Genomic DNA, 288,358 nt, shown 5'->3' on the forward strand with positions numbered 1-288,358 from the left:
CACGCCGTAGGGGACGTGGCTAGAAATGTGAGATGGATGTGTGTACAAATGTTTGAATACAAATTCCTTTTCGAGCTGGGAGACCTGCCATGACTCTGAACCCGTACAACAGGTGCATATCGATCAGGAGTAAAAAGGATATCATTGTTGTCAGCAGCGAATACCATCAGTGAATGGAACACGTCTGTTTCCAAAATAGACATACAACACGCACCGTCGACATTCCCATTGTTATGTAGATTTTTTAGTGAAGTTCAGATACAGAGATAAATGGGGATAATGATTCAAACGAATTCAAGATCGATACATTCTGCGAGCAGCGGTGGCCGTCCGAACATCGTGCACTGAAGAAATCCATGTAGACGTTGCACTTGCTGTGTCTTCAAGGACCACTGGAAATGGCGTTCTGATTCATGACTCAATGCAGGCGCAGTGCTGAGTTAATTCACTTTTTAGCCACTAGAGTATCCGGAAGTAGAGTCTTTGACCACAGCATATGAACGAAAGGCCTTTCTGCGGCTCTCAGCACAATGAGCTCTGCTTTCCTCCAGCTGAGATGGCCTTTCCGTGTCTGAGTATTGTTGCTCCTGGTCTGGCAAATGTTGACGTCGCTGCTCAATTATCAACAGTCGTGTCTTGTAGCAGTGACAACAGCATCTGCAGCCACCTGAAGATTTCAAACAGTTGTATTGATGAAGTATTGTGGGATTTGCACAATCTGACCCAGTGGAAAACCAGGAAGTGTATTTGCAAAAGATACATTCAGGAAGCCTGAAGAGTCACATGGGGAACTTATTTGAGAAGGTGGAGATTCGACAGTGGTTGAGTGAGTGTTCCAAGCCATTTAGTAGCAATTCACACTCTGAGTCGGTGCTGTAGCAGCTCACGGTGGCCGGCCGCAGTGGCCGAGCGGTTCTAGGCGCTTCAGTCCGGAACCACGCGGCTGCTACGGTCGCAGGTTCGAATCCGGCATCGGGCATGGATGTGTGTGATGTCCTTAGGTTAGTTAGGTTAAAGTAGTTCTAAGTCTGGGGGACTGACGACCTAAGATGTTAAGTCCCATAGTCCTTAGAGCCACTTGAACCACTTGAGTTAACGGAGCAGAGTCCATGGGCAGTAGTCATGCTGCAGTAAGGTAGCTGTCTCAAATCGCCGGTGAATTGCTGCTACCTGTAATGTCATCTGCAGCTGGAGAATACAGTTCAGATTCTAACAGTCTAGATGAGTTAGACTGATTGCTGAAACTTGTGTGTTGAGAAGAAAACTCTGTGATTCTGAAACTGACTAGTACTGATGAGAATTAAACAGATTTCACGACAAAAAAATAGTAGGTAGTGACTGCTAAATAATGTTTATCAAAAGCAGTATTCTTTAAGTCACTGTTTACAAGCAATAGTTGTGGAGGAGAAATAGGAGCCCATATCCGTAATATAAGTTTATCACGGAAATTATAGGACCAGTGTCCACGTATGCACTATTATGAAAGACACGAAGGAATTATTGGCCACGAGCCTGATGCAAATAAAATAGAATAAAAACTGACATGTGCTATATGCTGGAGGACCTCCTCACTACGGATCAATTGGAATGAAAGTAAATCTAATCAAACCTAATCTGTTAGCAGTACGACTGGGATCACGTGTGTCTCTGGCTAGGCTACCACTGACAGAACGTATGTACCAAGTACAGCTGCTGAGGTGTCGCGAAACACTCGTCTGGAGAGTGTAATAACACTCTGGTGTCTTCAACGATGAGAGTAGGTTGTGTCTGTATGTGAATTATGCACGTATGTGTACGGCATGGATCTGGTGAACGGCCTATTCACTTGTGCATTCGCTCACGTCACATAGGTCCCACCACAGGATTCACGGTGTGCTGGAGGATCAATTACAGTCTGCGGTCACATTTGATACGTGATATCAGTCCTGCTACAAGGAGATTGTTCCAATGGACCTTGATAACATGGAAGTGCAATACGTACCAGAATTTCTTCCCTGGACGATGTTCGGTCGGCCACAACTGCTCGCGGAATGAGTTATCTTATTTTCATTTGATTCCTTACCCCCATTTATCTTTGTAGGTTATATGAATGTCATTAAAAATATCTGTAAGTACTCAGTACCCGCTACGCTGCACAGGTTGTTATCCCCGTGCTAATGCCATTTCTTCGACAGCAAGGTGATGTGCTTCTTCAGCATGACAGTGCACGTCCACATACGGCTACTACGATGCAGTGCGCTCCGTGTGGGGTGCAACGACTGTTCTGACCAGCGAGATCACTAGATACCTTCCCAAGCGAACACGTGTGGGACGTGGTGAAGTGGGAACTTACTCGTTCTCCAGAGCCTGTAAGAAATTTTGCCAAATTACAACAAAAGCCGCAAGATGCTTGGAACAGTCTATCGCAGGAAGCTATACGGCATCTTTATCATCGTTTGCATGCGAAAATACACGCCTGCGTTGCTTCCAGAGAGGGGTACTCAGTATGTTGATGCGTCTGTTAGGGTACACTTTACTGTGACACGTGTGTTTCATTTGATCTGAATTTGTTATCATATACTCTTACCACGATGATCTACTTGTCACCTCACTTGTGAGTGAGGGCTGTGTATATTCCTTTCTAAGCGTGTCTCTACGATTCTTTCCTGCCACGAACCCTTAACTTTAATTTTCAGTAAAGACTTATCTGTTAATACGTGACCCACAATTCTATTTTTTTTGGCATTGTATGTTCTTTATTAAACGTTTTTCTAGCTAAATCACTGCAGGACGACTTTATCCCTTACACGTTCAATACATCTGATCTTAAACGTTCTCTGACACTCCCTGTTTCTACGGTTTCTAATCATTTCATTTCTGTTTTCACCATTGTCCCACTGTCAATCTTTCGCAGTCATACAGATATATGTTCCACAGCTGTTCATGGATTTTTTGTGATCTCATGGTATGTGGTTTTAAATATTAATAGCTGCTTCTCGACAGAGAGACATTTTGACACGTGTAAATGCTGCTAGAATACTTTTCTTGCACCTTTCTTCTTTATCTTTCTCGCTTCCGAGATATCAATATTCCCCCATTCCTACAAGAATCTCTCGCGCAAATTCGACGTAAGTCATCCAGTATGCTCACTGCGCTAGCACTGCTTTAGTTTTGGTTTTGCTTTTGCCCATATTATGACCGCCATCATTTATGAACCTCCGGATTAATACGGTGACCGCTGCTTCTTCATTATCGGACCATACCATACTAGTTTCTTTTTTTGTTCATTGTATACATTATATATCAGTGGTGGCAATAAACAACTCTGACTTACACCTTTCCTAATTTTGACAGTTTAGACCAGCCTATTAGCGATGATTACATGCCTGATGCCCATAACCAGAATGGATTGCCCTAAAGTCTCTGTGATTCATGCTACGCCGTCTAACATTTCGTTTCTTTCCACAATAACAAAAGTATTCTCCAAACTACGAATTCAATGTATCTTTTCTTCTGCCTTTTACATTTGTGCTCTGTTAGGCACAGTGCTGAAATGTGTCTCGAATGTCCCTGTTTCTCCTAAACTAAACTCTTCATTTCCTAATCTACTTTCAGTTTTCCTTTTATACTTCCATCAAGTGCTCCCAACAGGAGCAACAGAAGACTGGCATTTAATATCCCGTTGACATCGAGGGCATACGAGATGGGGCATATGCTCGGTTTTGTCGAAGAGTGAAGACAGGAATATGCGCCTTCATTTTCAAAGAAACCACCTCGAAGTCTGCCTGACGCGTTTTAGGGAAACCACGGAAAACCTAAATCTGGTTGTCCGCACGATTTGAGCCGCTGGCCTTCTGCTTGCGACTCGAGTATGTTAACCACCTCGCTAGGCTAAAAAAAAGTACTCTTGTGAGTAATTTTGGTTCCTGGCCATGCGAAATTGCTTGTGTGGCAATTTTCACATTCATTCTGACGAACGAGTACAATACTCGCTCAGGTACAGCTATGTCGGTGCTCACTGTTCAGTTACATTGTCCTGTACTATTTAGAAATGTTGTGCAAATTGTACATGGAATACGTAATACTATGTTGCTCGTTTCTAAGGACCTAGAAAGGCGACAGGAGGGGAGAATAATGTTGGAAATGTACCAATCGTATTCCCATACACCGTAGTTCACGTTCATCTGACATCTTCGGCACTGTTGAGGCTGACGAGAAAAGGCGAGTTTCTCGTATTTCTCGATGTCCGCACTTCCCCATCATTATTTCCTGCCCTCCGTTTTATTTTTATTTTCATTGCGCTTTTCGATAGCTCCTCCCGTGACTTTGCTTTTTTCTGCCAGGCGACATTCATTAGAGCGGAGAACTGCGCTGGGCGCCGCTGCTAACGAGAATTACCGCTTCACAACTTTGTCAGGCGAGGACAACGACAGAGTTAACAACAGCGAAAGCACTTCTCTAACAGACCAGAAAAAGTGACTTCGGAAATATTTGCGAAGTTTCTATTTTTAAAGCTTAGGTATATAATTTTTCTCCGTGTACAACAGCTACTCTGTAACGTCTCTAATATACTGTAGCGTTATTAATTATAACAGCAGGCTTCCTGCAGCGAGTGTTTTTTTATCAGTTTTTGAGGACGCTGCCGGAACATAGTTTAGCTGGTCTCCCAACATGTCGGTTTCAAAATATCCTGACCACTGCGAGAGTGAGTTTTGACTGCTTTGTAACTGCCAATTTATTTCTTGAGTGCCCAGAGCACGTGCGCGAAATATATAGTGTGAAATAAAAGGCGCACGAGTCTCAAATGACCTAGTTGACTTCTTTCGCTATACAAACAATCAAACAACTCGTATTAATGAGTTTTATTGCACTAAGCAAAGATACAATACTTAACTTTGGCAATTACACAGATGTGTAGCAAGAAAAGGGCGACATACAAAATAATGAACCTTCTTCAGTACAGAAAATCCCAAGTCTGTGCTGTGTAGAGAGTGCAGGCGAAGTGACTAGTACTGACGCTGCAATCGAAGTCGCTAATCTTGAAGCTGCTATTGAGCTGGGCCCCACTAGCGAGACGCGGCGCTTATGTCTCTTCACCTAGGGGCCCCTGTTGTCACGTTGTCGCCCTGGAGAAGGGTCGGTCAACGCGCTCTTCGCTGGTTTCTTCTGACAGCCATCTCTTCTCTATCGTTCCCGACTGGCGTGCCAGCGCTTTACTTTAAGCCGTAACATTCCCCTCCCCCCCCCCCCCCCTCCCAAAGCGGCGGACCTTCATCGTATATGGAACACGACAGCGGCAGGGGAGGCTGGATCATGGACGCTCTGATGGACCGAAGGGGTAGCTGCAGGGGACGTCAGACTTCCAGTCGTACCCCACCATCCGGCTTCGCCCTAGTGGAAACGTCCCCGGAAAACGCCCAGAAAGGTACACGCCCACCTCCTGAAGCCGGCCGCTGCAGCATGGGCGGGTTCATCAGTAGGACGAGAAGAGGTGGAGGAGGCGAAGGCTCCGTCTCCATAGGGTGGTACCGCGGTGAAGTAATGACACCCTCTGGCGGCTGCTGTGGCTGTACTGTCCTCGGGATCCGTGAAACTCGGGGGAAGAGATACAGAAGATCACCGTGCACGAGGAGAATTTGACCTGAAGGTTTGGGGAGCAAACCAGTGGACTTGCCCATTGAGTAGCTTTTATGGGCGCAATAGCTCCGCTATATTGTAAGTCCTTAAGTTCAGCAGGAAATTTGTCCCATAATGCAATGGGGACAGTTGGGGCCCGGAAAAATTTCGGCTGAGCATTCTCTTTCATCGCAATACGTGCAACAAAATTGTTAACCTTGCCTAAACCTTCGGGAAAGAGAGCAGGGAATTCTTTCAGCAAGCTAGCTAGCTACACTGTCTTTGGCATTGACTCCAGTCGCTGACAACAAATTTTCCTGATTTAGAAAGCCAAACAAATCAAATGAATCGAGGTCAAATATGTTCTCACAATCGCGTGATTGTAGCACAGTGGAAGTCACAGTTCGCGTATTCGAGCGATACATGACAGGCAAAGCACATTTTCCGAGAATGGGAATGTCTTGTCCATTATAAGCCTTCAGGTGTGCGCTGGTTTTAGACAGGCGTGGGGAGCCTAACAGTTCATATGTGTTACGATCCAGCGATATAACAGAGGTCCCAAGGCCAACTGAAATTTTACATGTTGGCCACTAAGATGCAAATGAACAAAAAGTTTTTTGGACCGATGTAGCACTGAAGAAACTATTTGCTTGCTATATTTGCTAATGCCTACAGCAGGCTTTGAATGCATTGATTTCATGGGCCTTGTGACTAGATTTTTGGGAGTGGGCGGAATTCTGCAAGCTGAGATCCGCAGTAACGTCCTCGTAGTGCACAGCTGTCATAGTGCCTTTGGTTGCTACCAAAGGTCGCATAAAAGCCCAGGTGAATGTCGCCCCACAGCATAATACTGTCGCCACAGGGCTGCATCCGTGTCACGGTGCATGTCTCGAGCAGCCGTTCGCCTGGATGACGGCGTATTCGGACACGACTATCGACCTACGAGGTGCATTCAAGTTCTAAGGCCTCCGATTTTTTTAAATTAACTACTCACCCGAAATCAATGAAACTGGCGTTACTTCTCGACGTAATCGCCCTGCAGACGTACACATTTTTCACAACGCTGACGCCATGATTCCATGGCAGCGGCGAAGGCTTCTTTAGGAGTCTGTTTTGACCACTGGAAAATCGCTGAGGCAATAGCAGCACGGCTGGTGAATGTGCGGTCACGGAGAGTGTCTTTCATTGTTGGAAAAAGCCAAAAGTCACTAGGAGCCAGGTCAGGTGAGTAGGGAGCATGAGGAAATTACTTCAAAGTTGTTATCACGAAGAAACTGTTGCGTAACGTTAGCTCGATGTGCGGGTGCGCTGTCTTGGTGAAACAGCACACGTGCAGCCCTTCCCGGACGTTTTTGTTGCAGTGCAGGAAGGAATTTGTTCTTCAAAACATTTTCGTAGGATGCACCTGTTACCGTAGTGCCCTTTGGAATGCAATGGGTAAGGATTACGCCCTCGCTGTCCCAGAACATGGACACCATCATTTCTTCAGCACTGGCGGTTACCCGAAATTTTTTTGGTGGCGGTGAATCTGTGTGCTTCCATTGAGCTGACTGGCGCTTTGTTTCTGGATTGAAAAATGGCATCGACGTCTCATCCATTGTCACAACCGACGAAAAGAAAGTCCCATTCATGCTGTCATTGCGCGTCAACATTGCTTGGCAACATGCTACACGGGCAACCATGTGGTTGTCCGTCAGCATTCGTGGCACCCACCTGGATGACACTTTTCGCATTTTCAGGTCGTCATGCAGGATTGTGTGCACAGAACCAACAGAAATGCCAACTCTGGAGGCGATCTGTTCAACAGTCATTCGGCGATCCCCCAAAACAATTCTCTCCACTTTCTCGATCGTGTCGTCAGACCGGCTTGTGCGAGCCCGAGGCTGTTTCGGTTTGTTGTCACACGATGTTCTGCCTTCATTAAACTGTCGCATCCACGAACGCACTTTCGACACATCCATAACTCCATCACCACATGTCTCCTTCAACTGTCGATGAATTTCAATTGGTTTCACACCATGCAAATTCAGAAAACGAATGATTGCACGCTGTTCAAGTAAGGAAAACGTCGCCATTTTAAGTATTTAAAACAGTTCTCATTCTCGCCGCTGGCGGTAAAATTCCATCTGCCGTACGGTGCTGCCATCTCTGGGACGTATTGACAATGAAGGCGGCCTTATTTTAAAACAATGCGCATGTTTCTATCTCTTTCCAGTCTGGAGAAAAAAAACCGGAGGCCTTAGATCTTGAATGCACCTCGTAATGCAGAAAAAACCGTGATTTTCCCTACAGGGCGATTTGATTCCATTTATAACGGTCAATCTCGATGATCCCGTGCCCAGTGCAATCGTAACTGACGATATCGTTTGATCAACATGGGAACACGTCTGCTGTGGAAGCCCCATGTTCAGCAATGTACGCTGAGAAGTGACTGAACCAGCATCGTACTCTATAAGATCTATCACAGACCGCTGCCTATACTGTTTTGCAGACGTGACAATCCTGTGGCGTCCACCTCCTGTGAGGTGGCGAGGACGTCCACCACTCTGTCTTCTACTCGTGGTTTCACCGTCCCCGAACACTTTCCATTCACGCGCAGCGGCACGTGAACAGCCGACTAGCTTCGCCGCTTCCAAAATGCCCGTTCCCAGGTGCCGGATCATAATAATATGCCCTTCTCAAAGTTTCTTCTGTCTTCAGACTTTTCCAGATTACTGTTCGTATCGTTACTATAATGACTCCACATTCGTCTCTGTTCTGTTTATAAACTTTCCTCATCGCGTCACGCACATGCAACACCAAATGGCGGCATTCTATCTGAGTGAACATTCTTGCGGACCACTGGCATCCCTTCCTGACTGATGTCCTCCCCAACATCGATGCCATTTTCCAGCAGGATAACTGTCAGTGCCGCAAGGCCTAAATCATGATAGTGGACTGATGTTCCACCCTCCAAATTCGCCTGGTCTGAACTCGATAGAACACATCTGGGACGCTATCTGGCGTCAGTTCCGCTCTGGCACGCCACCTGCTCCACCAGTAATTTAAGGTAATTATGCGATCTCTGCGTAGAAATTTCGCGCAGTACGCCTTCAGAAACCCAAGAAGGACTTGTCGAATCCCTGCCACGCTAAATCGCTGTAGTGTTTCGTTCCGAAGATGGACCAACATGCTACTAAGCAGATGGTCATAATGTCTTGGCTCATTAGTACAGTTTCATCTTCCGATGTTTCATTGAAAAAACTCATGTATTTTAAAGGCGACCAGCGAATGGTATATTTATTCCTCCTTCCGAATGGTCCTTAGGCACCTGTGTAATTTCATCTTCGACGCAGTTTTTGTGAAACCTCATCTTTTACTGGTGGCTGTGTTATAGCGTGAAGTCAAGCGCCGGCACGCCAGTCGGGAACGATAGAGGACAGATGGCTGCGAGAAGAAGTCAGCGAATAGCACGCTGACTGACCCCTCTCCAAGACGACAACGCGACAGTAGCTAGGTGAAGAGGACGTAAGAGCTGCGTCTGACTGGTGTGGCCCAACTCAATAGCAACTTCAACATTAGCGACGTCGATAGCAGCGTCAGCGTTAATCACTTCGCTTTTACTCTCTATGTAGCACTGACTTGGGGCTGTCTGTACTGAAGAAGACTGATTAGTTTGTACGTCGCCCTTTACTTGCAACGCATCTGTCTAATTGCCAAATTTAATTATTGTATCTTTTTTATTGTAATAAAACTCATTAATAGGAGTTGTTTGGTTGTTTGTCTAGCGAACAGAGTAGGCAAGCTTCCCAGAACAACAAGATTGGAAGATTGGCCACGAGGTGAACGAATACCTTAGCGACAACCCAGAACCTGGCTGCCATAGTTTTTTTCCTCGAAGGATTTTGTGTTTTGCTGGCACCTTAATCTTACCTTGTCTTTTCTCTGCAGCGGTATGTTTACATCTTTTAACACTGTCTCTTACAGTGTTTTTTTTCTGTTCAGTGTTTTCAGGTGGGCGTTGCAGAAATTTTCTTTGCTTGTGTGCTTATTGTTATTGCTTGCATTGTCTGTTTGTTGCATTTGCCTATTTCAAAATGAGCAACCCACCTCTTCCACTCCCTGCTCAGGCGTCTCAGCTGCAAGCGATAGATGCAACGCAGCTAACACAGATGTTGCAGTTTCAGATGCAGCAGATTGCAACTCTTCTCAGTACGGTACAGGAGTGACTCGCAAACTAAACCGCGAACGTTACGCAACATGAAACAACAGTAGCTCCCAGTCCCATACTGTCTTTTCGCCAGTTTAAGAAAGAAGAGGAGGAATAGCTAGACTGGTTGCAACAGTATGACGCCCACATCATTGCTCACAACGTACCAGGTACTGTCAAACTACATTACTTTTTTTCAACGGTAGGAAGTGCAGTCTTTCGCCTCATTCAGAAATTGTTCCTTAACGCCACTGCGAGTGAATTTTCCTATTATCAGGTTGCTGATTCGCTAACTAACTATTATGACCAACAAGCGAATGTGGTAGCAGCTAGGTACCAATTCTTTCGTTGCAAGAAAACGTCTGAACAAACATATGGCGAGTGGTTAAGAGATTTGCAGGGTATGACAGGGAAATGCAAATTCAAATGTGCTCGTGGTGCTTTATATTCAGATGCTATGTTGAGTGATGTGATCGTGTAAAATGTAACTGATGCCAGACTTAGAAAACAAATTTTGATAGAGTCAGATCCAGCATTTCATCACGTACTGCAAATTATAGATCAACATGACTCAGGTGCAGTAGCGGCCGATAAATCTGAGCAGCCACCAATTTACTGGGAAATCTGCCCAGACGGCGATGACATCTTCCTGCTAGATAACTGTTCGTGTCCCAAGGCAAGAATCGTGCTATGGTGGCTTGAGGAGCATGATAGTGAACTCACGTTTACGTCTTGGTCAGCACGTTTGCCTGCTTTGAACACGATGGAACACATCTGGGCGCTATCGGGCTTCAATTCCGTCCCCACGAACAGCAGCCCTTACTATACTGGAAATTCGTCATCTATGCGTAGACATCTAATGACAGATACGTACCTCCGGAAACGACTAAGGACTTCGTCGAATCCAGGCCACGCATTATCTCTGCTGTATTGCGTTTTAGAGGTGGACCAGATGCTGTAAAACGGGTGGTCATAGTGTTCTGGTTTATTATTGTTCCCTAAACTTCCCTCAACCATAGGGAGCAACCGTTCTATTTGCCCAATTGCCACAAACTCGTGGTTATAAACTACAATGAAATGAATACCCCTAGCTGCATAGAGGCGTTGATATAAGTCAACGGGGAGAGTTGAAAATGTGTGCCCCGACCGGGACACGAACCCGGGATTTCCTGCTTACGTGACAGACTCTCTATCCATCTACGCCACCGAGGACACAGAGGACAGTGTGACTGAAGGGACTTATCTCTGGCACGCGTCCCGTGAGACCCACATTCTCAACTTATTCTCCGGGACTATATTCATAGTGCATCTGCCCATCATATTCATTACTCGCGGCTTTTTGCCGATTCCCATAAGAGTTCGGGCACTGTTCGTGAATCCGCTCAGACGAAGATGGTCAAATGGCCGGTGAGCCTTAACTATATGTATATATGAAGATGGTCTCTGTTTTTCCGGACATGTCGGAAAGAACAGAGACCATCTTCATATATATATCGTGGTTGTAATACTATTGGAGTTCGTCCGCAGATCATGTTATTGTAACATGTCGATTTAAAGCTATAAAGAATAGATAATTCTAAAACATGGGATTTATATTTAACAGATACTTGTACCTTTCAACACTGATACGTCACAAGAAGGGTTTGAATAATTTTAAGGAAAAACACATGGAAAGTGGGCCCACATATTTCATCGTTTGTGATTTCATGGAATACACTTGCTTGCTCAACAACAATTAGTATGATTAGAAATTTAAAAAATTGTCAAGAGAATAACAACGCTCATAATAATTTAAAGAACTCTCAGAGGATCACTCATTGACAACAAACTTTAACAATTTATACCATTAGAAACAGGGCTTGAAACCAGCAATTTACGGTCCCCAAATCCGAGTAAGAAGTCACAGCAACTAGGTATGACCGCAAGCTGGTTCAATAAACTGAGTTTTACCAGTAAAACGAATTACAGGTGACTGCCAGTGAAGGTACTAACAATTCCCCAGCATGGATAACATCTTAAACAGATAGACAACGCCCTCTCCCCTCCCAAAATACAGAAGGAATAACAAGTCAAGCGACTGATCGTGGGTGTTGTAAATCCTTTAACAATCTATATATCTTAATAAAATCTCTTAAGCAATAAAATACACAGTCTCCGAAAAGACAAGAGAAACTGGGAAGGCATACAATTTGACATGTGACTCTCGGCTGATACACATCAGCAGAAACATTTGCAATGACTCTTAAATAAATCTTCAAACCCCAATACACAAGGAAAGCTGGAAAGACATACCATTTAAAATGTGACTACCAGCTGGCACAGGCCAGCAGGAATATTGACCATGACTCTTAAATAAATATACAGAGTGAAAAGTATTTAAACCGACAAACTCTGGGAGACTGTAGGGGACATCAAAACAAATATTTTCCCCTAATGTCATCTTTTCCTATGAGGAGTATTTAAAGCAGTAGGGGAAGATTTCTCTGGCGGTAAATTAATTAAACCAACAAACACTTCTCCATTTTTTTATGACCAAGAGACAACACATTAACACAACCCAATTTCAATTACAGTAGATTTTCAAAAATGGCTCCATTGACACGTAAACAAAGGTTACACCGTCGGATCATGTTCTGTCTGCCACGGGCAAAAACCCCAGGAGTATCTTGAATTGTTCCTGCTGCTGCTACTATCCGGGCAAGCAGATCCTCTTCTGATGCAACAGGAGTTGCGTAAACAAAGTTGCGCATCTCTCTCCACACAAGCAGTCCATGGTACAGTACGACCTCTGTCAATCCACGTTTCTGGGAACCGCCGCCGGTCGGAGTGGCCGTGCGGTTCTAGGCGCTACAATCTGGAGCCGAGCGACCGCTACGGTCGCAGGTTCGAACCCTGCCTCGGGCATGGATGTGTGTGATGTCCTTAGGTTAGTTAGGTTTAATTAGTTCTAAGTTCTAGGCGACTGATGACCTCAGAAGTTAAGTCGCATAGTGCTCAGAGCCATTTGAACCATTTGGGAACCGTCGGACCAGCAATCGACGCACGAGACTGAAATGTGCCGGCGCCCCGTCATGTTGGAACCACATGCGTTGTCTTGTAGGGAGCGGGACGTCTTCCAGCAATTCAGGCAATGCTGCCATTTAATGGCCCAGGTAGCAGATACGGCCCAATTAAACAGTCCCTACAACACCGACCCACACTTTAACGAAGAACCGCACTTGATAAGCGCTAGTAAGTGTGGCGTGTGGGTTATCCTCACTCCAAACATGCGAATTGCGCGTGTTGAAGACTCCATCACGCCCGAATGTTGCTTCATCGGAAAACAACACACAGGATGGAAATGTAAGATGCATTTCACACTGTTGCGGGTACCACTGCGAAAACTGTGCTCTGGGCGGATAATCAACTGGTTCCAGGTTGTGGACACGATGTAAGTGAAATGGACGTAACAATTGCTCTCGAAGGACTGTTCTTACATTCGTCTGATTCGTCCCCATGTTATGTGCAATTGCACGAGTGCTGATTGAAGGATCCCGTCCACATGCTGCAAGGCAGCTTCCTCAAATTGCAATGTTCTTACCGTGCGACAGCGTCGCTGTCCAGGTAATCTGCTAAATGACCCGGTCTCACGCAGACGTTGGTACACAGCAGGAAAGGTCGTTTGATGCGGGATACGGCGATTAGGATATTGTTGTTGATAAACCCGCTGTGCAGCTCGTCCGTTGTGGTGCGCTACGTAGTACGCACCAACCATCTCAGTGTACTCATTCCAGGTGTATCGCTCCATTAGCAAACAGAGACAATGCACTGCTACACTGGTGGACAGCAGCTGCCTACAACTGAAGATCGTAATACGGTCTCAAACGACTGAAGAGCGTAATTCGCCCTCCACCGGTTTAAATAATCCTCATAGGAAAAAATGACATTAGGGAAAAATATTTGTTTTGATGTCCCCTACAACCTCCCAGACTCTGTCGGTTTAAATACTTTTCACCCTGTAGAATGCCCCAAGATACAAGAAAAGCTGGCAAATACAGCAGGTGGCTACCGCAGCCAACAGGCAACAAGCAGGCGAGCTTTCCAGTGAGTGGAGTTAGCTACTGACAGTGGATAAAAAAGGAAAAACTCAACAGTTCATACTGATAATTAAAGGGATTTAAAACTTAACACGCTCCAGAACCACTAATAAGGGTACAAGGTTTAAACGATTAGTTAAAGATCAGGTACAGCGACAAGAAACTTCTGGCTTGCAGAACACGCATCGAAGCTTATGTGCTTGCTGAACTCACAATATTGTATAGATCAATAGTTTCGGAATTAATTGGCGACATTCCGCCGTGGTACGTATGAAACGACCGAGTTTATTTAACCTGAGCCAACACGAGGTGGCTGGTAGAGGCGCCAGATTGCGGGCCAACGTAGACGTCGTGCGACGATGGAAGTGTTGCTGCAACAGAAAGAAAACACGTCTCTGCTCTGGGCGCAAGAATCAGAAGTGCGGCGTCCGCTGCCAAAACTTCCCTGCCAACATGTGTCAGAAGGGACAGTAATCTGCCCAAATAAGGTTACAGGCGAGAATGCCTAGGATGTAGGAAGTATAAACTTATTGAGAAAGTGACTACACATTCAAGTTACGAGCTTAACGCTCTTTTAAGTTACTTGAAAATTAACAATGTGAAATATCAGCCCCTGCTAATCCAATGACTAGAGTATACTCATCTACAAAGAGTGCCTTGCCTTCGATGCAGACTACGTTACAATTTCATCAATTCGGTTTACAAGAAAGAATGCTCGTACATATGCATGGAATATAGACTGGGAGAAAAAATTATCATCAGTTACAATGTCAGATGAGTATCCACACAACCACTCAGAGGTGCGTTAATTCCACATTAACAGAGACGTGGCCTTACGATAACACATACCAACAAGAAAAACAACGCTTAACTCCATTCAGGTGTGATGGAGCCGTGGCTTCCAGGATTCCAAGCAGAAGTGTTATTGCCGTCGATCGGTACAGGTTATCTTCCAGATGCCGTAAAATTTATGCTTGCAGTGTTGGCCGGGGACGTGCTGCTATTCCCGCAACTCGCCGCTGTCAATCCTTAATCCAACCGGCAAAGCTTGTTTTCGACCAACTTAACCATTCGCGGATCCTCAAGGCCCGTACCGGACAAAAGGAGTCCTCCAAAACCAACAAATTGCCAGCCACATGCTCTAAAGCTAACTGTCGGTACCAGGGCGCTCCAAAAGCCAACAACACACGCCCCGACCAAAGACCCTAGCTGCCGACATTTGTTCAGGGCAGATATCGACAGTCCCAGTAGTTAGTGGCTCTAGCAGAGTGCCACGCCCAACAAAATTAAAGCTGCCACTGCTCAACATGTTTAACTAATTGTGGAAAAGACTTCATGTAATATTATTAAGCTGCTGTTACATTTATTCAGTGATGTGTGACAGGTTTCGGTCAATAACCTTTATTCAGTAACTGTTGTGCAGTCGTCATGGATGCAGTACATTTTAAAACTGTAGTACAAATACAAGCAACATTTACGGTTTTTTTGGCAGCAAGAGGAGGAGGAGGAGGATATTAGTGTTTAACGTCCCGTCGACAACGAGGTCATTAGAGACGGAGCGCAAGCTCGGGTGAGGGAAGGATGGGGAAGGAAATCGGCCGTGCCCTTTCAAAGGAACCATCCCGGCATTTGCCTGAAGCGATTTAGGGATATCACGGAAAACCTAAATCAGGATGGCCGGAGACGGGATTGAACCGTCGTCCTCCCGAATGCGAGTCCAGTGTGCTAACCACTGCGCCACCTCGCGCGGTGGCAACAAGAGTTACATTCATAAAGTAAAAATATAATATTTATAAATGATATTTAGTGGCGCACAAGTAGATGTACCGAGTGCCAATTGTAGTCCACCATTCATGGAAAACCCAGGATAAACCAGTAAGAATACGTTGGTTGGTTGTTTGGGGAAGGAGACCAGACAGCGTGGTCATCGGTCTCATCGGATTAGGGAAGGATGGGGAAGGAAGTCGGCCGTGCCCTTTCAGAGGAACCATCCCGGCATTTGCCTGGAGCGATTTAGGGAAATCACGGAAAACCTAAATCAGGATGGCCGGACGCGGGATTGAACCGTCGTCCTCCCGAATGCGAGTCCAGTGTCTAACCACTGCGCCCCCTCGCTCAGTCAGTAAGAATACCTTCCGTTTTTACTACTATTTAAAAACGTCGTTATAATCTGAAATTTTTCTGTATACACAATGTTTGTAAGCCAGGTGCTGACCAAACTGATATCACATTACAGAACATTACTAAACAGCAGCTTATCGTGTTAATTTATGTCATTTCTACAATTTGTCAAAGCTATGAAAAAATCAACATAAAGTGTTTAGATAAACTGCATAATGGCTAGGAAGAATTCAAAATAAAAAGTTCAGATGTGTATGAAATCTTATGGGACTTAACTGCTAAGGTCATCAGTCACTAAGCTTACACACTACTTAACCTAATTTATCCTAAGGACAAACACACACACCTATGCCCGAAGGAGGACTCGCCGGGACCAGACGTACGGTCCATGACTGCCGCGGCTTAGACCGCTCGGCTAATCCCACGCGGCTAGGAAGAATTCTTAGACAGCAAAGAAGGTAGTGTTATACCTAGTACCAAGAATAATTTCCTTCCTTTTCGGTAGGAAATTATGTATTTAACATGTGTAGTGCAACTGGTTCAGCATTGGATACCCAACCACTAAATGAATGAGAACTAGACCGAAATCTGCACCCTGTGACCAAAAGTTGGTTTGGTTCACAAATCAGGTAGATCCCATATCACCGTAAGTGATTTTGTGCGATTCTGAATCTCCGCCTCAGACACCAGTATATACATACACTCCTGGAAGTGGAAAAAAGAACACATTGACACCGGTGTGTCAGACCCACCATACTTGCTCCGGACACTGCGAGAGGGCTGTACAAGCAATGATCACACGCACGGCACAGCGGACACACCAGGAACCGCGGTGTTGGCCGTCGAATGGCGCTAGCTGCGCAGCATTTGTGCACCGCCGCCGTCAGTGTCAGCCAGTTTGCCGTGGCATACGGAGCTCCATCGCAGTCTGTAACACTGGTAGCATGCCGCGACAGCGTGGACGTGAACTGTATGTGCAGTTGACGGACTTTGAGCGAGGGCGTATAGTGGGCATGCGGGAGGCCGGGTGGACGTACCGCCGAATTGCTCAACACGTGGGGCGTGAGGTCTCCACAGTACATCGATGTTGTCGCCAGTGGTCGGCGGAAGGTGCACGTGCCCGTCGACCTGGGACCGGACCGAAGCGACGCACGGATGCACGCCAAGACCGTAGGATCCTACGCAGTGCCGTAGGGGACCGCACCGCCACTTCCCAGCAAATTAGGGACACTGTTGCTCCTGGGGTATCGGCGAGGACCATTCGCAACCGTCTCCATGAAGCTGGGCTACGGTCCCGCACACCGTTAGGCCGTCTTCCGCTCACGCCCCAACATCGTGCAGCCTGCCTCCAGTGGTGTCGCGACAGGCGTGAATGGAGGGACGAATGGAGACGTGTCGTCTTCAGCGACGAGAGTCGCTTCTGCCTTGGTGCCAATGATGGTCGTATGCGTGTTTGGCGCCGTGCAGGTGAGCGCCACAATCAGGACTGCATACGACCGAGGCACACAGGGCCAACACCCGGCATCATGGTGTGGGGAGCGATCTCCTACACTGGCCGTACACCACTGGTGATCGTCGAGGGGACACTGAATAGTGCACGGTACACCCAAACCGTCATCGAACCCATCGTTCTACCATTCCTAGACCGGCAAGGGAACTTGCTGTTCCAACAGGACAATGCACGTCCGCATGTATCCCGTGCCACCCAACGTGCTCTAGAAGGTGTAAGTCAACTACCCTGGCCAGCAAGATCTCCGGATCTGTCCCCCATTGAGCATGTTTGGGACTGGATGAAGCGTCGTCTCACGCGGTCTGCACGTCCAGCACGAACGCTGGTCCAACTGAGGCGCCAGGTGGAAATGGCATGGCAAGCCGTTCCACAGGACTACATCCAGCATCTCTACGATCGTCTCCATGGGAGAATAGCAGCCTGCATTGCTGCGAAAGGTGGATATACACTGTACTAGTGCCGACATTGTGCATGCTCTGTTGCCTGTGTCTATGTGCCTGTGGTTCTGTCAGTGTAATCATGTGATGTATCTGACCCCAGGAATGTGTCAATAAAGTTTCCCCTTCCTGGGACAATGAATTCACGGTGTTCTTATTTCAATTTCCAGGAGTGTAGTTAAAACAAGAAGTTACAGGCAATAGGAGTTACTCAAGGATGTTGCAGCATAACAGCTGCTGTCGAGAGACCAACTAATTGCAGCGTCACCAGGTGAGGGTAACTGTACGACCTTCAATTTCAGTATGGCTCAATGAATCAAAAGAGGTAAGGTACCCTGTCGGTTTTTAAGCGCTAATCGAAACATAAATCAACCATAAAGCCGTATCATCAGCATAATTAACGAACATGAGAATAAATAAGTAAATAATAAAAGCGTAATGCAAATTACAGGGCAACAATACGAAAATAATCTCGTTGGATAATAATGTTGTCTACAGCAAATGTTTTAAACTTTTAACCACACATCTATTCAAACACAGAAATATATCCGAATGGTGGGCCTACACCAGCTGATAATTGAAGATAGCAGTGAATTAAGATAGCGAAGTAAAACATTGATACGTAGTGCAAGCAGAACATTCACAGACAGCAGCAAGTGCGCAGTAAGTGCTTAGAGGCGCGCAATAAAATCACGAAAACATGCATCCAAGTCTTGACGTTCGATAGCGTAAAATCTCGGTAAAATTTACAGTGAAATCTTAAGTTGAGTAGAACTATTATTGCGAGTAAAACCGTTCAAGTTCATTCTACTTACGAAATTATACAATGCAGCAAAAATCACTATAGTTCACAGTTGCCTACAAATACGTAAACAGCAATAGAATTGGCGTGGTTATAAAATGTCCAGTCACTGAAACACGGCTTGAGATCCTAAGTTCAACGAAATTCAGGGTTCCGAAAAATATCCTAAGTTCTCAACTTGGCACAACGCAATATTCTAAAGTCCGAGATAACACTGAAGCCCAAGCGGTGCTCAGGCCACAAGTGCGACATCTAATCGAATTGCGAGTTTACGGTGTGTTGCCTCAGTTGTGTGACTGTCTTCGTGTTTCCCTGTCATAATGGCCACAGATCGCAGTAATTGACGGTAGGGCATTGAGTAAAACAGAAACTCGAGGGTCACCCCAAAAGAAATGCACACTATTTTTTTAAAATCCATCTTTTATTCTACATGTTTGAAAATTTTACAGTGTGTAGATACATCCTTTGGGAACAATATTTTCATTTCTCCACATAATTTTCATCCCTCTCAACTGCCTTACGCCATCTTGGAACCAGCGCCTGTATTCTGGACCAACCTGTTAGAGCCACTGTTTGGTAGCGTGCACAAGGGAGTCATCATCTTCAAACCTTGTTACACGAAGAGAGTCAGTTATCCAAAGAGATGATAGTCACATGGACCAGGTCAGGACTGTAAGGCGGGTGTTTCAGTGTTGTCCATCCGAGTTTTGTGATCGCTTCCATGGTTTTTTGACTGACATGTGGCCGTGCATTGTCGTGCAACAGCGAAACATCCTGCTTTTGCCGATGTGGTCGAACACGACTCAGTCGAGCTTGAAGTTTCTTCAGTGCCGTCACATATGCATCAGAGTTTATGGTGGTTCCACTTGGCATGATGTCCACAAGCAAGAGTCCTCCGGAATCGAAAAACACCATCGCCATAACTTTTCCAGCAGAAGGTGTGGTTTTGAATTTGAATTTTTTTTTTTGGGTGAATTTGCATGATTCCACTCCATTGATTGCCTCGTCTCTGGTGATAAATGATGGAGCCATGTTTCATAAAAAAAAAAGGTTCAAGTGGCTCTGAGCACTATGGGACTTAACATCTATGGTCATCAGTCCCCTAGAACTTAGAACTACTTAAACCTAACTAACCTAAGGACATCACACAACACCCAGTCATCACGAGGCAGAGAAAATCCCTGACCCCGCCGGGAATCAAATCCGGGAACCCGGGCGCGGGACATGTTTCATCACCCGTCACATTTCTTCCAAGAAATTCATCTCCACCATTCTCGTACTGTTCCAAAAGTTCGCTGCATACCGTTTTTCATGTTTCTTTGTGAGCGACTGTCAACATCCTGGGAACCCACCTGGCACAAACCTTTTTTAACGCCAACACTTTCAGTATTCTGCAAACACTTCCTTCCCCTATCCAAACGTAGCGTGACAATTCGTTCACTGTGATGCGTCTGTCAGCAGTCACCAATTCTTTAAGTCTCTGCACATTGTCAGAAGTGTGTGCAGTACGAGGCCTGCCGCTGCGAGGACAGTCCTCAATATTTTCGTGCCCGCTTTCATCACGTAACCTGCTTGCCCACCGACTAACTGTACTGCGATCGACAGCAGCACCTCCATACACCTTCAACCTCTTGTGGATGTTTCCCACTCTCTCGTTTTCACAGCACAGGAAATCTATGACAGCACGTTGCTTCTGACTAACATCAAGTGTTCATGTGTAGCAGCCATCTCGAAGACATGCTGTGACGGCGCCACTCACGGGAACAGGTTGAACTAAGTTTGAAAACAAGCGGGAAGGATGTATCTACACGCTGTAAAACTTTCACACATGCAGAATGAAAACCGTATTTTTACAAAAATAGTGTGCATTTCTTTTGGAATGACCCTCGAAAAATATGTCGTTCCCGAAGGAGGTGTTAATAAGCCCTCTGCTGTTCCTGGCCTACATAAACGACTTACAAGACAATCTCAGCAGCCATATTAGACTGTTTGCAGATGACGCTATCATTTATTGTTTTGCCGGCCGTTGTGGCCGAGCGGTTCTAGGCGCTTCAGTCTGGTTCGAATCCTGCCTCGGGCATGGATGTGTGTGATGTCCTTAGGTTAGTTAGGTTTAAGTAGTTCTAGGTTCTAGGGGACTGATGACCTCAGATGTTGAGTCCCATAGTGCTCAGAGCCATTTGAACCATTTACTGTTTTGTAAAGTCGTGAGATGATGAAAACCAGCTGCAAAATGATTTAGACAAGGTATCTGTAAGATGCGAGAAGTGGAAATTGACTCTAAAGAATGAAAAGTGAGAAGCCATCCACTTGAGTACTAAAAGAGATCCACTGGATTTCGGTTACACCATAAAATGCACAGATTTAAAGGCTGTTAATTCGACTAAATACTTAGGAACTACAATTAAGACAATCTTAAATTATAACGATCACATAGCTAATGTTGTGGGGGAAAGTAAACCAAAGACTGCAGTTTCCTGGCAGAATACTTAGAAAATACAACAGACCTAGTAAAGAGACTGCCTACACTACACTTGTCCGCCCACCTCTGGAGTATTGCTGCGTCGACCGAAAAAGTACAAGGAAGTGTGTCTCGTTTTGTATTATCGTGAAACATTGAAGAGAGTATCACGTATATGACACACGAACTGGGACGGCAATCATTAAAACAAAGGTGTTTCACGTTGCTGAGGGTCTTCTCATGAAATTCCAATCACCAACTTTATTCTCAGACTGTGAAAATATTTTGCCACCTTCGTAGGGTGAAATGATCATCATTATAAAATAAGAGAAATCAGAGCTCGCACAGAGAGCTTTAGATATTCGTTTTTCCCGCGGTCTGTTCGAGAGTGGAACGGTAGAGAGATAGTTAGAAGGTGGTTCGATGAGCTGACTGCCAGGCACTTGATTGTGAAGAGGAGAGTAATCATGTAGATGTAGACGTAAACAGTACTTACAAAGCCGGCCGCGGTGGTCTAGCGGTTCTAGGCGCTCAGTCCGGAACCGCGCGACTGCTACGGTCGCAGGTTCGAATCCTGCCTCGGGCATGGATGTGTGTGATGTCCTTAGGTTAGTTAGGTTTAAGTAGTTCTAAGTTCTAGGGGACTGATGACCACAGATGTTAAGTCCCATAGTGCTCAGAGCCATTTGAACCATTTTTGAGTACTTACAAGAGCTCGTAAGAAATCGACCACTGGCAGAAAAAAAGAGTCCAGAGCCCATTCTGCTTGCTTATTTAAAACCTTGACCACGTGACCACTACACTACTCAGTACGTGACTTGTAATCAGACCACCATGGGCGAAAATTGGAAGAAATATAAACTTTATTCGTTTCGTAATATACATTCAATACTGGTTGTTAATTGGCGTCTTGATACTACAGTATTAACCCTAACTCCAGCAATATTACATTTATTCGCCACATCTGGCACTACAGTCAAACTAGTCAAAGCAATGACTATACGTATTCACGCTATAGCCCTATTCTTGACAAAATGACACTTTACTTACGTGGTGGTAATAATTAAACTTCCGCTATTTGAGAGGACCGGAATGGCAATCGAGCGATCGTAGGACAACGGAACTTTGTGAAAACATTTGTAAGGATGTGCGGAAGAGAAGTAACGAATAAACTATAATAATTAAACTTCCGCTATTTGAGAGGACCGGAATGGCAATCGAGCGATCGTAGGACAACGGAACTTTGTGAAAACATTTGTAAGGATGTGCGGAAGAGAAGTAACGAATAAACTATTGAAACGAACACTTTTTAATTTCCACATGGGAGGGTAACATCTGTCGTTGCGTACCATATTTACGTTCCAGCTTACAAACGTTGCTCTGTGTGATCACCATGTACATCCACGACAGCATTGACCAGCACTAGAGATTGCTCTGCTGCTGCCCGAAACATCAGTGGACGATGGAACGTTCAGCTACAGTGGCAGCTTGTGCCCTGCTTGAGATCGCTATCAACATTCTCAGCCATGGCAGCAGTTCTTTAACAATTTGTGGCGCAGTTGACCGTCGGATCCGCCAGTAACAATTCCCAAATCGCCAATTAATTCGAACTTACAAATCGTGTTATTCAGTGCCGATGCGGCAAGAGGACCTCTCCGCATTCCTTTAATGCGTCGATACTTGCGAAAAGCAGCAACACTATTGCTGTTGTTTCGATAAGACAGCTTTACGAGCAGGACAAGAATTATATGACCCCTCAGTATTTGACTGAGCGGTTTGTGGCGTACCAGTGTATGAAATTGATCTTAGCGTGGACTAAAGTATATTGCCGAAAGGGTGTTCCACCACAGTATCAACTACGCGAGCGACTGTACATCCCCGCTAGCGTCCGCGTACTATGGACGGAGAAAAAGTTGCAGGACTCGGAGATGAATATTTCATCAGTTATGGAAATTATCTCATGAAGAGAATGGAATAATGGCCCTTATTTCTGATGAAATCTTGCCATCCGGCTTGTTTGTTTTGCGAATTATCATTTTTATGAATTAAATAGAGCGTCTACGTGACGAATGATTTAACTACGGTACTTCTGTAGCTCCACTGAAAGGGACCTATTCCGCCTAGTGCTTACTGCACACTCATCGCAATTTAGTCTGCTGCCCTAGCATGTAACGTTTGAAAAACTTCGCTGTCTATCGTGAACACTGATTCTCTTACATACATAAAGATGCACTGTTTACCGGTTGAGAGGCTGATGTGAGAAAGACAACTTTCTAGAAAATTTTCATTTTATCAACTTATTCGCTGTCTTGCAACTGGGAACAGGTAATTCGTGCATAGGTGGCATAGTAAGCCAAGAGAGTATCTCACATGTTTTTCTTGGAGCTGTGAGTGAACCACAATTTACGACGCTGCTTTTAAGCAGGGTTACAAATTCTACGCAGCCCTCCTCGATGACAAATGACTTCCCCCGTAAAAAAATATTCCTTCTTATCCGCAGGGTGCAGCTACGCAAGATGTATGATACGCGTTCAGCGCTCTAAAACAGGAAAGGAAATATGGAGCAGTTCTTCCGACTGCTAGACGCAAAGAAATGTTAGACCTCTGCACTGCACCCCGTGATACTGAAACATTACGATGAACACGTCTGAAATGCTGTTCCATATATAAAAATGAAAAAAAAGAAATATTAGCTAGGGACACGTTGTTTGGAGTAACGGCGTCCTTACTCATCAATTATTTTCTTCGTAAACGATGATCTGTCAACGTTACGCAGTGAGTTGCAAGTGAGTGACTCAACTTTACAGATGTTGTAGGTATGAGGTTTTAGTTACGGATCGCCAACAATGAATTTTCCGGCCCATTGGTTCCTTTGCTTCATCAGGAAATGGCCACTGGAAAGGTTCCCATCGACCTCAAATACGTAAATGATTAATTTAAAGCTTGCGATGACACAGTGTTTGGAGCGCTGTACCATCGATTTGTTCCCGCCCATGACACGTGGCATGTAAGTAGTTGTAGGTTTATTATAATGTTTAGATACGGTAAAATGAATTTTATATTTTGTTATTACAGCTGTACAACTGGAAGAAATGTTGTGTTTATTCCTGTTTCATGATACGAGCGGGGGTGTGGCAGTGGCGGAAGGAAAGGTCTTCCTGTCGTCACATAGTCAGACTTACCGGCCATCAGAAATGTAAAAACGACGGTCGGGTTCCAAAGAAGATCTCCAGAAGTGACTCGCCCAACCTTGCCGTAATAATGAAAAAAAAGAAGAATGCTACAAACTGAAAAAGATTTTGTATGGAGTTGATACTGTAAAGATCGAGAGAGTTCATGTTCAGCTTTAATTACGAATTGTGCAAACTTACTCAGCCACGTTGTTAATGTTTGATACGCGGCTATTTATAACTGTGTGATCTCACTGTAATATTTTGTTGTTGTGGTCTTCAGTCCTGAGACTGGTTTGATGCAGCTCTCCATGCTACTCTATCCTGTGCAAGCTTCTTCATCTCCCAGTACCTACTGCAACCTACATCCTTCTGAATCTGCTTAGTGTATTGATCTCTTGGCCTCCCTCTACGATTTTTACCCTCCACGCTGCCCTCCAATGCTAAATTTGTGATCCCTTGATGCCTCAAAACATGTCCTACCAACCGATCCCTTCTTCTAGTCAAGTTGTGCCACAAACTTGTCTTCTCCCCAATCCTATTCAATACCTCCTCATTAGTTATGTGATCTACCCACCTTATCTTCAGCATTCTTCTGTAGCACCACATTTCGAAAGCTTCTATTCTCTTCTTGTCCAAACTATTTATCGTCCATGTTTCACTTCCATACATGGCTACACTCCATACAAATACTTTCAGAAACGATTTCCTGACACTTAAATCTATACTCGATGTTAACAAATTTCTCTTCTTCAGAAACGATTTCCTTGCCATTGCCAGTCTACATTTTATATCCTCTCTACTTCGACCATCATCAGTTATTTTACTCCCTAAATAGCAAAACTCCTTTACTACTTTAAGTGTCTCATTTCCTAATCTAATCCCCTCAGCATCACCCGATTTAATTTGATTACATTCCATTATCCTCGTTTTGCTTTTGTTGATGTTCATCTTATATCCTCCTTTCAAGACACTGTCCATTCCGTTCAACTGCTCTTCCAAGTCCTTTGCTGTCTCTGACAGAATTACAATATCATCGGCGAACCTCAAAGTTTTTACTTCTTCTCCATGAATTTTAATACCTACTCCGAATTTTTCTTTTGTTTCCTTTACTGCTTGCTCAATATACAGATTGAATAACATCGGGTAGAGGCTACAACCCTGTCTCACTCCTTTCCCAACCACTGCTTCCCTTTCAAGCCCCTCGACTCTTATAACTGCCATCTGGTTTCCGTACAAATTGTAAATAGCCTTTCGCTCCTTGTATTTTACCACTGCCACCTTCAGAATTTGAAAGAGAGTATTCCAGTTAACGTTGTCAAAAGCTTTCTCTAAGTCTACAAATGCTAGAAACGTAGGTTTGCCTTTTCTTAATCTTTCTTCTAAGATAAGTCGTAAGGTTGGTATTGCCTCACGTGTTCCAACATTTCTACGGAATCCAAACTGATCTCCCCCGAGGTCCGCTTCTACCAGTTTTTCCATTCGTCTGTAAAGAATTCGCGTTAGTATTTTGCAGCTGTGACTTATTAAACTGATTGTTCGGTAATTTTCACATCTGTCAACACCTGCTTTCTTTGGGATTAGAATTATTATATTCCTCTTGAAGTCTGTGGGTATTTCGCCTGTCTCATACATCTTGCTCACCAGATGGTAGAGTTTTGTCATGACTGGCTCTCCCAAGGCCATCAGTAGTTCTAATGGAATGTTGTCTACTCCCGGGGGCCTTGTTTCGACTCAGCTCTTTCAGTGCTCTGTCAAACTCTTCACGCAGTATCTTATCTCCCATTTCATCTTCATCTACATCCTCTTCCATTTCCATAATATTGTCCTCAAGTACATCGCCCTTGTACAAACCCTCTATATACTCCTTCCACCTTTCTGCCTTCCCTTCTTTCCTTAGAACTGGGTTGCCATCTGAGCTCTTGATATTTATACAAGTGGTTCTCTTCTCTCCAAAGGTCTCTTTAATTTTCCTGTAGGCAGTATCTATCTTACCCCTAGTGAGACAAGCCTCTACATCCTTACATTTGTCCTCTAGCCATCCCTGCTTAGCCATTTTGCACTTCCTATCGATCTCATTTTTGAGACGTTTGTATTCCTTTTTGCCTGTTTCGTTTACTGCATTTTTATATTTTCTCCTTTCATCAATTAAATTCAATATTTCTTCTGTTACCCAAGGATTTCTACTAGCCCTCGTCTTTTTACCTACTTGATCCTCTGCTGCCTTCACTACTTCATCCCTCAGAGCTACCCATTCTTCTTCTACTGTATTTCTTTCCCCCATTCCTGTCAATTGTTCAGTTATGCTCTCCATGAAACTCTGTACAACCTCTGGTTCTTTCAGTTTATCCAGGTCCCATCTCCTTAAATTCCAACCTTTTTGCAGTTTCTTCAGTTTCAATCTGCAGTTCATAACCAATAGATTGTGGTCAGAATCCACATCTGCCCCTGGAAATGTCTTACAATTTAAAACCTAGTTCCTAAATCTCTGTCTTACCATTATATAATCTATCTGATACCTTTTAGTATCTCCAGGATTCTTCCAGGCATACAACCTTCTTTTATGATTCTTGAACCAAGTGTTAGCTATGATTAAGTTATGCTCCGTGCAAAATTCTACAAGGCGGCTTCCTCTTTCACTTCTTCCCCCCCAATCCATATTCACCTACTATGTTTCCTTCTCTCCCTTTTCCTACTGACGAATTCCAGTCACCCATGACTATTAAATTTTCGTCTCCCTTCACTACCTGAATAATTTCTTTTATCTTGTCATACATTTCATCAATTTCTTCATCATCTGCAGAGCTAGTTAGCATATAAACTTGTACTACTGTAGTAGGCATGGGCTTTGTGTCTATCTTGGCCACAATAATGCGTTCACTATGCTGTTTGTAGTAGCTAACCCGCACTCCTATTTTTTTTTTCATTATTAAACCTACTCCTGCATTACCCCTATTTGATTTTGTATTTATAACCCTGTAATCACCTGACCAAAAGTCTTGTTCCTCCTGCCACCAAACTTCACTAATTCCCACTATATATATCTTTAACCTATCCACTTCCCTTTTTAAATTTTCTAACCTACCTGCCCGATTAAGTGATCTGACATTCCACGCTCCGATCCGTAGAATGCCAGTTTTCTTTCTCCTGATAACGACATCCTCTTGAGTAGTCCCCGCCCGGAGATCCGAATGGGGGACTATTTTACCTCCGGAATATTTTACCCAAGAGGACGCCATCATCATTTAATCATACAGTAAAGCTGCATGTCCTCGGGAAATATTACGGCTGTAGTTTCCACTTGCTTTCAGCCGTTCGCAGTACCAGCACAGCAAGGCCGTTTTGGTTAATGTTACAAGGCCAGATCAGTCAATCATCCAAACTGTTGCCCCTGCAACTACTGAAAAGGCTGCTGCCCCCTCTTCAGGAACCACATGTTTGTCTGGCCTCTCAACAGATACCCCTCCGTTGTGGTTGCACCTACGGTACGGCCATCTGTATCGCTGAGGCACGCAAGCCTCCCCACCAACGGCAAGGTCCATGGTTCATGGGGGAAGACACTGTAATAAAGTGGATAAAAAGTGAAGTTATTAATTTTGAAGTGTTCAGTTGAAAAGTTTATATGAAGATAATTGTTACGAATTGTATCTGAGTGGAATATATTGTGAATTAAGTCAAATTGATTTTTTAAAGTTGAAGTGATCTTAATGAAACGGGAGATCAAATTATACGGGATAATACTATCTTTGGAATATTGAATGCATGGACATGATAGTTTATGGATTATATTTCACGGCGTTTAGGATGCCGAGATTTTCTTTAGCAGACATACAAAAAATAAATCTAAATTCATAACATTGTAGAAATGAAGGTTTGTCAAAATAAATCAACAGACAAAGATCATCTTTGTGCTTGAAGCGCAGCTGCGGCAAACCACTACACTAAAGTCGCTGGATATTGTAAGGTGCGCTAAATGTAATTTAAAGCGGAAAGTAATACTAATTGTGGAACAGTGTTAATTGGAACTAGTTGAAAAACCAGTCATTCTTTAAAAATAAAGCTTCGTGAGTCTGTTTTTTTTTAGTGAAAAATCATAAACTGTTCCAAAATTAAATTTTATTAGGACCAAAGATCAACTGTTGTGGAAACTTGACAGAAAGTGAAATTTTTGTTCAAATGGCTCTGAGCGCTATGGGACTTAACGTCGGATGTCATCAGTCCTCTAGACTTAGAGCTACTTAAACCTAACTAACCTAAGGACATCACACACATCCATGCCCGAGGCACGATTTGAACCAGCGACCGTAGCGGTCGCGCGGTTCCAGACTGAAGCGCCTAGAACCGCTCGGCCACACCAGCCGGCAATATTTTTGGATTGCTATGTCGTCAAAATAATAAATAAGACCGTAAAAAGAAAATTTTTATAATCATGAATGCTACTAAAGCTACTGTTATCAATGCGCTTAGCCAGCGATGATCGACCGTTAAAATTGAACCTGCACATTCATTACATCTTCAGAACAATACTAGTGTACCGCAGCTACAGTATGTGCTTTGCTTTACTGCAGTAGCATATCCTAACTGATAGGTAGTACCTTTTCGTCACCAAGCAAGAAAAGTTGCCGTGCCACTACAAACTGCGTTTCTGTGCCAGTCGAATTTTTGTCAGCATTTTACGGGGTACTCAGTGATCTGGACATATTGAAGAAAGCAATCACCGACGCTTGAATTTGGTGTCATCTCGGTTCCTAATTGATAGCGATAAGGAAAATTCTGAAGAGTTTCACTTAAGTGATTAGTCTGCCTTTCAAACCAAAACCACTATGAACAGGAACCAAACACTGTACGAGCCTTTATTATTCGTGAGCTTCCGGCAGAGCGATCCTACATAATATTTAAATTATTTCAGGAATCAGAGGTAATCTATTTAAAGTAACCATTGTGTAACTGAATCTACCCCTCATACAAGTATTTAAAATTTGAAAGCAGAATCCTTCTGATTTTACGAGGTTACATGAGAAGAAGATTCCGTTTGAGTGCATTGCTGCAGCGTATATGCGACGTACCGCGACTCCGACGGCGTTATACACTGAAGCGCCAAAGAAATTGGCATAGGCACGCGTATTCAACTACAGATATATGTAAACAGGCAGAATACTGTGCTGCAGTCGGCAACGCCTGTATAAGACAACAGTTAATAGGTGCAGTTGTTAGATCAGTTATTGGTGCTACAATGGAAGGTGATCAGGATTTAAGTGAGTTTCAACGTGGTGTTGTAGGCGGCGCACGAGCGATGGGACACAATATATCCGAGGTAGTGCTGATGTGGAAATTTCTCCGTACGTCAGTTTCACGAGCGTACCGTGAATATCAGGAATCCGGTAAAACATCAAATTTCCGACATCGCTGCGGCCGGAAAGAGATACTGCAAGAACGGGACCAACGGCGACTGACGAAAATCGTTCAGCGTGACAGAAGTGTAACCTTTCTGCAAATTGGTGCAGGTTTAAATGCTAGGCCATCAACAATTGTCAGCGTGCGACCCTTTCAACGAAACATCATCGATATGGGCTTTCGGAGCCGAACGCCCACTCCTGTACTCTTGATGAGTGCACGACGCAAAGCTTTACGCCTTCCCTGGGCGCGTCAGCACTGGTATTGGACTGTTGATGACTGGAAACACGTTGCCTTGTCGGACGAGTCTCGATTCAAATTGTATCGACCAGATGGATGTGTGCGGGTATGGAGACAGCCACATGACTCCATGGAGCCTGCATATCAGCAGGGGACTGTTCAAGCTGGTGGATGATCTGTAAAGATGTGGGGCGTGTGCAGTTGGAGTTATATGGGACCCCTATGGTACGACTGTGACAGGTGACACGTACGTAAGCATCTATCCGATCACCTACATCCATTCATGTCCATTGTGCATTCAGACGGACTTAGGCAATTTCAGCAGGACAATGTGACACCCTCACACACGTCCAGAATTGCTACAGCTTGGTTCCAGGAACACTGTTCTGAGTTTAAACATTTCCGTTGGTCACCAAACTCCCCAGACCTGAACATTATTGAGCATATCAGGGATGCCTTGCAACGTGCTGTTCAGAACAGATCTCCGCCCCCTCGTACTCTTACAGATTTTTGGACAGCCCTACAGGATTCGTGGTGTCAATTCCCTCCAGCACTACTTCGGACATTAGTCGAGTCCATGCCACGTCGTGATGCGGCAGTTTGGCGTGCTCGCGGAGAACCTACCCGGTATTAGGCAGGTTTCTTTGGCTGTTCAGTGTATAAGCACAGACATGTATGTGGTGGATTAGTGTGGCATTCGTCTTTCCGAAGTGAGTGTGGTAAATGGGGAAAACGGCAGCTATGGCGATGTTATTACTAAATGTGTTTGAACAGGACCAACATGCTGCTTTTATTTTTTTGGCTGCTGAAGGACAGGACGGTAGACATCCATCAGGAGATATTACGGCATGCAGTTAAGGAGGAACGTCCAGGAAACCTGCGACAAGGGATGCTGTTACTTCATGATAACGCACGTCTCTGTATCGCAATTGCCGTAACGTAGAAGGAACGCCAACTCAAGAGGGAAACACTCAAGCACCCTCCCTACAGTCACTATCTCCCGCCTGCGACTATCACGCCTTTTGTCCTTTAAAACAGGTGCTGAAGGCTTGATGATTCCTGTCGCACGAGGACGTGCTTCAGGCAGGACACGCTGGGTATCAGTCGCCTCGTGCGCCGTTGGGACGATTGTCTCAATGCTCAGGACGATTTTGTCTGATTGGCCGATTCTGGATTGTACGGCCTTCGAACCCAAACTTTTTGATCGTACCTTGCACATTTTAGAACTAGAGAAGATGCAGATAGTCAGAGATTGCACATATCGTCCCCTTTTATTTTCTATGTGTGTCATGCGAACACAGAAACCTAGTCTGATTTTGTTCACAGTGGGTTCATTGGTAGGATACTGGGAAAGTACAGTCACCGTACAAACAAGACTGTTAACAAAATGATGCTCAAGTGTTTAGGACCTATACGAAATAGGACTAATAGGAGACATTTAATATATACAAAGGTTGGATAAAAATATGGTAACTCTGCGAGAAATCCATGTTTGAATATAAATGCAGTTGCAAGGCGAGCCTACAGGTTGTGCTGTTGTATCTGGCTACGAACGGCACCTGTGAAATGTTCTCATCACGCTGCAAGTGTCAGCCTTTGTCAGAAGTAGTTGTGAACGCATTACGTCGGAGCTAAGTGAATTCGAACGTGGGAAAATTGTTGGTGCTTGGATGGTAGGTGATTCCGTAATCAAGGCAGCTGAAGTGTTAGGTGTCTGAAGAGGCTGCGTATAAAAAATTTAAACCGTATACAGGGTAAAGGTAAAAACATTGTCACCTAAATCGTGACAAGGCCGAAAGTTTCTGTTGAGTAACCGTGAGAGAGCTTCGTTAACGAGGATTGTGTCGAAACATAAGACGACAGCTGCGTAAGTCACTGCAGAACTCAATATCGCACTCGCGAACCCTGTGACCAGCAAAACAACACGAAGGGAGCTCCATAAGCATGGAACTGCGAGCAAGATTTCCAAAACCAAACATCAGTGATGCAAATGCCCGTAACGCAAAAACGTGGTTCTGAATTCATCAAATCTAGGCTGTGGAGCAACGGAAGAATGTCGTTTGGTCGGGTGAGTCTTGTTTCCACTTTTTCCATTGTATGGCCGAGTTTACGTCCCAAGAGTGAAACACGACGGGGTTCAGCCGTGATTTGGGCAGCCGTATCGTGGCATTCAATGACACCCATCGGTACTCTGCAAAGTCGCGTTACTGCCAAAATTATATGACCATTTTGCTGATCGAGTCCATCCCATGGTACAATGTTTGTTCCCAAACAGTGATTTATATCCGAAGACATCACGATTCCCGTTTAGGTAGCTCGTATCGTCCAGAACTGATTTAGTGATGACGAGGACGAATTGTCGCATCTCGAACGGCCACCAGACACTACATCTCAATATTATTGACTTTCTGCGGTCTGCTTTGGAGAGAAGAGACTTGTCCGCTATTCACCGCCATCATTGTTACGTAAACTCGTCGCTGTTTTGAGGGAAGTTGTTTAAAATGTCAACGATTCTCCTACACCGTATAAGGTGCTATAACGTGTTGCATTTTTGGTGTTTACATATTACTGTCCACTCCTCCACTCTCTGTACAAAGAAAGGTAGCACGTATAGCCGCAGATTCGTTTCATCCACGGAGAGCATCGAGAAAATGCTGAAGAGTCTGGACTGATGTACGCCTGAAGATTGATCACAACCATCGCACCTAAGCCCGCTTAAAAAGTATCAGGAGGAGAAATATAGGCCTGTACTACTGTACTCTACGCGTCGCTCCCTTATTGACCACTACGATAAGATTAGAGTAATTACAGCGCGCACAGAAGCACATTATACAGGCTCTCCATACGCGAATGGAACTGTAAGAAATCCCAAAACGTGGTCCAGTGTGATGCATAATGTCCTCTTTGATACTTTCTACAGTTGTTTTTCAAGTTGTAGACGTATATAAATATTATGAAATCTTTTTACGTGGCTCCAATTTTTAGTCACACTGACAGTTGATATGTTCCTTACACCAAAACAAGGTAAAAGTGTCCAGTAAATATGGGCTCTAAAGTGTGTCCTTTAGGAGTTACGAGCACTTATTCATCTTCGCAACTGTGTAACACTTCTCTTCTAGCCGGCCAGGGTGGCCGAGCGGTTCTAGGCGCTACAGTCTGGAGCCGCACGACCGCTACGGTCGCAGATTCGAATCCTGCCTCGGGCATGGATGTGTGTGATTGCTTTAGGTTAGTTAGGTTTAAGTGGTTCTAGGGGACTGCTGACCTCAGAAGTTAAGTCCCATAGTGCTCAGAGCCATTTGAACCATTTTTTTGAACTTCTCTTCTACTTAACAATTGCACGTAACTCTTAAGGTACGCATTTTAGAGCCCAAGTTCTGGACTTTTTTCCTTGTTTTGGTCCATACTAGCTCCTCCAGAAAGATGGAAAGCAAGGTGTTGCAGTAGAAGAGATGTAGTTCACAGACTCGAGGATGAGCGAGCGCTTATATCTCTTAAGGTATGCATTTTAGAGCCCATGTTTACTGGACTTTTTTTTATTTTGGTGATAGGAACCAGTCTCCAAATTTCTAAAACGCCATTCTGAAACACTTTGTATGTAGCTCGTGGAATCAGTAACTTATTTAAAGATACTTATGCTGTATCCAGTTCCAAGGTTGATGTCGGTGAAACACACGATGATGTCCGATCCAAGAAAAGCCAGCTAGAATTCTAAAAAATGAGTAAAGTTGGAATGGACGAGTAAGGAGATTGGATTAAAATTTCCTCAGTAGTATTTAGATGGCAAGACGGAAATAGTAGGCAGCGTGTAGTTTATAGTAAATTGCAGATCATCGTTATTAATGGAAGTCGAAGTATTTTTCAAAGTTCAGAGTTCTGCGTAGCGATTGTTTAGGAGAGTAGTGATCAATATTTATTTGTCGGATGGATATTTTTAGTTCGATAGCCACCTGATGGTTTTATAGAGAAATAGGCTATGTAAAAGCACTATGTTTCACCTCAGATGTCAGAACACAAAGATAATAACGTATTGTGGAAGTTCTTATTGCAGTCATTGAAGTAATAGCCAAGGAAGTCACCGCTCCATAGTTACAAATTCAAGGCATTCATACTCTTGGAAGCGGTTAAAAAAAGCTAAAGGCAATGAATTCTGTAGGACATGATGAAATGTTGAACTAGCTAAATAAGCAGAGGGCACAAAAAATAATACTCCACTGTCAGATCATGTTAATTGCTCATTCCAAGAATGAATATTTCCTGATGAACATGTTCTTGGTATGAGCAGTTGACAATATCTGACATTAGTGCATTTCCTTTTGCTGCTACCTACAGCTCGTGATTACGGTTAATACGTCTCTATCCAAGGGTCCCTGGTTCAGTTCCTGACCGGTTGAGGGATTTTCGCTTCTTGGGGACTGATTGTTGGCGTCCGTACGAATCGTTTCATCTCATCGTCATCGGCGCTCAAGTAGCCGAGTTGGCGTCAAGTAGAAAGACTTGCACGAGGCGATTGAACATACCATATGATTAATTCTTCCTGATACGTTAATTCCAGTAGTACGTCTGTACAAAAGAAGGGAAGAATCGTGATCCTAACATGTACAGTCCAATATCTTTAATATCAGGCTTCTCAAACGTGTTAGAAATTCGCATGTTAAACAGACTAGCTGTTTGCTCTAAAATCATATTATTATAACATTACCAGCCGAAAGGGAATTCAGTGGAAACAGTAACTGAGTGTGTAGTCTTTTGCAGGGCTTTGACTAACGGATGCCAGTGCCTCGAGATTTATTTGACTTATTCAATGCGAATGAGATAGTTATCATGCAGTCCTATTAAATAAGCTTGAGAACAATGGTTTTTCGTGGACATGCAGCACACTAGATAAATCATGTCCCAATAACAGGAGGCAATACGTAGATCTATAATGAGAACTATTCTTTTCCATTTATTTGCAAAAATGTACAAATACATGAACACGAAAATATGTTACTGTGTGCAGATGGCATGACTGTGCTGAAGGTGGCCAGCAATTTCGAGGTTCCGGAGGAACACACTTTCGTATCTTCAACACTTTAGATTTTTGTTATTTGCCAAGCTCACGGTGTAGAAAATAGTGATATGTAGTTTCAACCGCTTGAATGGTCATCTTCAGATCAGGATACAGACAAGGTCTGCATCAAGAGAATATATAAGCCACTTAGACATTTCAGTGTTAACATCCTTTAGGACATGTCAGCTTAGTGTCTTACCTATTCTTTTAATTTAGGCACTGCACGTTTTTATCGTGATCTGAAGATGGCCGTTTAAGCGATTGAAACAAGTAACCACTGTTTCCGACATTGCGATCTTCGCAAGTAAAGGTTTTAATAAAGTATTTAAAGCATTCAAGTTTACAGATCGCTCTCGCCATGCCAACAACGTCATGTAGTTACAACTTCCGTACGAGTCAATAATATAGCACAGTGGCTCATGGAAAATGAGATAATAATTAATCTGAAAACAAAACTATGTACGTGGTTTTCAGCAGTGAACAGTTTGATGTATTTTTGAACGGGGAGATAGTAAAAAAAAAGTAAACTCCGTTTTTAGTTATAATGACAGGCAGTGTGCTAAAATGGAAACAGCAGATGAACACTGTTCTCAATAAGTTAAGCTCAGTGATACTCGTAATGAAAAAAAGGCTCCGAATGCATACTGTCTGTCATGGGCATTTTGAGCCACATACGCAATACAGCATAACACTAAGGGGGAACTCTACCAACACAGAAGTCAATAGTATATTCACACTACGTATAAAACTATTCGAATTGTATTGAAAAAGAATCATAAAGAGTCTTAGAGAAATTATTTTAAGGATCTTAATATTTTTCATTCTCATTACAATATATATACAAAACCATTGTGATTGCATTAAGCGATTCCACAAAAATGGAGATCAATGAGCCTGTTCATCCGTATATAACAAGGAGTAGAAAACAATTGCGAAGCCTTTCACGTACAGTATAGATTTTTTTAAAAAGGACCTCAGTCCTCGAGGATCAAATTAATACATGCATTTACAAGAGAATTACGAAGCCTCAAAACTAAAAAAATAAAGTTCCCTGCAGTTCTAAAAACAAATTTTGGTAGAAATATAAGTCTATACTGTAAATACTATATGAGAAGACAGTGAGCAAAACTCCTTTATTTACCCTGAGAACAATAAATTTAATGTACCTTGTTAAGAGAAAGTGAAGTGGTATTAGACTGAAGTATTGTATTATTAAGTTGGTGCGTAAGCCCGCAGCATTATCGTTTCGCATGTTGGTATTCCGCTTGCTATAAGCATATTCGTAGATTGTCGTTTTTTATTTGTAGTTCAATGTTGCTATTTGATTGAATATATTGTCATTTTGTCGTTTGGAGATAGTGAATGGAGCTGTGGATGCTATAAAATGGAATGCTAAGTAAAAAAATGGGAACATTTACGACGTATTCTTCTGTTTGAGTTGGACAGAGGGGTGACAGCAGCGGAGGTAGCCAGAAACATTTGCGCCGTGTATGGGAATAAAATGAAGCGCACCAGAAAGCGACACTGGATTCCAACAGTACAGCCTATGGAGATGTTCAATGTAATTTAAAACGGCGAGTGTCATTGCCATTGTAGCCCTCACTCGGCGCCTTTGTACGCCTACTTATCCGACGACTGCGATACAGTCGCGTGTGGCGGGAAGCATAACTGCGAGGTCGTTCGCAAACTTACAAGAGCTATTCGGAGACTAAGGTCCGATCGGTCGCGAAATGGAAACCACTACGGAAATAAAAAAATTTTATCTGCAGCATTTAACTACGCATTCCAGCTATTTCTCTACGTAGTGGCCCCTCTCACTTAGATGTTTGTCGTAGCGTTGTACCAACTTTCCAGTAACCTAGTCACAGAAGGCAGCCGCCTATGCTTTCCGCCAATTCTCAACTCTGCTCTGCAGCTCGTTGTCTGTGCCAAAACGTTGTATTCATAGCCAGCGGTTCATGTGAGCAGGGATGAAACTCAGGGAGAGCCAATTACCGGTTTTATTGTGGGTGATCGAACACTTCTCCTCGAAAACACTGCAGGAATATCTTCATTGCCTCTGCTGAGCGCGGCCGAGAATGGTCTTGAAGAAGGAAACACACATTATGCGGACGAAATCCGTCGTGAGGCCCTCATACATGGGGGGAGACAGTATTGTTCTACTCACTGTGCGCGCAGAGCAACATGACATGATCGACGGGTATGCTAGAAACACTGCGAAAGACATCTGTGCAAAGCTACACCGTATTTTTACCGTGGATTTCATTTTGAGACCGATCTGTGGTTGGAAAAAAATAGCTCTCGTACTGGCTATGTTGATTTTATTGGTAAGAAACCAAATCTGGTTTGCATCAGTTACGTGTAACTCTACTCGCCCTTTACACAAATATAACAAGTGTCACTGTTAGATGAGAACAGGCTGATGTGGAGTTTACAGGCTTTCGGAACGCTTTAGATCCAGTACTACATTGATGCCTTCAAGAGAGGACGTATTTCTATGGGATGTATAAATTGTTTTTACAGTGTCACCCCTTCATTAACCCATCCAAAGAAAAATATTGACATTGAACTGCCTCCAACACTATCCAGTAATAGAGCTAACTGTATATAATTGGTCGCCAGTCTCACCATACAAAATTCACCCATTGAGACAAGAGCAATTTTCTGAATATGAAAATCAGACCCCTGTGACTGTGTCCGTTCATAGGATCGGCGTACTGCAGGTATATCAACACCGGAATAGTGGCAAAAATAAATTAAATTAGACGAACACCTCTCCCGGTCACTAACATCTACCGTACACAAGGGCTGCGGCGTACATCACAAATAAAGCGACAACACAAAAATCTATAAAAACTTGAAGAGGAAAAGTTTGTTGAGAAGAGCACCTCTAAATAAATTAAAAGTGAAGCTACCCCATTCACCCCCGGTAATTTTCATCTCCTTACCCTCACTCATTCTGAAGCGTCATGTTCAACAAAGTCTGAATAACACCCTTAAAAACTCTGGGTTTCTACTGGAAACCAGTCACAGAAACACATGGTTGTGACACATAAAACCGGTACGCCTCACGCCCTAGATTAAAGTTACAATGAGGTAAATAAAAAGGAACGGATAATAGCAGCGTTAAAACATGTAGTTACCTCTTTATAAGCGATGCTAGAAGTGGTGGCCATGGGTATCTAGGCGTCGCTGACTGCGTGTGATGTGTTACCATGACCATGATTCCCGTCTAACATCGTCTGCTGTGTGAGGATTGTCAGCGTCCACTTTGCTTTTGAACGTGCCACATAAATAAAAATCACACGAAGTTATGTCATACGTCCTTGGGGGCCAGAGGTATCTATTGACAAGTCTGTGTTCAGGGAACACATTGGTGATGTGGGTCACACTTTGGCTGGACGTGTGAACTGTTGCTCCAACTTGTTGGAATACGGCATACAGCTTCGCTGCATCTGTTAATTGTGCATAGGGTCAATGATCTCTAGATATCTGGCACTGTTTAAGACGTAATTGGAAAAATTTGAGTCCAATAATGCGCATGTTGAGCAACGTACACCAAACACCTATTTCCTCCGAGTGGAGTGGTTCTTAAGGCAGTATAAATGGTTTGTCCTACGATCAGTACCTACAGTTCGAGAAATTACATAACCTGACAAATGAAAACAGGCTTCATCTCACATGAAGTAATATAAAGGGCCAAGTAATCGTTAGCAACCGATGTTAACAGCTAGTTGCAATAATGAACCCTTTTTTCCTGATCCTCAAATTTCTTTATCACACTTAAACGATAGCCACGATAGCCTTTTAATTTCACATGATCTACGAAATACACTAACCTGCTGCGATAACCTCCTTACCGACTTTCCGAGCCTTCTCATATTGTCCATGAGAATCCTGTCTATAGTTTCAGGGATCCTCACTATCGGTCGCCTGTTCTTCTATATAGTCTGAACGGATCCTATGGCCCTTCATTTCTTGTACAGATCTTGAATAGTGTGTGTCGTGGGGAGCTTCGCTTGAAACATGTCATTACATTGATGGAGCCTGTCTTTATGTAACACGCCAAAATATCAATTCTCTATTCTAATGCGAACTACCCCATTTGTATAACAACTCAAACATACGAATTTCTCATGATAACTGACGCACAAACCCACAACTGCACTCAACTTTCCGATGGAATGCAGTGTAGCTTTCTATCGAGACAATGTCGCCACATCACAAGCAGTTAGAGATGATTACCCGGTACGTGAGGAGTAGCGGTTTTATATGTGAGACCCTGTAGTACACTTCGTGTCTTCCAGTCTTCCTCCACGCAGAATGATTTCGTCCCTCCCGTAAATAAACTACAGTGAGTTCCCGTCCGCAGTTGACCTTTCCCTGCGACCACTGCGTATCTCTGCATCCACTGCTCCAGGTAGAACCCCAAACGTCTTTCTTCGCGCTGGTTACTCAATACCGTCTCTCCACACTGGCTATAAACACTTGCGACTGCCCACACAGACTAACTCCGACCCCCATGCTTCCTAAATGCTCACATATCCTTTTTTTCTTCTTACTCTTTTGATTGGTTGCCACAGAGTAATGCACAAAAGCGAGCTCCCATTGATCACTTGGCTCCCTTCTACGCCGCTGCCGTTTTACGTCCTCGCCGGTGGATTTCCGGTATAGCCGTCATCAATTAAGAACTCCCATCCATCTGACGTTCACAAATAGCCTTGGAGTTCCCGAAGCTGCTGTGGCTTCATAATTACTCCATGTCTAGCATAGGATTTGTAGGAGACTTTAGGATGGATGGATTTACTTTACTGTCCCCGGCGTTCGCAAGATCCTTGTATCTGAGCGCCTGTTTTCCTACTTCATCAAGGCGCTGCACAATGTACATCTCTTTCACAGTGGGCCATTAGCCAGGCAGATTTGTCACTGCTGCCGAGGTGCAGTCGCCGTTCGTAGATTTCCTCCATTGACATTTAGGCAAAGAATGATAGGTACTGAGTTGATATATCGTTATTCAGGTTTCCACAGATGAACCATCACAAGGTTTGCAACTCGACCCAAAATTTCCTAACAGGTTGGGGCGACAGTGAAATAAAATCTCATGTGCCCCAGGGGAGTGTGATAAGACTGTTACTGCATTTAAAATTAATCTTATAACATTTCACAGGGAGGCGCAAAAGCGGTAATTCTCTCCACGCTCTGTCCCTGAATGAAACGGGAAGAAATTCGAATATACGCTAGAATAAAAAGTATCATGTACTATCTACTTCTCAGTGAATGGCGAAGTGTAGCTGTAGACCAAGATAGTAGTAACACACAGGATATCTACGAAGCATCCACTATCAGAATTTTACAATCTGTTTACCAAAGCCGCATCGATTCTTTCAGAACATTGTTTCTGTCCTGTGTGCTAAACGAGTACGTGCAGCATTTGCAAATTAAGACATTAACCTCGGCAATCCAAACAGTACTGCAATTGGGAAATTCGAGGTGAAGTGGCCAGGGCGGGGAAAGTGGCCACTGCATATTTGTTGTCCAAAACAGAGTTCCTGCTTGCCGAGAGGTGGTGAGACTAGTTCTGATGTACCCCATCATTGTTGTCAGTGAGTTTACAGATTTTCAGGTGTCTGTGTAGGGTAAGAGATTATATTATTCTTGTTACGCACTTAAACAATATCGATGTTGAAACAACATGTAGTTCCTTTTTGTTTCTTACGATGTGAACGAGGCATCTGATTGGGAAAAGTGGTCACTGTACTTTTCGAGAAAATTGGCCAAGGTAGTCACTTTCCCCACCAGATCATTGTAAGTCTGTTTATCCCAATAAGAGTCAGTTCTTCCCATACATCAAATATACGAGGGGCGTTCAATAAGTAATGCAACACATGTTTTTCTTGGCCAGTTAAGAGCTTGCAGAACCTTTACGGAGACCTGGCAGTGAATAAAAGCACGGCGAGTCGTTGGGCAAGGCGTCTGTCATCGTCGCCAACAAGGTCGCGCAAACCTGTGCGATCTCCCCTGTGCGGGCCGGCCGTTCACAGCTGCGATTCCTGCATTTATTGTGGGACATCGTGGAATATTCCCGCTTCAGCACCTATAGTTTCATAAGTTCCGATAGGTGGCAGTGCTATACGTTGAAAGGTGGCTACACTGAGCCACTGCGCCAGAGATTGCGCCAAAGAGTATTATTAAGCCGCCTCCACAGTGCTTGTCGAGAGCTCGTAGTAGTCAGTGCCTGTTAAGAACTCGTAGAAGTCAGTGCCTGGAGAGAGCTCGTAGTAGTCAGTGCCTGTCGAGGTCTCGTGGTAGTCTGTGCTGAGATGTTGTAGCAGAGAGTGTTTGTTGAGATGTGCTATTAGGCAGTGCTTGCTGAGATGTGATATTGGAGAGTTCTGGTTGAGATATAATGTAAGGATTAGAATGATTTTCATCAATATAAATGAGGTAATTAACTCCGTTTGTTTTTAATTTCAGTATCCTAAATAATGCGTCATTACAGGTTCAGTCAACAAAGCATCTGGCGTGTGTTCTTGTATTAGAGTGTAATTCTGCTTTCCTTACGCAATTATCGTATTTCTAATTTTCTTTTATCACGTCAGTAAAATTGGTATTTGAAATTTCTTGTCTTGTTGAAGAAGAACCGTGCCAGATGTGTGCGTTGAGTCACACTCCCACACACAGAACAATTACATTTGTGCTTTGGTTTTGTAGGTTTTATGGTGGCTGGGGACTTAATTAATTAACTGTGTTTATGAAAATTTTCATTTCATTCTTTGTTGTTGTTCTTTGCAGTCAGATAGCGTAATAATTCTAGTCAGGGCCAACCGTTTACGAAACAGCGTAATCGGACTTACAGCTACTAAATACAAAAAATATTTTCAATCTTATATTTAATTGAGCCCCCATGCAACGTAGCCTTCAAAACGGCGTCTGTGACGCTGATGAGTTTCTTTTGGCGGAACACCTGAGTATCGCGGATACTAAAAGGCGCTTGCAGAACGTTTGCGGAGACCTGGCAGTGAATAAAAGCACGGCGAGTCGTTGGGCAAGGCGTCTGTCATCGTCGCCAACAAGGTCGCGCAAACCTGTGCGATCTTCCCTGTGCGGGCTGGCCGTTCACAGCTGCGATTTTTTCAGCGAAAAAACAAGTGAAAACTTTCGAAAGTTCTTAATAAAACGCATTCTAGTGTTGCAGATGATATTTTATAACCATACTGATGAAAGTTACAAATTTATGACGCCCTGTTTACACCATACTACATTCTAACATAATAAGTAATAAAAAGAACCACTGAACATCCTGCAGCAGTGGAAAAAACACCTTTGAATAAATGCCACGTATTACGATTCACATCACACTAATTATTCAAGAGTGTGTCAACAACCAACGCTAGATTGCAAAGCAGTCAGGGATAGAACAGGGGTAGGCAATCAGTAAAATAAAACGGAAGGTACATGATGGCGAAATGGAGTCCTTCTAACAGAACGATTCATGTATGATGTCACAGTTTTTAAGAGCGGTTTGTCTGTCTGTCAGCGGATCGCTTACGTGGTGACCTTGAAAGCTTAATTCTGCAACGTTTGGATGTATACTTCACTGTTCTCTTTAACATTGCCATTATGGGGACTGCAGTTGCCAGACTGGATGAGGCCTTTCCAGCAGTGTGATAGTGGAGTAAAAAGTGACTGAATCGTCAAACTACATCTCGAAGGCCTGTGAGAGTGGGCTGCATCTCTTGAGGGCTGTACTATTAGTTTGTCTGCGAAGCTGCGCTGAAAATTAATACAGCGGTGGTAGCCAAGCCATAAGTTAGTTCCTGTGAACACATCTTTTCGAAAGGTATGTTGACAACCACCAGCAAGCAGTTTAGTTCAGGGACAGCTGCAATGTACAAATACACTGTTACTGTCTAGTGAATGCAGTTTGTCGGAGTAGCGGTTCCATTTGTGTTTTGCACGATTCAGAATTATATTAAACGGACAATTTTCTTACCTCTTGTGTCATATCAACGTATGTAAGGAGGAAGAAATACGAATTCACTATCTGAACAAGGTAATATTACAAAAAAGTAAGTCGAAAAAAGCGCAAATGTAACGTTAGCTTCTGGGGAGCATTTAAAAAAATTAGTTTCGTAAATCAGTCAGCGTAAGGAATACGTTCTAAAAGAGGAAGAAAGCTGAAAAAAAACTGCAGCACAAAGCCAAAATGATACCCCTATAAAACTGGTAAGTTTGGAAAGTTGTGTGTACAGACGCTTGCGCGCACAACCCCTGTTTCTTTTATGTTTTAAATTTTTTTGTTTTCTTCCTGTGATAAACTGTATTTTTATATAATATTTGCAATAATACAAGACGACTGTATCGTCTTTTGTGTTGTCATTTACTTTATGCAGAAACATGACATATTGCACATTGCTGAATGTAATAGAGCTAAGGGCGTTAACTTGGGAAGGGTAGAACACTAAGTACATAAAATAAAATGAAAACGAATTTTTGGCATTATTAAACCAAGAATAATAAGAATGCTGGTACAAGGGAAATGGGAATAGATAAGAGGTTGCACCACATATAGAGAATCTGGAAAAAAAATTATATGACGTGCTAGCTACCTGTCATATCTTGTCTGAAGACTCAAATTTTTCATATCAGTTGAATTCTGTTTGTAAGAATATTTAAAAACAGCGTGTTGATAGAAGGCATCTAAATCCGAAAAGTAACAACTGAATGTTCTTGATGACATATTTAAGACACAATAACTATGTGGCAATAAATTTACAGAACATTTACAAACAGAATATTTAGACCCAATGAATCAGAACAGGAGTGAAGCAAAGCCCAAGTCTGTAAGGAGAGCGTATGTGTCTTAGCAACAAAACGCGTGTCACGAAATTGCTACCCCCATAGGATTAATTCCTGACGACCAGACCACTAGTTTTCTTATCATCGCAACATTATGCCAGTCCCTAATTGAAGTTACAAGGAATTGGATCCAATAGGCACTACACGTAAAGTTAAAGAATATCGACACGTAGTTTTTGAAACGATATTGACCCTGTAGACGGTAGTACCGTATTGCAACAGGGTAGAAGATTCGATACTAGAAGGAGGCATAAACCTGCAGAAATTATTCCGTCGTATTATGCCAAGAATATAAGAACTGCACCTTACTGGTGAAGAAACGATTGTGTAGTTAATTTTCTTCAAATCACTGGTTGCATTCTGGGAGATTTCACGATTGCAACCGGGTGACGACAAATTATTGCCACGGTATTTCATTTGACAAGGAAGCACCCACCTTCAGATGTTATTACAACTAGAGATTGCTTCTGCATGTTGCAAAGTTTGTACCAAACGCAATTACCTGGGTGTTGCTTGAAAGACCATCCTCATTCGAATTTAGCGTCTTCTGTTGAATATTGGTCCATCTGAGGCACGCAGATGCATGCGTAACGGTGTACATCCAAGATTGAAATCTTTCATAAGCATAATAAAGGAACCACAGCCCAGCCACGAAATCACCCACATACTGTAACACCACGCCGTTCGTACTTTCCTGTTGGCACTAACATAACGGTACATAACGTTCTCCAGGCATTCACTGTATTCCAGAATTCGAAATGGTTCAAATGGCTCTAAGCACTATGGGACTTTACGTCTGAGGTTATCAGTCCTCTAGACATAGAATTACACTACTGGCCATTAAAATTCCTGCACCAAGAAGAAATGCAGATGATAAACGGGTATTCATTGGACAAATATATTATACTAGAACTGACATGTGATTACATTTTCACACAATTTGGGTGCATAGATCCTGAGAAATCAGTACCAAGAACAACCAACTCTGGCCGTAATAACGGCCTTGATACGCCTGGGCATTGAGTCAGAGTTTGGATGGCGTGTACAGGTACAGCTGCCCATGCAGCTTCAACACGATACCACAGCTCATCAAGAGTAGTGACTGGCGTGTTGTGACGAGCCAGTTGCTCGGCCACCATTTACCAGACGTTTTCAATTGGTGAGACATCTGGAGAACGTGCTGGCCAGGACACCAGTCGAACATTTTCTGTATCCATAAAGGCTCGTACAGGACCTGCAACATGCGGTCGTGCATTATCCTGCTGAAATGCAGGGATCGAATGAAGGGTAGAGCCACGGATCGTAACACATCCGAAATGTAACGTCCACTGTTCAGAGTGCCGTCAATGCGAACAAGAGGTGACCGAGACGTGTAACCAATGGCACCCCATACCATCACGCCGGGTGATACGCCAGTATGGCGATGGCGAATACACTCTTCCAATGTGTGATCACCGCGATGTCGCCAAACACGGATGCGACCATCATGATGCTGTAAACAGAACCTGGACTTATCCGAAAAAATGACGTTTTGCCAATCGTGCACCCAGGTTCGTCGTTGAGTACACCATCGCAGGCGCTCCTGTCTTTGACGCAGCGTCAAGGGTCTCCGAGCTGATAGTCCACGCTGCTGCAAACGTCGTCGAGCTGTTCGTGCAGATGGTTGTTGTCTTTCAAACGTCCCCATCTGTTGACTCAGTGATCGATGCGTGGCTGCACGATCCATTACAGCCATGCGGATAAGATGCCTGTCATCTCGGCTGCTAGTGATACGAGGCCGTTGGGATCCAGCACGGCGTTCCGTATTACCCTCCTGAACCCACCGATTCCATATTCTGCTAACAGTCATTGGATCTCGACCAGCCGGCCGGGGTGGCCGAGCGGTTCTAGGCGCTACAGTCTGGAACCGCGCAACCGCTACGATCGCAGGTTCGAATCCTGCCTTGGGCATGGATGTGTGTGATGTCCTTAGGTTAGATAGGTTTAAATAGTTCTAAGTTCTAGGGGACTGATGACCTCAGAAGTTAAGTCCCATAATGCTCAGAGCCATTTGAACCATTTTTGATCCCGACCAACGCGAGCAGCAATGTCGCGATACGATAAACCGCAATCGCGATAGGTTACAATCCGACCTTTATCAAAGTCGGAAATGTGATGGTACACGAAGCATCACAACAACGTTTCACCAGGCAACGCCGGTTAACTGCTGATTGTGTATGAGAATTCGGTTGGAAACTTTCCTCATGTCAGCACGTTGTAGGTGTCACCACCGGCGCCAGCCTTGTGTGAATGCTCTGAAAAGCTAATCATTTGCATATCACAGCATCTTCTTCCTGTCGGTTAAATTTCGTGTCTGTAGCACGTCATCTTCGTGGTGTAGCAATTTTATTTCGAAACAAAACTATCTGCCAATATGAGTAATTTACAAGTAGATATCTTCGGTGTTGCGAAGCAACGTAAGTCACTTAATAAAAGCAAGTCTGAAAGTCCACATTGTATACGATTAAGTTTTTCGAGAGTATGCTTATACAATAGAACCATACTTAGCGATAATATACAACCGCTCGATCAACGAAAGATCCGTACCTGTAACTAAAGATTGCCAAGTTACAGAGATCACATCAATACACACGAAAAGTAAGAAAAGCATTCCGTTGAGGTGACTCACTGGCGTATATTTCCAATGTGGTTTAGGAACATTTACTGTATCGAACGTTGTGCTTTACCCATCTATCTGTTAATACGTAGCACAGATTCAGAAATGGTCATAGATGTGGAGCACAACTGGATCATTATTAACACGAAGTAATGAGTGCTATCGACAGCGAGCCTCAGATTCCATATTTCGAGAAGATTTTTGACACCTTTCCTGACAGACTTCTTCCAATCAAATTACGTGCTTTTGGTGTACCGTCTCACATGTACGATGGGATTCGTGGTTTCATTTAGAAAGGTCATACTACATAGTAATCGAAGAAAAATCATCTAATAAAGTTAAAGTCGTATCTGTTGTTCCTCAAAGAAGTGTTATAGACCTTCTGCTGTTCCTAATCTATATGAAGAATTTAGGAGACCTGGGCAGTCCACTTACATTATTTGTAGATAATACTGTTGCTTGCCATCTAGTAGTCACCAGAAGATGAAGACCAATTGAAACGCCCTGCTAAACCCACAGGACAGGACAGCTAGCTGGAATTGTGGAAAGGGGCTAAAATGAGCGGCTGTCACTTACACTCGAACACATATAGCTTTATTTATCTGACCAAACATTACAGTACAAATCCTTGAACTTAGTTATCGGCTGAATACGCCACACTATCTTATGTCTTAAGGGCACAGCCACTTTAGTTTAAAAAATAACGGCTGAAAGCCATTAACTCAAAATTCAGACGCCAAAAAGAATATTTAGAAAGCAGAAGGCCTCACGTCAAGTAAGTTCTATAATTTGGCCGAAGGCCCAAAAATCTAACACTTGAAAAGCAACGACCTTAATTTAAAGACGGCTGAAGGCCGATGATTTAAGACTCAAGATAAAATTAAATAAAAAAACACAAGGCAGAAGACCTTATCTTCAATTAGGCTGAAGGCCCCAAACAGTCTGATGCTCGAAAGACAAAGATCCTTAATTTAAAAACGGCTGAAGGCCCCATTACTTAACACTCAAGGTAAAATAAATTTAAACAAAGGCTTATCTTAAATTAGGCTGAAGGCCCCAAGCAATCTAACACTTGACAAGCAAGGAACTTTAATTTTAAAGCGACTGAAGGCCCATAACTTAAAACACGACAAAAAACAATTCAACTTTGATTCAAATCCATCGTCTGTGAGCCATAAAAGTACACACAACAGAAAATAAGAAAAGGCAGTGCAGCTAACGGCACTCAGAACTTTTGGGGGTCGGCCAGCACTTGAAATACTAATGTTCACTTAGGTGAGACAAGCAGTCGGCCCAGCCATTCTCGATCCGACGACTACCCAACCAACAGACAGTCAACGGACCTACCGATAAGGAAACTTGCGCTCCACTCGACGAGCACACAACCGGGAGTTCAATGCAAATGTAAAAGGCATGGACGCCCACAACCAAGCATGCATTCAGCTGTCAAACTACACACCGTTACTGAAGAATACGGGCTTGGGACAAGGAATGAGAGAGGAGAAAGACTAATTGAGTTCTGTAATAAATTTCAGTTAGTAATAGCGAATTCTCTGTTCACGAATCACAAGAGTAGGAGGTATACTTGGAAAAGGTCGGATGATAAGGGAAGATTTCAGTTAGATTACATCATGGTCAGACAGAGATTCCGAAATCAGATTCTGGATTGTAAGGCGTACCCAGGAGCCGATATAGATTCAGATCACAATGTAGCAGTGTCGAAGAGTAGGATGAAGTTTAAGAGATTAATCAGGAAGAATACATACGCAAAAAAGTGGGACACGAAAGTACTAAGGAATGACGAGATACGGTTCAAGTTCTCTAAGGCTATAGATTTGAAGAGGAAGGACATCTCTAAAGAGGGCAAAAACAGAAGCTGGAAAGAAAAACATAGGTACAAAGAAGATAACTATAAAGAAACCATGGGTAACAGCAGAAATACTACAGCTGATCGATGAAAGAAGGGATTACAAAAACGTTCAGGGAAATTCAGGAAAACAAAAAGCAAATAGCTGCGAAATGAAATAAATAGGAAGTGCAGGGAAGCTAAGACGAAATGGCTGCATGAAAAATGTGAAGAAATCGAGAAAGAAATGATAGTCGGAAGGACTGCCTCAGCAAATTTTTGAAAGTCAAAACAATCTTAGGTGAAATTAAAAGCAAGGTCGGTAACATTAAGAGTGCAACCGGAATTCCATTGTTAAATGCAGAGGAGAGAGTGGACAGGTGGAAAGAGTAAATTGTAGGCCTCTATGAGGGGAAAGATTTGAATGATGTGATAGAAGAAGAAACAGGAGTAGATTTGGATGGTTGGTTGGAGAAGGGATCAAACTACGCGGTCATCAGTTCCTCCGACCTTAGATTAACTAAAACCGATAAAATCCCACATTAAAAGAGGAAACTACAATATCCATAAAATGATAAACTATTGACAGGGATGGAAGGAAAAGGACGGAAGAAAAGGTGAGGGAAAGAAAGTAAGTAATGACAAGGGCGTGAAGGAAGAAGCACAGGAGACAAGAGAGATGCTCAAGACATAACAGATCTCATAAGGAAAGGAGTGGGAAGGCAGAGAGCGAACCACCAAGCCCAGTTGAAGCCAATCCAGTCGAGGCGAAGGGGGGAGCAAGAGGGCCTGCCATCCCCTCCACTCACCGATAAAGTGGAAGGTCCCTCCCTTAAATAATGCGATAAAAACCCCATCACGAATAAAACGTAAAACGAGATCCGCCGTGGAGGCATTGTCAGCCAGCATCAAGGGTAGCGAGTCTGGAAAGCTAAAAGTCCGTCGCAGGGTGGCTAAGTTGGGGCAGTCCAATAAGATGTGAGCCACAGTCAACATCGATCCACAACGACAGGGAGAGGGGTCCTCACGACGGAGGAGATAACCGTAAGTCAAAGGAGTCGATTTAGAAGAGATAGGGTATCCGGTTTTAGAATCAGAATTTAAAAGAGCTTTGGAGGACTTAAGATCAAATAAGGCAGTTGGGGTCGGTAACATTCCATCAGAATTTCTAAAAGCATTAGGGGAAGTGGCAACAAAACGGCTATTCACGTTGGTATGTAGAATGTACGAGTCTGGCAATATACCGTCTGATTTTCGGAAAAATGTCATCCACACAGTTCCGAAGAGTGCAAGAGCTGAAAAGTGCTAGAACTATCACACTATCAGCTTAACAGCTCATGCATCCAAGCTGCTGACAAGAATAATATACAGAAAATTGAGGATGTGTTAGATGACGATCAGTTCGGTTGTAGGAAAGGTTAAGGCACCAGAGAGGCAATTCTGACGTTGCGGTTGATAATGGAAGCAAGACTAAATAAAAATCAAGACACGTCCATAGAATTTGTCGACCTCGAAAAAGTATTCGGCAATGCAAAATGGTGCAAGATGTTAGAAATTCTGAGAAAAGTAGGGGTACGCTATAGGGAGAGGAAATAATGAGAGTGGCCGACCAACAACGAAATGCTCGGATAATGTAAATTTAAGTGTCGTGTGTCTAGGACCTCCCGTCGGGTAGACGGTTCGCGTAAGCAAGTCTTTCGATTTGACGCCACTTCGGCGACTGCTTGTCGATGGGGATGAAATGATCATGATTAGGACAACACAACACCCAGTCTCTGAGCAGAGAAAAATCTCTGACCCAGCCGGGAATCGAACCAGGGCCCTTAGGACTGACATTCTGTCGCCCTGACCACTTTTTTTTTATTTTTGACCACTCAGCTACCGAGCGCGGATAACCAGTCGCTAATCTCTGTCAGAAGAATAAAAATTCATGGCGCCCTGCGAGGGGTCTTTCTGCTGTTGAGTACTGCGAAAGGGACGTGGAGTCAAAGCACATTGACAAAATAGAGCTAAGAGGACACTGAATTTTCCAGACAAAGGAATGCTTGCTATAAAAGCCGTTTTTAGTGTCTGCTTGAGGTCTGGTGGTGTTAAGAAGGGGGCGGCCTCAAAACATACGAGGGTGTGCTGGAAAGTACTGCCCCCAAATTTCTTATGTGAAGATTCTTGAAGCTTTCTAAATAAAACGAACTTTATTATCAGTCTGAAATTTTATTCTTCGCGTTTACATATCTATTTCTCAACACAGTCACCCTGACGACGAACACATTTGTCGCAACGAGCGGCCAGTTTGCTGACACCGTGACTGTAGAATGTTTGGCTTTGTTGAGAGAGCCACAACGTGACGACTACTTGCACCGTTTCATCACTGTCAAAGCAAAGTCCTCGAAGGCGTTCTTTAACTTGTGGAAACAAACGAAAATCAGATGGAGCCAAGTTGGCACTGTGCAGAGTATGATCAGTGACAGTGAACCCAAGGCGCCTGGTTGCTCGATATGTCGCTCGTGCGTGATCTGGCATTGTCACGCTGCACCAGAGGGTGCTCCATGGGAGGACGAACTCTTCTGCGGTTATAAAATTACAGTACGCTGTTTCTCACGCAGCGACATAGTTACGTTACACACCGCTATTCGGAGCCCTCTAACGACAGAGGGTTGCAAGCGGGAAAGTCGAAAACGTAATATGTATGACGTGCAATACCTTAACAGATATTAACAGAATAAAAATTCGGAATCGTAACTTTTCACCGCGCCCTCGTACGTTGCCAGATTGGGATTAAGAAGCATTTCCAGACGCAGGATCGTAGGTAGCAAATGGACACGTCCTCAAGGCGTGGGACGTCAGTTGCTTACTGACAACATGCAATTTTCCAGGTAAAGAAATCTCGGGTACTATATCAGATGCCAAAAGTCGACCACTACAAGTTCCTATTAACGAAAACATTTTGCTAATGCACTGCTCTGTGACGATATGCTTGTGACTCACCAGTGTGAAATGCAAAATGGCGCAACGGTTTTCTCGGACTTGCTTCCAAGGTAGCTCCTAACTCGCGTTGTTCGGCTAAACCCGATATCCCAGCTGCCAGAGTCCGAAGTACGTCCCAGAGCATATGCGACCGTCCGAGGCTGACTTCCCAGCATTGGCTCGTGTGTAATGCGGTACACAACATTTCTGTCGTACGCCAGAATCCCTGTAGTAATATTTTACAAATAATATTTTGTGGAAACGAGTAACGAATACCCTACTAATTGCCCTGAACGTGCCTTAGGCATGAATTCATCTGCTGCTATAGGCATGATTCTTCTTTGTCTTCACAATCACGGTGAAGTAGCTCAGGCGTGATGATAAATTCAAAACGGCTAGGGATGAGATAGCGCAACTCTACTTCGATAAGAGTGCACTACACAATCATTTCATTTAAATATGTAATTTTCTTGGAAACGCACAAAAAATAAAAACAAAACAAAACACGCACCTCGAAGGAATTATCAGAAGTAAATCGGTAAATGTAATGTACGAAGCGATTACAGTTTCAGCAAAAAACTGGATGATTTATTCGAGGCAAAGAGTTTCACAAATTGAACAAGTCAATAATACGTTTTTCCACCTCTGGCCCTTATGCGCACAGTTAGTGGGCTTGTCAATGTTTGCTGGAGCTAAATGTTGTTCTTAAGGATATCGTGCCAAAATCTATTCAATTGGCGCGTTATATCGACTAAATCCCGAGCTGATTTGATAGCCGTGACCAGAACGCTTCAAACTTCCTCCATCTGGGAGAGATCCAGCGACACTCTTGTAATGGAAGATTTCACTGATTTCCACAGCCGCTCGATGTTTACGAACTCCTGGTTGAATCCACCTGCTTTCAGAGTCTTGTAGGACTGAATGCCGACATTTTGCTACTTGGCAATATAAAGTGCTTTATCAAACCGACTAGAGTTACGTTGTCTCCGGAGAACACTCTTACCACAAAGCACTTCCAGGACTAGTTCTATACCACCGAATACCCAAATATGTTCGATTTCATTCTTTAAAGGTCGTCCACCGTGTTTTTTTCTTCTTGCTGTGTGCGGCTCGTCCACTTCAGCAACTTTATTTGCTCCACCGATTGGTACACTGTCGTTTGTCACTGTTACATAACACACTTCTCTGCAAAACCCGAAATCGACGCACACAGGGTTGGTAGATGAGTCAGTTTCCAATGCTGTTGCTTGCAGGGCGTGGTCCCTAACCCACCAAGATACAAGAATTACCCTGATCTGGATCGATAATCTGGAATAGTCAAACCATTTATTATTCCTGACAGTCGTTCGTTTAGCGCAGTTCCCACAATGAATTTGTGAAGCTCTTTCACTATCAGGGTAAGGGCCTTGCTGCAGTGGCTACACCGGTTCCCGTGAGATCACCGAAGTTAAGCGCTGTCGGGCGTGGCCGGCACTTGGATGGGTGACCATCCAGTCGCCATGCGCTGTTGCCATTTTTCGGGGTGCACTCAGCCTCGTGATGCTAATTGAGGAGCTACTCGACCGAATGGTAGCAGCTCCGGTCAAGGAAAACCGTCATAACGACCGGGAGAGCGGTGTGCTGATCACATGCCCCTCCTATCTGCATCCTCAACTGAGGATGACACGGCGGTCAGATGGTCCCGATGGGCCACTTGTGGCTTGAAGACGGAGTGAATTTTACTGTCAGAACTCTTCTTACGAACTTTTGTAGACTTCGCTCCACCGCAGTCTACACAGTGCCTCCTTTCGTCATCCGGTATTAGTCTCGCATGTGATTCCTCAGCATTGACGGATCCCGTCGCTAATACAAACATCGAAGAAAAAATAAAAAAGAGAAAGGAATACTATTGTGACTACAATTTACATCATCCTGTTTACGATCGCACAGTCTTTTTAAAGGCGTGTGCACTGAGGCAGTAAAGAAACGACGAACAGAGAATAATGACAATATGAAATAAAACTATCAAGGCCTGCTTGGTGTATGCGAGAGCGTATTTTCTCTTTGTGGCAGAAATGCCCTAATTTGGAAAGACCTCTAGTTGAAATTGTGACGCAAGAGGCAGCGTGATATCTGGAGCAGAATGCGAGGAACGATATTTATAAACGGCAGAGGAAAGGAAGCTGAATGAAGTCGGCGCAAGGAAAGGAGGCATGGGGGTGGGGAATGGGTGCGGGAGGGGGTGGGAGGGGGCGCGCCGCCGAGAAATCTGCATGCGCGTGGGCGGCCTCATTGTCGGGGCGCCATTTCCTGCCTACAGCAGCCAGCAGGAAGCAGGAAGCAGGTGGTAAATGGGAAGGCGCGACGCAGCCCAGGGCTCCGGAGGCGCCACGGCGATAACCCAGCATTCAAAGGCGCTACACATATGAGCACTGGGCAATCCTGCAGAGACGTCTCTTGCTTCCTCCTGGTGTCGATTCTTTGCACACAAAATTGCGGATTTCCGGAATGACCTAAACGACTTTTTGAGTACGCCGTGTCGTGGTGGCAGAGCGTCGCAGAATGACGAGAGATCTTATGTAAGGTCTTCCGGATGCACTCGGTCGAAACTTAATTTTTTGTCCGTTCTGACAGTGACTTAGTATATGAACCAGGCCAGTTTCTTTACGAATTTAAACTTGACTCCGTAACAGTAGGAGGAAATACTGATTACGGGGCACATCTTAAACTGTACTCATCGGCATCTGAGTGGTGTGAAGTGTAAGGCTTGGCGAATGACAATTGTTTGCAACGTATGCGAGCTTGGGAAATCGAAATACAAGTGTCTGGAGTGTCTGATTTCTTATTGTTCTCTTGACTGCAGGAAGACTCACAAATCTTTAACAACATGTAAACCTGTAACATAGAGACATACAGGTACAGCGCCTCCTTAATTTGTTAAGTTCAACAAAAGAAAATTCTGAATCCACATCGGTAGATGATGTTGCTTTGGAGAAGTTACAAGCATTACCGGAGTCAGATGAACTTAAAGTTGTTTTAAAATACCACGAATTGAGAGAGATGTTACAGCAACTGATAAATTTAAACATCCTTCACAAGCAATTCTGGCAGCAATGATCGAACGGATGTTTGTCGAATTCGCTGACATTTGCCTGAAAATTGTTGAGCCTCCAGCAGAAAGAAAAATCTATTTGTATACTCGGAATGTCTTTTCTCCACGTATCATTTGTATGTACTGCATTAAGTTCTTTCTTTGAGATTGTATTTATGTGAAAATATTCTTGCACATATGAAAAATATTTATGTAAGATTGTTGTGATTATTCTGCCTTGAACATCATTTTGTAAACTTTTTTCGCATTAAAAATGCTTCGTCTTAGGAATAGAAGAAATGTATTGAATATGGCTTGATATTTATGTTACCGTTGCTTAAATTTCCAGTGAATAAAACATATCCTCTCGCCGATAGTACCAGCAATACAAAAAGAAGGAGAAAAGAATGGCTCAAATGGCCCTGAGCACTATGGGACTTAACAGCTATGGTCATCAGTCCCCTAGAACTTAGAACTACTTAAGCCTAACTAACCTAAGGACACCACACAACACCCAGTCATCACGATGCAGAGAAAATCCCTGATCCCGCCTGGAATCGAACCCGGGAACCCGGGCGCGGGAAACGAGAACGCTACTGCACGACCACGAGCTGCGGACGAAGAAGAAAAGAACTTGTTCCACAAAATTTCTGGCGAAGTGCCGGATGTTTGCATGGAATCCAGTTGTCGAAAAACTTCGTGTCCTCCGTAGCCGGCGTAGGTCTGTGATGGAACCGCAGGAAGACAATCCAATTGATATCGATGCGGCGAGTTTTCACCACGGAGGGCGCGCGACGCAGCAGAATAGAACGCGCTCCAGTAGTGCACGCGCAACGACAAGTGAATCCACCACGCATGTGCCGGAGGGGCCTTAAATACCAGAGCTCAGGGAGTTTTCGCCAGTATCACCTGAAGATGGCCAGAAGACTCTGCGCCGAAATATTGTGGCAGGAAGTTGCAAACATCCGGCAGTTCGCCCGAAATTTTGTGGAACAATATGTACGTCGGGAAAATTTTAAATCTCACAGAAAAGAACTTACTATGTTTTTTCTGATGCAAATAAACCAGTCTCTAGTCACTGGGAATACAATACACGTGAACACTGTCCAACTCCTAATAAATGTTGTTATTCATATATGTTTGTGAAAAATGTATAAACGAAGCCATGAGATAGTTCAAAAATGGTTCAAATGACTCTGAGCACTATGGGACTCAACTGCTGTGGTCATAAGTCGCCTAGAACTTAGAACTACTTAAACCTAACTAACCTAAGGACATCACACACATCCATGCCCGAGGCAGGATTCGAACCTGCGACCGTAGCAGTCGTGCGGTTCCAGACTGTAGCGCCTTTAACCGCTCGGCCACTCCGGCCGGCTCATGAGATAGTTCCATTTCTGTAACTAAAACATGGAAAATTAGAAAAAGATTCATTTTCTGTCATTGTGCCTAGCAGACTAGTTTCAATGGTTCTTAACTGTTTTCAGTTACAATACTTTAGATCAATTACGGCAGACTTCATTGCTATCAATGAAATATCTGTAATGACAGTGCTGTTTAATATTAGACATTCATAAATGGCAAAAGTACCAATACAATTTGTGGTGTCACCGCCAGACACCACACTTGCTAGGTGGTAGCTTTTAAATCGGCCGCGGTCCATTAGTATACGTCGGACCCGCGTGTCGCCACTGTCAGTGATAGCAGGCCGAGCGCCACCACACGGCAGGTCTAGAGAGACGTACTAGCACTCGCCCCAGTTGTACAGACGACTTTGCCAGAAGGGGATCACTGACAAATACGCTCTCATTTGCCGAGACGATAGTTAGCATAGCCTTCAGCTAAGTCAGTTGCTACGACCTAGCAAGGCGCCATCACCAAGTTATATTGAGATGATAATACTGTATCAACAAGACCAATGTTCACCAATTGTGGATTAAAGTTAAGTATTCTAGCAGCTACGTACTTTTCTTTATAGCATTCATTACGTATCCTGTTTCAGACCTCACGCCAGCCTGCGTGAGTTTAAGTGCGTGCCTTTCGGCTTCCTCTCATTGTGTCTAGGCTGTCTTGTCTAGACACCACAATTGTTTCAAAACGGATTATTTTCATGATCTGGAACTGTTCACGTATAAAATAACAGCTGATTTCAATCGCATATCACTTTTTGCTTTAATCTATATCGTAAAGCAAATAAATGAACCACTACATTAAAATCTATTTGTACGTCTTATTCAGTGTTTCTATTAGATAAATGAGCGAAGTATTTTTTCAGGATTACTCGAATTTCCAGCACACTTTCAGCTGGAAGATGTCTGCATTTGTAGGGTGGAGGGTTTATTTTATTATTGAATTAGATTTCGTTCGTCGTCTTTTGCAAGAGCCTGAAACCTCTATTTGTGGTCAGCCAGAAAGCGTTGGAGAACATACTGACCATAATTTCCAGTCTGAGAGTCCACATTCTTCTTGTACTCACTGAAAGAAATGTTTCTACTAGCTATTTACTCAGCGGAATCTGGGACTATGATTATAAACAAAAGTTTTGAGTGCTGATTCACGTATCCAGTAGAAGTTCACACAAACACAGTAATATTCTTGATAATAATAATAATAATAATAATAATAATATCCCTATTGTACGCAGCACTGTGAGTAGTTCAGAGGACCTCTACAAAAAGTTCCAATTAAATAGTCTTTCGCCCTGACCTCTAATCATCGAAGTTAATTGCTCGCCACAAAAGGGGGGAATAATCCTACCACTTGCTACGCTGTTTTGTCAGCATTAAGGACGGCACACGAACAATCACGTCCGTGAAATCTAAGCGATCAAGGATGGTGTACAGTCCTCACTTTCTATTTGTACCGAAAACCTGCGTTTAGAAGCAGCCTAGTGGTGACGTCATATGAGGCAGAGTGTAAGCCGGCGTCTGACTGACTCGGACAGAGCGATAGCTTGGTGCGAATTGTGTGCCGTCACTGCCTCTCAGGACGTATTTGTATATGGGCGCAGCGGACGGCCAACCGAAACATCTGCCGTCATATGCTGTTTGCCCAGGTAGCAGCATCTAATGGCTGCTTTCTCGGACATATATAATTTTATAACGTTGTTGTGTATATGTTTACAATTGTAAGTAGGCTGTTTATGTTTTCTTATTGGCAACGTTACGTAGCGCTCTGTATGAAAATCACTGGCTGTGATGTGCGCAGTCTGTGGCTAGTTTGCATTGTCTGCCATTGTAGTGTTGGGCAGCTGGATGTGAACAGCGCGTAGCGTTGCGCAGTTGGAGGTGAGCCACCAGCAGTGGTGGATGTGGGGAGAGAAATGGCGGAGTTTTGAAATTTGTAAGACTGGATGTCATGAACTGCTATGTATATTATGATTTTTCAACACTATTAAGGTAAATACATTGTTTGTTCCCTATCAAAATCTTTCATTTGCTAACTATGCCTGTCAGTAGTTAGTGCCTTCCGTAGTTTGAATCTTTTATTTAGCTGGCAGTAGTGGCGCTTGCTGTATTGCAGTAGTTCGAGTAACGAAGATTTTTGTGTGGTAAGTGATTTGTGAAAGGCATAGGTTAATGTTAGTCAGGGCCACTCTTTTGTAGGGATTATTGAAAGTCAGATTGCGTTGCGCTAAAAATATCGTGTGTTAGTTTAAGGACAGTCATGTATAAATGTTCAAAGGGGACGTTTCACAATCTTCGTAACTTTTATATGAATGGATTTAAGTTGGATTTAATTACAGAAAAAGTTTTAGCTCGACTGCATTTAAATTATGTCAAAAAGAAAAAATGGCTCTGAGCACTATGGGACTTAAATTCTGAGGTCATCAGTCCCCTAGAACTTAGAACTACTTAAACCTAACTAACCTAAGGACATCACACACATCCATGCCCGAGGTAGGATTCGAACCTGCGACCGTAGCGGTCGCGCGGTTCCAGCATGTAGCACCTAGAACCGCTCGGCCACTCCGGTCGGCTAAACTTTGTCAGCTCAGATTTTTAGAACAGAGCAATCAGTAGAACGTGACCTCTGAACTACTTCTTTAAGAGCCCTTGTACTATTGTTCTTAACATCAAAGTCTTGAAACTTGTAATATCTTTATTACTCAATAGATCTAATCAGGTACTGTAACCAGAACTATCATTAATATAAATTGTACTTAATTTTGTAACAAATAAGAACGTTTTCGTCCCAAATTTAGTTTTTGGTAAATTACTCGAAAACTATTCGAAGTAGCTTAGTGAGGTCACGTAGTTAATGGTTTTCTATCAAACTGAAGCTTCATACCAATTTTAATATTTCTGAATCTAATATTTAGCCCTTTCAATGTTTCGTAAAGACACCGATTTTGAGCAAAATATTGTTCTGATCAAACTGAAACTTGTAGTAGTTAATTGCGACATACACATGCAAATTATGAACAAGTTTTGGTTTTCTAACTTCGTTATTTAGCGCCGCTTGTTTTTTACTTGAAACAATGTATTTAGTGAAACATATTCATCAAATGACCTCAGGTTTAACGGTTTTAACATTAATATACTGAATCACATGTTGACAAAGTTTAGAAAAGCTATTTTAATTTTTAATTTCAGTCTTAGATTACGGCGCAGTACCCTGTATGCTACGTCGTGCCGCTTGGCGCTAGTAGCCGTGAACTGGGGTAAGTCCCGGCACACTCTCTCGCCTCCGTCTCTCTTGTTACGCCAAACATCCCTCTCAAAATTAGAAAAAAGAGGTCAGTGAAGATGTCTGTCATTCGGAGGACCCGGGTTCGATTCCTGGTACTGCCAAATATTTTTCCTTGGTGGGAGACTGGTACGAGGTGCACTACCCTTGTGACGTCAACTGAGGAGCTACTTGACCGATTAGTAGCTGCTCCACGGTCTGGAAAGTCTGCTGACCACATGCCCCTGCTTACAACGCCCGCATGACATCGCTAGGCAAAGCATGACAGTTCGGCAGGTAGACATCGAAAAGCCACGTGAGACAGAGTATCCGATAACGGAAGTGAAAGCGTTTTTTTTTTTTGGTCATCAGTCTACTGAGTGGTTTGATGCGGCCCGCCACAAATTCCTTTCCTGTGCTAACCTCTTCATCTCAGAGTAGCACTTGCAACCTACCTCCTCAATTATTTGCTTGACGTATTCAAAAAATGGTTCAAATGGCTCTGAGCACTATGGGACTTAACATCTATGGTCATCAGTCCCCTAGAACTTAGAACTACTTAAACCTAACTAACCTAAGGACAGCACACAACACCCAGCCATCACGAGGCAGAGAAAATCCCTGACCCCGCCGGGAATCGAACCCGGGAACCCGGGCGTGGGAAGCGAGAACGCTACCGCACGACCACGAGATGCGGGCATTGACGTATTCCAATCTCTGTCTTCCTCTACAGTTTTTGCCCTCTACAGCTCCCTCTAGTACCATGGAAGTCATTCCCTCATGTCTTAGCACATGTCCTATCATCCTGTCCATTCTCCTTATCAGTGTTTTCCACATATTCCTTTCCTCTCCGATTCTGCGTAGAGCCTCCTCATTCCTTATCTTATCAGTCCACCTAATTTTCAACATTCGTCTATAGCACCACATCTCAAATGCTTCGATTCTCTTCTGTTCCGGTTTTCCCACAGTCCATGTTTCACTACCATACAATGCTGTACTCCAGACGTACATCCTCAGAAATTTCTTCCTCAAATTAAGGCCGGTATTTGATATTAGTAGCCTTCTCTTGGCCAGAAATGCCTTTTTTCCCATAGCGAGTCTGCTTTTGATGTCCTCCTTGCTCCGTCCGTCATTGGTTATTTTACTGCCTAGGTAGCAGAATTCCTTAACTTCACTGACTTCGTGACCATCAATCCTGATAAGTTTCTCGCTGTTCTCATTTCTACTACTTCTCATTACCTTCGTCTTTCTCACATTTACTCTCAAACCATACTGTGTACTCATTAGACTGTTCATTCTGTTCAGCAGATCATTTAATTCTTCTCCACTTTCACTCAGGATAGCAATGTCACCAGCGAATCGTATCATTGATATCCTTTCACCTTGTATTTTAATTCCACTCCTGAACCTTTCTTTTATTACCATCATTGCTTCCTCGATGTACAGATTGAAGAGTAGGGGCGAAAGGCTACAGCCTTGTCTTACACCCTTCTTAATACGAGCACTTCGTTCTTGATCGTCCACTCTTATTATTCCCTCTTGGTTGTTGTACATATTGTATATGACCGCTGGCCCCGGTGGCCATGCGGTTCTAGGCGCTGTAGTCCGGAACCGCGCGACTGCTACGGTCGCAGGTTCGAATCCTGCCTCGGGCGTGGATAGGTGTGACGTCCTTAGGTTAGTTAGGTTTAAGTAGTTCCAAGTTCTATGGGACTGATGACCTCAGACGTTAAGTCCCATAGTGCTCAGAGCCATTTGAACCATTTGTATACGACCCATCTCTCCCTATAGCTTACCCCTACTTTTTTCAGAATCTCGAAAAGCTTGCACCATTTTATATTGTCGAACGCTTTTTCCAGGTCTACAAATCCTATGAAAGTGTCTTGATTTTTCTTTAGCCTTGCTTCCATTATTAGCCGTAACATCAGAATTGCCTCTCTCGTCCCTTTACTTTTCCTAAAGCCAAACTGATCGTCACCTAGCGCATTCTCAATTTTCTTTTCCATTCTTCTGTATATTATTCTTGTAAGCAGCTTCGATGCATGAGCTGTTAAGCTGATTGTGCGATAATTCCCGCACTTGTCAGCTCTTGCCGTCTTCGGAATTGTGTGGATGATGCTTTTCCGAAAGTCAGATGGTATATCGCCAGACTTATATATTCTGCACACCAACGTCGATAGTCGTTTTGTTGCCACTTCCCCCCAATGATTTTAGAAATTCTGATGGAATGCTTTCTATCCCTTCTGCCTTATTTGACCGTAAGTCCTCCAAAGCTCTTTTAAATTCCGATTCTAATACTGGATCCCCTATCCCTTCTAAATCGACTCCTGTTTCTTCTTCTATCACATCAGACAAATCTTCACCCTCACAGAGGCTTTCAATGTATTCTTTCCACCTCTCTGCTCTCTCCTCTGCATTTAACAGTGGAATTCCCGTTGCACTCTTAATGTTACCACCGTTGCTTTTAATGTCACCAAAGGTTGTTTTGACTTTCCTGTATGCTGAGTCTGCCCTTCCGACAATCATATCTTTTTCGATGTCTTCACATTTTTCCTGCAGCCATTTCGTCTTAGCTTCCCTGCACTTCCTATTTATTTCATTCCTCAGCGACTTGTATTTCTGTATTCCTGATTTTCCCGGACCATGTTTGTACTTCCTCCTTTCATCAATCAACTGAAGTATTTCTTCTGTTACCCATGGTTTCTTCGCAGCTACCTTCTTTGTACCTATGTTTTCCTTCCCAACTTCTGTGATGGCCCTTTTGAGAGATGTCCATTCCTCTTCAACTGTACTGCCTACTGCGCTATTCCTGATTGCTGTATCTATAGCGTTAGAGAAGTTCAAACGTATCTCGTCATTCCTTAGTACTTCCGTATCCCACTTCTTTGCGTATTGATTCTTCCTGACTAATGTCTTGAACTTCAGCCTACTCTTCATCACTACTATATTGTGATCTGAGTCTATATCTGCTCCTGGGTACGCCTTACAATCCAGTATCTGATTTCGGAATCTCTGTCTGACGCAATCTAACAGCTGCGTATGTGGACTGAAATATCTTCCTCCTTACAAGGGGATCCTTAACGACTGGCTGTCTTTGATTTTCTTCATACTTAGTGGATTAGATGCTCACAAGTGAACCTTCCCATCGCACCCCCCTCAGATTTAGTTATAAGTTGGCACAGTGGATAGGCCTTGAAAAACTTAACACAGATCAATCGAGAAAACAGGAAGAAGTCGTGTGGTACTATGAAAAAAATAAGCAAAATATACAAACTGAGTAGTCCATGCGCAAGATAGGCATCATCAAGTATAGCGTGAGCTCAGGAGCGCCGTGGTCCCGTGGTTAGCGTGAGCAGCTGTGGAACTAGAAGTCTTTGGTTCAAGTCTTCCCTCATGTGAAAAGTTTAATTGTTTGTTTTCAGCCAATTATTATCTGACTTGTTTTCCTGTCGAGGAATCGGTTGACCTATGACCTTGTGATCAAATGTTTTCGGTTCCCATTGGAGAGGCACGTCCTTTCGCTTACTAATCGCACGGTTTTGCGGTGCGGTCGCAAAACACAGACACTAAACTTATTACAGTGAACAGAGACGCAACGAACGAACGGACAGATCATAACATTGCAAAAATAAAAAAGTAAACTTTTCACTCTAGGTAAGACCTGAACCAAGGACCTGTAGCTCCGCAGTTGCTCATGCTAACCATGGGACCACGGCGCTTCTGAGCTCACCCTATCCTTGATGTTGCCAATCTTGCGCATGGACTACTCAGTTTGTATATTTTGCTTATTTTTTCATAGTTCCACACACCTTCTTCCTGTTTTCTCGATTGATCTGTGTTCAGTTTTTAAAGGCCTATCCACTGTGCCAACTTATAACTAAATCTGAGGGAGGTGCGATGGGAAGGTTCCCTTGTCAGTGTCAGGACATCAGTTTCCTACATCAGTAAGACACAGGTTTCAGAAAAACTCAGGAAATTGTCTTTGAAAAGATTTCCCAGTTGTGATAAGTACAAAACAATTCTGTAAGGGGCAGTCAAATGAGAACGAGGCAAATGGAAAAAAGAAAGTAAATTGTTTATTATTTCAACAGCAATCACCGCAACTCTTAATACATGTATCCCATTGTGAAACATGACGGTCAGTGCCTTCATGGAAAAATGTTTGTGGTTGCCTACGAAGCCATGATTGTACCTAGGCGTGCACGTCTTCGTCCAAGACAAATCGACAGCCACGAATGTCTTTAACCAGGGCATCAGAAATATGGAAATCGCACGGGGAGAGAACAGGACTGTATGGAGGATATGTAGAGGCTCCCCAGCGAAACTTCTACAACCTTGTAAACATATGGCCCCGCTGACATTCGTGGCCGTAGATTTGTCTTAGATGAAGAACTGCAAGTCTGGGTACAGTCACAGTTATGTAGACAACCGCAGACATGTTTTAATGAAGACATTGACAGTCACGTCTCGTTGTGGGATAAATCCCTTGATGACTGTATATTCATATTCCGAAAGTTTTGTATGTCTTTGTCTCTGTTCTAAAAGTGAACTTTATGCTTCTTTATAAATTTAATGAACCCTGACACTGTGTCATTCTGTTTCGTTGTAGCAGTTCTTTCTTAATGAACCACAATTGCGTTCAAGGGCCTACGCTGCGTATTTAAAGTACAAATTTAGCGATTTTTGTACATTGTCATCTTTTCCCATTTTAAATTATTTGTTTCCAGTTCCGTTATCTATACTTTTAATTCCTAATTTTGTAACAAGTGTGGATTCTGGATTGAAAGTATGCTTCATGTCTCTTTTCCTATATTTCTGCTAGGTTCTGCTTCACTTTACAGTAGTGGGGAGCTTGCAAATATTTCAAGTTGTTGAGGGCTCTTTGTTTACATCGTACTGACCTCAATGTTAATACTTGTAGAAATTTTCGTCTTCTAACTTAACTCGACGTTTCTGTGGCAGCAGACTCTGTTGTGTCCATGTGTTAATGTTCTGATACTTCAGTGGGTGAACCCGCAAATGTTTCCTCTGGATGAACCGTCGATCACGATTCAAGACCAGCCTCCGGAGCAGTACCTCTCACGTCATCCTGAACGATGCTGATCGCGGAAATTACTGGCTTACTTGTTGTAAGCCGTCAGACCACGACTGGAACTTCATTTTGGTGGTCCCGTGGTTTACAGTTTATTGCCTCGACATTGCTAGTGCAAGTTGTGCTATCATCTTCAGTAATATTACTAGTCTAGCCTTGACTGTTCCCCATTTCTTAATCGTCATGACTTTGCTAGTACGCCCATAGGTGCTTCGCATACCATTACTTTATTCAAGCTTATTGTTTATAGTCTCGGCACCATTAACAACAATTGTGTTACTTCCACCTGATGTAGCACCGTTGCTATCGATTCTCTACATATTGTTGTTACGAGGTCAGAAGGTAAGGATTTACGTAATAAGAAAATGTGGTTTTGCCTTGTTTTACTGCTTATACATGTTTCGTAAAAGTTTCTCCTTCTTCAGTGGGTTTTATTTATTATCTTATTATTACATACTTATGTTTATAAGTCTGTCTGATAAATAAAGATTTACGTATAATCAGAGCTTAAGTCCGTTTTCGCCTGGGACTGGTTTGATGCAGCCCGCCACGAATTCCTCTCTTGTGCCAACCTCTTCATCTCAGAATTCATACTACATGCTCAGTTGTTTGTTGGGAGTATTCCACTCCCTGTCTTCCGCTACAGTTTTTACCCTCTACAGTTCCCTCTAGTACTACGGAAGTTATCCCGTGATGTGCCAACACTTGTCTTGTCATCCTGTCCCTTCTGCTTGACCACAAATCCTCACCGATTGTGTAGGGAGCCTCCTCATTCCCAATTACTCCACCTAAGTTTCAGCATCCTTTCATAACGACAATCTCAAACGCTTCGACTGTCTTCCTTTCTGGTATTATCGTAGCCCATGACTCACATCCATATAATTCTGTGAAATGTCGTTTCTTAGAAATTTCTTTCTCAAATTAAGGAGGATGCCTGATATTAGCAGACATTTTTGAACAGGAATGCTCTCTTTATCTGTGAGAGGGTGCTTTGTATGCCCTTCTTACCGACTGTCATTTTGCTCCCAAGGCAAACAGAATTCCTTAAATTCGTGCTCACCACTTTTGGTGTTTATTTTATTGCTAATCACATTTTTGATTCTCATTACTTTTGTCGGTTCACTCTCTGTACTCTTATTTTGTACTCATTAGATTGTGCATTTCACTCAGCAAACCCTGCAATTATTCTTCAATTTCACTGAAGATAACAGTGTCATCAGTGAATCTTATCATTTATAGACATCCTTTCACCCTGAATTTTAATCCCACTCTTGGACCTTTGCTTTATTTCGGTCGTGGTTTGTTAGATGTGCAGACTGAAAAGTAGTGGAGAAAAACTATATTGATGCCTTACATCCTTTTTAATCCAACTACTTCGTACTTGATCTTGCATTCTTATGTTTCTCTCTTGGTTCTTGAGCTTGATTTTAATTAACCATCTTTTGCTATGTTCCTTTTCCGTTTTCTTATTTCTTTTCCAATTTTTATTATAATTTCGAACATCTTGCACCATTTTACATTGCCGAAGGCTTTATCTAGGATCATAAATTCTGTTAATATATATATATATATATATATATATATATATATATATATGTATATATGTATAGTTTCCATTTATCAAGCACAGCGACATAACTGCCCATTTGGCGGCTTTATCTTTCTTAAAAGCCAAACTGACGATTATCTAAAGGATCCTCAATTTTCTTTCCCATTTCCTAAATTTTCCTTTCCACTCTTTTGTATGTGGTGAGAAGCAAATCGAAACGGGACCTCTTGTGGAAAATTTTAGATTTTGATCTGTTCTAATTTTTACGTTCAGCGTTAAATTTCGAACAGTTTGTAAACGCCAAATAGATTTCCGTCTCGAAATTTGAGTGAGTTATGACATATTGAATATTGATCATGGAAAATGAGTGATTTGAAATAATTCATTTAAAAGTTTCATTTCATTACCGTTGTTTAATTTGTCATATTTGTGAGACACGTTCTACATGTGTGTATGTCCTTTGTCTAATGGCATAGCCTTTTTCAAATTAACATTACACATTAAGTGGTTAACCCCTTCAGACCAATAGCACACCATAGTGTACAAAAATTTAAAACGAAATAAATTGGATTCAAATTGAGAAAAATTAGCGTACCCTGCACAGCCTTTTCTTTTGGCAAAACATTGGTAATTTTACTGTGATATCGTAACTTTTAGAGCCAAATTTCGATTTTGAAGCCATTAATGGGCCACAAAACACCTAAAAGCTTTAATTCACCAAACACCCAAAACCTTATTGCTGACATCCCACATACGTTGTAGTGGCTACAGGATTTGATTTTCTGTCTCTAAAATACTTGTATTAAGTGGTTCAAGGTAGTTTACAGACAGTGTTTTCGCCTCTTTTTCTCCGGTTTTGGAATATCTGGCTGGTAATGTTATTCCTCAGGATCTTCATTGTCACTGACTTGAGGTTCTGTTTCAGTCTGTGGTTCTGCTTCAGTACACAGAATGGCTTTTTATTCCTCTTTGCAAAAGGTTCTGGTGTTTTTAAAAATGTAATCTTTTCTTTGTCTTCTCATCTCTGTTGAAATTACTGCACCAGGAAACCTAACGGGTCGATTATTTTTGGAAACTTCCATCAACGTCCATTTTGCAATGTACAGTACCTTCACTGCTAATGATAAACTCAAGGTGGATAAATTTGGTTATGCCAGGTACTTTAAGGAGTTTAGTCAATCCCATGTATTCACAACACTTTACCTTTTTCATTCCTAGCAGCAACGGAATAGTTAACGTGTATTGTAGGTGTAGGTTTTTGGTCCTACAGTAAAGTCAGCCGTGAGGTGGCATTTTGGGGATGCCAACTGCAAACTGGTAACACCTCTAGGCCTTTATGATACTCATGTACACAGGGACCACATGTCTTGTTTGACATTATTGTATTCACAAAATGTTCTTCTTTTATGTAGAGTTACTCTGGGCTTCATAATATGTCAGTAAAATATAGGAGAGAGCACACTGTCAAGAATTGCATACGCAGCTAAAGCATTTTGAAAAGAGGCCTCTTGGCTAGCGATTGTTATTTCCCCATAACGACAAGAGTTCGTTTTTAGAAGACTGATAGCAATTGTCTTTAGTGATGTTATTGACTCCTGGTGGTTTCAATCAACTGTCAAATTGATAAGAGTGTGTGCAGAATGTAGTAAATTACTACAATATAAAAAACCGAAAATAGATGCTTTAAACATTACCGAACGCTTCGGCTTGTACTGGAAATTTTACTTCTCCGACGAGAGGTCTCTTTACGCTTTCCGTCTCACATATTATTCTTGTCAGAAATTTCGCTGCATGACCTTTTAAATCAATTGTGTGATAGGTGTCGCACTTATCAGCCATCTTAGGGACTGCTTGGATGAAATTTTTCCGAAAGTCTCATCTCCAGCATTATAGATTCTACACACGAATAGTTTGTTGGTTGCCACTTCCTCCACTAATCTTAGAAATTCCGAAGGAGTGTTATCCATGCCTTCTGCCTTATTTGATCTCGAGTCTTCCAACTTTCTGTCAAACTCTGATTAATACTGGATTACGTACATCTTCCATACGGAAACCCATTTCTTTTTCTAACTCGTTATCAGGCAATTCCTGCACCTTGTAGAGACTCCTGTCCAGTCTCTGCTCTGTATTTAACAGTGGAATTACGCTTGCACTCTTAATGTGTTGACGTCTTTGCTTTTGATTTCCCCGAAGGTTATTCTGACTTTTATAACTTGTGAATTAGTTCTTCAGATGACCATTCCTTCTTCAATTACTTCACATATGTGACTGTATCCTTTTCGCCTTATCTCCCCTGCACTTCCTTTTTATTTCAGTCCCAAGTCACGTATATCCAACTTCAGTCACTGTAATCTATAGAGATGTTTATTCCTCTTCAACCGATACGACTACTGTGGTATTGATTATTGCTGTGTCTACAGCGTTATACATCTGCATCTACATGGATAGGGAAATCACATTTAAGTGACTGGCAGAGGGTTCATCGAACCACCTTCACAATTCTCTATTATTCCAATATCGTATAGCGCGCGGAAAGTACGAACACCTATAGCTTTCTGCACGCGCTCTGAGTTCCCATATTTTATCGTGGTGATCGTTTCTCCCTATTTAGTCCGCAGCTCGTGGTCGTGCGGTAGCGTTCTCGCTTCCCGTGCCCGGGTTCCCGGGTTCGATTCCCAGTGGGGTCAGGGATTTTTATCTGCCTCGTGATGACTGGGTGTTGTGTGTTGTCCTTAGGTTAGTTAGGTTTCAGTAGTTCTAAGTTATAGGGGACTGATGACCATATATGTTAAGTCCCATAGCGCTCAGAGCCATTTGAACCATTTCTCCCTGTTTAGGTCTGTGTCAATAAAATATTTTCGCATTCGGAGGAGAAAGTTGCAGATTGGAATTTCATGAGTAGATTCCGTCGCAACGAAAAACGCCTTTCTTTTAATGATGTCCAGCCGAAATCCTGTCGGTATCATTTCTGTGAGACTCTCTCCCATACGTCGCAATAATACAAAACGTGCTGCCCTTGTTTGAACTTTTTCGATGTACTCCGTCAGTCCTATCTGGTAAGGATCCCACACCGCGCAGCAGTAGTCTAAAAGAAGACGAACAAGCGTAGTGTTGGCAGTCTCCTTAGTAGATCTGTTACATTTTCCAAGTGTCTGCTGCTGGGTACACCTTATAATCGATTATATGATTCTGTAATCTCTGTCTACTACGATGTAATCCAGCTGTAATTTTCTCGTATCTCCAGTCCGTTTCCAAGTAACACTCCACCTCTTGTGATTACTGAACAGTGTATCCACTGTTACTATATGAAATGTATTGCAGAACATAATCAATCTTTCTCATCTCTCATTTCTAATACCGAGCTCATATTCTCGTATACCTTTCTTTTATTCCTCCCCCTCCTACAGCGTTCGAATCTCCCGTGATCATTAGATTTTCCATCTCCCTTTACGTTCTATATTAGCCGTTCAGTGTCCTCACATATTTCCTCTATATATTCATCTTCTGCTTGTGACGTCGGCATTTATACCTCCACTATTATTGTTGTCGTTGGTTTGCTGTCGATTGTGTTGAGGATAGTTCTATCACTGAACAGCTCACACTAAATCGCTCTCCTTCTTTCCTTCCTATTTATAGCGAATCCTACTCACGTTACACCATTTTCTGCTGCTGTCGATATGACGCTGTACTCATCACACCAGAAATCCCTATCTTCTCTTGATTTCACTTCGCTAACCCCCACTTTCAGGCTTTACAGCTTCTCTACCATACTCGTACTTTTGATATTCCGCGCTCCAATTCATAGAATGTTACACTTTATTTGTCTTTTTGTCATGGTCACCTCCCCTTTTGCAGTCCCAGACATACGAATGAGCCACTAATCCAAAATCCTTTGATCATCATGACAGTTTTCAATTACAGGCAAAAATGTCCTTGGTACACACTATGGGTCACTCCCAAAGACTAGAGACTGCCCTGAAGCTCTGCACGCTCCCCCATCCTCTTCGACAGGGCCGTTGGCAGAACTTGGATGATACCTTTTACCGAGGCCACAAACTTAAAGTGTGAATAATACACCTCTTTCCAGGTAACGCAGCAGTATATTAGACTTTACCACATAACAATACATTATAAACTAATACATATTAATAACAGTTGCATAGAGTACATGAAATGGAATGGACACCGACGTTGCACTTCTCATAAATTAGTATTCACAACTTAAAGACGAATGTTAATAGAGGAACGCTGCCAATTCATTTTAAATGACCGCCAAGATTTACCCAGAAGCCGAAATTGTAGTTAGTTGGAGGACAGTAATATAGCATTCCCTGCAACGAATAAAAATGTGATCCGATGAGAGTGAAGAGCTATACATTACATCCATAATGATTCATCCAAATACAGAACGTCATCTGGGATTAATTTACAAATATGCAGGGCTATTACAAATGATTGAAGCGATTTCATAAATTCACTATAGCTCCATTCATTGACGTATGGTCACGACACACTACAGATACGTAGAAAAACTCATAAAGTTTTGTTCGGCTGAAGCCGCACTTCAGGTTTCTGCCGCCAGAGCGCTCGAGATCGCAGTGAGACAAAATGGCGACATGAGCCGAGAAAGCGTATGTCGTGCTTGAAATGCACTCACATCAGTCAGTCATAACAGTGCAACGACACTTCAGGACGAAGTTCAACAAAGATCCACCAACTTCTAACTCCATTCGGCGATGGTATGCGCAGTTTAAAGTTTCTGGATGCCTCTGTAAGGGGAAATCAACGGGTCGGCCTGCAGTGAGCGAAGAAACGGTTGAACGCGTGCGGGCAAGTTTCACGCGTAGCCCGCGGAAGTCGACGAATAAAGCAAGCAGGGAGCTAAACGTACCACAGCCGACGGTTTGGAAAATCTTACGGAAAAGGCTAAAGCAGAAGCCTTACCGTTTACAATTACTACAAGCCCTGACACCCGATGACAAAGTCAAACGCTTTGAATTTTCGGCGCGGTTGCAACGGCTCATGGAAGAGGATGCATTCAGTGCGAAACTTGTTTTCAGTGATGAAGCAACATTTTTTCTTAATGGTGAAGTGAACAGACACAATGTGCGAATCTGGGCGGTAGAGAATCCTCACGCATTCGTGCAGCAAATTCGCAATTCACCAAAAGTTAACGTGTTTTGTGCAGTCTCACGGTTTAAAGTTTACAGCCCCTTTTTCTTCTGCGAAAAAAACGTTACAGGGCACGTGTATCTGGACATGCTGGAAAATTGGCTCATGCCACAACTGGAGACCGACAGCGCCGACTTCATCTTTCAACAGGATGGTGCTCCACCGCACTTCCATCATGATGTTCGGCACTTCTTAAACAGGAGATTGGAAAACCGAAGGATCGGTCGTGGTGCAGATCATGATCAGCAATTCATGTCATGGCCTCCATGCTCTAGCCGGCCGGTGTGGGCGTGCGGTTCTAGGCGCTTCAGTCTGGAACCGCGTGACCGCTACAGTCGCAGGTTCGAATCCTGCCTCGGGCATGGATGTGTGTGATGTCAATAGGTTAGTTAGGTTTAAGTAGTTCTAAGTTCTAGGGGACTGATGACCACTGATGTTAAGTCCCATAGTGCTCAGAGCCATTTGAACCTCCACGCTCTCCCGACTTAACCCCATGCGATTTCTTTCTGTGGGGTTATGTGAAAGATTCAGTGTTTAAACCTCCTCTACCAAGAAACGTGGCAGTACTGCGAGCTCGCATCAACGATGCTTGCGAACTCATTGATGGGGACATGCTGCGCCGAGTGTGGGAGGAACTTGATTATCGGCTTGATGTCTGCCGAATCATTAAAGGGGCACATGTCGAACATTTGTGAATGCCTAAAAAAACTTTTTGAGTTCTTGTATGTGTGTGCAAAGCATTGTGAAAATATCTCAAATAATAAAGCTATTGTGGAGCTGTGAAATCGCTTCAATCATTTGTAATAACCCTGTACTTTGTAAGAATACATAATGGCTTATTCACAGCAACATTCGCTACGGTTTAGGCAGAATACCATTTCACAGTTTCTGGAAATATCAGAGTTTTATAGGCTACAATATCTGGTGGAGCCGGCCGCGGTGGTCTAGAGGTTCTGGCGCTGCAGTCCGGAACCGCGGGACTGCTACGGTCGCGGGTTCGAATCCTGCCTCGGGCATGGGTGTGTGTGATGTTCTTAGGTTAGTTAGGTTTAAGTAGTTCTAAGTTCTAGGGGACTTACGACCTAAGATGTTGAGTCCCATAGTGCTCAGAGCCATATCTGGTGGAGGAATGTTTTCCACGACGTTCCAGCCTCGCCATTGTCCTTGAAAGCACATACGACTACAACGGTCAGACAGTTATGACCGCCACGTCGATTTCAGTCAAAGCAGAATCGAAGACCAAGACACACTGCGGGTGCATGAGAGGATTGGAAACGTACCGCGACACGATTTTAGCTCAGCTTCTTGTTAAGAAGGACCGAGCTTCTGAGTGATGATGAAAGTCACAAATATTCGTGTGTGTGGCAAATTCAGTGTCTATGGCCTTTCAAGCATGCCATCTGTTGCCGAAAAATCAAATTTATCACGGAAAAGAAACACCACAAACTACGAGAAACGGGGTAAAGACACTAAGAAATAAATAAATAAAAAAACCACGACAAAGGTAAAATTCAGTAACATAAAATTCTGCGTAACACCTTCGTTTCAAATTTTTCGTAAGAATGTCAGAGGTAGTGAGATTATATTACTTATTTACGAGAAATTGGAACAAGTAAAAAGAGTTCACTGATTATAATTTATCTTTTACTTATCCGGTTACGTTAGATAACCACCTCTCGTTTTTACATTTTACAAATGTCTCTCACTGTAAATTTTGTCTTTTGTTTTCGTTCTCAATTAGAGATGATGCACATATTGTCGTCTTTTTGGAATACTTTATTCATCTCCTCGTAATTTATTTTGTGTTAACGGCAATATAAAGTTACGAGAGATTAGACGATTCGTAGTACTGGAAAACTTACTAACATAGTAGTAACTGTCACTATCAAGAACGGCGCTCTGGTTTAGTTTCTAGCTACTTAAAAAGCACCCTGTTAAGCCACGCGCTCACTGAGGCAAGTGAACACGCGAAAAGGCAACATAACGCTGTTTACAGGCCACAGAAACGTGTCTTTTAAGCCCCGTGTCTGAATGTCTACTTCTGCAGAGGATAAGTTGTAAAATGACCACCTGCGCACTGCGCACGCTTTTGAATGCAGATACGAGCACTGTCGTGTGTGTGTGTGTGTGTGTGTGTGTGTGTGTGTGTGTGTGTGGTCTGAGCTGTAGAGAGGCATTACTGAGGATGTAGCCGCTTCGGACCCGCAGTTCCCGGAGCTGGGAGGTACGTGTGGGAGGTGTGCTTACACTTCCGTCCTCCACGTATTTCGCGGAAAGCTTGTATGGACCAGCTCGAGCTGTGTGCAAGACCGTGCATACAATTTAGAGCCTTGTTTTACTACTGCGCCAGAGAGGGGAAAATGCCGAAGCGACACGGTGCTTGCGTTTATGGGCGGTCAGGTGCCTCTCTGCTGACCCTTTGTCGCGTAGTCTGTAGCAGCTTCTGATACTTCCGTAGCGTCGTACCAGATGGTCGGAGGAACCAGATAACATGTTTTTCGATTGAATGGCTGATATACTTCTCGGGAAAGAAACTGCGCTTACCGAATTAAAAACCGGACACCCCTGTCAAACTGGTAACACTAGTGTGCATGGTATCAGATGACTGAAAACTAATATGTGATACTACTTCACCATTTTACGCTGATTCCTAAACTTTTGCTATCAGGTACAGATTTGCCGCAATTTGACTTTAAAGATATGTTGCTGTGCCGGTAGGTTATGCATATTTTTGGAGGGAAATTTCTCGATACGGCCCTATATACCTTTAGGTTGTTACGCCAGTTGATGTCAATTGTTATTGTGAGACCCTGAAAGTGTCGCTTATCTCACAGGCTTGGTCAACCTAAATATTTTCTGTTACATTTTTGGGAATTAAGCTGTGGCTAGGCAGACTTCACATAAAAAACTTATCATGCTTATTTTAAAATTAAACTTGGTGACCAGGACAACGGATGGGCACCAGAGACAGATCGCCGTTATTGTGTGGAAAGGTTGAGATTGTGGACAGAGGGAAAGAAAACATGCATGCCATTTGTGATTCCATTGGTGTGGAGGGAGCCTAAAAGTCACCTTCTGCTTAATTAATGTTCAGGGATGCAGTTCGAAAAACAAGATAGAAATTGTGTATCAAAGCATGGATCAGCCATTAGGCCAGTTTGCACATGGGGTAGATTTGATTGCGCCTCTTCCTCCAGCTGTTGAAGAGAACGTGGCAGAAGATGATGATGATGAAAATGAAGTTTATGCAATTACCGAAGACGATAGTGATGTCCACCAGCTTGAATGCGATGTTTCTCCATAACTGTTCTCTCAGAGTGATCTTAATGTTTTCGTACGAGATTTGAAGTTGCCTAAGGAATCTGTAGAACTACTTGGCTCCCGGTTAAGAAGTAAGAATTTTCTGGAACCAGGAACGCTTTACTCATAGTACAGTCATAGTTCATTTTTCTCAGAGAACGAGTTAATGCACTTCTGTGGCATTGAACATGATCCTACACACTGGAGGCTTTTCTAATTCGTCAATGAGTAGTCGGAAAGGCGTGTTACTGCGTAATGGAAACGTGTATGGCTCCATTCTTGTCGCCCATTCAGTTCAAATGAAAGCGATGTATGAGAACATGAAGATACTCTTAAAATGTATCCAGTATGAGGAACACCCTTAGCTTATCTGCGGTGACTTCAAAGTTATCGGAACATTACTAGAACAACAAGCTGGATTCACAAAAATGCTTTGCTTTCCAAGCGAATGGGACAGTGGGACAAAGCAAAGACATTGGAGTGTGAGAGTTTGGCCAGAGCGGAGAAATTTTGAGTCTGTAACTAGAAAGTATCCTGCACGAACCGCTTGCAGAACAAAACGCAGTCTTGCTTCCAGCTCTACAAATAAAATTGGACTTCATGAATTAATCTGTACGCTCTACAATAGGTGGACCCTGCATCAAGTATCTTTCGAAGAAATTCCCTTTCATCACCTGAACGAACTACCGAGCGAGGTGGCGCAGTGGTTAGATACTGGACTCGCATTCGGGAGGACGACGGTTCAATCCCGTGTCCGGCCATCCTGATTTAGGTTTTCCGTGATTTCCCTAAATCACTCCAGGCAAATGCCGGGATGGTTATTCTGAAAGGGCACGGCCGACGTCATTCCCCTCCTTCCCCAATCCGATGAGACCGATGACCACGCTGTCTGGTCTCCTTCCCCAAAACAACCAACCAACCCGAACGAACTGAAAGCTGGACATTTTTTTTAGTCCTCAAATACAGAAATTCATGAAGGATGAAGATTCTGAGAAGACAATCAAGAAAACAGAAAAAGATCCATGAGCGCCTTCCGATCAGTTACTCAGAACTTTCTTTGGAATAATAAAGATCCTAATTTCAAGACCATTGTTGAAAAAAGAGCAAAATTTCCCGAAGATGGGTTGCAACACGAGTGTGAACGTCCTCTTTCTACACTCACTTATCGATTGCTTTCCGAAAAATTGAGAATTTATATTGAGGAGCAGCGTGAACGTTTTCACCAAGATATTAATGAGATTCAGTGGACAGAAACCCTGATGGCCGACTACGGTTGGACGTTGAATAGGAACAGTCATCTGCAAGGAAGTCAAAGAAGAGAGAGGTTAAAAATTTCTAGTACGCTGTTGACTTCTTGTTTTTATACAAGGTAGTCACGAAACAAATTAGGGGAGTTCTGAGGAGTTTTTTGTAAATGTATTTTCTTTTTTAAATGTGTTTTGACTGAAAGATGCTCTTGTGCGAAATGGTGTTGGAATATACATGTGGGCTCGGAAGTAAAACTCGTCAAAATATTACTTCTTATTTTGTGTAAAAACCTGACGTGACAGACAAAAACTGCAGTTATTTCTAGCATCAGAATAAAAAATTGGTTCAAGAACACCTACTTCCAACAAATCATCTGACAAAAAGTTTTAAAATGCAAACTAGGGTAAGCAATCGCCAGAAGTCTGTTATTTCTTATCATCCCAGATGATTAGCATGCTTTAACGCTTTAGCTTGATAAGAAACACTTTAACTAAGATATCAAATCTGATGTTTAATAAGAGTTTTATCTTATAAAATGTGACGGATTGAGCCTGGCAATTAATGAAGATTTAATTGTATGTATGTCATAAGATTACTACTTACCTATGCAGCGCTAAAGGTCCAGTGTATCAGAGTTTGATGTGAAGTATCGAATGTATTTGCTAGAAATTTAATCAGGCTGTTTACTTCTTACCCTCGATTACACAAAAATTTTGTATTGCACTTTTGTTCGATTATCTCCAACTCTTATGTTCAATAAACCTGCAGTATTAATTTTTAATAGGTCAAATAGCTTGGGATTTTTAGAGTCAAGATATCGATGACTGCACGTCATTGTGAAAAGAACCGAAAAGAGAAATCACAGAAAACCGAAACAGCAACGTATGGTAAAGTGTCTGTACGAGGGGAGGCTCCAAGCACAAAAGGACGAATCTTGGCGCACGCCACACGAGTGCTAAGTCTCCATTGTAGCTCTGAATTAATAAGTTTTCTCGGCGGATGTAACATAACATTTTTCGGTCATGCTTCCGAAACATCAGCACTCCTTGCAATACTTCCGCTGTGAGATGGTCACTCGTTACCCAAGAATCAAAAATTGAGAATTATGCTTCTCTTCTATGCTCACTCTGCTATTCGTTCCAATGTTTCCAGGAAGTGATGTACTATCATAGAATTATGGAGTGGTATCACATAGTGCTGCCAAAGCACTGAAATCCTGCAGGTATAAGACTCCTTACAAGGTGAGAAAGATCACTGGCGAGTATATTTTCAATAGCAAAGATAGGACCCAATTACAAACCAACAATGGTGTTTATAAAACTTCTTGTCCTGAATGTGATAAATTTTATAATAGTCAATCAACCGGAGACATTGCCACTAGATTTTACAAGAACGTGGCTGGATGTTGCCACAGATACTGGATACAATTCCATGTCCTCCCATTAGCAAACAACACACAAACGCCAAAAATCTAATCTTCGCAAGTCCTAGAAATCAATAATCACGTAGTAGATAGTCCACGTTTGATATTCAATGACTAAACAAAACTCAGTACTGCCCCTCTCCTAAATTTCACTTTAGCACATTTCGTCAAATCTTGTGACAGTGTCTGTCCTTTTCTATCTCTTCCTTTTTTCCTGTATTTATTTGTTGTATTGCGATTGTCTGTTAGTTCGTAACTTAGTTCGTTGTATTGTACCTACAACTACTCCTAAGTGAGGTAATTCTTCATAGCACCGATGCATACTTTAGCGTATGTTTCTCCCGTTACGACTGTCGGTTCTATTTGTTACATTCTTTCTATACCACCTTCTACATGTAATGCTTATTCATGTACTAATTTCATTTCAGTGTAATTGCTAACTTTATTTAAATTGTTATGCAGGATATTCGGTTAATTTAATAATGCACTTCTGCTGAGTAAGTATTTCACAGTGTTCTCAACTCTTCAGTTTCATCTTCTCCCGCACGACACCTTCGCACAAATATACAATTTATTTGTACATTTCACTTTAATGTTTTTCCAGTTTGTTCGCTTACAATTGTTTACTGTCCAACGTTTACAGTTACCTTTTCTTTATACTATCGAGTATGAGATTTTATTTTATTTGCACTTCACTGTTTATGTGTAATATCTTTTGCAATGTTGCGCACCAGTATTTTGTATCGTCTTTGATGGTGATAGTCGGTATGATTATGCCGTTGCAAACCAAAAACAGTTTAATTAAATAAATTAATTCTGTAGAGCATCCAAGATTTAGCGCTTTTCATCTACAGTTATGAAGTTATTCTACCAACGTGCGATGGATAAATCAGTTACCGTCAAGAATAATATTGTGCTCGGTAAGGTTATTTTCCTACACGTGCAGGGCGTGACGTTTTTTGTCCCTGCTACCTGCCTATCTTTGCTAGCTCTTCATTTCTCGCATCAAAAAGCCATGGCTTCCGCCTCAGATCAGTACATTTACAAGGAGCTCAATTAAAGGTGTCACATGATTCCTTTCTTATATCCGGTGCCTGAGTAACAGTTCCAAAACTAATTTAGTTTCTCGTAAGTCCTCGTAGTCTAGAGTATCTCATGAGACTTTTCTGAGACAACCACGTTTTTGGGAAGCGGATGCGTCGTGTGATATTTTGTCTGTTAACAGATTGGCAGTCTCTGTTTCTGTTGACTGTCATATGTAAGAGTTTTTGGATTTTTATCCGCAACTCGTTTCTGTGTCTTTCCATAGATAAACACAGTTCTCTTTTTTCGTACCGTTGTGTTCTAATTGTGATTTTGCATCAACATTTGTCAAATGTCGGGAGGATCATTCTCCAATCCACATCGATGATAATGTTTGCGATGAAATTCCTTCAGATGAATTATGTTTGCTTCCATTCGCCGAAGTGTGCTCATCTAATTGTTAAATATAAATCGTCTTTCGTGGCATCACAGTGATGTCCATTGTGCAAAACATCTTATGCAACAGGATAATATCGTTGGGAAACTAGAGCTTCGAGGTGCACAAATGGTATAACATAAATGTGAGTAAAGAAATTTATCTTCAATTAATAAGTGTATTATGGCTGAGTTCCACGGAAGAATGGACCCAAAACGACTTCGTTCAAATTGCTCTAAATAACCATTACTTTCAGAGAAATCTAACTATATGCTAAAGTAGTAACTAAATTCTGTCAACCTATAAACCTGTAGAACATCACAACGGCATAAACAGACGTCATTGTTTATATATCTGATTCGATTTTCTTATTTATTCTTTGGTATATCAGAAAACCCGTAGCCAGTTTTCAGATACCTAAACTTCCGTAGGACGCGTTGCGGAAGTAGTCACGGGTTACCGTGTCTTAGGGTGTCGTGGATGCAGTGTTTCTATTTTGTAAAGGCCTCACGTTTGATTCCGTAATTCTGGAGGTTGTGGCTGCTACGCAGATTGAGAGCTTCCCGCTTTGTGTCTTCCCAGTGGTCTTGAAAACAATAGCAGTCCGTGCAGAGAATTGTTTCCTCGCCTCAGAGTTTCTGGTCCCACTTTCTTTGTGTCTATCTCTTTCATCACTCAAGTATCGAAGAAAGTGCCGATTCGTCCTCTGTTAGCTTACTTCGGTCTTGCTGTCCTGCATCGGTAGAGATATTACGTTTTATTTGAAAACTGTTCCGTTTTTTTTTTTTTTTCTTGTTAGAGTCTCAATGCAAGCATTTTGTCGAGTATAAAAATGAAATAGCAGCCACAGATCCGATGTTATTTACTAACGAGGGTCCCGATATTTAATGATATATCAACGAACGTCAGATCGTTTTGCTTTTTGAAACAATAAATAATTCATTACAAATGTGTCCCTTTAACGTCTAATACACTGTTATTTCCAGACATTTGAAAGTTTCATCTGAGTAGCTCATGTACTATTTGCAATAGTGTAACTTGATTTTTGTGTATTTTCATATGCCTGCATCGTATACAGTGCGCCAAGGACACTTGATTTTTCCCGATCCGTGTTTCAGTTTAGTGACCAATTTTAGAAATTAATGAAGCATTGCGCCCTAGAGATCGCCATAAGCGGTTTTCGGCATATTCTACTGTTTCTGTCCTGAGACGTGAGGTTCTGTTTTGTGCAACATTTGTAAATATTTTGAGAGCTAAACATTTAAGTGCTGTATAATGTACGAGGTATGTCCACAAAGTAAGTTCTGTTTGGTTATATAAAACAAACGTGTATAGATACAAAAAAATATTTATTGTACAAAAGTCTACAACTGTTAAACTACTTTTCCACATAGCTTCCGAAATTTTGTAGGCATTTGTCATAACGTGGCACAAGTTTATGTATGCCTTCTTCATAGATGGCTGCCACCTGTGAATTCAACTATGTGGTAACATGTTCTTTCAGCTCGTCATCATCATCGTTGAAGTGTTGACCACCAAGGACAGCTTTTAGGTGTAAGAAGAGATGAAAGTCGCTAGGAGCGAGGTACGGGCTGTACGGAGGACGATCAAATGCGTCGCAGTGAAATTCCCGTAAGAGTTGTTTGGTCACATTCGCCGTGTGAGATCGAGTATTATCGTGGAAAAAAACACCTTTTGACAGTCATCCTCGGCGCTTTTTCTGTGTTGCATGGCGCAATTTTTTAATGGTCTCGCAATAACCATGTTCATTGATTGTTTGGCCTTGTGGTAAGAAATCAATCAGCAAAATGCCTTTTCTATCCCAAAAAACGGTGCACATGACTTTCCGAGGTGTCAAGACTTGCTTAAGCTTAACCTTCGTTGGGGAGGAAGTGTGCTTCCATTCCATTGACTGCCATTTTGTTTCAAGTGTGTCGTACGATACCCAAGTCTCATCCCCCATGACTATCCGAGAAAGAAAACCATCGCCTTCTTGATTGTAACGTGTCAAAACTGAAGTGCACTGGCCATCCGTTTTTGTGTTTTCAGTAAGAATTTTGGGTACCCATCATGAGCAAAGTTTTTGAAATTTCAGTTTGTCAGTAATAACTTCATGAATTAGTGATCGTGAGATGTGCGGAACTTCCATAGCAAGGGCACTAAGTGTAAACTTACGTTTGTGCTTAATCTCCTCTTCAGTTGTGTGAACCAGTTCATCAGTAACCACAAACGGGCGTCCACTTCGTTCTTCATCGTGCACTTGATCACTTCCTTCATTGAACAGTCTGACCCATCTTCTAACCATTGAATCACTCATAGCATTTTGTCTATAAACCTCTCAGATTTGCTGATGAATTCCCTTTGGTTTAATTTTCTTTGCATTTAGAAAAGGATTCTCAGATCTGATTTCACACGCGGCAGCATTTTCAATTACGGCTGACATTATAAATAAGCACTACAAAGAACACGTCGGCAGCAGCGATCTGAAAATGGCGTACATGTCTTCTCCTTGAGTGAGAATAACTGCCGCGCTTGCTCGGAACTGCGATCGTAGCGCTGCCGCGGGTAGAAACAGAAACGGAACTTCCTTTGTGGACGACCCTGGTATTAAGTTGGCGCATAAGTTCCTAGCGGTTTTCTTTTGTATGTTGGTATTCCGATGCCTCTGTGTTAAGTTATCAAGTGTCATTTTTTATTTTTAGTTCACTGTTTCTATTTGAGTTTACATATTGTCATCTTGTCATTTGGAGAGAGCGAGTGGAGCTGTGGACGCTAGAAAATGGAGAGCCAAGTGAAGAAATTCTACATATTCTACAGTTTGCGTTCGACAGAGGAGTGACGGCAGCGGGCCAGAAACATTTGCACTGCGTATAGGGATAACAATATTGGACAGAAGAGCACGGCAAGAAAATGGTTTTCACATTTTGAGGAGGAAAGTCCTTCGAGGCTCGACGAAGATCGTTTAAACGCATTAATTCACAATGATTCATGTCAGTGTACTCGAGGGTAGGCATATGTGATGAACTGTGAGCATTCGTCCATCGTATGACATTTACATGCAATGGGGAAGGTTCAAAAATCGGATGTATGGATACCGCATGCTCTAAGCCAAAATAACAAAAATCGGCTATATGTGCATCTCTGCTTGCACGTTATCAATTGACTAGTGAAGAACACTGACCATCCCTTTCTGTATCGTTACTAGCGAAGAGAAGCGGAATCTTTATGATAACATTAGGGAGACAAACGAATGGCTGAGGCCGAATGAAGAAGCAAATCCTTGTATAAAGACTTGTCCACAGCCGCTATGATACTGTTATGCATCTGGTGAAACAGTGCTGGTGTGACGTACTACGAATTGCTTCTCCGAAGAATAAACATCACTGCTGGCATTTATTGTCAACAACTGAGACGTCTTCAGACGCAATCCAAGAACAATGGCCAGGAAGACTGCGTGAAGTGACGCTACTCCACGACAAGGCCCGCCCACATTCTGCTAGACTGACTAAAAACACTATAGAGGAATTGTGTTGCAAAGTCGTTCCGCATCCACCTTATTCAACTGACCTTGCGGCCTCAGATCTTCACCTTTTTTGCTCTGTATCGAATAACCTTCAAGGACCTTCCTTTCCAGATGAAATTGCGCTCGGAACATGGGTCAACGAGTTCTTCGTCTTAAAACCACGTGATTTCTACAGCCACGGAATCTAAAAGTTAACCCAGCTTTGGCAGACTGTTGTAAATAGTGAAGGAGAACATATTATTGATGAAAAAATGGTTCAAATGGCTCTGAGCACTATGGGACTTAAATGCTGTGGTCATCAGTCCCCTAGAACTTAGAACTACTTAAACCTAACTAACCTAAGGACATCACACACATCCATACCCGAGGCAGGATTCGAACCTGCGACCGTAGTGGTCGCGCGGTTCCAGACTGTAGTGCCTAGAACCGCTCGGCCACCCCGGCCGTCCATTATTGATGACTAAAGTCTGTTACGTGTACCTGTTGTGACTTACGGACAAACGCTACGAACTTATGTACCAGTCCAATATTAAAACTATTTCAAAATTACTGTTAATTATTCAGTTACAGAATTGGGTGATGAGTAAAAGTCCACATACCTTTGGAACTAGTTATATAAGGTGTAGACTGTTAAGACATACTTCGTTGATCGTGCACCATCTACCACCTTGAAACGTGAGGAGGTCTTCTGCTATGAAACATTTGATATTTGCAGATGAACTGAGCTTCATTAATGTCTTAACTAGTTTAACTGTCTTGAAAGTCGAAATTTGGGGTATTTTAAATAGTTGCTGTTTGGGCAGGTATTTAACTCGTCGGTGATTTTTGGTAACACTTCTTAATTCGATACCATTGAGGTGATTATTGGTGTGTAGTAGAATAATAATGTAACAAACTACTAAGCACACTGCTGACAAGACTTTTCAATTACAAGACTTTTTAATTTCAATAAGATATTTGTTGTTAGGTTGAATATTATTTCAAATTTCGAGAAATCTTCTTTCCCGGAGTAATTTTTGTAATTTCAGCACACAAAGAGTGAATACTACCATTTAAAAATCGAATAAGAGAATGTATTAAAATCTCTTTACAGGACTAACTAGAGGCGAAAACCACAAAATTTTTTCCAAGGTACAGTGCTCTCCCCTACCTAAAATAGTATAAATGTTAACTTCATTGTTTTTACGCTGCCAATCATGAAACTCTGTAGTGAAGTTGGCCAAGTTTTATATGATAGAACTCCGAACTACAAACTACGCCAGTTGGTTAGGGCAGACTGATGTTCTGACTGGAGGAATCCGTTCTGATGTCACTTTGTGGCAGTTGTGATCCGCTTCAGTGCGTAGCACAAAGTTCATGAACAGCGGGAATTCAATATTAACTGGATTCATTGTGATCCATGACCGGATGCTGATGAGATGGAGGAAATTAATGGAGGCTGTCTGATAATCGTGTCTCAGACAACATTCTGCATTTTGTCAAGCAGTGTACCCTGAATGAAGCTGAGGATCGGAACAGAAACAAGGTGCTCTTAGAGTAACGGTGGTAGTCTCACTTCCAATGGGTTTCTGACAGGAGATTCTAATACACACGATGCCTGTAAGTTATTAGACAGGGAAAATAAACTTACTGATAATGGAATTTGGCCTTGTCCCTCGAGTGAAACCTATCATCTTGACTGCCAAAGAAGTATGAGATCGTTTGGAGTCGTTATTGAAATTGTTCTGCCGTTCTGGCCACAGGCTGGCGATTCGGGCCGTACCGACCGCCGTGTCATTCGCAACCAACGGCATCTTCGAGATGCGAAATGTCGTGTTAGCAGACGTGGTTCCGCTAATACTCGGTCAAATAACTCCTCAATTGGCATCACGAGGCTGAGTGCACCCCATTCCAGTCCTCTCACCATGGAGAGGTCCCTGGTAGTACCAGGGTGCCAGGAATCGTATGCGCGGTGGGTGTCAGCCGGCATGACCACTCGGCTGCGGAATGTCATCATAGATCAATCTTTCATTCTGCAGCGGAGCGTGTGAAACTTGAAATTTCCTGCCAGATTACAGTCGAGTGCAGTCGAGTGCAGCAGACTTTGTAGTCAGACAGCCACAGTCTGGATCAATCATTTGGAAGATAAGACCGCTTCAGCCGTCCTTCATTTATAAGCACGGACGGTTTCCGATGGTGCAGCTAAAATGCTGAGAAAACTGGCGTGCTTATAAATGAAGGACTTACAGCTGCAGTCGTTCTATCTTCAAAGCTTCCTTACTGACTGAACTACCCTCCCCCTCTCCCGAACGATTCACAATCTTCCTTTACAGTTACAGTTCTCTCAGCACCATTTTTCTTCTTTGCATATCACACAGAAACACTCCTGCAACCTTGCTACTCTTCCCTTCCCGATATAAAGGACGTCTCAGATAACAGTATAATCACGATGTGTGTTCCGTTTCCAAAATTAGTGTTTCAGTCCGCAGCAATGAGAACGTTATTTGCGAAAGGGATTAATAAAAGTTCGATGTCATGTCTGGCACACAGTTTTAATCTTTCAGGAAGGTAAAAGAGATCATAATTTTCAGCTGACCAGAAAAAAGTGGACGTCAACGATATCGCTCGATGCGAAGGTAGTGTGAAAAGTTCTCAACCTGGCAGTGACAAGTCTGTGTTTCTTCCATTTTACACTGTTTTTTAAATGTAGTTCACTTTTAGATTTTTATACGCGGCTGACGAAAAGAGGGAAACACCCAGAAGATATGATCGGATGTCAGAGTAACTTTGTACACGTACATGCAGCTGGCGAGTATGCAAATAATTGAAACTGCAATATTCGGCGACAAGTAGAACGGCCGCCATAGTATATTCGAGTTGTTCTTGTTTGGCGTTGTTACCAGGCCTGCTAGTGTATACGTTGCAGTCAAAACCGGTCTGCGTGAAATCGCATTTTCTCTAGTTAAAACTAATTTGTATTCATTGCCTTTGTTACAACCAGAATTTCCTAGCTATAACGAAAATTTACTGCTGTACATGCTTGAATTTAAAATAAAACTAGTTTTAACTCTGAACATAAAATAAAACTAGTTTTAGTTACAGAAACTTGTTTAGAGGAGCCATTTCAGACAAACGTCGTTAAATGTTATTTGGGATTATTAAAACATTTGCATTATTTAGTACAGTATAATCGTACTCTGAAGGAAAGTTTTTAAGGAACATCACAGTCGTGTCGACAGTACTGAAATGAAAATAATCGTTTATTAAAAGTCTATCAAATAATGTGGTAAGTTTAACGAAAGTAGGTTAAGGCTTAATAAAAGTCAAAAATAACATAAAAAATTTTAAAAATGGAAGAAGTAAGTTTATTTTATTTGTTGTTGCAAGGCAAAGTAACTAAGTTACACAGGCGGCCTTTTTCCTTACAAAAGGAACTCTTTGATATACAGGCCTTCTTTCACACACAGTGAAAGAACTTTTGACCTGCTCCTAAAACTGCTGTCTTGGCAGAAGATAAATTTGTCTCTGATAAGAATTTTGCTTTGGATACGTCGAATTCAAACCTGAAAAAGCACTTTTAGAAAGATTACGTATTTAATAGCAACTTCTACGCCCTATGCAACAAAAATATTAAACCTTAAAACATTAATTTATTGCTTGAGTAGTTACCAACGTTTAACAATGGCACATTTTCAGTACTTTGAACAAAGGAGTAAGTGAAAGGCTTCACGACGACATTCTTCCCTAATTACTGGAAATCAAAAATTCAGCTGATCGAGTACCTCATATTTCGTTCCAGTCATGGGCATGCCCTTCTCATCCTCTTGAAAAATCACTGTAATAACATTGTGGACATCTGCTTTTGCTGTCTCGAAATCAGGAATTTGTATAGTTATTCATACATTATTACTCATTTCTACAGGAGCATGTGTTAAATCGAATGCCAATGTCATACTCTTGGCCTGTTTTGTCAAGTTTTTACGAAGTGTTAGTCGAGCCGCTGTTATTTGAGATTATCTTCGCATTAACTGCAGCTTCTGAATCTTCGTCACTAGCTGGAATTATCTGAAGCACAGCACTCGTTCTAGCTACAGCTTCTTGACTGACTGCTGTTGTAAAAGGAAACTGTCCACTTCAGTTTCTTTTGTCATCACGTTGAAGTGGTTTTACTTTTTCCCTGTTGATTCATCTGTAATACCATCTTTTTTTCCATCGCGTTTGTTGATTTATACTAGAGAGCCAAAGAAAGTGGCACACTTGTCTAATATCATGTAGGGCACCAGCGAGCACGTAGAAGTGCCCCAACACAACGTGGCATGGACTTGACTAATTTCTAAAGTAGTGCTGGAGGGAATTGACATCATGAATCCCCCCAGGACTGTCCATAAATCCATAAGAGTACGAAGGGGTGGAGATCTCTTCTGAACAGCTCGTTGCAAGGCAAAGCAGGTATGCTCAATAATGTTCATGTCTGGGGAGTCTGGTGGCCAGCGGAAGTGTCTGAACTCAGACGAGTGTTTCTGGAGCCACTGAGTAGTAATTCTGGACGTGTGAGGTGTCGCACTGTCCTGCCGGAATTTCCCAAGTCCGTCGGAATGCACAATGAACAAGAATGGATGCAAGTGATCAGACAGGATGCTTACGTACGTATCAACTATCAGAATCGTACCTAGACGTATCAGGGGCCCATATCATTCGAACTGCACACGCGCCACATCATTATAGAACCTCCACCAGCTTGAACAGTCCGCTGCTGGCATTCAGGGCCCATGGATTCATGAGGTTGTTTCCATACCCGTGCACGTCCATCCACTCGATTCAATTTGAAACTAGACTCATCCTACCAGTCAACATGTTTCCAATCATCAACAGTCCAATGTCAGTGTTGACGGGCCCAGGTAAGGCATAAAACTGGTCGTATGTAAAGTACACAAGCGGCAAGACGCAGTCAATACCTTCGCTGCGCAGTGCCGATGGTACTGTTACCGACGAGTTATTGAACGCAGTTTTCCGAAATTCCTTCACCAGGGAAGACGAATGGAATATTCCAGAATTTGAAACACGAACAGCTACTAGCATGAGTTTCTTAGAAGTAGATACCTTAGGGGTTGCGAAGCAACTCAAATCGCTTGATACGGGCAAGTCTTCAGGTCCAGATTGTATATCGATTACGTTCCTTTCAGATTACGCTGATACAATATCTCACTACTTAGCAATCATATACAACCGCTCTCTCACCGATAGATCTGTACCTACAGATTGGAAAATTGCGCAGGTCGCACCAGTGTTTAAGAAGGGTAGTAGGAGTAATCCATCGAACTACAGACCTATATCATTGACGTCGGGTTGCAGTAGGGTTTTGGAGCATGTATTCAAACATTATGAATCACCTCAAAGGGAACGATCTATTGATACGTAATCAGCATGGTTCAGAAAACATCGTTCTTGTGCAACGCAGCTAGCTCTTTATTCGCAAGAAGTAATGGCCGCTATCGACAGGGGATCTCGTTGATTCCGTATTTCTAGATTTACGGAAGGCTTTTGACACCGTTCCTCACAAGTACCTTCTAATCAAGCCGCGGGCCTATGGGGCATCGTCTCAGTTGTGCGACTGGATTCGTGATTTCCTGTCAGGAAGGTCGCAGTTCGTAGTAATAGACGGCAAATCAGCGAATGAAACTGAAGTAATATCAGGTGTTCCCCAGGGAAGTGTCCTGGGACCTCTGCAGTTCCTGATCTATATAAATGACCTGGGTGACAATCTGAGCAGTTCTCTTAGGTTGTTCCCAGATGATGCTGTAATTTACCGTCTAGTAAGGTCATCCGAAGACCAGTATCAGTTGCAAAGCGATTTAGAAAAGATTGCTGTATGATGTGGCAGGTGGCAGTTGACGCTAAATAACGAAAAGTGTGAGGTGATCCACATGAGTTCCAAAAGAAATCCGTTGGAATTCGATTACTCAAAAATGGTTCAAATGGCTCTGAGCACTATGGGACTCAACTGCTGAGATCATTAGTCCCCTAGAACTTAGAACTAGTTAAACCTAACTAACCTAAGGACATCACAAACATCCATGCCCGAGGCAGGATTCGAACCTGCGACCGTAGCGGTCTTGCGGTTCCAGACTGCAGCGCCTTTAACCGCACGGCCACTTCGGCCGGCATTCGATTACTCGATAAATAGTACAATTCTCAAGGCTGTCAATTCAACTAAGTAGCTGGGTGTTAAAATTACGAACAACATCAGTTTCAAAGACCACATAGATAATATTGTGGGGAAGGTGAGCCAAAGGTTGCGTTTCATTGGCAGGACACTTAGAAGTTGCCGCAAGTCCACTAAAGAGACAGCTTACACTACACTCGTTCGTCCTCTGTTAAAATAGTGCTGCGGGGTGTGGGATCCTTACCAGGTGGGATTGACGGAGGACATCGAAAGGGTGCAAAAAAGGGCAGCTCGTTTTGTATTGCCACGTAATAGGGGAGAGAGTGTGGCAGATATGATACGCGAGTTGGGATGGAAGTCATTAAAGCAAAGACGTTTTTCGTCGCGGCGACATCTATTTACGAAATTTCAGTCACCAACTTTCTCTTCCGAATGCGAAAATATTTTGTTGAGCCCAACCTACATAGGTAGGAATGATCATGAAAATAAAATAAGAGAAATCAGAGCTCTAAAAGAAAGGTGTAGGTGTTCGTTTTTCCCGCGCTCTGTTCGGGAGAGGAATGGTAGAGAGATAGTATGATTGTGGTTCAATGAACCTCTGCCAAGTACTTAAATGTGAATTGCAGTGTAATCATGTAGATGTAGATGTGGATGTAGATGTGTCATGCGGTCATCATGGATATGCGAGTAGGCCTTCGGCTTCGAAAACCCATGTCGATTATGTTTCATTGAATGATTCGCACGATGACACTTGTTAATGGCCCAGCATTGAAACCTGCAGCAACTTGCGGAAGGGTTGCACTTCTCTCACACTGAACGATTCTCTTCAGTCGTCGTTGGTGCCGTTCTTATAGGATCTTTTCCGTCCGCACCGATGTCGGAGATTTGATGTTTTACCTGATTCCTGATATTCACGGTACACTCGTGAAATGGTCGAACGGGAAAATCCCCACTTCATCGCTACCTCGAAGATGCTGTCCCCCATCGCTCGTGCGCTGACTATAACACCACGCTCAAACTCACTTCGATCTTGATAACCTGTCATTGTAGCAATAGTAACCGATCTAACTGCGCCAAGCACTTGTTGTCTTATATAGGCGTTGTCGACCTCACCGCTGTGTTCTGCCTGTATACATATCTCTGTAATTGAATACAGATGCGTATAACATTTTTTTCCTTATTTTTGGCGCTTCGGTGTAGATCTGCCCTGAAAGATGCGTACTGTTCGATCTACACTTGCTTAGCGGAAGACTGAGTAGTTACGTGTAAACTCGCTCCACCTGAGTCAGTCGACACCTCTCGACAAATCAGAATCATTCTATTGCGTAACGTGTAAACCAAATGAACCTTGACCTGTATCGAGACTGTTTTAAGTGAGTCATTTTGTCGAAACGCGATTTGTCTAGTTAAAACCAATATTAACTGATATTCATTTTTGACCAGCAGTAAATTCTAGTTATAACAAGGGTATTCATTATGATCTTGTTTTAACTAGTAAGAACGTGGTCTAACTAAAAAATGAGTTTTCACTTAAATGTATATGCGGCAGAGACATCATGAGATATTGAGAGATCACTGTGACGCACTCGGAGAAGCATCGTCAGTAAGTGACAGAATCTGAAATGGGCCTCATTGTGTGTTTCCACTTGTCTGGCTGGTCGAATCGTGCGGTATCCATATTAGCGGGCCATTCTAATGTGACACTGGCCTGATGCTGGACTGCATGGGAATGTGAGGGCGGTCACACTCGACGAAAAGATTCTTGCCGACCACGTCTAACTTTCACAAAAGATGATCGTTGTATTGTGCAGCAAGTACATTGAAACTTCTTCATACCTCCGTCTGCCATCCAGAACAAGTACTCCCAGCAACATTCTGGGGCATCGGGCATCTCTGGTCGAGACCACCAGCAACCGGACGAGGGAGTAACCGCCCCACACGTACACTGCCCTTGACACCACAGCACAACCTGCTATGTTTATAATGACTGCTGACGAGCGGCGTTACATTGCGTTCAACGGTGAATTTGTGGTTCCATACTACCCCAGATGGTCATCGTCAGCGAGTATGGCGGAAGCTGGCGGGTGGTCCCATTCTTCCAAACTTTCGGAGAAGGACAGTGGTGTTACTCCTGGCGGCATCGTGTGGGTAGCCATTGGGTATGATCTCAGGTCACTGTGCGTACTGACTGAGGGAACTCCGATGGCACAGCGGTACATCACGGATATCGTGCATGCTGATGGGTTTCCTTTCATGTGACTGTATCGTGGTACCATTTTTCGACGGGAGAATGCTCGTCCACGCATGGCAACGGTCTCTATGAACTGTCTGTGTGATGTTGAGATACCCCCGTGACCAGTAATAGCCCCACACATGTCCTCAGTAGAACATGTACGGGAGCCGCGCGGGGTTAGCCGAGCGTTCTAAGGCGCTGCGGTCATGGACTGTGCGGCTGGTCTGGGCAGAGGTTCGAGTCCTGCCTCGGGCATGGGTGTGTTTGTTTGTCCTTAGGATAATTTAAGTTAAGTGGTATGTAAGCTTAGGGACTGATAACCTTAGCAGTTAAGTCCCATAAGATTTCACACACATTTGAACATTTGAACGGGAGCAGCTCGCACGTCAAACCCATCCCAGTGCCAATATCCAGGAAGTAAAGGAACAGTTGCAACACTTGCTGGACAGCTTGCCTCAGTAGAGAATACGACGGTTTTATGAAACCATTCCCAACTGAGTCAGAGTATGCATACAGGCTAGAGACGATGCATCTTCATACTAATTAGTGGGCTCATACTGGCAAGTTCTTTGTAAGTTTTACTCGATTTTGTAAGCACAGAAATAACGTCACATGCCCTCTTAACTCGTGACATTTTACTTCATTTACTCCTCCGCTACCATGCATTTAACTTTTTTTCAGCCACTGTATAAAGTTCGGTTTTTCTCTAAGGAGAAGATTCCATCATTGAAATGCCATTCAGAACACTTAACCTTTATATCTGTGTCAAAAGGCTTTTCAGCCATAAATTTCCGAAAATATCAGTGAATTTACTTTTTCGTTAGTATGTTCGATGCTTCAACAAAAAGTGCTCAAATTTCTCGCTTAATGCACAGTCAAAGCACCTTTGTAGACACGGCGCAATGTCCTAATGGAAATGATTTTTTTTTCTCTTGCAGTGAAGGACTCTTACGTATTTTCGTCATCCTGTTTGTCTAATAAATATGCTTAGTATTTGGTAGGCTTGCGAACTTTTGAGTAAGGAGAATTCAAAAATGGTTCAAATGGCTCTGAGCACTATTGGACTTAACATCTGAGGTCAACAGTCCGCTGTAACTTAGAATTACTTAAACCTAACACACATCCATGCCCAAGCGGTATTCGAACCTGCGACCGTAGCGGTCGCGAAGTTCCAGACTGAAGCGCCTAGAACCGCTCGGCCAAAGAGGCCGGCAAGGAGAATTCCTTATGCATAGCAGAAAACACATGCCATATCCTCTCTGTCAGGTGAATTCCATTTCACCTCTTCTGATACAGAGTAGCCAACCTGCACACAGTACAAGGTGTTCCAAAAACAATGACTTGATTTCAAAACCCTACATTTATTAACAAAACCTACCATAAACACAGGATTAATTGCAAAAAACTCACAGAATCTTCCAGTTTTAGCGTGTTGTTACAATGCTCGATGTGCCCACCAGCAGCCGCAGGAATTAATCGAGACGATAGCTAAATTCGTCTCAAACTTTACATAATTTATCTGCTTTTACAAAAGCTATGGTGGCTATAGTTCTGTTATCCACTTCGAAGTGCCGTTCGCGGTGGTCGTGCGGTTCTAGGCGCTTCAGTCCGGAACCGCGTGACTGCTACGGTCACAGGTTCGAATCCTGCCTCGGGCATCGATGTGTGTGATGTGCTTAGGTTAGTCAGGTTTAAGTAGTTCTAAGTTCTAGGGGACTGATGACCTAAGATGTAAAGTCCCATAGTGCTCAGAGCCCAGCCACTTCGAAGTCACGAGGTAAAAAGCAGGTGAACACACTTTCTTTCACGAATTACCACAAGAAAAAATTGTCTTGGGTCATCTCTGGCGATATTGGAGGCCAAGAGGACGGGGGAGTGTCTGGTGCTCGCGTGCTCGAACTCTAAGAGCTTGTACTAATTGTAGTCTGTTTGGTTTATAAACCAAACGACACCTTAACACTTGCCCGATAGTCGTATGAGTCATTTCCAGTTCTCTGCTTTCGCGGCGAGTAGACTTTCGTGGACTCCACTTAATCGTTTGCCGAATCCTTTCCACCATGTCATCAGAAGTGCGATGTCGACGTGGTCTTTTACCCTTGCACAAGCAGCATGTCTCTTCACATTGGCGATACCAACGATGGATGTTTTTGGTTGCAGGCGGATCAATGCCCAAACGCGGATGAAAAACACGCTGGACCGAAATCACTGACACACTATTTACAAACTGCAGCACACAAAACCCCTCCTGTTGAGCGGACGTCATCTTACTTTTGATAGACTGCAAACTGAGAAGACGCATTGACTAGGATCTAACGGAGATTTTATGAAACTCTAGACCACTATCATTCAAGCAACACACATTTCCTTGCCGGCACGTCCCATGTTTCGTAATTACTACCGTCCAAAATCAGTTCATTCTTTTTGAAACATCTATATTTACCCAACGGTTTCGTTTCTGGCGTGAATCTGTGATCCCACGTCTCAACTATATCAACGCACGACTGGATTTTTGTAGAGACAGTCCAACAATTGCTGAGAAATTCATTCCAGGACTTATTTTTATCAACTATTCAGCAAATACGACACACACAACCAGTAGAGCTCAGTCTAATTTTCCATATAAAATATTCCGTACATTTTTTCCCAGTATGCCCATGTCTTCTGCTGTTCCTTACATCTCTAATCACTGAATTTCCAGCATCATGCCGTGCGCTTTCTCCAAAAAATACACCTGCAACAGCAATGTTGGGGCGTCCGTCACCTCATGGGGATTACCAAGACAAATGACTACATAGACATCAGGCACCCATTTGGATATGGTAATAAACCACATAAAAGAAACTTATGAAGATATTGGAGTTCATCCATTCAAAAAAAAAAAAAAAAAAAAAAAAAAAAAAAAAAAAAAAAAAAAAAGTCTTACACTATACGATAACTGAGTTGTATGAACAAAACTGGTATCGAGTTGACATTTGGTTTATGTTTGTAAGGTGGTTACTTTATTAGTAATTGAAACCACTAATATAGTTAAGCCCTGACTTAGTGAAACTATCCCTTGTTATAAATAACTTCATTACCCAGTAACAATCAGTGTAGCGCTATCTTATTTCGATAAGGCAAACGGAATTTGAAAGAGCAGCTCAAACTTGCATTAAATCACGCATCTAATGTATGGCAAACATAGTGAGTATAGCTAAATATCAATGAATGTGAAAATCGCTCAAAAGATTCTGTGGTGTCACCGCCAGACACCACACTTGCTAGGTGGTAGCCTTTAAATCGGCCGCAGTCCTTTAGTATACGTCGGACCCGCGTGTCGCCACTGTCAGTGATTGCAGATCGAGCGCCGCCACACGGCAGGTCCAAAGACACTTCCTAGCACTCGTCCCAGTTGTACAGCCGACTTTGAAAGCGATGGTTCACTGACAAATTACGCTCCCATTTGCCGAGACGATAGTTAGCATAGCCCTCAGCTACGTCATTTGCTACGACCTAGCAAGGCGCCATTACCAGTCACTATTGATGCTGTAAAACATGTACCGTCAAGAGCGATGTTCACCAATTATGGATCAAAGTTAAGTATTCCAGAAGCTATGTACGTTTTTTGCTAGTCTCAATTCCTTGTCCTGTTCCAGACCTCACGCCAGTCTGCGTGAGCTTAAACGCGTGCCTTTCGGCTTCCTTATAGTGGGTTGGCTGTCTTGCCAATCCACAACAGATTCTATCGAGAAATAGTAGTGAAATAGTTATTAACTAACAGTGACCCCTGCTGAATGAGGATGGGGACCCCTTTCTGTCATCACAACACTGAAAATGGCTAGCCGCTGGTAATATTTCTCCAAGTTATTTGAATAGAATATGAATGAACTGTTATTTAGGTATGAAAACATCGATACAATACTGTCTACAAGCTAGTTTCATGAAGCATGAACAACATACAGGGTCAAAATTGCATATGTTAAGAGCTATAAGCTCACCTTCGCTACTGTGAATCACAGCTGTTCTGCTGAACAAATGCTCATAGCTCTAAGTTATGCACTTCAGAGCCCATGTTAACTATACATTTTTGCATGTTTTGGTCCATACTAGTTCCTCCAGAAATAAGGAAAGCAAAGAGCTTGCAGTAGGAGGGATTTGCTTCACAATATCGAAGCTGAATAAGTGTTGATAGCTCTTGAGGTATGCATTTAGGAACAACGTTTACTAGACTTTTCTGCTTTGAATAATCGTTCCTCTTATATCCCTGAATATTGACCATTTCTCTTGCGACATTCTGTATACTGTATAGAATCCACAGCAGATGAAAAAGTTACGTGCATAGAACGGAAAATGTATTATTGGTAACAGGGGAAGACTATCTGAAAACTGAATGACTTCGTCATCTTTATCTACTGCCACAGTTAGACAGACAAAGGTGATACTTGGTAGCATGTGAATAAGGAATGGTGGCACGTAAAATACTCAGAGTTTAATAAATGACTTAGGAAAAAGGATATGAGAAACAGCAAATGAAATTAAACTGTGTATTGATTTCATGTCAAGCAAACGGAGGACAGAAGCAACTTGGAATTAGAGATTCACGTGCAACAAAGTTCAGAAGTTCCAGCAATCACAAAGACACAAATGTGTTTGCACGATTTCGAGAAAAGCGTAAAATGGTCTAAATTAAAGAGGAGAATGAGAAAATTGAACGCATAATGCTTCGGACTGAGTGACCGGAACACGAACCTCTGCCCAGCTTCAAGCTCGTTGAAAGCGCAAAGAGTTGCAAAATTCCGTAATACCACGCGCCTGAATATCAGCTCACCATCGCCACTCGTAGCAAGTTTAATGCACAAAATCAATGAAAATAAGCCGCAGGACACGAACACTTCACGAATGAATATATGGCAAAAACCTTGTCTGCGGGAACCGCTTCGCATACATGAAATGTTCACGCCAATAACTGCAAACATAGCGCGCCGCATCTGATCTTCGACCTCGTGAACAAGGGCACTGGAACAAACGCGTTTCAAATTAGTCCACAAGCACGCACTTTAACCGCCAACGCACAACACTGCATACATCCATACTAATTACAGAGTATATTTGCAAAGTGTTAGCAAAGAGCAATTCGCGAGTTACTGGAAACGAATTATTTAAAAACTGAAACTGCCGCTTAACGTGAAACATTCACATTAATGTTAACATACAATTCGGCATCAGCGCCATCACCGGGAGGGTCCTCGAGTCAGCAGAACATCTATGAAAGGGGCGTGGACTGAAAAATAAGATGACAACGATCGGTCTTCGTTCCATTTTCCCATTAATGAATTAATGTTTCGTTAAAAAACAGTGGCAAAGAATTCGAAATATTTAAAATCTGCCAAAAATACTGTCATTTATATTGTGATCAAATTTCTAACAATTTCGACATGCATTCACCCCTGCATAGACATCTCTACTGGTAGTGCAGATTTTAATTTTGTTGTAAGTGGATAATGTACAATATGCAAAAAGGCGTTGACGCTCTACTAATTTCAGAATATATGAATTCAGAGCTCTGAGTTAAAATAAAAAGAAGCGGTATCCTCAGGAAGATCAAACTGCTATGTGATGAAATTGTTTGAGAGATGGTGATGAAAGTATCGTCCGTTTACATTAATGCAGAACTGGCATCTGCATGCTAGTGATTATCTAACACGCTCAAAACAGTCATGGGTTCACGAATAACGGTTACAGCTTCTGGCAAGCGAACAATCAGCTTTTACACTCCTGGAAATGGAAAAAAGAACACATTGACACCGGTGTGTCAGACCCACCATACTTGCTCCGGACACTGCGAGAGGGCTGTACAAGCAATAATCACACACACGGCACAGCGGACACACCAGGAACCGCGGTGTTGGCCGTCGAATGGCGCTAGCTGCGCAGCATTTGTGCACCGCCGCCGTCAGTGTCAGCCAGTTTGCCGTGGCACACGGAGCTCCATCGCAGTCTTTAACACTGGTAGCATGCCGCGACAGCGTGGACGTGAACCGTATGTGCAGTTGACGGACTTTGAGCGAGGGCGTATAGTGGGCATGCGGGAGGCCGGGTGGACGTACCGCCGAATTGCTCAACACGTGGGGTGTGAGGTCTCCACGGTACATCGATGTTGTCGCCAGTGGTCGCGCGGAAGGTGCACGTGCCCGTCGACCTGGGACCGGACCGCAGCGACGCACGGATGCACGCCAAGACCGTAGGATCCTACGCAGTGCCGTAGGGGACTGCACCGCCACTTCCCAGCAAATTAGGGACACTGTTGCTCCTGGGGTATCGGCGAGGACCATTCGCAACCGTCTCCATGAAGCTGGGCTACGGTCCCGCACACCGTTAGGCCGTCTTCCGCTCACGCCCCAACATCGTGCAGCCCGCCTCCAGTGGTGTCGCGACAGGCGTGAATGGAGGGACGAATGGAGACGTGTCGTCTTCAGCGATGAGAGTCGCTTCTGCCTTGGTGCCAATGATGGTCGTATGCGTGTTTGGCGCCGTGCAGGTGAGCGCCACAATCAGGACTGCATACGACCGAGGCACACAGGGCCAACACCCGGCATCATGGTGTGGGGAGCGATCTCCTACACTGGCCGTACACCACTGGTGATCGTCGAGGGGACACTGAATAGTGCACGGTACATCCAAACCGTCATCGAACCCATCGTTCTACCATTCCTAGACCGGCAAGGGAACTTGCTGTTCCAACAGGACAATGCACGTCCGCATGTATCCCGTGCCACCCAACGTGCTCTAGAAGGTGTAAGTCAACTACCCTGGCCAGCAAGATCTCCGGATCTGTCCCCCATTGAGCATGTTTGGGACTGGATGAAGCGTCGTCTCACGCGGTCTGCACGTCCAGCACGAACGCTGGTCCAGCTGAGGCGCCAGGTGGAAATGGCATGGCAAGCCGTTCCACAGGACTACATCCAGCATCTGTACGATCGTCTACATGGGAGAATAGCAGCCTGCATTGCTGCGAAAGGTGGATATACACTGTACTAGTGCCGACATTGTGCATGCTCTGTTGCCTGTGTCTATGTGCCTGTGGTTCTGTCAGTGTGATCATGTGATGTATCTGACCCCAGGAATGTGTCAATAAAGTTTCCCCTTCCTGGGACAATGAATTCACGGTGTTCGTATTTCAATTTCCAGGAGTGTAGTTTCTTATATCAATAAACTAAATAAGTGCACGTGGCGGAACGGACTCCGTTCTTTTTCCGATGATACACCTAGCAAGTAATCTGTGATTTACCGCCATCAGTATCTATGTCCGCCCACGAACTATGAGCCCACTGCTTGCTCTGCTTCCTGTCACTTAAGTCAGTATGGTGAACCAGAAATCCAACGACCCAATTCCTCCAGCCATTTTCATTTCGTTGGGGAATGGGTGCAGACACCCGTTTCGTCCTGCGAGCTGATACGCTAATCTGCGCAGTTCCTTCATAGTCATACCAAAATGTCGCTTTGGCAAGTACTAACTCTTGCTCCGTGTTGAAAACACACGGATATTTTCCGCAGGTTTTGTCAGTTGTTGAAAGGGATTGTCCTTCTTCATTTTTAGGTATCGTTTTAAAATAGTAAAAGGCACGACAAATGGCTTTAGAGCTTTTCCTCGGGTTATCGTTATATTATAATTACCGATTTCATGTTTTTCGTGGACCAGTTTTGTCTCTCCATTTTCTGTAACAGTGACGTACCACCTGCAAACGTGAAAGGCAAACCATGCGGTAGAAGTCGTCAAATGCAGAATAAAAGGCAGCCAGGGAGGAACGGATTATACCAGTAGACCACTCCGCCCCAAACGCATTTCTGTTGAGAAAATAGCCGCGCGGGATTAACCGAGCGGTCTCGGGCGCTGCAGTCATGGACTGTGCGGCTGGTCCCGGCGGAGGTTGGGATCCTCCCTCGGGCCTGGGTGTGTGTGTTTTCTCCTTAGGATAATTTAGGTAAAGTAGTGTGTAAGCTTAGGGTCTGATGACTTTAGCAGTTAAGTCCCATAAGATTTCATATCCATTTGAACATTTTATTGAGAAAGTATCCAGTAACCACAGTGCACAATTTCTTTCCAACTACATTGGGTAGAAAGACAGCTAATAATATGCTTACGCATGGAGTCTAAACGTTGATTGTGAAGAAGTAAAATATAATAGCTTAGTTGGAAATTCTCCAGAAATTTATAATAGGAACTGCTAATTCGCTCACTTTTATAGGCAGAGTGCGCAACTAGTGCGTGACAACAGTTTCAACCGTACTGAACCATAACAGCCATTCGTTTGTTAAACACTTGTTAGTCAGAGCGCATCCTAGCGACTCTAGGCGAAATTAGACATGCGGGCCGGCCGAAGTGGCCGTGCGGTTAAAGGCGCTGCAGTCTGGAACCGCAAGACCGCTACGGTCGCAGGTTCGAATCCTGCCTCGGGCATGGATGTTTGTGATGTCCTTAGGTTAGTTAGGTTTAACTAGTTCTAAGTTCTAGGGGACTAATGACCTCAGCAGTTGAGTCCCATAGTGCTCAGAGCCATTTGAACCATTTTTAGACATGCGGGACCATTCTGCCTCAGTGGTCCATTCCGCTCCGGTCTCATCTACTGGCCCTTCCTTCCCAATCCAACAATTGGGATAATCATCCTCCAAATGTTCTCTGACATCGATGGCAAAGTGTCGTGGGGCCTCGTCATGCTGGAAACATAATCACTACCTCACTATTATCGGGACATTCTCCAACATTTCCGGTAGTACCTCAGGAAGAAAGATACGAGAATTTCCTCCACTGAGCGTGTTATGCGAAAGACACGGCCCAGTCAGATGTTCGTTTTGGTTCGTTATGGTAAATCTCTGTTGATGACAGAGCACATAACTAGCGTCAGGATTTTCCAACTCTGATAAACGGCTTCTGTGCCAGATGAATATTTCTTCCCTTAGGAAGGTAGCCTTGTCAGTAAACAAAACACACATTTCGAAGTCAGAGATGTTAATAATTTGCTGTAGACGATCCGGACAGCGGGTGGATACCAACCTAACCGCGAGGGGTGACGGCCTGGGATGCCATTTCTTTTCACAGCAGAAACCCTTTGGTTGTCATTTGCGGCGGTCTTGCAGCTCAGTGGTACGTCGACGATATATTACATCCCGTTTTGTTTCCCTGCATAGCAAGCCATCCTGAGCTAACATTTCAGCAAGACAATGCCCGCTCGCACGGCGGGAGTTTCTACTGCTTGTCTCCGTGCTTACCAAACCGTAAGTTGGCCAATAAGGTCGCCGGAACTTTCTTTATTTGTCTTGGCGAGTAATGTCGCGGGAACTTTCTCCATTTGGGAAGGTTTGGAGCATTATGGGCGAGCCCTACCAGCCAGCTCGGAAATTTGACGATCTAAAGCGCCAGTTGGGCAGAATTTGCATGCTATCCCTCAGGAGGTCATCCAGCAACCCTATCAATTAACGCTAGGCCGAATAACTGCCAAAGGTGGACGAACGCGTTATTGACTTTCTCAGTCTGTGCATGCCTTTTTCTTAAATACATCATCTATTTTTTTCTGGAATTCTAATAATTTGTTTTTTGTACATGTACATCACAGTTACAGATTTCCGTCGCATTCGGATCATGCCTTCGTGGTGCGTTTCTTTGTCTCAGAATGTATTTAGTTCCGTGGCAATGGATCGTGTGCTGGTGCTGTGACTGTCTTCAGTTTGTTGTACTACAGATTCCTCAAACTGGACAGTTCGCACACTGCGAGGTCTATCAGTTTCCCATCGGTCTGGTCTGAGGAATGCTGTGTCACGAAGACGGCCATTGAATTCTTGCTGCTCCACTGTTTCGTTGCGCTTCGCTAAAATGCGATGCGTGTCAGCTAACTCGGTTAGAAAATGATCAGCTATGAAGAACCTGTAAGTATCAGTAGAAACATTCATGTAAACACAACACAACATAGCCGATAGCAATGTAAGTGCTTATCCAGAGAGGTGGAAATTGCAATCAGTAATGAAAACTTGAAAACTTAGAGTTACTAATAGTAACGAGTAATTGCGGTGCAAATCAGCTACCAGTGTCAATATGTTGTGTACGAAGTATTCACAACTGTGGACGTTGACCTAAGAATAGTTCAGAGTCCAACCCTTCACGAACCTCTAGCGGATAAACGGTGCCCTTGTGACATTTGTGTCACATAACAAAAGCGTTTCTTTTTTATCTGCTCTAATAAGTCTACAAATTTATATCCGAAGTTTCTTTACAGCTTGCACGTGGATTAGTGTTAACATGACAGTCTAAAGCGACATTGCGAAAATTCGTTTGTTAACATTAATTACAGCACTTCTAAACGACATTACGTTTTGACGTAACGTTTCGAGTCGAGTCAGCCATCTAAGTGAATCACCTAAATGAATCTCGCCATTACCTTTAGTATGCAAACTCTTGGCAAGCTCAGTATAGGTTTTCCCCACTCCTTTGTTGACGTAGTTATCTGTTGATATTTAAAAAGGTGCACAATGTGCGTGCGTAATCTCTGAACGTTAACTCGTTTTCTGTATATGAATTTCAGGTGAATGTATTCATCAACGAAACTAAGTTCTTCGATTATACAAGTTTCTAAACGTCAGTAGTAGCTTTATAATTTTGGACTTATACACATGCGTTCTAAGGACAAAAATAAGCAGTTTCAATTATTGTAAAAGGAAAGCCAGTTCACTCATATATTAGAACGACTCTGCATAGTATTCGTTCTTTTCTTAGTTTGTATGAAAATTCCAAATTTACGCGATTAAGAGGGGATAAATATTTGTTATGCGTAAGATTGTATCATCTGAAATAAACTGGTGTTCGGTGTACCGACGTATAACACCGACCTATAACACTCGCTCGAAAAAGAGCGAGAAATTGATCACATGCTGTTGACAGGTTATTTCTCTTCATGGCCCCAATTTTAAACGACGAAATGCAGGTGTAGAAAAAGCAATATTTTACGTTTGAATATTAATCGGTTGTCATTTGTAACGCTGCAGGATAGCGGCTGAAAGCGGAAATGTAACACCAGCCCTGTGCACAGGCTGCGAACCTATGTGCTTTTGGATACATATTTTACGCATTCTGCAATGTTTGTTGCTTGAAGAAATAAGTAAAAGGGATGACGCACGCGGTCTCTCTTTGAAAGCACGCAAACGAATATGCCGATTTGGTATTATAACAGTTGTTGTCCATTGTATTTTCGCTTTAAGTGGAAATATTTAATAATTCTGTGACACGACAGTCTGCAGTTTCAGATCTGACCCTTGGCACCTTGCCAGAGTTTCGTGTGAGAAATGGTACTATTTAATATTTCGTAAGCGGCTATATCCATCTGCCACGTATGTGTTTGTTTTCACTGTCAATGAAGATGAAAAAGCTATGTACTGATGTGATACAGTTTCCAGTTATCTGACTTATTTTTATCCCTATTCAAATTGTGTCTGCAAAACCAGCAAATGAACTTCAGAAACGTGATTTCTACTATGCTTTCTCTAGAACTACCGCCGATAGTATGCCAACATTACAAAGCGTGATTACTTTTATTTAGAAGAAAACAACAGTATTAAATTACTTTCTATCTCTTCCTTGAGACGCACTGTAATATTCATATACTGTTTGAGCGGACGATTTGGATGGGATTCGGTTAATGAAAAGGACATACAATTCAAGGTTTATTTCCCCATAACAATTAATTGTAATAAATTACACTGTGGCTTACAAATTACAGTGACACAAACAAATCAAGCTGGTTACAATATGAGGTAATAAAAATGTTATATGCCACAGGTGAACAGAGAAACTTATTTGTGTCGTCTGACTCACTGCCAAAGAAACTGTTTACAATTTGATACATTAACAAATAATCATTGTGCATTAAACTACATACTTTCACCTAATACAGTTAAATTTTATAATGTGAAGCACAAATGTATAATTTACAATTAAATTTTCAGTCGAAGTTACTCCTTCCTATACCTTCTTTAAAAGAGTGATAAAATTTCCAAAAGGTATCTCAATTAAAAATGCCCTAAAACCCTTAACACAACAACACGTACATGACTAGCTCAAATAATAAATATATGTACGGCAAGGCCCAACATTTCCTTCCTCACAGAAAGTTTGCGGATTTCAACAGCGCAGACCACATTCGAACTCTAGTCAACATGGGCCGCTTGTCGGTCAAAACTTGTTACGACTGCGGCAGCGGGCAAACTTACATAGGTGATAAAAGAACACAGGCCACCTAGAAATCTTACCAAAATCAGTTTACACGAAGAAGGAAGAGGGAGGGGGGGGGGGGGGGGGGGGGGGGAACAGAATAAATACCATACACAAGTGCACTTGCCAAACCTACTACTAAAAATAGAGTATAAAAGGATCTCAATTAATGACAAAATCCGGGATAGGCCCGACAATATTGCATCTGAGCGCTAGTAGCCAAAATAAGGTTGACAGATACCAAGGTCTGACATCATCTTAGGGCTAACTGGCACAACAAATAAATAAGAGTAAAAGAACAAGCAAATGGCAATTCCCAAGAATTTAAATAGGATTAAGTACACACGAGGCTAAAATCAATTGCTAGCACCTTGGACATCGTCTTAGGCTTAATTGACAATACAAATAAATAAAGGTAAAAAAACAGGCAAATGACAATGCCCAGCAATTTAAATTAAAACAAGTGAGCACAAGGCTAAAAGCAATAGCTAGCAGCTTAACAAACACACATAAAAATATCAGACTGCTGCCACATCACAAAACAGAACAGGCGCGCGCGTGCGCAGTCCCCAGCGAGCCAGAAAACCAATAACACACACTCCAGCAACCGAGCCAGCCTGACCACAGTAGTTTCAACTTAGAATCAGGGCGCGTGAGCACACCGGGTCCACGCAAAACACACACTGCCAAATAATTCCCACCAACAGATACGGCTGCCCCCCGGGCGGGAAAACGGGGGCGACGACCGGGTACACACCAGCAGAAAACTCGACACCTAGACTACGGCCAAAACGGAATCACGCAGAAAATATAGACAACAGCTGAAGTAAGGTGAAACGAACCCCACCACGCAGACCGGACAGAGCAAACACACAGAAAGCCTGCCCTGCAGTCCTTACAACTCCTGGGTGCGGAAACCCAAGCGATATCGTGGCACCCTTTTCAGAGGCGGAGAACCTCGAGCGATTGCGTGCGGGGATGCATCAGTTGTCCACTACAGCACGTCGCCAACACGCCACACCACCCAACGGACAAATCAACGAGGCCCGCCAACAACGAGGCCACATCTCCGTGCCGGGGCAGAAGGAAAAATACCACCAGCTCGGTGCGAATCCAACTGCCGAGAAGAGCGCGCGCGCCACTGCCCCCCCCCCCCCCCCCCCCCCCCGGAAAACGCTCCAGAGGGCAGCAGCCGCCTCAGCGCCTGCGCAGGCCGAACCAGACGGAAACGGAAATACAAGTCGCTATCGGTAGTGCCGGGTACGCAACGCGCCAGAGAAATGGCACACTGGTCCTCTTACATAACTTGAAGTGAGAGTCCCCCCCCCCCCCCCCCCCCCAATAAAAGTAAAGTTGGCCTATAGCGAGACATGAAATAACTTACTTTGATTCTCTAAGTCACATCCTTATTCACTACTCTACAATGAATACACTCGACTTCTATCTTTTGTGTCGGTTATCACAGTATCTCTTGAACGCCTAACAACTTTGATAGGCAGTAACTGACCTTTATAAGGGCGACGTGTTTATGATCTTCAGTGCGCTGTTGCCTTGAGATGGCATACTGCAAGTTATAAAACAAAACAGCTAAATACGCCAAAATCAATGTGGCATTTGCTGCATCAAATTACACGTCATTCTGACATCACTTTCGTATGATGTAATAGTCTCTGCTCTAAACGTAAGTAGCATAATCTTCCAGTTAACATATACTTTCCTTTTAATGTCTTGTTACTTATATTGCTGCATAACATTGCAAGTCACATACTGCCATCTTTCGGCCAGTGGCTGCTCTCTGTCAACCCAGCTTAGTTTTGCAATCGCAGTATTTGCCAGCACGAGCGCCACCAGTATTTCGTTTTCTAGTATCGCTAGTCTGGCGTGATTCACGTATTTTAACGTAACATGGAGAATACTCGCATATCTAAATCTAGTCTTGTCGGTGAGGCAGGAACGTCGTAGCTTGCTAGCACGGAAAAAGGATAAAGTCAAATAATTTCGTGAGCGAACAGTACTGGTTCCTCACATGTCCCTCATATGCAGGGTGGCAGCACCGTTCAAATGGTTCAAATGGCTCTGAGCACTATGGGACTTAACATCTATGGTCATCAGTCCCCTAGAACTTAGAACTACTTAAACCTAACTATCCTAAGGACAGCACACAACACCCAGCCATCACGAGGCAGAGAAAATCCCTGACCCCGCCGGGAATCGAACCCGGGAACCCGGGCGTGGGAAGCGAGAACGCTACCGCACGAGCACGAGATGCTGGCCGCAGCACCGTCTAGAGTACGTTGCAGCGTACTCATTCACACACATGGCGACTCATAACATTCGTGAGTACTATTTTGGGAATATGAGATACGAGGATTGGTGCCAGTCTCACGTAACGAGAAGACTGTAAACGCCGTCAGCTGGTACAGTGCGACATACAGTGAAACCGTTAGGGTTAAGATTGCGCAGGCGGTAGAGAATTCTAAACTGAATACTCTCAGATGGGGAAATAACTTTGGAAAATCAATGTTGAATTTTTTAGTCACATAAATAACTTTAAATTCACAGCAACAACTTAACCCAACAGCGACTGTTCAAAGTAAGAACTGTCGGTCTCTATACATACTTTACCACGACCCATAAAATATTTCCTCTCTTACTAAAGTCTCTCTGTTGTTTAGCATCTTAAGAATCAGTTCCTATACAGTCCCTCCTGAGAGATCGTACCCGAACAGCTTCATGTGACTTAAAAAACAGAATGCAAAAAACAATGCTGGCTAATTCAAGTAATGTTGGAAAGAGAGAGAAATTTATTGACTGGAGAGAAATCGCGGAGGGAGTACCGCATGGTTCAAATTTTGCGTCCAGTCCTATTTGTTATACACTACTGGCCATTGCTACAATTGCTACACCAAGAAGGAATACAGATGATAAACGGGTATTCATTGGACAAATATATTATACTAGAACTAACATGTGATTACATTTTCACGCAGTTTGGGTGCATAGATCATGAGAAAACAATACCCAAAACAACCACCTCTGGTCGTAATATCGGCCTTGGTACGCCTGGGCATTGAATCAAACAGAGCTTGGATGGCGTCTACAGGTACAGCTGCCCATGCAGCTTCAACACGATACCACAGTTCATCAAGAGTAGTGACTGTCGTATTGTGACGAGCCAGTTGCTCGGCCACCATTGACCATACGTTTCAATTGATCTGGAGAATGTGCTGGCCAGGGCAGCAGTCGAACGTTTTCTGTATCCAGAAAGGCCCGTACAGGACCTGCAACATGCGGTCGTTACGGATGAACCTAGGTTCTGTTTACAGCATCATGAGCGTCGCATTCGTGTTTGGTGACATCGCGGTGAACGCGTTATCCTGCTGAAATGTAGGGTTTCGCAGGGATCGAATGAAGCATAGAGCCACGGGTCGTAACACATCTGAAATGTAACGTCCACTGTTTCAAGTGCCGTCAATGCGAACAAGAGGTAACCGAGACGTGTAACCAATGGCACTCCATACCATCACGCCGGGTGAAACGCCAGTACGGCGATGACGAATACACACTTCCAATGTGCGTTCACCGCGATGTCGCCAAACACCGATGCGACCATCATGCTACTGTTAACAGAACCTGGATTCATCCGAAAAAATGTTCTACCATTCGTGCACCCAGGTTCGTCGTTGAGTACAACATCGCAAGCGCTCCTGCCTGTGATGCAGCGTCAAGTGTAACCGCAGCCATGGTCTCCGTCCATGCTGCTGCAAACGTCGTCGAACTGTTCGTGCAGATGGTTGTTGTCTTGCAAACGTCCCCATCTGTTGACTCAGGGATCGAGACGTGGCTGCACGATCCGTTACAACCATGCGGATAAGATGACTGTCATCTCGACTGCTAGTGATACGAGGCCGTTGGATTCCAGCACGGTGTTCCGTATTACCCTCCTGAACCCACCGATTCCATATTTTGCTAACAGTCATTGGATCTCGACCAACGCGAGCAGCAATGTCGCGATACGATAAACCGCAATCACGATAGGCTACAATCCGACCGTTATCAAAGTCGGAAACGTGATGATACGCATTTCTCCTTCTTACACGAGGCATCACAACAACGTTTCACCAGGCAACGCCGGTCAACTGCTGTTTGTGTATGAGAAATCGGTTGGAAACTTTCCTCATGTCAGCACGTTGTAGGTATCGGCACCGGCGCCAACCTTGTGTGAATGCTCTGAAAAGGTAATCATTTGCATATCACAGCATCTCCTTCCCGTCGGTTAAATTTCGCGTCTGTAGCATGTCATCTTCGTGGTGTAGCAATTTTAATGGCCAGTAGTGTATCAATGCACGGAGAACGGTGGCTACACTGAGTCACAGCGCCAGAGATTGCGCCAAAGATTATTATTCCACCTCCTCCACTGGGCGCCGTAGTAGTTCAGAGGATGTCTAGAGCAGTCGTTGTTATGTTGGGCGAGAGAGTAGACGATATATGTGAGTAACCTTCAACTCAACAATCATCAAGCAGAATTGATGTCTTTTTCAGAGAAAGCATCAGAAAAAAATTATTATTAAGTGGTGGTCTGAAAGTGGGCTCTCTCTAAATTTTGAGGAAATGCATAGTAACAATGGATGTGGCAGATGAACAGGAGTCAGTAAACAGTACAGAATAGTTCATATCTTTGGGCGTACATATTGATGAAAACTTGAACTGGAAGAATATGATTTAACTGCTCAATTAATTAAGTTCAGGTACTTTTGTTCTTCGTACACTTGCTAGTTATGGAAACAAACGGATCAACCTCCTAACGTATTTCAACTCATTAATGTCTTGCGAAATAGTCTACTGTGGTAGCTGTTTACTTAGAAAGAAAGTACAGATTGCACAAAAGCGAGTAGTAAGACCAATCTGTGTGTTCACTCGCTGTCATCTTCTAGACATCTCTTCAATCAGTTGGGCATTTTAACTGTACCATCACAATTCATATATTCACTAATTACACTCCTGGAAATGGAAAAAAGAACACATTGACACCGGTGTGTCAGACCCACCATACTTGCTCCGGACACTGCGAGAGGGCTGTACAAGCAATGATCACACGCACGGCACAGCGGACACACCAGGAACCGCGGTGTTGGCCGTCGAATGGCGCTAGCTGCGCAGCATTTGTGCACCGCCGCCGTCAGTGTCAGCCAGTTTGCCGTGGCATACGGAGCTCCATCGCAGTCTTTAACACTGGTAGCATGCCGCGACAGCGTGGACGTGAACCGTATGTGCAGTTGACGGACTTTGAGCGAGGGCGTATAGTGGGCATGCGGGAGGCCGGGTGGACGTACCGCCGAATTGCTCAACACGTGGGGCGTGAGGTCTCCACAGTACATCGATGTTGTCGCCAGTGGTCGGCGGAAGGTGCACGTGCCCGTCGACCTGGGACCGGACCGCAGCGACGCACGGATGCACGCCAAGACCGTAGGATCCTACCCAGTGCCGTAGGGGACCGCACCGCCACTTCCCAGCAAATTAGGGACACTGTTGCTCCTGGGGTATCGGCGAGGACCATTCGCAACCGTCTCCATGAAGCTGGGTGGGCTACGGTCCCGCACACCGTTAGGCCGTCTTCCGCTCACGCCCCAACATCGTGCAGCCCGCCTCCAGTGGTGTCGCGACAGGCGTGAATGGAGGGACGAATGGAGACGTGTCGTCTTCTGCCTTGGTGCCAATGATGGTCGTATGCGTGTTTGGCGCCGTGCAGGTGAGCGCCACAATCAGGACTGCATACGACCGAGGCACACAGGGCCAACACCCGGCATCATGGTGTGGGGAGCGATCTCCTACACTGGCCGTACACCACTGGTGATCGTCGAGGGGACACTGAATAGTGCACGGTACATCCAAACCGTCATCGAACCCATCGTTCTACCATTCGTAGACCGGCAAGGGAACTTGCTGTTCCAACACGACAATGCACGTCCGCATGTATCCCGTGCCACCCAACGTTCTCTAGAAGGTGTAAGTCAACTATCCTGGCCAGCAAGATCTCCGGATCTGTCCCCCATTGAGCATGTTTGGGACTGGATGAAGCGTCGTCTCACGCGGTCTGCACGTCCAGCACGAACGCTGGTCCAACTGAGGCGCCAGGTGGAAATGGCATGGCAAGCCGTTCCACAGGACTACATCCAGCATCTCTACGATCGTCTCCATGGGAGAATAGCAGCCTGCCTTGCTGCGAAAGGTGGATATACACTGTACTAGTGCCGACATTGTGCATGCTCTGCTGCCTGTGTCTATGTGCCTGTGGTTCTGTCAGTGTGATCATGTGATGTATCTGACCCCAGGAATGTGTCAATAAAGTTTCCCCTTCCTGGGACAATGAATTCACGGTGTTCTTATTTCAATTTCCAGGAGTGTATATTCATCACAAATAATTCGTCACTATTTGAGAAGAACTGTGATGTACATGCCTACAGCACTAGAGGAAAATATAATCTTTACTCTCCTTTATTAAAAGTGTCAATAACGCAGAAATTAGTCCAGTATGCAACAGTAAAAATTTTCGGTAATTTGTGTTACAATATAAAATGTTTACTTGACAGGAAAGTAAATTTTAAATCTAACCGTAAATTATTTCTTCTGGACAGCTCCTCCTATTCCATCGACGAATATTTATTTAATAACTGGTAGCCTGTAAACAAAAATTAATTTTTCGGAAAAATTGCATGAGGAGGACTAATATTTCATTAACGTTAAAACTGCGGGTGTATGCACATTCTGTAAATTGTCTCGATTCGCATAACTTCGATGAGAAAATATTCAGATCATCTATGGAACTAGCTATTTAAGCAGCCCTATACGAAAAAATCCATAAGGGTTAGATCCGGTGACTTCATTTTCGAATCCAACAGTGAAGGTATCTGATGTTCTAAAATGTTTGTGGATACTGATGTCGAAGTGGGATGGTGCACAATCTTGTTCAGATCACATTTTCTTGTGAAAAATAACAGATTCAGCCACCAGCAACTTTGTCAGCACAACTCGAATGAGAATCACATGTAGTGCGTCATCCTAATAGGTTACTAGAAAATAAAATCCTGTTAGCTGACCTTCACGAAGCCACCTGCCTACTCTCTGAAGTTTTCATAAGCACCATTGGTTGATTTTCTAAAAGTGCTCATCTTGGGTTCCTCTATCTAGAGTATAATTTTGATGCTAAAGGTGTCAACACTCAGTATGACGAATGCACGCTCACAAATAGAGAGTAATTCGGGTGATGTTCGAAGATACAAAAAACGGTTACCGATAACCAGAAGATAGTAAGGGAATCACAGTAGACTAATTCCTGCTGCTGTCGCGCTGCTGTGGTCTTTAGTCCGAAAACTGATTTGATGCAACTTTACATGGTATTTTGTTCTGCGCAAGACTCTTCATCTTTGAATAGCTACTGCAACCTACGCTCATTTCATCTCACTTGCTGTAGTCAGTCCGAGATGTCCCTCTACAATCTTTGAACTCCCTCCCCCCTCCCTCTCAAGACACCTCTCTCTATTGCAAAGATGACGACTGTTTCATGACCATTCAGCTTCCCCTTCTTTTAGTTAAATTGGGCCATACATTTCTGTTCTCACCGATTTCACTGGTATCCAATCTTCCCGTCTAATCTTCAACATTCTTGTGTGGCACCACATTTTCAAAACTTCTAATCGTCTTTTGTCTTAACGTCTCATTCCACGCGTTTTATTTTTGCTGATATACCTGTCAAAAGTTCTCTTCAATGCACCATCCTTTCCTTCCAACTGATCTTCCAAGTCTGTTGCCGTCTTTGACACTCACAATGTCATCAACAAACAGCAAAGTTTTTTTTTCCTCCCCTTGAGCTTTAATTCCCTTTCCAGATGTCTCCTTGGTTTCTTTTACTGTTCATTCAGTTTACCGACTGAGTAACATCGGTGATAGGCTACAACGATACTTCACAACCTAATCATCCTATATTCCCTTTCACGTCCTTCGCCCCATATATCTGCAACCTGGTTTTGTGTAAGTTGTAAGTAAGTTTTCGCTCTCTGTATTTTATTCTTCCTGGCCTCAGAATTTGATAGAGTACTTTCCAGTCAGCATTTTCAAAATCTTTCTCTAAATCTACAGATGATATAAACGTAGTTTGGACCTTCTTTGATCTACCTCCTACAAGACGTTGTAGTGTCTTAATTGCTTCGCATGTTCTTAAATTTTTCCGGAAATCTAACTGATCTACCCTGAGGCCGGTTTCCTCCAGTCTTTCCATTATTCGAGTGCCTATGCTTTAAAGTGGGCACCATAAAATCGTGGTGCTCATCGGGACATCTTATATCTTTTTCGCATTAAGAATTTTTCAAGGTAAAGAAATCGAGACTGTTGTATAATATTCTAGAGCTTTTATGAACAGTCTTGAATGCTGATGAATGTTTTAGAATGTTTAGAATGTTGTGAACCGATAAAAAATACAACACGTAAATGGCACATCCTGTATCTCATTGATTCGCAAAACTTCAAAATCGTCTTAACGGATGAGTTGTGCAACGTTGTAAGGACAGAGGAGCAGTTCGTATATATAGTGTTACCGTTCGTAAAAAGAAAGAAGAAACGTGAAGAAACGATTCTTCACATCGCCAATCGAATTATTTGTTAGTATTTTTCGTTGCTGTTGTGTAACTACCTCTTCTCCCACGATAGTGAAACATACATTTTATGAATGTTACACTCTAAAAGCATTCCTGCATAATCTTTTGTAACGGTTAGTCGGCTGTTATCTGTGAAACATCGTGTCCTATTGAATCGTCCATTTGCCCGGACGCTGTAAGCTACATATCTTAACGTTTGTGTCGATGGTCGCGTAAGCACTGTTAGCATTGCATTTGTTCGATGCGCAAGCGGTGGCGATCGGAGCGTAAAGATGGTTTTCCACGTGCACGCCAAAGTCGTGTGCGGAAGCACCCAAATTCCTGGGCGGAACTCGAGTGACGCCACTTTTAGCTCAAAAACGGTTCAAATGGCTCTGAGCACTATGTGACTCAACATCTGAGGTCATCAGTCTCCTAGACTTCGAACTACTTAGACCTAACTAATCTAAAGAGATCACACACATACATACATGCCCGAGGCGGGATTCGAACCTCCGACCGTAGCAGCAGCGCGGTTCCGGACTGAAGCGCCTAGTCCCGCTCAGCCACAGCGGCCGGCCGACTTTTAGCCAAGCCACAAAAGTTAAAGTCACTTTACATTTGTGACGCCACTTTCCTTCCCCCACCACCTATTGGCTAATGATTACTGTCTTTAGATTGCCATCTTGTGGCTGAATTTCGAAGCGCCATCACAATGTTTTCGAGTTAGTAGTTTTACTGTATATGTGTTTCGCAGTACCTGAAAATGTCTATAAAGTGCTTGTTATCAACAACTGTACAGTTGTTTACGAAAACAGGAAAACGAGTGCTACAATGACATGTTCAGGACTGGCTTAAAATTGTGGATGGTGTGTAGGAAAACGCCCATGGTTGTGGTTTACGTACTGTGCAAACTAAAACAAGAAGCATTCGCAATGTCCACAACAACAAACTAATAAGATCACATTGTAGTAGTGCGTCCGCGGGTCTAACTGCCACCGAAAGAGATTAATTTCTGAAAATTATCTGGCATTTATTTACATGTAAATGAAAAAGTATAGCCTGCTTAAAAAGATTATTACTTTCTTTTAACTGCATGTAGAGTAAAATTCCTGTATTGCCTTTAAAATACAAATGAGACAGTTGTGAAAGTTACTTAAACATTATTGCTGTTATAGTATTTAAGCCAATATAAAAAATTATCATTTTATGCTGTGATAATAACAACAAAATTATGAGTATGATTTCATTATGTATTGTGAGTACCAAGCAACACTGATAACGTGATGTGTGTGTTATTCTTAACTGCATGTGTCATGCACCACGGCATGTTTTAAGCGGAACGTAATATCAACTTTCTGATTTCAACGTTGCTGGTAGCCAAGAAGTTTTGACATTGCAGTGATGAGCATATAATGGTTAATTTATGTGAAGCAAGTGTATGGTATTCACATTGCACTTATTAACACATAACAGTAAATTTATGTGGTGCAAGTATGTGCGCCTGTCGGGGTGGCCGAGCGGTTCTAGGCGCTACAGTCTGGAACCGCGCGACCGCTATGGTCGCACGTTCGAATCCTGCCTCGGGCATGGATGTGTGTGATGTCCTTAGGTTAGTTAGGTTTAAGTAGTTCTAAGTTCTAGGGCACTGATGACGTCAGAAGTTGAGTCCCATAGTGCTCAGAGCCATTTTTGAAAGTATGTGTAACTTCAAAGTCCTCAGTAACTGCGCAGTCGATTTGAGAAAGGAAATGACAAGGTTTCTGGTGGCAATATAATGTCGCGATCGGTGTAGCTTCTAATAAAGGAAATCACAAATTACGTTACTGTGCCTTTTGGTGCAGATTCAGTGTAGAATAACTTCAATATTTTTTACTTGAGCCTTTATAGCATCGTAAGTAGCATCAACACATCACCCAAGAAGTCTAAAATTTTGCTTTTGAGAACGTGGTATAAGCATCGGAAAGATGACATGTAGCTGCCAAAACGTCAAATACAGAAGTTTCACGTCTAGCTTCTCTCGAGCCAGGACTGTACCTCTAATGTATCAGATGTTTTAATGAAGCTCGAGTCACAGGTCTATAAGTACTAGAAATTGTCTGTTGTTATTCGAAAGCAATTCGATATTTGTTTACGTATGCCACGTCCTTAACAATCTTGTTTGACACCACTATATTATTTCTGCATAAAATCCACTTCCAAAACCAATATTTAAGCTTTTTCTTCTTCTTATTGGGCTCTTGGCTCACTTCTGATGCCATAACCTGAGCGACAGCCATACAATAGAAACATACTGTGATAAGTCAAAATATTATGACCAGTGCCCATCTCGACGTTAGATGTCTCCTGGTGGCGTTGCGAGTACCTGACTCGTTGACAAAATTATGTAAGCGGAGCAGACACGGACGGAGGATGACTCTAACGAAGATATGGGCTGCAAGTGGGGAAATACATTCAGATAAGCGACTTTGACAAAGGGAAGATTATTACTGCGCGCAGCCGTCGAACGAGTATCTCCAAAACAGCGAAGATTGTCGAACGTTCTCGTACTGCTGTCGTGAGCGTCTACGGAAAGAGGTAGATGGACAATGGAACTACCAGTAGGCGCTAAATGGTTGGACGTCCCTGACCACAGATCGTGGGGTTCGGGGGCATGTCTGCTCTGTGAAGGAGGTTATATGGTAATCTGTGGCATCTCTACCGAAAGAGCACAATGCTGGTGCACGCACAAGTGTTTCGGAGCACATCGTTCATCGTACACTGTTCAACATGGAGCTCCGCAGCAACGAACCCTACGTGTTCACATGTTGATCCAACGACATCGTCAGTTATGATTGCAGTGGGCACGCGATCACCGGGATTCGACCGTCGATCAATGTAAACGTGTCGGCTCTTCGGGAGAATCACAATCTTGCTACACTATACCAACAACGCTATCATAGAGGTCAACGGCGGCTCGAAACGTGCAGCGCGCCACGAACGCAGTCTGGTGGGAGCAGTATTATGTTACAGGAGACATTGTCCTGCGCTTCCATCGGACCTGTGGTAGTAACCAAAGAGACGCTGACAGCTGCGGACCATCTGCATCCCTACCAAATTCGCCTGTTGTAAATCCTATGGAACACACCTGGGTCGTTGTCGGGTGCCATAATCGTGTACGCAAATCAGCGGCCCGTTGTTTACGCGAATTACATGACCTGTGCGTAGATGTCTTATGTCACATATCTCCAGAAAACTACCAACAAACTGTCGGAACCGTGATACGCAGAATCAGTGATGTATTTCGTTCCAAAGACGGGCAAACGAGCTATTAAGCAAGTGGTGGTGATGATTTGGCTCGTTAGTGTATGATGACTTCACAGTGTCCCTACGAATAATTCCAATTGACGTAATAATGAAAGTTAGGAATATATATGAAGATAGTAACTGTTCTGGAAAGAACAGATACCATTTGTGATCGAGCAGCTTCTCTAGCATAAGTGATAATCAATTGAAACCCTCAGCTGCCGACAGGTGCTGTTGATATACCTCGATGGGGACAGCTGAAAATGTGTGCCCCGACCTGCACCCGAACCCGGGATGATGATGGCGACTGCAGGGACTTATCCCTTGCACGCCTCCCGTGTGATCCACATTCTCAACTGTCCACAATCTACATACGTAATGTACCTACGGAAATCGACACCTTAGTGTGCGCGAGTAATGGCTCTGAGCACTATGGGACTTAACATCTGTGGTCATCAGTCCCCTAGAACTTAGAACTACTTAAACCTAACCAACCTAAGGACATCACACACATCAATGCCCGAGGCAGGATTCGAACCTGCGACCGTAGCATTCGCGCGGTTCCGGACGGCACGAGTAATGAGTGGATGGGCAAATATCTATTGGGTACATTACGTATGTAGGATGTGGACAGTTGAGAATGTGGGTCTCACGGGGGGCGTGCAAGGGATAAGTCCCTGCAGTCGCGCTGTTCATCCGTGTCCTCGGTGGCTCAGATGGATAGAGCGTCTGCCATGTAAGCGGGAGATCCCGGGTTCGTGTCCCGCTCCGGGCACACATTTTCAGCTGTCCCCATAGAGGTATATCAAGAACACCTGTCGGCAGCTGAGGGTTACAAGTTAATTATCATTTTAAAGTTAGAAATATTGAATTTTGACAGTAGCGTGTGGAAACAGCAGCACACGGTACCACTGCCGTATCAGCGACCATATCACTTATGGCATAATTTTTTGTATACAGACACCCAGCTTAAAGGGTAACCGTTGGGATTCACTGTTACAGATTGACACTCGCTGGTTAGCTCGTGACTCCATTAAGGAATGTGACGCCATAACGGTTGAACTTTTTCTTCGAAAGTAAATCTTGATGGTACGTGTATACTTGAGTCTCGTGCAATAGTATCAAAGGTTCGTGGAATGCATAAGTTAAACCGAACCGTGGGTGATTTAAGCTTACATCCGCGTTCAGCTGTCGCGCTGCATGGATGGAACCAGTAAAAAATAATTATGCTCACGAACAGCAGACTTGAGTGGTTAAATGTCAGAGTGATCTAAAATCATGTATAAAAGCAGTGGGTGAACAGTACAGCCCTGAGACGGAACTGACAGAGTATAGTCCATGTTTATTACAAATGAGTCACTTTAATTGGTAGTATAACATACACTCATTTCCTCCATAATGAACCGTTGAATGAACGTTTCAGCATAGTTGCAGTCACGGTGTTACGGATGAAGGGCAGTCTGAGTTGGACTTGGTATGTACGTGGAGAAGGCACATGTTCGTAAAAGATAAAACCGTTTCCCACGTAGTGCCAGGGTATATTCCTGCCAGTCCGCTCACAACCTTCGGCTGTCTTACAATCCCTATTAACCTACAGACAAAAACATGCACAGGGTGCCTAACCTTCCCTGTTTCTGTGGAATGGACTCGGGCGCTCCTCCCATTCAAACATCACAAGGTGCTTGAGATCTGAAGTGTTGGTACAGGAATCTAGGGAAAAGTTACAAAGAATTCGAACGATATAAACCACTTGTTGCAATTTTTATCAGCTCTTCGTATTGCAGAGAATGTGTATAGTTTTCATACGTTTTCTGCCATTGTAAATAATTCACCTTTACTCACAGACATACATTGCTAGGCTGTCAATACCGTATACAGTATCACTGGTGTCCCTGAAGCCAGCAGTTTAGAATAGCAATGTGGCGGAGAGCGCAAAGAACGTGTAAACAGCTGTCTCACTACAACCACAGCTAAAAACATCTTACATATTTTTCTGCATTTGTGCTTTATGTAGGCCTAACTAATTACATTACAGTTAATGTTATCCGAAATACTGGCAGAATTTGAGTAGTTTATGTATATTTTAAGAGGTTTAATAAATCTGGTATTAACAGACATAGTTTAATGATGTGCTTTTAACAAGTTTTATCAACTTCGGCTTTTCTTCGAACAGTACGCTCGTTATGAAAGTGCCTATAAGTAGAAAGTGTTATTTTTCGATGACAACAAATGCATTTTTTTCATTTCTGTGTTCTGACGAAAGCTGTAGTCTGCTCTTGATGCTCTTCTCATAACACGATTCTACATCTACATTGTATGTGTTAGACTCAACTAGTACGCAAGTAGTTGTATTTGTTCAACAGCATAAATTCTATAAATCACCTTTTAAAGCTTACAACGCCACTTAGTTTCAGAAAATTGTGTTAGGACCACACACAAACTTCCTTAGGTCGCCATCTTACCTCACCAAATGTCAGGCAACAGTAAAAGCTACGTTTTCGCCAGTCTAGTTATGTATGTCTTTGCCTTTACTGTACTGGGACAAAGATAAATGAGTGCACTGCACGAATTTTGAATATCTTTGATTGTTTTTTTAATGTAATCTGTGGTGCGCTTGGTCGCCAGTCATTTGTGCAGCGCTGGGGCATTCTTATTTGAGGCATAGTGGCAAGCACTTGAGTTTTTAAAGAACGAGAATTGATATTTGTGAATCTGAGACAAATTACCTGAAGTACGTTATTGTGGAGATGAACACACTATCGTAAATACGATTATTCTATTACTGGAGAAGATTTTTTGGAGGAATTTTTCAAGGTAACCAATGCATGCGCGAGAATGGAATGTTCGTTTGTCAGAATTATTAACTGAAGAAAATCTTTGTCCCTCAGGTAACTAATAACATTCATGATTGGTATTAATTTGATATAACTGTTTTAATTATGTCGCAAATAACGCAATATTAGATCCTATTTCAGTGTAAATATTAGTTCTTGATTTGGCACTGAGATCAAGACATAGTTTACGATGGTATAACAACATTATGGTAAAACTATCAAATGATCTTTAGCAGATGCTAGTTAGAACGCCACTATTTTGATTCTTTCTTATAGTAACGATATGCATTTGTAAACTTTCTATGTAAATTTATCTATAAATTAAAATACTGAATATTGTTTTCTCAAAAACTTTTTCTTCTTGTAACGTATTCGCTGCTAAGCAATACTGACTGTTGGTTGTTGTCATGTTTCGTAGTTGCTTGGAATGTCTGTAATTTTTGTGTTGAGAGGATTTCGTAATTATTAGGGTCTTATTATGTTGTACAGTCTTTTTTGACAATAATCAGAGTTTAATTTTTCAAGAACAACTTCCTTTAAAGTAAAATCCTCCTACATCATTCTTAATGAAGATTTGAATGTTTTGCCGTGATCACATTTCACCTTATGCCACACGAAGGCTTAGATTGTTTCTGGCGAGCAAAAAAATAAATTTTGTAGCGAGTGCGTGGTGTTCCGCAGAGGTCGGACGTATTATGTAATGTCCCGATGCAACTGACACCAATAATTCCTTCCCTTTCCTTTCTCTCCCCACCATCTTCAGTTTACATATAGTTTATTTTTTCTTTAGCTCCTGCATCTGCTGATTCTTATTTGCTTTCGAGAATGTTTGTATACCAGACACAAAACAACACGCTGAGCCTGTTTCACGACACTGTTGAGAAAGTTTTTGAAAATATAATATTCAGTATTTTAATTTATAGATAAATTTTTGTAGAAAGCTTACATATGTATATCAATACCATACGAAACGACCAGAATACTTGTGTTCTGACTAGCATCTGTTTACGATTATTTGACAATGTTTTTCTACTATCATTAACTATGTCTTGATCTCAGTGCCAAATTAGAAAATCTAATATTTCAATGAGCCTTTTCGGTCAATAAAAAATGTTGTTTGTATCACCTACTAGTATTTTCGCCCCTACCATATAGTAGCTCTAAGTTATTGAGTATGCTTCAGACAGAAAATGTCCAAAATGGTGTGAAACGTGAACGTCATCATTTGCATATACCAGCACTATACGAAACGAAAACTTTGGTCCACATTGTGTGCAAATTCGATGAAAACTTGGCTGTTTCAAATCATACATCCACTTAACTGGCTGTATAATCCGAGATTCCTTCCACATCATCGATTCTGCGAGCGACTGGTAACCCAACGAGATCAACAATCGGCTGAGGGTCCAAAGACTGACTTGTAAAGGCATCGTGTATAATCTTAACGTAATTTAATTCTAACTACAAAAAATAATTGTAACTGCTTTAGTACATATGAACCTAGAACTCTCAGAAGTTTAAATATTAGTAAGTAGCAGCATTGCAAAAATATCAACTTTCACACCAAACGAGGTAAAGAAGCCTGCAAATATGAATATGTACCCTTGAGGGTCTAGCGCAGACCTACGCATTAGGTGTACCGTGTAGTAGGGCGACCGAAAAAGTTAGCTTTTCCAGACTTGTACGCTTAGGAAGCTGCTCCAGACCTATGTACGAGAGTGTATCGTATAATACCGCTTTACAGAACCGTCTGGAGCCAGACCAACATCTTGGCCTGTGGATTCCACCACCTATTCCCAACACATGAACATGACAGGGGATACATGCCAGTCATCCGCCCGCTTTCCCGTAAGGACGCATCCTCCTCATTGATGTAGAACGGACACACAACAGTAGTTAATTACTTTTCTGTGGAAAAACAAACCCATGATGGCTTGTAGATTCTGCATTCGTTTTTACGCTACAGAGCTGTAGTAGCACACTATAAATAAGACAACCATGTTGTAGCGTAGCTGTAGACGTCTACACCTAATCCCAAACATATCAATCAAAAAAAGAAATATACCACTTTCTGCGCTAGAAGAGAGGGGACAAAAGTGTGAAATTTCAAGGAGGTAAAAAATGTGATCACCGGGATTGGGATGTTCTCAAAGTCTATGGGTACAACACAGCTTCACATACACTCATAAAGCTACGAATTATGCAACCCACAAAGCATGATGCATAATAATGTGACAAACTGGAGAGACGAGGATTACGTTGGTGCAGTCCTAGACTGAAAGTTCATTCTACTGGCAAATGTGAGGACAGTTTTTGGAGGTATCCTACGTTCATCTAGTCGTACATTGGCCTTTGGTTGTACTTTAGCTAACCAACCAAAGCAAATGTAGCTTTGAGAACACGTTTTGTTCAACTTTCGTTACACCAGTCGACACTAAAAAATAGATATAATGAAAGTACGGCAGTAGAACCATTAAGGTGAACAGATGTGAAGTTCTAGAACAAATAAAATGTTATTGATTACATTAAAGAGGAATAATACTTTTCTAGCTTATTCCAGATTCTCCCCTTCGAGAGGTAGTAGTGTGATAATTTTGTAGATTTTTAGCAACATTTTCTCAGTCAAAAGACTTTTTTCCTACTGCAATTTTTAATTGTCATTTTCAACCAAATATTATGGGAGTAAGAGTAAATTATTTTTATGAATATTTTCTAGCTTTATTTCGTAACCCGTTGGATGCCCCGGATTTAGTCATATGAAGATGAAATTTTAGATCGTTGAGTCCAAATGGTGACGTCCTTTTCATACGAACAACATAAAAATATGTACTTTGTTTATTCTATTAAAATGTGCTTTCCATTTAGGTATCAAAATCTTCTTGTGAAATTTAGTTTCTTGGTTACGACATGTTTTCAAAGTCACCGAATGAATTATATCGAAACTGTCAAGTTTTGAATATTGCCCACTCTTGGCAATATTCCTGTGGATGACCATGATCAATACAAGTGACTGACATGTATCCAACGTAGTAACTGCCCATAAGTCACTATGTCGTTCCGCCATGTTGAATATTCGTACCAGACAGTTATTAAATAATCGTCGAGATGCAGCTGCTTTCAGCCTCGACAGTTATGTCGTAGGTCGCCTATTAAAATGGCACTGACCCAGCATTTTCTAGTGGCGCAGTTTTATTCTGAAACATGTGTCCAAAGTTTCGATAATTCAGATTCCTGATTTTTCCTACGTTTTGTTTGTTGTTCTTACGCGCCTTGACGACAGAGAAGTCAAATATCGAATCTCTGCCCATTTTTGTTCAACGAGATATCGATAAGCTAAGAATAATTAGATACACACACCAAAATCACTAACTAGCGCCGGCCGGAGTGGCCGTGTGGTTCTAGGCGCTACAGTCTGGAGCCGAGCGACCGATACGGTCGCAGGTTCGAATCCTGCCTCTGGCATGGATGTGTGTGATGTCCTTAGGTTAGTTAGGTTTAAGTAGTTCTAAGTTCTAGGCGACTGATGACCTCAGAAAGTTAAGTCGCATAGTGCTCAGAGCCATTTGAACCACTAACTAACTGAACAACTACCATTACATTTCATTTAACCAGGCCACTGCACTCAGCGGTTTGCCGTCGAAGTGCTGTCCAGGCACAGACTGTCATTAGATGCCAATTCCTTCAAAGAATTATTTGTCTGAAACATCAGGTCGGCTGATGCCTACACATTGTGACTCGGGAACGCCTCAACGGTTGGTGTTTGAAATGAGGCTACACGCCAATCATTGTAGTAAATGTTAAGTAATATATGTTATGAATTCAAGTACAGCGTTCCAACCCGCGTCATCTTCGCAAACCGTAAGAAATTCCGTAATGTTTAAATATTTTGTTTAAATATTTATTCTACGACATATTATAAGGATTCTTAGTTGGCGTGCGCTTTGTATGGTATACTCCTTTTTTCCTTTTACCAAAATCGCTGTTATTCAGGCAGCTACAGTAAGTACTGCCACCTTCACCTACTTGAATCTGGAACGACGTACAAAATCGATTGCCGGCATGGCCTGGACGTAGTCATTCCCAGAGCAAGAAATTGCCATAGTCTATCACCCCAACAACCTCGTAATTATTCTTCCACTTTCTTCAGTACACGTGACTGTTCACTTTGCAAATGGCGCAGTTATTAAATCGCTAATTGCGAGAGGCTATAAAATCCGACCTCGCGAGATTACTTGACCCGCACTGTTATTTTTCCAGCCGTTTAATACAGCTTCTATAAAAGGAACTGCGATCCTGGAGAGGAATTCTGGAAGTCGTAGTATTATTCAGTGTGTCTCGCCCTAGATAACACAGGCACATTTATTAAATATCTTCGGTCTTATTGCTGAGACAGAATGGAAGAACAACTCGAGATTTCGAAGACTAGTTGCATCCCTATTATCAGGAGCAACAAAGGTTGTGATTACTATTGTGGTGGCGTTTCATGACGAGTAGACGGCGTATGCTCGAGCGATCTACGTCATCGACATGCCATGCAGAAGTTAAGGGACTTACATACACTGTTGTATATTTTGTACGTCAAGAGGGTGGCCTGGTAGCTCCAACATTTACGTTCTAAACTAAAAATACTTGGCACAGTTCTGTGCAGCCACTCAGGGACAAAACATCCACGCCCTGATTAAGTCTGTTGTTGTATGTACATTCTTATCTTCGCGTCCTCTTTGATGACAGACTCTCAGTAAGTACTGAAATGGTACAATATTTTTGCCTCATCAAATGTCATTTTGTAATCTGCGTCTTCCAGAAAGTTCTGCTCCCGTCTATCTTCCAGAAAGTTCTGCTCCCGTCTGTGTTTGCTTGAACAATAAACGTATTTCTAGGATTCCATCTCGAGCAAGACACTATTTCTCTGTGTTCTTTATTCAACTCGTATTTCAACGATGTGACAGATCATCAGTGGATTTAATTTACTGTATTGCAAGACATACGCAACACGCGCTAAGAATAGATGCAGGTCCCATCATTACTTGTGTTTCCCGGTAAAAAAAGCGAAAACCCACTACTAATTTGTAAATTCGTTGAAACATGTAGAGTACGAGAGAACAACAAGTAAATGTGTTTTGTTCAAGGCTGAATGCTCAAAATACATCGTATAATGTTTTTGGAATTTTGATAGTCGACGACTGATTTGCACAAACGTCGATATATAGTGAGCGATCAGTGTACTGCACAATTTTTGCAAAATTTTCGTATGGACTGACCTATACATATTACTTCTTGCTTCTTGTTGTTGTTGTTGTCTTCAGTCTAGAGACTGGTTTGATGCAGCTCTCCATGCTGCTCTATGCTGTGCAAGCTTCTTCATCTCCCAGTACCCACTGCAACCTACATCCTTCTGAATCTGCTTAGTGTATTTATCTCTTGGTCTCTTTCTACGATTTTTACCCTCCACGCTGCTCTCCAATACTAAATTGGTGATCCCTTATGACTCAGAACATCTCCTACCAACCGATCGCTTCTTCTAGTCAAGTTGTGCCACAAATTCCTATTCTCCCCAGTTCTATTCAGTACCTTCCCATTAGTTACGTGATCTACCTATCTAATCTTCTGCATTCTTCTGTAGCACCACATTACGAAAGCTTCTATTCTCTTCTTGTCCAAACTATTTATCGTCCATGTTTCACTTCCATACATGGCTACACTCCATACAAATACTTTCAGAAACGCCTGCCTGACACTTAAATCTATACTCGACGTTAACAAATTTCTCTTCTTCAGAAACACTTTACTTACCAAAGCCAGTCTAAATTTTATACCCTCTCTACTTCGACCATCATCAGTTATTTTGCTCCCCAAACAGCAAAACTCATTTACTACTTTAACTGTCTCATTTCCTAATCTAATTCCTGCAGCATCACCCGACTTAATTCGACTACATTCCATTATCCCCGTTTTGCTTTTGTTGATGTTCATCTTACATCCTCGTTTCAAGACACTGTCCATTCCGTTCAACTGCTCTTCCAGGTCCTTTGCTGTCTCTGATAGAATTACAATGTCATCGGCGAACCTGAAAGTTTTTATTTCTTCTCCATTGATTTTAATTCCTGCTCCGAATTTTTCTTTTGTTTTCTTTACTGCTTTCTCAGTATACAGATGATTGAATAACATCGGGTATAGGCTACAACCCTGTCTTACTCCCTTCCCAACCACTGCTTCCCTTTCATGCCCTTCGACTCTTATAACTGCCATCTGGTTTCTGTACAAACTGTAAATAGCCTTTCGCTCCCAGTATTTTACCCCTGCCAGTACTTCTTGCTTACCAGAATGAAAAAGACTCGTATCACACAACAAAAAGGCGAATATGTCCTGGGCAAATTTAGGAATGTAAAAGAAGGGAACTAGCTTTTCGACTTATCTGAGAGCCTCAAAGAAAATTGAATCATAACATCTAGACATATTCACTCTTTTTTACTTATTAGTATTAGTACCGCTGAGCAATACGGGGCGCTGCATATAAAATTGGTCCGGTGAACAGAGTTCCAGGATAGAAGGAAACACACCAGAGGAAAGGAAATACAGTACTAACCTGTTTATAGCAGATCTTGAAAGAGACAACCATTCATCGTTATGCATTTTTGGGCCCTGGTCAGTAAGCTGCTGAAGGCAGATCGAAGCTGGACTGCTGGACGTGCTGCAGACTCATCAGAAACGTTCTGCTGCAGTTCTTGAAGACTATGAAGGTTGTTGCGATACATCTTACATTTGAGCGCTCGCCACACAAAATAATCTCTCACAGACAGATCAGGTAACCTGCGTGGCCTGCTGGGGCCGCGACTAGACTGCCCTCTGTTAACAACCCTGTCAGGCGTGAAGATTGTGTAAATGTGCTCCAAGGTTCGGACGGCTTTATGGGTAGTTGCTCCATCCTGTTGGAAGTAACTGCAGGTCTTCCCCTCCTCCGTTAATGCTGACACAAATGGTTTCAAAATGTTGGCAGGGTAACGCGCAGAAATCAGCGTCTGACGAAAGAAGATAGTACGAAAATGCGTCGTGCAGACACGGCACACCAAACCTCAACCTTCTGATTCTGCGATGTTGTTAAGTTAAAGTTATACGGATTCTCCGCTGCCAGGAACATGTGATTCTGTGAGCTGACATGTCCACTCAGGTGAAACCAGGCTTCATCAGACACAAAAAACAGATCCATGTCGAAGCCATTCACTGTTATCTCAGTAAACAACTTCTCGCAGAAACTGGAGGCGCTGAGGAGCATCTGCTGGTATTAATGCATGAACAACAGACAACCGGTAGGGACGCATATATAGGTCCTGATGGAGTATTCGGCCGCGTGACAGGCGTGACATGCCGTTCTCTTGAGACAGGCGTCGGGTTGATTTGGTAGGACCCTGAAGCATTTTTTGGTGAGCTGCAGACATTTTCTGGTGTGGAGGCACGTTTTGGAGGCACGTTTCGGAATGTTTTTTGACTTGTTCAAAACAGATCTTGTCTGACGCCATTTTCGGAGTAAGAGTTGCATGGTACTCTTTGCTGGCACTTTGACACTATTTAACTTCTTATAAACAACTGACCACACCGTATCCACAACTTTACTGTCATATTACTTTCCACAACAAATACTCGCTGCCCCACTGTGAGTACAATCATCCACTTTGCACGTCTCTACTTACACTGACACAGCCCGCAGTACGTTCTAAACGCCGGCCGAAGTGGCCGCGCGGTTCTGGCGCTGCAGTCTGGAACCGCGAGACCGCTACGGTCGCAGGTTCGAATCCTGCCTCGGGCATGGATGTGTGTGATGTCCTTAGGTTGGTTAGGTTTAACTAGTTCTAAGTTCTAGGGGACTAATGACCTCAGCAGTTGAGTCCCATAGTGCTCAGAGCCATTTGAACCATTTGAACGTTCTAAACCGGTATGGGTCACGTGGCGCGCGTATACTTGGTGAGCGCGTCATGGGTGTGGCTATACGCATACATTCACGTCCAATCGTATCCACTCGTCTAGGACACTTATTTGCCGCACCCTGTATAATGCATCAAGTCGAGTAAAGTGACATGATACACAATGTCAAGTCGTATAACGTGACACATGCCATCCAACATGGCATTTGTCATGTGGTGGATTATGAAAATGTGTGATTAAAGTCTATGATCCATGCATCTCCACTCTGAGATTATTCTATTACAGATGCTTCCCCACTCTCGGATACTTCCTATTGTAGATGCATCCCATTTTCTAGAAGCACATAAATTTGTGTATAATTTTCCTACACCCCTCACTATACTTGTAACAGGGGGTGGGTTTGGGGGGAGAAATGGTCCCTTTGGAGAAAGAATCAGCCCCCCCCCCCCCAAACCATAAACCAAAAAAATTGTTTTAGCGTCCCTTCAGGTAGAAATCCACCTCCAGAAATATTATACCCACAGAAGATGTTTTTAAAAAAAAAACAGCACTCCGTCGTCAGGCCACAAGTGGCCCATCGGGACCATCCGACCGCCGTGTCATCCTCAGATGAGGATGAGGATAGGAGGGGAATGCGGTCAGCACACCGCTCTCCCGGTCGTTATGATGGTTTTCTTTAACCGGTGCCGCTACTATTCGGTCGAGTAGCTCCTCATTTGGCATCAAGAGGCTGAGTGCACCCCGAAAAATGGCAACAGTGCATAGCAGCTGGATGGTCACCCATCCAAGTGACGGCCACACCCGACAGCGTTTAACTTCGGTGATCTCACGGGAACCGGTATATCCACTGCGGCAAGGCCGTTGCCGAACATTTTTTTAGCTATTACATATATGCCTTGTGATATTATATATTATAGGGGTAGGCTGGCGAATCTGCTGAATTTTGAGAACAGACTCAAGGAATTTAGCCTACAAATTGCAAGACAGAGCTCACTGCGCTGGGGAAGTGGGGATAACTCTAAAAAAAAAGCCTGAATCTGTCACGATGTTTTATAAATGTTGTTGAAACTGTCAAATAAATCGTAAAGCTACTTGTACATCCATAACTCTACCTAGAACGTATTCACCTTTGTTCTATGGTAGGAGCATTTTCCATTCTGGTTCTAAACTTCTACTCTATCACAATTTTGACATCAGATCGTCATAGCCCGGCAGCGATGTGGATTTTTCTGATTCGGGAGCCGACTGATCCGGTATAGGTTTTTCAGTTGTCTTTCGAACAATGTTTCTTGAGCTGGGAATCGTTAGTCTGTCTCCTCTGTGGATACCTGGTTGGTATGTTGAAACTGTCCAATATAGCCTCCTGTGTACTCAGAGCACACAAACCCCACAACTGCGTCAAAATCATAAGCAGAGGGATATTTCGTGTTTTATTTTATTTTTTTATTTTTAAATATCTCTTACTTTTTATTAGTTATTATTTTGTTTTATATTTTTTAACTGTTTTATTGTTTTGTGTTGTATAGTTTATATTCATATACGGATGAGACTGTATTCGCAAACATGTGAAAAATATCCACAAAAGACTTGTACAGTACTTCAAATAACAGCAAACATAAATACCATACCGAACGAAATAGTAATCATCGTGCGACGACTGTGATAATAGTGTCCATAAATAGCTTATACTACGCAGATAAACTTACGAAGCGATCATACTACACAACTCACTTAAAAGTTTACTATATTGCAAGCCCGCATCTCGTGGTCGTGCGGTAGCGTTCTCGCTTCCCACGCCCGGGTTCCCGGGTTCGATTCCCGGCGGGGTCAGAGATTTTCTCTACCTCGTGATGGCTGGGTGTTGTGTGCTGTCCTTAGGTTAGTTAGGTTTAAGTAGTTCTAAGTTCTAGGGGACTTATGACCACAGCAGTTGAGTCCCATAGTGCTCAGAGCCCTTTGAACCATTTTTTACTATATTGCAAGCTAAACGATTCGTGCAACAAGGCATACATCTTGCTGTTATCTCTTGTCTTAAAACTCTTGTTATTGTTTATTTAAAGTAGACAATAATAAAAACTGAAAATTAAGAAACCGCCCCTAGAAAAATTAACGGAAATAATTTTGGTGATAAATGTTCAAGGCTCCAGCACTCAGCTGATTTACACTGAAAAGCCAAAGAAACTGGTACACCTGCCTCCGCGAGCACGCAGAACTGCCACAACACTATGTGGCATGGACTCGACTATTGTCTGAAATAGTGCTGGAGGGAATTAACACCATGAATCCTGCACGGCTGCCCATAAATCCGTAAGAGTACAACAGGGTGGAGATCTCTTCTGAACAACACGTTGCAAGGCATCCCAGATGTGCTCAGTAATGTTTATGTATGGAGAGTTTGGTGGCCAGCCATTCTGCAGCAATTCTGGATGTCTGGACAGTCGAATTTACCAAGTCCGTCGGAATGCACAATGGACATGAATGGAAGCAGGTGATCAGACAGGATGCTTACGTACAGGTCACCTTTCAGTCATATGTAGACGTATCAGGTGCCCCACATCACTTCGACTGCACACGCCCCACACCATAACAGAGCCTCCACCATGAACAGTTCCCTAATGACATGGAGAGTCCATGTATTAATTAGGCAGTCTCCATACCCGTTTACGTCTGTGCGCTCGATACAATCTGAAAGCCCATATCGATGATGTTTCATTGAATGATTTGCACGCTGACACTTGTTGATGGCCCAGCATTGAAATCTGCAGCAATTTGCGGAAGGGTTGAACGATTCTCTTCTATCGTCGTTGGTCCCGTTCTTGCAGGATCTTTTTCCTGCCGCAGTGATGTCGGATATTTGATGTTTTACGGGTTTTCCTGATATTCACGGTACGCTCGTAAAATGGTCGTACGGCAAAATCCCATCCTCATCGCCACCTCGTAGATGTTGTGTCCCATCTCTCGTGTCTCGACTGTAAGACCACATTAAAAATCACTTAAATCATGATAACCTGCGACTGTAGCCGCAGTAACCGATATAACAACTGCGCCAGACACTCGTTGTCTTATATAGGCGTTGCAGACCTCCCGCAGCACCTTATTCTGCCTGTTTACATATCTCTGTATTTGCATACGCACGCCTTTACGAGTTTCTTTGGCGCTTCAGTGTACATATACAGAGCGGAAAGTTAAATGCTTATCGTTTTCTGTGTTTTTCTAGTACTATAATATCAAATTTCGTGAGTGTTTTTCTGTTTAGGAGGTTAATCTCGCGTTTTTGTAAGACTAAATTCATTCTCTCTTTAGCGCAGTAGTTGCTCACTGAACAGCCAGCTGCATAGCTCATTAACGTATCAGTGTCCATTGGTAACACATCAGAAGGGTAGCAAGTTGCATATCTAGGTGCTTTATAGTTTACTTTATAGTTGGTCTTGCTAGAATGGTTAGGATTTTTGCATGTTGTGTGCGGATGCTGGAGCACTTTTTTCCACGGTCAGTCCCCTTCAGGTTGCTGTCTCGGGGTGTAGCAGTGGCGAAGAATCTGGCGCGTTGCATGGCACACATCAGGTGTCGCTCGTTTTGCCGACGTGCTCTGGTTTCGGGGCACCTCCTAGTCACCCGATGGATCCCCCATCACAGCAAGGTGAGTGGCGGGTGGAAACGCGTTCGCGTCGTTCGAAGCGGGGGTCCAATGTGGAGACTGGCCGCCTGGCCTCGCTCATTCACCCTGCGAGTGGTCACGTGGCAGCTCCTTCGGCAGGGTCCGAGCAGGTACACGGGGGGATGGGTTTACTGGTTATCGGAAGCCCCAACGTTAGGATGTTATGGAGTCCCTTAGGCAGATAGCATTCAGGGCTGGAAAGAACCAATAATGTGCACTGGATATGTCTGCCGGGGTGAGGGTGGGGAAGATGGGGGGCTCATCCGATATGTAAAGGCGCCCTTGCTTTTGCCTGCGGCTATCGAGCGTGCAATGTGCTGTTGTCTGCACGTTTTGGCTCACGTCGTCACCAATGACGCCTGTCGCGTTGGTTCTGACGCCATTCTCATTTTATACAGGCAGCTGGCGGAGGTGGTGTAGATTGCTTGCCTCGCCCGTGGTGTGCAAGCAGAGCTCTGAATTTGCTGCGTTACTCCCAGGGCTGGCCAGGGTTCTTTGGTTTAGAGCCGAGTGGAGGGTCTCAGCCAAAGGGTTCGTCGACTGTGACGGTCTTGGCTGCATATTTCTGGATCTGCGTTGTCATGTGGGTATTTGTAGGAGTCCCCTTGATAGGTCAGGACCGCACTACACAAAGGTAGCAGCTATTCGTGTACAGAGTACTCTTGGAGTGCACATGACCACCGGCCGGGGTGGCCGAGCGGTTCTAGGCGCTACAGTCTGGAATTGCGCTGCTGCTCCGGTCGCAGGTTCAAATCCTGCCTCGGGCATGCATGTGTGTGTTGTCCTTAGGTTAGTTAGGTTTAAGTAGTTCTAAGTCTAGGGGACTGAAGACCTCAGATGTTAAGTCCCATAGTGCTCAGAGCCATTTGAACCATTCTTCCACGCCGGTATGTGCGACTTGAAATATGTCTGCCAGTATATAGTTTACAGTGCGGCCGCTTCTGATTTATTTCCAACTTAAATATACTCAAATAGAAATTTTATTCCGCTCTCCAGTCATGCGTAAACTTACTATTAGCTAAAATGGTGTTGATCGATGAGCGACTGAATAGCTGTGACGTTGCGTCAGCAAATCGTAAACGTATCGTCACCATAAAGGGGGAAAGAAAAGGGACGAAGTGGAGACAACTTAAGACCGCACTTCTCAAGATGCTCCTACGATGGAGGTGGTGTAGTGATTAAGACACTGGACTTGCGATGTCGAGGATCGGAGTTCAGATCAACCTACAATGTTCACATTCGGTTTCGCAAACCATTTCTCCTGAACGTCGAGTTGATTCACTATACAAGGCTACGGATGATTCCCCAAACTGTCTGGTCGGCTAACTCATTACTCAACAGATCCAAATATCAACAGTACAACTGCTAGAATTTCCTTTGAGAGCCATTTTCTTAAAACATGACTTACATGGATAGGTACATTGTTATTAATTTAAGCAAGGTAGTCCCACGTTCGCCTTTGCTACTGAGGTACGTTTACTGAGGTGGAACCCTTCCAACTCTCCTATTCACACTCGTCCTGTGTTCTTACTTCATCTATCTCAACAATCTTCCTTGAATAATCGACTCTGTATCTTTGACTCCATACTGCTCCTTAAAATTAACTTAATAAACTGTATATCAAATTTTAAGTCATAGTTGATCTGTAGGTACGTCGACTAAAAATTAATATCATACTTAATAAAGACATTATTTATATGAATGCGTGGTGTTTGTTCTCTCGGACATATCTGAAAAGGCAGAAACCGCGCATTCATATAACTGATTCGTCTTGATAGGCACTAAATTTAAAATTTTCGGTGCGGATGCACAATATCTTTCGTCCTCCGGCGTTAATCTAAAATTAGCGAGCATGGAGGACATGGACGGAGACGGCGCATAGGTGGCGCTAAGTCGGAATGTGGCGCAATGATTAACGTAACTGCCTAGTAAGCAAGAGGTCGTGGTTTCGTTCCAGCACACATTTTCACTCGTCGCCACCGATTTCGCATAAAGTTGATATCACTAGTTCCTTTCCTTTCCTTTCTCTCCCTCCACCTTCAGTTTACATAAAATGATATTATTTATTGACCAGATTAAATTGTAGGTTATCCAGAAAATTGAGCCATACAATGACTGACAAACACTAACGTGCAAAAGGCTTAGGACGTCCTTGGAATTTTTCGGTAACTTAGCTCTATGTTTTTCTTTTTAATTTTAGGCACGATTCCAGGTTGTCGTCAATAACACATCATCTCAGTTCACTCTTGATAAGGTTCATGCTTGAAAATGATTGTACGCACAAATACGTATACGTGATTAAGAAGGGCGAACGCCAGTTTTCTCAGCTGATTGTATACATCAGGAATACTATTCCAGGTCTTAAAAATCAACATTTCTTCCTCCCATCTTCAGGTATTTCTAAGTAGAACACTTGGGCTGTGAACTAACCTCACAGATGCTTTCCCTCAAATATTTCTATATCAGTACAAGAACTTAAAATTTCGAGATCCATAATTCTTTGTTTTTTAAATCCAGAAACAGAATTTAGAAGATGCCAATGTTAATATTAAAGGGAAAAAATTAAATTCTGTTACAGCAGCATTAAGAGTTGTTTTTAACGAATTAATTTCGCTTTATATTGGAGTCGGGGACAGCCAGTGCTCGCCGACCGCTGGCGACACACGTGAACTGTCCGGCAGAAGGAGACCGGAGCGGGAACGACCGCTGGTTGGTCGTTCGGTCGGTCGTCTCATTGGCCGACGTGTCTTTGGTCCTTTGACGGAGGGTGCAGATTCACACAATGTTGTTCTCTCTACAGCTTCTCTCACAGCATTTCCTCTTGGAAGATATCCTCACATCTTCATTTCCTGATCAATTAGCTGCTCACCAAGAGTTTCTAGGAACAGTCTTCTTTGCTATAGGTGTTTGCTTTCCCTCGGGGACAAGTTGCTATGAATAGCACATAAGAATTATAGACAGATATATTGATAACATCCAAGATCACAGTAGTGAGAAACCTCCTGAGGCAATCTTCCTTCGCATTTAAATGTATTGTTTTTGAGATATAGAATGTCAGTATCAGAATTATTTTCTTGGAAATGTTCCAATAGTGTTCGAAACCTGGAGCAAAAAGAGAATATTTTCGAACGAAATAACTTCTTCTATGATTTTAAAATTCTCTTTCCTTTCCCCTGTCGTTTACGATTAAGCTGATTTAAATGAGACGTAACGTCTGCCATGAAATAAATTTTTTGGCTCCACTGATCGTTAGTTACTTATGGTTAGTGAACACTCTTCTCACGGATAAATGCTTTAATTTCTGTTAATAAGAAAGCGAACGTACCAAAACCTCTCCTCTTGCGACCATCGTATCTTGTTGTGCAGCAGAAGATCAACGAATTCACTCTCCATTTCATCTAAAAAGTCGTTAAACTGGCGATGATCAAGAGCTTTAGCAGTGCACGTGTGCGGCCGCTTGTGGTATTCTGTGGAAGAACCGTACTCAAGGCGTCGAAGCGCCCCTGTCCCAATCGATCATCGTCCAAACCAGTTAGTGCGGCGTTTCTAATGATCTTGCCGGCAAAAGTTAATGCAAATCTTCCGTCCTTTTCTTTCTTTTAGAAATGTACCACAAATTAATGTTTCTCTCGAGACGATAGACAACTATGGCCGTTCCCTTTGTCTTGTCACAAAATGCATCGCTTAATAAATTTAGCAGTCAGTGGAGGAAAATAATCTGCCAACAGATTCAATGTGTCTTCCAGAGTCATTTGTAAACAATTACTTAGATTCCAACTGATATTAATTTCATCTTCATCGGTTCTGATATATTTACTTATCTTACCCTAAGAATTTTTAATGTGACATTCGTAGCGATCTACTACGGTTTGCTGTCACTTTTATACCAGTATTAAAAACCTCTAGATGCGAGAACTAATACCATTGGAAGATATTCTTTGTAAATTTTAGATTTGTGCAATAGGTCTAGGAGGTCATGTGGTCATGTGTATTGCGAAACTAGGTGGAAAATGTGCCGAGTTGTTTAGTTTTATACGGAAACTGTGGCGCTGCAAGGGCTATTCTATTTCAGACATCTCCAGTAGATTATGAGGGTATTATGACTTTTGCTTCACATCACGGTGTCCTAGGTCTCCCAGTCAAAGGCCCTCGCGGTTGTAATGATAACAGATTGTTTATTCTGACGATGATGAAGGTTGAAGTAGTAGCCTCAATCACTCAGAGAGATTTTTTTCGATGTTTACTGTAGCGACAAACTCCTGTATCTTGTATCACACTGCAACTTCCAACATGATATCGTGACGTCCTCATTCACAGCAGGGCTTATATGTGTCGATAATAAATGTATTATGGAGAGGCCGTATTTTCTTTGAATTCCAGATACGAGCTTTTAAGGCGCGAAGCACCTGCTAGCTATCAGTACTAAACGTGCATACCTCGCCTCAGACTTCACCTTTGCTAAAGATAACCCGGACTCAACATTTAACTTATTTGAAAAGTGGCACTACTGTTGGGAGCTGGACAGTAACTGACAATTTAGGAGACAGTAAGGCAATCTTGCAAAAAAAGGTTTTTAATGGAACACTTATTGACTTATCACAGATCACATTATATTCTGCTAACATTGCTGTCGATGTCGTTGGCAACCCACATGCATGTGTCTACTGACGAAACTATGAGTCTCGTTACACAGAGGTGATATTGATACACCTAATGTTTCATGAGATATCAGATCAGATTACGGCAAGTGACAAGTACTCGCTTCTGTCGTTAGTGTTTGTGACATATTAATCTACAGAGAAACTGCCAAAAAAGAGGTCCTTAAGTGAAATATGTAACTTTTAACTGATTAACAGAAAACAACTCAGATCCGAACCTTGTAAAAACTGATATTACGCTGTTTCAAATACCGAGAGATAAATGGACACACGTTATATAAAATAGCACGTGTGGAATACCTAAGCTTTGAAGTGATCAACGAAGTGAGGTGGTGTCAGTCTGTTGGATAAGTTACTAAAATTTCTACTCAACCCGCTTTGTGTTTAGGAATCTCACTCTTTGTATTGATCTAGAGCAGACTGATGTAGAATTTAAGTAAATGTACAGCACTTCACTTCTAAATTTGATTGTAATCAGTGTGGATGTTCGATGATGCAATAGGTAATTTGTATTTCCAAAATTGATAATGTTTCGAAATGCGTTTATTACGAAAATGCAGTTGAGCTGGATCGAGCAGGCCCTCCGAAAATGGCAGGATGCTGTAAAGAGACAAGCTCTTTGAAGGCACCCACAGGGTTAAAGTAAACGCAGAAGATTAAGGACATCACGCAGGAGGACAGCGCAAAAAGGGGCCAAGGAGGAGGGGCAAACGTTTGCAGAGTTGAAATAGAGTTCTATTGCTACTGGGAAACTTTTGTCATTCACAAATTTGGCGGCTGCAGATCTCTTTTCCCAGTCAATCTAATGCTCGAGAAATTAAAACAGCACAAATCTTCCATTTCGTAACACTGTATACAATATGTGACTCTACTTTCTCGTAATTTGCCGGCAATGGGAGAAAAGTTCCAGCAGATTGAAGCTGTGAGGCGGATTGAGAAACGAGCCTCGGTAGCTCAGTTGGTAAATGCGTTACCGCCCCATCCCCCTCAACTCTCCCTTCCCTTCCCCAAAGACAAGGGCTTGAGTTCGAGATTCATTCCACATCGTCTTACGCCGTCAGCATGTTACGACTCCCATTGTGCAGCATCGCTAAAGACAAAGACACAGTGTCTACGCACGTCAAGGTCGCACGTTGTTGCCAATAGAGAACGGAAAATTTCTAATGCCTCATCTTGCTGTCTCTGTCTATAAGAGGATCCTCATACTGCCAGACAGACGACGCTACCGAAGGTTGGTGCAATCCGTTAAACTGTGTCTCCCACCCAAAAAAGGCGGATTTTGAAGATATCATCATTTTTTCGTTTGAATAAAGATGTTGTTGGATAGGCGAAAATACAAGGAGTAAAAAGATTATATTTTTCTGTGTGAGCAGTAACGACGTCAAGTTATATCCAAACGTGTTGTGCAAAGAAAGGATTGTGAACAAATTACAAAGAAGTAATTAATCACGGTTTGTTAAAAAGGGAGTTAGATGTATCGGCATTTGCATCGTCGCGTTAGTACGTGAACAAGCTTAGCAGAGGCTGAGTGGATACCAGCGAACCTACAGGCAGCCGACTGCGAGCAGGGACCGGCAGTAGCCGACAGCCCGGGGTTTTAATTAGCTGCCATCAGGTGCTGCCTCGTGCCACACTCTGGCAAGTGATTTATTGACGGAAACTCCCGCAGTGCGCATTTCACACTCCACTGAAAACTGATCGCATCTAACGAACACAGATTTTTATTCCTGGGCCAAATAATTGGACAAATAATTAGCACCACGGGTAAACATCGTCGAAAGGGCGTTACCCCAAGTGAACTATGCACAAGGCAACCATGTGGAGTAAGTAGTATGAAACTACCTAAGGACGATGACAGCTGAATAGGCACCAGGAACCCCAAAAATGTGGCATCTGTGCGTTTTCTACGTTGGAGGGAGGATAAGAGAAATTGTTTCAGACGTCACAGCAGTTACAAAAAAATGGCTCGGAGCACTATGCGACTCAATTGCTGAGGTCATCAGTCGCCTAGAACTTAGAGCTACTTAAACCTAACTAACCTAAGGACATCACACAACACCCAGCCATCACGAGGCAGAGAAAATCCCTGACCCCGCCGGGAATCGAACCCGGGAACCCGGGCGTGGGAAGCGAGAACGCTACCACACGACCACGAGATGCGGGCTCAGCAGTTACACATTGTGCTAATTGTATATAGTGGGAGGGGGGTGTACGCAGGTAAATCAAGGGTAGCTGGAGCAACGAAGTTCTGTGTTGAATTTTAATGACCAAGATGACGATAAAATGTAAGTTTCGTGTTCGTCTTTAGAAGACCTAGAGGAGAAACATGCAGGCGTATGGCTCACGAGCATAAGGATGGAACAATATCTAGGAGGTATTTATCCAGCATTAAAGTTCAGATGATAGCTGCTACTGCCGATGACGATGACGATGTCCAAGTGCAAAGGGGACGCTGTGATTCTGATGGTTAATCTGCAAAACGCTTTCGGACTTAGCTCACAGAGGGAGATTTATGACGCAGATTATTAGGGTGAATTAACAAATTAATTTAGTTTCTACGAAATAGTGGGAAATGTTACGCAGCAATACGATCGTTGACAAGCGTTGCTGTTGTTTTCGAGCTCCCAAACAGATCCATCACACAAATGTTAATCAACGATATAAAGAAATAAACTGCATTTCAGGTAAAAACTGAGATAAGAAAAAAATCATAACGATGCTGTTCCAGTGCTCAAGAGCGTTTATTATTTAAGACTGACAATAGCTGTGCTCGCACCATGGTTATGTTAAAATTCATTAGATTATAGGAAGGTGTTTTTCTCTTTCTTTCTGTATTTTTTTTTTTTTTTTTGAATAATCAGTCTTTTAACTGGTTAGTTGCAGTGTAGCCACGAATTCCACTCCTGCGCCATCCTCTTCATCTCAGAGTAGCACTTATACTCGACGCTCTACAGTTTTTACTCTCCATAGCTCGCTATAGTACTAGGGAAGTTATTCCCTGATTTCTTAACTAATGCGTTATCATCTTCTCTCTTCTTCTCAGTGTTTTCCACGTGTTCCTTTCTACACCGGTTGTGCAGGGCACCTCCTAATTCCTTACCAATCCACCCAATTTTCAACAAGTTTCTGCAATAGTACATCCTAAACGATTCGATTCTCTTCTTTTATGATCTTCCTCTGTCCCTGATTCACTACCACACAATCCTCTGCTCAAAATGCATGTTCTCAGAAATTCATTCTTCAAATTAATACTACTAATCTGGTAGATTTATTTCGGCAAGAAATACACTTTTTGCCTGTGCAAATCTGCTTGGTCTGTCATGCGTTGTTTTGCTCTCAAGATAGGAGAATCCTTCACCTTCATCTACTTCGTGGTCACCAGTTTCAAAAAATGTTCAAATGTGTGTGAAATCTTATGGGGCTTAACTGCTAAGGTCATCAGTCCCTAAGCTTACACACTACTTAACCTAAATTATCCTAAGGACAAACACACACACATCCATGCCCGAGGGAGGACTCGAACCTCCGCCGGGACCAGCCGCACAGTCCATGACTGCAGCGCCCCAGGCCGCTCGGCTAATCCCGCGCGGCGGTCACCAGTTTCGATATTATGTTTCTCGCTATTTTCATTTTTGCTACTTCTAATTACTTTCGTCTTACTCTCGATTCATTTTCTGTACTCGATACACTGTTCATTCCATTCAACAGACCCTGTAATTATTCTTAACTTTCACTAAGGATAACGATATCATCAACGAATCTTATTACATGTCCTATCACCCTGAATCTTAATCCTACACCTGAACCTTTCTTTTATTTCCACCATTGCTTCTTTGATGTGTTGCTTGAAGAATAGGGGCGAAAGACTGCATTCCTGTCTTACACCCTTTTTAATCCGGATGCTTCGTTCTTGGTCTTCATTTTTATTGTTGCTCTTTCTCCTAATATGTGTTGTACATTACCATCTTCCCCTGGGGGCCGAACTACACAATAACCCTGGGTTCGGCGTGGGGCGGTGGTGGGGGGAGTGGACTGATGTAGCCTGCTGTGGGGTTAAACCACTGAAGGTTACGCCGGGGACGAAGACTCTCTTCTCCATCGTTTCTAGGCCCCCAGTTCCATACAATATAATGCAATACAAGCAAGGAAGTTACCGTCCCTGATTTCGTGACGTTATTATATCGTTATTTATTTGGCGCTGGACCGTACAGCCATCATTACACTACTTTCTCTTTTACACGTACACACACACATTTACATGCACTTCAGTTACGCGAAATGACAGTTTCTAGTTAAAACTACATGTAGATTCAAATACACAACTAAACACCTTTAATTATTTGTTGAAAACAATATTGTTTAATGCCCTGTATACATACTGATATACGCTAAGGTCATCTGTATTCACATACATCGTTGAGCCTAGATCCATAAGTCTTCTTAGTCTGTGTAAGTATTCTGTCATTTTCAACTAAATAGAAAGCATTCTTTCCACATGTAGAGCAGGAGAAGTGTGGTGTACCCAGCAGGCTTATATGTTAGAGACATTTTGTATAATCCATAATTGCAGTTCAGCACTGTTTGTGACGACGCACGCACGTGGCTGCATAATTTGCATGAAGGCTTTTCTATTTGGGATTTTGAAGATGGGCTGCGCGCGAAACGCAGGAATATAAAAATCTTCACATAAATGACCAGTTCACTTCTAGCGACCTATTCACGAGCGACATTAGTCCTTTCAAAGTTACGTCATGGTCCGAGGCCTCCTGCGTGAATTTATGCCGCACCATAAGTCCGTAGAACGTGCTGTTGTAGTTGGGTCATTAGTACTGTTCTTTTCGCTTAGTGCACTGAAGCAGCAGCGAACAAGATTTAGGTCCAACAAGTGGCTCTTATGCTAGGACAGTGCGATTGCTCAAACATAGGTTGTCATTGACAAAATACTCTCGGGTTTCAAGCAGCGTCAAGTACTTAACTGCCCATCAGCTTCTGGCAGAGATCTCTTGCATTCGACCATGGGTTGTCATGTTGGAAAATAGTTTCTTACTGACTTCTGAAATACTTCCTCTTTCATATATCAACCGACGTGACTGTATTCTGTAGCTAATTCGAAAAAAGCAATTTAAGGAAGGTATGTTCGTCGTATGAAGATTTTCTCTGTGCCATACAACAGTATTACACAAAATTAGAAATGTATTTCTAAAATCGAGTGAATGTAAAAAACTAAAATTATCCACTGAGCTTAATGCAGAACATCTTGAGAAATAACTAGACACACATCTAAAAAAGTTTTGCATCACCCCGGTTCCCAGAACTCCTGAAGATAGTCGTTGACTGTGGATATTGTATCACAGACGCAGTCCCTTTGACTGTTCAGATACGTCACTAAACCCGCCCAAAGATGTAAGCAACCATGCATTAGCAGCTTCTATTACACAGATGGGGTCCGACAGCCGATCAGTTCCGGTCATTCCACCAGGAAGGAGGTACACGGCTCGTGTTGTCTGTAGTTCAACGATGCCTACACGGTCAATACTGCGGTTCGGTCGCGCACGCATTTTTACTTTGCGCCAGGAAGGGGTCTCAACAAGGGAAGTGTCCAGGCGTCTCTGAGGGAATCAAAGCGATGTTGTTCGGGCATGGAGGAAATACAGAGAGACAGGAACTGTAGATGACATGCCTCGCCCAGGCCGTCCAAGGGCTACTACTGCAGTGGATGACCGCTACCTACGGATTGTGGCTCGGAGGACTGCTCAGGATTGGCATCACGTTCTCTTCACCGATGAGTATCGCATATGCCTTCAACCAGACAATCGTCGGAGACGTGTTTGGAGGCAACCTGGTCAGGCTGAACGCCGTAGACACACTGTCCAGCGAGTGCAGCAAGGTGGAGGTTCCCTGCTGTTTTGGGGTGGCATAATGTGGGGACGACGTCCGCCGCTGTTGGTCATGGAAGGAGCCGTAACCGCTGTACGATACGCGAATGCCATCCTCCGACCGATAGCGCAGCCATATCGGCAGCATATTGGCAAGGCATTCGTCTTCATGCACATCTTGTGAATGACTTCCTTCAGGATAACGACATCGCTCGACTAGAGTGGCCAGTATGTTCTCCTGGCATGAGTCCTATCGAACACGCGTGGGATAGATTGGAAAGGGCAGTTTATGGACGACGTGACTTGTCAACCACTCTGAGGAATCTACGCCGAATCGCCGTTGAGGAGTGGGACAATCTGGATCAACAGTGCCTTGATGAACTCGTAAATAGTATGCCACGACGAATACAGACATGTATCAACGCAAGGAGACGTGTTACTGGGTATTAGAGGCACCGCTGTGTACAGCAATTTGGAGAACCACCTCTGGAGGTCTCGCTGTATGGTGGTACAACGTGCAATGTTTAGTTTTCGTGAGGAATAAAAAGGGCGGGAATGATGTTTATGTTGAATTCTATTCCAGTTTTCTGTACAAGTTCTGGAACTCTCGGAACCGAGGTGATGCAAACTTTTTTTGATATGTGTAGCCGGCCGCAGTGGCCGAGCGGTTCTAGGCGCTACTGTCTGGAACCGCGCGACCGTTACGGTCGCAGGCTCGAATCCTGCCTCGTGTATGGATGTGTGTGATGTCCTTAGGTTAGTTAGGTTTAAGTAGTTCTAGGGGACTGATGACCGCAGCAGTTAAGTCCCATGGTGCTCAGAGCCATTTGAACCATTTTGATATGTGTATATTTTTAAAATACGAAGAAGGTTTTTTGATTGTTATTCCAGGTATTGTATGATAAAGTTATGTATGAATTTTTATCTAACCAAATACGAATATATTTTAATACGCTTGCACGACAATGGATAAATACGTTCGGTAAAAGCATAGTAATTCAGTATGAATTTGAGTCTGGTACTTATATGGGCGAGAATATCTACTCTCTAATCTAATAATACCACGGAAAGGTACGGGACATTGAGACAAAAAGAACTGGCCTCATAGCCATAGATCGAGCTATAATACAAAAAAAATGTTAACCAATCAAGGACGTATTCGCAGAAGTCAACAACCGTAAAGAACCGATCTCAAGAATTATTGGGGCCACGATAATTATTCGCTACATACCAGTAATTTTTGAAAGGATGAGCCGATGATTTATTAGAAGTTGGCAACGTTTGTTCAATGTTGGTGGCAGAAATTTTGAGGATATTCTATGTAACATTGACAGTGTACTTGGCCGCTACTTTGTCTCATTTCATTACTTAGCGGAAGTTGGTATACACGACGAATTATTCAGAGATGCATGCATTAGTTAATACATGATACATCGACTCTCTTTGAGCTGAGACGCTGCAGAGCGACAGTAAAGTTCCGCAGTGCTCTTTGGAGGGGCAGACGATCATGGCTTTGCCGGCGGAAATTTTAAAGAGTCGATTTCGTTTGTGGTAACCCTAGTGGAACTTCTGAATTCACTGGACACAGATCTAGATAAAGCCAAATATTGCTGCAATTGATGATATAGCCCCATAGTGTTTCGCATAGAGAACGCATTGCTATTATAGTTTTCTGAATTAACTTACAAGCTTTTTTAATTTCAATTTTTCTTTCACACGTAATGAATTCATTCATTTATTGACGTCTCATGTGACCCAGAACTCAGTGATTTCCAAATGGATTTGACCCTCCTGCCTATGTGTACGAAGATATCCGGTCAATGTTTTATCATTCATTCTGTATAACTCGTATTTAACATCTTTCAGCTGGAAGCAAGTGAGTTAATTGCGTTGGGAACTACCCATAGTCTATCACCTACAAGTGTCGTAAAATGATGCCATTTGAGAGTGAGGTTTCGTTGAGGAACTGAAGACTACAAATATGGATATTCGATACAATTATTGCGCACCCCTTAAATTGATATTTCATTACGTACGCTGTTAATTAAAATTCGCAAATATGTGATTTTTTCAAATGGAGATTCGAGTCTTAGCTTTAATTACAACCAGACTAATAAGCCTATCGCAAAAGAGTTATACCAAAATTTTTCTTGTTTTATTCTGCTTTACGCTGCATGGAGCAATTTTGTTTTAAAGTTAAATTCATAATTTTTAGTTTAGATTGTATTTATGATTGTCCTATTTTCGGCGTCGTCGCTACGAACTCGAAACTATGTAGCTGGAAATATATTCGTCCGTTATTAATGCAATTGCGGTAGGTTATAGGTACATATATTGGTAGTGGAAATCTCAAGTTTTAAAATTTTCCTTCACCCTACAGAAAAGTTCTTATGATTTTCATAAAGTAACTTTTTCACACTCCAGGATAACCATACAACAGAAAGCTTGGATTTGTTTTGAAGATCCCTTTTGTGGTTGTAAGAGGCTGCAACTACTATGACCGTACAATGTGATATTTAAAACTGTTTCTGTGCGTGCTGGACCTCGCGATTAACAGCGTGCACGGCTGTGAAAAAGAATGCGTCGTTGCCGAGAACACCTGGGCTCTTGTAAAACGGTTTACCTGTGATTGGCAAAGTAGCACCTGATTCCGCCAGTGTGCCCATTGTTACTCCCAAGATACATCACGAACAAAATCAGTCTTAACTATCACTCTTTATGAAATCCGTATCCCACAGCACCGTCATAGTGGTTGTAGCACCTTACAGCATCAGACATATACATTTCAAGCCGAAAGGAGTCTACTGGGGTACATTTATACGTGGCACCCAAATATTGTAATGATACTAATGTAAAGTAAAATGAAACTATTATAATGTAAACGATGTATGTCTCTGATGGGTTCTATAAATTGGATCGCTGACTTCGCGCGACCGCAGAAAAATGGCTCTGAGCACTATGGGACTTAACATCTGAGTTCATCAGTCCCCTAGAACTTAGAACTACTTAAACCTAACTAACCTAAGGACTTCACACACATCAATGCCCGAGGCAGGATTCGAACCTGCGACCGTAGCGGTCGCGCGGTTCCAGACTGTAGCTCCTAGAACCGCTATGCCACCACGGCCGGCGCGACCGCAGAGCCGGTCTGAGATTGTAGTGTTGGACTAAGAGAGCGCTTGGCGTGCAGCAGTCAGTCTGTATCAGTCTGTCAGCGAAAGAGGATGCAGCAGACAGTTTTTTGTGGTGTGCTCTGTAAAGCCATCAAGTGTTAGATCATAAAGAAGGAATTTTCTCGTACCAATATTTTGTCATACATCACACGTAAAATACGAAGTTAACAATGAGGAGTGATTTTATAATGGAATGTAAAGTTAAATGCTGAAATGTAAATTTATTTGTGACAAGAAATGATTACTGGATTGATATTACATAGAAGCTTTACGAGTACATTCATTATTGGAAATATAAATGTGGAAGCAGAAGTCTTCTCGCAATTAAGGTAAAGAAGTTGATTTTTTATTACTTTCCTTTTGCCAGCGCTTTAGTGTAAATGAGTTGTTGATAACTGGTAACAGAGTTCTGTGATGAGTAAACCCAGAACCTACGTAAAGGGATTGGACGTATAGGCTAGTTAGCTATCTCCCTTCTGTAATGTTTCTACGTAATTTGATGATTTGTGTTTCTGCTTTCTAGTGATGTCAGATAATACTTGCTGTAAAAATCTCATTTTTTGTGGTTACGTCAGCGAAGAAAGGTTTTCATGTTGTGAAAAGGCTATAATTTTTCTGAGTAACGTAATTTCAATTGTCGAATATTTTCAAAAGCCAACCTTAACTTCGAATACTACTTCACTATTGAAGAAGCCAGTGCCAGTAACTCACCCAAGTCACTACCGCCTCCCTGTACAGGTCATATGTTTTTTAAAGACTATCAATAGTTGATGGTTAGAGAGACAACATCGGGCTTACAGGTAATTTGAGTGAAGTAGTTGTAGATGTTGGCCACTGACGCATCTCGTGCCGCGCGGGGTAGCCGCGTGGTGTTAGGCGCCTTGTCACTGTTCGCGCGGCTTCCTCCGTCGGAGGTTCGAGTCCTCCCTCGGACATGGGTGTGTGTGTTGTCCTTAGCGTAAGTTAGTCTAAGTTAGATTTAGCAGTGTGGAAGCTTAGGGACCGATAACCTCAGCAGTTTTGTGCCATACGATCTTACTACAAATTTACAATTTACGCATCTCGTATACAGATGGTGTTAACCCCTTTAGCGTCAGCTAAGGCCTGAAGGGCATGCACTGAAGCAACACAATAAATGACCTCATAAGGACGGCTGTAGGTGTTTCACTTCCTTACATAAACACATTTCAAGCTGTATTAGTTTTGAAGTGAGCAGTTCGTAGCGAAGACGCCTTGAACTGGACAATCCCTATGACAATCTAAAATGAAAGAAATATATTGAACTTTCAAACCAATTTGCTCTATATAGCCTAACGCAAAATAAAACAAGAAAAATATTGCTGTAGCTCGTTTTGCGATAGCCCTGTTGCCTCGCTTTTAATTAAATCTTGAACTAGAGTCTTCATAACAAAAAATCCTATAGTAAATGTCTCCGTTGTCAGTGGACTTTATCATTCTCTTTGGAGACTACTTACGCTGTTAACTAGCTAGTCTAGCTTAAATGTCAATTATAAACTTCCTGACAAAATGTGAAGCACCCAGAAGACGTGGTCGGATGCCAATTTAAGTTCGTACCTGTACACGACATCGGCGGATATGTGAGTGATCAGAGCTGCACTTCTCTGTGACAGGCACAACGGACACCACAGTGTATTAGTGTGTTCCGTCTTTAGTGTTGTTACGAAGTCTGGTGAGGAGTAAAAGGGGCGAGAACGGCGTCAGATGTTAAGAGACCACCATAAAGGATACAGAAACAACGCTTGTTGGTTAGAGACAGCTTATCAGCACCAGACAGGGTTAGGCCGACTGGTCCAAACGTACGATGCCCACATTTTTGGGGCATTCGGATGTGAGAGTGGTCATGTAATTTCGATTTTTGCATATTACCGATGTGCACGTCATAGAGAGAGGAAGTTACGGTACTGTAAAACAATCTTTGGTCTTGTACAGTTTTTGCCTCTACGCAGTCTGATACATCCTTTGACGAAGTGTGGTAGATGGTGGACGTATTCTGGAGTGCTGTGTTGACTTGTGATTGTATCTGTTAGATGAAGAAAGTTTTATTGTAAAGGACAGCAAGGATCAATTTGATGCATATACTGAACTCAAAAGGAATATAAATTTTGAATAATGTTATTATCTTTTGAAGAGAAGAAATTTTAGGTAAGACTGCAGCACTACGTACCTAATTTATAGAAATGGTTATTGGCAGCTAGTTAACTTTGTTCACTTGGTCAGAGCTAAGAGAAAGACCACCCCACATCCATGAGCCATACAGTAACATATTAACTGATCAAGCTGTTTGGTTCTTAAAGAAATTCTGTTAATATTGTGCCCTTGTTAAATCATTGTTCACTTTGTTAAGCATAGCATTGTTCAGAGTAATGTTATGTGTAAAGTTCATGCGAAGAACACTCTGTCCTACTGAATACACACTTCATTATAATATTGTTATCCTGGAATATCATTTCATTGGAATAGTTGCTCTCCCAGTCTCACTGTTTATTATTACGCTTTACCATACATCTTGTGCTAGTCAACAGTTTGAATATACACTCCTGGAAATGGAAAAAAGAACACATTGACACCGGTGTGTCAGACCCACCATACTTGCTCCGGACACTGCGAGAGGGCTGTACAAGCAATGATCACACGCACGGCACAGCGGACACACCAGGAACCGCGGTGTTGGCCGTCGAATGGCGCTAGCTGCGCAGCATTTGTGCACCGCCGCCGTCAGTGTCAGCCAGTTTGCCGTGGCATACGGAGCTCCATCGCAGTCTTTAACACTGGTAGCATGCCGCGACAGCGTGGACGTGAACCGTATGTGCAGTTGACGGACTTTGAGCGAGGGCGTATAGTGGGCATGCGGGAGGCCGGGTGGACGTACCGCCGAATTGCTCAACACGTGGGGCGTGAGGTCTCCACAGTACATCGATGTTGTCGCCAGTGGTCGGCGGAAGGTGCACGTGCCCGTCGACCTGGGACCGGACCGCAGCGACGCACGGATGCACGCCGAGACCTTAGGATCCTACGCAGTGCCGCAGGGGACCGCACCGCCACTTCCCAGCAAATTAGGGACACTGTTGCTCCTGGGGTATCGGCGAGGACCATTCGCAACCGTCTCCATGAAGCTGGGCTACGGTCCCGCACACCGTTAGGGCGTCTTCCGCTCACGCCCCAACATCGTGCAGCCCGCCTCCAGTGGTGTCGCGACAGGCGTGAATGGAGGGACGAATGGAGACGTGTCGTCTTCAGCGATGAGAGTCGCTTCTGCCTTGGTGCCAATGATGGTCGTATGCATGTTTGGCGCCGTGCAGGTGAGCGCCACAACGTGCTCTAGAAGGTGTAAGTAAACTACCCTGGCCAACAAGATCTCCGGATCTGTCCCCCATTGAGCATGTTTGGGACTGGATGAAGCGTCGTCTCACGCGGTCTGCACGTCCAGCACGAACGCTGATCCAACTGAGGCGCCAGGTGGAAATGGCATGGCAAGCCGTTCCACAGGACTACATCCAGCATCTCTACGATCGTCTCCATGGGAGAATAGCAGCCTGCATTGCTGCGAAAGGTGGATATACACTGTACTAGTGCCGACATTGTGCATGCTCTGTTGCCTGTGTCTATGTGCCTGTGGTTCTGTCAGTGTGATCATGTGATGTATCTGACCCCAGGAATGTGTCAATAAAGTTTCCCCTTCCTGGGACAATGAATTCACGGTGTTCTTATTTCAATTTCCAGGAGTGTAGTTTGGAAATTCTATTTAGGAATATAAATCTAGCTTAGCCGTTGCCTGCTTACTGTTTGCTGTTGTACCTTCGAGAAATCTGCAACTATGTTGTCAGGACGCGAGGTACCTGGAAATTTTGTTTAGGGCCAGATAATTGTTTTACTTCAGTTACGCATTTAATATAAAGACAACTTGCTTTCAGATCATTACAATTCAGTTCAAATTAGATTTCGTTTAACCAAAGGTTAGTGTACGAGATGAAGTTGAATAACAATTTCTGGTTGCATAGTTTTGGTAATAAGTAGACTTTATATAGAGTGGGAGGTGAAATTGGGGTAAATTTCATACAGAAAGAAATATGCTTGCGATGTTACACAATGTGGGACTGCATGGCAACGTGAGTGTAGGCAAACTCCTCGTCGAAGTTCTGATCCACCACGTCTGAGCTCCACAAGGCGGGATTACCATAATACATTCATGCTCATAAATTAAGGATAATGCTGATACATGGTTAAACAAAGCTCTGGTGGGTGGTTTGCATGCTTAAATCACCTCGGGGTATGACCATGCGGTGCATTTGACCTGCGGTTGTCGCACGGTGGCGCTGGCAGCAGTTCACAAGTGCAGAGTTGTGTTGGTGCATGTCAGAGTACGGTGCAGCGAGTAGGTGTGCAGAAGTTATCAGACGTGCTAATGGCGACTGTGTGTTGAAAATGGCTCAGAGAACACATACTGATGACGTTACGAGGGGTAGAATACTAGGGCGGCTGGAGGCTGGTCAAACACAGCAGATCGTATCACGGGCCCTCCGTGTGCTACAAAGTGTGATCTCAAGATTATGGCAACGATTCCAGCAGACAGGAAACGTGTCCAGGCGCTACAGTACGGGACGCCACAGTATACGACACCACAGGAAGACCGATATCTCACCATCAGTGCCCGCAGACGGCCACGGAGTACTGCAAGTAGCCTTGCTCGGGACCTTACCGCAGCCACTGGAACGGTTGTCTCCAGGCACACAGTCTACAGACGACTGAATAGACATGGTTTATTCGCCCGGAGATCTGCAAGGTGCATTCCACTGACCCCTGGTCACAGGAGAGCCCGTAAAGCCTGGTGTCAAAAAATGGCTCTAAGCACTATGAGACTTAACATCTGAGGTCATCAGTCCCCTATACTTAGAACTACGTAAACCTAACTAACCTAAGGACATCACACATATCCATGCCTGAAGCAGGATTCGAACCTGCGACCGTAGCAGCAGCGCGGTTCTGGACTGAAGCGCCTAGAACCGCTCGGCCACAACGGCCGGCCCTGGTGTCAAGAACAAAGTACATTGCCATTGGAACAGTGGTCCCAGGTTATGTTCACGGACGAGTCCAGGTATAGTCTGAACAGTGATTCTCGCCGGGTTTTCATTTGGCGTGAACCAGGAGCCAGATACCAACCCCTTAATGTCCTTGAAAGGGACCTGTATGGAGGTCGTGGTTTGATGATATGGGGTGGGATTATGATTGGTGCACATACACCCCTGCATGTCTTTGACAGAGGAACTGTAACAGGTCAGGTGTATCAGTACGCCATTTTGCACCAGTGTGTCCGCATTTTTAGGGGTGCAGTGGGTTCCACCTTCCTCCTAATGGATGATAACGCACGGCCCCACCGAGCTGCCATCGTGGAGGAGTACCTTGAAACAGAAGATATCAGGCGAATGGAGTGGCCTAATAAAACACACTAATTGCGATTTGCGGCTGTTCTGAAAATCTTAAATACACACCTGTTGAACTGCTATGGCAAATCGCAGCAGAACCAACGGACATTCGACCCCACGTCCACTCTAGGATAGTGGTCCCAACGCCAGCACACGGAACTGGAACCAAGGCCAGCCGCTTCGTTGGCTCCGATTTGCCGCCCTACGCACCAAGCAAACGGTGGTTGGCTATCGTTCGTTGGCCTTCGTTGGGGTAGCGTGTTCCCGCCTTCAGGTAGTGCGGAAACACGATTCATCGCTGAACACAGTGCGACGGCCTTCATTAAAAGTCGATGTTTCCCAGGCACGGCACCACACCGCATGCATCCGGTTGTATCGCGATGTTAATGGCAACGTACGCAAGGGTCGGTAACGCCCTAGTCCAGCTCCTGATAGGCTCCGATCAATGATGCGGGACGATACGGGATGTTGCAGAGAGTCCATTACTTAGTCTCGGGTAGCAGCCACTAATGTGAAGGGGTTAGGGCGTTCTTGCTGCTACACTCAAGCTCATAAGTTAAGGATAATTGCAGAATGTGGTGCCACACAACTTGGCACTACACAAAACTGGCGCTGACAGCATTAGTTGAGAAAACCGTCCCGAAACACATGTGCTGCAAAACGCCACTGTTTCCTGCGCATGCACCCCGACATCAATATGGGATACGATCACCATGCACACGTACACAGGCCGCACAACGGGTTGGCATACTCTGGATCAGGTGGTCGAGCAGCTGCTGGGGTATAGCCTCCCATTCTTGCACCAGCGCCTGTCGGAGCTCCTGAAGTGCCCTAGGGGTTTGAAGACGTGCAGCGATACGTCGACCGAGAGCATACCACACATGCTCGATGGGGTTTAGGTCTGGAGAACAGTTAGGCCACTCCATTCGCCCGGTATCTTCTGTTTCAAGGTACTCCTCCACGATGGCAGCTCGGTGGGGCCGTGCGTTATCATCCATCAGGAGGAAGGTGGGACCCACTGCTCCCCTGAAAAGGCGGACATACTGGTGCAAAATGACGTCCCGATATACATGATCTGTTACAGTTCCTCTATAAAAGACTTGCAAGGGTGTACGTGCACCAATCATAATCCCACCCCACACCATCAAACCATGACCTCCGTACAGGTGTCTTTCAACGATTTTAAGGGGTTGGTATCTGGTTCCTGGTTCACGCCAAATGAAAACCAGGCGAGAATCACTGTTCAGACTATACCTGGACTCGTCCGTGAACATAACCTAGGACCACTGTTCAAATGACCATGTACTGTGTTCTTGACACCAGGCTTTACGGTCTCTCCTGTGACTAGGGGTCAGTGGACTGCACCTTGCAGGTCTCTGGGAGAATGAACCATGTCTGTTCAGTCGTCTGTAGACTGTGTGTCTGGAGACAATTGTTCCAGTGGCTGCGGTAAGGTCCCAAGCAAGGCAACCTGCAGTACTCCGTGGCCGTCTGCGGCCACTGATGGTGAGATATCGGTCTACTTGTGGTGTTGTACACTGTGGACGTCCCATACTGTAGCGCCTGGACACGTTTCCTGTCTGCTGGAATCGTTGCCATAATCTTGAGATCACACTTTGTAGCACACGGAAGGCCCGTGCTACGACCTGCTGTGTTTGACCAGCCTCCAGTCGCCCTAGTATTCTACCCCTCATAAGGTCTTCAATATGTGTTCTTTGAGCCATTTTCAACACACAGTCACCATTAGCACGCCTGAAAACGTCTGCACACTTACTCGCTGCACCGTACTCTGATATGCACCAACCAACCTCTGCGTATGTGGACTGCTGCCAGCGCCACCGTGCGACGACCGCAGGTCAAATACACCGTATGGTCATACTCCGAGGTGATTTAAACCCGCAACCGCCCACCAGAGTGTTGTTTCACCATGTATCAGCATTACCTTTAATTTATGAGCATGAGTGTACATTATTAATTCTGCTAATTACCTGTAATTTTCAGCAACACAAGGTACGTCGACGAGCAGTGCTTCCAGCGGCTACGTACGGTACATTACTTCGATTTAGCGTCAGACAATCTTTTACCAAATGGTGAGTTATTATGCTTGTATCTTGAAGTAGTGTTGTATGTTATGCCGACTGCACTCACATGAGCAATGTACAGATGATACATGTAGGGGCGAATCGAGTTACATTAAAGTTTTTAATTGCATATTACACATTTTCAGCGACTACCCATACATATAATTATGTAGATGACTAAGACGCACTTTATCTAATCCGAAATAAGGCGATACAGTTTTATGAGAAAGGTGATCAGTATTTGTTATATTTGTGAAAAGTAATTATCAAGAATCAAGGGAAGTCAGGTGCGTAGTAAAAGGTCTTTATCCCGCCTTGAGGTGCCTTTCAGTAGCGAACAGGAACGTTAAAATTGGTTTTCACATCAGAGGATACAGTTTAAACATAACTAGAGCCACCTTGCTGGTTTTTCGTTCGCAGATCAAAGAGAAATTTAAAGAATAATATACAAAGCGAGAAGTCTCAAATGGCTGGTGAACAGTAAGAGAAGATTTAGGCCTCTGACTAAGGCTGTAGCAGTTACTCCAGGAATTAAATACAACCTCACTAATAAGCAATGAAACTGCGTCACTGGTCCACGCGTGTAATATACTTAGTACACTCACGGCTGACAATTGTAATAACAGCCAATGGGTGTTTTAGATTTTACCAATAGAAGCGAATTTCTTGAACGACGCGCAGAATTCTCAAACGGCAACGCGTACTTTGGTACGAGGGATTAAATGTTGTCGTTAAAAAAATACTCGCTCGTCAAACATCGAAGCTTTGCCTTTAAATTTCCGCTGATCGCTGATCCAGTTAGCCGACACACAGGCATCCACGCATTCGTTGAAGGGCTTACTTCCGGAACACGAAATGTTTGCAGAAAGTACGTGATGTGTTTTAAAAGGACGTCTCTCTTAAAAAATCAGAGAATTGTATTTCAGGAGAATAATGACGATGGCGTAACAAAAACAGCGAAAACCAAGCGAGAGCACTGTCGCAAGATTGACGAGAGCTGAAAGTGTCACGAACGATGAAATGTTGGAAAATACTTTAAACTGAGCGGTCGTATTTTGAACATAAAACGCGCAAGTATACCGAGCAGAATATATTTTTGGTGCACAAGGCCTCACTTCATCAAGTAAACGTCGTAGTAAAAACGAACATCTCTGCGACATAGGCACTATAGTCGAAAAATCTGCGAGAAGATTCGCAATGAAAGAATGAAAGCTCTGAATGCGACAGTGAGTATTGAAAAAATTATTGATGATAACGGTTGAATAATTAAAATATGTGTAATTCAGATTTTCAAAACTGCTGCTATCGACTTATAAGAGGGTAGCACTGTTCAAAATTCGAGCGTCTAATTACTCTGTTTTGCATATCTACACGGTTTCGACTTTCCTTTCATCGATCTTCACAGATAAAATCCACTGGAATACAATTCAACGACTTCAGTTGCAACGGATGTTTCCTAGGCTGTCGGTGTATTAAATTGGAGCATTGTATATTATAATGCGTAGAACGTGCAGGAAATTCGCTACTCTGAAAAGAATGCCTTGCTCTGTGGACAAAAGTATCTCATTCAAAAAGTGAGGCTCCGCATTTTGTATACTTCTCTATAAAAACTGACGTAAGACAACAGGCGATGTTTAAGCGACTGGAAACGTGTCTACACAATGGTGTGCAGATTTCCATCGCAATGCCGATTTGTGTTACAGATGCTGCTCATGAAGTTATGCTTGAAATTACACTGATGTGCAAAACTTACGGACGAAAGTAACTTACACATAATGTGTCACGACCAAGTAACGTAGCTCGATGAAATTTGAACCATACATAGGAAGAACTGGAACAGGATAGCACAGAAGATAACTGAGACGAACAGAAATGACTCTTTTATTCAGAGACAATCATTATACTGAACTCACCGGTATTAACGATGGTCCCCTCTACATTCCAAAGTCAAGGTACGTGTCTTATTTGGGTATGCCCTCACCACGAACGGCAATGCATACTCTGCGTCGTGCTAGCATGCTGGCTACAAGACTGATAAACATTTCTTGATGTAGGGCGTTCCATTTCTTCACCAGCGCGGTTAACAGTTGCTAGATAGCGCATGTGGACGTGCTGCGATATCTATCCTCAAGGCGCCCCACACGTGCTCGTTGGGACATAGGGGAGCGGGCAGGCTAGTCCAATCGCCGAGTACCCTCTCGTTTGAAGGGCTTATCCACCCGTACTGTTCGATGCGGTCGCGCATCGCCATTCGTGACAATGAAGTCAGAGCCGAATGTACCCTTGAAAAGACGTGCATGACGGAGAAGTACAGTGCCGCAGTAACGTACCGGTGAGAATACCATCGTCAAATAGTTAGAGGTCAGTACGCAGATGCAACATTTCGCTTCCCCACACCATAACACCCGTACCGTCAAAACTATCATGTTAGACAATGCTGGATGTATCCTCTTACGACGAGAGGTGGCAACATGAAATGCACCCAGTGTGCCAGTTCTCTGGCGCGTTGCGTATCCGGCACTATCGATAGCCACTTGTATTTCTGTTTCCGTCTGTTTCGGCATGCGCAGGCGCTGAGGCGGCTGCTACCCTCTGGAGCGTTTTTCGCGGGTGGCCGCGCGCGCTCGGCTCGGCAGTTGGTTTCGCACCGAGTTGGCGGTATTTTGCCTTCCGCCCCGGCACGGAGGTGTGGCCTCGTTGATTTGGGCATTGGGCAGTGTGCCGTGTTGATGATGTGGTGTAGCGGACAACTGATGGATTCCCGCACGAGATCGCTCGAGGTTCTCAGCCTCTGAAAAGGGTGCCACGATATCGCTTGGGTTTCCGCACTCAGGAGTTGTAAGGACTGCAGGGCAGTTTTGTGTGTGTTTGCTCTGTTCGGTCTGCGTGGCGGGGTTTGTTTCACCTTACTTAAGCTTGTTCGTATTTTCTGCGTGCTTCCGTTTTAGCCAGAGTCTGGTGTGTACCCGGTCGTCGTCCCTGTTTTCCCACCCGGGGGGCGGCCGTATCTGTTGGTGGGAATTATTTAGCAGCGTTTGTTTTGCTTGGACCCGGTGTGCTCACGCGCCCTGATTCTGAGTTGAAATTACTGTGGTCAGGCTGGCTCGGTTTCTGGAGTGTGTTTTGTTGGTTTTCTGGCTCGCTGGGGACTGCGCGCGCGCCTGTTCCGTTTGTGATGTGGCAGCAGTCTGATATTTTTATGTGTGCTTGTTAAGTTGCTAGCAATTGCTTTTACCCTTGTGCTTACTTATTTTATTTATATTGCTGGGCACTGTCATTTGTGTGTCCTTTTACCTTTATTTGTAGTGTCAATTAAGCCTAAAACGATGTCCAAGGTGCTAGTAATTGATTTTAGCCTCGTGTGTACTTATTCCTATTTAAATTCTTGAGCATTGGCATTTGTTTGTTCTTTTATTCTTATTTATTTGTTGTGCCAGTTAGCCCTAAGATGATGTCAGACCTTGGTATCTGTCAACCTTATTTGGCTACTAGCGCGCAGGTGCAATATTGCCGGGCCTATCCCGGATTTGTCATTAATTGAGAGCTTTTTATACTGTATTTTTAGTAGTAGGTTTGGAAAGTGCACTTGCGTATGGTACTTATTGTGTTTACCCCTCCCCCCCTCCTTCCTCCGCCGTGTAAACTGATTTGGGCAAGATTGCAAGGTGGCTGTGTTATTACCTACGTAAGTTTGCCCGCTGCTGTAGTCGTAACATGTTTTGACCGGCAAGCGGCCCATGTTGGCGAAAGTTTGTATGTGTTTGCGCTGTTAATGTTGGGCCTTGCCGCACATATATTTACTCATGTACGTGTTGTAGTGTTAAGGATTTTAGGGCATTTTTAGTTGAGATACCTGTTGAAAATTTTATCACTCTTTTAAAGAAGGTATAGGAAGGAGTAACTTCAACTGAAAATTTAATTGTAAAATATACATTTGTGCTTTACATTTAAAAAATTTAACTGTATTAGGTGAAAGTATGTAGTTTAATGCGCAATGATTATTTGTTAAAGTATCAAATTGTAAAGTTTGTTTGGTAGTGATTCAAACCACAAATAAGTTTCTCTGTTAACATTTCACGTTTTTATTACCTCAGATTGTAAGCAGTTTGATTGTTTGTGTCACTGTAATTTGTAAACCATAGTGTAATTCATTACAATTAATTGTTTTGTGGAAATAAACCTTGTATTGTCTGTCCCCTCTTCATTAACCGAATCCCATCCAAATCGTCCGCTCACCCAGGAACATTGCCGAAAGCGGTTTAGTTCACTCACAGCTCAGTATCAGCTCATCCAGTCATATGTATCCAGCCACGCCCTATTTCTCACCGGCCACTGTGGTCGAGCCGTTCTAGGCGCTTCAGTCCGGAACCATGAGGCTGTTACGGTCGTACGTGCGAATCCTGCCTCGGGCATGGATGTATGTGATGTCCTTAGCTTAGTTAGGTTTAAGTAGTTCTAAGTCTAGGGAACTGATGACCTCTGATGTTAAATCCCATAGAGCCACTTGAACCATTTTGAACCCATTTTTCGGAAATAGGCCAGAGCAGACAGCTTCCTACGGCAAGGATGGGCGGGCATAACATGATCCTTGTGCTTTGGGTTCAAAAATGGTTCAAATGGCTCTGAGCACTATGGGACAATTGCTGAGGTCATCAGTCCCGTAGAACTTAGAACTACTTAAACCTAACTAAGGACATCACACACATCCGTGCCCGAGGCAGGATTCGAACCTGCGACCGTATCGGTCGCGCGGTTACCGACTGTAGCGCCTAGAACCGCTCGGCCACTAGGCCGGCTGTGCTTTGGGATTGGCAGCCGTAATGTTGCCACTGCCAACGTCAATTCATTCACCTTACCACTGGCACCTAAAATGGTGAAACATTTTATAAGGCGCAGTCAAATGGAAACGAGCAACATGGAAAAAGTTATTTCAAAAGTGATCACCATAGCTGTAAATATATATATTGCTGGACTTAGAATTTTTCTTCGTCTGTTATTTTACTTGTTTGTTTGTTGCTGAAAAATTCATTTCTTCCAATGTTATTCTTATGGAGATTGCAGCGCTGATAAGCAATAATTAGAGAAAATTCATTTCCGTCTTTTAATTAGCGCCGATAAGGACATCCTGTTCAACTTTAGCTGTTGATCTTATATATATATATATATATATATATATATATATATATATATATATATATATATATATATATATATATATATAGGGTGAGTCACCTAACATTACCGCTGGATATATTTCGTAAACTACATCAAATACTGACGAATCGATTCCACAGACCGAACGTGAGGAGAGGGGCTAGTGTAATTGGTTAATACAAACCATAAAAAAATGCACGGAAGTGTGTTTTGTTAACACAAACCTACGTTTATTTTTAAATGGAACCCCATTAGTTTTATTAGCACATCTGAACATATAAACAAATACGTAATCAGTGCTTTTTGTTGCATTGTAAAATGTTAATTACATCCGGAGATATTGTAACCTAAAGTTGACGCTTGAGTACCACTCCTCCGCTGTTCGATCGTGTGTATCGGAGAGAAGAGACTGGAACAGCACATTACGTCCACACGCTATCACCTTTTTATTGGTCTTTTTCACTGACGCACATGTACATTACCAAGAGGGGTGAGGTACCCGTACACACGTGGTTTCCGTTTTCAATTATGGAGTGGAATAGAGTGTGTCCCGACATGTCAGGCCAATAGATGTTCAATGTGGTGGCCATCATTTGCTGCACACAATTGCAATCTCTGGCGTAATGAATGTCGTACACGCCGCAGTACATCTGATCTAATGTCGCCGCAGGCTGCCACAATACGTTGTTTCATATCCTCTGGGGTTGTAAGCACATCACCGTACACATTCTCCTTTAACGTACTCCACAGAAAGAAGTCCAGAGGTGTAAGATCAGGAGAACGGGCTGGCCAATTTATGCGTTCTCCACGTCCTATGAAACGCCCGTCGAACGTCCTGTCAACGGTCAGCCTAGTGTTAATTGCGGAATGTGCAGGTGCACCACCATGCTGATACCACATACGTCGACGCGTTTCCAGTGGGACATTTCCGAGCAACGTTGGCAGATCATTCTGTAGAAACGCGATGTATGTTGCAGCTGTTTGTTACAACACGCAACTGAACTTCGGAGGTTTCAAGCGTCAACTTTAGGTTACAATATCTCCGGATGTAATTAACATTTTACAATGCAACAAACGGCACTGATTACGTATTTGTTTACATGTTCAGATGTGGTAATAAAACTAACGTGGTTCCATTTAAAAAAACATAGGTTTGTGTTAAAAAACATACTTCCGTGCATATTTGTATGGTTTGTATTAAACAATTACACTAGCCCCTCTCCTCACGCTCGGTCTGTGGAATCGGTTCGTCAGTACTTTATGTGGTTTACGAAATATATCCAGCGGTAACGTTAGGTGACTCACCCTGTATATTACGATGTGAGACAAGACAGTCAACCTCTACCCAGGCGTGCATCTCTTCGTCCGAAACAAATCGACAACCACGAGTCAGCGCTCCTGATATACGGACATCGCATGGGGGAGATATTGGGACTGTACGGACGATTTGTAAGGGCTTCCCAGCGAAACTTCTGCAGCGTAATCGAAACAACATGTGGGCGGGCATTATATTACAACAGAACGATGACTTCCGTCAACATTCCTGGGCGTTTGGGCACGATGGCGCGCTTCAAGTTGTGTAGTGCGTCCACATACCGCTGTGAATTAATTGTGGCGCCGTGTTCCAGGAAATCAATGAGCAGCGGGCTCTCGCAGTCAGAGAAGAAGGTAGTCATTATTTATAGGAGCTGGCGTGCGAGATGTTTCGAGTTCACTGCAAATCTTTCTCTGGAAAGTCCCTACACATCGGCTATGTAGTACCGGTCTCTGCCCCTTCGATTTACACATTTTGGAACCGAAAAGAAAGGTATTAGTGGCCACCAATTTGATTCATATGACTAGGTGCACGTCTGCGTACAATCGTCATTTCGAAAGCAACCGCAAACATTTTCCCATGAAGATATTGCCCGCCTTGTCTCACAGTGTGATGAATGTATTAATAGTAACGGTGATTACGTTTGATATAGTAAACAGTTTGCTTATACTGTGAGCAGCTTCTATTTTCGATACAGCGATTATCAGCTGCATGTTCCCATACGTATGAAAGTTAACCTTGCAGGTGCCGCAAATAGATGCTAGTGTAGTGTTTTAACTGGCATTATTTTGTATTTTGACGTTTCTCGAGAAGAAAAATTTGAAGGCACAATCATATCCACTGAGAAATCGATAACGTGTTTGTGTTTTGCTATGTGTAAAAGTCAGTCTTAGGTATCTGTGAGTGAAATGGTTCGTTTATTTACTGATAACCACAGCTTTGCGATCTTAAGGCACTATATTCCAAATAAAATGACCTGAATTTTGACGATAGCGTTGTCTGCGATATTATGGCAGCATCTGTACGGTAAGTACTGTTCAACGAACGTTGGGTCCATAGAACAAACTGTCAACACCTGACTTTTTCAGAAGCTTTTCGGCTATGTTTCACATCAGCAAACACCATTTTAGGAGGGAAGACGATAATGCGTAATGTTCTATGGTAGAAAAATATGACTGACATTATTGACTGGCTAATATAGCTTTTTATTATGTTTGGTTTTAGGACTAGTGAAGGTTATGTTCCATTGTGGGAGGAGAGGGGGATATAACATTTGTTCTTATCTACATGATAAATATAATTAAATTAGCAAGAATTACTGCAAATAATCACAATGCTATTATAACCTGTCAAGCTTTTCCAATGCAGATCTAAAACACATATAAGAAGACCCTCATCACACTCCATAGGACAAGAAACAATTTGAAAATCAACAAAAAGTGTGAATAATATAATTTCATTACAAATTACATTTGTGTAAAAAATGGAACGTATCCTCGACAACGTCTAGAATCGAAAATAATAAGAACCTATATGAGCCAGTCAATAATGCCAACTGTATTTTTCTAGTGTACACCATTACGCATTATCGTCTTCCCTCCTAAAATGGTGTTTGGTCAAGTGAACCATTACGGAATAGCTTCTGAAGACGTCAGGTGATGGTAGTTCGTTCTTTGAACCCAACTTCCCCTGAACATTATTTACAACAACAGAAGTTCCCTCATATCGCGGACAACACTGTCACAAAATGTGAGCGCATTTTATTTGGAATATAGGTTATTAATAGCGCATAACCGTACTAAGTAGCCAGCAAACAATCAACACACGTTAAAAAAAGTTTTACGTACCTCTTTTCCGAGAGTTCCGGAAATTGTACAGAAAATTAGCAATGAGGTCAACATAAACATCATTTCTGCCTTCTTTATTGCTTATGAAAACCATACATTGCATGTTATACCATCATACAGCGAGACCGTCAGAGGTGGTGGTCCAGATTGCTGTACACACCGGTGCCTCTAATACCCAGTAGTACGTCCTCTTGCATTGGTGCATGCCTGTATTCGTCGTGGCATACTATCCACACCTTCATCAAGGCACTGTTGATCCAGATTGTCCCACTCCTCAACGGCGTTTCGACGTAGATCCCTCAGAGTAGTTGGTGGGTCACGTCGTCCATAAACAGTCCTTTTCAATCTATCCCACGCATGTGCGATAGGGTTCATGTCTGGAGAACATGCTGGCCTCTGCAGTCGAGCGATGTCGTTATCCTGAAGGAAGTCATTCAAAGGATGTGCACGATGGATGCACTAATTGTCATCCATGAAGACGAATACCTCGCCAATATGCTGCCGATATGGTTTCACTATCAGTAGGAGGACGGCATTCACGTATCGTGCAGCCGTTACGACGCATTCCATGACCACCAGCGGCGTACGTCGGCCCCACATAATGCCACCCAAAAACAGCAGGGAACCTTCACGTTGCTGCACTCGCTGGACAGTGTGTCTACGTCACCTCCAATCACGTCTCCGAAGATTGTCTGGTTGAAGGCATATGCGATAGTCGTCGGTGAAGAGAACGCGATGCCAGTCCTGAGCGGTCCATTCGGCATGTTGTTGGGCCGATCTGTATCGCGCTGCATGGTGTCGTGGTTGCAAAGATGGGCCTCGCCATTGACGTCTGGAGTGAAGTTGCGCATCATGCAGCCTATTGCCCACAGTTTGAGTCGTAAGACGACGTCCTGTGGCTGCACGGCAAGCATTATTCAACATGGTGGCGTTGCTGTCAGGGTTCGTCCGAGCCATTATCCATAGGTAGCAGTCATCCACTGCAGTAGTAGCCCTTGGGAAGCCTGAGCGAGGCATCTCATCGACAGTTCCTGTCTCTCTGTATCTCTTCCATGTCCGAACCGCATCTCTTTCGTTCACTCCGAGGCGCCTGGACACTTCACTTGCTGAGAGACCTTCCTGGCACAAAGTAACAATGTGGACGCCATCGAACCGTGGTACTGACCGTCTAGGGCCGGACAGTGTGACCGAGCGTTTCTAGGCACTTCAGTCTGGAACCGCGTGACCGCAGATTCGAATCCTGCCTCGGGCATGGATGTGTGTGATGTTCTTAGGTTAGGTTTAAGTAGTTCTAAGTTCTAGAGGACTGATGACCTCAGATGTTAAGTCCCATAGAGCTCAGAGCCATTTGAACCATTTTTTTTTACCGTCTAGGCATGGTTGAACTACAGACAACAACAATCCTGTTGGAATGACTGGAACTGATCGGCTGTCGGACCCCCTCCGTCTAACAGGCGCTGCTCATGCATGGTTGTTTACATCTTTGGGTGGGTTTAGTGACATCTCTAAGAGTCGAAGGGACTATGTCTGTGATACATTACCCACGGTCAACGTCTGTCTTCAGGAGTTCTGGGAACCGGGGTGATGCAAAACATTTTTGATGTGTGTATTTTACTCAGAAACTCGAACACTCACTTTCATGTAATTATAACAAAAAACAAATACGTTAAATGTTCTTTTTTCCAGTCTTAGATCACAATATCAGTTCTCTTGACAATGATCGGCTTCAGTCAGTAATGACCATCCTCAGATCTTTGCTACACCATGTCCTAAAGTGATAAGGCCGTAATGGCATCGTCAAAACATATAAATATACTCAGCATAACCTCATCACATAAATAAGATGTAGAATAGGCCACATAGTCATTTTTGCAACTGGCTCAAGCCTTATTTTAGGTTTATGTGGCGATGCTGAGTTTATTTGTATGTTATGACGATGCCATTACGGCCTTATCACTTTAGGACATGGTGTAGCAAAGATCTGAGGACGGTCATTACTGACTGAAACCGATCATTGTCAAGAGAACTGATATTGTGATCAAAGACTAGAATAAAAAACATTTGACAAAATTGGATCAATGTTCATATACGCGACTATGTCGCAGCTAGTCATAAATACGTTACTGGTTTCACTGTGGAAACAGCTGTTACTTCAAATCTGTTTCCCTACAAAACGTTAAAGTACTAAATAACGCATACCTAAGAGGCTATACCGTTCACATTAACTATATCGAGAAAAGAAATCCAGCAAATTAGGCCAATAAAATCCTCTCGAACTGCTCGTACTATGATGTTTCACTTTTTAGGTCCGCAAAATCGAAACCAACAAAAGGGGGGTAACAACCCGTATCTGTAAAAAAAAAAAAAAAAAAAAAAACAAACAAAGACAGTTACGGTGTAGTACATCAAGCATTATCATCTTTTCCCCTAAAATGATTGTTTATGAGGAAATCACAACCAAAAAATTTCTAAAAACCGTCGGATGATGAATGTTCGTTTTTGTAGCACCAGTGGAACACCAACTGAACTACACCAAAACTGAATGTAATAAAAAGCTATATTTGCCAATCAGAACGACCATTATATTTCTCTGATGGAGAACATCATGCATTACCATCTTCTCCCCTATAATGATAGTTGATGAGTGAACCATAACTGAAAAATTTCTAAAAACCGCTAGGTGACGATCGTTCATTATTTTTACCCACCGTTATTTGAACATTATTTGGAATAACACACTGCCACCACATCGCGGACAACACTGTCATCGAAATTCAGTGCATTTCACTTGGAATATGGTGATTTAATGGTGCAAAACTGTAGTATACAACAAAAAAGAAACTGCTTTACATCTGACTCACAATTACTTTCAAATTCAGCAGAACAAAAATAGGTTATGAAATTTTAGTGCAGAAATGGACGTTACTTCAAATGTTTTTCATGCAGAATTTTAAAATACGAAATAAAACCAACTAGGTCATTGTTACAGCATATGTTTGCGACGCCCATCCTTTCGTAGTATGATATCTCACCGTTTTAGGCTCCCAGGTTATAGAAAGCGAATTAAAATTTGCGATGGCACGAATAAGTCCGATCCCACGCACACGTTACGGAACTGGAAATACCTCTGGACTTCCTTGCTGAATGAAATCTCTGATTGGCCTACTTTCAAGAAAGTGGCGTTGCTAAAGCTTGAGAAATGCGATTGGGTAAACTGATGTGGCAATAAAATAGTGCTCTGTGGCTGGACTAAATATTTGCATTGACTTAGATGCTCTCTGATTGGCTTAGTTTCAAGAAAGTAACTGTGAAGTATGCTTTGACTATAAAATACTGAGGTGTTATTGGGAGATGTGTTCGATTAGAAACTCGCGGATTAGCCTGTTTCCAATAAAGGGCATGGCTTAAGAAGGGGTAGGCGCGGCTTGGGAAGGGACATAGCTTGGTAGGACGTGGTAGTGGCTGAAAGTAGAAAGCTCCGAAATATTTAGTGGGGGCGTAGAACGCGTATCGAAAAGACAGATTAGACGCTATAAGAGGGGGAGTGTTCATTGCTGTCGACAAAAATAATGCATCTGTCGAGATTGAAACCAAGTCCAACTGTGAAGTTATCTGGACACGAATAGCGAGCCTAGGTGAACTGAGGTTAATCATCGGATGTTTTTATTTCATACTTGATTCCGCCGTAACAGCTGTAGAATCAATCAAGGAAAGTCTATACTCAGTAATACGAAAACAATCAGCTCATGCGGTAATAGCTGGAGGATACTTTAATCTATCGAGTGTAGACTAGGACGTCTATGGATTCACTGCAGGGATGGTGTTAGACAGTCTTGTGAAGTACTTTCGTTTTCTGAAAACTGCTTTGAACAACTAATTAGACAAGCCACACGCAACAGAAATATTTTAGACCTTGTAGCTACAAACAGGCCTGACCTTACTGACAGTGTCAGTATACAGACAGGGATTTTCTGATGATGATGTCATGATCGCAACGATGGTTACTAAAGTTAATAAATCTACGAAGAAAGCTAGGAGAGTTTTTATGTTAAAAAAGCTGGTAATCAGTTGTTAGCACCTTACTTAGACAATGAATGGACATCAAGTAAGAATGCTGTTTCAGATATTTTATGGCAGCCATGTAAGCGGAAAAACACAGTGGCCCTGTTATGGTGACAGCTATGACAAAATGTGCTGGTATGTTCACAGACTAGCATGCTTTCCGCAAACAGACACAGCATAAAAAGAATTAACAAGCGCAGCGATAATTACGCAGTGAACAGCGCCCAATTTTTTTTAAAAAGTCTTTCATTGGAAAATATAGGTCAGCAGCGTCTGAAAGCGACAACATGTAAAACAGAATTGGGTCACGGATTTACAGTTATGGCGTTGTTAACCGCCAAGAGTAGGAAAAAAAAACACAGCTTGCCAATGTCGGAACTGCAGTGCGTGTCTTGTAGAGCCCGTACATCGATATTTACATTCACATCGCAAATCCAGTCTGCATCCGACCATATGGTGCGTGGCGAAGAATACACAGCGTAGTAGTATAATCTCACCCCCATCTGTAACGAAAATGTTGCGTCCTAATTTTAGTAAATCATTCACTAGTCTGGTGCAGCAGTATTAATTTTTATCTGACATGGTTTTTCCATACTAGTGAGAGTTGTTAAAAACTGATAGATGCCACGTTCTCGTAAGGCTTAAGGTGATTTTTTTAATGATAGTTCTCTGAAATTTTGTCTCAGGCAAAGAAATAGCCAGTACTGTGGCAGTTATTAGTAAGACAGAACAGCATTAGTGTCTCAAAATATCACCGAGGCAAATTTGATTCAGTTGATGCCGTATCGGTACTGAAAATATTAATTTTGCTCGCACCACACCAATACACAAAATATTAATTTTGCTGTATGTGATTCAGTTGCACAAAATTCGTAGATTGGTGGAGGAAAGTTTTAAATAATGTTCACAGTATAAAGGCGGTGAAATTAAACAGAGCAAAAACGCTTACATGTTGATCTTGATAAAAGCATGAAGAATAGGACAAGAATCAGCGCGGTTGTGCGAGAAGCTCGCGATCTTGTAATGTACGCCGAAACTTCTATATCTAAATAATCAAATGAAAAATATGAAACGAAGAAATCCACGAAAACAAGAAGTTCATGTGAGAGAAGTGGAGATGAAATCTAACTTCTATTCCAAGGTAACAGTAGTGGCCGAACTATACACTCTGAATGTGAAACGAAGATGTCCGCTTCGGTAGCAGCGCAGTCAGCGCGCCGTATCGCTAACTGAAAGCGCCCGGGTTCGATTCCCAGTTGGGTAGCAGATATTCTCCCGTAGGGGACTGAGTGTTGTGTTGTCCTTAAGTTCGTATCGATATAATTAACATTCTACTGTTGAGATGGCTGTATGGGCGCGTCCCGAAAGCCAATAAAAAGAATAAAGAAGAAACAGACTCTACTGGATTACATCTGTGAATGATTATCTGTACAGCGTTCCAAATTTTACACTGCTACAAATACTCTACAAAAATAAAAAAAAACAGTTATCTCATGAACAAAATGGTAAAAGACACTGTCTTGGATTTTAGGCTAAATTTTTATGTGATAGAGAGCTAAAATAGTTAACAATCGACACAATGGTTTCCGAGCTTACAGCCAGGCTGATTGCATGTCTCTAATATTGCAGTAAAATTCTTAAAATCGTCAATAATGTCTATTGAATATGTAGGACAGCTGAACGAACTAATTACAGTGAACTACTAATTATCGTGTCTTATGAAGTCAGTCGAGTGCGTCGACACCCCCCCCCCCCACCCCACCCCACCCCTCCACAAACACACATCTAACGCGACCAAGTGCCTCGTTTTCCAAACTCATACTGTCGTTCTGCGATGCGATATTACTCATGAAGAGAACACGGCAACTGCCATAACCCGATTTCCCAAAAACTTCGCTCAGCGGAAGACGGGTCAAAATGAGCGAACACGTTTTTGTCTTGAACGCAGATACGCGACCATGTCTGAGAAAACGACAATCAGTTTTTTGTACGTGCTGTTCAGTAGGGGACGATTTCTCTCGACGCTTTGGCACGGTGGTTAGCGTCACGGATTCACACTTTTTCGCCACGAGTTCGAAACCCGATTACGGCTTTTATTTTTATTTTCTATTTTTTCATCCATCTTCTAATGTCCACAGAATATTACTACACAAATGTGTAAGATAATAAATGAAAGAAAAAATACAATGTGTTTTCAGTCAAATTCCTGTTGCGTGGCTTGTCAGCAATATTGCTGGTATTGCGTACTTGTTCCCTAGAAGCGTGTTTCGGTTGGCCACCAAGTATATCCGTTTATTCCTACAGTCGGCAAGGATGGTCTTTTATTCAATCGATTCTGCCCAGCCCATTTCGTTTTATACTCTTGAGGGAATCGGCGAGAGAAACGCATCATTTCCAAATTAATTCTCAAAATGAACACTCAGCAATGGATTATAACCACATGTATAATAAATGTATTACACTTACTGTGAAACCCGGTTGTAATTCTACAATTAATATAACCGCCTTACATCCCCCTTATTGATTCTTCAATTTCTCCTGGCCTACTCTATGACGAGAAAGGTCACGGGTGAATAGCCGGGTGTTAATGTCCAACGGAGACAATATTTCGGCAAGTGACCACGTCGGCATCATCAGATGCGCTGACGAATTCACCGCCGAGGCACCGGCGGCGGGCTTTTATCTCCTCCCCCGACCCCCCCCCCCCCCTCCTCCACCAGGTGCTCCCAACGACGTACGCGCCCAGGAGCGGAGCGTCCAGCATCAGTTCTTTTCGCGGTCCGCTGCGGTCGCAGGTTCGAATCCTGCCTCGGGTATGGATGTGTGTGATGTCCTTAGGTTAGTTAGATTTAAGTAGTTTTAAGTTCTAGGGGACTGATGACCTCAGAAGCTAAGTCCCATAGTGCGCAGAGCCATTAGAACCATTTGAACCTTTCGCGGTCAGCGCTAAGGGGCTCGTACCGGCGGCGTTTCCTTAGTATCTGTGCCTGGTCTCAGAGTCAGTTCGTGATGGGATGTCTTCTTCCTCCTTTTAATCAGATTTAAAGGGAGTTCCCAGGCCTTACTAAGAATGTAACCGCTATCTCGATTGATCAGTGGCTGCCTCACTTGAATCTGGATAAATTCTTTAATGTCGCAGTTCCAGTATTATACGTTTACTCGATGGTGACTAGACTCGACCAATAGGAAACTTCTCAAACTACAGGGTTATTACAAATGATTGAAGCGATTACACAGCTCTACAATAACTTTATTATTTGAGACCTTTTCATAATGCTTTGCACACACATACAAAAACGCAAAAAGTTTTTTTAGGCATTTACGAATGTTCGATATGTGCCCCTTTAGTGATTCGGCAGACATCAAGCCGATAATCAAGTTCCTCCCACACTCGGCGTAGCATGTCCCCATCAATGAGTTCGAAACGGTAAGGCTTCTGCTTTAGCTTTTTCCGTAAGATTTTCCAAACCGTCGGCTGTGGTACATTTAGCTCCCCGCTTGCTTTATTCGTCGACTTCTGCGGGCTACGCGTGAAACTTGCCCGCACGCGTTCAACCGTTTCTTCGCTCACCGCAGGCCGACCCGTTTTCCCCTTACAGAGGCATCCAGAAGCTTTAAACTGCGCATACCATCGCCGAATGGAGTTAGCAGTTGGTGGATCTTTGTTGAACTTCGTCCTGAAGTGTCGTTGCACTGTTATGACTGACTGATGTGAGTGCATTTCAAGCACGACATACGCTTTCTCGGCTCCTGTCGCCATTTTGTCTCACTGCGCTCTCGAGCGCTCTGGCGGCAGAAACCTGAAGTGCGGCTTCAGCCGAACAAAACTTTATGAGTTTTTCTACGTATCTGTAGTGTGTCGTGACCATATGTCAATGAATGGAGCTACAGTGAATTTATGAAATCGCTTCAATCATTTGTAATAGCCCTGTATAGCTACAGTTGGCCAACGAGGTCAACTCCTGGAAGTGGGAATGGATTGATGGTTTCACACAGGCCATAGCGGACTCAGCAGAAAGAAAGGCCACTGGTCGTCAGACATCAAAATTCGAGCCTTTATCAAAACAACAACCTTCTGAGGCTCGTTGAAAGACTATCACTATACTCACGACCAAGCAACAGGGTGGGCACGCGTTCTCAGTTCTTAAAAGAAGACTCAACTTCGCACAAACTCTTAAATCGGCACCTATCACGGATATTATGTGCAATGGAACAGGCAGCTACACGATTTCCATCTGAAGCAGCTGAAGAAATACGTGGCGAAACCTGTCGTGCTCTCACGCAAATTAAACCTGTGAAACAAGGAGAGGGCGGCCATACGGGAGCCACGAGAAGATGCATATACCGTGGTCTTACCAGCCTACAAAGGCAACGCAATTGTGATCTTATGAGCATTACAGTGAGAAAATGCGTGGCTTGCTGGAAGACAGCGCATATCGGAAAATAAACGCTGATCCTACCAAGAGAGTGGAGAGGAAGACCATGGCAGTTCTCAGGGAGTCCGGCTTACCAGACCATGTTGTGTAGAAGCTACGACAGAGAGCACGTGTTCCACCGTGACTTTACGGACTCTCGGAGGTACACAAAGAGAGAGTGCCTTTACGCCCGATTATCAGCAACATTGGTGCTCCGACGTACTCACTTGCAAAATAGTGATAAGAGACTGCGCTCGCTGCCGCGACCGGAAGTTGCGATTCCATCACGCGGTACTATATAAGTAATGTCTCACGGCTCAGAAACCAAGGCTATCAACGAATTACATACACATTGCAACACTAAAGCCGATAGCTCCGGCAATACGGTCTTAAGATCTTTCAAAACTTAATAAAACCCTTTAAGAAGCGCGACGCTCAGTATAAAAGGATTAGACCCTTGAGATAACCAGTAGCAGATTTACCAACGGACATCGAATGATCTTTTGAAACTACAGAATAATATTGTGTGTGTGCGGGTTTAAACGTAGAAGAGTGTTCCTGGAACCACTCTGTAGCAATTCTGGACATGTGGGATGTCGCCTTGTCCTGTTGGAATTGCCCAAGTCCGTCGAAATGCACAATGGACAAGAATGGTTGTAGGTGACCAGACAGGATGCGTACATACGTGTCACCAGTCAGAGTCATGTCTAGACGGATCAGGGGTCCCGTATCACTCCCACAGCATGCGCCCCACACCACTGCAGAGTCTCCACCAACTCGAACAGTCCCCTCCTGACATGCAAGGTCCATGGATTCATGAGGTTGTCTCCACACCCGTACACATCCATCCGCTCGATACAATTTGAAACGAGACGTCCGACCAGGCAACATATCTCCAGTCATCAATAGTCCAATTTCAGTGTTGAAGGGCCCAGGAGAAGCGTAAAGCATTGTATCGTGCAGTCATCAAGTGTATACGAATGTGCCTTCGGCTCCGAAAGCCCGTATAGAAGATGATTCGTTGAATGATCCGCTCGCTGACAGTTGTTGATGACCCAACATTGAAATCTGCAGTAGTTTGCGGAAGGGTTGCACTTATGTCACGTTGAACGATTCTCTTCAGTCGTCGTTGGTCCTGTTCTTGCAGGGTCTTTTTCCGGCCGCAGCGATGTCGGAGATTTGATGTTTTATCGGATTCCTGGTATTCACGGTACACTAGTGAAATGGTCGTAGGGGAAAATCCCCACTTCATCGCTACCTCGGAGATGCTGTGTCCCATCGCTCGTGCGCTGAGTGTAACACTACGTTGAAACTCACTTAAATCTGCGTAAGTGCCATTGTAGAGCTGTAACCGACCTAACAAGTGCGGCAGACACTTGCTGTCTTATGTAGGCGTTGCCAACCACAGCGCCGTTTTCTGCCTATTTACACATCTCTGTGTTTGAATATGCATGCCTCTACTGGTTTCTTTGCCGTGACAGTATAGATACATGCGTACCCGCCAGGCGCGAACTTTATGCTACACATTTACGGATAAGATAGAGGTATTACACCTTCAAGATTTAAAGCCATCTAAAACAAATTTAAAAGAACATTAGCTTAAAACATCAAAACCTGATTCAGCATTGCTCAAAAATTATAACAGCGAATGAAACTTTAATCCATTGTGAATGTGGAACACTGCGACTGTAATATGAAAAAAATTCAGAAATTACTACAGCCAGTCGCCTTTTTAAACAGATGTATGTCAATAAACCTTGACCGGTTTCGAGCTGCCTAGCAGCTCATCATCGGATGGTACATATATACATTCATTGCTTTTTTGTTGTAGCTTTGTGAGGCTTGTTGTGTATATGTGGCAAGATAAAAAATGACAGTAAATAAGCGCTCCATGTCGCGCAGTTTCACGAAATTTTTACAATATAAGTGCCACTTAGAGCTGTTACTTGCAGTTAATAGATTCTACAGATATGTATTTGTTATGTGTAGCACTTTGGAAAACACTATTCACGTTTTCTAATTGCATTCACACATTATAGTTACCAGACTTTGCCACAGACACCAACTTTTACGGTTCATAGATTGTAAACAAATCAAAGATTTTGATTAAACTACAGACTGAAAGATTTCATGTTGACCAAAGACGTTGGTTAACAATCACTGTGATGAACGTTATATCTTATTTACAGAAATATAAATGCCAAATTAACTTAAATTTGTAAAAATTAATCTAAAAATTAATATGAGTAATTTGTAAGGAGTATGAATCTAGATTTTTGGATGATATTTCCACCACAATTAAGAGTTCTGGTGTTGGGATAGTTTTTCACAGCTATTTTCTTGCTTGATATATTTGCTGAACGGGAATACGACATAGTAGGTTAGTGGTTAGTTTAAAATTAATAAGTAATGTGGGAATCTGGTAGCGAGTGGTAAGATGGGTTCAGGAGGGGGGGGGGGGGGGGTAGTTGGGGGGGGGGGGGAGAGGGAAAGCGAGCGAGCGAGCGAGAGAGAGAGATGTCAGAGGGGAAGAGAGGGGGTGGAAGAGGGAGGCTGAGAGTGAGTGAGAGAGTGTGTGTGTTTTTTGTTATTTGCGTGTGTGTGTTTTGTTTCTGAATGGCAGTTTAGTAATTCAAGTTTAAAGAGTCTTTAAAATTCTAAAAGCAGGGGTTGTTTGCTAATGCTGTAGTTTATTCACTCTGTTTGGTTTATTTACAATTTACAAAACGTGGAAGGTGGTGTCTATGGCAAAGTCTGTTAATTGTAGTGTCCGAAAGTAATTCGAAAACGTGAATAATATTTTCCAAGGTGCTACTCATAACCAATATATATCTGCAGAATCTATTGGCTGTAAGTAACACCTGTAAGTGGAACTTGCATTGCAAACATTTCGTGAAACTGTACCACATATGGCGCTTATGTAGTGTCGTTTTCTGTCTTGCCACAGATACACACCAACTCTGACAAAGCAACAAAATATATATATATATGAGGGTTATTCGCAAAGTAAGGAAAATCCAATGAAGTTTTGCACAGGTGTGTAGGGCAGTGTCTCTAGTATGGCCGTCGATCGCTTTACGTTGTACCATATGATGATGAGCTGCTAGACAGCTCGAAATTGGTCATGATATCTACAACTGTTTAAAAAGGCGACTGGTTGTGGTAATTGCTCGATGCCTTTAGATAAGGAACGAGTTAAAGCTAAGGAACAACAAATATGGAAGCAGCAGTGCACATTAAGTACTGCTGGCAGAATCGAAGCAGAAAAGTTCAAATACAAATTTACCACTTCAGTCAGTGGCCCATCTAAGGAAACATTCATGTAGCCCGAGACTATCTGTGAGATTCTGACAGACCAGCTGCCCGTACAACACTTCTTATACTCACGTAAATAGGAATCACCAAGCAAATCCGGAAAGTTACTCTCGTGGCTTCAAATAGGTTACGGTAACTGCAGAAAACTTCACCCTTGAGGCTCCACAGGCAACGCTCGCTGAGGGAATAAGCACAATACGCACCGTAACTTCCTTAGCACTCCATATGCCATCGTTCAAAGCACTATTCCGGCCGCCAGCATCCAAGCTGTATACGGCAAGAACGTTCCAGGAGGCAAATTGCTAGTACAGTCTCTCTTCAAAACATAAAAATCAGCCGCAATGTGTGGTATCCTGCATACGGCTCCGAAACATGTCCACAGACTGGCCCCTCGATCCATACTTGCTGCCGCCTCGTACAAACACCAAGTCGCCAACCGCGGCACGGATCCAGCCTTTTCCACACTCGCGAACAGCGATAAACCGAGCGGATCAGTGCGGCACTCGCTACTCCTATAGGGACCCCGCTCAGTCAGAGGTTACAAAGCTAGCACAACGCCGCCACGGCTCCGGGCGGGTTCCAAAGTTTCTCGCACTTGAGTTGCCGTAGCTTTTGATGAGACGATCATACACATACATAAGCATCTAAGAACTAGGACGATTCTACATCGAGTATACATAAGAAGGAGGCATGGGCGAAGGAAAGAAAACGCAAGCAAGAGTGGAATTGGTCATGGTAGTCATCTAAGAAAAGTCAGTATAATAAATGAGTAGAGGAGGACTCTAGGGATTAGATGAAGTATTAAGAAGTATATGCGAAGTGTAGAGTAGATTTGTAACTTTACCAGAAAATGCTTAATTATAGTATACATAAGAACGTATACTAGAGTAATGAACCATGAGGCCTAATCAGACAGGATAAGGAGGCCGTACCCGGCATTTCCTAAGTATGTGGGGCAATCGTACCTACTTGGAGATAGGACGACCTGTTTTATAAAGGGGCGTATCTAACAAGAAATGGAAAGAGGAAGTGCTCTCATATGATCAACCCACAGGCAAGGTATAGGTGCTGATCCTAGGGGAAAGGGACAGTATAGTGACAAAAGTCACAAAATTATGTAGGGATTATTCTGGAAAGTTTGAATTCTATGTACCACTAGCATTAGTACATTTTATGTAAGTTCACAAGTGTCAAAAACAACAATTTCATTTTGCCCAGAGTTCCTCCAAACTGCAACAGATAATGAAGCTAATACATACTAAAGAAAAGGTAGTACAAAGAATATAAATAATAGAATCGCATCCTCCCAGATATTTTACATAAGTAACTGCTACCAGTGTTTGTTCCGCTATCATATAATCATACAATAAAGGATCCTTCTTTCTATGTATTCGCAATACATTACATCTATGTTAAGGGTCAGTTGCCACTCCCTGCACCAAGTGCCTATCCGCTGCAGATCTTCCTGCATTTCGCTGCAGTTTTCTAATGCTCTGTACAGCATCATCCGTGAAAACCCGCATGGAACTTCCGACACTATGTACTAGGTACTGGAAGCCACAGAGTGAAGTGCTAGCTCCTGTGCCAGTAAGGCGTGTGTAGGCCGAACTGACCAAAGTCGTTAGTTATTTTAACTGTACATTAGTCAGCTGCCTAACTGCACATGCCTTTTTTGTATACCACTAGCGCTATTTCAACACTGAACTAGTTTCAACTAACAGGTAAATCTACGCAGAAAGAAGCTGAGATGTGAGTACTGCAGTGCTTGACTGCTGGATTCTCGGAGGAGAAACTGGAAGAGGAGCAGTGAAGCCTTACGACTGGCCCGGCGGCTGCTGTATTCGTTGCTCGGGAGGCATTTGCGGGCGCGGACAGCGATGAGCGAGCCGTCACACGGAAGCCGGGGCCCGCATAGGCCTGCCTGCCTGCCTGTGTCAACACGCGGTTCGCCGACCTGCTGCGCGCGCCCCTGCTGAATAGGAAGCCCCGACAGCCGGCGTGTGCGCCTGTTTGCAGACTCCGAGGCGCTCTCCGCCACAAAGTTTGTCTCCGCAACTTTCACAGATCCCGCCAGCCAGCTCTCTCGTCCTTCACAGCGCGCCGTTATGCTTTCTACACCAGCGACCGACGTGGGCCCTTCTATACGGTCGCGGCTCTCCTCTTCTGAATGTCTCGTAATGCACGACCCGTGAGACAAGAGTGCTGCAGTGGTTAATGTCTTGCTTAACGTCTGTGTTCTTAACCAGTAACCATGCTACATTTTTAAATGATTTATTGATCATTTTTAACATTAGTTATTGTTGGTCAGTTGATCATCAAATACATAGGGGTCCAAAAGAATATATCCACCGTTTAAAAGTCCATAACTTGCAAGCTAATTGACGGAGTTGTCTCATTTTTGGTGAAACTGTTGCTTAAAGTCAAAAATATGACTGTAGGTGTTCGAAATGGTCACCATTAACATCCACACACAAACGGTGCCGCCGAACTGCAGCACGAACTACTGGCTGCAACGTGTTCGGTTGGATATTTGCACATGAATGTACGATGGATTCTCGAAGTTCATCCAATGTGCGTGGCTTTTGTCGATGAACGACGTCCTTTAGTGTTCCCCCACAGGTAAAAGTCCAGAGGAGTTAGGCCTGGGGAACGTGGTGGATACTCCACAGCACCTCTACGGCCTATACATCTTCCTGGTAGATTTTCGTTGAGATACGCCCTAACGCGGTTTTGGTAGTGGGCTGGGGCACCATCTTGTTGAAAGTAAACTCTTCCGTCTCCATACAAGTCTCGGATGGCAGGTAAAATGGATGTCTGGAGCTTCTGAAGGTACACCTCACCAGTAACTGTGCCTTCAAAGAGGAATTTCCCAATCAAGCCCCGGTAAGAGAACCCACACCACACATTTACTCCTGGCAAATTCACGGTTTTGCTTACATGGACGTTCGGATTTTCGGCGGCCCAGTAGATGCAATTGTAGCGATTTACTGTACCATTGAGTTTGAACTGTGCGTCATCAGACCACACAATCATCTCTGCAAACTCTTCGTCGTTGCTCACCATGTTAGTAAACCACTCGCAGTACTCCATTCTACGATCTGGGCCGTCCTCGTTCATTGCGTGTAGCAATCGTTTGATGTAGCACTTCCACTTTGCTGTCTTCAAAATTCGCCCAACACTTGAGCGACTCACTCCAGTTTCACGGGCACGCTGTCTCACGGACTTCTGTGAGGAGCGAGTGAATTGCTGTCACACATGACGGGAGTTAGCTGGACTTGTTACTGTTACACGTCGTTCAGATCGTTGTTTGTGTACATCTTTAACACAGCCTTCGGCTTCAAATTTCTCTCGAAAGCGACGAATCGTTAAACGTATCGGTGGCTCTGTATGATACTGATTTCGCCATTGCCATTGAACCTCAATAATGTTTTCGTACCTTAAAAACCCACTTCAAAACTGTGTTCTTTTCATTAAATGTAAGCTTTGCGCCAGCCATGTTTACTCGATTAACTAGGTGCAACTAAGAACAAAACACTAACTATCTGGCGACTGTCATGTGACAAAACAAAACGCAATACAACGCTTGTGTGGCGATTGCCGGAACTACAAACTATTACACTACCAAAGATGAGACAATTCCGTCAATCAGTTTGCCAGTTATGAACTTTTTAACAGTGTATGCAATTTTTGGACCCCTCTGTATATCAAGTTTATACGAGGAGGAGCAGCAAAAAATTTAGGAAGTACTAGTATACACTGATGTGACTGAAGTCCTTGGATACCGATATCCATACATTCAGAGGGTGGTAGTATCGCGCACACAAGGTGTGAAAGGGCAGTGCGTTGACGGGTTTGTCATTTGTACTCTGATGATCCACGTGAAAAGATTTACGACGCAAGTATGGTCACATGACGTGAATTGACAGGCTTTGAACGTGAAATGGTAGTTGTAGTTAGACTCATGGGGCATTCGGAAACCCGTTACGGAATTCAATATTGCGAGATCCACAGTGCCAAGAGCAGGCCGAGAATACAAAATTTCGCGCATTACCTCGCCGACGGCCTTCATTTGGTCACCGAGAGCAGCGACGTATGCGTAGAGTTGTCAACTCTAACAGACAAAAATACTCTATGTGAAATAACCGCAGAAATAAATGTGGGACGTACGACGAACTTATCCATTAGGACAGTGCGGCGAAATGTTGCACTGATGGGCTATGGAAGCAGACGACCGACCCGAGTGCGTTTGCTCACAGCTGGACATCGTGTGCAGGGCCTCTCCTGGGCTCGTGACCATGCCGGTGGACCATAGACAACTGGAGAACCGTGGTCTAGTAACATGAGTCCAGATTTCATTTGATAAGAGCTGATGTTAGGGTTCGAGTGTGGCGTAGACCTCACGCAGCCATGTACCCAAGTTGTCGATAAGCCACCGTGCAAACTCATTTACAACTTTAAGTGTCTCATTTCCTAATCTGATTCCGTCGGCATCATCCGATTTCATTCGACAACATTCCATTATCTTGGTTTTGCTTTTGTTGATGTTCATTTTATATCCTCCTGTCAAGACACTGTCCATTCCGTTCGACTGCTCTTCCAGGTCCTTTGCTATTACGTATCATAAAAAATGCGTCGTATTTCTCTTCCGAATACTTTAGAAGTGGAGAGTCTGCTCGTTCAAATGGTTCAAATGGCTCTGGCCACTATGGGACTTAACATCTGAGGTCATCAGTCCCCTAGAACTTAGAACTGTTTAAACCTAACTAACCTAAGGAGATCACACACATCCATGCCCGAGGCAGGATTCGAACCTGCGACCTTATCGGTCTCGGGGTTCCAGATTGTAGCACCAAGAACCGCTCGGCCACACCGGCCGGCCATGTAATTGTAACAAAACATAAATACGTTAAATGTTTTTATTCCAGTCTTTGATAACAACATCAATTCTTTTGACAGATAATATACTTAAATTGTGATCTAGATTACTACCGGTTTGATATCACTACAGCCCGTTTGTCTCTTCTTATCTTATAACCTTGGACATGCACTTATATTTTGATTTACTTAAATTGGAAGGAACACACAGAAAATGTTGTGGGGAAGGCAAACCACGACTGTGTTTTATTGACAGGACACTTAGAAAATGTAACAGATCTACTACGGAGACTGCCTACACTACGCTTGTCCGTCCTCTTTGAGAATACTGCTGCGCGGTTTGGGATCCTTACCAGATAGAACTGACGGAGTACATCAAAAAATTTGAAAGAAGGGCAGCCCGTTTTGTATCGTGAAATATGGTAGAGAGTGTCATTGAAATGATACAGGATTTGGGCTTGACATCATTAAAAGAAAGGCGTTTTTCGTTGCGACGGAATCTGCTCACGAAATTCCAATCAATAACTTTCTTCTCAGAATGCGAAAATATTTTGTTGACACCGACCTACATAGGGAGAAACCATCACCACGATAAAATAAGGGAAATCACAGCTCGTAAGGGAAGATATATGTGTTCGTTCTTTCCGCGCGCTATCCGACATTGGAATAATAGAGAATTGTGAAGGTAGTTCGATGAAACCTCTGCCACGCACGTAAGTGTGATTTGCAGAATATCCATGTAGATGTAGATGAAGGTGGCGTGGGCTATGTTTACATCGAATGGAATAGGTGGTCTGGTGCAAGTGAATCGATCATAGATTAGAACTGGTTGTATTCAGCTACTTGCAGACTATTTGCAGCCATTCATGGACTTCATATTCGCAAACAATAAAGGACTTTTTCTGGATAAAATGCACCATGTGATCGGGTCACAGATGTTCCCAATTGGTACGAAGAACGTTCTGGGCAGTTCTAGCAAATGATTTGGCCACCGATATCACCCGACATGAAATCAATCGAAAATTTGTGAGATATATTCTAGGAGCCAGTTCGTGCACAACATCCTGCACTGGCTACACTTTCGCAATTACGGACGGTAATAGAGGCAGCATGCTCCTGTATTTCTGCAGGTGACTTCCAGTCACTTGTTGAGCCCATGGCATGTCGAGCTGCCGCACTATACCGGGCAAAAAGAGGTCCGACACGATATTAGGAGGTATCCCATGACTTTTGTCACCTCAATGTAGGTATGTGCGGAAAAAAAAACCATTCTGTGTAACATGTGTCCACTTTTTACTGGTTACAGAGATAGAGTTGTTACAGAGATAGAGTTGTTACAATTTAACTAAAATAAATAGTCACAGAAGGCAAATGATCAGGTTCATTTTCATGGTTTCCACCACTGACTTCAATGCATTTTCCAATTATCTGGACAACACCAAATGTAACTGACCGGCCGCTGTGGCCGATCGGTTTTAGGCGCTTCAGTCTGGAACCGCGTTGCTGGTACGGTTGGAGGTTCGAATCCGCCTCTGGCATGGATGTGTGTGATGTCCTTAGGTTAGTTAGGATTAAGTAGTTCTAAGTCTAGGGGATTGATGACCTCAGATGTTAAGGCCCATAGTGCTAAGAGCCATTTGAACCAAACGTAACTATTCTACCGTCGTCCCGGCGCTCTTTTATGAGGTTTCTCTACCTTCTTAAACCTTCTGTGAATGTATAGGAAACATCGTCTACTAGATGGCTAAGACTGCACATGCTCCATGTTTTGTATTTAAAATTAATTGGTACTAGCAAGCTATAGCGCTATAATACGACTCGAAACTTGGTTACCATTAATTACGTAGTATTTGCTGTTTTGTCTTTCTCTAATTTAATCTGGAACCTTTCGTTATGTGCTTGTACACTGTACAATATTATACCAAGGTATCTTATCAATCTCAGCCATTTTACATCATCTCCTGGATTAACTCCTCCATGCACTGTAGTATCCATGCTGCCTCCCCACTTTCGATTCGGTCGTCGTCTCTGAATCATATAAAGAATTTTTTTGATCCATTTAACGACAGTTCCGTCATCTCATCTTCACTACGCTCATTATAACGCCTTTCACTCCAGTCTTTTTCTTCCTTGGTTTCCTTTCTCTCCCAGTAATCCCCAACATGCATCACTGGGTAATCCTTATTTTCGAGTTTAGTATAATTAGTGTTAAATAATAGGGACAAGAAAAACCGAAACAGCTTTGTAGGATTGGTCGGCGTGGTAATAGTGTTCGACAACGTACAACAGCCCGTGATGTTAGAAGGTCTCAGAGAAGCAGGTGTAAGCTATAGAGAATATAAACACATTACGCACGAAAGCGTATAGGGAACAATAGGAACTGATGGTCAAGAAAGAAGCGCTCTGCTTAAGAAGAGCGTAAGGCAAGTATGCAGTTTTTCACCACTGTTGTGCAACTTGTAGACCGACGAAGCTATGGCGCATAAAAGAATGCCTTAAGAGAAGGATTAAAATTGTGTGTGTAAGTGTATCAACCATAGAATACGCGAAAGACATTCATATCCTCTGTGAAAGTGAGGAAAAATCACATTTTCTCTTTAATGGAATGGTCAAATGAGCACAAGATCTACGAAATTGATAAGGAGTACCCACAAGTGAAGGAATTCTTCTGTCTTGGAAGTAAAATAATGAAAGATGGACGAAACAAGGAGAACATAAGAAGCAGATTAGCACAAGGAAGAACATTTCCCGCTAAGTCAAGCTTACTAGTGTCGAACTGATAAGGAAGTTCCGAGAATGTGATGCACTATTGTATGGAAGTGAATCATCGACTGTAACAAAAAGGATGAGCATCGATGGGTCTGAAATGTAGTGCTGTGCGAGGATGTTTAAGAATAGGCGGACTGATAAGTTGAGAAATTAGTAGACTACACTCACGGTCGCCGAATACAGACACGTGTGTACCGAGCGAGATGGCGCAATGGTTAGCACACTAGACTCGCATTCGGGAGGACGACGGTTCAATCCCGTCTCCAGCCATCCTGATTTAGGTTTCCCGTGATTTCCCTAAAATCGTTTCAGGCAAATGCCGGGATGGTTCCTTTGAAAGGGCACGGCCGATTTCCTTCCCAATCCTTCCCTAACCCGAGCTTGCGCTCCGTCTCTAATGACCATCACCATCATCATCACAGACACATTTGTGAAAACGGCTTAGATGTACTGCATGATAGGACATATGTTAAGACATCAGGGAATAACTTCCATGGAACTAAATGAACCCGAAGACAGAAAAATAATTGTAGAGGAAAACAGAGATTGATAGCGAATAAATAACGGAAGATGTTGGATGGATGTACTACTCGGAGATGAAAAGGTCGACACAGCCGCTAACATCGTGGAGGGTCGTACAAAACCAGTCAGAAGACTGTTGACCTTACAAAAGGCAGATAAAAAAATAGAAATAAAATATAGAATTACATTTTGTCTCACGTGCGCTGTCGGTGAAGTAATAACGACCGGGAGAAAGAAGACGATGAGGAAAGGACGATGCCCGCGAAGAAAAGGAAGAAGGTAAAGTAGGAGAAAGGTAAACAAGGAGAGAGAAATAATCCAATTAAGGCACCTTCAAAGAATGCATGCACAGTTATAACTATTTCTGTTTTTCACAGCTGGTAATCTCACTTCCAGTCTTGCCATCCCAAAGAAATAAAGTATATACAGGCTTTGCTGTATACGTATTAAGCAGAATCCAGAAAAAGCAACAACTCAGCTGTGACTCTGGAGCCTTAAGTAAACCGGACCAAGTCCAACTGGAATGTCATGAACCCTTAGTTACAAATTCTACCTACGACAGAATGCGTAATGAGAATAAATTTTGCGTACTGAATAAAATGACTTCAGTCTTACCACAGACAGCCAAAACAGAGCACAATGGCCAAGTATTGCCTGCCCACTGCAGAAGGATGTGACATGACGCAGAGGAGGTGAATGGCTCAATACCAGCATGGAAATGCAGGGAAAAATCTTCTCCAGTAGACCGTCACTTTGTCTTGGTATCAGAAGCTGAGTTGTATTCAGATATGAAGACAAGTATGAAAGAGAAATTGAATCTTCAGTAGCTAACCTACCCTCCAGTACATAGCAGACTAACTGTCGGGTCCACGAGGCTCCTCAATCTAACATGAAGCATGAACTGCACGTTAAGTACACCAACCACTGAAATTACTTAATATTACTCAAAAAATTTGAAACTTTATTTCTAGCCTCTTACACACATTTGTGTAATAATGATATCTTAAAAACATCTTTATTTCAACAGACATCTGCAAGTTGTCACAGATGATTACTGTCTACTATCACCTATTGATCATCATCAGGTGTGGTTAACCACGAGTTGTGGAAGACTAAAAATTTTACATATATTTCGTTTCTTTTCATTCCTATTATTCCTTCTCATCCCTTCACCCTCAGTTTTTAATGTTTTTAGGCCTTGGTTTTCATCACCAGTTTTTTCCAAAATATTGGTTGGAGGGTAGTTTTAATTGGTCGTTTCTAATGGATAAAGTAGGCGTGCCTGATGGAAGCAACAAGTCCAAAGGAAGTTCCGCTGCCGGAACGGTCGCCACCAGCAGGTTCAAATGAAATGGCTCTGAGCACTATGGGACTTAACATCGGAGGTCATCAGTCCCCCAGAACTTAGAACTACTTAAATTTAACTAACCTAAGGACATCACACACATCCATACCCGAGGCAGGATTCGAACCTGCGACCGTAGCGGTCGCGCTGTTCCAGACTGGAGCGCCTAGAACCGCTAGGCCACATCGGCCGGCCCACCAGCAGGTAACGAGGCTACTAGTATATCTATGACTACATCTACATGCTTGCTCTCCAATTCACACTTTAGTGTCTAACAGAGGATTTATCGAAACATCTTTAACTATTTCTCTACTGTTCCATTCCTCGAGTGCTGATTTCTTTTACATTACTGTCATGACCATTTCTGCCTATGTAGGTCAGCGCCAACCGATTTCTTTTCTTTTGCATCCGGAGGAGAAAGTTGGTGTCTGAAATTTCGTGAATACATCCACAGCAACGAAAACCGCCGTTGTTTTAGTGATTGCACCCCAACTCGTATATGACATCCGTGATACTCTCTCCCCTATTTCGATATAATACAAAACAACCTGAACTTTTGCGAGGTCTTCCGCCAATCCCATATGGTAAGGATCCCATACTGCGCAGCAATATTCCAGAAGAAGATGGACAAGTGTAATGTCGGCAGTCTGTTTAGTAATTCTGTTGCATCTTGTATGTGTTCTACCAATAAACCGCAGTCTTTGGTTCGGCAACGTATGTAAGCTGCTCTAAGAAAGTGTACGTTTTTCCATTACGTAAAACCTGTTTCAAAACGCACTGTATGAGGGGGCGTTCAATACGTAACGCTGCACGTATTTTTTTTGAAAGCAGGTTGTTTTCATTCAGGATTTCAATGCACCATATTATACCCCACTCTTCTGCCTACAAAACCCCATTTTTCAACGTAATCTTCGTTTAATGTGACGGTCTTACGCCACGCCACTGGGAGGGTCTGTATGCCCTCATGGGACCACTTTATTGGTCAACGTTTGAGCCAACGGCTTGCTGCTTCATTAACCCCCCTTCTCCTATCATCCATGAACCTGCTTTCCGCAGATTGGGTCCTTCATTGAGCCAAACAGATGGAGGTCGTGTAACCCTCCTGTTCTTACTTCTCTATTCATTTGTGTATCTTTATCGTGGAGGCTACGAGGGCGATTACACAGGTCTGCGACATAAAAATTGTTTCAAGTTCATGAAGTGATTTTTATAGTGTTTTTAACGCTGATTTCGGAAAAAATAGTGAAAAAATTCCATCACAGTTATTTCACAAACTGCTTGTCTAATTTTAGCTTTTTTCAATATTTCAGCACTCTAGTGAGTTTGAATTTTGGTTTTTAGGATCTTCATAAACTTATTTAGTCGTTTGTATACTAGATATACGTAAAATAAAGAGTAATTAGGATAAACCAGCAATATTTTCATGTCAGTGCGTGTCTGTCGTGCTGCTCCTTCCCCCGCCGTCGCCAAGCAGTGAGTTTCTGCTGTTGTCCTTCAGTTCACAGTACCTCTTCACGCTTTGCTGTGAACGTGTTGTTGTTACTAGTGCTTTAAAGTAGTGACTGCTTTCTTGTGTTGTGAAGTTGTTCTATGGACAATGGACAATGGCTACCAGAGGATGTATAAATTCGTCAGATTGCTTCTGCTACATTTGTGGTAACTATACCGTTATAAAGCAACAAAGAAGCATTTCCGATTTTGTTGAAAAAACATATTTCGCATATTTTGATATAAAGTTGGGCGATCAAGATAAGCCTTGGGCCTCACACAAAGTTTGTTCAGTGTTTGTTGAAGAACTGAGGCAATGGTTTCAACGTAAAAAGCAGTCCTTACGTTTTGGAATACCGATGGTTTGGAGGGAGCTCGAAAATCATAGTGATGATTGCTATTTTTGTTCTTGCAACGTACGAAATTTCAATTTGAAAAACAAAACGGATATTTCTTACCCTAACATTCAATCAGCCATTCGCCCAGTCCCTCATGGACCTGAAGTACCAATACCCTCTCCTCCAGATTCTTTGGATGATATAGATGATCACGAGCCATTGGCTCAACAAGGTGGTGATGAAGGAGACAGAGATTGCTATGGCCCTGGCACAACCGATCCCATTCCATTCTCACAATCTGAACTGAGCGATTTAGTTAGAGACCGAGGCCTTTCTAAAGAATCGGCAGAGGTTTTAGGATCTAGATTGAAAGATAAACATATGTTGGCTCCTGGTACATCGTTTACTTGGTATCGATCGAGAGAAAAGGAGTTTGTATCTTTCTTCTCTCAAGAAGGTGACGTGGTGTTTTTCAGTGATGTTCCTGGACTTATGGCAAGTTTCAAAATAGAATATGCTCCCGATTAATGGAGACTTTTCATTGATTCTTCAAAAAGAAGCCTTAAAGCAATATTTCTGCACAATGGCAATAAGTATGCTTCTATACCATTTCCACACTAGGTTCACTTAAAAGAATGTTACGAAAACCTTGATTGGTTTTAAGCAAACTCTGCTATTCAGGTCACAGATGGACAATATGTGGTGATTTAAAAGTGATTTCAATGCTGCTTGGTCAACAAAGTGGCTATACAAAGTTCCCTTGCTTTCTCTGTGAATGGGACAGTCGAGATAGAAAGCAACACTACATAAAAGAAAGCTCTTCCCTTGAGAAAAACCTTACAGGTAGGGGTTAAAAATGTTGAAACGAAAAGCCTTGTGGATCCCAAAAAGGTGCTACTTCCACCACTTCACATTAAGTTGGGGCTGATGAAACAATTTGTTAAGGCATTGCCAAAAGAAGGGGAGTGTTTCAGATAACTTTGTGGACAGTTTCATGGTTTATCAGAGGCAAAACTAAAGGAAGAAATCTTTGTCGGACCAGAAATTAGAAAACAAATGATAGATCCCAACTTTGTGGACAATATGGAAACAAAAGAAAAGGCAGCATGGACATCTTTTAAATTAGTTGTTACCGGTTTCCTAGGAAACAAAAGTGATCCAAACCACAAGACAATCGTCGCAGACATGCTCGACAACTTTAAGAAGCTGGGCTGTAACATGAACATTGAAGTTCATTTTCTCCACTCACATCTTGACTACTTCCCCGTAAACCTTGGTGATGTAAGTGAAGATCAGGGCGAAAGATTCCACCAAGACATCAAAGAAACGGAAAGAAGATATCAAGGAAGATGGAACGTCAACATGATAGCGGACTACTGCTGGATGATAAAAAGAGATGATCCTCAACGATTCCACAGACGGAAAAGCGATAAAAGAAGCTCCGACAGAAAGCGAAAGCGTTATTATAAGGACGAGCTTAAAGAGAAATGAAAGTGTACTGGAAATGTAGTTTAGAACATGATTTATAAATAAAATAGAATTTTATGACGTTCGAAAAAATGTGATAAATTGCTCAAATTTGGTTATTATACCCAAAAATATTCTTTTTTGTGAGAAAAACTGACGTGATAGAAAAAAATTGATTGCATTTTTGAAATCAACGCTCATATGTACATAAGTCAGTTATCGAATTTCAAACAACTTTCAAAAAATATTTTTTTGCAGACCTGTGTTATATTTCTACTCTGTTTAAATTATACATGCTTGGGCGTGCTTTTGTAAGGAATCGTAGACATGTTAGCGACATAAACTTCTCTGCTGTTTGGCTCTGAGCACTATGCGACTTAACTGCTGTGGTCGTCAGTCGCCTAGAACTTAGAACTAATTAAACCTAACTAACCTAAGGACACCACACACATCCATGCCCGAGGCAGGATTCGAACCTGCGACAGGAACGGTCGTTCGGCTCCAGACTGTAGCGCCCAGAACCGCACGGCCACTCCGGCCGGCTTCTCTGTTGTTTATTACGCCCATAAGTGGTAGGAAATGTGGCCCAGCTGTATATTAATTCAATCTAGACTCGACGAAGTTGTTCCCTGGTATCATTACGTACCCAGGGATATTATTAAAATATGCAACGGATAACGCAAAAATAGGAAATTTGGGACGGTCGGAGAAAGTTACGTGGTTTTCCTTAGATAGAATTTTGCCATGGATATGAATTAGCGTTCCGCGTTCTAGTATGTTTACATTTTAGATATTCATTATATTATTCAAATACTTACAAAAAGGGCATCTCTATCAGGCAATGGCTTTTAAATGATGTAGGCGAGAGGGATTTGGGATCATTATAACATCATCCATCAGTAAACCCAATTAAACAATTGACAAAGAAGTTGAGTGTCATACTCTTTGAAGGCTGAAAATATTCCTATGCATTTTTACACAAAACTAATTGATAATATGTTGACCTGTTGGCTTTATCTAGCAAAGTGCTGCGGGTAAAAGGGAGGTAACTTGTGGAGAGCATGTGCTCCAGTTGGGGTTCAGCAGCAAACTATCATACGAAATGTCAAGAGAGGATCAGAAAGGCAAACTCTACAGTAGCTATGAAAGACAAAAGTATACAAAGTCTTTCGTGGTTTAGGCAATGAGCAGGGCTCTGTGCGTGAAGCACCTCTAAAAATGTTATTGGGTTGAGTGTCTTATAGACAAACATGGTTATAGATGTGCACTAAAATTCTGTACCGTTTTCAGGAGATCGAAATCCAACGTAAGCTTGGGGAAGCCCAGAAAAAGCTTCCACGCACGTCGGTTTTAAGCTGGCCAAATTTGTAATGTCTGCCGTAAAGCGGCGGGAATTTAGAGATTGGAATTATTTGGAAAGGGGGTACAACTACGCTTGTTATAACGCTCTCGAACTACCTCATTCTGTATGAAGAAATCCAAAATTTCTCTAAAAATGTACTTGAAGATCGTTATATGATAAATGGGACAATTTATAATCCGATAACATAAGAACTGAACAAGGTATTGAATCTAAGAAGGGCGAAAATTATAATTTGGATGCCACATGGACTTGCCTAGCTGCCACATAGTCAAGCCCCAATTCTAGACAGAAAAATCGGTATGTCATGACCTCTGTTCTAATAACTCGCAAACAATAACCTGTGGAAAAGAAATGATGAAACTTAGTTACTTAATAAAACACTTAAATGCCTTTGTCCAATATTCGACACAGCCGTTCTGAAGGAAAGTCTGGTCGCTAAACTATCTTCTTGCAAACTCAACGACTAACAGCCGCGCGGGGCCCTATCCGAGCAGCTGGACTGGTGGGGGAAGCCCATGACCAACCTCTGCTCGGAAAATTGTTAACTTTTACACATCTTTGGTGCGCCACCTCTGTTCTTGCTCTTTACCTGCCTACGATAGATTTGAAGTTGATACCTCTTCGGTTCGTCTGGTTAGAAATGGAAAAAGGACACGGTACAGGCACAATATAAAAACAAAAATTAACGCATTTGACCCATAATTGTTCCCTCACGCATGTGGTGGTGGGGTAGAAACCCCAGAATGGTTTATGGAGCAAACAAAACAATGAATTTATAGCTGCATTCAAAAAGTAGTAAAACGTACAAAGCATGAACAAGCATAGAAATGCGTTTTTTTTTAATGGCATCAAAGTTGATAGTGGCACCATGGGTGAGGACATCAAACAGGACAACACAGGACAACACCTCTAGAGTCCCAGAAGCACGTCGCCACGACTTCACCAGCTGAGGGTGCTGATTTGAACTTTTTCTTCGGAGGAGAGGTGGTATAGCATCACTCCATGGATTGCCATTTCTTTTTCCGGTTCGAAGTGATAAGCCCTGGTGCACCAATTATTAATGGTAAAAGTCAATTACCAAATCCACGTTTCATAGTCTGTGACGACGTTAGACAAAAAATTGTCACGATCAGGTTCATAACGCTCAAACAATTCCGCGCCCATGGTTTTTCGTTGCCCTTCATGGTCTTCTGTTAGGCAGCGAGGAATCCAGTGGGCACACACCCTTCAGTGCTCCAAATGGTGAACTGTTTCAGCACTACCAGCTGAGACGTTTAGTTGTTCAACGAGCTGTTTGACTGTGATCTGTCGATCATCTCGAATGAGGGTGTCCGCACGTTCCAACATTGCAGGAGTCACAACTGTATGCGGCCGTCCGGAATGCGGGAGATCGAACCGGTTGCCTCCACGTTGTTGCGACGATGACAGATGCTTCACCCAACGATTCACCGTGCTTCCGTTCACTGCAAAGTCTCCGTTGACATTCTGCAAGCGCCTATGATCTGCGATGCTCTGGTTTTCCACCAAAACTGTCTCTATGACAACTCTCTTCTTGGACACACCTCCTCTACAGATGACATTTTGAAGGCTACGTATAGCACCGACACCTATTGGAATTTGATGAGACTAAACGGGCTAAAGTGGGAATATTCTACGACGTCCCACAACAAATTATGCGCTTCTTCAACCGAAAACGGCCGAGAAAAAAGTGTGTTGCATTACTTATTGAGCCTCTCGGATGAAAAAGGGTTTATTTGGTTAACTAGGTGATGCACTACTAATAAAGATAAATAAATCGAAATGTAAAAATTATATATCTATGACTGCTTTACGGATTAAGCACGCTTCCTAGCACTTAACTGAGGTGCCTAATTAGAATGACTTGTATTGTCCTCAATGGAATACATCCAACAAATTAATCGACAATTTTGGATGTAAACCTATAGAAGACGCCGATGCCATCTATAGCTATCCACGCTGAACCAGAACTCCATACTTTCAGAGGTGGTAGTATGAAACAATGCAAGAAAAACGTCTAGTAAAGATGGGCTCTAACTTATACCTTAAGAGCTATGAGCACTCGTTCGTCTTCGCTGCTATGAAACACAGTTTTCTACTCAACAAGTGCTCAGAGCTTTTAAGCTATGCGTTTTAGAGGTAATGTTTTTTGGATCTTTTCTTTACTTTCATTCATACTACTAGCTCTGAAATTTCCGATTCACACTGAATACAACACAGTTTATACAGTGAGTGTATTTCATGCTACGCAAGCAGAGCAGAAATGAACAATGTCCGCTGTAGCGCGCGAGACTGATGCTGTGTCGTCAGCACACGAGCATCCCTATAGCCGCTGGGAAATGCCGGAAATGTTGCCAATGCGAGTAGCAGTGGAAGCAGATAGCGCACCCGATGAATGCACGGGTCCGGCGACATCTCTTCAGGCGGTAACTGGAGCGAACTCGCTACGCGACGCGGGGCGCTGTTAATCGAAACGTTGGGCTCATGGCGCAACTGGAGCTCGTAAATTAAGCCCTGGCCACGCACCTGCAAATCGGACGCCCTAATGAAATGGAGTGTGGCGCACGCGGTACGCCAGCGCTATCCAACTTTTACAGTCAGTGATTTGCTACGGGCGTTAGACTAATGCACGGAGAGGCGACGCTGCACAGGGACGCGTGGTCATCGACGGTGGAATGGAAATAAATGAGTGCATCGACAGAAAATGCCAAGGCATCTGGGAACTGGCCTAATACATTGTTGGGCATTAAATTTCCAACGCCTGAAAGTAAAGAAAATAACGAAATTTTACTTATTGGGCGTGACTGTATTGTAAAAGAGCAGAAATATAAACAGAAGTGACAAAAGTCATGGCATAACAATAGGCACATTTAGAATAGAAGTGTTATCACACATTCAAGGTATAAAAGGACGATGCATTGACGGAGCTGTCTTCTGTACTCACGTGGCTCATGCGAGAAGGTTTAGATGATGATATTTGGTTTGTGGAGCGTTCAACTGCGCGGTTATCAGCGCCCGTACAAATTGCCAATCTTTACACAGTCCAGACTCGCCACTTTCACGAATGATGATTAATTGATGCGGTAAACAGAAACACCCAATCTCCGAGCACAGAAAGTCCACGACTTGTCCGGGAATCGAACCCGTGACCCCGTGATCCTGAAAGGGATTACGACGCTGTGAAGTAACGGGCGAGTCGTGGCGCCTTTAAAATATTCTGAGTTTGGAGTTGGGGTGGCCGCACGGGCTGCTTTGCAAGCCGGAGCCCGACAGCGAACACGTGGTGCCGGACGTTGGCCGAAGCAAGAGGGGTCCAGCCGTAACACGTGGCTGGGAATTCCATTGTGATGCTGTGTCGGTGAAAGAGACTTGTATGCCGAGAGTGTCAAAGACGGCGGACTTCGTGAAGGTATCATGGCACACATTTCATAGTTCGTATAGAAATTAACAGTAGCCAGATGAATCATGATACCTCAAAAGGAAACATGTTGTTGTGGTCTTCAGTCCTGAGACTGGTTTGATGCAGCTCTCCATGCTACTCTATCCTGTGCAAGCTTCTTCATCTCCCAGTACCTACTGCAACCTACATCCTTCTGAATCTGCTTAGTGTATTCATATCTTGGTCTCCCTCTATGATTTTTACCCTCCACGCTGCCCTCCAATACTAAACTAGTGATCCCTTGATGTCTCAGAACATGTCCTAACAACCGATCCCTTCTTCTAGTCAAGTTGTGCCGCAAACTCCTCTTCTCCCCAATTCTATTGAATACCTGCTCATTAGTTATGTGATCAACCCATCTAACCTTCAGCATTCTTCTGTAGTACCGCATTTCGAAAGCTTATATTCTCTTCTTGTCCAAACTACACTACTGGCCATTAAAATTGCTACACCAAGAAGAAATGCAGATCGTAAACGGGAATTCATTGGACAAATATATTATACTAGATCTGACATGTGATAACATTTTTACGCAATTTGGGTGCATAGATCCTGAGAAAGGATGACGTGTACAGGTACAGCTGCCCATGCAGCTTCAACACGATACCACAGTTCATCAAGAGTAGTGACTGACGTATTGTGACGAGCCAATTTTTCGCCCACCATTGACCAGACGTTTTCAGTTGGTGAGAGACCTGGAGAATGTGCTGGCCAGGGCAGCAGTAGAACATTTTCTGTATCCAGAAAGGCCCGTACAGGACCTGCAACATGCGTTCGTGCATTATCCTGCTGAAATGTAGGGTTTCGCAGGAATCGAATGAAAGGTAGAGCCACGAGTCGTAACACATCTGAAATGTAACGTCCGCTGTTCAAAGTGCCGGCAATGCGAACAAGAGGTGACCGAGACGTGTAACCAATGGCACCCAATACCATCACGCCGGGTGATACGCCAGTATGGCGATGACGAATACACGCTTCCAATGTGCGTACACCGCGATGACGCCAAACACGGATGCGACCATTATGATACTGTAAACAGAACCTGCATTCATACGAAAAAATGACGTTTTGCCATTCGTGCACCCAGGTTCGTCGTTGAGGACACCATCGCAGGCGCTCCCGTCTGTGATGCAGCGTCAAGGGTAACCGCAGCCATGGTCTCCGAGCTGATAATCCATGCTGCTGCAAACGACGTCGAACTGTTAGTGCAGATGGTTGTTGTCTTGCAAACGTCCCCATCTGTTGACACAATGATCGAGACGTGGCTGCACGATCCGTTACAGCTATGCGGATAAGATGCCTCTCATCTCGACTGCTAGTGATACGTGGCCGTTGGGATCCAGCACGGCGTTCCGTATTACCCTCCTGAACCCATCGATTCCATATTGTGCTAACAGTCATTGGATCTCGACCAACGCGAGCAGCAATGTTGCGATACGATAAACCGCAATCGCGATAGACTACAATCCGACCTTTATCAAAGTCGGAAAAGCTATGGTACGCATTTCTCCTCGTTACACGAGGCATCACAACAACGTTTCACCAGGCAACGTCGGTCAAATGCTGTTTGTGTATGAGAAGTCGGTTGGAAACTTTCCTTATGTCAGCACGTTGTAGGTGTCGCCACCGGCGATAAACCTTGTGTGAATGCTCTGAAACGCTTATCATTTGCATATCAAAGCATCTTTTTCCTGTCTGTTAAATTTCGCGTCCGTAGCACGTCATCTTCGTGGTGTAGCAATTTTAATGGCCAGTAGTGTATTTATCGTCCATGTTTCACTTCCATATAAATACTTTCAGAAACGACTTTCTGACATTTAAATCTATACTCGATGTTAACAAATTTCTCTTCTTCAGAAACACTTTCTTGCCATTGCCAGTCTACATTTTATATCCTCTCTACTTCGACCATCATCAATTATTTTGCTCCCCAAATAGCAAAACTCATTTACTACCTTAAGGGTCTCATTTTCTAATCTAATTCCCTCAGCATCACTCGACTTAATTCGATTACATTCCATTATCCTCGTTTTGCTTTTGTTGGTGTTCATCTTATATTCTCCTTTCAAGTCACTGTCCAGTCCGTTCAACTGCTCTTCCAAGTCCTCTGCTGTCTCTGACATCATCACAATGTCATCGGCGAACCTCAAAGTTCTCAAAGTTTTTATTTCTTGTCCGTCGATTTTAACACCTCCTCCGAATTTTTCTTTTGTGTCCTTTATTGCTTGCTCAATATACAGATTGAATAAAATCGGGGAGAGGATACAACCCTGTCTCACTCCCTTCCCAACCACTGCTTCCCTATCATGCCCCTCGACTCTTATAACTGCCATCTGGTTTCTGTACAAATTGTAAATAGCCTTTCGCTCCCTGTATTTTACCACTGCCACCTTTAGAATTTGAAAGAGAGTATTCCAGTCAACATAATCAAAGGCTTCCTCTAAGTCTACAAATGCTAGAAACGTAGGTTTGCCTTTCCTTAATATATCTTCTAAGATAAGTCGTAGGGTCAGTATTGCCTCACTTGTTCCAATATTTCTACGGAATCCAAATTGATCGTCCCCGACGTCGGCTTCTACCAGTTTTTCCATTCGTCTGTAAATAATTCGCGTTAGTATTTTGCAGCTGTGACTTATTAAACTGATAGTTTCACATCTGTCAACACCTGCTTTCTTTGGGATTGGAATTATTATATTCTTCTTGAAGTCTGTGGGTATTTCGCCTGTCTCATACATCTTGCTCACCAGATGGCAGAGTTTTGTCATGACTGGCTCTCCCAAGGCCATCAGTAGCTCTAATGGTATGTTGTCTACTCCCGGGGCCTTGTTTCGACTCAGGTCTTTCAGTGTTCTGTCAAACTCTTCACGCAGTATCTTATCTCCCATTTCATCTTCATCTACATCCTCTTCCATTTCCATAATATTGTCCTCAAGTACATCGCCCTTGTATAAACCCTCTATATACTCCTTCCACCTTTCTGCCTTCCCTTCTTTGCTTAGAACTGGGTTGCCATCTGAGCTCTTGATATTCATACAAGTGGTTCTCTTCTCTCCAAAGGTCTCTTTAATTTTCCTGTAGGCAGTATCTATCTTACCCCTAGTGAGAGATGCCTCTACATCCTTACATTTGTCCTCTAGCCATCCCTGCTTAGCCATTTTGCACTTCCTGTCGATCTCATTTTTGAGATGTTTGTATTCCTTTTTGCCTGCTTCACTTACTGCATTCTTATATTTTCTCCTTTCATCAATTAAATTCAATATTTCTTCTGTTACCCAAGGATTTCTACTAGCCCTCGTCTTTTTACCTACTTGATCCTCTGCTGCCTTCACTACTTCATCCCTCAGAGCTACCCATTCTTCTTCTACTGTATTTCTTCCCCCCATTCCTGTCAATTGTTCCCTTATGCTCTCCCTGAAACTCTCTACAACCTCTGGTTCTTTCAGTTTATCCAGGTCCCATCTCCTTAAATTCCCATCTTTTTGCAGTTTCTTCATTTTCAATCTGCAGTTCATAACCAATAGACTGTGGTCAGAATCCACATCTGCCCCTGGAAATGTCTTACAATTTAAAACCTGGTTCCTAAATCTCTGTCTTACCATTATATAATCTATCTGATACCTTTTAGTATCTCCAGGATTCTTCCAGGTATGCAACCTTCTTTTATGATTCTTGAACCAAGTGTTAGCTATGATTAAGCTATGCTCTGTGCAAAATTCTACAAGGCGGCTTCCTCTTTCATTTCTTCCCCCCAATCCATATTCACCTACTATGTTTCCTTCTCTCCCTTTTCCTACTGACGAATTCCAGTCACCCATGACTATTAAATTTTCGGCTCCCTTCACTACCTGAATAATTTCTTTTATCTCGTCATACATTTCATCAATTTTTTCATCATCTGCAGAGCTAGTTGGCATATAAACTTGTACTACTGTAGTAGGCATGGGCTTTGTGTCTATCTTGGACACAATAATGCGTTCACTATGCTGTTTGTAGTAGCTTACCCGCACTCCTATTTTTTATTCATTATTAAACCTACTCCTCCATTACCACTATTTGATTTTGTATTTATAACCCTGTATTCACCTGACCGAAAGTGTTGTTCCTCCTGCCACCGAACTTCACTAATTCCCACTATATATAACTTTAACCTGTCCATTTCACTTTTTAAATTTGTAACCTACCTGCCCGATTAAGGTATCTGACATTCCATTCTCCGATCCGTAGAACGCCAGTTTTCTTCCTCCTGATAACGACGTCTTCTTGAGTAGTCCCCGCCCGGAGATCCGAATGGGGGACTATTTTACCTCCGGAATATTTTACCCAAGAGGACGCCATCATCATTTAATCATACAGTAAAACTGCATGCCCTCGGGAAAAATTACGGCTGTAGCTTCCCCTTTCTTTCAGCCGTTCCATCACAGCAAGGCCGTTTTGGTTAATGTTACAAGGCCAGATCAGTCAATCATCCAGACTGTTGACCCTGCAACTGCTGAAAAGGCTGCTGCCCTCTTCAGGAACCACACGTTTGTCTGGCCTCTCAACAGATACCCCTCCGTTGTGGTTGCCACTACGGTACGGATATCTGTATCGCTGAGGCACGCAAGCCTCCCCACCAACAGCAAGGTCCATGGTTCATGGGGGAGGGGGGCGGGGAGGAAACATCTGCATTACCATTATTTGCACGACGATTCTGAAACAACGAATTTCCACAATCTAAACGGATCATCCGATTTTGTCGATCGACGTGTCCTTAGAAAGCTATTAGCGTAAACCTATATATATATATATATATATATATATATATATTGATATAAATTACAGGCATGTAACTTGAATAGTACACGAGTTATTGGAGGTGAAAGTCGCCGATTACTATCGATCGCGTCAGGCCATAAGTACTCCACAGTTACACGAAAAAACGGTGGCAGTATGCTTATAAATATGTTTATTCATCTATGTCTCTGTTTATGTCAGATATATCCTATTCATGAAGAAACCGTTTAAATATTTACTGTGTTTTAGAAAGCACAGAGACATTAGGCTACTGGCCTACCTTTTGTTTCTATTCCTTTGATATATGTTTATTTGATTTGTCTGTGGATTTATTAATGTGTGTTACAGCGTGCTTATGGTCCAACCGTAGGAATATTTATTTAATTTCAAGTTATTTAAATGTAAATCCAGTATTTCGAATGTGTTTCAATATGTTTGTTAGTGTGTGTTGACTTGAAGATATGGCGGGAGCGCTCTAGCCAATCACAGCGTTCGTTAATAGAGAGACTGTATGGGAGTGGGATAGGAGCATGGAGTACGGGAGAGGACATGGGAAGGGCTGGACGCGACGGCGCGACGGACGCACGGTCGCGAGAGAGACTTGGAGTGTGTGGAGCGGTTTGCGCGTGGTCGCGGCAGATACATATACTTCGGAGTGCCAACTTGTGCAGTTGAGAGATTTCCATGAAGACACAGTATGCGCTTAGAAGAGAATATCCTGCGAGGTATGTTGTTGTTCGTGACTAATTACGTGCAGTAGGAATCTATTGTTTCCCTGTTATTCAACTTACATTTTATTTAATTGCTGGACCATCGACACCAATAAGTGTTTTGGAGAAATATACTGCATTCTCAAAAGTACTTCTACTATCGTACTCATCATTTAAAGTTGTTAATATAGTACCTGCAGATTTTATTTAATTACAATCTTTCATTTATAAACGTCTATATTACGTTCAAAATTCGCAATTGCCGAGCGACAGGAACCTTCTACCATTCGATTCATGTGTATATTCATATTGTGTACCGTAGACTCAGCAGTAATTGGCTTGTAATGCGGAAACTACGAATCCCAGCCCCTAGACAACGAAACCAGCCAAAACTTTTAACATTTCTACTTTGAGTCAGATGGTACATAGTTGAGGGCCACCACATCATTTCATTCAGTATTATTTGAAAGCCCGCAACGTGAATATGGCCACACGATGGAAACAGACCTCTGAACACGGAATGGCAGTTGGAGCTAGACGCATGGGAGCTGCATTTCGGAAATCGTTAACGAATTAAATATTCTGAGACCCACAGTGTTAAGAGTGTGCCGACAATACTAAATTTCAGGCTTTGTCTCTCACCGCGGACAACGCAGTGGCCGACGGCCTTTACCTAACGGCCATGAGCGTAGAGTACTTACAGACAAGCAGCACTGCTTGAAATAACATCAATCTGAGACGTCGACGAACGTATCCGTTAGGACAGTTCAGCGAAATTTGGCGTTAATGGGCTACGGCATCAGATGACTGACGGGAGTGCGTTTGCTAACTGCACGACATCGCTTGCAGCGGCTCTCCTGCGTTCGTGACCATATCCGTTTGTCGCTAGACGACTCGAAAACATGGCCTAGTCAGACGAGTCCTGATTATAGTTGGTAAGAGCTGATTTTAGGTTTCGTGTGGGGTGCAGACCCCACGAAGCTATGAACCCTAGTTGTCAACAAGGCACTGTTCAAGCTGTTTGTGCTCAACAATGTGGTGTGTTTACATGGGTTGGACTGGGTCCTCTGGTCCAACTGAAGAGGACAGTGACAGGAAATGGTTATGTTGGGCTATTTGGAGACCATTGCAGCCATTCTTGTAGTCTGTTTTACCAAACAACTATCTCATGTCGTCGGGACACAATTGTTCGCGATTGGGTTAGAGAATATTCTGGAAAGTTCAAGGGAATGATCTGGCCCCACATCGCTCGACCTGAATCCCATCTAACATTTATGTAATGTAATCGAGAGGTCAGTTCGTGCACAAAATCCTTCACTAGGATTACCTTCACAATTATGGTTGGCTACAGAGGCAGCATGGCTCAATAGTTCTGCAGGGGTCTTCTAACGACTTGTTGAGACCACGGCACGTCAGGTTGGTACACTACGTCGGGAAAAAGGAGGTCCGACATGATGTTAGGAGGGAGCCCATGACTTTTGTCACCTCAATGTATTATGGGCAAATGTATAATTGTCGCAACGTTCTCTCCAGCCATCATCGAGGCAAGGCAAGCCAGGCCAGCCGCGCGGGATTAGCCGAGCGGTCTAAGGCGCTGCAGTCATGGACTGTGCGGCTGGTCCCGGCGGAGGTTCGAGTCCTCCCTCGGGCATGGGTGTGTGTGTGTTTGTCCTTAGGATAATTTAAGTTAAGTAGTGTGTAAGCTTAGGGACTGATGACCTTAGCAGTTAAGTCCCATAAGATTTCACACACACACACAAGCCAGGCCAACACCCCATGTTGCAATCATAATGACAAAGAGAAAGAAGGTCAACGTTGCGAATAGCAGAGCAAACCGAGAAGATATTGTTTTACCTCTGGCGAGCCAGAGGTCTGAATCGCAGCTGCGTGACCTCCACGAGGAGAAGACATAGCGTCATTCTGACAGCGCAGCTTCATTTCGCAAGAGAAAATAAAATTTTCACAAGAACACTTACCATTCAGATGATACGGCAGAAAGACGATAAGCTGAAGCCCTGAAGGCCGTTCTACATCTACATCTACATTCATACTCCGCAAGCCACCTGACGGTGTGTGGCGGAGGGTACCCTGAGTACCTCTATCGGTTCTCCCTTCTATTCCAGTCTCGCATTGTACGTGGAATAGGCGGGAGGTGAAGAGCGCTGACAACATTCGGTCATCGCCGACCAGGCATAATGTCATTGCTTCGGACAAACACTAGTAAATAGTCTGTCTTCCGAACTTTCACAATATTACGTGGCAGCACATCAGCTAAGAGGCCAAACCCGTGATGCGCTGCTACCATTCGCCAAGACAAATTCCACTTTCGAGACTGATACCTGTCTGATCTGCTGCACTTGTTTGCTGTGAGTTGCCAGCTGTAATCGAATATTATAACAGAAAATCCACAGCTTCCCGAGATCTGAAATGAAGTGGAAATTATAAACTCTGTGAAATGATTTTGTTTTAAACAAGTGTCAGCCCTCGCTGATTTTCTTTTGGCCCTCTTACTTCCTGCTGTGTCTCCTGTCTGCACGCAAAGGAGAATGTGACATCATTGTTTGATGTACAGCTTAGATTAATTACTTGTTATTCAAGGATTAATTTGTTTTGCTTAATATTACTAATATTTCCTGTCGTAACCTTGTTTTTGAATGTATTTTAAAGGACTGTGATTGAGGAGCGACAATGACGTAGATGTTAGTAATACGGTGATACTGCTGATAGTCCGCTATTGCTGCAACCTTAAATGCATATTGCACGATCAAGAAAAAGAACCTGTGTGTTTCGAAAATTTTGTTTTCGAAGTACGATCGTTTTTTTTTTAAAAAAAAAAACATTGCTATTTAACGCAAATACTAACGTAGAAATACTGAAATTTCCCTTGTACGGTCACGCAACATTCTACTTGTAGCGGAGCAATAATCACTGATCGTGCAGATTTTTTAATGCGTTCCTGTCATGAAGATAATTCCGTCTCCTCCTCTTGCTCATCGTATACAAAAAAAATTACACTGAATCATTTACGAAGGAGAGGAGAATTTATACAATCTCACTGATGAGAAGACTTGGAGACCTCCACCTCCGACTTACTGAACCTAAATGATGGTGTTTGGTTTACAGTAAACGTATCGCAATATTCGAGAGGTGCGCTAACCGCTGCTGCCCCCGACTACTGTAAGGATATGAAATACAAAATGGACTAACACTGAACGACATGCGGTTCTAATTATATCATTAACGCCCATATGCAGCAGGATTTTGGAACGTATATTGTGTTTGAACATTATGTATTACCTCGATGAAAACGATCTATTGACACACAGTCAACACGGAATTAGAGAACATCGTTCTTTTTAAACGAAGCTAGCTCTTTACTAACACGAAGTGAGTGCTGAGTGCTATTGACACTCCAGCCGGCCGAAGTGGCCGTGCGGTTAAAGGCGCTGCAGTCTGGAACCGCAAGACCGCTACGGTCGCAGGTTCGAATCCTGCCTCGGGCATGGATGTTTGTGATGTCCTTAGGTTAGTTAGGTTTAACTAGTTCTAAGTTCTAGGCGACTGATGACCTCAGAAGCTAAGTCGCATAGTGCTCAGAGCCATTTGAACCATTTTTTTGCTATTGACAAGGGATTTCTAAATGATTCCGTATTTCTAGATTTCCAGAAGGCTTTTGACACTACCACAGAAGCGGCTAGTAATGAAATTGCGTGCTCATGGAATATCGCGTCAGTTATGTGACTGGATTTGTGATTTCCTGTCAGAGAGCTCACAGTTCGTAGGAACTGACGGAAAATCATCGAGTAAAACAGAAGTCATTTCTGGCGTTCCACAAGGTAGTGATTTTTTTTTTTTTTTTTTTTTTTTTTTTTACACGCCAGGTTCCGTAGGACCAAATTGAGGTCATGGAAAGTGTCAGTACATGAAATTACAACATAAAAGTAATAACAGATAAAAATAAATGTTTATGAACCCGAAAAAAGTCAGTCCATAAGTTTAAGTAAACGCGGTCAACAATACAGTGATATAGCCCCTTTGTTGTTCCTTATCTATATAAACGATTTAGGACACAACCTGAGCAGCCGTCTTAGGTTGTTTGCAGATGACCCTGTCGTTTATCGTCTAGTAAAGTCAGCATGATCAAAAGAAATTCCAAAATGATACAGAAAAGATATCTGTTTGGCGCGAAAATTGGTATTTGACCCCAAATAACGAAAAGTATAAGGTCATGAGTACTAAAATAAATCCCTTAAACTTGGGTAACACGATAAATCAGTCAAAGTTAAAGGCCGTAAATTCAACTAAATACCTAGGCATTACAATTACGAACAACTTAAATTGGAAGGAACATGAAAATGTTGTTGGGGAGGCTAGCCAAAGACAGCGTTTTATTGGCAGGACACTTAGAAAATGTAACAGATCTACTACAGAGACAGCCTACACTACGCTTGTCAGTCCTCTTTCAGAATGTTGTTGCGCGGTTTGGCATCCTTACCAGATAGGATTGACGGACTACATCGAAAAAGTTCAAAGAGGAGCAGTGTGTTTTATACTGTCGCGAAATAGGGGACAGAGTTTTACTGAATTGATACAATATTTGGAGTGGACATAATTAAAACAAAGATATTTTTGGTTGCAGCAAAATCTTCTCACGAAATTTCAGTCACCAATTTTCTCCTCCGAATGCGAATATTTTGTTGACGCCGACTTACATAGGGAGAAATGATCATCTTAATAAGGTAAGGGAAATCAGATCTCGCACGGAAAGATATAAGCGTTCGTCTTTTCCGCGCTTTGTACGAGATTGGAATAATAGAGAACTATTGTGAAGGTGGTTCGATGAACCCTCTGCCAGGCACTTAAATATTATTTGCAGATTATCCCTGTAGATGTAGATGTAGAATTATATGCAAAAAAGAAAAAAACGAACAAACAAGAAACAGAGAGGTCGAGGGCTGTCAGCTATTATCTCGCACACATTGATTCATGTTTCTTACCCTACCAGCACTACCAGTACTATCTGTAATCCTGCCATTTACTACGTCATTTGTATACTATACCAAAACTACCGAACCGTAGTTTGGTAGAGCGCAACTCTACGGAAGTGTTGAAAGAAAAAGGTGTGGCTCAAATTGTAGGACACTTTCCTCACGCGTAGACAAAGAAATTATGTGATTATGAGTCTGGAAGCGCTTTTTTACATGTTACAGCCCATTTTCTCCAATTCATTAATAATGAGAAACACACAAGAATAGAACGTTAGAATCACGGGGAAGCTGCATCTGGTTACGTTGTGCACCGCCAGTGTTTTAATTTACATGTAACTGCAATGTTTGAGTCGTAATTGTTGGTAGGGCCTCATTTTCATCCCCCAGGCTCAAGGGACAAACTTACAATTTCTTAGAGATTGTTCTCCCTGATCTGTTACGAGATGTGCCTTTAGCTTTGCGACAAAACGTGTACTTCATACACGATAGAGCACCTCCTAGTTTTAGGGTTAATGTAATATGTGATCAAATGTATCCGGACGCCTGGCTGAAAATGACTTATAAGTTCGTGGCGCCCTCCATCGGTAATGCTGGAATTCAGTATGGTGTTGGCCCACCCTCAGCCTTGGTGGCGGCTTCCACTCTCGCAGGCAAACGTTCAGTGCTGAAAGGTTTCTTGGGAATGGCAGCCCATTCTTCACGCAGTGCTACACTGAGGAGAGGTATCGATGCCGCCGGTGAGGTCTGGCACAAAGTCAACGCTCCAAAACATCCCAATGGTGTTTTGTAGGATTCAGGTCAGGGCTCTGTGCAGGCCAGTCCATGACAGAGATGTTGTTGTCTTGTAACCAATCCGCCACTGGCCTTGCATTATGAACAGGTGCTCGATCGTGTTCAAAGATGCGATAACCTTTCCCGAATTGCCCTTCGACGGTGGGAAGCAACAAAGTGCTTAAAACATTAATGTAGGCCCATGCTGTGATAGAGCTACGCAAAAAAACAAGCTATGCAACCCCTCTCCATGAAAAACACGACCACACTATAACACCACCGCCTCCGTGTTTTACTGTTGGCACTACACACGCTGACAGATGACGTTCACCGGGAATTCTCCATACCCACATCCTACCATGGGATCGCCACATCGTGTACCGTGATTCGTCACGCCACACAACGTTTTTTTCACTGTTCAGTCGTCCAATGTTTATGCTCCTTCAAACAAGCGAGGCTTCTTTTGGCATTTACCGGAGTAGTGTGTAGCTTGTGTTCAGCCGCTCGACTATGAAATCCAAGTTTTCCCACCTCCCGCCTAAGTTCCATAGTACTTGCAGTGGATCCTGATACAGTTTGGAATTCCTGTGTGATGGTCTGGGCAGATGTCTGCCAATCACACATTACGACCCTCTTCAACTGTCTGTCAGCCCGTATGCTTTTGTGCTGTATGTGTCCCTTCACGTTTCCACTTAACTATCACATCGGAAACAATGGTCCTAGGGATGTTTAGGAGTGTGGATATCTGACGTACAGACGTATGACACAAGTGACTCCCAATCACCTGACCACGTTCGAGGTCCGGGAGTTCTGCGGAGCGCCCCATTCTGCTCTGTCACGATGTCTAATGACTACTGAGGTCGCTGATATTGAATAGCTGGCAGTAGGTGGCTGCACAATGCACCAAATGTGAAAAACTTATGTTTTTGGGGGTGTCAGGATACTTTTGATCACATGGTGTATCTATCGGCTTCTAAATAACAGATTGCGTGACACACTGATAGATAGAGACGGATCAATTGTCTGGTCTCCACGCTCTCTAGATCTAAACCCACTGGACTTTTTATTTGTGGGGGCATTTGAAAGCTCGTGTATGGAATCCCAGTAAAAGACATTCAAAATCTCGGGGCCCGTAGTATGGAAGGCTGCAAAATCATATACAATGCCCTAGGGATACGTACGCGCATTCGAGATTCACTAGGACGACGGGTTGATGCATGTGTCAAGGCCCACGGAGGGCATGTTGAACAGTTCTATGAGAAAGAGTTGCATATGGCACGCTGGTGCGTTCTGTTGGTGTGTGTTTCCCACGATTAATTTGTTGGAGAAAATAAGTTGTCATGTGGAAACAAAGCGTTTCGAGGCCCATGTTCATATAACACAATTGATTCGTCTACGTATGAGGAATGTGTCCTGCAATTTGTGCCGTACATTTCTGGTGCACTCTGTATAACGGAACGTTATTCCATTCTGCCTCAACTGTCTTCATCAGCCATAGTGCCTTGCGACAGGTTGCGTACCGGTGTCTCGGCAACCCATAGCTGTGTGTTTTGCGTGCATGGCAGACATGGAGAACGTACCGACCAGGCCAGCAGCCGAGCACTTTCGACATCTTGGTAGGTCAGAACAGCACGGTCGACGGGTGATGCTGTCTTATCTTGATGAAAGATAATTTCATGGAGACTCCGGGGATGGGCACAACCACCGACCTTAACTTGGCTAAGTCTCCAAATTCCCAACTATATGAACCAGAGGAGATTGTCCTGTGTAATCAGTAATACCCCGTACTATCACGCACGGTGACGTCGCCGAATGTAGTTTGGCGTCGTGCATTCTCTTCAGGGCTTCTGCTCATGTACGAGGGCAGTTCAATAATTAATGCAACACATTTTTTTCCTGAAACAGGGGTTGTTTTATTCAGCATTGAAATACACCAGGTTATTCCCCAATCTTTTAGCTACACAACACTATTTTTCAACGTAATCTCCATTCAATGCTACGGCCACCTTGAAATGAGGGCCTGTATGCCTGCACGGTACCATTCCACTGGTCGATGTCGGAGCCAACGTCGTACTGCATCAATAACTTCTTCATCATCCGCGTAGTGCCTCCCACGCATTGCGTCCTTCATTGGGCCAAACATATGGAAATCCGACGGTGCGAGATCGGGGCTGTAAGGTGCATGAGGAAGAACAGTCCACTGAAGTTTTGTGAGCTCCTCTCGGGTGCGAAGACTTGTGTGAGGTCTTGCGTTGTCATGAAGAAAGAGAAGTTCGTTCAGATTTTTGTGCCTACGAACACGCTGAAGTCGTTTCTTCAATTTCTGAAGAGTAGCACAATACACTTCAGAGTTGGTCGTTTGACCATGGGGAAGGACATCGAACAGAATAACCCCTTCAGCGTCCCAGAAGACTGTAACCATGACTTTACCGGCTGAGGGTATGGCTTTAAACTTTTTCTTGGTAGGGGAGTGGGTGTGGCACCACTCCATTGATTGCCGTTTTGTTTCAGGTTCGAAGTGATGAACCCATGTTTCATCGCCTGTAACAATCTTTGACAAGAAATTGTCACCCTCAGCCACATGACGAGCAAGCAATTCCGCACAGATGGTTCTCCTTTGCTCTTTATGGTGTTCGGTTAGACAACGAGGGACCCAGCGGGAACAAACCTTTGAATATCCCAACTGGTGAACAATTGTGACAGCACTACCAACAGAGATGTCAAGTTGAGCACTGAGTTGTTTGATGGTGATCCGTCGATCATCTCGAACGAGTGTGTTCGCACGCTCCGCCATTGCAGGAGTCACAGCTGTGCACGGCCGGCCCGCACGCGGGAGATCAGACAGTCTTGCTTGACCTTGCGGCGAAGATGACACACGCTTTGCCCAACGACTCACCGTGCTTTTGTCCACTGCCAGATCACCGTAGACATTCTGCAAGCGCCTATGAATATCTGAGATGCCCTGGTTTTCCGCCAAAAGAAACTAGATCACTGCCCGTTGTTTGCGACGCACATCCGTTACAGACGCTATTTTAACAGCTCCGTACAGCGCTGCCACCTGTCGGAATTCAATGAAACTATACGAGACGAAGCGGGAATGTTTGAAAATATTCCACAAGAAATTTCCAGTTTTTTCAACCAAAATTGGCCGAGAAAAAAAATGTGTTGCATTACTTATTGAACTGCCCTCGTATACGTCCATAGTGATGCTGTTCTGAGAAACGGTACTCGTCTGAAAAGATCATGTGGTGCCATTCGTGTGTTGCTGTTGGGTGCAGCTTTGCTGTGGATGGTTGCCTTTGTGCCAACAAGTCCATCTCCTGACTAAACCTACATGACGTGGCTGTACGACCCTGCACTTTCAAAGAACGCTATGTTTGTACCATAGAGCACTAACTCTCCGGAGACATTGATATCACGTGTGTCACTGAGTATCGACGTTCTCAACCCACAGATTCCATATCTGCGCGGCATTCTCGGTATCCCGATCAAAGTGAGAAGCAATATCGCGAATCGATGAACTGCAGGCGTGCCAAGCCACGGTCCTGCCGTTGTCGAGTTCCGACACGTGCTGATAATCAACTTCTTCATAAAAGACACGAAACATTTTTCTTACAAATAAATAACGTTGAAATGCTATTTCTTCAGCATATACTTTGATTGTATACTGAGCGTGGAGAGTGGTTAATATATTAATAATTAAACTTTAGCTACTTGAGCTTTTTTACACGGAAGATTGTATACCGTATGGGTGCCTGGGTTATTAGCAACGATGTTCAGACTGTGCGCCGCAGGATGTGTGTTGCTAGTAGTATTAGTGTCAGGATTTGCCTTTAGGCACCTGTACTGGTACGGCGGCATAAGGTTGAAAAACTAGCATCAGTGTGCATTATAGTTGCAGACAGCCAACATGAGTCTGGACAAGGTGAGTAGGACTTTACTTTTAATGCTGTTTTATCAAAACAAGAGTAGTAGGGCTGCTGCTTTTCGCGTGTATAGACGCGTTAAATGAATACGGTTGGTCGTCTTCCCACACCGGAGATTGAAGAACATGATTCGGTAGTTCTAATTACTGGCGCTGTGGGATTTCCTCCAGTTGTTGAATTAATTTGCTTTTCCTATGGCTGAAATGCTGGACGCTATATGCGAACGTCAAGCCATGCAAGAGCATCGTCACCACATCTGGACATTCTCTGGAGGACGGTTCGAAAAATACTGCGAAGAATTTTAAAATCGCCTTCAGTGTGGTTCCAGGTTGCCAAGGATGCAGATGGTCGTCACAATGAGCAACGTCTGCAGCCTGGAACGTAAAAATAAAGTAGAATTTAAACCGCGGAAATTAAAATGTGTGTATTTCAATAGTTTATTTCGTTACTTCCCTTTCTACAAAATTTCATTGTCCTACGGTCACTCATCTTTCACGGGGACCCTCTCAAGTAGCGAAAGTTTAATTACAACCATCCTGTAGATGTGTGGTTGCGGTGGAATCATTTGCTTATCAAAGCATGTCGTACGCTTCGTGCCAGTTTGACTTTTGTACCATATTGTTTTATGATGTTGCAACTTCAATGGCTAGCCGTGTAAATAAACAATAGTTTCTCTGAGTGTTTACCTTACGCAGATGTCATATTGCACAACTATTTTTAGATCTACGGCGAAGGTGAGGGACACCTGTGAGCCGTGCACGGCTCGTGTTCACGCCGTTTATTGTTTGTCATCTTCTCTTACGTTACTGCCGCCTCGTTTCCATATTCCATTTACTGGCGTCTCTAACTTCCTGCCTTACCCGCCCGTGAGTCGCAGCAGCAGCGCTTATCGATAAGTGCACTGTCGTACCATCTCTGGAGCGACCGATAGTACTTCCCAGTCGTCGTGTGTCGAGAGTTGAGTCGGGAGCTCAGTCGGGACGCAGCAGCAGTGAAGTCGGGGACGGAGCGCCAGTGAGGCGCGGACAGCCGGTGCTCGCCGACCGCTGGCGACACACGTGAACTGTCCGACGGAAGCAGATTGGAGCGGGACGACCATTGGCTGGTCGTTCGATTGATCGTCTCATCGTCCGATGTTTATTTGGTCGTTTGACCGTTTCCAGGCCTGGGCGGTCGGTCGGTTGGGGCAGAGCAGCGAGGAAGTCTCCATGGCGCGCGGTCAGCCCGGATCCGCTGGCGGCGTGCACGAGCACTTGGAGTTGTGAGGCACTTCTTGCGAGGGTTACGAAGTTCGTCGCCCACCGATCCTGGACACTAAAGTTGAGTGCTCACTTAACCTACTATCAAGCCTCAACTGCTACCAGATCTCTTCGTTTCATCCTGGTTGTCACTTTCTGAGAGATTCCTGTGAGCAAAAACGTATATGCGTTGAAGTCGGCTAGAGTTGCAGCCGTTTTCCTGTGCGGCATTTAACTTAATTTAATTCATTTCTTCATTAATGAAGTGTACCAGCGTTGTTTTCTGCCTTGTGGCCATTGACGTACCGGTTACCTGCCCTGATTGTTAACGTAGTTCTCAGCAGTGTATTTTCCTCATCATGTTGATGCTGTCCAGTACGGGGTGTAGCTATACAAGTGAGGTGTGTTGGTAGTTTTGGGCGTTTATTCTGACTTGGCTCGATTGGGAACCAGTATCCAGAACGTTGTACTATTGACATCTTGTTGTCGTTTTGCCGGTCGAGTGGAGTAGAACTGATCTTGGTGGCTGGTTCGTCAGCTAGCTTTTCGTTGGGTTGCCTTCCGATTAAGAGGTTGTCGGTCTGGCTGCTTGTCTCACCTAAACGTGCATTAGTGTTACCAAACCAGGCTGATCCTTGGAACCTTCTGGGCGCCGCTCCTTGTGTTTTACGTAGTGATTTCCTTTTTAGTCTTAAGTACTCTGTGTGGCTTTCAACCGAGTTTTAGCTTATTAAAATTGCAAGGCTTTTCTTCTTAGGCCTTAAGCCGTAAAAAAAAAAAAATGTGTCTTGTCTGGTACGTGAACTTCAGCCAAGTATTAGCCTTTCAAAATTAAAATTGAAAACTCCTTGTGCCTAGGCCTTAAGCCATAAATTTGTTTCGAGTTGGTATGTGGCCTTCAGCCAAGTTTTCAGCCTATTCAAATCAAAAGTTGAAAAACTTCGTCTAGGCCTTAAGCCGTAAGAAATATTTTCTGGTCTGTATGTAGCCTTCAGCCGAGTTTTCCAGCTTAAATTAAAAATTGGAAATTTCTTGGAAATTTCTTTGTCTGGGCTTTAAGCCGTGAGATTGTTTGGGTTACGTATGTGGCCTACAGCCGAGTTTTATGTGAAGCATTTTAGGATAAAGCCATTAGCCTATTTTAGTTGAAATTTAGAATCTCTTCCGTTTAGGCATGAAGCAGTAAAATTATTTTCTGCATTGTGTGTGGTCTTCAGCCAACTTTTAAGCTCTCTTAAATTAAAAATTCGAAATCCTTGTCCTGCCCTTAAGTCATAAGGTTGTTATTCTTTAGTATGAGGCCTTCAGCCGAGTTTTACACTAAATATTTTAAGATAAGGCCTTCAGCCTTTTCAAATTGAAAGCTCTTCTTCCTAGGCCGTAAGCCATTAAATTGTTGTGTTGATATATTTCCTTCAGCCGAGTTCTCAGCCCTTTTAGATTAAACATTGAAAATCTTTGTCTCGGCCTTAATCCGTAACACTGTTCTTGATTAAGATGTGGCCTTCACTCGAGTTCTATGGAAAAAATTTAAGCTAAGGCTTTCAGCCTATTTACATAGAACATAAAAAAACTTCTTTTCTAAAGAAGTGGAACCTCCAGAAGAACTCCTATACCTCAATTCCTTGCTTAGGCCTTTGCCTTGGATTTTCGATATGGCTGATTTAAATTAAATCAAAGAAGGTCTTTAGTTAAAACCTTGAGAGTATTTTCTTGCTTGCGTGACTTTGTCTTTTAATAAATAAAGTTTATATGTTGAGTGCAACTGACAGTAACTTATTTTGGCCCCTTTCCACAAATATAACCTCATCCTCTCTGTCCTGCTAGCCCAGGGATTTCAACCTGTTACCATGGAAATCGTTATGACGATACAGAGCCCTTATCTCAGTGCTGCTGAACAAATCTAGCGGGAGTTACAATGCTGATTCGTTCGTCCAAAACAGCTCCACAGTTTATATTTACGTAAAATAACCACTTGAAGAGAGAGCATCGGGCTCTGTACGAACAGTAGATTAAACTGGGACATCTTCGCGGTGTTCCGATGCAGAGAGAACATGTGATTCTTGTAATGAAGTTTATCGGATGGAGGTGTTGCGTGTCGTGCCACTGTCGCGGAATTCAACAGCATTTTATAATGTGCTGACTCCAGTTGCTCTAGATGGAGCAACATAAAGAGAACTACGTAATGGCGTCTAGGATTCCTACCCCCCTCCCCCTCCTCCGACCCGCACACACTTGCCCCTTGAAGGCGCAATCGACTCAACGAGAAATTCAGAGTGTTTGGAAACCTTCCTGATCCATGACCCACAGTCGCCTACAACTCGTGGAAAGTAATCGAAACCGGGCACAATGAACAAATAGCTTTCAGTGCTAATGCTGCAGAACAACTCTCAAGCAATGTAAAAAGTACTATACGAATTAATTTTGGAATTTGTATTGAAAACTGCCTTAACATGCAGAAAGAACGAAATAACGTGTTAAAGTAAGGCTAAACTGCCTCAAAATTAAATATGGTGAGCTGCTGCCACTGCTTACGTGTAGAAAATTTCAATAATTGCAGTGCAGTGAACACGTCTGATTCCATTTCTAACTAAAAACGTTGATTACTGAGTGTAATCTATCTGAACTGGTTACGGTAATGAGTTTCATTACTACACAATCAAACGAAAGTACACAAAAATCTTTCAAAGGTATCCCATTCAAAATAACGCAAAGAAACATAAAATGAAGATTTATAAAATACACTTCTTAAAAATTTAATTTAATTCAGCACAAATCCTTACAACACGGATCCACATTGCAGATTCACTCACCACTCAGCATTATCACAGCGAATGAGACGCTACAGTAAGACCAGAAAAACTTAAACACATCCACTTTTACATTCCTGTCAGGACAAACACTGTATAAATATGCTCGTAGTTATACTACAGCGATCGTAAATAGTTACAAGAATACCATTACGGAAATGAAATGTATTGCAAAGTATGTGCCCTAATTTCACTCTGCAGGTTAGCAGCTGCGACACAACGTAGCCTTTTCACTTAAATTTGGGCCAATAACTGCGTGACTGGACTTCGAATAATTAAAATGATTAAATACTGAAACAACAATGGCTCTTGATTCTGATTACAATCAGGACAGTCCAACAACTTTCTCTCTGGGTAAAATATTCCATTCGAAAAGTTAATTTAAAGTCGAGCGATGTCGTTGTCCTGAAAGAAATCATTCACAAGATGTGCACGATGGGTGAGCGAATTGTCGTAAATGAAGCCGAATGCCTCGCCAATATGCTGCCGATATGGTTGCACTATCGGTCAGAGGATGGCATGCACGTATCGTACAGCCGTTACAGCGCCTTCCATGACCACCAGCAGCGTACGTCGGCACCACATAATGCCACCCCAAAACACAGGGAACCTCCACCTTGCTGTACCCCCTGGACAGTGTGTCTAAGGCGTTCAGCCTGATCGGGTTGCCTCGGAACACGTCTCCGACGATTGTCTGGTTGAAGACATATGCGACACTCATCGGTGAAGAGAACGTGATGTCAAACTTGAGCGGTCCATTCGGCATGTTGTTGGGCCCCATCTGTACCGCGCTACATGGTGTCGTGGTTGCAAAGACGGACCTCACCATGGACGTCGGGAGTGAAGTGGCGCATCACGCAGACCACTGCGCACAGTTTGAGTGGAAACACGAGGTCCTGTGGCTGCTCGAAAAGCATATTGAACATGGTGGCGTTGCTGACAGGGTTCATCCGAGAAATAATCTGTAGGTAGCGGTCATCCACTGCAGTAGTAGCCCTTGGGCAACCTGAGCGAGGCATGTCATCGACAGTTCCTGTCTCTCTGTATCTCCTCCGTGTCCCAACAACATCGATTTGGTCCACTCCGAGACGCCTGGACACTTCCTTTATTAACAGCCGTTCCTGGCACAAAGTAACAACGCGGTCGCAATCGAACGGTGGTATTACCGTCTAGCCATTGTTGAACTACAGATAGAACGAGTGTGTACCTCCTTCCTGGTGGAATGACGCGCTGCTCAAGCATGGTTGTTTACATCTCTGAACAGTCAAAGGGACTGTGTCTGTGATATAATATCCACGGTACATGTCTATCTTCAGGAGTTCTGGGAACTGGGGTGATGCAAGACTTTTTTTGATGTGTGTACGTTAATATACAGAGTAACTTCCCAGTCGTACATTCGACTGTCACACAGAAGGTCAATGAAAGTTTTGGAATCTTGTCAGTCGAAACTACTCTATGTACTGTTCCGACAGATGTACTCCCCGCCCAACTCAACCATTGTCTCTCTTTCAATAGCTCATAAGCCCATATATATATATATATATATATATATATATATATATATATATGTTGTCTTCGTGGATACAGTGGAGCGCACAGAGTCTCGTGAGGTGATTGGGAAGTCACTCGCGCAAGAAGTAGTTGAAACAAATCACAAATTATTGCTATGGAGAGCGGTAAGATGACCACAGTGACTCCACGATTGCAGTTAGTCGACCACGTGCTGCCGGCAGACCCTGTCTTATGTTTTAACAATTGGTGTCTGTAGAAGTTAGTACGCAATGACACGTGATTAATATATAAGGGGCGATGAAGAAGTTTCCTCTCGAAGGCCGTACAGTCCAGAAACGGTATGCCAATCAGGCAAAACTGCGTGCGCATTGAGACAGTCACCAGACTGAATACACTCATTTACTGAAACACCGTACCCCACTGCGTGTTGAATTCTATAACAGCCCGCTGCACTGTCTCGTCCGACAGCAATCGTCGGCTCTCCAAGACCTTTAAGGGACCGAAATTGTGATAATCGCATGTGGAGAGACCTGGACTACGGTACAGGGCGGGTGCTAGAGTGCCTCCATCTACAGTTGGCGTAAATTCGGCGTTCGACATTTGCGATATGGGGACGTGTGTTATCATGAGACTTTGTCGCACAATTCCACAACGGTGCTTTTCGACTGACGTGTTACCCCATACACATTCTTCATTCGCTGATGGATGTCTACCGTCGCTTGTTCTTTGGCGGCCCAAAAAACGAATAACAGCACAGTGGTTTTGTTTGGACACATTTGGTAACAACGTCGCCATAGTTCAGGTTTTCGTATTTGCTGCACGCACGTCGGAAAGACACGAGTGCCGCATTAATCCCTTGCCTCATGTCGGTGCTTATACGTCCGCTTCAGAGTCACGCTACATTGAATATTTGCTGTGGCAACATAAACTTTTTGATTGCCCTTTATAGTTATCCTACAACTCTTTTGGCTCTTAGAGATAGACCTAGGGCAAAATGCATTCTTGTACATAAACATATATACATGGTGGTCCATTGATAGTGACCGGGCCAAATATCTCACGAAATAAGCATCAAACGAAAAAACTACAAAGAACGAAACTCGTCTAGCTTGAAGGGGAACCAGATGGTGCTATTGTTGGCCCGCTAGATGGCGCTGCCATTGGTCGAACGGATATCAACTGCGTTTTTTAAAATAGGAACCCAAATTTTTATTACATACTCGTGTAGTACGTAAAGAAATATGAATGTTTTAGTTGGACCACTTTTTTCGCTTTGTGATAGATGACGCTGTAATAGTCACAAACGTATAAGTACGTGGTGTCGCGTAACATTCCGCCAGTGCGGACGGTATTTGCTTCGTGATACATTACCCGTGTTAATATTGACCGTTTACCAATTGCGGAAAAGGCCGATATCGTGTTGATGTATGGCTATTGTGATCGAAATGCCCAACGGGCGTGTGCTATGTATGCTGCTCGGTATCCTGGACGACATCATCCAAGTGTTCGGACCGTTCGCCGGATAGTTACGTTATTTAAGCAAACAGGAAATTTTCATCCACATGTAAAACGCCAACCACGACGTGCAATAAATGATGATGCCCAAGTAGGTGTTTTAGCTGCTGTCGTGGCTAATCCGCACATCAGTAGCAGACAAATTGCGTGAGTATCGGGAATCTCAAAAAATGGTTCAAATGGCTCTGAGCACTATGGGACTCAACATCTTAGGTCATAAGTCCCCTAGAACTTAGAACTACTTAAACCTAACTAACCTAAGGACACCACACACACCCATGCCCGAGGCAGGATGCGAACCTGCGACCGCAGCAGTCCCGCGGTTCCGGACTGCAGCGCCAGAACCGCTAGACCAACGCGGCCGGCATCGGGAATCTCAAAAGCGTCGGTGTTGACAATGCCAAATCAACATCGATTGCACCCGTACTATATTTCTATGTACCATGAATGCATGGCGACGACTTTGAACGTCGTGTACAGTTCTGCCACTGGGCACAAGAGAAATTACGGGACGATGACAGATTTTTTGCACACGTTCTGTTTAGACGAAGCGTCATTCACCAACAGCGGTAACGTAAAACGGCATAATATGCACTATTGGGCAACGGAAAATCCAGGATGGTTGCGACAAGTGGAACATCAGTGACCTTGGCTGGATAATGTCTGGTGCGCCATTATGGGACGAAGGATAATTGGCCGCCATTTTATCGATGGCAATCTAAATGTTGCAATGTTTGGTGATTTCCTACGTAATGTTCTACCGATGTTACTACAAGATGTTTTACTGCACGACAGAATGACGATGTACTTCCAGCATGACCGATGTCAGGCACATAGCTCGCGTGCGGTTGAAGCGGTACGAATAGCATATTTCATGACAGGTGGAGTGGTCGTCGAAGCACCATACCACGGCCCGCATGTTCACCGGATCTGACGTCTCCGGATTTCTTTCTGTGGGGAAAGTTGAAGGATATTTGCTATCGTGATCCACCGACAACGCCTGACAACATGCGTCACCGCATTGTCAGTGCATGTGCGAACATTACGAAAAGAGAACTACTCGTTATTGAGAGGAATGTCGTTACACGTATTGCCAAATGCATTGAGGTTGACGGACGTCATTTTGAGCATTCATTGCATTAATGTGGTATTTGCAGGTAATCACCCTGTAACAGCATGCGTTCTCAGAAATGATAAGTTCACAAAAGCACATGTATCACATTGGAACAACCGAAATAAAATGTTCAAACGTACCTACATTCTGTATTCTAATGTAAAAAACGTACCTGTTACCAACTGTTCGTCTAAAATTGTAAGCCATGTGTTTGTGACTAATACAGCGCCATCTATCACAAAGCGAAAAAAGTGTTCCAACTAAAACATTAATATTTCTTTACGTACTACAGGAATATGTAATAAAAATGGGGGTTCCTATTTTGTAAAAATGCAGTTGATATCCGTTTGACCTATGGCAACGCCATCTAGCGATCCAACCATAGCGCCATCTGGTTTTCCCCTTTAAGCCAGACAAGTTTCGTTCTTTGTAGTTTTTTCGTTTGACGCTTATTTCGTGAGATATTTGCCCGGTCACGATCAATGGACTACTCTGTATATCCAAAAATATTACAGCTAAAATAGTAAAACATGAGACTTATGTACAACATAATGCTTCATATTCTGTGCAATTTTTATTTGAAAATGCGCATCGATATGCATTTTATAAGGATTTTTTAAGTACCATTGTTTTTATAATGTACCATTTCTCGTAAACTAATCAAGCAATAAAACTGGAATTTCACAGTTTACACCTACGTAAGAGGTTAATAAAACTTGTGGAACAGATTTTTGTTTCAGGTCACAGTTGCTTCGAAATTTATTTTTCAGTTTTCTGTTACCAGGGACTCCTCCATTTTTCTCAAATATTAAAGGAGAACTTTTCTCAGAGAAAAGATGACGGAAAAGTGCTGCACAGAATATTCAGTAATTAATTCTTAAGAGCTATGCGCTATGCCAAATTTCAGGATAGCTTTCATAGTTCCTGAGAAAATGTACATAATAGGTCAAAAAAGCCAGCTTACGGCAATTCCCATTTAAAGCTTTTATTTCAATTTTGGACACTATAACTACACCTCTAATGATTAACGCTGTCTATAACCATAATGTTTAGTCTCTCCTTGTCTTCCCCATGCCTCATTTGCCTAGCAACTTTTGAATTTTTTCTTCTGCTGCCTGAGCTTTGTCTAATCATGCTTCATTGATGCTTCTGAGTATCTTCAGTGTGAATGTGCCTTGACGCAAGCCTAGTCCCCGCAGGCAGTTAATCCTACCTCCGTATCCACTACTGAACACTAGATAGGCATCACATGTGCTGTCTTCGCAACCATTGAGGACACTAATACTGTTTCTGGACAGCGCAACCATGTAAGGTGATTGTAGTTCTCATTTGTATTCTATGTTTTCTCATGTACACGTTTCTTCAGCAGTTCGGGTTTTGCTAGGCACCTGAAAATTGGTTTTATAACATCTTAAACAGCAAGTGACAAACCATGTTTGTGGTGTATGGCTTTCCACTGCCTTCTGCCTGAAGATATTTGCATATGATAAGACACAAAATGAATGTTGAGAATTGACATGTGTAGGAAGCTTGTGAAAGAATAACGCCCACACGGCTTGTTGCATTGTTTCCACGCTGTGTAAGTTGTCGCCGATAATTTTCCCATAATATATTTGTAAAGTGTGAATTTTCTTGTCTGTCAATCTGTTAACACCTCCCAGTGGCTTTCCATCTTATAATTTCTTGCCTTTCATTTCTTTCTTCAGTCAGAGAAGCCTACTTCCTTTTCACTTTTGAACATACCTTATATCTTCCAGTTTTTCAATTTTAGTTTGTGGGTCATAAGTCTTAAAAGCACACGGATCTCCATCATTTCCATACTTCAGATACCTAACGCCATATTGTTCAGCTGACCTTTAGAATATTAATTTCAAAAAAATGTTTCAAATGGCTCTAATCACTATGGGACTTAACATCTGAGGTCATCACGCCCCTAGACGTAGAACTACTTAAACCTAACTAACAGAAGGGCATCACACACATCCCTGCCCGAGGCAGGATTAGAACCTGCGATCGTTGCAGCAGCGCGGTTCCGGATTGAAGCGCCTAGAACCGCTCGGCCACATCGGCCGTCAATATTAATTTCATCGTAGCTTCTTCCATTCCACTACTTGACTCCTGGTAATTTTTCCTGCACACTTTCTTGTGTTCTTGCTGGCACCTTTCTTCTTCACTGCCATCATTGTATCCACCCTAATGACAGAAAATACACCATGAAGTGATATATGGCCCCTCTTCATCCAGGTTCCACCACAAGGGACACACAGATCTGTCTTCACTACACAGTGTTCTCCTTCCTTCTCATTGTTAATGTCTACAGCTTCTTCTTCAACTGCTTTCACGTCCTCCATGCAGTGAGCGAGTGTCCTGTTGTAATCATTGAATCTAGTCACTAGTGTAGGCATGTTCATCAAGCCACGAACTGAATTTGCGCCTTCTCTGCCTACACCTAAGCATCTCATGGAGGATCGCAATGCTGTATTCGCTTCATACATCTTCCCACTGAGAGCAGACGTCTTGAACTGAACATCATATTCACAAACTTCACACAAATTACAATGCTAATTCTGTCACTGCAATCATACAGTCTAAAGCCCTTTGACTCAGAATTACCACATGTATATGACACTTTAATCGCATGGGCAAGTATTTCTAAGTCACTTAACCTAAAACCTCTGGAACACTCGTCTTTTTTTTAAAAAAAATTACTGTACCTTTTATATGTGAAATTCGGAATTTCGTCAGTTTTTTGAATAAGCGTCCTCTGTTATGGCCCATTTCGAGCAAAACAAGTTGATACTTGCGAAACTAAAAACTGAAATAAGTTTGTAGCACGTACTATTAAAAGAAACAACGTTGAAAACAAAGGAACAAGCAAAGATAATCTTCCCCACAGCCTTCTACACTCATCTGCATTTCATTTCGATTGTTTCAACGAAAAACATTTCTAGCGCAGAGAAGGTGTGGATCACAGCATAGAAACAGGAACTGTGGCAGGCGCAGACACCCAAACAAACTTTTTTAAAACGTATTTCTAGCCATAGTTCGAATATGAACCTCTGCGATGTTGTTCTTAAAGTCTAATAAATTTCGCAATAAAAAAATTCAAATTTTTTCTGAGTTTTTCCCTACGTCTGCCCCTAACGTCGGCTTTTCCAACGAGAACGTGCTATTAATTTTCAGGAACCCCGTCCTAGTCCTTATAGGAACTGGATACCCTATACCAACAGCGGAAATCAAACCAGGAACGTCCACATTTTTGATAGATAGGTTGTCTGTCCAACAATGGGGGCAGAGCGTTTTGTAGAAACCACTAAAATAGTTATACAATTACGTATATGGCGTCTGTTCTTTCGTACATATTTGAAAGAATATACACCACACATATAACTATGGTAGATACGCCTTGACGGTTATACAGCTACTTCAATGCGGATGCGTACCATCGTTCGTACCCTTACGGGAATTCAAAAAATGGTTCAAATGGCTCTGAGCACTATGGGACTCAACTGCTGAGGTCATTAGTCCCCTAGAACTTAGAACCAGTTAAACCTAACTAACCTAAGGACATCACAAACATCCATGCCCGAGGCAGGATTCGAACCTGCGACCGTAGCGGTCTTGCGGTTCCAGACTGCAGCGCCTTTAACCGCACGGCCACTTCGGCCGGCTCCTTACGGGAATTCAATTAGGCTGCGAGCATTGGGGAAAACGAATGGGGTCACAATAGCGGTGGTGAGCAGCACTTGGGAATCTGAGTAGGATGTGAAGCGTGTCTAAATGACCGACGCGGTGAGCCGCCCTTCGGCAGGATAGTGACGCGGACGTCTTGTTTACGTCCTCACCACGCAGCTCACTTGCGGAATTTTTTATGTGATTCTGTCGTCTTAGCGCGCTATACTTTCTTAGAGAGAGAGAGAGAGAGAGAGAGGGAGAGAGAGAGAGAGAGAGAGAGAATGACGTACGCCCTTAGAAAATCGTCACTGAAGATCAGCTTTTTACCTGAATATGCTTGACCAAAAGAATTTGAAATTGGTTTATCAGAGATGAAGTGAAGATTTATTGCAAGGATCTTGTTGGCGTCAATCTTCATATAGTGCGCAATGTGGTGTACGTGAAACTGTTTAATGAAGAATTATGTGACAGAATTCTACGTGGAACTAGGAGTGGTCTTAAATTCCTTCACTCCTGTGAACACACCGGTGACGTAACTGAGGAACATGCGGAACTGCGGACGATCAGTGTATCTGAACTCCCTTTCGAGCTGCCTTCAAAGGTTGTATCTGCACTCTGCCCGTATGTAAAGGTGATTAGCCATCAGGTTGAAAAGTGGGTTTAGTTCAGCACGTACCCGGTTCTCAGTAGAGTAAGACAGATCCACACAGAGCTAACCAAACATATGCCATCCTACTTAGATACTTGTAGATGCCGTGCCATTATAATTTATGATGGCCAGCTGAAGACGTGCTCCGGATGTGCCTAAGGAGGGCATCTCCGTTCCAGCTGTATGCAACGCTGACTTGCAGTAATCACCTGGAGACCAGCAGATCAGGACTACCCCAATGACACTCCCGCTGACGTTTTCCGACCGCGATCACCACTGGCTCTTACTGCGGAAACATCACTGGCTCCGTTAGTGCCTCAGACGGAACGACGAATGGAACGCCTACGACCTTGCCCCATCCTCCTCTCTCGTGCAGTGATGAGCAATCTCTGGTGCAGGGGATGGTCTTTCACTCTATCCTTGTGCCTATCGATGCTTTTGCGCCTGCCCCCCGTCGGAGGTAGAACCTTCTTCACTTGCACCAGGCGCTGTTCCTATGGACATTGAACAGCAGCTGAGCCGACACCACTCTTCCTCCCCCGTCGTAGCTCCACTGGACGCACACCATCCACGAACCTTTGCCTCGTCTGATGACGTAGAAGACGAAACATCCGTCATTGTGACAGCAGTGGATCTTGTTGCTCCAATCCACGACTGCTAATCGACGGGGGTACCGGATGGGTGTGTGCCGCCTTTTGGGACGACTTTCCTGTTTGCTGCTGCTCTTCCTGCCTCAATAAACGTCCCTGTTGCCATGCTGCCCTTCTGCAGCAAGTTCGTCTAGCGTTTCCTACTATCAATGGCTATGATTCTTACATCGTGTGCTGACAGTGATAGACGCTAACCTCTTAAAGAAAGACATTGAGTTAGATGAAGTGGGTTATCTGCCACCGGCTAGGGGTCTTGCTGTGACCTTCCATTGTGTCCAAACCATCAATTCTTGTGGTCCATCGGGCATGGCCAGGTGATGCTAATGGTCGCCATTGTATTAAGAAGAGGTCGCTCTTTGTTTGTGAGTCGCGACTTCAATTGTGTGTTACCCCAGAAGGACCAACAACCCCATTTCACCACATGCCAGGAACTCAATCTTCTCGTGCATGAACTGAACCTCATCGATACTCGGAGGAGGAGGAGGAGGAGATTAGTGTTTAACGTCCCGTCGACAACGAGGTCATTAGAGACGGAGCGCAAGCTCGGGTGAGGGAAGGATGGGGAAGGAAATCGGCCGTGCCCTTTCAAAGGAACCATCCCGGCAATTGCCTGAAGCGATTTTAGGGAAATCACGGAAAACCTAAATCAGGATGGCCGGAGACGGGATTGAACCGTCGTCCTCCCGAATGCGAGTCCAGTGTGCTAACCACTGCGCCACCTCGCTCGGTATCGATACTCGGGACCGCGTACATGGTGATATACGTACGTCACCAGCCATTCAGCAAGTCGTCTTCACTGTGTCTTCCGTTTATAGAGGAATCTTAACTGCAACGCTTGACGCTTTTTTAACCATATTACCTACATTCGCACTGTTTCACTCCAGAGACAGTAGGTGTGGTGCGGTCCAGGTGCATGCAGGCCTAACGTCCCCCATCTCAAGTATCCGGAATGCAGGCAGATCTTAGAGACAATGTGGAACAACTGTGTACGACGCCTTCCAGCGTATCTTCAACATCCTGGTGGTGTCTCGACTGCACCAAGCCTACTTTACATCGTTCGATGATGACCTGTCGTCGCGACAAAATGCTGTGGTGACGTACCGTGGAATACTATTTCACAATTCTCTGCGAACTCTCAGGCCATACCGTCTCTGTTCAACGAAAGGTTGAAACTGAACGGATTAAGGCAAAGATAATTTCGCTTAGGCGCCGCCGCCTTGAGGACACAATACTACGTGCGAGGTGTCACTATTGATTACTAGGAGATCCCCGTCCATGCATCATATTATCCGAGAATAATAGCGATGTCGGAGAAACCTGGTCAGCGGCCTCGACATGCCAGCTGGGCGATTGACGTCCCAGAATTTTATCGCAGGAGCCTTTGTCGATCAACACAAACCTCGTCATGCAGCAGAGGACCACAACACTGTGACCTCCACTCGTTGACAAGTACCTTTGAGGAAGCTGTTGTGGAGATTCTCATAGCGGTGATTACGGGTAATGACGTCACTGATGCTCTTCATATGGGCCACGCGGAGTGGCCTCGCGGTTTGAGGCGTCATGTCGCGGACTGCGCGGCCCCTCCCACCGGAAGTTCGAGTCCTCCCTCGGGCATGGGTGTGTGTGTGTGTTGTTCTTAGCATAAGTTAGTTTAAGTAGTGTGTAAGTCTAGGGACCGATGACCTAAGCAGTTTGGACCATTAGGAATTCACACACATTTGAACATCTTTCTTCATATGTTTGCAACAAACAGAGCACAAGGTCCTGATGGCTTCCCACTGGAGTTTAGCGGCACATTTCACGACATCATGGATTCACTCTGTACTGCGATGTATGAAGGACTGATGTACCCTGATCTTCCCCTCCCACCAGAATTCGTAGAAGGTTTGCTTATCCTGGTCCTCAGGTCGTCTGGGGTTGGGGAGGTGGGCATTATCGGACGTGGACCACGTTAAATTGTGACTGCAAGATTTCTACACGTATTCTTGTTGCTCGCCTTCATCCTTCAAGTCATCTCAATGGATCAAATGTGCTTTGGTGTTGACATTAATATTCAGACGGCGCTCAGACATTACCTTGACATTATAGCCCTAGCAGCGACCTGCAACAGTCACGGTGCCTTAGGGCTTCGAACACGCCTTTGATAAAGTGAGATGAGACCTTCTAGATAGAGTGCTGCGACGGATGGCTTTCCCCCACACATTTATACATATCATCTTGCGACTCCTCTGCGATGCCACGTCGTGATTGCTGGTAAATGGCCCTGTTACTATGAAAGGTGGCTACACTGAGCCACAGCGCCAGAGATTGCGCCAAAGAGTATTATTCAGCCGCCTCCACTGGCAGTTTTTGTCGAGAAGTCGTAGTAGGCAGTGTTTGTTGAGATGTAGTAGCAGGAGGCAGTGCTTATTGAGAAGTAGCAGGAGGCAGTTCTTGTCGAGAAGTCGTGGTGGAGAGTGCTTGTTGAGATGTAGCAGTGGTGAGTCGTTGTTGAGAAGTTCCCATGGAGAGTGCTTGTTTAGATGTTGTCATATTGTTTTGATGGGCTAGACACCAGATATTGTTGGATTGGGGATGCTGTAATGATCAGAGTGTGCTTTTCGTCAATATATATGAAGGTGAAAAATTCCTTTTTTTTTCTTTCATTATTTCAATGTCTTAAACAATAATGCCTCTTGGTCACAGGTTCAGTCAACAAAGCATCTGACTCGTGTTCTTGTATTAGACTGTATTTCTGGTTTCTATATGCAATTATAGTATTTGTTTATTTTTTTAATTACTTCAGTATAAATGGTATTTAAAATATCTTGTCGTATTGAGGAAGAACCGTGCCAGATGTGTACGTTGAATCACACTTCCACACACAGAACAGCTACACTTGTGTTTTGTTGTTTCGTAGGTTGTATAGTTGCTGGGGACTTAATTAATTACTTGTGTTAACGGAAGTTTTCTTTCATTTTTTGTTGTTATTCTATGCAGTCAGATTGCGTACTAATACCAGTCAGGCCCAACCGGTTACGAGACTGCGTAACCGGACAGACAGCGACGAAAAATAAAAAGTATTTGCATTCTTTTTAATTAAGCCCCCATGCAACTATCATGCGGTCGTTTCACCAGGGGTGTCCAATGTCGATGCTCCTTTATCCTTTATGCCATCGCCCTTGAGACACTGTTACAAGGACTGAGGAGCTGGTCGACAGGGATCACAATGAGAGGGCATGCTTTTATCTGCCGTGCATACCCGGGTGACTTGGTGTTCTTGGTTCTGCAGGGAATGAAGTGCTAGAGGCTCTGGAATGTATCAGACATTACAGGGCTGGTACGGGAAGCCTGACAAAACCTGGTGCTATGTTTGTTGATGGAGGGCTTCCAGGAGTGAGTACGGCTTCATTGCCATTAGTAGACAAGCTCAAATGTTTGGAGATCACCTTCATGCACGATATACAGCGCACGGTCTCATTTTTAAACATCTGCTTCAAGCCATCCGCGAGAACATTCGAGCCAACCTCCTGAGGGCATTGGAAGTGAACAACGGGTGGATTTTGTGCCTTATCAGGCTTTGGCGAATACCCATTTAGCACAGTTTTTGCCGATGACTATGGCAGTGGCATACAGACAACAGGCGGCATTAGGCTAATTTGTAAGCGTGGGCTTTATCATCGAAGTCAACTATGACACGCTAACACTTCCTCCTCGAGACGACGGCCTCGGTCTTGTCAACGCCCATGCGAGAGTAGCTTCTCTTTCTGTAAGTACGATGGTTAAATCGTGGACCTGCCGCGGAACTGGATTATCGGGAAACCTGATTTTTGACGAATTGGCCCCTCCCTCCCGAGTGACACCCGTTGCAGTAGACATGTTTCTTCCTCTCTCAGATGTCAGGATATTTTACATCGAATACAATTATGTACATGCCGACTTGCCCAGTACCAGGAACCCTATGGCACATGACATTTATCGCCTAATGATGAGACATCGTATTCGGAATGTTGCGGAAAGCCTATATCCTACGATCGCGTGGCCCGTGGTTGGCGTTCTGTGGACCATGTCCTCCTCGGCACGAACGTTCGTGCGAGCTAGTATCTGGTTGTTAATGGGAAATACACTACTGGCCATTAAAACTGCTACACCAAGAAGAAATGCAGATGATAAACGGGTATCCGTTGGACAAATATATTATACTAGAACTGACATATGATTACATTTTCACGCAATTTGGGTGCATAGATCATGAGCAATCAGTACCCAGAACAACCACCACTGGCCGCAATAACGGCCTTGATACGGCTGGGCATTGAGTCAAACAGAGCTTGGATGGCGTGTACAGTTACAGCAGCCCATGCAGCTTCAACACAATACCACGCTACATCAAAAGTAGTGACTGGCGAATTGTGACGAGCCAGTTGCTCGGCCGCCATTGACCAGACGTTTTCAATTGCTGAGAGATCTGGAGAATGTGCTGGCCAGGGCAGCAGTCGAACATTTTCAGTATCCAGAAAGGCCCGTACAGGACCTGAAACATGCGGTAGTGCATTATCCTTGTGAAATGTAAGGTTTCACAGGGATCGAATGAAGGATACAGCCACGGGTGGTAACACATCTGAAACGTAACGTAAACTGTTCGAAGTGCCGTCAATGCGGACAAGAGGTGACCGAGACGTGTAACCAATGGCACCCCATACCATCACGCCGGGTGATACGCCAGTATGGCGTTGAGTTGACGAATACACGCTTCCAATGTGCGTTAACCGCGATGTCGCCAAACACTGATGCGACCATCATGATGCTGTAAACAGAACCTGGATTCATCCGAAATAATGACGTTTTGCCATTCGTGCACCCAGGTTCGTCGTTGAGTACACCATCGCAGGCGCTCCTGTCTGTGATGCAGTGTAAGGGTAACCGCAGCCATGGTCTCCAAGCTGATAGTCCATGCTGCATCAAACGTCGTCGAACTGTTCGTACAGATGGTTGTTGTCTTGCAGACGTCCCCATCTGTTGACTCAGGGATCGAGACATGGCTGCACGGTCCGTTACGGCCATGCGGATAAAATGCCTGTCATCTCGACTGCTAGTGATACGAGGCAGTTTGGATCCAGCACGGCATACCGTATTACCCTCCTGAACCCACCGATTCCATATTCTGCTAACAGTCATTGGATCTCGACGAACGCGAGCAGCAATGTTGCGATACGATAAACCGCAATCGCGATAGGCTACAATCCGACCTTTATCAAAGTCGGAAACGTGATGGTACGCATTTCTCCTCCTTACACGAGGCATCACAACAACGTTTCACCAGGCAACGCCGGCCAACTTCTGTTTGTGTATGAGAAATCGTTTGGAAACTTTCCTCATGTCAGAACGTTGTAGGTGTCACTATCGCCGCCAACCTGGGGTGAATGCTCTGAAAAGCTAATCATTTGCATATCACAGCATCTTCTTCTTGTCGGTTAAATTTCGCATCTGTAGCACGTTATCTCTGTGGTGTAGCAATTTTAATGGCCAGTAGTGTACATCACACAACTTCGTCAACATGCCAATGACATGGCAGATTCGCCACTTTGCCCCATCGTCACACGCTTGACACGGACGAACATCGACTGATGTGTAGCTCTTTTGCAGAGATGTGGCAGCTGATTCAGAGAATGCTTGCCTTTCTTCTACGTACGCCTTCCCATGCCATTACGCGGAAGAAACTTCTGTTCCCAGATGAGACTTCATTTCCCATGTACGTAAACCAACGTGGTGAACTGGATGAAAAGCCTCTCGAACTCTTATTTGTTTCATGGAGGAGATAACAGTGTTATCGATTTTGGGACATTCCTGCAACATTGCTTTACCTTTCTCTTGCGCTATCCGAGATGCCATCAGTACTATGCTAACTTTTTGGGTAGTGCCTTCTTCATTCTTCATCCCCCGCCACCCTGCAGCTGGGGTGACTCAGGATTCGACCCAGTGTACCTGCAAAATGGAATACTCTTCGCAAAGAGTGCCGGGAAGATGCCTGACTGCCTTGGGATTCTGAGTGCATATACCCACAAGTTGGCTGGGCGCGGATGCCATTTTGTTTGTTTCGCCAGGAGGAAGTTTTTAATGCTAGTTGCACATCAGTATTTTGCGCCTGGAAGCGTCGCATGTGACCTAAGAAAAAAAAGTGATAAGGCAACCCTCAAGATAAAAATAGGTGGTTAAGGCAACCGTTCTAGAGACACGGGGCATCTGGGATCGAGTCCCGGTCTGGCATAAATTTTCTAGTTCATATGTTTAATTATTACAACGCCAAAAGCAGCTACGTCATACCGATTTCCTTTAAGTCGTTCGTAAGTCGCACTGGACGGAGCAGTCTTTGGCACACCTGACTCGAATTCTGGAGGAGGGGGTTCAGATCGCTGACAGAAAATCCTGGTTTGAGTTTTCTCTGGTTTCCGTTCATCTTTTTACGAGAACGTCGAAATGATTTTATACAGGTCACGGCCACCACCTAGGACCACCTTACTCCATTTGAGTGTATAGTCCGTCTGCGGACCTCGAGGACGAAACTATACATTTTTACTGTCCTTCTTTCATTTTAGTACTCATGTTCGGTAATTTCAGTGACCACAGCAAACACGGAGACGGGCTATAAAAACGACTTGTTCAAAGGCTCAAAAACAAGCAAATTGCATTTTTGTTCCACCAAATTAGTTTATTTCGGACAGGTTCGGCTTACTGGGCCATCAGCAGGAAGAAACTATCTAGCATTCACAACAGACGCTAAAAGTGTGTAGGAAGCCAAACTTTAGAATCAAAGGTACCGTCAACATACACAAAATCTTGCTCATGACATTACTTTCGAAACGTAAAATCGGGCGCTCATCTCTCATGTTATGTACCAAATATAACATCTTTTTCCTGCCCAAATTTTGAAAACCATTACCAAAGGATTTGATATACGGGGAGAATTAATTAAAGAATCTAAAAATAGAGTAATGAATTGTAATATACATATTTATTTTGGTTTATGTACGAAATACAAGTGATCATTGTATCTGATCTGGTTATTTACTTATTGCGTTAGTAACGACAATTTACATTAGCTAAAGCGACAAGAAACCATATTATAAACATCAGAACAGTCTCAATAATTTCCTTTCACGTCAGCATTGCCCTTACTTTCTCTGTGTGGGCAGAGATATTGGGCTATCACAGCCGAAGAGTTTCCCTGTATGATGAAGAGTAAAACCTGCTGGGAGGGACCTGCCGAGGGAGGGGAGGCCTGAGAGGAGGGAAAGAGGAGGCAGGAGTGGGCAGAGGGGGAGAGGGGCTGGAGAGGGTGGGAGGAAAAGCGAGGTGGGTCAGGGAGCGCATCAACGATCAGGAGACAGGTGGGGTGGGAGATGGGGAGGTAAGGCAAGTCAGGAGGGAATGCAGAGATGCAGAAGATGTACACTGGAAAGGGAAGGGACTCAAAACTGATATTTGGAGGTTTTATTTTCTTTATTGGTTTTCAATTCCCCCGGAAGGGAGCGGGCTGGCAACAGCTTAATACGCGGCTCTTCAGCCTACAGAATTTTAAAAACACAATAAGAGGATAATAATAATAATAAAAGCAGGCAATAAGAACGGTGACTTAAATTTTAAAAATGGCGGAAATTTGTGGAAGTTAAAAAACGAAACAAGAGTTGGTGATGATAATTAAAAAACACAATAAGCAGACATGTACAATTGTAGACAGACAGTTAAAAAACACACAACAGTCTGGCTTCTGTTTGCAAGACATAAAAAAATCACACCTAGCGACAGTATGGTTTCTGTTCCCTAACTTTGGAAAAGATGCACAACACTTAACACTCACTTAAAATACTGCACTCAAAAGTTGGCACAGAGATGACACACCACAACCTAGAGCAGATGGGGGAGGGGGACCAGGACAGATGAGGGGAAAAAAGTGGGGAGGAGAGAAAAAAGCAAGAGAGGGGATGAGCCAGTGGAGGGGGAGGGCTCATGGGAGGGGGGGAAGCAAGGCGGACACGAGAGAGACTGGGGAAAGGCAGAGGAGAGGAATGCAGAAGGACTCAGTGGAGAGAAGGGTGTTAAAGAGAGGTAGGCAGGGAACAGGGGAAAAAACAGGATGGATGGGGGGAAGAGGGGACCCAGGAAAAGGACAGAGATAGAGAGGGAGAGGTGAGGATCAGAGTTGACAGGAGGGATAAATGGAGGGAGAGAGGGCATAATCTGGGAGGGGGAGTTGATGGAAGCCATCTTGGGAAAGGAGATGAAGGGTGTAGAGAAGAAAGTTTGGTGGGTCACAGCAGTGAAGGTGTGGCAGCAGGTGAGGGTTGGAGAGGAGAGGTGCAACCAGGGGATGGGGGGGGGGGGGATCAAGTCTGCAGGAGGTGTAGAGGAGTCCGATATGTTTGAGGAAAAGAAGCAGATGGGGGAAAGGAATCAGGTCATAGAGGATCTGTGTGGGGGACAGAAGGCGTGTATGGAAGGCAAGGCAGAGTGCATGGCACTTGAGGCTCTGGAGGGACTTATAGAATTGGGGGTAAGGGGGGGGGCGGACTTCCAGGTGGGACTGGCATAGCATAGGATGGCACAGATCAAGTACTTGTAGGTGTAAAGGACTGTAAAGGGGTTCAAGCCCCATGTCCAGCCAGAGAGGAGTTTAAGGAGACAGGCGGTTGCGGACTTTGGATTGGATTGAGTGGAGATGAGGGGCCCAGGTAAGATCCAAGATAGGTGAGGGTGGGGGAAAGGCGGACAGGACGGGCGCAGATGGTAAGGGAAAAATCAATGAACTGGGAAGAGGGAGTGGTACGACTTATGATGATTGCCTGGATATTTGGAGTTTCCCTGTGTGCTTTTATGCTTTCCCGTTATCTAATGAATATAAAAATATATTGCGCTGTGTTAATTTATCCCTGATTATTTTGACTTAATGCAAGCATTTTATCAGCAATATTTGCAACACCAATCATCTATAATAACTGTCATGTTTTGTTGTTATGAGAAGATTTAGTTTAGCAATTGAACACTACCGTAGCTCACAGCCTACAGGCGGCATCTGTCGAGAGCTGCGTGCTAGTGTTAGGGGCCTTCTATGTTTTCATTTCCAGTGCAATAAGTCCAGGCACAATATGCACTACACATCCGGAATGTTTATGATGTAAAAATTTACTGCAGGCCTGATCCCATTTGGTTTCCATTGGACTGTGCTGCATGCCGTTATGAGGTAATCGGCTGCTTCATTCTTATTGTCAATTTAGGGACAAAGCAGGTTATATATTTTTAAAAATACCTTTCCGCCATCATCTTATGTTATAGGACATCGTGCAGTATTTTTAAATCTTCGAGATGGGGCATTTACCTTCTGCGATATTTTATGAGCGGTATCCCGTGTATCCGTCGCTACCAAATGTCAGTATGTTTTTTATATTTTCTTGGTAATCCATCTCACTAAAGAGCGTCACGCTACTATTATGACATTTTGGATTTCTTCAGTAGGCCAATCCGAAGGTGCCTAAATAAGGATGAAACGTAACTTTAAGAAGTAATAGAAATTTTTTTTAACACTGCAGCCACTGTTTCAGATTTATACGACCAATGCTGGAGTTTTTCTTCTTTACAATATATTAATACTGAGGTCTGGGAGTGTATGCCTAGTTAATCTGATCAGTGGGGAAGTGCTCACCTGTAACTTACTACTTAGACTTTTTTTTGCTAAATGGTTATTTATCTCAACTGCTTCTAATATAGTAAGTTTCCCCTTCGTTAGCTACATGTAACACTTGTTCAGCGAAAGTGGAATCTCCGTTAATACCGAATCTAGTTGCTATATCGGTTCCTGTTTTACCAGTAACAGACATAACTAATGTCAGATGGTATATTATCCCGTATTTAGGAAACTTATCTACATCACGCCTCTCCCCGATGTTATTCAATCTGTATATTGAGCAAGCAGTAAAGGAAACAAAAGAAAAATTCGGAATAGGTATTAAAATCCATGGAGAAGAAATAAAAACTTTGAGGTTCGCCGATGATATTGTAATTCTGTCAGAGACAGCAAAGGACCTGGAAGAGCAGCTGAACGGAATGGATAATGTCTTGAAAGGAGGGTATAAGATGAACATCAACAAAACAAAACGAGGATAATGGAATGTAGTCGAGTTAACTCGGGTGATGCTGAGGGAATCAGATTAGGAAATGAGGCACTTAAAGTTGTAAATGAGTTTGCACAGTGGCTTATCGACAACTTGGGTACATGGCTGCGTGAGGTCTACGCCACACTCGAACCCTAATATCAGCTCTTATCAAATGAAATCTGGACTCATGTTACCAGGCCACGGTTCTCCAGTTGTCTATGGTCCACCGGCATGGTCACGAGCCCAGGAGAGGCTCTGCACACGATGTCCAGCTGTGAGCAAACGCACTCGAGTCGGTCGTCTGCTTCCATAGCCCATCAGTGCAACATTTCGTCGCACTGTCCTAATGGATAAGTTCGTCGTACGTCCCATATTTATTTCTGCGGTTATTTCACGCAGAGTATTTTTGTCTGTTAGAGTTGATAACTCTACGCATACGCCGCTGCTCTCGGTGACCAAATGAAGGCCGTCGGCGAGGTAATGCGCGAAATTTTGTATTCTCGGCCTGCTCTTGGCACTGTGGATCTCGCAATATTGAATTCCCTAACGGGTTTCCGAATGCCCCATGAGTCTAACTACAACTACCATTTCACGTTCAAAGCCTGTCAATTCTCGTCATGTGACCATACTTGCGTCGTAAATCTTTTCGCGTGGATCATCAGCGTACAAATGACAAACCCGTCAGCGCACTGCCCTTTCACACCTTGTTTACGCGATACTAGCACCCTCTGAATATGTGGATATCGGTATCCAAGGACTTCAGCACGTCAGTGTATACTAGCACTTCCTAAATTTTTTTCTGCTCCTCCTCATATAAACATGATATACACATGGGTCCAAAAAAATGCTTACACCGTTAAAAATTCCATAACTGGCAAACTAATTGACGGAGTTGTCTTATCTTTGGTAGTGTAATAGTTTGTAGTTCCGGCAATCGCCACACAAGCGTTGTATTGCGTTTGTTTTGTCAGATGACAGTCGCCAGATAGTCAGTGTTTTGTTCTTAGTCGCACCTAGTTACTCGAGTAAACATTGCTGGCGCAAGGCTTACATTCGATGAAAGGAACTCAGTTTTGAAGTGGGTTTTTAAGTAAGAAAACATTATTGAGGTTAAAATAGTAAATGAGTTTTGCTATTTGGGGAACAAAATAACTAATGATGGTCGAATTAGAGAGGGTATAAAATGTAGACTGGCTATGGCAAGTAAAGCGTTTCTGAAGAAGAGAAATCTGTTAACATCGAGTATAGATTTAAGTGTCAGGAAGTCGTTTCTGAAAGTATTTGTATGGAGTGTAGCCACTTATGGAAATGAAACATGGGTGATAAAAAGTTTAGATAAGAAGAGAATAGAAGCTTTCGAAATGTGTTGCTACAGAAGAATGCTTAATATTAGATGGGTAGATCATGTAACTAATGAAGAGGTACTGAACAGAATTGGGAAGGAGTTTGTGGCACAACTTGACCAGAAGAAGGGATCGGTTGGTAGGACATATTCTAATGCATCAAGGGATCACCAATTTAGTATTGAAAGGCAGCTTGGGGGGTAAAAATCTTAGAGGGAGACCAAGAGATGAATACACTAAGCAGATTCAGAAGGATGTAGGTTGCAGTACGCACTGGGAGATGAAGCAGCTTGCACATGATAGAGTAGCATGGCGAGCTGCATCAAACTAGTCTCAGGACTGAAGACAACAACAACATCTACATCACGATATATACACGGCAAGACACCTTACGGTGTGTGTCGGAGGGTAGTTTGTGTACCTCTGTCACTTCCTCTTTTCCTCTTCCAGTCACGAATGGTTTCCGGGAAGAAAGGTTGCTGCCAAGCCTCTACGTGGACTCGAATCCCTCTAATTTTATCTCCATAATCTTTTCGCAAGATAAAAGTAGGAGGAACAAATGTATTGGATGACTCTCCTCGGAACGTACGTTCTCAGAACTTTAAGCCACGCCATGATGCAGAACGCTACTTACAGCATCTGCCACTGGAGTCGATTGCGCCTTTCTGTGACGTTTTCGTTCGTCCTAAATGAACCTGTAACGAATCGCGCTGCTATTCTTTCGACCTCTCTATGTCGTCTATCAATACTATTTGGTACGGATCCCAGACTGGCGAGCAATATTCAAATATTTGTCGAACGGGTGTCTTATAAGCTACTTCCTTTATTAATGGACTACATTTATTGAGGATTCTTCCAATGAATCCCGGTCTTACTTTTATGTTGGTTGTCAACTGTTACTCCCTGCACCGAGCCTTGAACATCTGCAGGCCTTCCTGCCTTTTGCTGCAATTTTCTTGCGTTGTGATTTCTTTATGTACAACAGCATCATCCACGAAATGTTGATGGAACTTCGGACTTTATCTATTATCTCACAAATTAGCCAAAGTTCTCAAACATTGCAATTATAAAACTTAATTTTATATACGAGGAATCACAGCTTATGTCTTATTAAATATCAAGGACAAAACAGATTTGTTAAGTAATAGTGGCGTTCGTAAAGTCGCCTGCAGTAATTGTACCAATTTAAGTACCTGAACATGAACATAATATGAGATTACACGGCTTACACGGCAACTTCTGACGATGGTCCAGTACGCCCAAAAATCGTTTGAAATAAACAAATTAGTGGAACAAAGACGTAGTTTGTTTCTCAGTCATAGATATGAAGTTGTTCTACCAAGAAGTGACGGAAAAAATATATGAAGTACGTTATATGCCCCCTGATTCTTATGGAATAGTTTTCAGCACCTGCAGAGAATACTCTCCAGAAATATTAAAATCCCCCATATCATAGACCACCAAAAAAACCGTTTTCTTAAAATTATTTAGAAGTGGTTGGGCCTTTCTTGGGACATTGTTCACGGGCAGGGTAGTAAGTCATTGGGAAATCAAAGAAGCGGGACGAATTACTGTTTAAATATCTTAATGAAACTAAAACCAGGATGACGGCAACGAAAAGAATGTGTCGACTAAGAGAGCTGCTGCAGATTTTGGGCTGTCAGCAGCGTGTTGGGTATCCGCAGAGCCGGCAAAGCGTAGAGGCGCTGCTTAAGGGAGACTCATACGAACTTCGCTGTTGCGCGATAAACGTGCGGAAACTCAAGAGTGTGTGTCACAAATAATGGAGGAAGCCACCCGCCCGACGTAACTTCACCCTGTTTTCGTGCCTGCCCCAACGCCGTTCTCTGAACAGCTACCGTTTTCTCTGTTGGCTGTTAATGGAAGCGGAGTTTCAGACAACAGAGCTACACAAGGTTTAATATGTTAGACTGTATCTCACTTGTGGCCGTGATATTCACAGTCGTACGGCAAGAACCACAAGCAACTAAGCGGTTACAAATACAGCTGACAAATCTCACGTTATTTTGTGTGCAGTGAATTCAGCCGTGTACAAAGAGCGCACACGTTTTGGCACTGTGTGTCGTGTGTGTGTGTGTGTGTGTGTGTGTTTGTGTGTGTGTGTGTGTGTGTGTGTGTGTGTGTGTGTGTGTTTATATTGACACTGCTTGGGTTGGTTATTATCTTCGCCACGGGGGATGTGTAATGCTGGTACCGAAAACGCCTTTGTCCCTTTTTCAAATAACGGTTAATAGTATCCTGGTATAATACTTAAATTTTCGCATCACTCATTCTGTTCAGATATAATCAGTATATTCCGGACTTAAAAAGATGACAATGTTCATGTTTCTCAAAACAAGTACTTATACAAGCATAGTGTTTATAAACAACAGGCAGCGCCGACGAGAAAGCATTGACACGCTTATGTGTGGGAGAGACCATGTTAAGCTGAAAGACTTCATTCTGTTACACATTTACAGGTATCACATCAGAGCGGTTACCAAGCAAAGAGGCACTTTGATCGAGGCATTAGACTCAAATTAGGGAGATAAGGTCTTAAATTACCGTCCAGACATTTAGATTTTTCGTAAAGTTCCAAAAGTAGTTAAAGGCAAGGACACGATGGTTCCTTTGGAAAACGCATGTCAAGCGGTGATCGAGGTTTCAGACCTGGAGGGGGTCACGATTTATTATCGTCTCCCCATTCCCATTCTGCGGGGAGGGCCATGGGGAAGGCGGAGAGGCATCGAAGTTTGTGAGATTCCCAGCACTCCCAACCCAAATGTAATTTCCTGTCAGCTCCAATTTTAAGGTCTACAGGTGCCTAGGATTTTATGGTTCAAATGGCTCTAAGCACTACGGGAGTTAACATCTGTGGTAATCAGTCCTCTAGACTTAAAACTACTTAAACTAACCTAAGGACATGACACACATCCATGCACGAGGCAGGATTCCAATCTGCGACCGTAGCAGCAGCGCCCAAGGATTTGAAATACGATAACAAAATATGTAAGTTGTATTAATATAATAATGATGATAATATTTTTACGTTAGTGCTTAGCACATAAATTTAGCATAAATTCCAAAAATTTGGAATTCATTGATTTAAGAACTGTGCTGTCATACAAAACAGGGAAGCGCGCAGGAAGGTTGGAGGAAATGAAATGAAAGCTCTTGGGTTGAGAGGGTATGTGATGTTATCTCAATGATAACAAAATCGAATCGAATTTAGGAAGAACTTGGCAGTACGAGCCAACTTATCAGTATGATGTTGCGCCCCATCTGGCCTACATGCGTTTACTGATTCGGATGGGAAAGGTGCCACATAACCGTTGTAACCTCTTCTGAAGCAAGCTAGTGCAGAACCACTCAAGCTGGTCCTTGATATCCTCAACACTGGTACCGGGACGTTGTTGATGTTCAAGCTGGTTCCACACGTTCCGAAGGGGACGGATATGGCGATATTTCCACGTATGGGAGTACCTGAAGAACACGTAGACAGTTCATAAATACACCTGCCATGTGTGGTAGAGCATTGTTCTGTTGAAATATGGCACCACGATACAATCTCAGACGTAATACATGAGAACGCGGGATGCCAGAGACGAATCGTGCCGTCAGCTTTGCCCCACTCACTACCAGCAGTAACCTGAAATTATATCCTTTGGCTCCCCACACCATGACACCTGGAGTAGCAGTGGTGCCTCCTTCGAAAACGTTGGAAGGATGAGCTCTCTTCCCACATGCCCACCATACTCGCTGACAATAGTCATTTAGAGTAGTACATAAACGAAATTCATGGCTGAAGACAACGCGGAGATCTTCATAACCTGTCCACGCTTTCCAGTCACGGCACTACTCCAAATGCAGCTGCTTGTTTCGTGGTGTTAACAGCAACCCATGTACGGGACAGTACCTCTGCAGTCTGGCAGCTGATAGTCTGCGACCCTTGGTGCGGGGCACCACAGAATGTTTCAGAGTGTCCACTACTTGTTCTCGGACAGCAGGCGCAAATGTGGAGGGCCTACAATGCGCTTGGTGCACAATATGGCGATCTCCCCTTGAGCTGGTTAGACGTGGTCGACCGGAATCTTGAGGACGAGTACGTCTGCGCTTACGTTCCCATTTACTCCAACAATGGGTCACTGTCACATGTGAATGCCTGAGAAATTTTGATACTGTACGATTCGACCAACTGCCCAAGTGGTGAACACACTCGGGTGCTGATAATGATGCCACACACGGTGAGCGACCCATCTGCATTATTTACAGTTATCACTCAACATCTCACGCTGTTCAGGTCCTCCTTATATTCCCAGACAGGCCTGGTAACAACACAAAACACTAACAACAGTAACACTCTCTTGTGGCTGTTCTACAGGTCATAGAGACTTGCAACACCAATTACTTACATAGTCTTCGATGGAGTGAGCGTGTTCGAAGTTACATTGACGTCCGACGATGTCTTCTGCATGCATCACATTTTTTATCAGCCAGTATATAACTGTAGCGGCACCACCGTTTAGGATAGGGAAAGTTAGTTTTGTGCGATATTCGGAGCACAAGTTACAGCCACGTGCGGGACGATTGCAGTAAGTTATGCATACCAGCAGTTGCGAAGGCAAATAAAGGCCACAGGGGCGTAGAACTGCAGGAGAGGGCGCACACAGCCGTTTCCATGGCGCAAGTCACAGGCAGAAGAGGGCCACTGGCCAACCTGTTATGCATCCTTGACGCAAAGCAGCACGCTTGGCAAAACAGAGGCGCACAGCCGAGTATAAATACACTCCTGAAAATTGAAATAAGAACACCGTGAATTCATTGTCCCAGGAAGGGGAAACTTTATTGACACATTCCTGAGGTCAGATACATCACATGATCACACTGACAGTACCACAGGCACATAGACACAGGCAACAGAGCATGCACAATGTCGGCACTAGTACAGTGTATATCCACCTTTCGCAGCAATGCAGGCTACTATTCTCCCATGGAGACGATCGTAGAGATGCTGGATGTAGTCCTGTGGAACGGCTTGCCATGCCATTTCCACCTGGCGCCTCAGTTGGACCAGCGTTCGTGCTGGACGTGCAGACCGCGTGAGACGACGCTTCATCCAGTCCCAAACATGCTCAATGGGGGACAGATCCGGAGATCTTGCTGGTCAGGGTAGTTGACTTACACCTTCTAGACCACGTTGGGTGGCACGGGATACATGCGGACGTGCATTGTCCTGTTGGAACAGCAAGTTCCCTTGCCAGTCTAGGAATGGTAGAACGATGGGTTCGATGACGGTTTGGATGTACCGTGCACTATTCAGTGTCCCCTCGACGATCACTAGTGGTGTACGGCCAGTGTAGGAGATCGCTCCCCACACCATGATGCCGGGTGTTGGCCCTGTGTGCCTCGGTCGTATGCAGTCCTGGTTGTGGCGCTAACCTGCACAGCGCCAAACACGCATACGACCATCATTGGCACCAAGGCAGAAGCGACTCTCATCGCTGAAGACAACACGTCTCCATTCGTCCCTCCATTCACGCCTGTCGCGACACCACTGGAGGCGGGCTGCACGATGTTGGGGCGTGAGCGGAAGACGGCCTAACGGTGTGCGGGACCGTAGCCCAGCTTCATGGAGACGGTTGCGAATGGTCCTCGCCGATACCCCAGGAGCAACAGTGTCCCTAATTTGCTGGGAAGTGGCGGTGCGGTCCCCTACGGCACTGCGTAGGATCCTACGATCTTGGCGTGCATCCGTGCGTCGCTGCGGTCCGGTCCCAGGTCGACGGGCACGTGCACCTTCCGCCGACCACTGGCGACAACATCGATGTACTGTGGAGACCTCACGCCCCACGTGTTGAGCAATTCGGCGGTACGTCCACCCGGCCTCCCGCATGCCCACTATACGCCCTCGCTCAAAGTCCGTCAACTGCACATACGGTTCACGTCCATGCTGTCGCGGCATGCTACCAGTGTTAAAGACTGCGATGGAGCTCCGTATGCCACGTCAAACTGGCTGTCACTGACGGCGGCGGTGCACAAATGCTGCGCAGCTAGCGCCATTCGACGGCCAACACCGCGGTTCCTGGTGTGTCCGCTGTGCCGTGCGTGTGATCATTGCTTGTACAGCCCTCTCGCAGTGTCCGGAGCAAGTATGGTGGGTCTGACACACCGGTGTCAATGTGTTCTTTTTTCCATTTCCAGGAGTGTAGGTGCCATTTTCTAACGAGATTCATTCGAGTGTGGCAGCTCTCCTGGATGGCGGGGCGTGCCACACCGCCGGGCTACACGCAGCAACAGATGGGGTGACAGCGTCCCAGTCCACGGCGGGTCGTTGGTTTGACCCTCTGAGGCCGACATGCGGTCCACAGCCAGCCAGCGGTGTGCCACTCTTCGGCTTGCTACTGCGGGCAGTCATCTTGGATCCCGACACACGCCGGAGACTTCCGAAGCGAGGGCCGCAGATTCCGACACCGGATCGCAGGTGGTCGTTGCTGCCGCATTTTCAGCTACGCCAGCAAGGAAGAAGCAGCAGCAGGACCGGCCTACGGCTCCCAGTGGAGCAGCGTGGAAACAAGGACGTCGGTCGCTGAGTCGGCTGCTGGCGCAGCCATCCTGTCGTAATCAGAACTCTGCAGCTGGTGTACAAGGCCGGCACGACACAGCGTTGCGTTGCACAGCCCACTTCCTCAGCATTGCGGCACCCTGTGATGCAGACCGAGGTGAACGGAGCACTGTATTGGAAACAAATAAATCATTTGGAAAGTTCTCGCCGAGTTTTAATACGGCACGTCCTGGCACCCATCCACAACACAACGTTAACTCTCCTCACAACTTTGACGACGCCGTAATCCACACAATATAAAATCTACTTCTCCACTCACCATTATTAGTAATTCACGCAGCACTACCATTATGAACACAAATGTACAGACAGCCGCTTGGCGAGGCTGTGAACAAGTGAGGAGGGAGTCGAATTCAAGCAACGGAAAAAATTTTCATCGTCAAAATTTGTTATTTTGTCAATAGTGGTCGATGGATGAGGGGGGAGGTAGGGGGTGGAGGTCGTGACTTACAGTTCCTAGTCACTAGGCTTTGCACCAGCGACAGTGGTTAGATTTCAAACCTCCCATGGAGTGATGGTATCTGACACTATAAGCGTTTTATAAAATATTACCTGTCTAAGAGGTATTCAGATTGATTTCGAAAACATCCGCTCTTGTAACGTGTACGTTAGGAATCGTAATCAATTGCTGATCAAAACTGAATGATGGTTAGCCCCGTGTTGCGCATGTGAACAGTGTCGTGAAATAAAACTTTAAACATTATGACAATAAAAATGTGAGATAAAGAAAGTGAACTGAATTAAATGCCAAAAGACACCAGCTGTGTGCTCAATGAAAACTATATAACTCAGTACCGAAGTACATTTTGAACTATGCGTAATGTAAAGTGCAATGTTAGGCTAAGGATCCACTCGGAAGGAAAAACTGTTTGAAGTTAGCAACATTGTTCACTGAAAATTTAAGTACTTACTAGCACAACACCTGACATTTCTGATGACACGCTGTTCGCACAATAACGTAAGGTGAGATCTGCCCTGAAATAAAAGTGACTTTCCTCTTGTTGCTGTTTTTGTGTATTCTCTCTAAAATAACACGAACAAGAAAGCGTGAAATTACTTTTTATCTCCGTGATGAAGTATTCCAGACAGATTCTCCCAGATAACAATAACAGATCTCATTGTCTGAAGAACAACTGCTCGCCACAAAGCCTCAAAAAAGAGTCTCAGCGCTGCACGACTGGCCGACTAACAAGTCAGTTACAGCAAAAACTTAACACAGTTATCGATCTTATTCACCACTCCTGCAGCGCGCTCATTCATGTTTGTCTCAGTACAGTAGATGGCTGGCTCTGAGCACTATGGGACTTAACATCTCTGGTCATCAGTCCCCTAGAACTTAGAACTACTTAAACCTAACTAACCTAAGGACATCACACACATCCATGCCCGAGGCAGGATTCGAAACTGCGACCGTAGCAGTCGCGCGGTTCCGGACTGAGCGCCTGAAGGTACAGTAGAGATGAATTATTTACAATAGCAGGAACCATATGGGAACCTTACAAAATGGTCGATAATGGCTTGTGCGTCTGATGGTGAACCTAAGCTCGACGTATCTTATACTTACAGGGTGTTTCAAAAATGACCGGTATATTTGAAACGGCAATAAAAACTAAACGAGCAGCGATAGAAATACACCGTTTGTTGCAATATGCTTGGGACAACAGTACATTTTCAGGCAGACAATCTTTCGAAATTACAGTAGTTACAATTTTCAACAACAGATGGCGCTGCGGTCTGGGAAACTCTATAGTACGATATTTTCCACATATCCACCATGCATAGCAATAATATGGCGTAGTCTCTGAATGAAATTACCCGAAACCTTTGACAACGTGTCTGGCGGAATGGCTTCACATGCAGATGAGATGTACTGCTTCAGCTGTTCAATTGTTTCTGGATTCTGGCGGTACACCTGGTCTTTCAAGTGTTCCCACAGAAAGAAGTCACAGGGGTTCATGTCTGGCGAATAGGGAGGCCAATCCACGCCGCCTCCTGTATGTTTCGGATAGCCCAAAGCAATCACACGATCATCGAAATATTCATTCAGGAAATTAAAGACGTGGGCCGTGCGATGTGGCCGGGCACCATCTTGCATAAACCACGAGGTGTTCGCAGTGTCGTCTAAGGCAGTTTGTACCGCCACAAATTCACGAAGAATGTCCAGATAGCGTGATGCAGTAATCGTTTCGGATCTGAAAAATGGGCCAATGATTCCTTTGGAAGAAATGGCGGCCCAGACCAGTACTTTTTGAGGATGCAGGGACGATGGGACTGCAACATGGGGCTTTTCGGTTCCCCATATGCGCCAGTTCTGTTTATTGACGAAGCCGTCCAGGTAAAAATAAGCTTCGTCAGTAAACCAAATGCTGCCCACATGCATATCGCCGTCATCAATCCTGTGCACTATATCGTTAGCGAATGTCTCTCGTGCAGCAATGGTAGCGGTGCTGATGGGTTGCCGCGTTTGAATTTTGTATGGATAGAGGTGTAAACTCTGGCGCATGAGACGATACGTGGACGTTGGCGTCATTTGGACCGCAGCTGCAACACGGCGAACGGAAACCTGAGGCCGCTGTTGGATCACCTGCTGCACTAGCTGCGCGTTGCCCTCTGTGGCTGCCGTACGCGGTCGCCCTACCTTTCCAGCACGTTCATCCGTCACGTTCCCAGTCCGTTGACATTTTTCAAACAGATCCTTTATTGTATCGCTTTTCGGTCCTTTGGTTACATTAAACCTCCGTTGAAAACTTCGTCTTGTTGCAACAACACTGTGTTCTAGGCGGTGGAATTCCAACACCAGAAAAATCCTCTGTTCTAAGGAATAAACCGTGTTGTCTACAGCACACTTGCACGTTGTGAACAGCACACGCTTACAGCACCCACAGACTGCGTTGTCTTCTGTATCTTTCACATCACTTGCAGCGGCATCTGTTGTTGAAAATTGTAACTACTGTAATTTCGAAAGTTTGTCCGCCTGAAAATGTACTGTTGTCCCAAGCATATTGCAACAAACGGTGTATTTCTATCGCTGCTCGTTTAGTTTTTATTGCCGTTTCAAATATACCGGTCATTTTTGAAACACCCTGTATGTGCCGACATGTGATACCAGAACAGCAGTATAGCCGGAGTAAACTTGGTTCAGCTGTGTGAACAGACTATGGTGTTCATACGTTATGGCAAATGGAAAGACAATGACAATAGACAGGGAAGTAACCAGGACTTTGCCACAAAAATTGAGCGCATTATCGCAGCATTACTACAAAAAACTACCATTTACAAACGACTAGCGCTGCAGTGCTTGTACGCCTACTGCATATAGGAACAACAGTTTGAGAGTAGGACGACAGGTGACGCCAGTAAGTTTCATGCAGCGCATAGTTTTGTCACTTGCTGCCCTAAAGAACACTTTGAACAGCCCTTTATTGCGACTCCATATAAATATTATCTTCAGGATGTGTGACATAGTTGTGCTTCCCTCTGTAATAATTCGAGTCATATTTTACTGGGGTGACTGTGGCACTTGCTTTTTGTGAATCTTCTACGTCCAGCTCAGTTTTATTGTTTTGTCATGCAAATTATTAAAAGTAATTTTATATTATTTTGTCTGTCCATCTATTATCACCCGAATACACTGTCTTCATTCACATGTTTTATACACTCTTTCCAGTGATTTTAATACTAGACTACTAAATACTACTGAGCACTCTTGAACAGTTTACAATAAGCGGACAGTGTGACACGTTTTGCCTTAAGTCACTTCCTATTATTAAGGGTAAATGGAATGAAAATCATGAACCAACCTTTGGCACGTCTTTCAATCTCATCTCTCACTCTCTCTCTCTCTCTTTATCTATCGATCTATCCTTGTACCACACACAACAGACAGTATGCAACCACGCAACCCTATGGTTTAGAGACTCCAAGCCATGGCCTTTGCTCACCAGCGCTAATAGAAAAATCTGGTGCATAGAAAACCCATTTCAATCATCCCAAGCGACTGCTTGCTGAATTACCTCAGAACGTCGTACGCTTATGAGGGAACAGTTATATTTAGGAATGAGTCCCAGTTAAATTTCCATAGTGGCAGCAAAAATGTTTTGATTGTCTCATGCTCAGGGTACTCCCACTCTCGATTGAAACAACTAGCTCTGTACCACACTATCTGCAACAGTCACTTTGGTTTCATATTTACATTTCGGATAGGTGTCTCCATTGTTATCGGTTACCGGATATTATTATCTGTTCTTTAATAGCTGCTTTGTTCCATTTGAGGTTTTCTTTTCTTTTGCTTCCTTCGTAGGCGCAGCAGCTGTTGCTGTTTGTTAAATAATTGCCCTTTTCGACTCTTTCTGTGTGATCCTCATCATTTAAAATTTTTCGCTTAATTACATTAATTTCTGACAATATGCTGATCGTAGAATGAGCTTAAAACTCCTCTTGTTTAAAGGAAACACCTCAAAACTATTGTTGCTTGGAAAATTGACTCATCGTCCGTTTTCAAGTAGGCCTATACGCTTTTCTGCAGCTCTGTGTACTCAAACTTGTGATGGAGTTATGCTACGCCCCTGTACCACAGAATGCGGATCTAACTCCGAGTTCGGACCTAATTACTCCGTCAACATATTTGTCACTGTCAAACAACAACACGAGACATCGCAGTAAAAGTGCAGATAAATCACTCTGCTGCGTATATTAATAGTCTGACGTTTGCAAGGACATGATGCAACACACACAGAACACTTGGCAGAACAGTGTAAAATCGTCATGATGTGGCATGATGCATTTCATAACTAGGCTGTCCACCTGAATATCAGGTAATGAAACTCTCGAAGGGCGTCTTGGGGAAAAAAGTTTCAGTTACCTTCAATATGTTGTCTTCTTTCTTATTTAGTACGAAAAAATAAACACAAAACAGCAATATGAGCGCTAACAATTCTCTACCGTGTTCAACTTGAATGTTCAGTAACAACCTATTTAATACAGAGAGATAACATGAATGCTATACATCGTTCTAGCAGCGAGAGAACTCGCTGAATCTTCACAGTTCAGCTGAAGCATCGTTACATATGCGTGCTGCAGAGAGGAGCAATAGGTGCGACTTTGTTCGCTGTCATAGTGGAGGCGTATCTGGAAACTATAAAAACATACTGAATATAATTCGTACAGGTAGTATGGAGTCACAAATTAAGCTGCTCATTTGTTGTACAATATAACAAAAAAATTAAGTTTTCAGTTTTATTGTTGGAAGTCACAGCATTTTGTTTCCGTCACTATCCAGTATGTAACGTACCACATATATCCTCGGTTTTTAAGGCGACTAAGTGACAAAAGTCTCGGTTTTAAATTTGCTGTTACTATTGTTTATGGTACTCAACAGATTTGACTCCCTTTGCTGTGAAAAGACAAAAATAGGACGAAAGTACATGTGACAAAGTCTAACACGTCCAGACTGAAGTAGAGACATACAGCAAGTAACATCTTTGACAGTGTGGTGGTAACGCAATGAAAAAGTAAAAATTGAGCAGTACATGTCTAACAATAGAGCAAACAGGAAAACCTTTATCACACAATTTGGTGTTAAAGGTTTTCCTGTTTGCTCTATTGTTAGACATGTACTGCTCAATTTTTACTTTTTCATTGCGTTACCACCACACTGTCAAAAATGTTACTTGCTGTATGTTTCTACTTCAGTCTGGACGTGTTACTTCTCTTCCAATGCTGTTTGCAAACATTGTAACTTCTTTGATGATAATACTCAGTAAATGTCTGAAGATGGCCTTGTAAGCGGAAAACCGGTTAACAATAAAAGTAATATTGTAGAACAAAATCAAACTTGTGCTTTTCATTTATTATAATGTTGTTTTCCAAGAACCGACGGAAGATTCTGTTAACATGACGAAAGGTTTCATGATACCAAAATTCGATTTATGGTGGACGTATTCATTCTCGCGGGAATGTACTCTTTGTTATACATATTTTGTAGCCTATTTCTCAGAGAAGCATTAACGGGTAGTCAGACATCGCAATACCGACGACACAGAAATAACTTAATTGACAAATGCCGCTGAGTAATAATGATGCCCAGCAGAGCGCATAGAAATGTAGCCCTTTGTAGCACTTATTAATGCTGCAAAGAGAGATTGGCATCTATTCATCAGATTTGACGACTGCATATTATGGCTGGACAACAAGTTAACGTCGATTCCTACGAGCCTAGCATTTAGAGCTAGAATCCCGTAATCAACACATGACATACAGTTCAGGGATAGGTGGTTTCGTGTGTTGCGTTGGCAGTTGTTCCCAGCCGCATTATGAGATGACGTGTGTTACTGATTATGTGCTGTTCAATCATAGTTTGAAAATACAGTATAGCCCTGATAATAAGATGGGATTCGGAGCTCCTTTTAGTGGGAAGTGGTACCCGTTAGTTCGTTGACGTTTGGCTGAACGAATGGTAGGATTTAATGCATCTGCAGGGAAGACAAACAGCTAACGCGTGTTCCTGAATACGCTGTACTCGGAAATGTCGAACCCTCGCATACAGGTATGCATTCTGTCTGCCTTCGTTGTTGGCTGAATCAAACGGTGCTACTCTGCGGAACATAAATAAATCCAGGCATTACCGATACTGACTAAATGGGAATCAAGTGTGTCGATCATCGGAAAGCGCTTACGGTGAGAGGAGGGAGGCGCGGGGCGAATAGTAGGAGTCCGGGGTTATCGTTTTACATTTTGCCACCCCCTCCCAACCCCCTGCTCTCACCTCAATAGGCGCCTAGGGAAACCCACTCTGATGTCTCCTGCGATGCCGAGCCATCCTGCCGAATTTCGAAACACAACTGGCCTCAGCTGACAAGAACATTTTTATCGCATTATTCGAAGCTGTGAAGGATAGTATGATTCTCCGCAAACACACATTTTCAAAGTGAATGACGTCGGGGAGATTCAAAGGATAGGAACGTAAATATTAGGGTTGTCCAGAAAGAAAGTTCCGATCGGTCGCGAAATGGAAACCACAGTGAAAACCGGAAACGTTTTATTTTTAACAGTTAGGTACACCTTCCACCTACTCCTCTACATAGTCGCCGCTCCAACTTCGAATATTGTCGTAGTGTTGTATCAACTTTCCAATATCCGCTTCATAGAAATCTTTCAGCCAGTTATATGCACTGGTCTGCAGCTCGTTGTCCGTGGAAAAATTTTGTCTTCATAACCAGCGGTTCTTCTGAGCAGAGATGAGACTCAGGGGGAGCCAATTACGGACTGTATTGCGGGTGATCAAACACTTATCCGAAACGCTGCAGGAGCGTCTTCATTGCCCCTGAAGTGTGCGGCCAACTATTGGCATGAAGAAGGAACTGCTCGACAGTTGTGTTATGTGGGCTGCATGATACAGGCGAAATCTCTAACCAGGCCCTCATACTTGGCGGGAAACGCTGTTTCCTACGCATCTTTACGTGCTCACTGTTCATTCAAAACTGAAAAGAGCGACGCGACACGATCGACAGGCATACGAGAGACACTGCCCAACACATCCCTGCAAAGCTTTACCCGATTTTCCGAGTGGTTTCCATTTCACGACCGATCAGAACTTACTTTCTGGATAATCCTCGTAACATTTTTTTTCACAACGGTTGTCACAGGCCTCAGTTACTTCTCCCGGTACAGGAGAGTCAAAATCGGTTTTATATTAGTTCTCAGTACGGAGAGTTTTCATGAATGGTACACTGTGATACAGGTTTAAAGAAGTCTTGAGAATACTATTTAAAAAAGACGTTCTACTGTTCACATCTTTGTAATGAATGAAGATATGACAAAGGGAAACATACTGATGACCCTCTGATAGGTAAACTACATTTGCTTTTGGAGAAAAAGTCATATGGAGTGGCCAAGATAAATGGAGTACCCTGAACAAAGAGAACAGGTCAGTTTTGTTACAACTTATGTTGGTGAAAATGGAATATTTATAGGTCCTGTTGAACTAGTCGGACAAGACAATGAATAAACAAAGTAGAATTAACAAAACGGCAAACTGTAAAAATGAGCGAAACATCGAAGTTGAGGGAGGCACAATAGCACAATAACTGAAGGAGTTCGTAAATCTGTTTACGAGACACGATGACTACCAAAGGAAGGAAGGCAACAGGGGAAAATTGGTGTAGGTGAAAGTTCTCGTCAACAAAAGCTTCGCTGGTATTAAATGTGAACATGGAATGGCACGAGACTACCAAAGGAAGGGAGGTAACAGGGGAAAATTGGTGTAGGTGAAAGTTCTCGTCAACAAAGGCTCGCCGGTATTAAATGTGAACATGGAATGGCGCGAGAAATTTTTGAAACAGTGCGTCCGAAACACAACATATTTCGGAATAAAGATTGGAGTATGGAAAAACAAGAGAGAAAGTACTTGAAATATTTTGAAACGTACCCCTATCGAAGAATGCTAAGTGTTGACGGATAACATATGAAATGAAGATCTATGGTGAAGATGGTCTTGGAAAGAAGTTAACGGAAAGTCTTTGCAGTAAGAAGCGAGAAACTGGTGGTACATAGTCTGAGGAATCCAGGTAAATACAAACCGCAGCCAACATGAGCACGTGGGGGTAACTTTCAGGGGATGAGGCTTCTGCTCTTGTGTGGGATTTTAAAGTAAAATATAGATTATTTTAATTAATGTCAATATATATCTATCACGACCAATGATAACAACATAAAATGCCAAGTCGCTCGCTTTCCGGCGCTCGCCGTCTCACCCCTCATAAATAAGCAAATCACCAGGTTGCCGCCAGATGACATTCTGTTGTTGTACTGCGATGCACGGATAATTATTGAATTTTATGACCCATCTGTGTGAAAGGGCTTTCCGTGCAATGTAACATTCTGTCCCTGAAAATATTGTTCATCGAAAAAAACCTGTAAATGTTTTTAATAATTATGATGTAGGATTGATTTCAAATTACAGTAGTCAACATACGTGAGAATTAATCTTAAAATAATTATTCATTATCCTCAGACACATGTGCAGCATGTGATGAATCGTAAGGCCATCTGACCTTTGCTGACTGAATAAAGTTAAATTCTACTAAGTCCCATTGAACACGCTGAAGCACCAAATAAGTATTCTGTTCAGTGGTTTGTTATCTCACTTACCTTTGTTCATTTCCGATTTCTTACGTTCTGGAATAACGATAATTGGCTAAGATAAGAAAGGAGATTGGAAAAATAGGTGCATGAGTGTGATCTTTTATTTAAGATTGATTGGTTCAAATGGCTCTGAGCACTATGGGACTCAACTGCTGAGGTCATTAGTCCCCTAGAACTTAGAACTAGTTAAACCTAACTAACCTAAGGACATCACAAACATCCATGCCCGAGGCAGGATTCGAACCTGCGACCGTACCGGTCTTGCGGTTCCAGAGTGCAGCGCCTTTAACCGCACGGCCACTTCGGCCGGCAAGATTGATTGGTGCAAACTGCATCGTGATACCTATGGATCACGAGATATTTCGATTTTGTTTAACTGCTGGAATCAGAATTCGTGCAGCACGCAGCGGCCTAAGATATCACCATTATAGAGTGGTGGGTAACTGAGCACTGGAGAACTTGAGAACTTGCGAGCCACCAAGGCGAGGGCTCAGAGTGCGTCGTCGGAAAGTTTCTGGAGAGCTGACACAAGGATGTGACGGGAAAGAACTAAAAGTTAGGTGCAGTTTGTGGGGGGCAGACGTCTCTTGTCAACAAGCAGATTGACCCATCCCAAGCCCTGAAGACAGGGAAAAGAAAAATAGTGAATCCAAAAACTATGCATTTTTAGAGTTAGTATGATGGAAAAATAATTTCTACCAGTGTCCCGAAAGAGTTTCTACTGGAGGAACCAGAATAGGACACTATCATATTCAAACTGAAAATATTTATGTAACTATGATGTCATAGGAGCCAAAACTATAAATCGGGGTTAGAGACCGCAGTGTAAGAAGGTACATATTGGATGCAGGTTGAGGCGGGACCTATGTCAAATGGCAGTCCCATCTCAGTAGCGTAATAAGCTTTGTATTGATATGAACTGTAGTTGCGAATACGGACAACCATCAGCCGTGTAAGGAAATGATGGTAAAGAAAATTTGTGTCGACTGGGACCCGAACCCTGTTATCCCGATTTGCGTGAGGATTGGTTTCACAGCTATCTGTGTGAGACTCATGATCACACCGAAACTTCCATATGCCGCCGGTCCTGCGTCACAGTAGGTTTTCGTAACACATTACGTAATTCCCGTACAGGCGAAGATATTGTAACTGAAAGTCTCTGGCTGGTATTGATTGAAAAATGCGGTACTGCGGCGCCTTTGTATTTGTTCGATTTATGTTGAAGTATGGATACGTTCAGTCCAATAGGCAGTTCTTTTAATTGGTGATATTCAGTGGCGTTTTGATGGTGACAATATCTACAGTCTTAAAGGTAGTTTAAATGAACAGAGCTTATGACATGTAATACGCTATCACTCAACCTACCGTAGGAAAGTGGAACAACTGCTTATTACCCAGATGTGTAATTTCTCTGTGTTGTAATTAGATCATAGGTGTGACGCATTGACCAACAGAGCCAGAGCTAGCCTAGCGTTTCATTTCTAAGTCCCACGTGGTAGCAGCCGTGTTCTTGTAATTTTATACTGGAGCAGCTATTTCAGTAAAGAGGAAGTGTCCTGACAATCGGAATTAGTTTGTGTGGTGTAGAGACAGTGAATTCTGATGTGCGTCATTTCTAGCTTTGCATAATTTTTATAATCTATGTATGTATGCCAACCGTATTGGAAGACATAGAGCCTCAATAATATTTTACGATTTTACCAGATCAGCTTGTTATTCATTTGATGGTGTGCCAACCCTTCCCGGCATGTTATTGTGTTATTGTAAAGCTTAATCAGGTCCATAGAAGCAGTGCAGCATATAAACGACTGCATTACAGGTAAGGAACGGGAAGTCGAGTGTGTGTGGCTGGGTTCAAGTGCATTGCAAATGAACGCAGGTCTGTGTTGTCCCTCAGTCGCGCATCCCTGCTAGTCCTCCGTTTACTGTGCCAGACAGCACGTTTTGTCCTACACTGCAGGAGTAGTTGTTGAGAATTTTACTTTCTCTCCGCATAAAATGGTGTATTAATGCCATTAAATTTACGAGAGGGAATTAAGAATGTTGGATTATTTATACATGAAAACTCTCAACGAGATAAAATGGTTAAAATGGCTCTGAGCACTATGGGACTTAACATTTATGGTCATCAGTCCCATAGAACTTAGAACTACTTAAACCTAACCTAAGGACATCACACAACACCGAGTCAACGAGATCAATCATGACTAGAGTTCGGTAGTTTTGGTACGTACATAAATGACGTCGTAAATAGTAGAATAAGCCGTAGAAATGGTAGCATTGATAGGGAAAGAAACATAAATGAGTGTGTGTGTGTTTGTGTGTGTGTGAGAAACTGGGAACCGTCGACTTTGCTCTGCTTTTTGTTTCTTTTGCACATAATAAGAAATGCATATCGTGCAATGTTACTCCAATGTGTATTTTATATCCTTACAAAATATAAATTGCATTCCAAGAGTAAAAGCAGTTTGTTGAACGTGTAACGTCTGCGTTTTTATGTAACCAAAGCAACAGCTTTTGACAAAAGTACAGTTCACATGCACAAGCATAAAAAAGTCTATATGATTATTACCGTTATCTTGTACTCAATAGAACGTTCTTCATCACAATCAAAGACAACAGCTTCTTGTTATTATTGATAAACTCGGAAGATGTTTATGAATAACACATAGTCACGCGGGGTAGCCGAGCGGTCTTGGGCGCCATGTCACGGTCCGTGCGGCTCCTCTCCCGTCGGAGGTTTGAGTCCATGGGTGTGAGTGTTGTCCTTAGCGTAAGTCTGTAAGTCAGTTTAAGTTACATTAAGTAGTGTGTAAGCTTAGGGACCGATGACCTCAGCAGTTTGGTCCCATAAGACTTTACCACAAATTTCCAAATTTGAATAACACAGACCTGTTTTATATAAACTCGACTGAATAATGAAGCTATGTTTTTTTTATTTTACCTAGTTTTGAGGAAATTGCATTTTCTAGCACTACGTGATAAAATATCAGGTGGTTATAATTAAACTTTCCCTATTTAACACATTATAACTTGGAAACTGTTTACCGTACGAGTACCGAACTCGGTAGCATTAATTTCCAGAGAATGGAGTGCATGATTTCCATGCGTCACAGCGCAACCGCCCATTTCCAACTATGACCACCAGGTGCCGTGATCAGTCATAGCGATTCATAGTCCCACAAACCTAACCAATCTCAGTGCTCTTGTCGACGTGCCAACATGAGCTTGGACAAAGGAAAGGGGGCATTATTGGTGAAGCTCTGTTATCAAAACAACAGGTACTGCAGCTGCACTTCAAGAATATTGCAGGCTGAAAGTATTACGGAAGGGTCATCTTTCTCCACCTGCTGTGTGGAGCATGTTGGAGTTCGAATCGACTGGAGAACTGGGCGTCGCTCCTGGAAGAGGCCGACGACCAGTTGCACGATAGGTGGTTGATGAAATCGCTGCTGCTACGGCAGACAACGCTGCATGCAAGTCCCGATCGTCAAGCAGTGCGCATGCTGCGTCACGATAGTTGAACGTCCTGTGGCCCATTGTACGGAAGGTGCTTCGAACCATTCTCAAATGGTATTCGTACAAAATCCATATCGCACAGTAGCTTGCACCACGTGTGGACTTCGCTCTCCAATTTCTTACAGCGATTGCAGCTGACTAGGGCTGGCCCTGGACCATTCTATGAACAGACGAAGCTCTTTTTTCTCTGACGGGTGAGGTGAGCACACAGAATTGCCGAGTGTGGGGATCTTCACCTACAGCCGCTGTGCATGAGGTTCCTCTGTATTGTGAACGTGTCACCGATGTAGGTTCACGGTTACGTTCATCATTGACCCATTCTTTTCTGAATAGGTTGGAGCTTGAGGAACATAGAAGTGCAGTGTGACTGTCTAGCGTCTGCAATGTGCTTCGCCAGAATGTCATACCCGCCCTACCAGAGAGAGACACGCACTGAACTCAACAATTTTTATGCTAGATGGGGCCCCACCGCACATCGCTCGTGGAGTTCACCTGCTTCGGCGAAACACATCTGGAAACGACCGAATTATTATCAGCCGACCGTTTTGAAACGCTTAGCCGTCACAGTCATCTGATGTCACTCTTTGTGATATCTGGTTGTGGGACTGTCTGAAAGGCAGAGTTTACCAGTGGAACATTCACGCATGTGCTGATCCGCAGGGCAGCATATCAAGAGAGGTAGCCTGCATCCCTACGGGCATGCTTCGTTCTGCTGTGCAGAACGCAGTATTGCGCTTTCAAACTCGTCTGGACATTTATGGGCACCATATCGAGCCCATTTGGTAGCAGTAATGGTACCGTTGGGTAATGGCATGATGCACCATAGCAGGGTATTAAAAATGTTTCAGTTGAATTGATTCCGCATTATTTCACTTCCCCATGATCTTGAAATTAATACTACAAGTCTGGTGCTCGTACGATAACTAGTTTCCATATTATAAAGTGTTATATTGGGAATGTTTAATTATAACCACCTAGCACTCGTATATTGTCTTTTATTTTTAATACAACAACCCTCTTTTTCACGTTACAAATCAACAATTTTTCAATAAAATCTAAATTAAACATTGACAGTTTGAATTTTGCTGTAAATGCTGTTTATTTTTAAGTAACAGATGACAGAATAACTATGTAGAACCAAAATGTTCCGTAAGTTACACAGCCCTTTTTTACATCCACGCTCAGTTTCTTGACACCACACCTCTTCCAGTGTCTTTGGGAATCTAATAAGACACTGACCTCACACGAAAACAAAGCGATAAAAGCGAGGTGATGCCCGAGAGGCAAGCAATACACCTAACTTACGGGTATGCGGTTATGGTCTTAACTGACCAAAGCTACTAGGATAACTACCGTAGTCTACAGTTGCTTATGATAAGTCTACTGCAGTAAGTTTACAGTTCTAATCATATCTAATGTTAACAAAATAAAATACCATCATGACATTTTTTAGTCTGTCTGAGAGCTTAGACAGCTCGCCCGTTTCACAAGGGTCAGGTTTCTCCCACCCCCAGCCTATGACAGCCCCTTACGTCACCCTTTCTCGAAGTAAAAGTGCATATCCCACCTGTCCGCCCGCAAGTCACCAGCCTTCCGCAGCGCGCCGACTCGCCCCTTATAAATAAGAAAAACCACGACGTTGCCGCCACGCGCCGTCTGTTGTCATACAGCTCATGCATATCAACACGTCGTCTGACGAAGATTTCTCCTCGTTCCGCCATATGAGCAAACTTGGAAAATGGGGAAGACATAATAGTGGACAAAAGACGAAAGGACGATGGTAGAAGGAAATTAGCGCAGGTGAAGAAAGCTTCCGTCAACAAAAGACCTCTACTTGTATCAAATGTGGTCAAGGAATAGTGCAAGAAATTACTGATACTATACCTCTGAAACACAGTGTACTTCACATGTGACAAAGCAGAGAGGAAAAGTTTGAAAAATTTTGATATTTGCTTCTTCACAAGAACGCTAAAAGTTGACAGATGAAGCATGAAAAGTAGAGATACGATTAAGAATAGGCTTTGAAAGAAGTTTATTATATGCCTTTATCAAAAGAAACGAAATGTTGACAGGACTTATTCTGAGGAATCCAGCGAAACATAACCTGCAACATGTAGTAGGAACCGGGGGATAGTTTCAGGCACCGACAAAGATTAAATAAAATTAAATACATGGTTAGGAATTTTAAGTTTTTAAAGAACTTTATATGAAAAGTATGCACACTCAGAAAGTGTCGGAGGACGTGTTGAAACCTATGAAAACGCTCTAAACTTGAAAACGAAAATGAATAGGTGTAATGATACACTTATAAAGCAGGCATGACGTTATGTGTTTCCGTTGAGTCGTCCACATTTTTTTTTCTTTTTGCACATTGCACACAAAATATCATACGAAACATTTAACGACTATACGAAGAAGATTACAAAATGAGAGGAGGACAATTTTGAGTAGCAGCGCCCAATGAGTGTTTCAATATTAACCGCTCTCGTTCTAGTCTTGTATAATGACTGTGCAGAAAAATATTGTAGTAAGCACATTAGTTATCAGTTTTCAAGAAAACTTCTACGCTACCACTTTTCAGCAACAATATTTTGTAATAAAATTTTTGTTGATATTATGGCATTAAAACCTCAGTGTTCAAAGAGATCGTATAGTAGCTAAACAGAATCTAGCAGAAAATAAACAGCCTTTCTCTCTGGGGAAGGCAGATGCCACCTCCAGGCTTAGAATATACAGCCAGGTACACGTTGGCAGGAAGGAAAAGAATTTGTTAGTTATTGAAAACTGTGACATGAGACCCATTGAGATTTCCCTTAGGAAAACAGCGTTCACCGGTGGAAGGATATTGAATATGTGCTCCATATGATAGACGAGTTACCGGCTATATGACGTGGAGCCGACACTGCTCCCCGCTGTTCAACGTACGTAGCACACCTAACTGCATCATTCACTGCGTATGCAGGGTGATAACGTATCGCATTGTTTATAGGTTTCATCTGGGTCTCAATTATGAAACCTGGCGCAAGTCAGAAACAGGTGTCTCCTACGGAGGTACTTGTCTTTTCTGATTACGTGATCAAGGCTGAAGGATACAAGAGACTTCAGATATTCAAGAGGTCCATTTCACTTTAGAGCTGTCTGAAGCTTCGTAGCCAGTTGTGACGACTGGTCTGTATTCAGAACGAGCGCATTTATTTTCAACTGTGCTCCTATAAAACTTGAGGTATGTATTTCCCAACAAATCATGATAGTCTATTTTCTTCCCTCCGCTACTAAATTCCTCTTTTACTTCTATAGCTGACCATTAAAATCGCAACACCACGAAGGCGACATGCAACAATCTGTACTCAGGATGTAAGGAAACCTTACGCAGTAGGTTTCCCACTCAGAAATCGCATTTGAATGTTGGTTGTTTGTAAGATAATCGTATTATGCCTCGTGTAGGGATAGGAAACGTCTACCAGCGCATTTAGGACATTGGCAGCGGCACCATTGGATCTTTTAAGAATTTTGGTGTGTCGTTACGCGATATTGCTGCTTTGCCTTGGTTGGGATCCCACGATTTTAAAAATCTTAATGACCCTGCAGAACTCGCACATGAATGGACAGACGTATTGTTCTCTCAGGATCGCACAGGAATGTCAGGTAACATGACACAGGAGATGAGCTTGTTTGTAACACAAGTATCCACATGGCCAGTCTGATGACGGCTGGGGTACCACCGACTGTCAGCACGGCGAAAAAATTATTGCGGCTTCGCTTGAAGTGCCAGTAGAGATGAGGCGCCGGCAATGGTGCACACAGCGACGAAGGTGTCCACAGAGTGACACCGCGTCGTATTTTAAGCTAGTCCCAGTTCTGCTTACAGGGTCACGAAGGACAGGAGGGGTGGGAAGGAGCTCAGTGGGATGCGTCTGACGTCACGAAAATAGTGCTTAGGTAGGTATCAATGCTTAGTCAGCAAGTTCTCAGACAAGTACAGAGTTGCACGTGTCTTAATGTCTCATGTTATAGAGAAACGGGCTGCATATATATATTCAAGTAATAAGTTGAGCAGCATTTCGCGAGTATGTCCACAATCTCCACGTGTGTCACATTTTACTTAGTATTCTTACATACATATAAAGAAAACGTTTGCTAGGAAGGCAAAATTTGATGAAAATTCGGTTTCTATACTCGCGCTGGAGCAGAACGTCAAAGATGGCTAAAGTATGAACCAAGGAAAGGAGAGCAGAAACCTACGTTTATCAGAATGCAACGCTATCTAAAATTGTGGTTGATGACAGCACCCGTCTTGAAAATGTTTGAAACGAAGAGGCTTCCTGTTTTAGTACTTATCGTTTATTGAATATTATTTGCGATATTGTATGTTTCCTACATCTCAGACAACACTATATCAATACAACACTATCAAGTAAAGAACCAGCAGACGAGTGGAAAAATGTGTAACAAATAAAGATATCCACATTGCACAAACAGTTTCATTCATTTCTACTGACATAGAGAACATTTCACCTCAATGCCAACTGCTCACATAATAAAACTAATTGAAGTGAACCTATTGACATACAGCAAACTACTCACAGATAACATTAGAGAAATAATCAAAATTCCCATCTTAATGATATCTCACATTTTGTTTCACTTTGAGAAGGAATATTGCTCACAAAATTGTATCTTCTATGTAGGCAACACTGACAGACATATTCATCAACCATAAGGAAACAGGATCGTTAATATGAGAATCAAAAAGAAAGGATACAAAATTATAGTCGATAAGTAAACATAGGAAAGAAATAAACTTCATGTAGTCACATGGAGAAAGAAAAACAAAACAAATCCACTTTTTGATTTAACGATAAATAGAAAAAGTGATAAGTTAAGTTATTCATTTACAAAAAATTGACAGCAAAAGATATAATTATACATACCACATCAAATCACCTAGCAAACGACAAACTATCAGCTACCCAATACATGGCACACAACCTGAATAAAATTTCAGCCACCTCAGAAAACGATGAAACAGGATTAGACACCTTATAATACAGAGACTCAATCCCAAAATCAAAAGATAAGCAAAGGAAAATGAAAACAAGCAGAGAACATAAGCATCATAAAATTCCACAATAAGTACAGACACTACAGTGCCAACAAGAACACAGAACAGAAAGAGTTGTGACAAGACTCCCCCCCCCCCCTCCTCCCTCCCAAACACAAAGCATGCAAAAAATAGTTAAGAAACACTGACTATTCGCAGCATGCACAGAGAGAAAGGTGCTCCAGTCACATTTACTCGCACCAATAGAAATAACAGGGATTAACTAATAATAACCTACTCAATCTCCCCACCACTGACACTTTCATTACAAAAAATTGAAAAGCACCTCCACCTCATTTACCACCCTTTGTACCAGAGCATGTCTTGTGCTCACACACAGACACCGATACACACACACACACACACACACACACACACTCTCTCTCTCTCTCTCTCTCTCTCTCTCTCTCTCTCTCTCTCTAACATACACTCTTACATAACGAACGGGTGTCGAATGCTTAGACCATCACAACAGAAACAGAAGACGACCGGAAAAAACACAGCTACAGTTGTCAACAATATTAACAATAAAAACATAATCAACACACTATGAAGGCGAAGTGTTTTCCTGAATAGTGCTTTAAACGATGAAATGTCGATATCCTGGTGTATGGAGGACAACGAGGTACGATTCCAGAGTGATATAGATGTGATAAGAGCCAACAAATCGTTTGTAGAATCAAACGTCAATTTAGCTTTACGAAATTTGCGCTCCACATATTTCTATCTTATCTGTTAGTAAGAGAATAACGAAGAAACTGAAATATTTCTGAAAACACATTTATTATTTGGGTACATCAGGTTGAACCTTTCCCGTAATACCGTTAAAAAATTGAGCGATGAAATGAGTTTGTACTTGTCGTTCCTTCAACATTATTTGCAATAAATGATGCTGGCCCACATCGAACAAATCATCAAAATTCAGCCCGTGTTATTTGGAGTATAGTGACTCAATAGCGCAAAAATGTAACATAATAAGTAAACACACAGTATCACATTTTTCTCACAAACACATGTGACTGACTTTCGAATATGGCAACATTATCTACAAACGAAAAAAGAACATAGGTTATTAATTATCTCTGGAAGATAATGCAGCTTCAGTTCTTTCCTTTTTTTCAAAAGACGTCAAAACACAAGACAACATCCACAAGAAAGTTATGCTTCCATCTGTTGGCGACATTTGTCTAGATAGCAATAGCGGAAACAGAAGATTTAGCAAAAAAAGCTAATAATATACTCTCAAAACTGTTCATACTATAGGTTTTTCATCTTTTTAAGCCAAAAATAGAAACTAAAAAAACGGGAATAACAAAAACTGCAGATTTGCTATTATAGGACATGATAAATTACAATCTTTACCCTTAACGTAAGGGCTGCTGAAGCGAACTGTTACTGAAAAACGTCTAGAAAACATCAGGTGAAGTAATTTCGATTTCTTTACTACCAGTGAAACATGACTTCAACAAGGCATAAAATAATTATTAATGAAAGTAGAATAAAAAGCTACAATAGCCAAACAAAAACGTAAAATTTGTTTTTCTACTCTGTATATAATTAAATGCTGTACCGACGCATTATGTTATGTCTGAACACCCAGCTTCGGCAGTGATAGCTAAACATGTGTTTACCATAATGCAGATGACCTACACGCTCTCGGATTGGGCTATTTTCAAGAAAAAGTATAGGCAAGGGAGGAGGGGGAGAGTGGCATGGCTTAGGACAGGAATGGGGCATTCTGGTGTAATGCGTTTACCCCCTGCCTTGTCCCGCCCATGCATGTAGACACTCTGGCAGACAAAGTTAGTATTCAGTCTCTGTTGATTCTTTATGAACATGGGACAGCGGCTGGTCAAACATTTAACAAAGAAATTCATCAAACAACTGTGCAGATTGAGAAGTTATTTTATTTTGTTTTCGCTACCAGTTTCGGCAATTCAATGTGCTATCTTCATAGCTCAATAGCAATAATTTTTGAGAGGTGCAAATGGGGCCTGAAGACGCCGTATTTAATTGGTAGTGAAAACAAAATAAAATAACTTCTCAATTTGCGCGGCTGTTTGGCGAATTTATTTGTTAGAGATCATATTTGGTCCAAAGAGTAGGTTAGCGTGGTAATCACGAAAGAACTAAACCCGGATAGTCGGACAGGAATTTCAACCGCAGTCCTCTTAAATGTGAGTCCAGTGTCTTATCTTAGTCACAGCGACATATTTCTCAATACTGATGGAACTGGAACACTCGTAACGTGCTATCTGGCACTGAGAAATAAATTGTGTATGTGTGTTTAGCTAAGTACATATCGTGGATCAGATCTGTTGGAGTACGGTGGGATGATACAGTCATTTGCATGCTATCATTGACGCTCTACTGTTATCTAGCAAGTAAATTGTCAACCGTTATCTTGAGAAGGATACATAACCCGCAACGGATCGATGCAGCATCAGCCTTACATGTATGTACCCAAGGATTACCATACATCGATTAGTGGGAGGGACCGTCACGCATCCCTCAACATCTGAGTTTGCGCTCGGTAATCAGTGACCAAATTGTCGACGAGACATTAAACCCTAATCTTCATTCATTTTTATTTTATACGTGTTCCATGAATGACAGATGTTCATGGATGCCCCGTCAGTTATATGAAACTAAAAGGCTGGTACTGTATCACCGCGACAGAGAGACCGAGGAGGATGTGCCGATGTGGCACACGACGGAAAAAAGGAAGATACCAACAGCGTATTCTCACATGGAGAACTAAAGGTGACTTCGCTGCAGAAAGCTAAAAAAGGGTGGAGCCAATAAATTAGATTTTTTGAGCCTGACGACAGATTTGATTCAAATACATACAAAACAATATAGTAACCTCTCAAAATTATCCGGACAACTATCAGTTGACATCAAGTATGTCCAGCCTGTGCCGTTTTAACGGCTTTAACTCTGTTGGGGACACTTTCAGTGAGGAATCTGAATGTCTGTGGAGCGATGGCAGCTCATTCTTCCTCAAGAACTGACATTAACAAAGATATTGAACCGGACACTGCAATCAGTAGCAGAGCCGATATTCTACATCAACCCACGATTGTTCCGTTGAGTTCACGTCGTCACTTTGGGCAGAACAGTCCATTTCAGGAATATTACTGTCCACAAACCACCGACCATTCCATCAGACTGCCACAGGGCATAGCGTGAGTCACCACTTCCAGTCACTGGTTCCCAATCATCCACTGTCCAGCGGCGTCACTGACCACAGAAATGTGACTTATTAGGAGCTGCTATACCGCTGTAGCTCATCCAGTAACTTCCTATGCCTGGTCATTGAGCTTATTGGACTGTGGTAACACTTTGAAACTCGTAAGTGTTTTCTTTCTCTGACTTCAGGCGATTTTCTACAATAACCCTTCGCAGTCCTCGACGTTCCCTGTCGGTCAGTACGTGAGGTCTGTTTGGTCTTGGTTCAAGTATGGTGATTTTTCCGCGATGCCAGTCCAGTCATATCGCCAACAGTCGACTTAGGCAGGTTTAGTGAGGTTGAAATGTCGCTGTTGATTTGTTTCTCACGTCTCGTCCAGTGACTGCCGCCTCTGAAGCCACTGTCCTCTCCCGAGCAACCCATTCTGCTGTTACTACTTGTGTATTGACAACACAACATTCGTCTCCTCCTTCTACACGGACAGATGTGTCTCCCGTGGTGTACAGTGGTCAATTCAAAATTAAAGTGTGTTTCGGATAATTCTGATCGCATAGCGTATTTTTACTGCCAATTCTCACGATTTACTGAATTGTACTCAAGAGAAAAGTTAAAAGAAAGTGCAATAACATTCGGGTAAACGTGTTTCAGAGAACCGTGATGAATTTTAGAAAGTGTGTCAGTTGGGCTACAGCTGCGGCGGAGCTGCCTACCACGCCTGTGAGTGGCGGTGAGAACACGCGTTATCTTTATCCCGCGTTTTAGGTCATCGACGTGAATAACATTTTCCATTATTTCACCGTTTGCAAATTATTCGAAACGTCAAAATGAAACAATTGTTGAAAAAAAAAAAAACCAGTATCCCGATAAACGAGAATGTGATTTCCGCTGGTTGTCAGCCGTCCGCGAGCTATTTTCGGAGCGTGTGCGTGGAGCGTATCTCCTGTCAAAATTAATGCACGCCTCGGTACAATTCGAAGTTTAGTTGGCTCTGCAACTCGGGCTTCGCCGATGAATGCGCGTTTAATGGGATTTCGGCGAGGTGGTTTATTTCGCACGCGGCGGTGATGTAATCTCCGTCTGCTGCGTCCGGTTCGCCTCGCCGGAAAGTGTCGGTTGCGAATAATGAAGAGAAGTGTTACCTCAAAGGCTGCAGCGCCAAGAAATTGCCGCGCGGCCGTCAAAGGCAACCTTGTGCTGCGGACGTCGCGCCTGACAGCGCCACGTAATTTCAGCGTTAAATGGAGTCGAAGGCGTCATCAAAACAAACCTGCTGGCAGACTACTTCAAGTAATTCTCCCATTAAGAACCACGGTTCATGTCAACAGTGGGTGCTTTGCTGACTTCCGCTATACAGAGAAAATGAAAATACTTGGGTTTGGGTCAAAATACCTGTCAAATGGTTCAAATGGCTCTGAGCACTATGGGACTTAACATCTGTGGTCATCAGTCCCCTAGAACTTAGAACTACTTAAACCTAACTAACCTAAGGACATCACACACATCCATGCCCGAGGCAGGATTCGAACATGCGACCGTAGCAGTCGCGCGGTTACGGACTGAGCGCCTAGAATCGCTAGACCACCGCGGCCGGCAAATACCTGTCTCTCCGTGTAAACACTTAAGCCAAGTTTCGCAGATAAGATACTCCACCTTGAACTCTCTTTCGTCATGTCCTCTGAGACAGCGCATTGTAACCATGTGTGTGACTCACTGACGTTTTGCTAGGTAACATTTTAAACATGGCTTCTATACAATTTCTTTTACCTTTTAAGACGACACTCTTCGTGGCTAGATTCGTAACCCTCAAAGAATGTTTAACTTCGGATTATTCTGATTATTAATTTCCATCCAGCACTAACGCTGTAGAAATGTTGCTATGATTATTTAGAAAATTGTCGGGGCAAGGTAAATTTCTCAGCTCCTGAGAACAGGCACACTGGGTGCTTTGGAGCGCTGTATAACTATAATCAGGCAGTCGTGTGGCCGTCCGCCGCTGACGTATGTCGTGACAGTCCAGTCCTGTGTATGTTGCATACCGGTCTGCTGTGTGGAATCAGCACAATAACGTGAGTCGACATGAGGACGTGACAGATTGGCACTAAGGAGCTATCGTATTTGGACAAGACCATGAGCATACAATGATGAAGGTTCTCTGTTATGTTTATTTATGACTGCTGAAACCTGGTAATTAAGGAACGCAAGATTGGGTTACGATTGTGGACGGGGCCCGAATCAAGTACTATTGGTTTGATTTGCAATGTCACTCATTTACATTAATAAATAATTCATGAAAACAAGGTAATGAAGTCGCAATCAGACTTTTAAGGCACTTAAACGCAACCACGGCTGAAGATCTTAACGCGAAAAATGGCAATTATTTAAAATTTAACAAATGCATAAAATACAGACAGACAGTCATTTGAAGACAAGTCAATGTGATCGTAATCAGAATTTTAAGGCAAGTAACCACAATCACGGCTGAAGGCCTTTAACGCCCAAAATGGCAATTATCAAAAATATTTAGCAAACATACATAAAATACAGACAGCAAATAACTTTTGAAAACAACCCTATGTGGTCGCAATAGATTTTTAAAGCAAGTAACCACCATCACGACTGAAGGTCTTTAACGCCAGAACGGCAATTATAAAAAAAATAATAATAATAAGAAATATACTGTTAAACGGCGAATGGCACAGCAAAAGTTAATTTAAAAATAAGAAACAACAGATCACTAAACAGGTGAGACAAATGATGGTAGCTTAATAATAAAATAATAAAATAAAACACAAGGGCCACTGACAGACGGTGCTCCAGGAATCGACCTCTGTGTAGGTCAAACCAAACACTTTCGCGAGCTGAGAGAAAGGCAGCGAAGAGTTGCATTCAGATCACAAGATGGTAACTCGGACTAGTGGCAGTCTAACGAGCGACTAACGATAATCTTGGTGATACCCAAAGAAACAAACGCAAGAAGTAAAATTACGCCAAAGCCTGAACCGGTGGTCTGGGCTCCGCCCGAAGAATACTGTGCTTAGAGCGACCGGAACAAGAAGGAATGACTATCACTAACGTAGGAAAACGCCACCCAACCTACAATCAAGAAGCTGTCAAACTTACACGCCTCACCAGACAGCGGCGGCAAGGCGAGGAAATGTACACTGCCGTTACATACACTAACCACCCAGGGCAGGTAACAGGGGCGTTAGCGACCACAACACCGCTGGGTGAACTTAACAATGTAAGAAGCTGTAAATAGTAATTGGAAGCTCAGGAAGGCTAATCAGTTCCGCCTTCCCCAAGTATTCCACTCGCTGCTTTTCGCCTCGGCGACACTATGAGCAGCAACACGAACCCAAGTCACTGGAGAGTCGCGAGATTTCTCAATGGTGGAGGTTTCTGTATACGAATCTCAAACATGCAGGATCCTGTTACGACGAGGTCGTGCACCCTCGTGACCACTGCCCTTCGATCCGCAGTCCATACACGCCCGCCAGCGGTCCCGGCGTGTTGTCGCTCTGCGCGAACCTCGCTGCTCCTGCATCCCCAACCGAACTTCACACTCACACCACACGAAAGAAGCACGAGGTCGCCCCAAAGATAGGGCAGAAGAACTACATATCGATAAGCACTGCTGCTGCCACTAGTGGACAGGCAACTCTTACGAAACCGAGTGGCGCCAGTGAACACGAGAAGAAGACAAACAACGCAACCATGCCAACTAAACGATATGGTCTGGCACAAACGTGCACACGGCACCAATGCGAGCTGCAGCACGGCTCAAGTGCGTACCATCGAAACTGATCGCAGCCGTGTAACATGGTGTAAGGGCAGTGGTCACAGAGATACTAACCGCGACAGATCAGAGGCAAGTGTCACGTCTCGTCAGTGAGAGGAATTTCTGCTGTCAATGAGTGCAGATCCATCTGAACCAGTTCACGAGAGAACATTGTAAAGACAACTGCATGTAATTGGCATTTAGAATCGGGTACCTCGGTCAGGGCCATTCCGCACAGTGGCACATGACGCTCACGTCTTCAGTGTCCCAAACAACGCAGAAACTCTACAGTAGCCGACGGTATGCCTGAAGTGTGGTTCGACGACTCACCATTTTGTCTCTTTCCACATGATACGGTACACGAGATCACCAACTGCACAAAATGGTTCAAATGGCTCTGAGCACTATGGGACTTAACTGCTGTGGTCGTCAGTCCCCTAAAACTTAGAACTACTTAAACCTAACTAACCTACGGACATCACAAACATCCATGCCCGAGGCAGGATTCGAACCTGCGACCGTAGCGGTCGCGCGGCTCCAGACTGTAGCGCCTAGAACCGCTCGGCCACTCCGGCCGGCCCAACTGCACAATGAGGCGCTCAACCCTCAGTGTGTGGAGGGTGCAATTCAGACCAGAGGGCTGGCCATGGTGGCCTAGCGGTTCTAGGCGCTTCAGTCTGGAACCGCGCGACCGCTACGGTCGCAGGTTCGAATCCTGCCTCGGGCATGGATGTGTGTGATGTACTTAGGGGACTGATGACATCAGATGTTAGGTGCCATAGTGCTCAGAGCCTTTTTTTTTCAGACCAGAGTTAGTTATGTTTTGGGGTGTTTTTCGTACCATTATTTGGGCCCACTCATTAAGGTCACTATGAAGGACAATCAGGATTTTTATTTCACCACTTCTGGTGCCCAAGTGTTTCTCTTTCTTCTACACCTCCATGTTTAGTATGTTGTTGACGTATCTTCCAAGATCACAACCGCCTTGTTCAAAGCGTTGTACACATTTTTCATGGTTCGATGAACATTCAGGTACCCTATTGCATCGCGATCTGCCTAGCGGATCAAACGATCTTATTTCTATAGAAAATTTTTGGAACTACACTGCGCACAGAACTTCATCACGGGTGTTATCTGCATAGGTACATTTTAAAATTCTAAATAAAGGTGGGAGGGTGTGAACCGAAATGTGTGTGAATTGCTAAGGGACCAAACTGCTGAGGTCATCGGTCCCTAGACTTACACACTACTTAAATTAACTTATGCTAAGAACAACACACAGACCAATGCCCGAGGGAGGATTCAAACCTCCGGCGGGAGGAGCCGCCCAATTCCTGACATGCCGCCTCTAATCGCGCAGCCACTCCGCGCTACTGGGAGGGTGTGACCGATGGTACAGGGTTGGGGAGGTCCTAGAGGGACCTATTGCCGTTTTATTCACGCATGTGTCAATCTCGTATCTCTACGCGATCGCACCACGGGGGAACACAAAGACGCGCGCAGAAAAAGCATAAGTACCCTCTGCTCAGACTTCGATCTAAATTTCGTCGGATGGTTTCTAATGGTACTTAGGGGTTCCAGCCAGTATCCAAGAGCAAAATTTGGGTTCACGCCGAGCTGCAATTCGATGCTATCACGTCGATGGTGATACAGTCCCGTAATGTTCTTAGAGAAGTGTTGAAACGCCCGAGGATATCAGCAATGTCAAACGTTATGAAGGACTTCGTTCTGTTGCTCATCGTACTGCGAACTGTCGTTTTCAACTGCGAAATGTGTGAGAATGAACGTCCCACGGAAAGGGATGGTTTTGTTGGTGCCGTTTATGCCCTTCCCTGCCGCGGTTTGTTTGGAATGGTTTTATCGGCCACTTATGAGGAACCGCTGAAGTCAACACTGCGTCGCAGTTCTGACCCCCATCTCAGATGCGTCAAAATAAGGGCTCCTTTGGCCACCAAGCACTCCGGATTTAAACCCAATCCACGTGACGTCCTTCCCATCGTGTGAAACGTCCACGGTGGCATTGGACACAATTGTAGTGAAATTTGGTGTCAGTGTGACATCATTAACCCACTGTACTCGTAGCATAAACTTTGAGGCTTTGACCTTTTCCCGCATGTGTCGACGCTGTGCCGTTTTGAAGCGCCGTCGAGCCCGAGTGTGAAATTGCAGGGCGCCACGCTTTTTGCACCGTTACGGAGGAAGACTGTAGGCCGTTTGAGCCAGCACAATGGATGGGAATTACGGGGTTTTGAGAAAGTGATCCTTTAATTCTGTTGTGCAGTGTATTTGGAACAGCAGGTGTAGTTACTCCTCCTCGCTTGTTAATTCTACGGCACCTAATGATCAATGAGTGGTTTCAGGTCCACATGGCATACAGAAAATCTTCCTCGCCCAATTTAGTGCTAGAGAAGATGTTAAACTGTTGTTCTGATTGGGAACGGCAGCGGCGCCCGGTTCCGAACCCTTGTCTCCAGTGTCCGCGCTCTCTCTGTCGGGTGCAGACCCCGCTGTACGGACGCGCTTTTCTTTTTCTAGCTTCAGTGCAGGGTTTCACGCGTAACTCAATTGTAGGGTGCTATCTTTATGCATTTGACTATTTTGGAACCTAATATCGTTGGCTTCTTTAATAACGCTATCGCAGATGGAAGACGACTGACGAAGTATTTTGGTGTTATTTTAATCCATAGTATTGCCAGTTTTTATACTATGGTCGGTCGCGGCTGGTCTGGCGTAATACAGGATGGCATCTATATTGATATCAACAGTGCGAACAGTTTTTCCAACGTATGTTTTGCCTCACTGGCAGGGTATTTGGTAGACAACTGGTTTAGGAAGGCCGAGATCATCCTTCACATAACCCAGTAGTGTCAGACGTCTAGGAAATGGACGAAATACACATTTAACATTATGTCGATTCATGATCCTGTCGACTTACAAGTACAATCGACGACAAAATTTTAACAGATCGATCTATCCAGCAGGTGAACAATGCACCGCCGACTGGTGTAAATAACGAGTACGGTAGCTGGCAAGTAAAAAAGTACTCCGTCTTCAGGCCACAAGTGGCCCACTGGGACCATCCGAATGCCATGTCATCCTCAGGTGAGGATGCGGATAGGAGGGGCGTGTGCTCAGCACACCGCTCTCCCGGTCGTTATGATGGTTTTCTTTGACCAGAGCCGCTGAGTGCACCCCGAAAAATGGCAACAGCGCATGGCGGCCTGGATGGTCACCCACCCAAGTTCCGGCCACGCCCGACAGCGCTTAACTTCGGTGATCTGACGGGAACCGGCGTATTCACTGCGGTAAGGCCGTTAAGCTGGCAAGTACAAAACGCAGTTAGGTAATGAAACAATCCGCCAACAGTCAACATAAGCACAGTTACGTATCAAATAGTGGGCAATGCCACCGAAATTTCGAAGGAAGAGGTGCACAAGACGCCAATTGGAGGAACGAAACCCACAACGTACACTTAGTTGACATCACCACAAATGATGAGGTCAATATCCCAGTTAGCCAGGAAAACAAACATGTCTCCACAGGCCGTAAAGACGAATTGTGCCTGGAAGATACTACTAACCATGAAAGGGAAGGTGAGGAAACTGTGCAAGAAATAATCAACGCCCAAATACATTAAATGTACCAACGGTACTAGATACTGGCACTATGACTGACGTGAAATCTGAGGAACTATTTGATGAAATGCAAAAGTGAGGCTGCACACCAACACTTCCAGTTCAGAACTGCAGAATACAGACAGTAGTAGGAAGTAAGTCTAAGGTAGTCAATCTGTAAGCATTAATCCCTGTTAAAATTGATAATTTTTATTTACAATGCATTTTACTAGTGGTTGAGAAATTAATAGTAAATTGCTTATTGGTATGGACACTTTTAGAAAAAATCTGCATAAATTGTTGTAGGAAAATGGACATGCCATTTTACAATAAACGACCAACAATTCTCAGTACATCTGTATATTGCGTGTATTGAACCGGGGCCTAGAAACGACGTAGAGGCTTCGTCCCACAGTAGACCTCAGTGGTTCACAACTCCACAACAGGCCACAACAGTCCCTCCACCCCTCGGCCGCCCGCCACCCAACGTAGGGTTATTGTGCGGTTCGGGCCCCAGTGGACGAGCGTAATCCCAAACGCCTGCGTGGTAGAGTAATTACGGTGTACGTGCACATGCAGACAGTGTTTGCGCAGCAGTCGCCGACACAATGTAACTGAGTCGGAATAAGGGGAACCAGCACGCATTCGGCGAGGTAAGTGGGAAACCGCCTTAAAAACCATCCAGGGGCTGGCCGGAACACCGGACCGCGACACTAATCTGCTAGGCGGATTCGTGCTGGGAACCGGCACACCTTCCTCCTCGAGAGGCACCACGTTAGACCGCGCGGCTAGCCGGGCGGGATCAGTACATTTGGTTATAACAAACATCCATGAAAATAAACAAGAGCACACCTCAAATATCCACATACAATTCTTTCAGCCAGCTGTTATGCTTATAAATATACAAGAGGTTGAATAGTTACCAGAAGAGGACATAGGTCATAAAATCGTACACAACTAGGTAAGTGAATCTGCGTGTTTGCCGAAAGACCAGAAAGAGGAACTTCAGAAACTAATAGTCAGATACACACGTGTTTTGGGAGACGCCCTGGTGTAACAAAATACAGATTAGAAAAACCAAGAAGGATTGTGTACATACCCAACGTGAGAGTTCATTTCAACCTGTACATCACAAATTTAGGCTTAAAGTTAAGGAAAGATTTTCACTTACTTATTTCATGTTTCTTAATTGAATGGAATGTAAGTTTTAGTGATTTAAGATTTTTATTGTATGTCCATGAGCCATAGAAAGCTCTGAAACACTTCCATGGCCGAGCGCGAAATTTATTTTAACCATGTGTGCACTCTTTAAACGCACTGTAGTAATATGCCTGAGACGCAAAACGCGAGATGTATTGAAGAGAGGGAGACACTACGCAAATGCAGTGGATCTACCTTACAAGTCAACAACTGCTGCACATGCAAACAGTACAACGCAGCTCGACGCAATCAATAGCTATAGCCTGCAGACGAAGTCACTTTATCAAATGAAAGCCAATCAAATTGGGTTATTAGGAACTTTAGAATATCAGTTAACTACTATAGAAATGAGTAGACAAGAATTAATCTCAGGAATGTTTACAATACGTCATAAGTTATAAAAGTTAGACAATGGTCTGGTACTACCAAACTGTAAGGGGTCAGACCAGATACTGTGAGCATAGACTGCTGATGAGAGCTCCAAGCATGTGTGTCCATGGTGAGTTTGCACACGATCACGAGTCTTACAGCTACTCACCGACACAATCTTCGCAATAACACATTTATACACATCATAATACACAAGAGTGATATCTTGTAGTAAACAAGGTATAAGTCACAATCACTGAAAGACAATCATTACAGATGTTGATTTGTGTAACACGGTGGTGTACTGTAAAATTTACCAGTATGTAGGAATCACTAAACAAGTGAGTTAGCACAAAAACGAGTAACTGTTCAGAAAGAATGTACTGAATGATTCTCTTATAGATAAACGAAGGACGGTAGTAACAGAGTGAAATGAATGCTTCTTCCTTTCCATATAAACATTCCTGTTGGGCAGTAGTAGACTTGGAGAAGTGTAGCTATGAGGTGCTATGTTGGCTTATCGCGACTTAATGGCATGAGGTTTTCTTCTCTTCAGCAACTGGAATGACAGACGCTCGCGCCATGTAGGATTTATGGACGGATGTTTATGCCCATTACGTGAAACTTATGTACACATGTTGTCCTGTTAATACTGAAAGATGAAACTTAAATTGGATTGACCAATACATTTTGATTAATAATCAGCGTTGGCGGCGGAAGACTTGCAGCATAAGAAGTCACCCTCATTCTCCCAACGGCCTTGTCAAAGAGGAAGGAGGAGCGGACGGGGGTTCAGGGCACTCTCTAGTCCTAGGGGTGGGAAATTGCCCCTAAAGAAAAAAATCAGCAGTGGTAAACGGCATGAGGATACAGCATGGAATGCAAACCACTGCATGAAAGAAAAATAACTTGGATCCACAAGACATGTGGCTTGTAATTGAAGGAGTGTCATGATGATCTCTCCATTGGGTAAAGTTCCGGAAAAGCCCCCATTCGGATCGCTGGGAGGGGACTGCCAAGGGCAAGGTGACCATGGGAAAAAGATTTAATAACTAGCGAAAGAATAACTTTCTACGACTTGGAGCGTGGAATGTTAGAGGCTTGAACGGGGTGGGCAAGTTAGAAAATCTGAAAACCAAAATACAACGGCTCAATCTAGGTCCAGTAGGGGTCGGTGAAGTGAAATGGCAAGAAGACAAGGATTTATGGTCAGATGAGCACATCAATAGCAGCAGAAAATGGTATAACGGGAGTATGATTTGGTATAAATAGGAAGGTAGGACAGAGAGTGTGTTACTGTGAACGGTTCAGTGATAGGGTTGTTCTTATGAGAACTGGCAGCAAACCAACAGCGACAACGGTAGTTCAGGTACAAATTCCGACGTCGCAAGCTGAAGATGAAGAGAGAGAGAAAGAGAGAGAGAGAGAGAGAGAGAGAGAGAGAGAGAGAGAGAGAGAGAGAGAGAGAGAGAGAGAAAGTATGTGAGGGTATTGAACAGGTTATACAGTAAGTAAAGGGTGATGAAAATCTAATAGTCATTGGAGGACTGGACTGCAGTAGCAGGGGAAGGAGTAGAAGAAAACGTTACACGGGAATACGAGTTTGGGGCAAGAAATGAGCGAGATGAAAGACTAATAGAAATCTGTAATAAATTTCAGCTAGTAATAGCGAGTACTCTGTTCAAGAATCGCAAGAAGAGGTGGTATGCGTGGAAAAGGGAGGATGATACGGGAAAATTTCAGTTAGATTACTTCATGGTCAGAGAGACATCCCGAAATCATACACTGGATGATAAGGCGTACCCGGCAGCAGGTATAGACCCACATCTCAGATCACGATTTCGTAGCGATGAAGAGTATGCTCAAGTTTAAGAGATTAGTCAGGAGAATCAATACACAAAGTAGTGAGATACCCGGAAGTACTAAGGAATGACGAGATGCGCTTGAAGTTCTCTAAGGCTATAGATACAGAAATAAGGAATAGCTCAGCAGGCAGTACAGTTGAAGAGGAATGGACATCTTTCAAAAGGGTAATCACAGAAGTTGGGAAGAAAAACATAGGTACAAAAAGTTGACTGCGAATAAAACATGAGTAACAGAAGAAATACTTCTCTTGATCGATGAATGAAGGAAGTACAAGTATGTTCAGAGAAATTTAGTAATACAGAAATAGAAGTCGCTGAGGAATAAAATAAATAGGAAGTGCGGAGTATATAGGACGAAATGGTTCTCGGAAGGACTAACTCAGCGTATAGGAAAGTCGAAACGCCTTCGGTGAAATTAAAAGTAAGGGTGGTAACATTAATAGTGCAACGGGAATTCCACTGTTATATACAGAACAGAGAGCGGATAGGTGGAATGGGTACTTTGAAGGCCTCTATGAGGGGAAAGACTTGTCACAGGAAAAAACAGGAGCCGATTTAGAAGGGATAGGGGACCTAGTATAAGAATCAGAATTTAAGAGAGCTTTGAAGGATTTCAGATCAAATAAGGTAGGAGGGATAGATAACACTCCATAAAAATTTCTAAAATCATTGGCGGAAGTGGGTCCGCAAAGTTCCAGAACACGCCGGAACACTGACGGCACGCATGGACTGCCGGATGGAAGGGCTGTGGTCACGAGCGTGCACGACCTCGTCGTAAAACGGATCCGGCAAGCTTTAAGATGAGTGCATTTCAATCCATGTAGAGAAACCTCCACCATTGTGATAGCTCGCGATTCTCCATTGACTTGGGTTCGTGTTGCTGTTCGTAGAGTCGCCGAGGCAAAGAGCAGCGAGTGGAGTGCTTGGCGAGGGCGGATCTGATTAGCTTACCTCGACTTCTTATTGCTATTTACTGCGTTCAACTTGTTACAATTTGTTAAATTCAACCAGCGGTAATTTTTCTTGCCTGGTGGCCGCTAACGCCTCAGTTACCTGCCCTGGGGGTTAGTGTATGTAACGGCAGTGTACGTTTCCTCGCCTTGCCGCTGCTGTCCGATAAGGCATGTAGTTTTGACACCTTTCTTGATTGTAGGCCGTGAGTGATCCTTCTACTCTGGTGGTGGTGGTTCCTTTCTCGTTCTGGGAGCTCTACACACAGTTTTCTGGGGACTTAGTGCAGACCGCCGGTTCCGGCTTTGGCCTATTGTTCCATTGTTGCATTTGGTTTATCGGACGTCAGGTAGCTTCAGTAAGATTATCATTAGTCATTCGTTAGACTGCCACTAGTCTGAGTTACCATCTTGTAAAGTGAATGCAACGCTTGGCTGCCTATCTCATCGCTCACGAAAGTGTTTGTTGCCGGACCTTCTCCGAGGTCGATTCCTGGAGCACCGTCTGTGGCCTCTTGGTTCTTGTAAGATGCATGTGTTCTAAAAGGAGGTCTGATGGCCAGTAGTTCAGTGTAGCGCTCCTTCAGCCCACGCCTTCTGCGGGTATAATCTACCCTTTAAGGAACTTATGTACTGGTCCTGGTGTTTTATTATTGTATTATTTATTACAATACCTTGTAATGCCTACATTAAAGGTTATATATGTCTAGTTAATAGTTCTGGTCGCCTTCTGGAATAAATCTAGCAGAGTAGTGCTCAGTGAATGTTAAGGGTTGTGTTACAAAGTTTGCCATTATCTTATTTCGCTCGTTTGGTGATCAGTTGCTTGTTTTTTAATTAACTGTTGCTATTGTATTTGCTGGTTTACAGCAGATTTCTACATTTTTTTATGTTATTGCCTTTCCTGGCATGTAAGGCCTTCAGCCGTGATTGTGTTCATTTGCCTTAAAATTATAATTCGGTATTTGTATTTTAGCAGTAAGCCTTAAAACCTTATTTACTGCCATTCCTGGCGTCTGATGCCTTCGGCAGTGTTTGTGGCGACTTACCTTTAATATTTCAATACTGGTAAGTTGTAAATTGCAGCGAGTCATTAAACAATTCTTAAATTGTTACCATCCTTGGCATGTAACGCCTTCTGTCCAGATCACAGTGGCTTGCTTTTAAAATATTATCTGTTGTATCTGTATATAATGGTGATTTTCTAAATTGTAACAACTCACTGAAAACACTATTATTTACACAGTTGTTTATTCCTTCATTAATAACGTGTGGAATTTTTTTATTTATTGTTGAGACTGGAATTACTGGTTTATAATAAATTGTGTGTAACTGTAAAAGGCAACCAAAAGTAACTGATTACGGCCCCGTCCACAATCGTAACCGAATCCTGCCTTCCTTTAACTACCAGGTTTCAATACACATCGCTCTCGTCAATCAAATAACTAAGTTCTATTTATACTTGAGGTCAATTCGACTAAATGTCCTTGATCTGCAGCTGAATATTAACTCACGAGATTATCCTGTGGATTATCGGTTCTTGGATAGCTGAAAGAGCCTTTATAAACTGCCGTGGTACCCACACGGAGGGGGGGGGACACCTTGCTTGCATGTACCTGTTTGCTTCTGATTCCTCCAATACGTCGGACGTACAAAAAGTCTTTCGTTTGGTTCCAACCACGAGTTCCGTAATTTTTTGTCAGGTTCCCTCCGTTGTCAACCAGAGGCGAAAGTAAAAGTCCCCTCTTAAATTTTCGCAAATCTGAGTGAAAAGACTGCAGGATTTGATGTGTGTCTGCAATACATACTTTGGGTTATTTCTCGCAACGTATAACGTTTTACAAAAATTATTGCGATATAAAATTTTAGGAACTGTTAGTTGTTATAAATCGAAAAAATTGACATGGAAGATTACAATTCAGTATTGAATCATTGAATGTGTGTGTTCTTCACATGGAAGTTTCAAGACCATAGAACAGCGGAGGAGAAAGTCAGCGACTGTTTACGAATTGATCAAAAGCTGAATATAACGCAAACGAAAATGTGTTTAAAATCAATTACTTGAACAGAGAATCAGATGAAAAATTTTAGTATACCAGAACAGCCGATAACCGGGGAAGGAAATTACAAGGGAGGACTTTAGAATGAGGAGAGCGGTTGTCCATAAAATTCGATAACGAAAAGAGTTTTATTAGCTATAGTATTAGTGTGTAGGATTTGATGCCTCACATTGAAAATAGAAGTAGATCATTTAAAAGAATTAATCTCACTTACTCACTTCTGATTTTATTGATACTGCGTCTTTAGTATTAATTGATAGCATTACACGTTCATGAACGTATTCTGATTTCTTTTCTTGAAGGGTATATATTTACTTTGCATGCTTCGTAAACGAGAGAATACACACTGACAATAACAACATTTCGTAACGCCAATTGAAATGGATGCCATCATGTTATAAATTCTAAGATAAGAAAAACGACTCAAAGATATTCTCCGAATGGGACCGAAATTGATACATCTGATGTACATATATACACAAATAAATGATTACAGTTTCAGAAAAACTAGATGATTCATTCAAGAGAAAGAACTTCACAAACTGAGCAAGTCAATAACGCGTTGCTTCACCTCTGCCCCATATGCAAGTAATTATTCGGTTTGGCGCTGACAGACAGAGTTGTCAGGGCCTCCTGAAGGATATTGTGTCAAATTTTGTACATTTGGTGTGGGTGAGGGGGGTGGGGGGGGGGGTTAGATCATGAAATTATTCCCGATTTGGTTGGACGATCCTGCACGTAATAATCCAAACATTCTCTTCTGCGGAGAGATCCGGCGATCTTGCTGGCCAAGGTAGTCTGGCAAACACTTAGGTAAGGTATTAGGGTGGAATTCGTGTCTTTCCAACGTGTGTGCGGTAAATGCGGATGCGTGAACTATGGCGACCATATTCCTAAACGCGTGAAACAGGAGCCGTTGCTTCTGTTATTCTTTCCTTGGCTGGGAAAGGACAAACGCCGCTAGACATCCATCGGTGACTGAAGGATGTGCATGGGACAGCTTATCTGGCGAAAACCGTCGTTGTGGCATGGAGCACGAGGTTCTGTGCTGGTCGCGATTCGATACAAGACGCCATTCGATCTGGGAGGCCAGCCTCATCCATTACGCCAACTCAGGTGGGAGATACTTGAGCACTTTTCCTGTAGTCCTGATCTCTCCCCATACGCCTATCACGTCTTCGTCCCTTAAAAAGAGTCTTGAAGGGTCGACGATTGTTGACGGACGAGGATGTGCAGCAGGCAGTTGCAGACTTCTTCACGCAGCAGGACATGTTGTTTCACCAAACGTGTATCTTAAACCCGGTGTGTCGGTGGGATGGTTGCCTCAATGCTCACGACGACATTGCTTGATTGTCTTACCAATTCTGGACTGTATGGGCCACGAACAGAAACTTTTTGATCGCTCTTTATGTTTGTAAAGAGAAAACGAACGTTCTATACCAACAGATAAAAGCGTATAGTACTTTGTGTTCAAACGGTGATCAATTTTCTTGGTCGTTGCCACGTCCTCCACAGCAGAGTTTTTGGTTCAGCTTTGCTTGAACTTCTGCTTTCTAACATTACAAAGAGCATCCTTCATGTTTGTCAAAGTGGTCCATTGTGTTTCTTGTTTAAAATACTTTTTCCCGAAGTTTCTTTTGGCTGTTATCAGGAAGGAGTTTTCGTGTACAACATTAGTTCATCTTGACGTTCTTGTTTACCTGACTCTTCTTTAACCTTTTCTGGTCTGGCAAGACATCTATAAATCTACTTACAACCCTAAAAATTATTACAGACAAACAATACAGATTTGAATCACAAATGATTGTGGGGTGGAGGGGAAGGTGATAAAAGAAATCATTTTACATCTCAGCATCTTGGATGCAGACAGAGAACAGAAATCAAACAGTTAGAGGAACATCAAAAGTCGTACAAGTTACACTCGCCACAGTGTGACATACTGAACCTCAAACTGTTTGTGCTCGTGGAGTAGTCACAACCTAGGCATCACGCGAACAGTAAGTGCGGCAATCATTGGGACAATTGACGTACTTAAGTAATCTACCTTATTCACGTAAATTACAGGCATTGACAATATTTTTGTTTGATTTGATTTTTCTTGTGACTGATTTACTTAATGTTTTTGTCAGCACTTCATCAATTTTCAACTACTTCAGTTTGTTTTATTTTGGAGTGTTAATCATGAGGATGTGACAATAGTGTATTGCATTGCCAAATAACGGTTATTTCTTCACTATACACGAGGTATCAAAACTCTTCTGCGGAAGGTTTTATGGTACCGTTTCTGCTTCTGTTGCATCAACAGTTAAAATATAAATAGTAAGTTTGACAATGGTTTTAAAACGCTAGAAAAGTAAGAATATTCCCAAACATCTATTCTCTCTGTGCGGGAATGAAAGTGAATTAGAAGAAAGGGAGCGTGACGAGGAGAGTAAAGTTAAGCTTTCACACATAAAGGTGTCAAACAGAGCGTCCAGTATCGCTGTAGGTCCACAGAACGGAAGTATGACATTTGACTCCATGGAAGTATGATGCAGATTTGGCCTCGATGGTGTAAGTTATTCCAAGCGTAAATCACGGCTTCAACGCGATGTATATACAGGTAAAATTTTCTCTAGCTTCCAGCCACGCGAATTGGTTAAACGTGCACTATCTTTCGGCCACGTATTCCTCGGCCGTTGTGAAATGGTGACTGTCGTGTCATAGCTGCTGCCGTTCACAACAGAAAATGCTCTGGAAAACGGAGACTGAATTGCATTCGACGAGGCATCTATTACTAAACAGACAAACGTTTTCTGGGACAAAATTTCTGACAACACCCTTAATAAAAATGGCGGCTACAGTCAAGTATACCTCGTCAGTCGGCCATCGGAACGTTACGACAGGCGGCGTGTGTGTGCAACGAAAACATTACCATATATAGCATTGGAGTGGGCACCTGTGAAGTCACAGACGCCAGCACGACACCTCGCCCTGTAAAGCCAAGAGACATGTAACAGATTGTAGGTACAAACTCAATGGTGACGAGCCGTAGCAGCTTCATAACTGCAGAAGCAGTTTTAAACGACACCCAGAAGACAGGAAAGCTTAGATCCATGCAGGAAAAATGCACGACACTGTGACATGATCCAATAAAGAGCCGGCAGCAAAATATCCTTCATCTGAGCCGAGGTATGTCGCTTCTATCGCTTAGCTAGAGTGTAGGGAGATGCTGCAAGACATTTTGAGAGGTCACGGTACAGATAAGATTTGCACGACAACGCTTTCGTCTAAAAATATCCACGTTTTAAAATATTTAGATTTGTTGCAAAATTAATGAGCTTGCTTGATATCATCTATCAAGGTCCGCCAACGTATTGCCAAGTTTGTTTCGACTCCGCTGCAGATGTTTCGCTGGGAAGTCCTTACCAATCATCCATACAGCCTTGATCTTTTCCCATGCAATTAGCACATTTTTGGAGACTTCAAGGAAGACATTCGGGGCGTCAATTTGTTTCGGACGAAGAGATGCAACCTGGGTGCAATCACGGTTCCGCAGACAACCGCAACCATTTTTCCGTGGAGGCACTGAGCGTACAGCAATGATGACGATTTTTGAAATAATAAAAGTTTACTTGTTTTTTTTCTTCATGTCTCTGTCTGTCACTTATAATTTTTTGACCGGTGTTCTTATGAAACGGAATCATCACATTGGCTTAATCATTGCTGAAGCAGGTGGCAGGCTTCGGCTCCTTGGTATGACATTGGTGAATTGCAGTCCCTTCGCAAAATGGGACTCAAGTGTTCGGGATTTATAAGAAAGAGGACTAACAGGGAATATTGAACATATACAAAGATGACCAGCACGAATTGACAAAGGATTTTGTGCGTCGTACCGGAGAGTGTCATGGAAATTTTTAGAACATGATCTGGGATATGTCAACTATACCACAAAAGCCTGCTTACAGCCATTTAAGAACAAGAGTTAAGGGAAGAGTCTAGGAAAACACGACATCCCCATATATAATACCCCATTAAAGATCGCCAAGGAGAAGCTAAACTAACAACAGCGTCCGCAGAGGCAGGTGAGAGGTCAATCTTCCCGTGATCCATACGTGAACGAAGTGGGAAGAAACCTAATACGAGGGTGAGTCAAATGAAAACCTTAAATATTCTTTAAGTATTATTTATTGTGCAGAAGTGGTACAAAGCTGTATCACTTTTCAACATAACCTCCCCCAAGCTCAATGCAAGTCTTCCAGCGCTTACAAAGTGCAGAAATTCCTTTAGAAAAAGATTCTTTTGGTAGTCCGTTCAACCACCCATGCACCGCGTGGCGTACCTCTTCATCAGAACGGAACTTCTTTTCTTTCACTGCGTCTTTGCGTGGTCCAAACATATAGAAATCACTTGGGGTGAGGTCTGGTGAGTACGGTGGATGAGGAAGACACTCAAAATGCAGGTCTGTGATAGTTGCAACTGTTATACGGGCAGTTTGGGGCCTTGCATTGTCATGGTGCAAAAGGACACCTACTGACAGGAATCCACGTCGCTTTGATTTGATTGCTGGCCGTCGATGATTTTTTAGGAACTCTGTGTATGATGTACTGGTGACAGTGGTCCGTCTAGCCATGTAATGCTCCAAAATGACGCCTTTTTCGTCCCAAGAGAGAGTCAGCATAACCTTTCCTGCTGATGGTTCTGTTCGAAACTTCTTTGGTTTTGGTGATGAGGAATGGCTCCATTCCTTGCTCGTTCTCTTCGTTTCCGGTTGGTGGAAATGAACCCGGGTTTCATCCCCAGTAACGATTCTTGCAAGGAAGCCATCACCTTCTTGTTCAAAGCGCCGAAGTAGTTCTTCACAAGCATCAACACGTCGTTCTCTCATTTCACGAGTCAGCTGCCGTGGCACCCATCATGCAGACACTTTGTGAAACTAGAGCACATCATGCACAATGTCGTGTCCTGACCCACGACTAATCTGTAAACATGCTGCAATGTCATTCAGTGTCACTCGGCGGTTTTCCTTCACTATGGCTTCAACTGCTGCAATGTTCTGTGGAGTCACAACTCGTTGTGCCTGACCTGGACGAGGAGCATCTTCCACTGAAGTCACACCATTTGCGAACTTCCTACTCCATTGGTAGACTTGCTGCTGTGACAAACAAGCATTACCGTACTGAAACTTCAATCGTCGATGAATTTCAATAGGTTTCACACCTTCACTACGCAAAAACCGAATAACAGAACGCGGTTCTTCCCTGGTGCAAGTCGCAAGTGGGGCGGCCATCTTTATACTGATACTGCGACGGTATGTGTGCATCTGCACTTTTCTGTCACTTACAGGTCATTCTGCACGCTGTTTGCAGCACGGTTACCAACTTACAGGATAACGGCGCGAAATTTGGATTTGTTATTACAAATTTAAGGTTTTCATTTGACTCACCCTCGTAATACGCACTACGATTGAAAGCACTCTTTTCCAAGAACATGACATTGGTTATGAGGAAGAGTAGAAATCCGTGGCGAGGTGATCAATGCATTAACAGGACTAGTGACCTGAATAAGAAATAACATACAGGATTGCAGCAAGGTGTTGTCTTCGACAACCGCTGATATTTTGACATATGTACACACTGTTATTTTAAAGGCATAACTGCAGCCGGAGAGCCGCGCGGGATTAGCCGAGCGGTATAAGGCGCTGCGATCATGGGCTGTGCGGCTGGTACCGGCGGAGGTTCGAGTCCTCCCTCGGGCATGTGTGTGTGTGTGTGTTTGTCCTTAGGATGATTTAGGTTAAGTAGTGTGTAAGCTTACGGACTTATGACCTTAGCGATTAAGTCCCATAAGATTTCACACACATTTGAACATTTTTTGCAGCCGAAGAGCATCGCGTAAGGACATTTAAAACTTCGGTATGCAGAGCATGTACGGGAACGTGAAACACAAACACACGCACGCACGCACGCACGGAGACACACACACACACACACACACACACACACACACACACACACACACACACACACACACACAGAGAGAGAGAGAGAGAGAGAGAGAGAGAGAGAGAGAGAGAGAGAGAAACACTGGGGCCACCACGCAACCAACCAAATACGAGCAACGTCAGGAGTTATCGATAGTGAATATTAATAACCAACGGGTGAGGCAGCATTAACGGTGTGCGTTTGTTGCTTGACCAGGGAGGTTTCCACGCAGAATTTGAGCAAATACCTCCACCTCAGAGGGTTGATGAAACAACAGAAAGGCACAGTTACTGCTTCATCACCTGTTGGTTATTAATGTTCACTACTGATAATTCCAGGCGTAGATAAGCTTTCGTTCTGTGAGAGCGCTAGTGTTTACAGTGCGTGTATTGTTTAGACTGTCCAGTCAGATTAATGTGACGACCTTTTAAAACTCTGAATAACCACCTTTCGCAGCTAGGACCGCTGCAAGAAGTGCAGGAAGAGGGTCAGTGAGGTTGTGAAAGGTACCGTCAGGGAGGTGGAGCCATGCCACCTCCAGTGTCGTGGTAAGCAGTGTTAGGTTTCTCGGTTGAGCGTCCACAGACCGATCACGTTGGTCCCACACATTCTCCATTGGGTTTAAATCCAGAGAGTGTGATGGCCAGCGCAGTACAGTAAACACATCCTGGTGCTCTTCGAACCACGCTCATACACTACGAGCTGCGTGAAACGTTACGTTGTCCTAATGGAAGATACCGTCGTGCCGAGGAGAAGTGAAGATGCTTAGGGGTGGACATGGTTCCCAAGGATGGATGTATACTTGCGTTGATCCGTTTCGTCTTCAAGAGTGAAGAGATCACCCACAGAATGCCACGAAAACAATCGTCAGACCATAACGCGTGCAAGGTGTTTAATTTCAGACATTTCACGTCGTACACGCCAATGGCCACCTTATCGATGGAGCACGGAACATGATTCATCTGGAAAGTCCACTTGCGCCACTTTGTGGACGTCCATTTGTGGTAGTGGCGTGCGCATTCCAGCCTTCGTCGCCGATTAAAAGCAGTCAGCTTGGGTGCATAAAACAGGCGCCTACTACGGAGGCCGATGCGCAGCTATGTTCGCATAACGGCCGTTGAAAAGACACTGCTGGTAGCCCACTGGTTCGTGTGGGAGGTCAGTTGCTCAACAGCTGCACGTCTATTCGCCTGGATGCATCTCCTCAGCCATCGTTCGCCCCTTTCATCTATGCGTCGATGTACACCACAGTTACCATGGAGTCTGCTTTGGCTATACGTGGTGTACTTCAACGACGGTGGCAGGTGACTACAAACGCAGCCGTTTTGGTAATGCTTCCGACTTTGGCCCGAAAGCCAATGATAGCAAACTTGTGGACGTCAGGTAAATCGCTGCGTTTCCTCATTACGACCACGACAGCATTGTTTTGCACATCCCTCCCCCCTCCCCCCTACTCCGAAACGCTTTATACAGGGTGAGCCATTGATCGTGACAGGGCCAAATATCTCACGAAATAAGCGTCAAACGAAAAAATTACGAAGAGCGAAACTTGTCTAGCTTCAAGGGGAAAACCAGACGGCGCTATGGTTGGCCCGCTAGATGGCGCTGCCATAGGTCAAATGGATATCAACTGCGTTTTTTTTAAAATAGGAACCCCCATTTTTATTACATATTCGAGTAGTACGTAAAGGAATATGAATCTTTTAGTTGGACAAGTTTTTTCGCTTTGTGATAGATGGCACTGTAATATTCACAAACACATGGCTCACAAATGTTCAAATGTATGTGAAATCTTATGGGATTTTACTGCTAAGGTCATCAGTCCCAAAGCTTACACACTACTTAACCTAAATTGTCCTAAGGACATCACACACATCCATGCCCGAGGCATTCGAACCTGCGAGCGTAGCAGTCGCGCGGTTCCGGACTGAAGCGCCTAGAACCGCTCCGCCACGACGGCCGGCCTGATGTTCCACCTGTCGCAGCCATCGTGTATTTTCCGTTACTCAATAGTGCATATTATGCCGATTTGCGTTACCGCTGTTGGTGAATGACGCTTCGTCGCTAAATAGAACGCGTGCAAAAAATCTGTCATCGTCCCGTAATTTCTCTTGTGCCCAGTGGCAGAACTGTACACGACGTTCAAAGTCGTCGCCATGCAATTCCTGGTGCATAGAAATATGGTACGGATTCAATCGATGTTGATGTAGCATTCTCAACACCGACGTTTTTGAGATTCCCAATTTTCGCGCAGTTTGTCTGCTACTGATGTGCAGATCAGCCGCGACAACAGCTGAAATACCTACTTGGGCATTATCATTTGTTGCAGGTCGTGGTTGACGATTCACATGTGGCTGAACACATCCTGTTTCCTTAAATAACCTAACTATCCGGCGAACGGTCCGGACACTTGGATGATGTCGTCCAGGATACTGAGCAGCATACGTAGCACACGCCGGTTGGGCATTTTGATCACAATATCGATACATCAAGACGATATCGACCTTTTCCGCAATTGGTAAACGGTCCATTTTAACACGGGTAATGTATCACGAAGCAAATACCGTCCGCACTGGAGGAATGTTACGTGATACCAAGTACTGTTACGTTTGTGACTATTACAGCGCCATCGACCGAGCGAGGTGGCGCAGTGGTTAGCACACTGGACTCGCATTCGGGAGGACGACGGTTCAATTCCGTCTCCAGCCATCCTGATTTAGGTTTTCCGTGATTTCCCGAAATCGTTTCAGGCAAATGCCGGGATGGTTCCTTTGAAAGGGCACGGCCGATTTCCTTCCCAATCCTTCCCTAACCCGAGCTTGCGCTCCGTCTCTAATGACCTCGTTGTCGACGGGACGTTAAACACTAACCACCACCACCACAGCGTCATCGATGACAAAGCGAAAAAAGTGGTTCAACTAAAACATTCATATTTCTTTATGTACTACACGAATATGTAATAAAAATGGGGGTTCCTATTTTTAAAAAAACGCGGTTGATATCCGTTTGACCTATGACAGCGCCATCTAGTGGGCCAACCATAGCGCTATCTGGTTTCCCCCTTCAAGCTAGACGAGTTTCGTTCTTTGTAGTTTTTTCATTTGATGCTTATTTCGTGAGATATTGGGCCCGGTCACTATCAGTGGACGACCCTGTATATCCTCCAGTGCGAGTGCTCCCATCTCACGTCTGTGTGTGGCTATTGCACGTTGACGTCGAACGCAGGTGTTGGTCTATTAATGTAACTGGACCGTGTATTTCCGCATATGCTGTGGATGACGAGATATTAAACTTCATTGCACGATGCTCTCTTAATGTATCTGTGCCGTGGAAGTCATGGGATGTAGAGCCCTCTAATTAGCGGCATTTCGAAGACGTTACTAGTCTGCATACCCGCAAGGTATATGAGCATTTTATACGTATGGAACATCTCAAGTTTGCATACAACGCCCTTGCCCCGTTGGCTACTGTCTAGCCGCTGTAGAGAATTCTGGGGCAGACCCGAGCCATCCCGCTTCCGCAGTGGCCCTCCTCGCGCGTCAGCCGCTTCCGCCCCCGCCGCCGGCAAACTGGGTCGTGTGGCCGGCTAGGCCGCGCCTGTAATTAAGGGGCCCGTGTCGTGTGTCCGTTCCTCACGGCGACCGCTGCACTGCTCTGCTGCATCTCTGTTGCCTCCATCCCTCATTGTGTCTTGCACCAAACTGGTATGGCTACGATACGTTCCACAGTAATAAACGGGAACTGTTCCGTAACTCCGAAGTCTTAAACAGAAACTTCGTTGTCTACAGCCGCCAATGAATAAAGAAACGAAACTCATGTCTGGTTCTCTCTTACACAAGATACAGAAAACAGGTCGACCTACAGTAACCTGATATTCTGTCACTCTTATTACACTGACGGAAGTCAAAAAGAATAATAAATGGACTCCCCCAAGGATCTGTATTGGCTCCACTGATTTTTAATGTTTACATCAGTGACGTGGTAGACACTGAGTGAAGTAAGTTTGCTACGCTTATGACATGGCTACAGCTACTCAAAGCAAATGGCTAGAAGATGGTGAAAGAACCCGAACTGCTGACCTAAAAGTACTAAACCGGTACTACAAAAAATGGAGACTGTGCCCAAACCCAAATAAAACAGAGACCTGCGCCTTCCATTTAAATAACAGACTAGCAGACAGAGAACTAAGTATTACTTTTTGCGGAAAACGAATTAAACATAACAAATTTCCCAAATATTTAGGCATAACTCTTGACAGGTCACTTACCTTCAAGAAACACCTGGAACTAACTAGCCAGAAATTGAAAACCCGAAATAACATCATCCATAGATTTGCAGGTACCACATGGGGAGCGGATGCAAATACACTACGTGTTGCAGCAATATCACACGTTTATTCCGTGGTAGAGTACTGTGCCCCTGTGCGGAGTAGGAGTGCCCATGTAAAGAAGATTAACGCTAACTTGCCACGTATAATGCACAAGCGTACCGTGACTCAAGCTTATCTTACCCTCTTAGAGGATTTTGAATTTTTGACCGTGCGTGTGTCTAATGGGTAAAGGTATCTGACTATAATTTTGAATATGGTGAAATTAACAGAAAAACTAAACGGAATTTTAACCTTGGGAACTAAAGTGGTAAAATTCACATGTAAATGAAAGCATGAAAGGCGCCAGCTCAATTCGGCACATTAATTTTGAAACATATGTTTAAGAAAATTGAACATTGGTTATTAAAGTTACTTTCGTTGATATTTCCATTTGAATAGCGCACTCAGAGCTGTGAGTAGCAGCAGTTATCAATAACGCATACACTAGTAATTATGGAAAGCAAATTTGCACCAAGTTCATAGAAATAACAGCTACACTCAAGATCGTTACTTAAAGCAATACTGATATGTTTCTGCATGAAGTGCAGAACTAAATTTGGACATGAGGGGCTTGTATCTTAACTGACATGAAAGAGAAAAAAAAAACGATTAAGATAAATAATATCATAAATACACTGTTTATACTCCTCCACACGTATCAGTTTTCCTTAGCAGCAGTAGTAGTCCAATTATATTTCTAATTTATGGAGAATATGATGGGGACCCATAAACTAGAATAGTGCCACTAAAGAGTACTCTGGCAAAATCCTATCAGACTTCACTTTTGTGGTTTTAACTTTAACGCTTACTACTCCATTTATATTTGACAAAAAATCACTTTAAAACACTTGAATGCAAGAACTGGTAATTTGAAAAAAAGATACTAAGCTTTAGTAGCACTTAGGTGAGGACACTGCATAGATTCGTGATCAGGATAGAAAACGTAGTTCCAGACACAGATTTATAGCATTTGGATTATTATTAAAACCCCACACACAAATTAACTGGTCCATGTCCATATACATAGCTGCATGTATGAAATTCGTAACGCAGTGGCGAAGTTTTGCTGGCAAGCGGCATGGCGGCTAACTGTACTCATGGGTCTTTAAGTTCGAATGCTCTATGAAATCTCTTCTTGGCATCTGATTTTAAACAGAGCCATTTCTTTTTGCCGAGAATACCAAATAATAGCCAGATCGACATCCGAGGCAAAAATCCGTTGCAAAGCAGCTTCCAATTGCCTCTCTTAGCACCGTCGAAGTGTGCCGTACTAGGGCTAGCCACATACTGCGTACCGTTCACACCAAGGAACCGCCCAGTTCGACCGCGAAAACCGCCTTTTACATCGCGCCATGCCACTTCCGTTGCGGAGGGACCTCCCTACGTCTTTTATGTATTACAAATACAAGTGCTGTAAGCATGAACCAGCTTTCAACAAACATTGTCTTTTTTATAATCACACACATATTATAATAATTTATCCTTTTAACAATTCATTTTGCCTTTTCCATATATACACTACAAAACGCTAAATTTTCCTGTCACAGATCAATGACTAAGTAAAAAAGAATACACACTCCGTAATTGCAGATACACAATTACATAATATAAACCTACTTCTAATCGATTTACAAGGTAAGCATGTAGATCGCCACTAATATGATGACAGTTCGGATCCGGTTCTTCATCTCTTCTAGGTACTGTGGTAGTGTCAGTGCATAAATGTTGTCTCTATTGAAAACTCACAGTAAGAGATCCGATGACCACAGGGGTCAGATGAGAAATGCTAAGTTGCTGCCTATTTGACGACCAACCCACCGTCCCTGTAGAGTTTCATTTAGATATTCTCTTACTTGGTGATTCCAGCGCCCCAACTTGTTGAAAACGAAGTTGTCTTCGTCCAGCCTCTTAAACGACTAGTTTTGTAACGTAGCAAATATTTCTCACCGTTAACAGTGTTGCCGTGGACCGTAAAGAGACGAGTGGGTTCTCGTAAAAAACAAATTGACTTTTGATGAATCTCGTACATGTTCAGTGTGTATATGTCCGTTACCTAGGCCCTAAACTCAAAAACTGTATTTATTTACTTTCCTACTACGTTAGAAATTCGATGCGAAGTTTTATCACTGTCAATAGCATTCTGAAGCGTGTCAGAAAGCGCCACACATTTGCATTTTTCGTCATGAAGTAGAACCTGTAACGCAGTAACTTGTACGGCTTCATAACCAAACCACGCCTCAAAACACGTCAGATTGCTGTAGACAGTTGTAACTCCCGAGTGGCACGAGGAGTTGTTTTTGGAGGACTATGTTGGAAAGTGTTGTTAATACATGCGACATATTCGTCGGAAACACGAGGGCGGTCAAGACCTCTTCCTTTACGTACACATCCTGTACCTACAAACTGTCGATAACATCTTCGAATGTTCCATCCATTCGTAGCATCAGTTTGGTACCTCACCCTGTAACGTCTTTGTGCTGTAATCACGGAATTACACTTCGAAAGCTGGAGAACACAAAATTGTATCTGGCGCACAGTAGCCATTTTGCAACATATGACGGGTAACCAAGTAAACACTTGACAACCGATTTCTAATGACAATGAATGTAACGTACGTAATGTGTTCATTCCTCCAATAACCGAGCCGTGGTGCAGCGATCGATAGTTTTCACAACATAATACTTTGTGATACGTATATTCTTTTTGAAATATCCTGTATACCTACTAGAACAAAAACACTGACAATCATACATTAAGATTGAGTCAACAAAAATAGTCTCCCTCGTTCGATGTTAAATCTAGCCTGTCGCTCAAAAACATGTCTCACTATCATGAAAGACGTATAGTCTGCACACACGATAAAAGAAAGAGACTCTGTTACGTTCAGAACCAGAAGCATGGTTAGCACTTTAAGTACCAACAAGCATATCCTCCTCCGCTAAAAAGAGTTGGGTAGATTGTCTCTAATATTACTCTACCGCTGATAGAAGTGAATGTAAAAATTAAAGAATGCTAGAGGATTTTTATTCTGGTATGTACATATAAAACACCAGGATCAAATATTAAAAAAAAAAAAAAAAAAAAAAAGACAAGGAGAAACACAGCGACATAGTTACTCACTGTGTATCTATGTGTTTTCAAAACAGATTCTCTCAATGTTATTGTGTAATTGGTGGACGTGTCTATGATGGAAATTCATGTGATCTTATTTTACAAGAGTCTAGATTTCGCGATCTCTAGAGCCGTAAATTATTCATGAAAAATAGTTTCCAGTTTCAAATTTGAGTTGGTGATTTATTATCTCTCCTCCCAAGGATCTTTTCAATAGCTGATGAATTTGACATCATGTACACTCATTCTCATAAATTAAGGATAATGCTGATACATGGTGAAACAACGCTCTTGTGGGTAGTTTGCGAGTTTAAATCACCTCGGGGTATGAGCATGCGGTGCATTTGTCCTGCGGTCGTCGCACGGTGGCGCTGGCAGCGGTCCACATACACAGAGGTGTGTTGGTGCATGTCAGAGTACGGTGCAGCGAGTAAGTGTGCAGACGTTTTCAGACGTGCTAATCGTGACTGTGCAGTATATTCGACACCGCGGAGCGCGGAGTCACAGCACGAAGTGTGTGTACTAGCTCTCATTCCTTATTTCTCTATCCACCCTTTAACAGAGGTGGAGCCCCCCACAACGGAATGATGGCCATCTCAAAAGGTCTACTGCTATCTCTGCATAAGGGTTGGTTTTCACTCTAGTGAGGTGTCGCAGGATGTGGGTACTGAAATGTTTGCGTACGTCTGGTTAAGGTTAACCATTAATAAGCGCTCATCTGGAGATAGATTGGGTCGAAGTCGAACGAAGGGTAGCGGTTTGAAGGGCAGAGGAAAAAAAGTGCCAAGGCAAGGGCCAAGGGAAAAAAAAACTCTGCGATAATTAGGTCGGGTGGTAAGAGCAGTAGCGGTTGTCGTGGTGCCTCCGATAGGTCATGCAACGGTAGGCTTTGTTAGTAGTGGGTATCATGCATGTCGGTACCTCTGACGTTGTGCGGTGCTGTTGCTCGGCGGCTGCCGCTGGGTGCCGGTGTTGAACTCTCGCTCAGCGTCAGCAACCTGCAACAGGTTTATCATCGTTTTTGTATCCAATAGGTCATGTATCGGATGCACAGTGTAGGGTGATGTTGGCGAATTGTTTGTGCGTCAGTGGGTGAGCTCGTCGGTGTCCCTTAGGTTTTACCGGACCTAGCCCGTTTCTAAAACGTTACGTAGTACTTCTGTTTTGATTGCCCGTGTGTACTACTACCTGTGAAAGTTATTATTAGCATCAGTCTCTTGTTTATTTTCAGTATAAAAGAAGGCCTCACACTGAAGCGGCGTTTTCAATCTCTACTATAATGCTCAGTTGCGGATGTTCCTCCAGCAGGACTGTTTGTGAAACAGATAAGTTCTTGGAAGGAAACATTCTTCGATGTTATCGGCATTCATTTACTACTTCTTTTTACAAGACCATTAATAATTGTTAATTTTTTGTGAAGAGAATTTACTGTCTGACAACACACGTTATAGCATCATTACAGGATGGACTGCAGATGGACAGGGCGGTACGCCATCTTGGAAAAAGTTAGCAGTGCTGGAAATTGTTTCTGCTCGCATCTAGAATTGTCAGATGTTAGTTCATAGATTTACTTTTGGAATGCATTTGATGCTCTGAATAACGTATTAAACGCGTGGCATTTGTGGTTCTATTCTTATGATAAAAGCCTTAGTATCGTTAATTAACGAACATCAGTGGTGTAACAGGTAGGTCGTTTAGAGAAAGATACCGAGAACTCACGTCCCTACGCACAATCCACATATAAGGAACACCTAAAAACAGCGAAGCACACTGCCACGAGTATTAATGAAAATCTTTAGGTTTTGCCTTTCGTAGACAAAGGAGGTTCAAAAAATGGTTCACATGGCTCTGAGCACTATAGACCTTAACATCTGAGGTCATCAGTCCCCTACACTTAGAACTACTTAAACCTAACTAACCTAAGGACATCACACACTTACATGCCCGAGGCAGGATTCGAACCTGCGACCGTAGCGGTCGCGCGGTTTCAGACTGAAGCGCCTAGAACCGCTCGGCCTCTTCGGCCGGGTGTTGCGTTCACAGACCGGTCATAATATGGGGGGCTTTAATAAGAAAGGCAACACATTTTTCTGAAATCAGGTCGGTTTTAATCAGGATCCGAATAGAACGTATTATTCTTTACTCCTTTGGCTACAAAGGCCCCGTTGTTCAACACTATCTCGACGGCCTGGCGCCACCGAATCGGAGTGCCTGTATGCCCGCATAGTACCTTTCTACTGGTCGACGTCTGAGCCAGCGTCTTGCTGCATCAGTCATTACCCCATGATCCACGTAGTGCTTCCGGCGGAGTGCTTCTTTTCTTTGGACCAAATAGATTGAAGTACAAGGTGCATGATCGGTCTGTGGGCTGGATGAGAAAGAACATTCCAAGGAAGTTTTGTGAGCTCCTCTCGGAGGCACAGACTTGTGTGATGCCTAGCGTTGTCGTGGATAAGCAGCACAGCACAGATAATCCTTCGTTGCTATTTATGGTCTTCTGCAGGGCGACGAAGAACGCAGAGGACACACGTCTTTGAGTACCCCAACTGGTGGACGAGTGTGGCTCTGAGCACTACGGTACTAAACAGCTGAGGTCATCAGTCCCCTAGAACGTAGAACTACTTAAACCTAACTAACCTACTGACATCACACACATCCATGCCTGAGGCAGGATTCGAACTTGCGACCGTAGCGGTCGCGCGGTTCCAGACTGAAGCGCCTAGAACCGCTCGGCCACACCGGCCGGCAGTGGACGAGTGTGTCAGTATTACCAACAGAGATGTCCACTTGAGTAACGAGGTGTTTGATTGTGATCAGTCGATCACCGCGAATGAAAGTGTCCACACACACCCAATATTGCAGGCGCCACAGATGTGTGTGGCCGGCCCGTATACTGAGATCGGAGAGGTTTGCGAGAGCTTATTGCGATGAAGACACACGCCTCGCCCAATGCCCCACGTTGCGCTTGTTCACTTCCAGATCTCCGTAGACATTCCCCAAGCGTCTATGAATATCTCTGTAGATATTCCCCAAGCGTCTATGAATGGAAAATGGAAATTAGCGTTTGGCGTCATTGACCGGGAGGCCCCTTACGGGGCAGGTCCGGCCGCCTTGGTGCAGGTCTTATTACATTCGACGCCATATTGTGCGACCTGCGCACTGGATGGGGATGTAATGATGAAGACAACACCCAGTCCCTGGGCGGAGAAAATCCCCGATCCAGCCGGGAATAGAACCCGGGCCCCTTAGGACGGCAGTGCGTAACGCTGACCATTCAGCTATCGGGGTGGACAGCGTCTATGAATATCTGCCATGAACTACTTTTCTGCCAAAAGATACTCAGCGACAGCTGTCTGCTTGGAACGCTTCTTCGTTACAGACGCCATTTCGAAGGCTACTTATAGCGCCACTACGTATCGGAACTTCATGAATCTATAGGGGTTGAAGAGGGAATGTTCCATGATGTCCCACAACAAATACCGCACTTTTTCAACCGAAATTGGCCGAGAAAAAAATGTGTTAGTTATTGAACGCCCTCGTACTCTGTCTGACAAAGAAGTGAAGTCCCAGAAGACATTGTTAGACATTGGCGGTTATTTGAGTGTCATTTGTCTGATACATATCACGGTCACTAGACTCAATTACCGTTGTTCGTATTGATGTTCTAACCAGGCTTTGAAGGTTATGTAAAGGGCGCCAACAGTGCCAGATATTGAGTGAGATGCCACGTACTCGAGTAACACCTCGCTATCAGCGCGTGACAGTTTTTGAAAAGAGTCACATGTGCGTCTCCATTTGGCCGTCTGGTTGACTCGTGTAATATCCATATTTATGGGGCATTCGGATGTGACAGCGGCCTGATCCTGGTCTGCATGGCAACATGACAGCAGGCATACTCGTCTTCAAGGTTCCCGTCGACCATATCTACTCATCACATGGGAGGACTGCCGTACTGTACACCAAGCACATCGTAAGTGGACTTCCTGTGAAAGTCTTTGTTATCCTACACCATTCGTCATAGACCAGTATCAGCCTGACAAGGGAGCTACCGCCCAATATGTATGCTACCATTAACATCATAACACAGACTACTGTTATGAAACTTCCTGGCAGATTAAAACAGTGTGCAGGACCTAGTCTCGAACTCGGGACCTTTGCCTTTTGCGGGCAAGATACTGGCAGTAGTAAAGCTGTGAGGCCGGGGCGTGAGTCGTGCTTGGGTAGCTCAGTATGGTTGAGCACTTGCCCGCGAAAGGCGAAGGTCCCGCGTTCGAGTCTCGGTCCGGCACACAGTGTTAATCCGCCAAGAAGTTTCATATCAGCACACACTCCGTTGCAGATGAAAATCTCACTCTGGACAGACTACTGTGTTTGGAGCTAAACCACGAATAGGATGCATGGATAGTTGATTAATGGTCCGACCGATAACGTCGCTGTTTCGTCCCCTCCCCCAGATCAACCAACCAGCAGATTAATGTTATGACATTGTGTTCAGTGGTGAACCGCGGTTTTCCGCTACTCGGATGACCCCTGTCGGCGAGTATGATGGTGACCAGGTGAAAGGCCCCATTATCGCATTGTTGTGCAAGTGCACATCGGTGTTACTTGTTGCGTCATTGTGTGGGGAGCCACTGAGTACGATTTCAGATTACGGATGGTAGTGATTGTGGCAACTCTGACATCACAACGGTACCTTACGGGCATGCTACATCCTCACACGCTGCAGCATCGTGACGCCATTTTTCAACAGGATAATGCTCGTACATGCACATGGCATGTCTCTAAGAAACATGTATGTGACGTTGAGGTGCTGCCGTGGCCGGTAAGACCCCAGATCTGTCATCTGTAGAATATATGTGGGACCAGTTCGCACGTCCGTCCCAGTTCCAGAATCTGGGATATCAAGAACCAGCTACAAGAGTTCAGCAGCGGATAAAACGGATTTATGACACCCTTCTCAAGCGAATCAGTGCATAGATTTAGGCCGGAAGAAGTACAGCGTCACAGTTGACCGTGGACTCGTACTGCAATACGGAATTTCATTTAGTTTCCTCCTCACCTTATGGGTGTTCACGTTTTTTGTCAGGAAGTGTGTGGATATTAACGCAGCTGTCGTAATTTCAGTGAGCATCCTCTCATTTTGTGTAGGCGGCTGCGTACAGGAACAACCTAAATATTATGTAATCAGGTACCAGACTTTTCTACGAGAGTAACGATGTCGAGCAATTTATTGACTTTACCACGTATACACATACACTAGCGTTGTAAATTTTTGTCTGGGATATATTGCCCCAGAATTAAATTGAAAATTGTCCCATCACTTACTCTTTTAAGGGTTTGTGGGATGTTCGTCTTGGCTCTAATGTAATAACTGAAACAGGAAATCCGCTGACAAATATTCCAAGCTGGAGATTCGTTTGTGCCACTGCGAGTGAAAAGACCCTGATTCTACAAAGGATCAAAGTTTGAACTGTCGTCTCTACCAAGAGAATGAAAAGTATAGAAATGATTGGAAGTATGTTTGGATGGTATTCTCCTGTAAGCCAGCTGATAACCCTGCACGAACTTATTTTTGCTTTCTTAGGGTTCAATACCTCAATCGGTAAAAACAGAACCCATCTAGGATCGCTTTATTGTCCGTCTGTTGGTCTGCCTTTTGTTTGTCCGATTGTTGAGAACCATTTTCGTTAGGAACGGGTAGACCCATCAAGCCGAAATTTATGTCATATGCTAAGGTCCGTGGTCCCTTAGCGGTGTAAAAAATTTAAGCTTCCTAGTCTATGCAGTTAAAAGATACTCGCAAACTGACTTCTCAGAACATGTAGGGTACGTCCCGATGACCTACAATCATGAAATTTAGCAATAAATAAGGTTTCACGGTACAAGAAAGGGAAAAAATCCGAAAAATTTTTAAATAATTTTTAAAT

The 288,358-nt window shown here is 43.5% G+C and overlaps 1 pseudogene; it reads right to left on the reverse strand.

Moving 5' to 3' along the window:
* Nucleotides 1-262,131: 262,131 nt before the first annotated feature.
* LOC124553487 lies at nt 262,132-262,249 on the reverse strand (annotated as a pseudogene).
* Between the last annotated feature and the right edge of the window lie 26,109 nt (nt 262,250-288,358).

Source organism: Schistocerca americana, chromosome 1, assembly GCF_021461395.2.
Source record: "Schistocerca americana isolate TAMUIC-IGC-003095 chromosome 1, iqSchAmer2.1, whole genome shotgun sequence".
In the NCBI taxonomy this organism is placed as follows: domain Eukaryota; kingdom Metazoa; phylum Arthropoda; class Insecta; order Orthoptera; family Acrididae; genus Schistocerca; species Schistocerca americana.